The 288358-nt window shown below is 46.2% G+C and overlaps 2 protein-coding genes and 3 long non-coding RNA genes across 17 annotated transcripts; 2 read left to right on the forward strand and 3 right to left on the reverse strand.

Annotated features, from left to right (window-relative positions):
• Nucleotides 1-2993: 2993 nt before the first annotated feature.
• Nucleotides 2994-148973, reverse strand: TNIK (TRAF2 and NCK interacting kinase). Of its 6 annotated transcripts, XM_085069038.1 has the most exons (33): nucleotides 148668-148972; nucleotides 122593-122658; nucleotides 73505-73561; nucleotides 69165-69290; nucleotides 61799-61909; nucleotides 59388-59478; nucleotides 57913-58043; nucleotides 54478-54532; nucleotides 53639-53717; nucleotides 49506-49681; nucleotides 47867-47933; nucleotides 46842-47046; nucleotides 38809-38919; nucleotides 38263-38349; nucleotides 36798-36998; nucleotides 31967-32131; nucleotides 30072-30311; nucleotides 27728-27834; nucleotides 25309-25472; nucleotides 24091-24188; nucleotides 23355-23378; nucleotides 19330-19514; nucleotides 16968-17094; nucleotides 15280-15444; nucleotides 12291-12405; nucleotides 11824-11994; nucleotides 11463-11606; nucleotides 9803-9937; nucleotides 9446-9546; nucleotides 7887-8036; nucleotides 6800-6959; nucleotides 6041-6180; nucleotides 2994-4525 (listed from the first exon to the last, which is right to left on the reverse strand). In XM_085069038.1, exons 1-33 carry the CDS (start codon nucleotides 148722-148724, stop codon nucleotides 4442-4444), a joined length of 4095 nt encoding a protein of 1364 aa, XP_084925164.1. In that variant the 5' UTR covers nucleotides 148725-148972; the 3' UTR covers nucleotides 2994-4441. The 6 variants fall into 6 exon arrangements, with proteins under 6 accessions (XP_084925164.1, XP_084925168.1, XP_084925166.1 ...); XM_085069042.1 differs by lacking the exon at nucleotides 15280-15444 and having other exon boundaries at nucleotides 148668-148973; XM_085069040.1 differs by lacking the exon at nucleotides 38263-38349.
• On the forward strand, nucleotides 64540-69226 carry LOC146433098 (uncharacterized). Its single transcript, XR_014853992.1, has 2 exons — nucleotides 64540-64677; nucleotides 68555-69226. It is a non-coding gene; the product is annotated as an uncharacterized LOC146433098 (long non-coding RNA).
• On the forward strand, nucleotides 86980-88541 carry LOC146433099 (uncharacterized). Its single transcript, XR_014853918.1, has 3 exons — nucleotides 86980-87052; nucleotides 87172-87377; nucleotides 87451-88541. It is a non-coding gene; the product is annotated as an uncharacterized LOC146433099 (long non-coding RNA).
• Nucleotides 148974-162014: 13041 nt separating the features above from the next.
• Nucleotides 162015-233674, reverse strand: PLD1 (phospholipase D1). 5 transcript variants are annotated; one of them, XM_085069015.1, is made up of 28 exons: nucleotides 233488-233674; nucleotides 225382-225600; nucleotides 205747-205932; nucleotides 205296-205423; nucleotides 204853-204998; nucleotides 203917-204025; nucleotides 202431-202496; nucleotides 196726-196784; nucleotides 196115-196207; nucleotides 193539-193691; nucleotides 192687-192836; nucleotides 191832-191915; nucleotides 190043-190124; nucleotides 187944-188054; nucleotides 186468-186674; nucleotides 185411-185627; nucleotides 184389-184502; nucleotides 182300-182428; nucleotides 181862-181980; nucleotides 181587-181700; nucleotides 175910-176020; nucleotides 175149-175237; nucleotides 171684-171797; nucleotides 171193-171242; nucleotides 170127-170261; nucleotides 168182-168335; nucleotides 167458-167572; nucleotides 162015-166891 (listed from the first exon to the last, which is right to left on the reverse strand). In XM_085069015.1, exons 3-28 carry the CDS (start codon nucleotides 205898-205900, stop codon nucleotides 166667-166669), a joined length of 3228 nt encoding a protein of 1075 aa, XP_084925141.1. In that variant the 5' UTR covers nucleotides 205901-205932; nucleotides 225382-225600; nucleotides 233488-233674; the 3' UTR covers nucleotides 162015-166666. The 5 variants fall into 5 exon arrangements, with proteins under 5 accessions (XP_084925141.1, XP_084925142.1, XP_084925143.1 ...); XM_085069016.1 differs by lacking the exon at nucleotides 233488-233674 and adding an exon at nucleotides 231837-231853; XM_085069017.1 differs by lacking the exons at nucleotides 225382-225600; nucleotides 233488-233674 and adding exons at nucleotides 222534-222674; nucleotides 223243-223385.
• An 8991-nt stretch (nucleotides 233675-242665) lies between these two features.
• LOC146433101 (uncharacterized) lies at nucleotides 242666-260773 on the reverse strand. 4 transcript variants are annotated; one of them, XR_014853989.1, is made up of 4 exons: nucleotides 249050-249199; nucleotides 247725-247808; nucleotides 247425-247511; nucleotides 242666-245751 (listed from the first exon to the last, which is right to left on the reverse strand). It is a non-coding gene; the product is annotated as an uncharacterized LOC146433101 (long non-coding RNA). The 4 variants fall into 4 exon arrangements; XR_014853988.1 differs by having other exon boundaries at nucleotides 247421-247511; XR_014853987.1 differs by lacking the exon at nucleotides 249050-249199 and adding an exon at nucleotides 260720-260773 and having other exon boundaries at nucleotides 242666-247511.
• Nucleotides 260774-288358: the final 27585 nt, after the last annotated feature.

The raw sequence follows: 288358 nt of genomic DNA on the forward strand, positions 1-288358 counted from the left end.
ACTCCTCCACAGCCTGGCCCCAGGCAATTTAAGCACATATTTAGCTCTCAGTGGCACTAACAGACATCAGGCCCTGTGCTTCTCTGAACAGGGGGCTGGATGAGAATGTGCTGATTAGCAGAGGCCAGCTTGAGGCTGGTCCTGAGACTCATGCATGGGAACGTTTGGTGTGTAAATCTGCCCACTTCCCAAAGGGACTGACTTAGCTTGGAAAACAGAAACACAATGTTCATATAGGAAAGAGCACCAGCCTGGCTCCACCAGGATGACTGACCAGCCCATCAAACCTCTTGCATGTCTGACAGCCAGTTGTGATCACAGTCCAGAGGGTGCAGAGTGGCACAGCACAGCCCAGAGCAACACTGATCCATCCCATGGCTGGTGAGCCTGGCCAGGCAGTGGTTAAGTGATTGGCAAACAACAGTGCCTGCATTACTGCTAATGCTTTATTTAAATAATAAAATGCAAGGACTGTGCATAACTTTAGTCAGGCAGAATTGCCATGCTTATTGTCTACTCTTTGTTGTGTGTACTGTAATGGGTGGTGTTGATAATCTAAGCTGTGTGATAAAAGCAATGGGATAAAGTTTATGGTTGGGCTCTGCTTTTGAACAGCTGAACACGTTTGTCACCTCAGTGGAAGGAATTCAAAGACTGCAGAGGGGCTGTGAGGCTATCCCCAGGTGCTGGGTAATTTGCACACCCATTTTACTGCCTCTGGGTCATTCAGAGACAGCTTTGATGTTAAAAACAAAAGGAAAAGTATGCCATAAACCAAAACAAAACAAAGGAAAAAAGGTAGATCTGGTCTCTAAGACTCTGGCTCTAAGAGCAGGCTGATGTAGCACATCAGTGGCTGGCACAAACCCAAAATTATGTGTGTTCATTTCTCCTCCCTAAGCACATCAACTGGGGCAGGCAGCAGTGCTGGGGCCACATCAGACAGCAGCTCAGGCTGATAAAACACATTTAGGAGAGAGAATTTGGCGCATTTACAGCACTGCTGTAAAGATACTGGAGGTTAATGAGCCCCTTCCCACCCCCCAGCTCTGGGTGGTGCAGCATCTCCTGGAACAGAAAAACTGGGAAGCAAACCCAGCAAACCTCTCCTGCTGCAGGCCCTGACTGCCCAGATGGAAGTGGCAGCACAGGGCAGGATACAGATGCTGCAGGGCAGTGGTGGCTGTGACAGGCATCTTATGCCAGGAACTGCATCCTTATTGCTGAGGAACCTCTGCTGGATCTCCTCAGAGGAGCTGTGCCCAGATGGGTGCCTCACCCTGCACACAGGCAGGGTATGGCATAGGTCTCTGCTGGCCTACATGATGCTCACACTGGCCCCAGTTACAGAGCATCAGATTGCTGCACGAGCAGGAAAGGACCTTAAGTGGGCTCATGTCAAGACAATGAACTGCAGCACAACTTCAACAATTTCCAGCAACCAGTGCTGCTCTGGGGTTGGGCCAGGGTCACCTTGAGTATCCCTGTTCTGTCCCAAAATACAGTCTCAACCCCCAAACCATCTAACAAGAAAAAGGCCACTTGATAATAGTTCTGAAACAGGTTTGAAAACATTCAGTTCCCGCAAGCAAATGTTACAGCCTTACCTCTGAGCATCCTTCCCTTGGCAGTGCTACCCAGCATCTCCCCAAGGTGCTGGAACTAACCAGGGCCCTTGCATGGCCTCATACCAGCTCTTGGGGCTTTTCTTCCATTCACCATGACTCTTCTCTGAAGTTCATCCAGTATTTCACAGCAACTCTGTAAATAATTCTATCTGCAACAGGCTCAAGTGACCCTTGCATGCAGAGACATTACTGCTTTTTCCTCCTGCAGCACTGCACAGCTGAACAAATCAATTTCCTTTCCTGGGCAAAAAGTCCCAGGAACAGGGTTTTAAAATGAGCCCCAGGTTTTATTTCTTTGAACACTAATAGTAAGTAGTTTCTGAGAGCATTGGTCAACCATAAGCACGTTTTACTTACAGCAAAAGACAAGCAAATCAAAGCTAGGAATATTTGAAGGAGAAAGCATGTCTTTATAATAATCATGGGCTGATTTTGTAGAAGAGCAGTAGTTTTCAGGTGGTGATGGTCCATCAAGACATCCCTTAGCCACTGCTCACTGCTGGGCAGCACAACAGGGAACATGTCCCATCTCCCTGCACTCATCCTGTTCCCAACCACCACCTTCCCAAGAGTCTCCAGGCAAAGAGCATAGTGACTGGGAGCCCTGAAAATCCCCTTTACCTTCATGCCCTCCAACACCCCAGGTTTGATTTATCCAAACATAAAAGGCATGGCTTAATGGTGAAGTTTTGTGTTTTATTGTGTTTGGCACCAGAAAAGCATTTGCTCTGTGTTATCTCCATACACACATGCCATAGACAAGACTGTGGTAATATTGGCTTCTTGTGATTTTTGTTTCAAATGATTCTGAGATTTAAAAAAATACATTCACAAACCACCTGTTTCGTTTAAACTCAACGACTTCCTTCTATTTCATCACTGTACCCAAACCCACATATAATTAAAAAAAAAAAAATCATCCAAAGCTGTGCATTTGTCACTTGAAGTAGAACAAAAACACCCCCAAACAGTTATCAGTTTGCAACACAATAAAAGCTCTGGGCTTTATTTGATTCGTATTTAACCACAATGAAAATACAAAGAGCTGGTGGCAATCAGTGTTTGTGATGGATTTGTATGGGGTTTGAATACCAGTTTTGTGATCCTGTGGCCATCCCCACACTCTGCAGGCTGCTCCAGCCCAATGGGAGGGTGCTGGTGCTAGAAGACACCCAAAAAGTACATCCCACCTGTTCTTCCCTGGACTCCACATATTGGGAGTCCCACGCTGGCAATCCCTGTGGTACCAAACCCTGACACTCTGCCCATGGAATGCTTCAGGTGAGGGTGGCCCAGCCCATCCCATCCCTACCACCCTGCATCACCTCTTACCCTTGATAAAGATTCAAGTTTGACCAAGTCCTGTTGATTTAATCATTTTTTAATAAAGCCATCGTTACTGAGTACACCAAGATTGCCAGTTAAGCTCTCTATATGTCGCTGGAGGTAACAGCGCTGTGATTGACAGCGGAACGGAAAAAAAACCCCAAAAAACTAAACCAAACCAAAAAACAAACCCCAACCGAAACGAGGTAGGTTAAAACCAGCAACACAGACCTTGTTATGCGACACCCCAAACACCACAGGCGGCCATGCTTGCAGCTACTGAGAAAGAAAACCCCAGATACGCACCGAAAACGGAAATCAACTGAGCAGAGTTTATAAGGACACAATTCAACCTGAACTAAACACACACACACGGTTCGGCACAGATGTTGTCTTTCACTGTATGTTGGGTAATTCCTAGGGAGTGGAGGGGGTGGAAAACGAGTAAATTCAGACCCTTGGCTGAAGAAACCACACATATATATATTTTTTTAAGCTCTTTACAAGCCCAATCCAACAACGTGGGGGACAGGCAGCTTGTTTCGTGGTCCCCATCCCTGTGCCGGCTGCTTCTGCACGCCAGTGCTCAGCTCTGGACTTGGGGAAATGAGCACCCACAACCTGCGCCGGCTTTGGCAGTGCTGATGGCATCCTGGGAGCCATCTGTGGCCACAAATCCCCCTCAGAGGCGAGCACGGGGCTCCTCCCACCGCTCTGCCATCCTCTCCTCCTCCGATCCCCTGTCCCAGTGCCCGTGGCCAAGCCCCGGGGCACCTCCGGAGCAACAAGAAATGGCACCTCTGTCCCTATCAAGACACACCATTATGTGAAGATCCATATAGAAATATGGATTGACAGACTTGACAAAAATGGTAGCTGATTTTTATTAGTCTAAGGCTAGTAGTTTAGCCATTTAAAATCCATTTCCCAAAAGAGGGGAAAAAAACCTATTATTTTTTCTCTTCTTTAAAAATCCGTTAAGCCGTTGCTGCCAAAAGCAACATGTAAATGTTGGTGAAGGCAAAAGATTTCTAAAATTACCCAGCTATATGGTTATGGCCTTCATCACAAAGATAAAAGGTACATTTATTGTGCTGTCTCTCACCAGATTTAATTGGTAACTTTACAACATACTATATATTTGATGCTAGCAGGCAGACAGAATTAAAAACAGACTTTTTGACACTGTTTCTTTCCCCGTTCTTACAAAGTAGGGGACAAAGGAAAAGTAAAACTAAAAAATAAAATAAAATAAAGGAAAAACTCATAACCCACTATAACACAGCGTAATCAGGAGACCTCGGGGGGTCCAAGCGTGAAAGTCCATCCCTGGCTGCAGTCCTGCCCCGGGGCTGGCAGCGCCGGGGGAGTGTGGGGAGGGAGTTCCTCAGCACCCTCCACACCTGCCTCTACAGTGTTAGTCCACGTGTTCAATGTCCTTTAAATTAGAAATAATGCCATGGCGGTGAGTGCCAAGTGCTCCTCTGTTACCAGTTCATCATGGAGTTTCTGTTGAGGGTCATGAAAAACACTTGGCTGCTTCCTCCGGATCTCACCGATGCAAAAAATACCTGTTGGGAAGGAGAAAAGCCTTATTAATACTCAGGGGATGGAGCTAGCCCATGCCAGACTGGGATTAAACTGAGCCACTCAGTAAATGCAGTAATTAAACCTCCTTCTCACTCAATACCAAAAAGAGCTTCGAATGCCTTAAAAATACCAGGTTTATCACATTTTACTGCCACACCACCATTTATTATGAAGCACTAACAAAAAACTGCTGCCAGTGGTTTGGATCTTGCTAAACATTCACCATTTGGGTCGATATCTGCCTCAGTTTGAAATGGCTTTTTTTGGAAAAGTTAGTCCTGGTGTTTCAGCTATTCCTGAAAGTAAAGCCTAGAAAAATGACTTCCCTTCAACATACTCAAAGCACAGAAACATATCAGGACTCCAAATGAAGAACAGGGGTTTTAGTGCTTCTACCAGGATCCACCAGCATTTGATCCCAAGGGGAGTCTTAAAAAATAAATGTTATAATTTACAAATATTAAAGGGAACAATCTGAAGCCTCTGTCCTTATTAAAACCAAAAATTACTCAATCTTACCAGTTTAACCAGTTCTTCAGAAACATCTGGGTTTAGTATTTCAAACCCATCAGTGATCAGTTGGTTCCAGTATTTTAGAAAGATCAAGGTGATTTTTTGCCAGCTTTGTTAGAATTAGATTACACTTAAATTAAACTTCTTGGGTAGCTTCCCATGACATACTCAACTGCAAAGTTAGGATACATTTTCCTTCAGAGCTTCAGCCTAACTCCATGCCCTAGGTAGGGCAGTGCTCAACTAATGAGCAGTTGTTCACTAAAGTGATCATGGCCTCAAAGCTCATTTTCTTCACATTATTAAACCCTGCTCTGGGGACAGAGCATCCAGTTCCTTCACTGGTTTTGTGATAGTGTTCATTATGAAAGATCTCCCTGCTGCTTGGTCCTGATTTATCTTAGTAAAACCTTGTGAGAGGAGGGAACACCACCAGCAGAAACAGACCACAGCATTTAACCATCCCTTCCATGCAAATATGCCTTTTCCTCCAGCAATTTCTCCTCATTCCCTGCCCTCCTAGCAACACCTATGGCAGGAGTCATCTACATGACAGCCATGCAGCTCCAGACCCTCCAGAGCAGTATTTATCAGTGCTGCCCACAGAAACAGGTGAGGCTATAAGAGGAAAACAATTTAAGATGCATCAAAATGCTTCTGCACCAGAGCTCAAATCAGGGTCACTTACACACCTTCACTGCTACTCAACCTTTAGAGTTGACTTGACAGCCTCAATTTAATGTTCAGATGAAAGAACTGGGAGAAAGTCAACCCGAATCAACACAGATCTCAGCCAGACCTGGAAGAGATCTTGTAGGCTGAGGTCTCCATCCACTGGAGAAATTTAACTGGGAATAGGTTTACAGGCACTGCTCATTAAACAGGACCTTCAGATTAATTATTAACCTCAAGACAAACCAGACATAAGGTCTAAAAGCACCTTGTAGCTCGAAGCACAGATACAAGCTTTGAAGTGGACTTACCTTATCATTCCTTTCACATAGAAACTTTAACCTTTGAGCTCGCTTGTGCATAAATACTCCATCCAAATGTCCTGTCTCCACTGACCGGATTTCAATAGCTTTCTCTCCCCAGCCCATTATTTGATTGGAATGAATGTAGGCTGTCAAAAGGAAGCGTTTGGCAGGTGTTACAACTTGTGTTAAATATTATGCAATGGGCAGAAAAGCTCTCATCAGCTGTTACTCAAAGCCTAAGCAGATCAATGGCAGAGCTCTGATGGCCAGGCATGTGCCTGCAGGGACAGCAGCCTTTTCAGAGCACTTTTCATCCAGAAATTGCTGAGCAATTTAAACAGAAGCAGCATCACTTCTTCCAGTTTCGGAAGGTGAGGAGCTGGGCAGTGTTTTGCCTCCATGGACTGTGGAGCTGAGCAACAGCAAAGCCAGAAGAGCAACCCAAGGGCTCCCAGCTCCACACCCAGCCCCCTTCCACTCAACACAGCATCCCACCAGTCTTATATTATATTAATCTTATAGTCTTATCTTATATTAATCTTATATATATCTCATATTCAAGATAAACCAGAGTTCAAATCTTCAAAAAGTCACTTGCTTTTATTATGGAGGACCAAATGGTAGAAATCTAGCAATTCCATCTCATAGCTGGCTGAGAGAAGCCTCCTTTGTTAAAAGCCCAAATGACTCCATCTCAGCATTCTCGACTCCTCATCTTAGTTGTGGCTTGTATTTTAAGCAGGTGGAGAGGAAGGCTTGACCTACCCACGGAAGTAGGCATTTCTCCCCACTGGAGCACCACGTCTTTAGTTATGCGTCCATAGGTGTTGACATAGACACCTTCATCCTCATAGCACACCAGCATCTCCATCCCGTCCGTCTTGGGCAGGATGACAATGGCGTGAGGAGTAATATTGCCCTGAATCTGCAGGTGAAACAGACCCTGAGAGTCAGGATTGAATGGAGAAAAGGGGAAGGAGGAAGGGAGCAGAGCCTTGGGGGAAAAAAGCCTAAATGAACTGGAGAACAAAGCCCTCCCTCCATTCTCCACACAGGCACTGGCTTTCAGAGATAAGCCTGAAGGGGAATAAACTGTCATGTTTACTTTACCATCAAAGCTGTCTGACACAACAAGGATAAACAGGTTGAGCAATTACAGACAGATCACAACATACACGCCTCCCAAGACTGATGGCTGACACTTGGCTGGAGCACAAATAAGTGACTGAGCCGATGAATCCATCTCCAGTTCAAATCAAGGTATATAAACCTTTATTTTTCAGAATTTTACAGGCAGCCCTAGGGAGGGAATATCCTATTTTTTAGCAATCCCCTCTAGCTCCAAGGGCAGCTACAGTGACTCTGCACCCATGTCTGCCCTTCCATAACTAAGACAATGCAAAACCATCCCAAACTGCCCCAGTATTTCTCCCTCTGCTCTTGCCACTTCTCACAGAGGACACTGGTGCTTGGATCAGATTCAACAATTCCTGGATTTGTTTGGTGACACAGTTCCTCCCAGACCAATCTATCCTGGGCCAACAGCATGGATGGAGCTTAAGTGAGCCAACAAGAAAATCCTACAGAGAGCTCCATTACTGCTCCATGCAGTGTACAGACAGATTCTCCTTTCTGTGGGACATGGCAACCTAAACTTTACTGTTCATGCACAAGGACAGAAACAGTCTATGCAAATGATGAACGTGAAGTATGTGACAGCTCGACATCCTGTTTTAGGGAGGACAGCACTGGGGAATGTCACCCCCATTGCTGGTCCCCCCTTCTGAGCCCCTGAGAGCCTGTCCAGACCTTGCTGGTGTTCCTCAGGCAGCAGCACTGCCTGTGTACTCACGTGAGATGGTATATAGATATCATAGGAGTTCCCAGAATCCACATCAATCACATGGAAACCAGTGTGGGATCCAAAGATAACCTTCAGCCTCTGACCCTCTTCTACAGTGAGATCCACGAGCAACGGCTTGTGCTGGAGATCTGCAAAAGACTTTTATAATCCCTTCCATGAGCATCACAGAAAACCAACAAATCCCCGTTGCAGCAGCCTGATATGGTTTTGAAATCATATTTGTTTGACTGTGTTTCCTACCAAATATGTGGTTATTTATACTCCTGCCTCTCTGTTCCCCTGTCAGATGCTTCAGAGGGTATTACCCACTCACTCCAGCCATGCCAGCAGTTAAGTGCCACCCTTGCCAAGCACAGCTCTCTCACAAGAGCCTGAGGCCAGCACAAGGATTTGGTCTCCACAGGAAGGTGACAGCTCAGTTTTACATGAGCCTGTGTTCAGTGTCTTTCAGCAGAGATCCAGGAGCACCCACCTCCTCTGTTGGCAGGGATCACCACTCTGCTTTGAAATGAGTCAGGTTAGCTACTTTTCCCTCTTCATCTAACCTGCTGGATCAAGGCTGGAACCAACTCCCAATGGATCAATCTCCCCATGGCTTAGGGGCTCAGCTGGAGAGTGAAACACTTATGGGGAGAGGAAAGGACTTCTGGCACTCTGTGCAAGGACCACTCTGCTTCCTCACAGGGAAGCTCAGCATTTCCCTCTCTCCCAACTGATCCCTGCCTACAAGGCAAGAAAGTTCATCCCCCCAGGCTGCAGAAGCAGCACCAACCAGCATCCTCAGAGCCTATGGAAGCTGGATCCCATTTTGATGCTGCTGAGCTCTCCATGTCACTGAGCTCATTTATTCTGGCTTTTGTTCAGAAAAAGCAAATGTGACCTAATATTGAATAAGTTCATTTGTGTTGGGAAGATGTAAAATGAGATTACTCAGCATGAACATCTCCACAAGCCCCTTCTGACTTGTCTCTGCACAGAGCTTGGGATGAAAAGTACTCTGAAGGACTAAGTACAAAATACCCAGTGGCAGGTTGGAGAGGGGGAAGGTCTCACTAAGGAAACCAAGAAAGGTGAAAAGGGAGGAAAAAAGACAGAGAAAGAGTGGGTCACTCTCCCAAACCTTCTGTCTTGAAACAATCCACACTACAGAAGGGGAGAGGACCTTGCAAAATGAAAATAGAAAATCATGCCAGCCTATTTTCGTACTATGCATTAAAAATTAGTCACAGGGGAAAAAAAAAACCACTCTAAACACGAAAACCCCACAAAAAACACCCACCAAAATCCCCAGCTCAATTTTACTCATATGTATTTGATCAGCTTTCTGCAAATTCCTCAAGCAAAGCCTGCTAGCATAAACTAATAATAACACTTCATTGTTGGCTGTAAGCAGAACATATCCAATCTCTTCAGCCAGCATGGATGTTGTCTCCCATGCCTGCCAGGCATCCTGAGGAGCTCAGCTACATAAGCAAGATGCTTTTCTGCTCTGCAGAGTACAGAAATCTCATGTATTTACAATTACAGAGTGTAAAAGGCAAACATACCTTAAATGCCATAAACTTGTGATATGGTTTAGGAGCCCAAGCGTAGATCTCTACAGCGTTCTTTAAGGCAATCACCAAGAACTTGATTCTTTCATATTTCACTGAGATAAAAATAAACCCAATTTTAAAAACATTCACTTTCTTTCCAACAAAACTGAACAATTCATCTACAGGAACAGGTTCTCAGGCCATCCCTCTGTTGATTCTCATCACATAAAGAATACACCTAATGCATAAAGATGAATTCCAAATTTACTTGTGGCTATGGTCTAGCCATACTTTTAGTATCAAATTGTCACGTCAGACCTAAGACTAGAGAACAAAAATGCATCTCTTCAGACATTTATTTCCACTCACCAACTTTGTAGTGGATGCATCCCTCCAGGTCCCCAACTGTGATCCAGCCCTGCTTCTTCTCCACCTCAGGGTCATTGTGTAAAATCCTGTTTCTCAGCCAGGACAGGTAGTACACACGCAGCTTGTTCTTCTTTCCTGTTGGCAAAGGAAATGTCCCTGTCACAGCAGAGCACATTTGCATGGGCAATACTGAGGTTTCAGTGCTCATTTTCAATCACAAGATGATAGAATTCAAGTCTGTTTCATGATAAAAGTAATATAAAGGGCAATTTAAAATAGTAATTTAGTTGTTGCGTTGGGCTTTTCCTTGGGAAGAAATATATGGAGAGCAAAGCCCAGACCTGTCTCACAGGTTGCAGGCAGACACTGGAAAAGCCAAGCTTTTGCTTCCCACAGGCTGGAAATATTAATTTTCCTATAAACCAGTGTTGACAGAAGGACAGTGGGGCTCAGTGAGGCAGTGCCCCTCACCCTCCTACAGCTCAAAGCTTATCCAACCACTCAGCTACCTGGTGTCCTTCCTTCCCTCTCCTTCATACAACATTAATTCCACCCTGGAGATGAGACAGGAGCTCCTTGGCCTGCGACAGGCACTGCTGCTTGCCAGGAAGCCTGGTGCTGGGCTCTGCAATGCTGAGGGGCTGCCAAATTTCTGCACGGCTGCCTGCTCTAGGATGGCTGTGACACTGCTGCAACATCCCTGTGGCTGCAGAGCCTCTGCTACAGGGACAGGACACAGCTCACACTGAGCCTGTTTGGGGACCCAAATGATAAATCGTCTCTGCTCAAAGGTTTCCCCAAGTCTCCAGGACTCATCCTCAGCCTCATCTTGGGGGTTGGTGCTATTCCCATTCATCTTCCAGCTGTACTGAACACCTTATTCCTACAGCTGTACCCCAAAACCACAGGGGAGCTGCAGACCAAGGGAAATGATGGAGCTCTCTCTGAATGGAGGGAGCAGGCATTCACAGGAGAATGCAGAACAAGCCCAGGGAGTGTTAACAATATGAAAGTAAACAGAAGGATGATATGAAGCAACTTATCTTGCTGCCCTTTGTGAGCTTTGTGGGACAGGTATCAGCAGGAGAAGGCTCTGCCCTGGCTCTGTCACCCGTGTGCTCCTTGGGGCTGCTCTGCAGGGGGATGCTGGATGCTCTCCTGGGTGACTGGACTACAGAGGTTTTGCTTTTTTGCCAGAAATCACTCCATGAACCTGATATGAGCACTCTGGAGCTCCCAGCTAAACATAGGGACAGTGAAAAGCCTGTGGCCCCCACAGTGCTTGGGACACCTTGAGCACAGTCATGGTTTGAACTGGAGATCTGAAGCTATGGATTGTGGCTCCCTCAGCCAGAGCTAAACAGACCCAAAAGCAGAGCTCTGCCCTCTCAAATTGTGACTGCTTCCCTTGCTGGGCTGCCTGTATCTTGCAGCTCCCCCTCCCTGCTAAAGCAGGCTGGAGATGAAGTGCAGTCAGCAGGTGAAGAGAGCAAACTCTCTTAGAAGGCAGATTTAACTCATTTGATTCCAGAAAAAAACCACCTCCAGCTCCTCTGGGAGCTTCCCTCTGGCACCAGTGAGCAGGTTTTGTCTGAGCTGGAACCACTCAGGACTTGTGGCCAAGCAGGTGAATGATGGAATGAAAGCACGAGAGGAGCACCTGATATTGTCACGAGGACATTGAGTCCCTCAAGGACATCCATCTGCTGGAATCGCCGCCTGTTGATGAGGTTGTAGACCTTCCCTTGCCCACTTCGATCCAGCAGCATCAGGCCATTCTCTGTGCCCACCAGCAGATTCACACCTGCAAGGAGAGGGCCATGGGTGCCAGGAGCTGCTCACAAGGACAACACCCAAGCTCATCCCTGCTGCCACCAAGGGTGTGGCCAACCCAGCTAGGGCTAGGACAGGAAGGGTCACTCCTGCAGCGCAGGGGGTGAGCCTTGGGGGATGCAGAAGGAGCCAAGCAGAGCCAGGGGTGCCACATTCCCAGGGCTTCCCAGGGTGTGCCCAGGGCTTACCCCAGAGAGCAGCGCAGAGGATCTCGGAGTTGAAGCGCTTCTTGTACTTGCGGATCTCGGGGGTGTCGCTGTGCGGACGGATGTTGGTTGGGTTCACGTTCACCACCGAGATCTTCCGTGCCTCGTTCAGCTTGGCCTGCTCCTGCCTGAGCAGCTCGCTGGTGAACAGGGCTGGCAAGGAAACAGGACGGGGAGGGGTGATGGGTTAACTGTTGTGTCATCTCTTTTTTGGGACAGAATGACAGTACGTGGTTTATTTCTCGATGGGGGAGTAATCACTGTGTTACGAGACATTAGTTTGCCCGAGCAGATAGGAGGGTGATTTCTGCTGTTTCCTCACAGACATGAGCTATGTTGGGACAAGAATGAGTGAAATGGAAGAGAGGTTCACTGGGGTTGTTATTCAGGCTCCCCAGCCTAGTTTCCACAAGGCTCTCCCTTCTCAAATTGGCCACATTGCCTCCTACCAGTAGCAGATGACTCTTCGTCCTCATCTTCATCTTCATCAGTAGGTGAGGTCTGATACACTCTGGTGTCCACAAATGGTGTGAAAGAGGCTTTGGTGCTACTTCCCATACCATACTGGAAAATGAACAGCAAAGAGCGAGCTCAGAGCACAGAAATAACAGTAATTTTGTGCATCTGTGTACATGTAAGACTTTCTAATTAGCAAAGAGTGCCTGCCTCTGCAGTGCTCTTTTTGAGCCTTCTACGAACATCTGCTCCTCCTCCCCATAACTAGTCAGAAACAAACATTAAGTTGGATCTCTGAATTTCTGTGAGCAACAGAAAATGAGAGGAGCAGGGCCTGGCTCTGCTCTCTCCTCACAGGCAGAAGCACAGCCATGAGGACAGTTATCAGAGAAGCTGCAGGGCCAGAGGCAAAAGCCAACGCAGGTAAAAACCATCTAAGAATCACAGAATCATTTAGACTGAAACAGGCCTTTAAGATCACCAAGCCCACCCATTAACTTGTCTGCATGTCACATACCTGCCTTAAACCCTCTCTGGGACATCAGGTAGGTGAAGGTTTGCTTTTCCCACTTTCCCACAGCAGCTGAGGTTGGCAGGATGGTGCTGGGAGTCCCTGTGAAGCCCTGGCCTGGGGCAGCTGGCACAGTTTTAAATTGTCCCCAGCATTTCAGGTCAGACTGCAGAAAGGGGCATTTCTAAGTTAACAAAACTTAACTTGAGGGTATTGCAGGGAATGTCAGAGCCAATACTTTTTTGCTGAGGGAATTTGGGGATGAACAAACTGCAGTGTCACACTGCTTTCTTTTTAAAGCCATGGCTTTAAGGCAGAAAACAAGGCTAAGACTTCCTTCCAAGCAAAAGGAAATCCTTGCTTTTGGAGTCAAAGTGACGTGAATTCCCCCCTTTTTGAGCAGCTTATCCTTCCTATTCCAGCATTTACCCAGGGCATGCTTTATGGATGAGCTCAGGTTAGAGCTGCACCAGCAGCAAACTCCAACTCACTCTGCAGCACCACTACAGCTCATGTTTTTCTGCTCTGAGACACTGTCCTTTCCTGAAATAAATCCTCCTCAGCTTTCATGTCACCCAGTCACCAAGCCAGGCTGCTCCCCATGCCCACTGCCACAGTCCCTGTGTGACAGCTGCCATGGGGACAAGTCCCTCATGCCATGGGGAGATGTGTGCCACCCTGGCACATCCCCACTGAAACCAGGCTGGGCCTGTGCCTGTCCTCCAGTGGGCCACAGAAGGATTCAGGGGCAAAAAACCCCCAGGTGTAGGAGCAGCTTCATGGCTCGTGACTTTTCCAAGAATTTTGGGGTTGGCATCCATGCCAAAATCATGCTGCGCATCCTCTTCCCTCCCAACCCTATTCCCTGACAGCCTGGCTGTTTCCATAGAAACGAGATGGATTTCTCAACAGAACATGGTAGCTGAGACCCATGGAAGGAGTTAACAGCCTGCGGCAGGGAAGGCTGCAGGCACAGACAGCACTACTTTGTGCTTCTATCCAAGAAATAGGCAAATTTTTTCCTTGTGCTGCTGGATGTCTTTTCCATAAAACAATGGCAATCTAGGAAGAGAAGAATTCTGTATTTGCAGGGATTTCCAGCTGAGAGCCAGGTGCTTTCCAGCAAATGAATTATGAAGAAAGCCTTCATCCCAATACACCGAGCATTTTTCCTTGCTCAGATTCAGTTATTCTCCTCAAAAGCTGACATTTTAATAGCTTCCAAGTCTGATATTTAAATATTAAGACTTCATCTTCCTCCAGGTCCTGTTCAGCAGCCTCTCAACCTGTGTGGTGGCTTACAAAGAGCATCAAGCTGCAGGCTGAGGTCGTGCTCACATGAGTCACCTGGAAGCCCGTGAACAAAATCCCCAAGTTTCCACTCACACCCACTCCCTGCTCAGTCAACTCTAAAAATACAGCTCTAGAAATGGGAAAGATCTTTTTGGTTGATATTCTATAAATGAATATATTTAAACCCAATCCCAGGCTGCATTTCAGCAGCCCCAGGATGACTGTGGAAGGTGTTACTTTCAGGATCGACTCTCTCATTGCTGCTTTTAATGCCAATGAGGAAACGGATAAAAACTTGAGGTCAAGTCAGGCACCATCTGTTCTTACGTTTTATCAATGCCCAATTCCAAGAAATTTTTATTTTTATACTGGTAGTAAAAGTACACCACGAAGTGAGAACATAATTTCTATGAAAGAACATAGGATGGCAGAACTTTTGATGTACAACCCACAAAATGAAACAAAACCATTAAATACAATAGCTTAATTAGCACCAAATGGGTTATTTCTCATGGGAAAAGATAACTGTGTCTGGTTCCCACAGCTAGGGATGGTGAGCAGGACACATCGATTCCCTTGATTTATTTGTCACATCTTGCACTTTTCTAAGACTTTTCACACTTTATACAATTTTAATGTTCAGTTGTGTCCCTGTAAAGCACCTACCAGAGAGAAACACTTTGCCATGACAGGAAACACGATTTTAGAAGTGTGCAGGTTTTTCCTACTCTGAAGAACTATCTGGAATTTTGTTGGCTCTGGTTATGGTAACCTTTTCAGTCATGATAATTATCAGAGGTTGCACAGATGGAAGCTGGGCCCAGTTGAAGCTAACGGCATCACTGGCTCTCATCACTTCCTTTTGCATCCAAGTGTCAAAAGAAAAATGGGGCTTTCTCATCCATTGGCAGCACTCTGGTGTCACACCACCAGAACTCCAGCTGGTGGGCTTGAAAGACCTAATAAACCTTTCTACCATCAGCCACAGACCCCTACAGCAGCAACCCATCAGATTCCCTTGCATTTCCACCACACTCACCCACGTGGACCAGAAACGGAGAGAGGGAAGAGCCAAGAAAGCCAGGGAGGAAAGCAGGAGAGCCCCATCACGGGGCAGAGATGTTAATACTTGAATTAAAAGCGATGCAAAGGAGAAAGAGGAGCCCCCCACCACCTACTTCAGGCACCGAGTCCATGTCCTGCGCATGCGTGGAGACTCGCCCCAGGGCCTCGGTCGGCGTGCCCGCCGGCGAGTGGCTTTGCTGCACCAGGTCAGGCAGATTGATGTGACCTGCAAAGCCATTGCTGGCTGCGTGGCCAGAACGCTTTTTTTCACCAGAGGTCTGCAGAGACACAAGGCATGAGGAAGAAAGAGAAGGGGGGAGGGGGAAGGGAAGAGAAAAAGAAGAGAAAAAAACCAAACAAAACTAAGTCGTCGGCAGTCCCACGGTTCCCAGAGCAAGCGCAGGAGAAGGACCCTCTCTGTTCCATCCCCATGCAATCTGGCAAGCAGCAGACCAACCCCCCCGCTCCAGAGAAATAGACAGGATTAATGACAAAGTCAATACAGAGTAATTAGCCACGAAACAGCGAGAGAAGCTTGATCACTGTTGTTTGGAGACAAGTAATGTAGGGCAGATTCTGCACTTGCCCCCATGGGTGCAAACCCCATGGCCAGCTCTCCTCCCACACAGCCCCTGGTGACAGCAGAATCTGAGCCCTCAATCAGCATTAGCTTTGCACAGCTATGGCAAAGAGTAGCCTGACTGCAAGTGCCAGCACAGCCCTGTCCCATGTTTCTGTGACCCAAACCAGCAGTGAACAGTGGCAGCAGTGGCGGAGCAGTGGCAGAACCACCAGCAGCTCGCCCTGCACATGAGGATCCTTGGGTTTCCCTGGGCTCCCCCTTCCTCTCCATCCCCTCCCTGTGCAAGGCAGGTACTGGGAAGAACTCCTTCCTCTCCTTCAAAGCTGCATTCATCTTTTCCCTTCATATGTGAATATTTCCCTTCATATGTGAATATTTTATATATAAATTGAACTAAGAACTAAAATGCCGCTCAAGTCTTGTTTCCATGAGGTCTGAACATCCCTCCTTGACGACTGCTGACTCCAAGCTCCCCTCCGTCTCTCCCATCCACCTCCCTCATGTGCTGGTGGGAGGGTGACTCCCCTGTTCCCTAACAACCAGGGCCTCCTGCCCTTTCATCAGGAGACCAGCAACCCTTCTGCATTGCCAGCAGCATCACCAGAATATTCCAGCACCTGGGAAACCGAGAAACACTGGGGGAGATCTTCCACAGCCACTGAAGGTGTGTCCTCTGCCTCACTCCTGCAGTACCATCCATCAGGATTGCTCCCACCACAGCCTCACCTCTAAAGCACTGGAGCTGGGGATGAGGGCTCACATCCATCTGGGATGCCCAATGCCTCCACTGCGGGCTCTGAGCAGGACCAGCCTCTGCTACAAGCCCCAAAATGCTCTACAGACACTGCAAGGCCCTAACAGTCACAAGTCTGGGCAGAAGAGGGGAAACTTTGGGCCAGTTCCAAGTGAATTAACTAAATGCTGTAAACTGAAGATAACTCCTGCTGCCTGGAGCAGTGGTGGGCTTACAGCAGAGCCATTTGCAGGAGCCTCCTCCCCACCATGCCCTGGCACTGCCATTCACTGCTGTTTGTAGTTCTGAGAAACATTTGCACTTGTCGCTTTTGCTCCGAGTGTAAATTGCATTAATGAGAGCGCTAACGAGCACAATTTACTCCATCATTTTGTGTTCCGGACACACAGCACTGTTAATTTTTGTGCTTACATGGGCAAAACCTCCTGCAGATGCTCCATGGAAGTGTTTGTTTTACAACTTACCTCCCTCACCATTAAAGTCCCTTCCCTTGAAATATTGCTAAACGTATCTGCGTGGGAAGTCTCTAGCCCGTGGGTTGTCACCATTCCCAAGTTGTATGGCTCATTGCTTCCAGGAATTCCTGTTGGTCTGGGGACAGAATGGAAAAGCATTAATGATGAATATTTCCTTTGTTAAACCAGGTGAAAAATCCTCTAGTACAGTATTACTTTAATAAGTAATTATTGCAAGGTTCTGTACAATTGTAAGGTTCTGTACCTCACAGGAAAAAAAGTTAGAAAATATACCCACTTAGATGTATGGGAAAATGATTGATGCTGCCAGAAATACAGGACCAAATTAAATTATTAAATTTCAGGGATAGAAGAAGCTATGTTAATTTTAAGACTACAACAAGTACAAATTTCATCAGTGTGCCATTTCCATGTTATCCTGCAGGAAATCCTTGGCCATGGGCAAGAGCTGGCTTGCAGAGCTCAAGGAGAGAGAGCTGAAGGGAGCCATCAGAGTCTTCAGATGGAAAAATGGTATCTCTAGAGGTGATGGAATAAACAATCCCTCCTATCCACTGGGACACAAAGCAATGGATAGGTTTATCCTGCAGCAGGAAAGACCTGGATAGAGCTGGAATAAAGAGCAGCCAACTGTTCAGGGAGGATGCCCAGGGAAGTTTAAACATGGGTTACACCAAGATCACTCAGAAGGTTCAGCAGAAGATAAGATGAGAGGATATGATCTCTCTTGGCCCCACTTTCCAAAGACAAACACTGAACACAGAAAAATAAATCTTTGATAGAAAAACACTAAAGTACATGGAGTCTGAAGTCTATGTACTTTCGTAAAATAAGGGTGTAGCTCAGAGCATTTGCCTTCTTATTCCCCAGACTTGGGCCAGTGCAGCTCTGCCTGCAGACACATCTGCATCTCCACCCTCAGTCTTTGGGACACGACAGAAACAGGACATTATGGGACATGTGGCACTGGGCTGGCAGGGGCTGGGGGCATTCAGATCACTGCTGGGCCTGTCATCCCACACACGTGGCTGCAAGGCATCCAGTGAGACATTTTTTCCACTGGGAAGTGTTGTGTCAAACCCAAGGTGTTGGAAGAAGAATGTCAGCACAGATTAACCACTCCTGATTAAACTCATCTCCCATGAGCAGCTTGAGGCCCCTTCTCCCACGCCTGACTGCCCAGCAGACTGCTGCAGACTCAGAGCCATCCCTCTGCCTCCTGACTTGCTCCAACCAATTCCAAGAGCTCTGATGTTAATGCATCTGCTGGAAGGAAGCTCCAACCCAGGAGCTTGGCACTCTGAATAAAATGGATCCCAAGGAGACACAGTCTCCCTGCCACTTGGAGGGCTTCTGTGCTGCTCCACGTCCTACCAGGATGAATCAGAGGATCAAAGAATTGTTCAGGTTGGAAAAGACCTTTGAATTCCTCAAGTGCAGCAATTCACCCAGCACCACCACGTTCACTGCTAAACCATGGTCCTGAAGCCAGGCATGCCTATATTGACTATAATTTACTTAGCAGGAAAAATGGAAATAAACCGATTAAAATGCAAATAATCCCCTGACACCACCCCACAGCTCCTCTGTGAATGCAAAGGGGCAGGATTCATATCCTGCTGCCAGAAATGCCCCTGCAAAGCACTGGGTGAGAAGCCTGAGTAGGGATGCTCTGGGACTCTCTCTGCATGGCAACAGCTCCCTGTGAGATGTGCTGCCCTGATCTAGAGAGACTCCAAAGAACTCGTGTCCCATGGGACACAACAGTCTGCTGAACTCTTCATTTCCCCATTTTAACCCACCAACACTGACTGAGCCAAGGACAGAAATCCAAGACAAAGATTCAGGATTATTATAATCCTGGCTCTACCAGCTGGCACTGGGCAGGCCACCAAGTACTGACACTTCAGCATGGCTTAAATGGCTTAATTTGGGGCAAGACCAGGCTCAAGAGCAGGCAGAGCTTTAACACACCCATAACATGGGCAAGACCCATGGTGTGGATGAGGTCAGCTGTGCCCACTCTGGCCAAAAACCTGCCTGGCTCATCAGCAGGAACAGCTCCATCAGCTTTGAGCCAACATTCACTGAATATGCAGCAGAAATAGCTCTGTTTTTCCCATTAATTATCTCTAGTTTGGACCAGGAAAAACATGAATGTGAGCACATTATCCCTTGCAACCATGAATGACACTGTTCCCAGTGCCAGCCACCAAACAAGGACACACTCTGGACATGTCCTGTATCACACCTACTGCTCCTTCAGGCCAAGACACATCAGGGTTTCACCTCCAGAAAAAGACATACCAGTGTTTCATGGTTTGCCCCCCCAAAAGGAAGTGTTCCTCACATGAGCCGTGGGATGTCACTGACAGGCACGGTCCCGTCATGTGTCTCGTTCTCCCCATCCTCCTCCTCCTCCTCGCTGCTCTCCGACTCCTCGCTGGAGGAGGAATAGTCTGTCACCTTCTTCAGGGGGCGATTGGTTTCTTCGATGCGCAGCTCCCTCAACTCTTTGGCTAAAGCCGTCAGATCCTAAAGGGGATGGGGGCAAGGAAACAAGGAAGCGATGGCTGTTACATTCAGAGCAAGGGGAGTGTCACACACATCTCTCCAAAAGCCAATGCTAACAGCACGAGCAACAAGAAATAGCTTTACAGAGTCGTTACAAACATGAGACAAACGTAAGACAATGTTTGTAGCATGTAGCATTTATTAAACAAAACAAAACTGATTTACGCTCACTGAAAAGTCAATAGCCAACCTCTTCTTTTTCTCTTTGGAACGTGTATGTGCATATATATACACACACTTATATGTATATACACGACAAAATTATATTTGTTGGAAAAGGTGAAGTTCAGTCACCATCATAGTAAACTGGAAAACAACGTCACTTCAAAGATTGGCTCGGAGAATTTCTCCTGCAGGGTTTTCTCTTCTTTCAAACTTCTCAAAGAGACCCCGTAATGGTATTTATTCTGTAATAAATGCATTTGGGAAGGAAGCAATGACAGCATCTCCCATGGAGTGGTGCAATCCCCAGGTCAAGAGCTGCTTCCATGGTGAGTCTCCGCTGTCGGGCGGCTGCCGAGAGGCGGTGAGGAGCACGAGGAGAAGCGCCCAGCTCAGCCAGACTTTGGAGTCACAGCTCTGAGTCAGCCACACAATCAAAAAATAATAAAAAAAAAAATCCCTCAGCGGGACCCATTAAGCACTTTATGTGAAATGTGGCAGCCTACAAGCTAAGGGAAAAATAAAATAAAAAATAATAAAAAAAAAAGCCTTGAAACAAGAAAAAAGATAGGAGCAGTCCCAAAGCCTAGTCATAATTTTTCAGTTTACCATGACTTTGATGAGGTCTCAGACCCGACAGTCATATAAAATAGACACTGCTATTTCAAAACAAGGAACATGGCAGGCACCGTGTAGAAAAGAGACTTTTTGTTATCTTACATGCTTTTATAGCAATGCAGGGGGAAGCAGTAGGGCAGAAAAGCATGAGAGCTCGAATTAGAATGGGTTAGAGAACTCTGTTGCACAAGACATGCACATGACGAACAAAGCATCGCAATTGTCAGTCTTACCATTTCTCCCTATATTAGTGACCGAGGTAGGCATCAGTGCATTCGGTCAGAGATAAAGGATTAGGGAGAAAGAAACTCATTGAAAAAGACTAAATTCCACAATTGTCTTACGGCCATACTCTCATTTACTGCATTTCCAGTTTACCGTTCCAGCAGGGCGACTACGGCAATATTAATTATGGTTGCAAAAGGAGCTCTTAAAATCTATCCTGTCGACACGTGAAGGAAAAGGATGGAAAACCTCTACGGCTGAGATGCAAACCCAGTTTGTTTTTTAATGGTGAGGTAGGAATGTTTTGTAAGCAATCTGTGCTTTGGTTGCTGATGACCCACACCTCCCGGTGGGCTCCCACCGGTGGCAGCCACACATTCTGCTCCCAGGTCTGCCCTGCCTGGCCTCTGATGTACAAACTCCCCTGGATATTGGAGAGCTTTGCATCAGACCCATGAGTATTAGAATACCAAAAAAGGCCTTGCTTGGTTTTTCTTTTAAATTGGTCAATCCCTGTTTCACAGCAGGTATCTGTGATGGGTTTTATATGGGTTGTTCAGCCTGGAGAAGGTTCCAGGGAGACCTCAGAGCATCTTCCAGTACTTAAAGAGGCTCCAGTAGAGTTGGAGAAGGACTTTGAACAAGGATATGGAGTGGCAGGACAAGGGGGAATGGCTTCAAACTGACAGAGAATAGGTTTAGATTAGCTATTCGGGAAGAAATTCTTTATTCAGACTGTGGTGAGGCCCTGGCACGAGTTGCCCAGAGAAGCTGTGGATGCCTCATCCCTGGAAGTGTCCAAGGCCAGGAGCACCCTGGGATAGTGGGAGGTGTCATGGACAGGATGGGGTGGGAATAAGGTGAACTTTAAAGTCCCTTGTAACCCAAGCCATTCTGTGATTCTGTATCCCTCCAAATGCTCTCTGTACCTTTAAAGAAAGGCTCTTTATCATGATTAAAGAGAAAATGTGGTATTTCTAGCGCTCCTTTTCAATGCCAGCATGTTTGGGATTGAAATAGAGTCAAATCTGCAGTCACGACAACTAATTATTTTAATTAGCACTGTAGCAGCTTCTATAATATGACTGCTTCTTTTCCTAAATAAGAATCAGCGACAATTTCAGTAGCTTAACAATGCTTTCCATTTAGAGTATCAAACATGCTCTTTATTGAGCACTTGCCTTTGAATTGGATTAGAGCTTCTCACTTTAAAAGGGATTTTAGGACTGTGCAAGAGCCTCTTGAAACTGCAGCTGGACTTCTGCAGTGCAGGACTAGCACTGAACTCCTCCCTGTCACAGCACTGGACTGAGAAAATCACTTCCTTTTTCCACCTTCCATTTCTAACGTGCTTCAAGGCACTGTATCAGCCTTCTCTGATCATCGCTTGAAGATAGACAAGTATTTTAAAAATCAGTTTAATTAGTTTTTAATAACTAATTTGGAAGTTATAATAGTAATAATACTCCCAGACAATATAATCAGATAACTCGTATTTCCTAGTTAAAGCTTTGCCTCGGGATGGTTAATTCTTTGATGCTATCATTTTCTGTAAGTAATGAGCACTTTGTAGGATTAAATGGCTTCACCAAGTTGCTCTTGGACCAAAAACAATCTGACAAGTAGAAAGAAAGTGCTCTGTAGTTCCACACACGTTCCAAGCGTTATTACTGAGGGTGACATAATACATAAGTTAGTAGTGTCAGTGCTCTTTAATTACTTTTAATTACAAAGCCTTCTTTAGATTTAATATTTGCTGGAATCAAGTCAGATTGGTTTCCAAAATCACATCGCTCCTTGAGCCTGAATTTAGCACACACGTTTCTTCTATTTAGACACTGATTTATGTGCTTTTTTCTTAACAAAGCACCTCATTAAACAAAGTGTATTGCTCATATTTTATCCAAGAGAACAAGTTAACTAACCAGCTCATCTTCCTTCTTTCACATCTTCTATTTTTAGAGAAAAGAGGCTGCAGGAGAGGCTGCTTTCCTGGAGATACCAGTGCTTTCCACTACAGCCCTGCAGTTACCAGTATCAGCAGTGTGCACAGTGAGGCATGTGTGAGGCAAGCTAAATGTTAAATCAGGAATGCTGGGTCTTCTCCCAAGAAAGTTTAAATATTCTCCACTGCCAGATGCAGATACATTTAGAATATTAACATATGTGAAAAAGATGTATTTCAGGACTCTCATTTCCTTAAGAGGGTGAATGAGGACCAGCATTGCCATCAACATCCAAGATGGCTCTGCTGACATTGCAGTGGATGCTGGTCCATGAGAATGAACAACCCGCTGTATTTCCACTGCTCTGTTTTCCAAGTGTCTTAGGCTTTAAACACATTTCAAACAGCACTTTTTGGCCCCACTGAAATCAGCAGGTGGCTGGGGGCTGTGGCTGAGAGCAGAATGTGGTGAGGGGTCCAGGCTGCTCAGAACCACCTCCAGCAGCACGAGAAATCTCCACTCACTCCTTCTCTTTCCAACACGCCGAACAACGGCAACACCACGTGCTCCCCCACGAGAACCTGGGATGCCTCTGCCCCGGCCTCCATGCAAGTGGTGTGGCCAGCAGGTTTTGGGCAGCCCAGGGCTGAGCAGAGCACCCCAGCAGCGCTGTCCCCTCCCCTTGGGCAGGCTCCTGACACCGGAACGCCACCGGGTCACTCTCCCGTCCGACCCGAGGTCGCATCGCCGCCTTTATCAACGCCAGCATCAAGAAAACCCAGCTCGGTATTAAAGCACTAACTAGTCAACCTTGCACAGGCATGACCCACTGAGAAAAGATAGCACTAACCTCATCTATAGCTTTCTTATAGCTCTGTGGGTAAAGGAAGAATAATCAGCATCAGAGGAAACAGATCGGGACAGGAAAAAGCCAGAGGAAGGGCAAGCAGGTTAGAAATAAAATTAGAATTGTTAGCTCAACGCTGTGGAGTGTAGAGAAAAAAAAACATCATCAACAAAACATTAATACACATTAAAATAGAGAAGCAGTGAAAATTCATATCGTTATTAGGCCGACTCTGCAGTTTTAAGATACAAACAGCATTAAACCAGGAAGAAACACTTCGGATGAGATTTTGCTCAGAATAATAGAAGGGGAGTGTACAGAGACCACTACCAGGTAGGGTTTTAAGCTGGGAAGGCTGTTGGGGGCTGGCTGGTTGCCCAGCCTTCCCGAGCAGAGCATCCCTCCGCGGGTGCTGCGGGGGACATGCAGCACGGAACACAATGTGCCATGGGCCACCGCCGCGCCCAAGCTAGCAAAGCCCTTAAGCATCTGCTTCACCCCGAAACACAGGCTTAAGTGCTTTCCCCTAGGCTTGGGCTCCTGGTAAAAACTCATGCACTGTCTTAAGCATTCAAATCTCCCAGGGGCTCTCGCCGTACTGCTGCTTTCCAGGCTCTCTGCTGGAGCAGCAGCAGTACTAGCCTGGTTTTTGGGGTCCCCGCGGCTGTGCCACCGCGCCGAAGGGAAAGGTGGCCAAGCCGGCTGGCAGCATTCCCACGAGAAGTGGTTTAGGACTCACAGCGGGTCGGCTCGGTCGCGTCACGTCCCTGTTGTCCTCCTGCTTGACCTTGGCGGGCTCATGGGAGAGCACAGGGGACCCTTCTGGCTTGGCATTCCCTGGGTGAGAGGCAGGTGGAGAGAGGGGGAATTAAAATGCTGCCAAAAGGCACCGCTGCATCCTGTCACCTGGGACAGGTGGGCACACGAGCTTCATCATCACTGCTTCTGCCTTGAAAAACCCTCCTCCTCATTTCTGCTTCTCCACCAACAGAGCAAGAGAAGCCATAATCCTGCCCAGCCTCCCCTGACAGCCCTCTCACAGAGTTACTGCTCTTTTTCTACTAAAGAAACAAATTTACTTTGCAGAAGAGCAGGGTATGTGATAAATGAAAAGCTCTGCAGCATCTGACATTGCTAGGACGTTATTTGTCACAGGATTCCTCATTAGTAAAAACAAAACCAAACCCAAAATGACAATGGGTTACAGACTCCTTTTATTGACTACCTAGAGGAGTGATGGTTTTAACAACAGACACATCATCTTATGGCCAAGTCATAAAATATTCAAAGCATGGAGGCAGCATTTCTCTTAAAGCTCTTCAGCCCTGGGGACTGGAAGTGCAGGGCTGTGCCAGAATACAGATGTGTGGGGTTCATGGGCTGTGGCAACTCCACTGCCACTGAACAGGGGGAGTATCTTTAGGAGGGGCTCTAGGATGAGAAGGAACAATTTGGCTATGAACATAAACCCTGTGTCAGCACGGCTGCCTGGTGAAAGCATTTGAGAAGTCTTCTTACAGGCTACACCACTCCTCTGATACCATCTCAGGCACAAAGATGAAGCTCCAAAAAAATAGTATATGCCAATTAAAAGTGAAACACACTCCCTAAGAAACCCTGTGAGAAGAGGTGCACCTAGATGGATGAAGACAGGAAGCACACTAGTTGTTTTGGTTTTTTGTTTACCCTAAAGCATAACCCCTTTCTCCTTTTGTAAGGCTACTTGGCAGTGTGATGCTGTGGGCATCCTACATCAGCCTCCAGGGAAAAGGAGATGGCAGCAACTCTGTTTGTAAGGAGGCCAGCAGATCACAAAAGCACATCAGAAATGATGGATCCTTTGATTTTTAAATTTTTTTTAAAATAAACAAGCATGAGATCACAGACCTCTTGCCCATCCTGCTTGTCATGAAGCCTCACAAAGTGTTCCTGGTGGCAAGGGATGTTTCCAACTCACCTCTGACTCTGTTGCGCTCGCTGGAACCAGCCTGGGAGCCAGGCTGGGATCCACCCTGGGAGCTGGGCTGGGAGCTGGGAGTGCTGGAGCTGGAGGAGCTGCCACTGCTGGTCCTCTGCAAGGGGCTCTCCACGATGGTCTCTGTCCTCCTCAGGTCTGGGTTGCTGCGGGAGGACAAACCAGAGGGGCACCATCAGCCAGGGTCACAGGCACCCCCAGGGCTCCAAACCCTTCCCACTCTGACAGGGACAGCTGCAAAGGCCAGGAGAGTCCTCCTCAGCTGGAGGAGACAGGGCTGAGGTCACCCATTTTGGATGCACTACAACCACGAAAAGAAAAATTGCCTAGAGAAGTTTCTGCTCTTATTTTGTCAAATTTGGCAACAATTAGATGGTTCTTTGCTTTGGATTCCCTGTCTGTAGATTTGCAAAGCTGGAGTTACCTAATAAGCAACCAGTGCTCATAATAAAAATAATAATTTGTAAAGTGCTGTTAGACAGAGAAAGATTTCAGTGAAGCAGGAATTTCTAGTTTGCAAGAAGACTGCAGATCCCTTGTACCACTTATTCACAGTCCCCAATTTTCATGGCTTCACTTCAAACTTGCATCAGATATCCACTTTTCCTCCTTGATTTCTCTCACCCTTGTGAACACAGATAAATCTAGAATAAAAAGTGCCCTTGATACACAAAGAATGACTAATATCTCTCTGGGTATCAGATGCCTTTAGGAAATTAATTCTTACTTGGCATTGAAATGACATCAGAAGAGATGTTCATGCAGAGTTAGGCAATTTGGTTTTATACAATGTTTCTGTAAGTGATCTTATTCAAAGTCCTGTTAAAAATGTATAGCAAACATCCCCTCATTTGTCACAACAGGGTGACAAATAAAAGAAGGGATATTTTTATATATATTTACATTTATGCATGGGGAGAATCAGGAACCAATAGGAGAGGTGGGTAAAAAGGAAAAATATTACACTACTGTGAGAGAAATGAAGTATGAAACAATTTCACTGAATACTTAAGTTTAGTGGACATGTGGTAGCACTCCAATAATTTCCAATTTTCATCAAACTGAAGGCCTCCAGCTCATGCTGTATGGCTGACGGGTCCTTAGCTAAATTAACTAATGAAGTGTATTTGAAAACTTTGGCAACTAATGTATTTACCTGCTCTGCCCAGGATTGGGACAGTGAGGCTGCAGGACACACTGGGCAACCTTGAACTTGAATCCCAGACTCCCATCACCCTTTTTGCTTTCAATACCATCACTTACAAGGACCACACAGTCCAATATCCCTCTGCATTTTAAACTGCTGTTCAAGCCACAGCTAATTAAAAGAACAACATTTTCAAGAATTCAAAATGTTTCCGCCTTTGGCAAAGAAGTGCAACAAAGCATGATATGTTTTTTCTCTAATTAAAAAAAAAAAAAGAACAACAAAAAATACTCTTCCTCCTACTGCTGCCCCAGCGAGCGACTCGGAGCTGCTGCAGCACAGAGGGGCACTGAGCTGGAAAGGGAGGCGTGTGCTCAAACTGGTGACAGCACACACCATCAAACATCCCCACGCTCACTTTTTGACCTCACCCTCTGAGGACAAGGCAGGAAGAAGTGCCCAAGGAGCTCCCTCACGCAAGGCTAATTGGAACTTGCATTTCTCCTGGGATCTGCCCGTCTGAGGTCTCGTTCTGAGAAGCAGAGACAAGCTCTCGCATGACTAAGCTGTGTTTTTTCCATCCAGCTCTGAGCAGAGCCTGTCAGCTTCCCTGCTCGTTTTAAACATGCCCAGGGATAGCTGTGACACTGCAGAGATGGGACCATGGCAGCACCCTCCTCTGGGTGCTCACTGCTGAGCCAGAGAGCTGGATCTGGCTAAGCTAAAGGCCTGAGTCCTAGGAAGCTGAAAGGAATTTAATCCCTGATCTACATCTAGAGAAGATCTCAGCAAGCTGTGTGAGTGTCTGTCCTGCAGCACATTCCTCGGTCATTATCTATGAAAAACTGCTCTGATGCTTAAGAAATGTATGGAATGTACCACGGAGACCTCCCCACTGGCTTATAGGGATCCACTAATATGCAAGAGGTGAGAACCAGAACCTAATTCTGCTAAGGGGAGCACTCAGACTCCTGTCTGACCCCACAGAGCAGATGCAGCATCCACCTCCAAACCCTGCAATGCCCAGGAATGCATTCAGCCACGGGAGCAAAGCCTCCAGGGATCCCAGTGCTCACAGCCTTGTCAGTACAAAACACTAATGGATGCAAAAATTCACCCCACAGACAAGAGAAGCCTTGCAAACGTGGTGGTGTTCCAGCAGCTAAAGCAGGGCTGAAGCCCAGCCCATGTCTGGGTGATGCTGGGGGCAGTGGCACACCAGGATCACTCCTGCCAGTCCCTCCATGTCCATACCTTGCCCGAATGGGCTGGGAGCCCAGCCGGGGCCCTAGGGCACTGCCATTGCCTGGGGAGTTCTTCCTTGCCAGGGCAGGGGATATGGAAGTGGTTCGTTGAGGCACCTGGAAAAGAACAGAGACATTTGCAGTCACCCAGTCTGGGCAGATCGCACAGCTGAGCCATCACGAGATCACCTTTCAGCACTGCCTTAAGGCTGATTTACAACTGATTTCCCACTGAGAGAAAGGCAGTATTTAGGGCAGTCATAAAATGCAAGGCTCTCAGCTTTTAGAAGGAATCGCTGGAGTGTGAGGCAGCAGGAGCTGCAAAGGTGCCCTCAGGGATGCTCCTGGCACAGGAGCCCCCAGAGCAGCCTGGCTACCACCAAACAGGGCACTTATTTCCGAAAGAAATGTATGCACATATACACACACAAATATATATAATTTAAAGCTAACAAAACCCATGAAACTAATTTTTAAGGTAAAATTCAGACTGAAGTGCATTTCAACAGCCACCACGGACGTTTTCTATCTAGCTCAGATACGACACATGCCAGCAGACAGAAGGTGTTGACTGGTGGACAAACAAGAGGGTTGACAGTGGGAAGATCCAGACTGACCCACCTAACACTGGGATTAAACACTGTGACCTTCACTGAGCTTCAGATGCTGCTGCCAAAGCCTTGCTGCCGGCAGAATGTCTCAGCACAAACACCCAAAGCCAACCACAGCCTACAGGGGCTGTGACAGGTAACCCTGGAGCTCTGCCCCATGCCATGGGAGCTCAGGCATCACTGCATGGCCACAGGGGTAGTGGTCTCCTCCCCCAGCATCTCAGGTGATGTGGAAAGGCATGACAATACTCACCGTGCAATACCTCGCACCAGGGAACAGAGAAGCCAAGGGTTTGTCAGGATTAGCAAGAAAAAGGATTAGGCTTGGATTTTTTTTTGAGAATAAACACACAGTTGCATTAGGCAAGGTAAGAAAAGGTTTAGAGAGCTGTTTTAGACTCTGCAGCATCACCAGCTGCACCTTGTCTCAGTCTCCCTTCCAGGTAGGACACTCTGCAGTCAGGACTTGGGGAGCTTTCCACCTTCCTCTGAAGCATCCAGCCATAAGCACTGGCAGAAACAAGACCCTGAACCATGGAGACAGCCAGTCCTGCCTCTCAGGGCAGTCCTTTCAAACCCACCTCGGGCAGCCCAGAGTGAAGTCAGGCTCCTCACAGGTGGTACTGCCAACACAACAGCCCTGAATGTGATCTGGTGGTGACCTCTTCCAGACTCCATGTTCCCTCAGCCAAGGGGAAATACTGCATGGTGCTGGAGAACAGCTTTTCTCCCAGGAGCAGGCACCATGGTGCCACCATGCAGGGCATCACTGCGGCTGAGTGTCCTTCCCAAAGGACTCATGGCAAAAGCCAACATTAAATTGCAGGGTTTTTTTTTAATTAGGTTAAAACCAGGCAGCCACCCTCCTGCACTATGGAGGAGCCAAGCACACAGACAGTTCCAGGAGCTGTTGGCTTGCTGCTCCTTTCAGCAGAGCACTGACGTCTCCTCTTGCTTGGTGACAGCAGAAATAGGAGCATTATTAACACCCATGGCACCACCACAGATCCCTTGCACAGCAAGGCTTACCTGGTAACTGTGATTTTGCTCTTAAAAAGGCAAGTCACTTACTTTGTAAATACATAGAAAAATTGCCTCTCCATCAGGGACAAATACTGCCTCCCTGTCACTAATCAATTTATAATCATTTCTCCTCTGTAAAAATCCTCCTGGCTGAGCACTGATTCACTGTAAGGGGAACTTTAATGGCCAAGTTATAATTCTTCCAAAGTGAAGGTGTATAAACAACACGATCGAAATACTGGTCCAGAAGAATCCTAATTAAAGAGGTACTGCCAGACACTGCCAAAATGTCAATGAATGTATAAAGCTGCTGGAGCCCTTACAAATCTTCCATCAAATATTGATTGCAACTGGAGGCATGGTACTGGACTGAAAAGGACCTGTCTTATTGAGTATGACAAATTTTATGTTCCTATAATTCTATTTAAGCAGAAGGTTGTTTTTTATCCGAGGGAAAGAAGAGATTAATTTGTTTTGGCCTCTGTCCGGCCTCGAGAACTTTCTTTGCTGGAGGGCAGTGCTGTTTTGCAGCTATTTTGCAGGCAAGAGCAGCTCCCAGCATGTCCTGCAAACCCTGCCTCAGGAAATGCAGCCCCTGGGCAGCTCAGCACCCACTGCAGAGCCTCGGGATGGGCTCAGTCCTGCCCACTCTGCTTTGCCAGACGGACTCAGCTCTGGGATTGCCTCTGACGTGCTGAAAGCGAGGAGCGATTGTGTTACCTTTGGTGGAATGTCTTCCTCCTGCCGTAACCAAGAACTTCGGTCAAACTTTTCAATGCGAGGGGGCAGAGGAGGGTTTTCTGAGGTGGGGTCCGAGTTCTGCCTTGGCATCTCAGTGCGGTGAGAGGTCACCGTCAGAGCTTCCTGAAACCCAGCCAGTCCCTTTGCAGGCTGTTCATGCAGTGACTGAGACCCAGACAAGGAGCTTCCTTGGGATTTCACAGTGACCAGATGTGGAATCTAAGCACCAAGTCAAAACAGAACTATCAGTCACAATGGAGGGGAAAAAAATAAAAAAGAAGGAATTAAAAAAATTTAAAAATTTGATTAAAAAAAAAAAAAATTTTGATTAGCACTTTGGATGCACTGAAAAGCCCCCTTGGTCTGAGATCAGCACTGCCTTGGTTTCAGGAACTTCTGACTTACATCACTTCCACGCCAGATCTGTTAAAAATCAAGCTCCCGCACACACCATGCCCGCCCCAGGCTCTGCTGCTGCTGGCCCAAAATCCAGCTCCTATGCCTGCACCTCTGTGGTTGTGCTAATGACGTTTGGCATGGATTTTCCATGTTAAAAATGACAAAAAAAAAAGGAAACAATAATAAATAATAATTGATAAAAAAAATCATCAGGAATTCTGAGGCATAGATGGCTTAAAAAATATCTTGAGGCATGAGTTTCTAGAGGTCTTGGTGGCCCCTATCCCATGGATCAGCACTACAGGTTTCAAGTTTAAGGAATACTGACATCTGTTCTGGGAAATCTGAGAAAATCACAAAGTTACAGTTTGTAAAATCAGAGCTTCTTCCCAGGACTCTGTGAAGCTGTGCTCCTTTGATACAGCAGGGTTATGAGTTTTATTTGAAATTTCTACATACATGTTTCTGTGTGTGTCTGTGCCTCACTGGTACACATGTATGCACACACACACTGACACGGGGCTCTGGGCTTCAAGCAACTTTTTCACTAGTGTTTTATTGCCAAACAAAAGTTTTTGTAGCTGCTGATGGCACAGGATGCCAAAAAAGTCACTTTAAAATATCTAGTCAGAAGGACGACAGTGAAGTGGGGTTTTGCCCACTTCCCAGTGCATACAGACCATGTATGTTGGGCAAAACAAAGTATGCTTCAGGGCTTTCCTGCACCTTTTTGTTTAAAGCTGGCTTTGTACTGGAGGTGCCACATGCAGCTGGCATGTAGTTGGCACATATTCCATAGAAAGCCCAGTTGAACTTGGAGCAAAGGCTTTGCACTTCCCTCTGAAACCCCTGCCGGAGTCTGTGGAAACAATTCCAGGGTCTGGACCAGAGCCAGCACTGACACTCCTACAGATTTTGGTGGCAGAGTACTTGCAGACCTCATGGCTGGGAGAAACTTCTACAATAATGATGCCCCTCCTCTGTGACAGTCACGGTGATCTATGCCCTCTCCAGATGTGTTTGTGACTGATGTCAACTCAATGGAAAACCAAAACAAAACCTTGAATCAAAGCGGCAAAGAAAGCAAAACCTCTTTCTGATGATCCTCAGCATCAAAGCATCCCGGGTCTTTTGTACCAGGCGCTGTGGTTTTAGTCCTTTATACAAACCAGACCCAAAGAGAATCAGAGCAACAGCTGCACTGGACCAGAGCAGCAGCTCCTCCTGGTCCTCCAGCTTGTTTCTAGCAGTAACCAGTAGGTGATGCTTCAAAGGAAGGTATAAACCAGCGTGATGTTACTAACACATGAAGGTGACAAGAGGAATACACTCATGCATGTAAATGCTGCTCTCACTCATGAATATGCTTAAGGCTGAGAAACCAGGGAGCCAGAGGCTATTTCCCTTCCATTCACTCTTCTCCTTGTTACCTTACCAGCACCCCCAGCACCCTGGCAATGGGGGAGCACCATTACCTGTGGGTCCACGGGCCGGAGCAGGGGTGGGGTCCGGGCTGGCTGCACACCACTGATGCTGAAGGACTCGGACCGAGGAGGCAGGTTGGGGTCAGAAATCCTGTTGGCCACCTTGTGGGGCATGGCCGGCGAGCTCTGGCGATTGAGCCGCGAGCGCTCCTCCACCTGTGGGACATGGGGAGAGGGGTCAGTGCCCCAAAAAACCCATCTCCAGTGGAAATCCAAGGTGTGCATGAACACACAGAAAGCTCTTTGCTCTTCAGCTATATCATAGCTATAGTTTGATCAAGGTGGTGATCAGTCACAGGTTGGACTTGATGAGCTTGGAGGTCTTTTCCAACCGAAGTGATTCTGTGATAACGGAATCCAAGTTATGCAGGAAACTGTGCAATAAATGCATTTTAAAGGCATTAAAAGGACTATTTGTATTTACACGCTGAATTAATTCCTGAATATGAAATGGAAAAATAAAGAAAAAGAACAAATAAAGAAAAGGCAGCATGCCTCAGAGAGCTGTTCCTAGAAGATGATTCCTGAGAAGCTTTTGCTTCTTCTCAAATGGATCTTTGAGCAAGGGGACCGTTTACCTTCACTGTTATAAACACCACAATGAGTCGTTTTGTTTGATCTAAATAAAAGAATAAACATGGCAGCCAGAAAATGGCTGGCTTTGATCAGGATTTACTAAGTCTGGCACATTGTCATGTACGGGAGGGGAAAAATATCTATTACTGAGAGAGAACATCAACCCAAAGCCCATTGCTTTCAGCTACCCTTGATGGGAACACAGTGGTTTCAGCTCACCCAGCCGTGCCATCCTGCAGTTAGACTGTGCATTGATATTCAGGCAGCATATGCTATGCAGAATTTCTGATACCTCGAGATCTGATGTATATTTTATTTATGTGTCATTAAAGTGTTAAATACCCCTAGCATGTCTCAATTCCACTGTGGATGATGCCACGTTAAAAGGCAATCTTCACAACAGGTTTGCTTGGGAAAAAAACACAGCTCTTCTTTAAGTAAGTAAATATGAAACAAAAGAGTCACTATATGAATAAAAATGAATCCTTTTCAGAGACTGAGCGAGAGACAGAGTAAAATCTAGGTAAGAAATTTGTGTTACGGACTGTTGCCTTTTCAAGTTCATGAGGGGCCACCTGGGCTACTGCTGTGTCCTAAAAGGTCACCACAACTTCCCCAAGCACTGCCCACCAGCCAGCAGAGGCCAGCAGAGCTTGGCTCAGCAGTGCCCAAGGAAGTGGAGACAGAGACGGGAAGGGAAGCAGGGTGAAAGGAGAACTCCCTCTGGAAAGGGAGCAGCAGCACAGTGCTGGGTCACAGGCTGGCCCCATCCATCTCCTCATCAGCCAGTTCTTGGCAGTGACAGTGACAGGCAGAGACAGAGCCACTGCTGAGTGCTCAGGCTGCTCCCCGGCACTGTGCCAGGCCCTGATGTGCAGCTGATTCTGGAGGATGTCTGAGCTGCTGTGGAGGAGAAGGCAGGACAGGGATCAAATGGGGATGTCTGGGCACTGGGAATGAGAAAGGTGCTTGATTTCCCACTGCCAGCATCTCCTCACTTGCACCTTGTGGCACCAGCACAGCAAAAAATGCTCTTGGGACTCTCTGGCTATGCTTTGTGGGGCCCTGCTGATTCCACTATTAGGCAGAAAAGGGGAAAAAGCAGCAAAACCCTTCAGGAATTCATCATTGCTCAAGTACAGACCATCTCTAACTGAACTCAAGACTCCCCAAAACAGGAAACATCCTTAGCAGTGTCTGTGCAGTCCCAGTGGAAGGCTGCTAACGTTTTAATACATCACTTCAAAGTGAGAGCAGGATAAAAGCCATGGGGACTGAAGGAGGAGCTGATGTGGGTGTTGGCTGTGGCAGAGAACAGAACAGCTCGTGATGCACAGCTGAGCCCTGAGTTCCTGGGAAGCTCTGAACAGTGGGAAAGCACCACATGGGTCAGCCACCATGTGGAAAATGTCTGATGAAACCTGTCCCCTCCTTTCTGCACACTCATGTGTGGTACATTCCTGCCCAAACCCATCCTTCAGCTGACCAAGCTTTGCCTGGCTATCTGCAACACCTTGTTTAGCAAATATTGGTCCATAACAGAAAAGTCAGTAACAAAGGGAGCTGCTAATTACAGGACCACTGCTCAGAGGGCTAATGCCACATCCCTGGCTGGATCACCAGAGGGTCCCAAGATGACCTCCAGAAATACCCAAATAGTCCATGATTTTAAGAGATGTGAATGGATAAATAGGGCAGGTCAGGGACAGCACCCAAACTACATGCCAAGTTAACTTCCAGTGGATAACCCCAGATAACAAGAAGATGAGTAGAAGGGGCAGCAGAAGGGAATGTGTATCCATGCATGTTGGCAGGACTATCTGCTCAGACTGTTTCATTTAGCATCAAGAGAAATCCTTGACTTTGCTCTGGGGAAGCTGTGAGAGATGCAGCACAGGCTGGTTCCTCACCCAGAGCTTTGTCATCACCAACAGGACAGTCCCTTAACAAGGGGATGCAGGGACACGTCCACAAGGTGAGTGGCCACAGCCTCACCTTGATGCTTTATCCAACTTCTGCAGGGTCTTGGAGTCACCCTGTGAAAATGAGTGAGGTGGGAAAATGAGTGCATAAAAGGAGAGGTATGAAAAGCAAATAGGGGCACAGCATGAGGAGGGTTCAGCTGTGTTGATCAAGCTCCTGACAGAGAAGACTTGAGACCAAAAAGCATAAAAGCAAGGACAGTATGGGATATAATGCAAAATCCTCAGGAAATATCCAAATAAGCTTTGCACAGCCTCCAGAAATTGTAGGCTGAGCACCAGACTTGTCTTTTCATTGTTCCCACAGGAAAACAAAGTCTCAATATTTCTGTTAAATTAGCATGCATGAGTTGGGTACGGAAATTGCTAAACTATAGCAAAATCCATGGTAGGCTCATTAAGTATCAGCACAAATCCATCTGTGGAGCCAGCAAAGGTGGGCCTTCAATAGATGCAGCAAAGTACCTGAATTGTGTTAAAAGTGGGACTAAGCAGATGATAAAATGGGATGGAGGCAAAAGGAGTCATTCTGGGAGATTCCCAAGGGTGCTGTGCTCAGGCAGTACATCAAACTACTGCTCCCAAGAGCAGAGAGATGCCACAGCTTGGAGCATTTAATTAGAAACCAGACAGAGTGACACAGGTAAGGAATAAATGGTTTGGAGAGCTAATTGGTGGAAGCTGGAGAAGTTCCCCAACAACAGGAAACCTCATCTTCCCTGTGATTTCAGCAAAGGGTAAGAGGCCATGTTCTGCTGCTCTTATTCCCATTGTGCAGTTCCCAATGTCCTGCTTCCAATGACAGCATCAAAAAGATGCTGGCCCCATGAAACAGAAGAAATGGGCCTTTGTGACTGAAAGGGAAAGCTAAATCCAGCACTTTTCTCCTTCACCCCAGATAAAAAATATTCCCTTTTACATATCTTTGCTGAAGTTTTGCAGACAGTGCCAGAAGCACTTTAGCAATGTTCTTAGAGGGTTTACGTACTTAAAACCAGGCAATGAAAGACAAAGTTTACTCCCTGCCACCACCTACTCTCAGCACCTCAACAGATGAGAGCCAGTTCTGCACAAGGCTGCAGAGGCACTTCAGCACATCTGGAACACCTCATCTGCAATCCCACTTGTCAAATCTCTTCTTCCACTGGAAGGGCTGGAGAATGATGATGCAACTCCATGAAAATCTATCATCTGATGCACTGCCACCAAAAGAGACTGAAGACTAAACTAGAAGGCAACAAAAGAAAAACCCAAGGGAGTGTGTGAAGAGGTGAAAAGAATTTTTGACACCCACATTTATCTCTCTGATGGTTCAGAAAGGCCATGAACATATCACTGGCCTTTTCTTAGCAACAGGCAGCTGAATTTCTTGAGCATTCAATGCTTGCAGGTATTGTGGATGCAGGTGAGGACTGTCAAGAGGAAAGACCAACTACATGTTGGCTACACATCACATGTCTGCCAGAACTACAGGATGCCAGATATCTGGCAGCAGAGCAGTGATCCTGCTTAGTAGGAAGAATAGGGAAGTTATTAAAAGATCCTTCTGCCCAGGAGTAGGGTTACAAAAATAAGCAAAAAAAGAACTTTAGAAAAATTAATAGCAAGAGCAGGCACCAGCCTTACTGGAGCCACCACAAAGAGACTAAGGAGAAAGAGTTTGCACATGATCCTGAATCTGCACTGCAGACAATGCATGTCTTAATCTTTTCAAGACTATTCAGACAAGCAATAATTAATATTCAAGATCTCACAATTATTACAATTCCCTCTTTTTGACTGAGAGAAAAATCGAGAAAGAGCAATCCCAAGGGATACAGCCCTGAGCTGGGGGGAAAAGCTGTCCAACCCTGGACTATGCAGAATTAGGGCTTAGCAAGGAACCCCATGACAATCACCCTCTACATTCACCCCTGACCCCTGCAGAATTGTGGACAAGCCAGAAAGGAGAATGAGGAGATGATCTTTAAGGTCCATTCCAACCCCTTAACATTGATTCTATGTCCACAAGCCCCCAGATAGGCTGACCCCTCACAGAGGGATCCCTCCTCCTCCTTGCATGCCCTCATGGAATAACCTCCTTTCCCCCTCCTTGTACAAAAACACACACACTGCACTGAACTGGGAGTGCTCCCAGCACAGCTGATGGCATCTGCTGGATCCTGATCCTGCGGAGCACAACCTGTCATGTGCATTTCAGACCCAGCCACATGCCCAGCCCTGCAGATGCAGAAAACACCATCATCCTCCTTGCTCTCGCCTACCTCCTTGGCCCATGCTGGCTTCTCGCTGGCATTTATCCCTTCTTTGTAATGGTAGAGGGGTTTCTTCTCTGCTGGCCTCTGGTCCTGCCGCTGCTGCTGCTGCTGCTGCTGCAGGGACACCAGGTAGTCCCTCTCCTGCTGGAGCTGCCTCTGCAGCCTCTCCGCCTGCCGCTGCTCCTCCAGCTGCTTGCGCTTGTACTCCTAGCCAGAGGAAAACACAGTGACAAGGTGCCCAGCCAGCCTGCAGATTTATCTGTTTGGGTGAACAACGGGGCCTGAGCATCTGGAAGGTTGTTTTCTGGCAGGGCTCACCGATTTGAAAGACTCTGGGGACTGAGCTGTAAAGCATCCCCAAGGAGAGACAGCAGAGCCAAAAATTTTAGAGCTGTGACTGTGCTACTGATGCTTTGCAGCTACTGAACTGCCCTGTTTGGTGGGAATGGGGAGGTGCAAGTGCTGCCTTGTCAGGGAAACCCCATGAGACCCGCTGAGGGATGACATTTGCTTAGGAGTTAGCATTGATTTTGCCCAGGTTTTACTGGATGGAAGAACAAAGAATCAATCCAATGAGATGCCAAACATCACCTGATCAAGATGGAGCTCTGAGTAACCTGGTCTAGTGGAAGGTGTTCCTGCCCATGGCAGGGGGATTGGAACGAGATGATCTTTAAGGTTCCTTCCAACCCAAACCATTCCATGGTTTTACAGTCAGACAAAACCCAACTGAAGCCAGCTTCTCTGTAGGACTAATTCACTGATCCTGGGAAGGGCCACACAGTAGAGACAGCTGTGTGATCTTTCTGAATACCTACAGCTCTATGATTTTTAAGGAGTAAATAATTTTGGAAAGTCCTTTTAAAAGGCAAGGGCTTGTGTGAGGGTTTTTCTTTTTTCTAAATAAAATAGCAAGACTGAAGCAAAATAACCCCTGTACATTAAAAGAAAATGCAGTAAGAGTAACAGCAACCAGCACTAAAAAGGATAACTCAAACCCAAATTAAATAAAAAAGAGGACATCTAGAATGCAAACAGCACACAAGGGAATAGACAGCGCTCCTGCGAGGAAATTAAAACAAAAGCCTTCACTCAGAACATGAAGAACAGCATGGCAGGGTGGGTTTGATGGATGCAGGCACGCAACAGCTCAAACACACCCCAACGTGCTGCAAACAGCCTCCAAAACTTCCCAGCAGCAACCAGGGCTGCTCCCTTCACGAGGGCACACACACACCAATGCTGCCGAGGGGATGCAACGAGAGCCGTGCACCATGAGGGACCCAGCCCCGAGCTGAACTGGGGATCCAGGCATGCTGCAGCCACAGAGAGGGACAGGAGGCTCCAGGGAGGGTGGCAACAGTGGTGTCCCCCATGTCTGGGCACGGCAGGAGGCATGGGGGGACACACGGGCACATGCGGACGCGACACAGGCAGAAAGCGGCAAGCGTGGCCGTGGCCTCCCATTTACCAGAAGTAGCGCCTGCTCCTGCAACAACTGCTGCTGCAGGATCTCTAACTGTCTCTGCTCCTCCTCTAACTGTCGCCTGATGTACTCCTGGAGGTATGGGCAGCAAGGATCAAAGGAAAAAGAGAGAGAAGGTAAAAGAGCCAGTATTTCCGGAGAGGAAAGAGAATGAGCTGGGCACCCATATCTGCCCCACCCAAGTGATCTGATCAATCAGCCCGGGCACCCTCCATCTCTGCCCAAAGAGACCAGGGTGTCCACCACTCTACAAGAATGGAAACCACTGAAATGGCAAACATTACCCAAGAACAAAAAATCTGACCCCAAGAACAAGCGGGTGGGAAAAACCTGCATCAAGTGCCTTCACATCTGCGGACCAGCAAGTGGATCCACACAGAAATAAACAACAGCAGTGAAAGCGACACACGCAGTGTTAACAATTAAGCAATTTGCTCTCAAGTGGTAAAAATGAATGTTTACAGGAAAATCTGTGATTAGAGGCAGAGGAATCTGAAGCTGAAGGCGATGGCCCCACTCCCACCCCGTTACCTGCTCGTGCTCTGCGCGCCGCCGCTCCTCCTCGCGCCGTATCTGCTCCTCGTAGTGCCGGCGCTGCTCCCGCTCCTGCTGCTTCCGCAGCTCCTTCTCCCGTCTCTGTTGCTGTGGGGGGCAGGAGGCACAGGTCAGCACCCCCATTCCTCTCCCCAGGAGCTCAAAGTCCTTTTTCTCTTAATTTTTGGGGTGTCACCTTGCCCACAAACCCAGAATGCTCCCAGCCATCCAAGGAGATGCCTTGCCGGCAGGCTGGTCCTATTTGGGTGGTAGAGGAACTCCTTGATCCCAGTCCATCCTCACACACTCTGGTGCTTGGCACTACTGGCTGTGGAGAACCCACAGCATCCTCCCAGCCAACACCAGGTCATGATTTCTTCTCCCAATTGCAGAGGAAGTCATGGGGCAGTGCATGGTCCTCATGTACAGAGTGGCTGACCAGGGGTTAATCAGGACACCTGGGAGCTGCATGAGCCCATCAGGTAACACATCTCAGCCCCAAACCCACCCATGAGTATGGGGGAGAAACCCAGGAGAGTTACTGCCCACTGAGAGGGGAATGCATCCCTCTTAACATTTGCTGAGACCAGAAACCATCAAAGACGACTCAAAATCCAAGGTTTTTTCTTTTCTGAAGCACCAAATGAGCAGGATGGGCTTCCTTTGCCATTCTCACATCACGCCTGCCCCCCTCCTTCCTGGGTCACATCCCTGCCTGCTCCACTCTGTAGCACCTTTGCTGACAGCAGTCTGGGGAATTCTGGGGTGCTGACAACCTACAGCATGCTGTGACTCATTGTGGGGGCCCTGGGTGACACCTGCAGCCCCCACATTCCCTTTTAACCCAGCCTAACTCCTCCAGCTCCCCAAACCCCCTCGGGAGCAGGGGCTGGCAGCCAAGTGCTGCAGTGCTGATCTGCAGGGCAGCTCTCACCGCAGCACATCCAGCATCAGCAGAGGGCACTCACAGGCCAGGATTGGCCACTGCAGCTCCAAAACCTGCCCCGACTCCATCATCTCCATCATCTCCTGGTGCAGCTACACACCAACGGGAAGGTACCCGCTGAAGCAGAAACCTGGCCCTTTTTTCTCCTTTTTTTTTTTTCCCCTTTTTTGCTCCTGTTGCCGACACACAGTGGCTGAGCAGACTGCAGTGGGAATGCTGTCACTGGAGAAGCTGGCAATGCCATGCATTCACTAAATCGTGGGGAGAGCTGGAGCCAGCAGCTGAAGAGACCAAGATATGAAACTGCTGCTCGGTAGGAACCTGCACTGTAGAGATGAATTTGAAATCTCTATATACCTCTATAGATGCTGTACTTTCCTCCATATTCTATATATTTGCATCTCTGTGGAGATATACATCTACAGATAGATATCCATAAAGATAAATCTATCTATAGATATTGTAACAAACATTTAAATACATTTCTATCCTGGGAGAAGCCACTGCATGTCCTGCTGCTGCCTCCTCACCCACAGGTAACATCCACAGCCACAGAGACTCCAATGACTTCCTTGAGCTGCAGCACAGCTTTAGTGCTACCTATAGCCATATTTACCAGAGCTGCTCCACTCGCCTCAGGGAAGGAAAAACTGATCCAACCTGAAACAACCTGCCAGCTCCAGACAGTGGTGTGTCCCACGCCAGGCAGGATGCACTGCCCATGTATGCAGGGGATGCCTGTGCTACTCTGTGTGTACTCGCTGGGAACAGGGGGAATGTAGGCCTGCTTGTAATTTTTTGGAACTCTACACTAGAAATTGCAAAGGGCTCACTACCAGGACACAGTCACTCTGCAGCATCCTGGCGATAATTTTGATTTCTTGGCTTCACCAGCACTCCCTGACCTCCTTAGGTGATGGTCACTGCTCCCATGACTTCTGAAGCACAGATCTTTAGAGTAATGGGTTGAATAAATGAGCTTCCAACACAGTTGTATCACACTGGTTTTGGGGTGAGTTTTAATGGCTGGTTTTTTTAGTTAAACTATCACGCTGCTGAATAAAGCACATAATGCCTGTGTAGGCTGGGCTTGGCTGGCAGGAGGCAAGGCCCTGAATACCACAGCTATTTCTTAAATAAAAGTCACCCAAATGGCCTTTATTTCCAATCCAGCAGGCAAACAAATCCAAATCCCTCCAAAGAAAGAGGCAAAAGCAGTTTTCTCAAGGAGGGGGTAGCACACCATCCTTCCTGGGTACCATATGCCCAGTGGCCTCACTTCTGGCCTCCTTCCTTCAAGGCAGCCTCCACACCAAAAAGCCAATTTAACTCCAGGAATGAGAACTCAGGCCCACAGGTACCATTTTCTTTCAAAGCTGGGCCTGATGCTCTTGTGGATGCTAAAGGCCCTCTGCACCCTGCTGCAGCCAGGCTGCTGGGGCTGAGGCTGTGAGCAGCATCCAGCACACACATTCACAGAGGCCAGGAGTGCAGCACTTCCCTCCAGCTCCACAGCAGATTTGTCAGGTCACATTATAAGCAAGTCATTTGTCACGGTCGCATTACCAGCACCTTCAGCTGAACACTGCAGCCCAGCAGAGCAGGGCTGAATCAGCTGCCTTCCCTGTATGGCCCTGCTGCAGCAGCTGGCAAACATCTGGACAGGACCTGGCACTGCAGTGGGCAAAGCCTCCAGCAATGCCCCTATATCCCCTGTATGTCTGAGCAGCACTGGGATGATGGGGACCCTTTTTGAAACAGTGGCTTGGTTCAGGGACATGCAGCTGAAAACAAATGCATGTAGAAACAGCAAAAAAAAAGAAAAAAAAAAGGAAAGATTCAAAGACCTCTCTTTCCTTGCCTCCTTTTCTCCTTTTTCTGCCCTGCCTCTCCCACTGCAAGAGCACACTTCCCACATTTCTCCAAGCCTGAAACTACGGTGTGTATTTACACTATCCAGATCCATTATTCATGCAAGGCAAGAGCACCAATTAATTAGGACTGCATTTATATAACTCTGCAGGTACAGCTATATGTAGCCAGAACGGGATCTTATTTGCACTGCACCAGATATGACAGGTTTTAAATATTGATGAGAGAAGACACACAAAGGCAAAACCTCTGGTGGGAAGGCCCTTGGAGGCCTGGCATGAAACAAGGACTTCAAAGAGCAAGTTCACTTTGCTAGATCAGACACATCCTGGGCTATGAGAGAGCTGCAGCAGCCCCTCCAACCCTGTGAGCTCAGAGAGGCACTGACACTTGCAAGAAGAAGCTCCTGGAAACCCTGGCTTGCTGCTCCCAAACACCAGCATGAGCCAGGAAAGAAATGGAAGGGGAATTCCAAGTGACAAATGAAAACAAATATTCTAGGTGGTTGCGTTGTTGTGACAGGCTCATTTATCTGAGCCACCAGGGAAATAGTGACTGTGGCTGGAACATCATCTTTCCTGACACACCAAGCACTGGAGCATGGAGAGGTGTTTCCCACTGGTAGAGAAACTGGGTCAGAACTTCCCACCATGGCAAACAGGGATCTGATTTGCTCTGAACCACTGCAGAGCTTTTACTCAGGATCACCATGAAGGGATGACCCATGCAGGAAAAAGCTGATGCTTCAGAAACTATGAGCCCTGCATGCTTCCTGACCAAAAGAAAATGAGAGAGACACAAGGTCTAGCTCAAACCTGTACTACAAGAGCTGCTGTAACACAGTTCTCCATGGAAATGGGTGCAGGAATGCTGTTGGAACCACTGCAGTGTCCCCAGGTACCACACTACTGTGGGGTGGAGGCTTTCATCTTAATGAAAATGTTCCTACAAGCTATAGGACACCTGCACATGCTGAACAAAATAACAAACTACCATTTTAGATAACCTGAATTTATCTACAATTAATTGCTGATTTTTTTTGGTGGAGCTTTATAAGAGCTTCTAGGCAATGGTCTTCTGCTGGTTAACATTTACAGGACCCTCAGCAATTTTTTATCCCTTGAACATCCAGCTCTGTAAGTGCACTAACTGAAACCTCACATGCAAACAGCAAAAAGCTTAGATCTGCTTTGTACATTCCCTGTAAAGATCTGACCTTCATTTTATACCTAGAAAGGGAAAAAATCCATAACATGGCAGAAAAATGAGGTTATGTAAAGCCCTCTCTGACTCCATCTGCCCACTGCTGCCAAGGGGTCTGCACAGAGATTTGTCTTGCAGGATCCCTAAGGCTCCTGACCCCAGGATGTGTTATTCCTACAGCTCAGCTGGAGTTTTGTTGGTTAAACCAGTGCATCAAGGCTCATTCTGTGCCAGCAACAAATGGAAGGCTGATTAGGGAACTATATATATCTAATATATGTATATATAGGGAAAAATTAAAATATATTCAAGCCTATTCACCCTTCTGCATGACACAAACATTTTCTGCAGTGCTGTTGGATCTATTGATATTTAATTCTCTAATTTGAGGGTTAGTTCTGGTGCACATTTTGAATTCATGAGACCAACTTTCTGCACGAGGGAAAACAAAGCTGCAACTCTGCTCCCATGAAAATCCTGGTTTCAAAGCTAGCTTGGGCATTTTTACTTCCACTGCAATTAAAGACAGCTGCAAATCTAAATCTCTTTGGCTGCCTGCAAGAAGATTCAGCCTTAGAGAAGGAAATTGGTCAGCTCCTGAAAAAGGAGGCCCAAATGTCCAACAGATGCAAGGAGACACGCAATGGATGGCAGCAGGTCTTGGGGGCACGAAGAGGTACATAAAGAGACCACCAAAAGACTTCCTCACTTGACTTTTTCCTATATGCATTTGATGTTATTGTTGGAGCAACATTAGGAGATGGTGGATTTTGCCAAAAAAGCCCTAACATGGGAGGTACTTTGTGAGAGGTCCAGAAATCCCCATTGAGGAAGATCAAGGCGTCAGAAAAAATGAGATTCCTTCATTTTCAGCTCTGCTAGGTGGGACATGAGGAAGGGCAGGAGCTCTAACCCCGCCAGTACTTAAAGACAGCACTGGAAAACCACCAAAGAAATCTCCTGAAGGTCTGCACTGACAGAGGACTGGGCCAGTTATCCCACTAACAGCCCTTTCCTCAGCTCTTCTGCATCTCCAGTACGAATTAATTCCAGGCATTTCTGAGCTTGGCATCCTTCTAAGTCAGTCCTCTTGGAGTTGCACTTGGGCCCAAATGCCAACTCACTCCCTCAGCCTGGCCACCTCCACGGCATCTATGATGAGCAGGATCTTTCTGTAAACACACTAATATGCTTGGCAGCTTGAACAGGCTAACTTAGGAGCCCCAAAAGCCACCAGCTCCAAGGGTTTATTTGTCCCGGCTGCTCTACAGGGCTTTAAAGGTCAAATTTATTTTGAAAACACAGTAATCTGAGTCTTGCATTGGCCTCTCCTCCCAGAGATCTGCTGGTACAGTGCTGCCTGCTGGAGGCACACCCCATCTTAGTCAGACCATAAAGCAGCATGGAAGAAATCCTGTTCCCATGAACCAAAATAAATCCGTGGCCAAGAGTCATGAATGAAAGTTAGTGCAAAGCTGGTGTAGGAAAAAGCAGAGAGGCCCTAGCTGCTGCTGGAGCCTTTGGGTGCTGCTGGGGTGGGTAGGAGTACTTGAGCAGTGCTGCTCTCAGAAGCAGAACTGTGGTGATGTCCACAGAGTGTGCTGGGTGCCTCAGGGCAGTGATATCAAACTCAGCACACTCAGCTGTGACAGCTGCTGTTGGCTACTTCTGTCTGGCCATCAGATGCTTCCTGCCCCAAAATATCTATGAAACTTTGTTTGCTAATCTCTGCATCTACAGATTTTCTGGTTTAGCAGATTCAGGGCACCTTGCAGCTGGCAAAGCCACAGCCAGCCATGCTGGAGAGCGTCTGTCCTCACCACAGCCACAACCCACCACGTCTGCAACAGAAGGTCTGCACCTCTTTCAAGGACTCCTGCTTTAATCCTCACCATAGCAACTCAGCTGTTTCTTGCTCAGTGTCCAATAGAGAACAGAGCTCATTTTACTCTGTGGCTGGATGCAGGTGAAGCTAAGCCTGGCCAGAGGGACCTGAGGAAATGGGTGCTTGAGAGGATGTTGGGGCTACCACAGCTGCCAGCTGACCCCAGCATGTGCTCTGATCCTGGCTGAGCCCGTGGGACTGATCACACCAGGGAGGCAGAAAATGCTTTTCCCCTACAGCCCCACTGCCTTTCCCCACTCCTCTTGGCCAGCTTTGCTCCAGCACATCTCCCTTTCAGTTGAGGTCCAAAAACTGTAAGGCAGCTGGGAAGAAGGCAATGGGTGAAGAGCCCAGGGAAAAGGCATTGGGTTTAAATCCTGGCTATGGTGGCATTAACTTTTAATGACTTGGGGACAGAAAAGAAGGGAGCTGGCAGAGCCCAGGGGACTGAGCACAGCTCGTCCCAGCAAGGCAGCAACCCTGTAGCTCAGGGCAGAGCTCGCCAGCTTAGCAAAGGGATTAGTCCTCCATTCAAAACCTGCCTGGGAAGCAGCAAAGAGAGAACCATTTTCTTCTATGTGAAGAGAACATATTAATACAGAAGCAAGCATTGTATTCATTACAGGATTGCAGCTAATCTGGTGTCTGCTTTTATTCTGCTGTTGTTCTGCTCCTGTACTGCTTGCAGCAAGTAGGCTGGGACAAAGGCAGAGCCAGGCTTCCTTACAACAGCCCTCACAAACATCCACTGGGGCAGGGGATTTTGGGGTGCATCTATGTGCAAACCTTGTCCTCTCTCAAAGCAGCTTGCCAGCCTTGGGAAGGGTGCAGGGCTCAAGCAAAGCCTGACCTACAAAGTATTGAACACACTGTGCTCTGACAACACGGCAGACCTACATATTTACCAGACTGAAAAAATGCTTCGCCTGGGATTTGCCTGTGTTGATTTTTGCCCTGAAGGGCTTAGAGGACCACCTCGAAGAGGGGCCACACCATCACCATCATCACCATCAGCTGCCTGAAATTCCTTCCTGTCTGTGCCCCTGGCCTGAGGCATTACCCAGTACAGGGAGAGATTGGTGACCACAGTAATAGACCTCCAGCTCCTGCAAATTAAGGGGGTGGATGCTCTAAATAGTTCATTTATTGCAAACCCTTTTTTTCAGACATATTGGTGACCTCTTCAGAAAGCTAATTTAATGGCCCTTAAAGTATGAACCCTTCAATGGGTCACTGGGGCTGAGTTCAGAGCAAGGCAATGGGTGCCTTTGTGCAAAACCCCACCTAAAAACCCCAAGAGATGCAGGAAAGTCCCTTTATTTTTGGATGAACAAATTCAATACAAGAACCAGGAGCTAATGCAAAATGTGAACACTTCCTCTAGAGCACTTGGCCAGGCTGAGCAGCTCAGGGACAGCCAAAGTCACACGGTCAAATCCTGCAGCTGGATTTTAAATGGGGTGGATAATTTTATGACCGATTGCATTTGTGGCTGGTATGTTAAGACAAGGGTAATGAAATCTTATCCTTCGGGGCACATATGGATCATTGCACAAGTCAGGCAGGCATCTGCCCCTCCCCTGCAAGAGAAATTGTAATTGGCAGGGACTGTAAGGACTGAAGCTGAAATTAGGGATTTAAATGGGACACAAATGGCACGTAGATCTGGAGACAGGGCAAATGGAGCTTTTCAGCTTCTTCTCAACTGTAACAGCCCACAGGAGCAAATAATGATAATGAACTTGACAGATGCTGGACCAGTAAAATTTGCTCACCTCGACTGAATACAGCTGTCACCCCAATCATGGGGTAACTCTGCTCAGTAGTTCCAGGGACCCCTTTAAGTTTGGTATTCCAGGGGTTTATTTATAGCAAACCAGTTCTATTACCTTCACAAAAGGTGGCAACACTTGCTATAATGAGGAGAGTGCCTGGAGGTGACTACAACAAAAGGATGAGCGGAGGGGCTTGACCAGTGTGACAAAATGTTTGGTGTTACTGACCAGAGAGGTCAGGATGTGACCTTAAACCAGGCTGGGAACAGCCACTATGACCAGAAACCCCAATTTTTGGGCTCCAAAGTGGGATTCCAAAACTAACCACGGCTCAGCCCTGGCCAGTTACCTCCTCCAGCCTTCGCCTCTGCTCCTTCTGCTCCTCGATCCGCTTCTGCCGCTCGGCCAGCAACTGCCGCTTGTGCTCCTCGTTCTCGCGCTGCTGCTGCTCCAGCTGCTGCCGGCGCAGAGCCTCCGAGCGCTCCTTGTTGGCCAGCTGCAGCCGCAGGAAATCCCGCCGCAGCGTCGACTCCCCGGGCAGGTTCAGGATGGAGCTGCACACAGGACAAGCATCAGAAAAAAATCCCCTCTGTGCGTCCTCGAACCTCTTGCCCTGTGGGATTTTCCATCATGGTCCCTCTCCCCTCCATCCCAACAGCATCCCAACACCTGACAGAGCTTGGGCAGCACTGGATGGAGGGATGGAGGTCCTGCAAGTGCCAGGGCAGGGTGGCAGAGCTCTGCTCATGGCTCACCAGTCATTTACTCACTGTAAATGGAAAGGTTTCCTTTACATTAAGTCTCTAACCAAAGCCTCTGGTGCTGCAGTGGCTGGCACACACTATATTTAGCTGTGCACAAAGCACATTTAGTATGAATCATTGCCAGCTATTAAAATACTACATTATCTCAGTGAAATAATGGAATAACCTGATACTAATTACAACGGCTATGAAAAATGTCACCAAAGAAAGTTCCAGCCCCATGGTGCTTGCAGCAGCACTGGGGAGGTTTCATGGTGGAAAGTTACATGGAAACAGGGATGTAAGGAACCACATTTTAAGGAGTTTTTTTAATTTCACCTCACATTTTTCCACATCTCAATATCCACATTCCCATGACAGCACCATGCTGTGCTGAAGATCCCACAGGCAATGGGGTTTTCTTCCCCAGCTTTTGGTTAAGGTGATCCAGAGCATCAGTTTATACCCACGCACCACCCGGCAGCAAGAATATCCTGTGCTCTGCCAGGGAACAGGACTCAGTGCTCAGACTGTCCTTTTTCCATTTCCAGTTCATATGAGCCCATAATCCAAGCTGATTTTATACAGAGCTGAAGGGATGTAAGGGCACAAATGAAATGCTGATTCTTACCTCGGCTCTCCAGAGTCATTTTCCTCTTCCTCCTCCTCACTTCCACTGTACTCGTACTCTGTCTCATCTAGGAACAGAATTACTCATCAGTGCCCTTTGCTGGACTCATTTGTTTTTCCAGTGGCTGAAAACCCTAGAGCTCTGAAGGCAGAACAGCCAATTCTCTTTACCTTGCATGACCAAGAAAAAGCAGCATTACTGCTCTGCATTTTTGGGTTTTATGGGGGCCACCAGGACAGGGAAGCACCAGCACAGTGGGCAACAGTCCTGACAATGACAGCCCCTTGATGTAAAGATTGGGGTGTTCATGAAATAAGAATTTATCCCTGTATGACAACGAGTGACACCCTTGCTCAGGAGGGCTCTGCAAAGGAAGAAGGACCACAAGCTATTGGAGCCACAGTCAATGGAAGGTGGGATTTAACCATGGCTCTGAAGGCACCAGCTCCTCTTTCCCTAAACATATTCTCTTCCTATGCAAATCCATGTAATTTCCAGGCAATGAAGATATCTACATAAAAGCTCACTGCAATGTTGTGTTACATACTGCAATTTCTGTTGGGATATCATCTTTATCGGATGAAGGGAATTACAGTCAAAGAAAGGCTCACATTTATCCAATTACTCTCCATCTCTAGGGTCCAACCTTCATTTGCCAGACTAAACACATTTAATACTTCACTGGGATCCCATTTTATTGTTTTGATTGTAGTGAAATCTATTACAAGGGGCTGGAAGGTACGCATGAAAAATTAATGCCGCTACCAATGAGAAGAGAAATAGCAATGTATTAATTTGCTGGAGTCTACAAATGAGCTTTCAAATTAAAATTCAGTTCACAAGCAGCTGAATACTTTAACAAGTTTCTTCTGCTATCTGATCTTTCTTGCAGAGGACTTTGATAGGGCCTGGAGAGTTCACTGAAAACATTCAGTTTAATAGGTTATTCCTAGTCAGCGGAATTGCTTTGGGGCAAGGGTCTTATCTTGATGTTCGTTTGCACAGCTCTGCTCATCGCTGGTGCTGCAGGGATGTCACGTAGATCAACACACTTGGCATGAAATACATGAGCTGGGGAAAATTCAGCTTAGCAGCTTCACCCTCCCACATGCCAGCACGGATCTATGCAAACGTAAATTTTATACACATGCTTTAATGAATCAAAGCTTAGATGTTCCATGTGGAAATTACCACCTGGGCTAAAAAAAGACATCATTTTTCATTAGGAAAAAAAATAATATTGAAAAACACCCATTAACTGTAATGACAGTCACCTGTCTGCTTTGCATGAACACCCGTTGGTTAGTTATGGGTATTTATTTTCATGTCAATGACTGAGGGGAATCAAATCAAACAAAACTAACTGACCCCAAAACCACAGGAAGCGTGGTCACACAGAGGATCACATGTACTGAACTCAATGAGATTGCAAACAAATTCAGCAATCTGAGTGAGGGAACTGGTACTGAGAACATGAGCAACCCAGTCCTCTCTGCCTTTTACCCCAGTTACACCTACATGGATGTGCCTACATGGTCTGCACTAGGGATTTGGGGATCTCTGCCATTTCCACACGGCAGAGATCAAGGATTGCTCAGAGTGCTGCTTCTCCACTAACCCTCCTGTCTCCTCCACTGACCTTTCTCTCCTCGCTTCTTCTTAGTCCTGTCGATGTGGTCCTTGAGCTGGATGCGGACCTGCCTCTCGTTGGGCTGGTCTCGGATGAAGGGATGCTTCATCAGCTGCTCCGTGGTTGGTCTCTGGCTGTGGTTCTTCACTAGGCAGCTCTCAATGAAGGACTGGAACTTTTTAGACCTGGAGGTAAAGAAACAACAGGTAAATGTATCGATTCTCACGTTAGAAAGTGAAAAAACTTGTGGGTATTGGAGAAGATTTTGTTCAGTTCTTGCTCGTCATCCCAGAAAGCTGGGAACCATCAGTATGATCAGAGAATCACCAAAGCCAGATGTCACCAATGGCAACTGAGAAAAAGCAAGGGACTGTTCCTCCTCCCTTCCCTCTGAACCTGTGGAACTGCAGGTAGAAATGAGATACAACACACACAGATAAAAACACAATGCCTGAGTGGATTGTTTCTCATATTTTATAGCACCCTGGGCTGTGTTTCAGGAGATGAATCTTTCTGAAGATGAGTGGGACAAGCTAGGGTAATTTTTTGTTTTAGATTTAAGTCCCAGCATTGCATGGCCTGGTAAAGCTCCAGGTGATGCTGCTGCCTGCAGCCCTTCCCTGCTCTCTCAGCAGCATCACAACCCACCAGGTCTGGGGCACCACCTCATCCTGGACCCTCTGATCCAAGTGACTGGAACATGCTCTTTTGGGCAGAGATGGGAACACAGCCCTGTCCTCCTCGCAGCCTCCCTGCCCACAAAGTTACATTCAATCTCAGCTAAAACAGTTTCAGCCAAATCTTTATTAAACAAATTTGTCTTAGTCTCAAGTGCTGCATATCCAAAGTTTTCCTGGAACTAATTTCACCACATTATAAACCCAAGAGAACGGGGATTTACAAGAAAGGAAGATGTTGACAGGCTACTGTAAGTCTATGTTGCTTTAGCAAATAAGAAAATGAATATAAATTAATGTCAGAAGCCAACAGATACTACAGAATTGCATTAGAAGTAAAACAATAAGCTTTCAGGGATTTTACTTTTAAGCTGTCAGACTAAAAGTGATTTATCTTTTAAGTGCTAATCCATACAAATTGAGATGCAAAAATAAAATATGCTCCTGGATCCAATTAAATCTTTCCTCCAGCTCTGCTAATGAGCAAATCTGCCTTCCCCACCTCGCCTTGAGAAACGCAGTGTCTCAGTGTACCCAGAAGGGACAATCAATATGATGCTCAAAAAAATATCCACTTCTAAAATATGATTCTCCCTTGTTGGTGTGAAGCTGCAGAGACTCCAGTCCTGGTCCACAGCATGTGCAAATACTCTACAGGTGAAGCAGCAAAAAGTTATCCTCCTGGAGGTGATGGCATGGGGGTCCCAGTGCCCTGTGATGCCCTAAGACAGCTTTGCATCCCTGAGCTGGCTGAGCACTAGGGACATGGATTTCCTGCCCATTTTCCAGCTCAGGCTATTGGACTCCCCAAAACCTTCCTCTCTAAACAATCCAGCCTGTCCAGTGGCCCAGTTCAGCCCTCACTGGAGCAGAAGACCAGGGCTTTGTCCCTGGCTCTGATCCAGGAGCACATCACCACACATTTCATCCCCTGCCCAGCCCCAGGGCAGCCCACCTTCCTGAAAAACACACTCCTCCAGCTCCTGGGGTTTGTAAAGCTTAAATCAATGTTTGCAAAGTCTTTTCAGCTGCTTGGATGAAAAGTGGTATCACAGTGCAAATATCACCTCATTAACAAAGAGGTTTCATGTCTTTTACAAGGAAGGGCTAGAAAAGATTTATCACTGAAATTTGAGTTCATTTTACTTGCGAAAGACGGGAAGAAGAAAATAAAGCTTCATTGCTGGCTGGCTTTAATTGGGAAAGAAAATGCTACACCAAAGACTGAAATTTCATAGGAACACAGCACTATTTTAAAAGCACTATTTTAAATTTTGAGGATTTAGCAAGCAACAAAATTATTTCCCTCCCTGCAGTTTTTAATTCAGGGCAGGCTCCCATGCCAGTGTTCCCTCCTGGCTTTCCTGACTTCTCTCAGAAGTGCTGGAGTCCCTTCACTATTTTTACATGTAATGAGAAAGATGGTCTGCCCATTTGGTGTACTTTTATTTTTGTGTTGCTGTGCATAAAAGCAAAGACAAACTCAAGGTTCAAGCTGAGCCTTTCTCCATTTTGCTTTGCTCTTGTGACCTGTGCTTGAGAAAGCCACTGACTGCCAAGGAGCCACCCTAAAAGCCTGGCCAAACATCTCCACTCTTCCTGGGATGGACTTGCAGAATTCCAGGACCCATCCTGGCAAGGCCCAAAACCTCCAGCTGAGAAATGAGCCAAGAACAGCAAATCTGCCCAGTGCCACTTTGGAAATGCTGCAAAAATTTGCTTTCAAGGAGTTGGTGGAGCTTTGTGTGGATGATTTGGAGCTTCCCATGCAATGAAAGCTTGGAAGATGGATATAGGTCTGAGCTACCTGAGGTACATGTGTCCCACCTCTGCTGGACACCAGGCATCTCTGCTTGCTCATGGAAGGGCAGCAGAGACCACATGAGTACCAAGCTGCCCCTTGGAGCTGGAGTTTTATTACAAAGCAACTTCCCAGGAGATCCTTCCCTCCAAGCACCCAGGATGCCACCCCTGGCACGGGCAGAGCACAGCTCTGGACAGACCAACTGACCCCAAGTAGACACCACAGGGTGTGCAAACCTGGAACAGCTGCCAGATGTGTGTGGAGAAGGTGGTGCCCAGAACAGCCCACCTTGCACTGAGCACATCCTGCTCAGGGCAGGGACTAAACCACAAATTCCTGCTCCCTTTTTACCTTAAGGACACAGGGAAATATCCCGCTGAAAACCTGCTTTCATCAGCTCCCCTCTGCCTGGAGGCTGAGGGAGTCTTTGCTGAATAAACAGCACTTCTGTATGAAAAATAAACTCTCAAGTCTCACAATCCTTTTTGTGCTGTAGGAGTGGGGATAACAAAGGAGCAGACTGGTGATCTGGCAGAAAACAAGCACCTACACTATTTTCTCAGCTGACTAATGGTATCCTCAAAAGGTCGTGCAAAGAGAGTGAGAATATCTGACACCCTCTGCAGAGCCAGCTGGGAATGGTCTCTCTCCTGGTTTGGTACTGGAGCAGCTGATGATCAGGCTGACAAAACTGAGATGCCTCCTGCCAAAGCCTGGCTGAGCTTTTAGGATCGTCCTAAAAGCCTTTATCTGCATCTGAAGCAGAGCAAACCCCTCTTGCTTCTCTGCCAGCAACAGAATACCTGCTGCTGTGGCACCAAGTGTTTTCAATACCTACCACGGGCTCTTCTCCTTTTTTCTGGTGTGCAATCAATAAGATAATAAGCAAAATTTAAAGGATTAAGGGAAAACTTACCTCTCTGAGCCCAGCCTATCTGGGAACAAGCTAAGCTGCCTCTCTAACATGTGGCAGACCTTTCCTGACTAAACCACTGCTGAACCTGGGGCAGGAAAACAGCAAAAACCAAAGACAAGTGTTTTTAAGGACTTCACTTCCATCAATACAGAACATACAGTAACAAAACAACATCTGCTGGGCTTCAGTAATATTTTTCCTGCGGGTTTTTATTGGCATGCCTCACTTTCTTTCCTTTTTTTTTTTTTCCAAAACAGTGATGTATCTTTTCCTGCAAAATTTTTAAATAAAGCCCAAACTAAGTACAAATCTCTGTGTTCCTGGGCCTTCAAGATAAACCATCCTTTTTTTGGGTTTTTTTTTTTTTTTGGCCTGGATACATGTTTCCACTTCAAAACGGAACCTGACTGGAACAAAACTAGAGCCAAGCAAAGTGTCACCAGACTTCAGACTGCACAAACTGCCCTGGAAAACCCTGCTCTGCACTGTGAAATGGCAGTGGGAGTGTATTTCTCTCTCTGCATACCAAGGAAGCCCTCCATCCCACACTGGATCCTTCAGACCAAATTTCCTCTCCACAGAAAATCAAGACCCAAACCTGCACTCACCAGAGTGATGCTGGAGACCATCACTGACCCCTAAAACTACATAAATATCAACACCAAGTCCCCAGTGTGCTCAGCTGCAGAAACAGATTGCTCCAGAAACATTTTAACAGTCCCTAAAGATGGAGAAAGAAACTCACCACTTCTTTGATTTCAACCTCGGGGCCGGGTTGCGGGGGATGAGGAAGAGGGCTCTCATGGGATGCATGTCACACAGAGCTGCAATTTGTAAGAAGAGGCATTAAACATGGCACGGGCATCCAACAGGGGAGATCTGAGTTTCCTCTGAGGCTGCCAGGCCCTCATGGCAGGATGACAGCAGCAACAACCTCCCCAGACCTGGAGCTCAGGTGAGGGCTGATGTCCCCATCCAAGGGGTGTGAGTGTCCCCAGCACTGCCAGGGTCACCACAGGAGCTGGCTGGGGACAGCTCTGCTCCTGCAGCTCCAGGTACTCAGCACCCTCCAGATGCTGACAGGAGTGGGCTGGAGTGTGGGACAGCCACACCACGTGCCACAATGCTCTGCTTTTATTTACTTGCATTTTCCAGCAAGGACAGTCCCAGGATAACGCTGAAAACCATGGCAGTATGACTTGTGCAGGTGCACCAGGTGAACCAAGCGTGTCACTGCCACTGTCACCAGCAGTGTCACACAGCTGTGAGGTGTTCCACCTGCCTCCAGTCCTCCACCCCTTCTTCATCTGCATTTTATTTGAGCAAACTGTGTCCCAGAGTGCTCAAGGATGGATCAGGGTCACACAGGTCTGCCCTTGCTCACTGCCCACCATGTCCTCTGGGCCATGCTGCTCTGGCAGCTTTGTCCCCATGGATGCTGTGAGCCCCACCTCAGCAAGCCCAGGCAGTTTGGGAAAGCCTTGGGGAGGTGTTTCTTGCCCAGAGCCAAGCTCTGGCTGGTGCTCAGCAAACCCCAGCATGTTACAACCCAGAGATAAATAACAGAGCAATGACTGTACTTACGGGGAGCACCTTCTGCCATCTCGATGGCTGTTATCCCCAGAGACCACAAGTCACTCTGTGGAAGAAAGCAGAGGGACATTGCCAGTGCAAGGAGAAATCAAATGGACACTTTTATTTACCCTGCTCCCAAGCCCTGCTCTGCCCACATGGTTGGCTGAGTCTCCTGAAGCATCACAGCAGAGACAACACACCTATTTGGGAAACTTTGATTTCATATCTGTATCACTCTTCCTTCCATCTTCTCCCTTGCAAACAGGGACTGTGATTCCTGAGTCCCCAGTCCCTGCCAGACAGCAGCACTGAGCTCCCCTCCAGTGCCTCCTCCCCACCCCAGCACCACTAATGAGCACCTCTAGCCCTGGTAACGAGTCCCAGGGGATGGATTGGCTCTCCTGGCAGTGCAGGAGGCAGAGACTGTACATGCCCAGTGAGAGAAAATGAGCACCTTCCCCAGTGACACTGCCACAGGTTGGGCTTTTTGGCTAATTCATTATTTTGGACACCACGTATACAGCTGCTAAAGATTCAAAACCCATCTGCTGTACTGGGAACATGACCAGTGTTGGTGCTTTCATCTAAAGATGGAAGGGATGGACTCTGCCTTCCACCTTTTCCTCTTGCACATCCAGCTCTCCCTAGCCCTGCTCTCTGCCGTGTCCCTGCAGTCCCACTTCACCTTTCTCCTCTCCTGTTCAAGAGCTGCCCTTTCTAAACTGCCTCAAGCCTCTAAAGCTACCATTTAGTGAGTAAATCCCAGAAAGGTTGTTTTTCCCAGTACAGAGTCCCAAAGGCCCAGCCAGAGCTAGAGAGAGCCTCTAGGAACCACAAGCACCTTTTCACATACACCCTCCAGGAAGAACAACTTGGATTTTAAATTTCAAGGTGCTTTTTCTCGTTTTTAGCTCAAGTCCTCCCTTAACAAATGCCATCCTTGCTACACATCTTTGTACCTGTTTAAAAATTCTCTCTCAAATCTCATTTTCAGCCCTTTTGCAGCACAGTCTCATCCATTCTTTGTTTCTGGTCATCTGGGATTTCTGCTGCATACTTAATTATCACAGTCTTTCCACATGATTCAGCACACATGACCCCTTCCCTCTGGGTTGCCACTGAACTCCTTCCAAATTCCTAATGTGCCTTTCCATATTGAGGTGCCCAGTATTATATGCAAGATGCCAAGTGATCTTAAAGCTGGAGGAATACAGAAAGGGATTATCACCTCTCTAAGTCTCCCAGAGAAAGCAGAAAACTCAGCGGGAAGCACACAGTTTATAATGATCTGGAATTCAGGATTTTTTTTTGTGTGGCTTTTATTTTTAAGACTGAAAAGCCTTTCAGTCCATCCAGCAAAGGGATGCTGTGCTAATGTATTTGCATTGCCTTGACTTGGGAAGGGAAGGAGGCTTCCTTCTCCCCCTCCTTTTGATTCTAAGCTTATTGACAAGATATCTCTAAAGGGAAAAAGCTGGGGAAAAAACCAACAAATAATCTCAGCAATGGGGGGTTTCTATTTGTTCTTTTTTAAAGTGGTTTATTTATGTGGGGAGGTATTTACTGTCTCCTTCCATAGATTACACAAGCATCTCTTTCTGGCTAAGAAAACAGTGAGATCAGAGGCTTTTTGTCCAACAGATTAAGCCTGTGAGGATTCCTTTTCTCACCCTATAAATCTCATCTTTTGTATTCGGTGTTTTAAGCCGGTCGGCTAAACCTGAGAGCATCTGATTTGCATCCCTTTTAAAAGAAATAATTATCATTTACATCCTCCCCACCCTACTTCAAAGCCAGAGCATCAGGTGCGGGGATGTGGTCCGGGGTGCAGACTAATGTCCGGCAGCTCCCACATCACCAGGAGCTCTGAAAACACCCTGCAAGGATAGTGTCAGCAGCAATCAGCCTCCTGTTCCACACCCCCAGCCACGGGAAAATGGCCAGTGCCAACTTCAGAGAGGCAAGCGCTCAGCTCGCTGCGAGCATCTGATCCTCGGGGACAATAGAGGGATTCTGGTCCTGGAGCTTGTGCATCAGTCCACGGCATATTAAGTGCCCCAGTTATTCTGGCAAGAGGAAAATCCTCGGGGATTTCAGAGGGTAGAAAGTAGCCTATGCAGATATCAGTCCTTTTTGAAAAATAATAATAAAAAGCTGTGATTAATGGGAGCATTGCACAGGCAGCTGTCAGTGGAGAAGTGGTGAGAGCAGCCCTGTCATGAAGCACTGTTCTCAGCAGAGCTGAGGAAATGCCTGTTGTAATTGGTTAATCAAAGAGTAATACGTAATTGGAGATTAAACTATTTCTACATGTCCTCATCATTAACAATTTCCATAACCCAGAGTCTGAACTCGGACTGGTGAGCAGCTCTCTGGAAAACCATCAGTTCAAAAGTTGACTGATGCACTTAAATGGCTGCAATACCAAAGCATCGTTTGGATACTTTAAAATCATTCATTTCTCAAAAATTTCTCTGAATCATCAGTAATTGCAGCCCAAATTGTACCATGATGGTGGGCTGTCGCTCTGCTACATTGGAGTGTTCTACTTTTAGAAAGCAACTCACACCACAGGGTCTCAAAGTCCTTTTTAAAAATCACCTTGTGAAGTGACCTCTCAGCATGCACACAAACAGAGGTACAGTGAGATTCACATATGACTGAGCTTCCCCCTCAGAGTCCATGTGTCAGTGTCCTGCCCTCCTCTCTGGACACACTCAGTGGACCTTAGGAGGTTTGGAGCTAGAAATTCAAGTTCTGGACAGTTCAAAAAACCAAGGGACAAAAAACCAAGGGATATTTCTATAGATGTGTGTCCAAAAACTTGCAGTAAGGCAGAAAACAGGATAAACTATATTAAGCTCTCCCTGCTTTAAACATCAGACCTTACTGTAGTTTGAATGGGCAGGTGGGACTCTTAACCATCCTGTGGATCTGCTGCATGGCACAGGGCTCTGTGCCACATTATAACTCAGCAGTGATGTTGTGCTGCCACCGATCCAAAAATAAACTTCAAACAGGCTGGAGAGACATGTGGAAAGTAGGTCAGCCCCCTAAACGTCTGACTGTGTGGCAGCCTTCACATCTCCCTGCGAATATCAGCCTGCAGGCCAGAGGATGTGATTTTACCCTTTCTAAACCTGACCTGACTCCTCTCCAGAGTAAATAGAGCAAATACAGCATGTTTGACTGGAGTTTTTAAACACACAGCACCAAAAAGGAGGGTAGCAGGTAGGAAGCCTGAGTCTGACACCTTTCTCAGCATGGGGAAAGACTCCTCACAGTAAATTTGGATACATGAACAAAGATTCAGGTTGGACTTGAACTGGCATCCCAAAATCCCACAGCCAGAAAGCAGGACGAGCCTGCGCTGCCTGCCAATGGGTTTTTCAAGGCTGCAAGGATATTCTGAATTCCTGAGTGAGAAGATGCTCGTTTGGGTACCTTGAAGTCGTAAGTGGCATCGGGATTTTCATCGCAGGCGATGACCTCGGGGGCCATCCAGTAAGGCGTTCCAATGAAGGTGTTTCTCCTGCCCACCGTCCTGTCCAGCTGGGCACTGACACCAAAATCCACTGCAGAACAGGGAGACAACAGGGTATTGTAGGGTCAGAGACAAACCTGAGCAACACTCCGCTGCTGAGTGTAAAACATTGCGTTCATTCAGAACAACTCTGCGCGGCCAGCGAAGAAAGACGTGGCTGAAGACATTCCTGTTTGATCTCTGCTGGGATCAACAGAGGTCAATCAAGGACAAACCTGATCATCTGATGTCCAGGTTTTGTATGAAACCCTGTGCATTTTCCTCCTTGCCAGGAGGCAATGAAAAGAAATCACAGCTCCTCATACTAATGAGAAACAGGGTTAGCAACATGAATAAGCAGCAGCCTTTGTTCTACGCTTGCTCATTTGAATTAAAGCCTGCCAAATACTGGTGGAAGCCTCATTTTTCTACCTAAATTCTTGCTGCAAATGGCAGAAATGCGAAAGACTCAAGGAACTAAGGGCCAAAGACAAAGGCCCATGGGAAATGTCAAACAGAGAGCTGCAAAATGAAGCAAAAAATGATGAAATCAAACCAAGGAGAGAATGCTCTATGGTCCGCTAACTGCACTTTGCGCAACACAAAGGCTGGAGATTTGCCCTGGAGAATTTCCCCTTGGAGGAGGATCTTCACCAGCATAAAGCCAAACGAGCTGGTGGTGCCATCTGTTAAGCCAGGGTTTCATTCTGCTGTAGATGGAGAGAGGAGGCATGGGAAAACCAGGCTTGCACCACATATGACCATTGCAAGGGATCTTCTATCAGCAGGGTAAATTAAAACATGCAAAGACAGCCTTAATGACATTGGTGCTGGTCAGCTGAGGATGTGAGCACATCATCTGCACTGATCCACTGCCTTCTGTATGATCTCCACACCAAAGCCTGCTCCTCTCCAGGGTGACTAACACAGTGCATGAAATCCTGAGTAGTTGCAAATTAAGCCTCCTCCATCAGGTTAGCTTGGAAAGGGAGTTTGGATTATGTAACACCAAACTGAATGGATTATCCTCTAGGACTATGCAGCTGTGGGGGAACAGCCCTTGACAAGATCTGGCAATGCACACAGGGCGGTTTTCAGTCCATGGCATGAAAAATTGGTGCTGGTTGCTTAACCTGTACCTGGTGGCAGAGCTGTCTGAGCAGAAACACCACTGCAAGCACATCTCTGCAAGCAGAACTTGGCCATCAACCCCCAGCAGCTTATGGCACAGCACTTGCTCAGCACCCAAGGTCATGTTATCAAGGCCAACATGACAAAACCCACACAGCAGCTCTTGGTCCCCATCCCCTTTCTCTGGCTCATGGACAAGCCAGTTTTGCTGCTTCCCCTCCAGCCAGCCCACCTGGGGATTCCAGGAGCTCTAACCCACTCTTACCTAGTTTCACTTCTGCATTTTCTGTCAGCAATACATTCTGTCCCTTGATGTCTCGATGAATTACTTTGTGCTGGTGTAGATGACTCAAGCCCTGGAGAATTCAGAGAAAGGTTAGAGGAATCCAAGTTCAAAGCATGTTATTTTCTGACATTCCTCCTCAACCAATTATGCTCCAGAAATGAAAGGTTCACAGTTGGAGTTAAGCACTCGAGAATGCTTTTGTTTATCACATGCTCCAAACACTGTCCCATGTCCCATGCTGGGAGGACATGCCTGGCAAGGAGCCTGTCAATTCTAAAGGGATTAAACCCAGTCTTTCACATTCCTGCAGGAACCTGTATTAACCCAAATTCTTCCATCACTCCAGACATGATTTCCCCCATGTGCTCCCTTGCCTCAGGGAGCCATTTCTGTGGCAGAAATAATAGAATGGGTTTGTCTCCTTCCTCCATTTCCATCATCCAAGAAACTGAAGAAAACAATTCTCTTGTTATATCGGTCCAATAAACTGGATTTCAATACGCTGAGAAGCTAGTATTAAAAAAGCTACCATGCAAATACAAACGTTATAACTTGCACATATCCCTGATAGAGATATAGCTCAAGTAAAAAGCCTGTCTCAGAGGCTAAAGGTAAACTACTTTTGCTGTTGTGTTGGTTTATTAGCTCATTAATTTCCTTTTGAAACCCACATTTTTATTTAATTCATTTATTATTTCGAAGTAACATCCACCCAGATTGCCATCTTAGGAAAAATATGGATTACTTCAAAAACTAATTTTGCATTAGGTTTACATGTCACATTAAACATTCATATTTGAGGAAGAAAAGAATTTCTGCTATCACTTCAGTAGTTATTAGTCATTTTACGCTCGTTACCTTGGGAAAACTGTGGAACAGATTATATCTGTATGGGAGTCCTTTTTTTAGCCATATTATACTTGGTTACAGGCACCTTTGTGAATTGGAGGCAAAGCGAAAATTCCACTGAATTTCAATAAATCCTTTAACAAGGTGGGATTGAGCTTCGTGTTAGAATTCCAACTGTCCATCACTGTCTGAACCAAGCATAAGCCACGTTCTGCAGCGTGAAGGCGGGACCTTTTCCTCACCCCAAACCCCATGGAGGGAGTTTTCCTCACCCCAAACCCCATGGAGGTCACCCACAACCCACCCCAATGCGTGGCCAAACTGCAACTGGTGACACTCAGTGGTGGCCCTGGGACATGAGTCAGCGCCCGGGTTGTGACTCACTGCCAGGGACTATTTTAAGGAGCTCATACACTCAAAATAAGCCCATGTAGCTGTGGCCTCCTGGCACTGAAAGCAGTGTCCATACAACAGCTGATGAGTTACGGTGCCAGCATCTTCTGCACATTGCACTGGTGTGGACAGTGACATTCAGGGTCAACACAGAAGTGCTGTGTCACCTCTGGACACCCATGGCAGCCTCAGTGTCAGGCACATCCTTTCAGAGGGATCATTTTGCCTCATTTTCTTTCATAGAATCATAGAATTGTTTAGTTGGAAAAGACCTGTAAGACCCTGAGTCCAACCACAACCTGATGCTGGCAAGGCCACTGCTAAACCATGTCCCTAAATGGCACATCCACACCTCTTTTAAATCCTTCCAGGGATGGGGATCCATCTCTTCCCTGCAAAGCCTGTTTCAATGCTTAACAACCCCTTTGATGAAGAAATTTTTCCTAAACCTCCCCTGGTGCAACTTTAAGCCATTTCTTATCATTCTATCCCTTGAATGGCTCTTGTACTAGTTTCCTTCACATGCCAAATGTTCCTATTTTCTCTTGAACAAATCCTTGGTTCACAGAGCAATACTTTAATGTAGGGCAACCATTAGAATCCCATCCTCTGAACTCAGCTATGCAAAATGCAGGCTAGACTTTGCTGAAGCTGCCATCTCCCAGTACATGAAACTCTGGCATGGCCCATTTTAAGACATTTCAGTCAAACATTTATATTGTGAGTACAAAAGCTGCAGCACCCTCATTAAAATCAGACGTGGATTTAATAAAACATAGGATGCCTTTCAATCACAAAGATTCTTCTTTCCAGAGACTTTATTAGTACTCCATCTTTCTGTGAACTAAAAACGTAATTCTAATGTAAATAAATCTTTGACTTTTTAATAGTAACAGGAGATTATATTTTTGTGGATGGAAAAACAGGGTTAAAATTCAGAGAACTAATAGAGCTGAAGGGCATTAAGCAGGGCTTATTTATTATGCATCATACAGGCACATGAATCATTCACGCCTGCCAGCAGCACAGAGGCTCCAGCCCATGGCAGCACAGCATCCACGTAGTCTGAGGAGCCAAAGGCTTCCTGTGTCCCCTGAGCACTCAGCTGCCACACTCTCAACAACATCCAGCTCTCCCTGGACACATACCCGCAAAATCTCTCTGCAGATGTAGGCAATCCACTCCTCCTTCAAGGTGTTCCCCTTGGTGTTCTTGATGAGGTCGGTGACGGAGCCCGCGCCGCAGAACTCCATCACCAGCTGCCAAAGGGAGCAGGAATGTCATTAATGACAAAAATGTAATGCAGTGACACCACCAGCAGCATCCCCCAGCCTGCCTGACCCCAGGGCAGGACCCTGATGCTGGCATTGCTGCAGTGGGGACATCACGGTGCTACACAGAGCCATCAGGACATCATTCTGAACCTATCAGCTTGTAATCCAGCTGCGGTTTGTTATAAAATGAAACAGCAATAGGCTTGAAAGGCTTGTGGCCCTCCAGAAGCTTGGGAGCAAGAAACAGGAATTAGTCCAGTGCTGAAAATCAGTGGAGGAGATCAGAATCTCAAACCCTACCCTACTTTATACCTCTGATCGATGTTTAGTATCAACAGCAATAAGATAAAACTCTGTGTCTTGCATGTTAATTCTTCAGTTCTGAAAATACAAAGGCACCAAGGCAGATACTTGAAAGCTTCCTACGATTTAGGAACCAGGTGTACTTTTCAATTTTTATTTTTTATTTAACCAGAAAACCTTTGGCTCTGATCATGTTATTGAGCAGGAAAACTCCTTTGAGGGGAAGATCACCACGCAGTACCAGGCTTCCCAGGAGAGAGCCACTGTCCCACTGCTCAGGTTGGTTCCAACACAACTGGCCACCACAGCTTGCACCACTTCCAACGTTTCAGAACATCAAATATAGCAGCCTAATGATCTAACCCAGCCCAAACTTAATCTTGTCATTGAACAACTGTGAAATAAACGTTGCAAAAATAGCACGGGATGTGAGTCTGCCTCGCGGGGATTTCGCAGATCCCCAGGGTGTGCAGGAGCTGTTAGTGTGCTCCAGAAAGCAAACACAGCCCCTGTGTGCAACAAAACTCCTCCAAGGCCTGTGTAAGTGTTCCTCTCAGATGTGAAACCATGTTTTCCAATTAGATCTGCTTCCTACTTGAAGATATTCCCTTGCCAGTGGTTCCTCGCCACATTCTTCGATGCATGGTCAAAGTTTCTAATTGCATGAGATTTACATGGCATTTAATGTTCCCCAAGCAAGTGATATCACTATTAAAAGCACAGGTCAAAAAGAGAATTACTAACCAAATTGCAAAAATGCAGTGACTTAAGACTATCAGAAATTATGATGATCATAAAATCCAGACACAGGACTGCCAGAAACCTTCAGGCTTAATAAAATGGTTGGGCAGACTATACCTTACTTGGCTTTGACCATGTTTCTAGCTTTAGTTTTGATGTAAAGTTTCTGCTCTCCTCCTGAACTGGGGCTGAAAAATTCTTGGAATATCCCTGTTACGTCAAGAAAGTGGCTTCAAGAAGTGGGTGACTGGCCAAAATCTGTGCCATGCAAAGGCAAGGATGAGAAATCACTGAAGGGGTGTTTCCAACCTATTTTTTTAAAGACATGCAGAGTCCTGTAACATTCATAGGAAAATAATGCAGCCTCCAATGAGAGAAATCATTGGACAAGGAGATACCTGGACAAGGAGATACCAACAGACCAGGTGAGACCTGACCCATAGCACTGCATGTCCTGCTGGGTGATAGAGCCCAAGAATAATAAATGCACACTGCAATGGGCACAGGAACATGATCATGTCTTCTCAGAGAACCTGAGAGCCTGTTCAGCTATGCAGAGAATGGATGGTTATGATATTTCTATGCATATTGTCAACAGTAAGGACAGGTAAGTCCCAGAGAGACAGAAGAACAATTAAGATACTGCCATAATATCAATTTATCAACACTATGGGTATGTTTAGGCTGGAAACCAACAGCCTTCCAAGAGAAAAATTAAAATGAACAGAAGTTCTTGCTGATTTTAGGGCAGAACTTAATACAGGCAGAAAAGGCTTCAAATGGCAGTTGGATACTAAAATATTTTCTCACCAGTCTCATACCCTTGGGTGAGTGCTTTGCCCTCACACACTTGCATCATTACCAATTTTCTTAAGGGATGAAGTAATGATGGAGTAAGACAATAAACTGGAAATGCATATTGAATTTTTATTAACCATAATTAAAATTGTCATCAAGATGGGCTAAAGGTAAGATCATCTTCTGAAATTTAATTTGCAAGGACATTTATTGAGGAAGTATTTTTAAATACAGTTCATTTAGCATTTACTTAGCTCTTCATACCAGAGTGACAGCAAACTTCATAAGCAAGGCAAATTCAGAAGCTGCAGCTGTAAATCTCTGTGTCCTGCTGCCTCATGAATTTTTTGTTTAAAGAGCCTTTGCAGTTTTCAAATCAACCACCACTTTCCTCAGTTTAGGAATGGCAAGACCTCCGCTCTGATCACTGCTGGGTATTACCTGGAAGAGCTAAAATCTGAGTACCTCCAGCACAGCAATCCCAATCAAACTGACAGTGAACTGCTCCAGCTTCTCCAGAGGAACTCCCCAAAATAAATCAAATCTTTTATTACACATTAAATCCTTCTGTGTTGCTATTCCTCAGCCCAGGAACCATTTGACTTCTTTTAACTTACAGAAAACAAGCACACAACACCCTCAGGCTAAATGCTACTGGAAATCAATCCTTCTGCTGTGTGTGTAAACAGAACTGGGGTGTAACATGGTCCCACACATCCAGGCCACCCAAATTTCCCATCCCACCCCACAGCCTGGCTCCCAAGAAGTCATGGGACCTGGGGCCAGTGACAGAGCATTAAAAACACAGAGACCTTCCCTTGGTGGATCAGCAGAAAAGCTGATGCCCATTTCAGAAACAGAAAAAGCAATCAAATCGGTGTTAAGCAGCAACTGAAATATCCTGTAACAAGGTAAGCCCAGGTTTTCATTGCTTGTGTTGGTGCTGGGGTGGGAGAAGGCTGTGACACTGCAGCCACACACCCTGGTGGGAGCACTGGAGCCAGCACTGCTCTGCTCTCACCTCTCCAACAGCAGCATCCAACTGCTCTCACACGAATTCCTCAATAAATGACTTGCCTGGCTCTGCCCTGCCTGCACCTCCAGCATATTGAGGCCAGCCAAGCAATCCCTGCCCCTTGGGGAGGCAGCAGGCAGCTGCTGCCACGGTCCTGAGCAGACTGAAGGCTTTGGGTTAGGGATGGCAGCAAAAGGAGCTGGGCTCACAGTTCCACAGTGTTTACAGCACTGACATTGCTTTGCAGAGAGTTAAACAGTATTGGATTACCCTGGCAGACAACAGCAGAAAGCTGCTCTGGTAACCCTGAGCTCTCAGTCAAGGGCTGGAGGAGCAGCCCCGATCCCTCTGCACTCCCCAGGGACTGCAGAGCTTGGAGGGACTAGAGAGAGATACAGCTCAACCGAAAACTGACCCCTCTCAAATGTGCCATGATCTAATTCCTGTGATGTAAAGAATCAGCAACTGCCCAAAAATATTTTTCAGGGTATATAAGCAGATTAAGAGCAATACTGCTCAGAGCTGCACAGGTGTCACCGAGTGCTCTGACAGCTCATGCTCAATTTTCAATGGAGCCTTGCTGCCCCTGTTTTTGCTCTCCAGATCCCTGGTGTGACTCTGTTCACATCACCCTAAAGCAATTCAATGGGCCCCTAGAGCTCAACACAGTGAAAAAACACATTTCAGCTCCACAAACCCAGCCCTGAGCACTGCACAGCTGCAGCAGTGCCACCCTGACCGAGGTGCTGTTCCCAAATCACCCTCATTCCCTTTTCCCCCATGCTGCCCCAGATTCTCTGCTGCAGAGGACACCCTGGAGGCCACCCCACCACGTGGGGATCTGGCAGCCTGCCTGTTAGCAATTTGTCCCCCTGGGTGACAGATGCGGCTGCGGGCAGGGTTGCCATGGCAGCCCATCCATCGCAGCCAGCGCTGGCCCTGGGGACACTGCTGGGCTCTGCCCTGCCCTGGGTGGGCTCTGGGTAGCTGCCAGCCTTTGCTCACATTCTGCACAGCCCCTGTGCCTGCTGCTCTGTCCACAGTGGACATCAAGGGCAGATGGCAAGTGGCCAGCAGTGGCACCTCCATGACCCTGCACATGGGCACAGTGAGTGGGGATCAGAGTGCCTGCAGCTTCCTGCAGTCCCCAGGGCAGGGATCCTTTGGGCTGGGATCACCTCCCCATCCAGTTCACACTTCCTAATGAATGCCTCATCTCCCACCAATTAAAAAAACAGCCACCCCAAAGTATCTCAAAACAACCCCAACCTGGGTTATGCACCCCGTAACTTAGATTTGGGATGAGCAAGGGGAATTTAATGAGTTTAACTCTGAGAAGCAGCAGCTAACTGATTAACTTGGTCCTTGTATCCCCTGGGAGTTTCTCCAGTTTCTGCAGCCCACCCTCACCCTGTTCCTTTGCACCAGAGCAGGATCCCCTCACCTCAGCTACAGAGAGGCACAAACCCTCCCAAAGATCCACAGCACCCCAGAATGCAACACATTATCCAACATTCGAATAAACCACCCCATATTTTTAAATTTCTTTTTAAATGTTCTATGAAGCTTGTCCCTATGACTTATACTTTTTTTTTTGCTTAACATAGCAGGTTTGTGATACATCTGCTAAAATGCCCTCCACACAGCTCCTCAATTTCTGAAAACAGGGTTTTTCAGTGAGCTTGAGCTCATCTTTCAGGGCAAGTAGCTGCTGTGGAATGGAGCAGCAGCACCAACAATACTTCATGTCGGAAGCCTGCCACGTTTCTGAGAGATCTTAATCTCCACTGAAAGAGTTCCCTATTTTTTATTTCCGTATCAGCCTCCCGAGCGTCGATAAAAAGAATTACTTGGGCATTATCAGAAACCGTTTTATTTCAACAAAGAGCCAATGAAAAATAAACAAGCCTTTATCTGTGAGGAAAGACTGATAGAGTTCACACGAGTCCTAATTCAATCAGATCCCAAAACAACAGCTATTTGGGGCACCAGCACACCTCTCCTCCAGGGCTGGGGAGCTTTCCCAGGAATACCTCCACCAGACCCAGCACCAGGCATAGACAAAAACCCCCTCAACACCCCAGTGCAAGAAAAGCAGCTTCTGAAAAAATGTCTTTCACTAACCTGTGAGAAAGGCCCCAGATTGAGAGGAGAGGTAGCAGTCTGGGAGAGAAATCAGATTATTTAGTCTGCCTTTCTCAGGGGGCAAGAATAAGCAGGATGGTGAATACCTTCAACCCCTGCATGATCAGGGAAAACCCAGATCCTCCTCCTGACTTGGGGCATGTGAAGGTGGTACAGCACTACAGCCTCCTCTGCCGTGCCATGGTGATGGGAAAACCACAGAACATCCTGAGTTGGAGGGGATCCCACAGGGATCATTGAGTCCAACTCCTGATCCTGCACAGGAAAACCCCAAGAATCCCACCCTGTGCCTGAGAGCTTCAAAACACATCTTGAACTCTGTCAGGCTTGGTGCTGAGACCACTTCCCTGGGGAGCCTGCTCCAGTGCCTGAGCACCCTCTGAGTGAACAACTTTTCCTAATATCCACCTAAACCTCCCAACACCATCACTCTTCATGCTATGCCTCTTAATCCAAGGAGTTCTCTGGTGAGCTTTTCTTTTTGAAAGTTTGGGCTGGTCTTTCAGTAACACTCTTAGATGCCGAGAGCCTTTTGTACTGGAGCTGGAGGAAAGAAAGAAAACCAAACCCTCTTGCCTGCTCAGAGCACACAAACCCCAGACCCAATCAGTGCAAAAGCACTGAGCACAGGCCAGCACCAGGGAGGGCTCCTCTCATTACTGGGGACTTGGCACACAGTGGGTGGGTTTTTTCCCCTCCAGGCACTCCTGCAGCACAAGGAAAAACATTGTGGGTTGTTTTAATATTTCACTTAAAAAAAAAAAAATTATAAACCAGCCAAAGCCAAATGGAATTTCATGGGATGAAAAAGCATTTTTCAGCCTGACAGCTTTCGCCCCGCTGAATCCCAGGCCAGCTGCAAAGAGCATGTTTTTTAGGAATTCCCACCAAATATAACCTGAACACCCAGGCTAGGAATGCCCCTGGAGTCCAAGCCCCCAAGTCTTCCCAATAATTCAGTGTACCAGAAAGTCTTGGGGAACAAAATGGCACAGAAGTCCATCAAGTGCAGCTTTCTCCTGGGAGGAGTGTCCTCTAAATCCCTCCAGTTCCACTGGATGCTCTGGCATGTGGCTACAGAAGTGAACAGCTGAAGTCACTGAATGTTTTGCTGAAATAAAGCCGATGTTGTACAGAAACCACAGGGAGCGAAGAAGTGCTGCTGCTCTTCACCATCTCCACGGTCTCCCAGGTGAATCATGGGTATTTGTAATCCCTGAAAATTTAGGCAGTAGCAACCTTGCTCAGGCACAGAAAAGCTTTGGAAACCACACATGGGTAAGGCAGAACTGACTGGATTTACAAGTCAGTGAGGAAATAAGGACTTTTTAGACGCCAGGACAACATTCAGGTTGTTGTATTGATGATAACTCCAACACAGCTTTCTCTCCAGCAGACCCCTGAGGAAAGCAGAGTCCCACACTGCTGCTCAGATGGCTACAGGCACTGCAGGCTGCTGCTCCAGAGACTCCAACCAGCACAGCCAAGCTCAGAACACAGCACCACAACTTTAATTAATTTCACAGCAACAGCCAGAGCCCTGACCTGCAGTGCCACTGCCCTGCCCAGCCCCCTGAGCACCAGCTGCTGCCAGAGGGAGTGGGCTCTGATGCTCTGTCTCTCCACAGGGACAGAGCAGATTTAAACTCCATCCTCCATGCTCTAGGAATGCTGAATTAATAACTGAGAAGCCCCTGACAAGGGAAGCAGCAGGAGGAGGCAGCTGAGGATTTGTGGAGACACAAAGCAGCTCGGTGCCCTTCAGCAGCATCAGGCGTCTCCACCGAAGTGGCTGAGCAGTCACAGACCTCCCTGATGTCCCCTCACTGTCCCCCTCCTCTTTATCCACCTGCACTGGCTCCATGAAACGTGAGAAGCAGCACCAAGAGGTGGCAGGAATCACTCAGCATCCCCCCCAGCTTCCATCTTCCCAGTGATGCTCCCAGCTACCTCCAGCTGCCAGAGGAGAGAATGATTTTCAACTGAATATTGTAACAAAGATATTGCTAAATGACACTTCAGAATAGAAATGGGTTTATCATCAGCTTGCGAAGATTTTATGGAAAATGAAGAAGTGTTTTGCAGTGCAGCAAGAGCCTTTTCAAAGTCATGACTTCAAAAAAAGATGGATGCAAAGTAAGGGTTTTTGTGTAAACTTTGGGTGCTGGTAAGAGGACAACCCAGAGTAAATAATCTGTGTCAAATCCCACTTATTTTGAAGAAAAGAAAGCAACTCACCCAGAGCTGATCATCCATTCCTGGTGGGTTCTTTTTAATAAAAGCACCATAATACGTAGCAATATTTCGGTGGTGAGAATACTTCTTCAGCATGTTAATTTCTTGTTTGATCTCTTCCTCTTCATCCTGGGAGGAGGTGAAAAGAAAATAAAACCAGAGGCATTAGGAGATCACACTTCACAGGCTCCCAGTTCTCTCTGTAGGTGGGTGAACGTCCAAGCACCCCACACCTGACTGACTTCTCTCAGCTTTTTTGCACCATTTTTTACAACCACTTTGCAGCAGATCCTGGGAGCCTGAGAGCTGGACTGGAGACTAATGGTGCTCTGAGGCTCAACCATAGCTGCGTTACTCAACCATAGCATCAGCACACCCTCACAGAAACACACACAGCAGAGAAGGTGGTTTTCTAGAAACCACTGCATGGCAGAAGTGCTCCTGTGCTCCCAGCCCTCTGGCACATTGCTCCTGCCCACCCTGGAAACAGCACAACACCTATGGGGACACCAGGAGCTGCTGGGGGTGGGGTGGCACACATGGGGAGCAGGCAGGTGCTGCCTGTCCACAAACTCCATCAGACTAACTCAGTCCTGGTGACAAGCACCACTGCCATGGGCTGTCACAGCCTCTCTCTGTCCCATCTGCAAAGTGGCATTAGCTGAAGCAGCTGAGGCAGAGGAGCCACACCAATACCCCTTTTGATGTCCCACCTCTTTGTTCTCACACCCATCAAACGTGCCCTGGTCTCATTTTAAGCTGACTGAATTCCAGCCTGCTGTATTTCCACAGGCACCACTTAGCACCTCAATGCCAATGAGCTTTATTATAAGGGACCAGAAGGGCTGTTCGTTCTTTACTCCCCTTTATTCCCCTCATGCCCCTCACCTGCCTCTTGTGACCTCAGTTTTACAAATGGGCAAAGGACAAGACACACATAGAGCAGCAGAGCTGGAGGTGCAGATCTTGAGGAGCAGGTGTCACTCAACACAGACAGAAACACACCTTTCTTCCCAAAATACCATGGGAAGGGATTTAGTGACCACACTCTTCCATTCAGGAAAGAACAGCAAAAGTGAGGGCAGAAAGAACAAGTACATGAAATCTCTGGATGGAGCTTGCATAAACAACCTCCAGTTTTATTTTCAGTGAGAACATGAGGGTATACGCAGCAAAGAGGATGAGGAACAGGCTCAAACACTACCAAGAAACCCTGGGAACTGTTCTGGAAGAACCTTTACCACCTCTCTTCAAGCAGTCAACACAGCTTTGCTGGTTTTCATTTGTCCAGGAAACCAGGGGAAATAACATGAAGTTTATCAGGCCACAGAGGTGATTTTTTTAGTTGAAGACCTTTGCAACAACAACAACAACAACAACTAAAAAGCAGCTGGGTGGTCACAGTGCTGGGAGGAAGGAGCAGCACTCAGCACAAAATCCCTCCAGCTCTCTGAGCACCCAGCCAGCTTTTCAGGCATCCCTCAATTCATGTCCAGCTCTCTAGGAAAAAATAGTGGCAAGGCAAAGGGATGCTCAGTCTAAAGTTTTATTTTAACTTTGTCTTCAAGTTGAAGAACTCAAAATGAGTGGAACAAAAGCTCTAAAGCATGAGAGCTGTGGAGGCACCTGAGGACATGTCTGCATGGTCAGACTCCTGCTCCAAGCAGGACTACTGAGAGCAATCATCCCCAGCAAATCCAGCAAGGGAGGGAAGAAAATGGAATCATCACAGCAAGCTGCTGCAAAGCCTCCAATCCCAAACCCAACAAAAGCCACAGGCCAGGCTTTGCTGCCACACTTTGCCTCCATCAATCGATTCTCTTATATCCATCGCTGGAAGTAGGTCATGCAGCACACAGCAGGACCAGCCCCTGGAAAACGAATCCCAACTCTTAATGCAGAGATAGCAGCTGCCCAAACTGATGAAGTGCTGTAATTTGAGGGCTTCTATTCTGCAATCTTCCTGAACAGATAATTAGTAAGAGCAGGGATGAGTTAAACAAAGCGTCATTGTCAGGAGCCTGTGTGGGTTTAGCGCAAGGCATGTGGTCAGGATGGAGTGCTGTCTGGGAGCTCACTGAGCACAGAGTCATCATGGTTTGGGCTGGAAAGGACCTTAAAGATCACCTAGTTCCACCTCCCCACCATGCAGGGACACCTTCCACCAGAGCAGGCTGCTCAGAGCCCCATCCTGCCTGGGCTTTACACTCCAAAAGCTGCAGAAGGCTAGGGCTGGGATGACCACACTAATTCTGTTCTCTGCCGACTTCTGAAAGACACACTGTCACCAGGGATATCCTGGAAAAACAGGTGGGATGGAAGGTCAGGATCAAATGAAGCAGCAGCAGCAGCGCTGGAATTGTGTGTGAGGAGGAGCTGAAGGACTGAGTTTTACAAATTCCTCCAGAAGTGATGCCCAGAACCTTTCCTGCAGTGGCTGGAGGACAAGGCTCTAGGTGTGACTCCAGCACCAAGAGCCATGAAGCACAGCCAGCCCTTACCATGGCACAAGTCTGCACAGCCTTCACTGTGGGCACTGCCCACCCTGCCCTGGTCCTGCCCTGAACGAGCCCTCTCCACCTAAAAACAGCCTAAGGGGGAAATAATTAAATATCCAAAAACCTCATCCCATGACAAATATCTGCTTTACTACCTTGTACTTTCAGGCACGAGGTGCAGCTTTGCCAGGCAAAATTTTAGAACAGGGACATCGACTTAAAGATGTGTATGAAATTGTTATTGGGCAATATCAGATTTACTTTTCTCCAATATCTTTCCTTGAAAGTGATGGTATTTTAAAACCACTGAATTAAGTGTGGATTCAAATTCAAGCCTATGTTTGGCCTCAAAGTAATATTTTGATTTCTGAGCTTAAATTCATTCTAACATCAGACTTCATCCCAAGGGAATTTCACTGCTATTTATGCCATGGGTTTATGCTTGGTGGGTCTGCCTATTCCCTTAGAGCCTGCTTCCCACGGGAATGAGATAAATGGCACTTGTAGATACTGCAAGTAAACAGGAACAACTTTCATCCACGTTTACATTTTACACATCATTTCACCTGTTGGCACCAAAAATAACCTGGACCAAGGTCCCATAGATATTAATACCACACCACAGCATCTAAGGTATTTCAAAACAGATTCCCAAGGCCAGCTGACTGCTTTCACAGAGAGTCATTTCTGTATGTGCTGAGCTCCTGAAACCTAATTTAAGACGTTACCCAAAAATTTAGGTGGGTAGCTTGTTGATTTGAGTTCTAATTTTGAAATGTGTTGTTCCAGTAAAAAAAAAAAATACACAACACAACAAAACACATTCTTACTCCCAAGCCTGGTATTGTTTCCAGTACAGGAACTTTGGAAGGACAGTACTGCACTTAAAAAAAATTACTCAAGAAAAAACATCTTCATGCCACACTCCTAAATGCATCCGTTAAGGGTTTTAGGGATCACAGCAACTCATTTTTTCTTTTGTGGCAACTGGGAAATGGTGAAACCATCCTTTCCCCTCAATTTTGTTATTCATTTAATAATTTGGAAATTCTTGGTTCTCTCAGTCTGACACACATTTTGGAAGAGCCACCTTTGAGACCAGGGTGGTACCCTTTTTCCCCTGTTTATCAGTAGGATGCACAGGAATTATTCAACTTGCCTACTGAAGTTATTCATGACAATAATTGCAACATAGTTTTGGTGAACAAAGCACTTCAGGGAAAAACATGGATGCAGAGAAACAGCAATGAGTTATGAATACACAATCCTGCTGCTACTTTTGATAAGGGCGTGTGTGGCATGACAAGGGGGAATGGCTTCAAATTGCCAGAGGGCAGGGTTAGATGGGATATTGGGAAGAAATTGTTCCCTGTGAGGGTGGGGAGGCCCTGGCACAGGTTGTCCAGAGAAGCTGTGGCTGCCCCTGGATCCCTGGAAGTGTCCAAGGCCAGGTTGGACAGGGCTTGGAACAACCTGGTATAGTGGAAGGTGTCCCTGCCATGGCAGGGGGTTGGAACTGGATGATCTTTAAGGTCCCTTCCAACCCAAACCATTCCATGATTTTCTTCAGATTCCATTAAGGCATTTCAAAGAGCCACTGCTGGAACTGGAAGCTGCTTTGTTTCAGCGTGAAAGTACTTTATCTCCAAAACTCTCCCAGATTAATTTTTTTCTCACATATTTATCGTAACTACAACCTCTTAATGACACATACCACATTAAGACAAAGGGAATTTACTTCCCAGGAATGCCAGTCTTCCACCCACCCCCACATTATCACACCCCATCCCCTTTCCCCTCTTATCTGTAATTTAAGGATGCAGGAGGAGGAGGAGGATACATTACCCCGGTGACGTCCATAACCTTAATAGCAGCGAGCTGGCCTGTTTTGACATGACGACCCTGCAAAAGAAAAGGGAGAAGTTTGTTTGGTTTTGTTCAGTGACAGTGTTTTCCTCACAGTGAACAATATCCCTAAACAATCTCCTTGCACGCCCTGGCAGCATCCACACATTATTTGTTGCTTTTTCAAGAGCATCTTCACAGCAGCCATGATGGGAAAGCAATTCCCTCCCCTTCCTCCTGCCATTACAATTAATTAGTACAGGGCCTTCAGTGCTGTATTTTCCTGGCAAACAAGGGCTGGAAATACCCTTTAATGCTCAGCCATGCACAAAAAACCAGCTCAGGGCCTCTCCTGAGCACAGAGCATGACTCGGCTGGAAATGGGCTGCTGGAGCTGAGATGATGGGAATATCCACACTGCCTTCGGTCCATTTGTGGACCTGGGGACACATCAGGGACTCCTGGCCTGCAGGGCACCACATTCACTCTGACCAGTGATTTATGTATTTTTGGAAAGCCTTGGTTAGCAGGCTAGAGAGGTTTTTAAAAATTTTCAGCAACTGAAGAAAAATCAGCAAATCACTGCAATGAACTGTTTGTTGCACAGTGCTCGACTACATTAATCCTAATGGGAAAATGCCTGGGAGAGATGGTGAAAATATAAAAGAACTCCAACTATTTATGAGGTCTTAAAACCAACACAACTGTTATCAAGCAAGGCAATTCTCAGCCTTTCCTCCTTTCCTGAGAAATGGATCACCCAACATCATTTCCAAATTGTTCATATCAAATCATTCCCACCCCCAGCTGGAGGACATGTGCTCTGCTCCCTAACCAGGCAGTCTGAGGAAAAGATGTTTTTCCTCCAGGAAAGCCAGGAAATGCTGATCCCAACAGGAAAGCTGGGAGGAAAAGGGAAACATTCCTATTTCCCAGTCTGCATCCCTTTTTACTATGGGAGCTGCCCATGGTCCCTTCATGAGAGATATGGTGTGGAAGACAGAGGGAATGGCAGCTCTTGTCCTGCAGCTTTGATAATTAACACACCAAGGACACAACCAGGAGCAGAGGCAGAGAGGGGTCAAACTGCAGTATGGCAAACACATGGAAAAACCGAAGCTTTTCCTAAATTGCAGGCTCCTCCTGCCCCCACACCAGCGTGCACAGATGAGCTGGGGTTTGTGTCAGGTCTCCCAGCCCTCCTGCAGGCTGGAGAAAGTCTTTCACACCATCTTGCCTCCAGCAAGAACCCCAAATTTCCAGACATGGGAACCTCTCCCTGGTCCCTCAGGTTTCCAGGCACGGCGCTGGGAAGCAAACCCACGCGCCGGCTGTGGAGCAAGGCAGCATCATCTTCTCCAAATTTATGACTTCACCAGGAAGCCAATTCACCCACCAGGGCTCCTCGCTCATTTATTAACACAATTTATATGTCCTGAGCAACCGCATGTTCTAACAGCGGAAAAAGAGCTTTATTTTAAAATATGTGCAACATAAAAAGTAATAAAACCAAGCGCAGCCCAGCAGCCCCGGGCTGAGGCTGAAGCATCCCCTGGATGCAGCCGTCAGGAAGGAGGGGCACACTGCTAGACACCATCTATTTAGACAGCATGATCTGCAGAAACAAATCCTCCTCTTCCTAAATTCATCCTTGTTTGCTTGCCCAGGAAGTCCCCACGTGTACTGACACTTTAATTAAAGCCCACGGAACACCCGCAGGGTAAACACTTGGACCATGGTATGCCACATCTCCGTGAACTGGAGGAGGGGGAAGCAAGCTGGGGCATTTCAAACCATGGATTTTGGAGTTGTACCTGATGCACCACCAGCTCATTTTATATGTTAAGGAAATGCCCCCACCTTGCCGTGGTGAAGTGCTGCTGCTTCACTCAGTACCAGCCATGGGGAAATGGATCCCTATGTGACCACAGCATCCTTCCAGGAATCTGCTGCCTCCCTGCACACCTCCCAAGTATTTACAGACAATGGTAATAACTTAATATTGTGTAAGCATTTACCAAAACAAAATAAACCACTTGGAAACATATGTTAATGTAAGTCATGAGGGGCACTTAGTCACGCAAAAATCAGGCGGAGTAGAACCAGTAAGTGTTCGGCCTGGGATGCTGTAGCAAAGATTTGCTTTTTCTATAGTTTGTTCATGATGATGGGTTGCAGAGCTTCACCCTGGCAGATGAAACCATCCAGGGAAAACAGGCATCTCCTCACCAGTCAACCATCCCTTTTAATTCAACCTACTGCTCAGCACTGGGACTTGCTGTGAAACCTTCATAAATAGTTCAGAAAGCCCAGTTGATTTTTACCCTGCTGCAGACATTCTTGAATTTGCAATAAAGATGCAGACAGGCTGGAGGAAGACACCGAGATGTGGAAGTGAGAGACGCAATGGAGGATTTAAATCAACATCCAACCTGTACCCATTAAAAGATGCCATGGCAGCAATAAGCCCCTCGGACAGCACTGACCACCAACCACCTCTGGCACCTTGGCCACACAGACTCCAATGCCTCTTCCCAAAGCCTGGAAGCAAGACCAGAAGCACCCAGGACCCTGAAAACTCTCCAAAGTATCCAGTTGGATTGGGCAGTGGAGTCACTTGTGCTGAACCAAAGCAAGTTGAAATTGAGATTTTATTAATGTCAAGTGCTAAGCTGCCCTGTGCTGATGTATAAATGGGGATCGGGGTATCAAGATAAGAAAAGCACCAAAAAGCCCCTGTTTTGATTAGTTTCCTTCCTGCTTGTCCTCCACCCATCAAAACCTGATGTTTTGTACCTTTAAACCATCACAACAGTAGTGCCCTCCACTTGGAAACCACGCAAAGACTGAGCCCAATTCCTGCTCTCAGGGTCAACTCTGCCTCCTTGACACCAAAGATGTGGGTCAAAACAGGCAAGAAGTGTTGAAGTTCAACAGAAAACCTCCACTTTTTCCAAAGTCCCCCTTTTTGGTGCCCTCACGGGGATGCTGGAGAGGCGCAGCTGCCTGAAGGCAAAGCCTGCAGAAGGATGGGACCTTCCTGGGTAAAACAGTAACTTCGGTCACCCCACGTTGGCTGCTCAGTCAGCACTGCAGGTTTGAAGGAACACTGCCAGCATCACCTGGGGTTCAGCTCCCAGAGGCCTCAAACACACAAACATCTTGCAACACCTCCAACATCTCCCTGCTCTTGTCCCAAAGTAGGTTTTGCCTCTGGCTCTTCATCTCCATGAATTCAGCTCTGTTGGCTGTGATGGCATAAAATATACAGGAGGAAATCTGAACTATTAAAGCATTTCCGCCTCTCCAGATTAACTGTCAAGGTTCACTTGGGTAAAAACCCACATTTTAGTCTCAGGTTTATTCAAGCGTGGTCTTCAAAGCTGCCACAATTTTTAATTAAACATCCATCTGAGCATAAATTCATGCTCCTAATTACACTCAAAATGTTATATCAACTATCACTAACTTGATAATGTCAAGTATTAAGACTAATTTCTACAAATGAAGCAGGCACAATGAGGTTTTTTCTTCAGAGGTTGTGGTCCTCACACTCCATAAAGTGTAATGGACCAGCACACAACGAGAACATTGGTAAATGCTTTTAAACATCAATTGATGCATTCAGGCATTCTATTTACTAAATAAATAAACCCTGGCCTCAATATCAGTCTTTGCAGACAACAACTGCATATCCTGGCCCAAAATTCAAGTCCACATTTTAAGGACAGAAAAGAGGATGATTGATTGTTGCTTTTCAAAATTTTTCTTGCACAAGAATGGATTTCACCTCTAAACACAAACTGCAGTTTCTGTACCCAGAAACATATTCCATCATATTTACTTAACTTGTGCTGTCGGCTTTTATTCACCCAACAAAATAAATGATCCACCACCTGCTGCAACCAGTGGGACACAACCAGAATTGTCACTTTCCTGCGAAATGCAGAGCTCTCATTTCCTTCTGCCAGGCAGAGCAACATCTCTTATGCTTCCCAGCCTGGACATGCAGCCTCCAATGATCCATGCATACAAAATCTCCACTGCAGGCACTTAATGGGGCAACCATGTTGTATGCCTGATTCTTTAAAGCAAAACACTTATAATCCAACCATTTTGCAGTGCCCTTACTTATGCTGCATGTAAATATTAAAGTGAGTGGGATTAGGGTGCTCTTGCTGAAATTGCTGAAATTTCGACATGCACTATCCTGCTGGGACCAAACCACAGTGCCAGCCCTCCCCACTGAGGAACACTGTGTCTCATACAGAAATCTCTGTGAACTGAGACAAACAACAAAAAGCCTCATAAAAGTCCCAATATTACCACTTTGGCAGCAGAGAAGCCTCCCAAATAAATTTCTTCCATTACATTTCTGTTGCAGTTAAAATTCTGAGCCTGGTGCCAGCAGCCCAACAACCACCCTTTCTACTGTCCAACTCCTGCCTCCAAACCCAGCCATCAGCACATCCTCAACACCACCACATCCTGCAGATTCTTCCTACAACAGGAATTGCACATGACACCAGAGATTTTACCAGGTTAGAAGTCACCAGTTCCCACTGTCTGTGTTAACAGACAATTTTTGGTATGTGCCATGAAAAACTCGTTGCCCAGCCCTACTTCTGCACATGCACCATTCAAGGTGTTTAGTGATGTGTCTCATCTCCTCCAGACTCTGTTTCAGCATCCAAGACTTTCTGCAGTGAAGATCTCCTGGGATGGGCCAGAACTTCACACAGGTCCATGGTCCAGGTCCTGCCAGTTCCTTGTTTTCCTACAGTTCAAGGCAATCCAAGGACTCAGTCCAAGATTTTTAGCATGAAGGCACTTTAGCACTAATGCACTGAAAACTGCATCCAATTTTTCCTGGGAGAAGGAACTTTGCCTTCCAACAGGAGCTGTGAATCTGAACTGCCATCCTGCTGTACATTAGACCATTTTATAGCACCTGGCATGATTTGTTCTCAGCTTTTACAGACTATAGGCACATTTATGTACTTGGTTTGCCATTGAAAACAATCTTGAAGGTGCCAAAATCCACTCTCCAACTAGTCTGAGGGGCTAAAATACTTATTGATGTAAAAAATAGGCTTATTGTAGTGTGAAAATTCAGCAATCTCCAAAATAGGCTGGCTAAAAATCACATACCCGAGTTTTGCACTTGCTTTACAGATCTCTTCAAATACATCTGAAATAAATCCATGTATCTGAGAAGGTAATTAAAACACTGGATACTCTGCATAGCAGGCCAGCATAAGAAAAATTGAGTCATATAACAGGATGGGGAAAATGTTTATTTTAACAAAGAGTAACATATCTCTTTGATTAAAACAGAGCCACCATGGACCAAACCTTATTGTTGCTTAACTCCAACACTGGGAAGGACATTTCAAGGCAGTGGGGACTCAGAGCATCCCTGCAGGCTGGGGATCAGTCCTCACCCTGCCCTGGGATTCAGCCCCATCTGCTTTATTGCAGGGGCAGCTTTTTGACAGAAGCAGCATGACCACAGTTGTAGTGTCCTCCCTCCACACCCTTCCACCACTTCATCATTTCCTGGGTTCACAAACAGCTCTGCAGAGCTTCAGAGCAATCCCACTACCTCAAGGCACCAAAGGACATCACTGACTCATTGCAGTTCCTTTCCATTTGGGGCAGACTCCACTGAAACCACCCCCTGTTCCCCCAGAGTTCAACACACACTCTGCAAACACCATCCTCACATGGCACACATGAAACTCCAAGGTTTTGGCACCAGAAATGGAAAACTTATGAAAAATGAAGACAGGTGCATCCAGTGTTTGACGTGTCACTTGGTGGCCAGGTGAGGCTCCAGAGTTGCTCCTTTTTTTTTTTTCTTTCCTTTTTTCCTTTTTTTTTTTTTTTTGGTTCTCAGCTGGGCATTTTTATTAATACTTCAGTTTGGACTGAACAACCAGAGCTTCCCCTTGGAAAAGCCTAAATCTCCTCCCAGCACAGATACCTCTAATTGCACAGGGCCAAGTTAATGCTCTGTGCTGACCCAACAGAGCTGATCTTTGGACTGAAGTGTTTCCAGTTCTCTGTATCAATCCAAGCTCTGACCAGAACCCTGCACCTCGGAAAGCTGCAATTCCATTACTGCAGCTCCACAATAGCTCTGACGTGAAGTAAAGAAGGAAAGATTATTAGATTACCAAACTAAATTGTTAAATTAGCACATTATTCATCTCCAGAAATAACATGCACTACAGCATATAGGTGAGCAAGACCACAATCTTATATTCCCTAAGAGAAACACATCTCTTACTCCAGTGCTTGTGCTTATTGCATCCTCTATACCCCTTGGAGGTCAAATGAGGCTGGAGATTGCCACCTCCACCTCAGGAAGAACCAAGAAGGTTCCCTCTTCCATGGATAAAACCATTGTCTTAAGTAGTCCAAAATCAGCTTCAGTAAGCCCAAATCCTTCCAGAAGCTTCTGCAGATGGTTCCTCTAGACATGGCCCATCCCACTTCTAATTTCCACCCAGGGAAAAGCATTTGTCAGGGCTTTCCCAGAGCCCAGGAACCAACATTGCTCTGGGAAAGGGAGGTCAAAGGCTCAACCAGAGCAGGTCTAGGCTGAAAAGGAGTAGGCTGAGCACCACAACACGGAGCAGAGAGAGGTGGAGATCACCAACAGATAGAATATACTCCAAAAGGGGGTTTTAGGAGCAGCCTTGCTTCCTGCCCCAGCACTCCCAGGTCCAAGAGGGGCAATCCCCAGGGCTCTCTGCCAAGGGGAGCAGCCCATCAACTGCAGCCCCTCAAGCAAGGAGGGCCTTGGGGTTCTCCTTCCCTTCTCACACAGCCTGTCCTCCCTTTGCTCCAGCTCCTGTGCAAGTGCACGTTTTCACAGCTCAAAGGAGGCAGCACAGCCTGTTCCCAACAACATGAGTTCATGACAGCCATGTTATTACCACCCCTTAACACCCCCACTGTGCTTCTGTTTCACATCGCTGCCTATTCAACACTGCAGTATTCATAACTAAAATTAAATCTGCCTTCAGGAGACCCACGAGGCACCTTTCACACAGGCCATGTCTCGATAGAGGCACCAGGTTGTTCCTTCCAGTGGGAAGCACTGAGCTGTGGAGGGAACGACTCAGTACTCTCCAGGGAGACGCCTGGCTCTCCAGGGTGGCGCAAGAAAGAGCCAATCTCCCCCAAACAGCCCCCAAAGCTGGCACCTCCTGCCAGAGCCCTGCTGCAGGACTTGTGACAGGGTGCCACCACACACCTCGCCAGGTCTGGACAGCACCAGAGAGCTGTCACATCTGCAGAATGCCCCGCAGATCCTGATTTCCATGTGCTTTTGCTGTCTGAAACTCACAGCCGAACATTTCTGCATGGCTCCAGGGCACCTTGGCTTTACCATGGCCAGAACCACTTCAGCTCCAACACTCAAACCCCAACTCCAGGATGAGCCCAGCAGCTTCAGGGCACCAGTTCCCATCACAGGGGAAGCTGTCTTTGTGCAGGACACAGGCAGAGGCACCCCAGGGCACCAGGGAGTTCCTCTGCAATGACTGGGCTGCTCATGACTTCAGACCGTGAGCTCAGGATGAGAATGAGCTGCTGTGCCCAGAGCTCAGGGACACCAGCACAGTCTCTACAGCACTGTGTGTTTTGACAGCTGCTTGCTGCTATTTCTTCTGTACTTCTAGAAAACCAATTCCCTTCCAAAGAGATTGTTCCTAACCTGCTCCCTGCTTCAGGGCAGACAGGGCTTAATGCCTGCAAACGTGTGCCACTGCCTCTCATGGCAATCCATCCCAGAACACTGATGGACACAAGGTACCCCTCAGGCTTTTGGTACCCCATTTATCTGTGCCACACATTAAACAGCTGCCTTTCAACATCTGAAGTGCCACCTGCTCTTAAAGCCATTCTCCAAATCAGTAACTGTATTGCAAACTGAGTTTAAAAAATGGCCCTTACGGAAAAAACACTACACACACAGTGATGGAAATGTAGTTTCTGGAAACACCTCTGCAGTGCCATCTGCTTGACTTCGGCTCTAGTTTCATAGTAGCAAGATACAATTTTGGAGGTGGCATGTAAAGTGCAAGGTGATTTTTCAACCAACAAACAGCAGGGAGAAACACCTTCTGTGAACCTGAGTGCACAGCATCCTCTGGCAGCAGGGATGGACAGCACTGGTGGCAGGAGACAGCAACAGGGGAGCCAGGTAACACAGGCATCTGTTATGTAAAGCTGGTTGAGAGATTTGTGCTTTTTTTTTGTCCCTCTGTAAGGAAATTTTGAGTACAAAGGGAAGTCCAATATCTGTGGTGTTTTCCTGGCCATTTAATTCAGGAAATTTAACTCTGTGGCTGTCAATGGCTTTTCTTGAAGGGATTCCATTGCGTTTCACTGACTTGCCAATGGCACAAACCGACCGTGTCCATGTTCCCGTGAATCACCCCAGCTGACTGAGCAGCCCAGCCTGCTCTCCCAGCCTTGTTTTTCTCATTCCCTGTTTCTCCACTCTACTGCAGGGCACTACTCTGTTATCTCAGCTCACAGCACAGTACAGCTGTCTGTGCTGCCCCACATGTCCCCATGGCCCTGTTTCTCTGCAGACATGATGACCCAGGATGAGATCCCACCATGGATCTCTCTGGACACCTCAGGGGTCATCAGTGCAGTTAAATGGGTTCTCACCTGTCACCTGCCCCGGCTCCACGACTCTCTGCTTGCAGAAAGGAGCCTGAACACAACCCCACAGGGTTCATTTGTGCACCAACCCTAACACCCCAAACCCAGCAGGAATTTGGGGAATTCTGAGGTCTATTTCTGGTGACAGCTGAACATGCACATCATGAGGCACGATGTATGTCCAGTCACCTTGAACCACTTCCTAAGCAGGCCATCCTTACAACCCTTCCACTGCTTCCCTCTTTGAGCCTTTTCAGTCCTGCAAACACTTGGATCAACACAGATCCAACCACCTTAATTTGTGCCCACCTGGCAAGGCTGACTGGCACCTGAGCCAATTCATACATTCAGGCTTCACTCATCCATCAATAGCAAGCTGACTCCAAGTCCCTGTCTCAGGGTGGTAGAAGTAACAAGAACAAGCTGATAAAGGTACTTACGTTTTATAGGGCTTAGGAGAAAATGCCACGACTGCCAGAAAGTCTCACATATATCTCTTGGGTGACTGAGGTCGTAGCGTGAGGAAAATGAGTGTAAGAATGACATAAATAACCCCAGATCTTGTGCTGTGGAGGGCTGAGGTGCTCCCCTAATCCCAATGACTTTGTAACTCAAGATACTGCAGACCCTGTGCTGCACATCCCTCTATCTATGTCAGCTCCAATATCAATTTTAGACCTCACATACTCCAAGGCAGATGGACATCACACTCCCTTTCATCCAGAGTCGCCTCCAGGGTTTTTGTCTGCCCTGAGCAGCCTTGACAACTCACTGTCCATCCCATCCTACCCCAAGTCACTTACTGTCAGGAGTCAATAAACGTTTTGCAGTGCCTGTGTTCTACTGATTTAAAAAACCCAGCCATGCCTAAAGCAATCCTCTGTGATATACATACTAATTTGGCTGCACAGGGAGACATCAAAGCTTCCACGCTGTCCGATGTTTCAAGCAAGTCAGGTATTGACTAGCAAAATTTTAGAACTGCTTATTGGAAAAGGGAGGCTGAGAAATGACATGCAGACCCCCTTCATCGTTGTATTTGCTTTATGTCTGTCACACGTGCACTCAGTGCCTTGTCTGGGATAAAGATGGGATTTTTGACTCAGCTGCAGAACAGCCCCCCTGTGGTTTCCCCTCTAAGCCAGCCTTGCGGGTTGGGATCAACAGCGTCGATCAGCAGATTAAACTGCACTGCTTTTACAGCTTCTCCATTTCCAAGACTCCTCTCTCAAGCAGGAATTTCCTACCCTTGCACTGGCAACGAGAAGCTTTCCTATGAAGCAGTAAGGCAGCCAGGTCACTGCCTTTCCCTGCCTTCCCTGCAAAACAGACCTGATGGCACCACTGGGCTGCCCTTGCTCAGCAAAGGACCTTCCTTCCAGGACACCCAGGGCTCCTCACTGGTCCTCACTTCTCCACCAAATAGAGAAACTGGGTTGCAAGGGCTCCTCTAGGAAAGGAGTGAGCCCTAAAAGACCCCACAAACCAGAAGATGCTCCCCAGCTCCGCACAAAACCCCCACCCAGCCCTGCCTCAGGCAGCACAGCAGAGAGGGGCTTTAGCCAGGGATTTGAAAGCAGGGAGGAGAGGAGGAGGAGGAGGACTTGGGATTAGCAGGGAAGGTTAAGCTGGTAGCAGGGATTGCATGGGAACAGTACAGCTCAAGAATGAGTGGGAGGACGCCAGAAAGGACCAAGTGTCCCTGCCACCCTCAGCACTTGGGGACACGAGGGACGAACCCAGCACCGGCACAGCACGTCACTATTTGGCAATTCAGGGACTGCAGCCACTGCCTGATGTGGTTATCAATGCAGGAGGGCTCTCCAGCCATTAAGGGCCCTACTTAGGGAGCAATAACATGTACAGACACAAATTGATGCTGTACAGTTTGCAGGAACCGACTGAAGGCTACGGATTTTACTCACTGTTATTTGCAAAGTGAAACAAAGCAGACAAAAAAGCTCTCAGAGCAGCCCGAAAAGCTGCCTGCAGGAACGTGGGCAGCTCACGAAGGCTGCCTGCAGCTTTGCAGGGAGAACACATATGGGCAGGGGGTGATGGCCTTTTATTCCACTGGATAAAGATCTTAGTGGAAATCTGAAAAGCTCGGCGTGAGACCTCATCCACAGCTAATCCACACAGACTATGCCATGCTGTAGGCACGCCAGGAAGGAACCAAGGCCAGGCACTGCACTGAGTCACGCCACTAACCTGCAATTTCAGCTGTACTAAGAGAGAGAAATTGGTAAGATACAGCTTTAGAGCATCACTCCGGATGAGCTGCATCCTGCTCCCACCTAAAGGCAGCTCAGGCCACCCAGAAATCCCATTCCCTGCAGCCAGGACAACATGCCACTCCTCCCAGGCCACCGCAGGCTTTTAACCCTTTCCCAGTAGGATCAATGCTTGCTCATCACTGAAAGTCACCAGTAGGTTACAGGCAGATTCATATTAAAAACTCTTTCATGTTTAAGGTCTTTTCCATCTGCAGGAGCTGGCTGTCAGACAACCCCCCAGTTTGGTTATGCTGCTTGGTATTCAGGGATTGATCACCTGTAACAGAGTGGGCAAAGGGGGAAAAACCTGTCAGTTTGCCGAGTCCTTCGAACCCCCACAGCTGGAGGTAAGTTTTGCTATACACTTAACAGGGTGTATAAATTTCCTTGATTGAGTTAATGCTGATTTTTAAGTGCACTGAGGAGTCTTAAACACCAAGAAAGGACAGAAAGCACAGCTGGTGATGTGAGACAATTTCCTGGGATGTGAGGCCAAGGCCAAGCCAAGCAGCTGGGTGCTATTCCTGGATCCCCACCAAGTGCACTCAACCTTGGGCGAGAGACTGGGCTCTACACTGTTAAATGTTAGCCCCCAGTAAAAAGGGTAAAATAATACTGCAGTTACCCCACAAAGATGATGCAGTGGGTGATGCCATATTGCAAAAAGCCTCCAAAGCCTTGCCTAGGTGTAGAAACATGCTAGAGAATATCAGGAGCTGTTCTTCACACAGCCATACCCTGCATCAGAGCCCTGATTCAAACCTTCAAACAACAGCGCTCTATAAATTCTTAATTATTTTTTCTACAGCAAAGGGCTTTTGTTTCCCCAGGAGACTTAACAAGAAAAAAAAGTCAACAAAATTTCTCTACATTTTTAATTCAAATGCTTCTACACAGCATTTCCACAAGACTGCTTAAAAAGTGCACTAGAAATTGTAATTAAAAGCTGATCTGCTTCACGAGATGACTCAGGCTTCTGCAGTTTCAACCCTGGCCTCAGCCAGCTCTGCCAGTGCAGCACTGACTGTTTCCAATCAGCACACAGCGAGCTGCCAGCATTTATGAGAGAACAGGGGAAGGTTTCCTTAAATGTGAAGGGTAAAAGATAAAATTCAGTTTCTATCACCTAATTTCTGACCAGCATCAGAGGGGAAACGGGCAGCCTGTGAGGGCAAAAGATCAACCCCCTCTCTAATGCCCATAAAAATAACATAAAGCCCATGGACAGATGTGTTTTCCTGTACAAATACCATCATAAATGTAACCTGCCCCTTTGCCTTTGGAGCAGAAAACTGACTTGTCAGATCGCCTGGTATTTCTCTTCCCTCCCACAGCTGTAGCTCACCAGGACACACTGGCTGCAGAAATATCACTCTGGGATTTAGTTTCTAATATTTCCATGGACATCACATTTCCCAGAGGGAGCTACAAGATGTGCTTGGCTCTTCTTTTGTTGTTGTTGTTTCAGTAATCACAGAACCGTTTAGGTTGGAAAAGACCTTCAAGATCAATGAGTCCAACTGTAAACCTTACACTGCCAAGTCCAGCACTAAACCACATCCCCAAGTGCCACATCTACTCATCTTTTAAATCCCTCCAAGGGTGGTGACTCAACTGCTTCCTCAGGCAGCCTGTTCCAGTGCTTGACAAGTCTTTCCGTGAAGAAATTTTTCCTAATATCCAATCTAAACTTCCCCTGGTGCAACTTGTAGCCATTTCCTCTTGTCCCAAGGATGCAGGTGAAAGGCTGAGATGAGGCAGAGATGTCCTAGTGCTCCTCACAGCCACGGCTTCTGCAAGAGGTGAACGTGGGGGTCTCATGGGTGGGTGTAGGCAGCTGGGAGACATCATTATCCCAGAGGATAATGAAATGCCAGGGCTGCATTTGCTCAGACAGGAGCAGCATTGTGAGAGGTTCAGGATGTTTACAGCAAAGGCATTGGGAGGCCATGAACTTAAAGCTCTGGATGTGGCTCTGCTTTGGGTCATTCTTCTCCTGGGTGCACTTTTACCACCTGGGTCCTCTCTCCAGAAATGAAACATGTTCCTGCTGTCATCTCACAAAAGCACACATAGATCCCTTTGAACAAAAAAGCTCCTCAGGAGAAACGCTTGTTTTGGATCATAAAGAGAAGTCCTGGCTGAACAGGAAGACAATTACTAATATGCAAAGGGCAGCACAGGGAAATGGGTGGAAGATTTCTGCCACAAGTACTGCAGAGCTGCACCCACAGTCAGACCCAAGGGCCACACCAGCACCAGACTTGAGAGATAACCTGTGTTCAGGGTATGATAGGGAAGATCCCTGCTCCCCTGAAATCCATACAGTCAGTCACACAAAAATGGAAGATTAGACAGCAGGACAAAAAAATGTCACAGACCATTTTTGCTCCCTCCTAACGCCCAACTTGTTTCCATTCAGGTCATCACCTTTCAGAGGCAAGACGCCAGATGCAAGACTTCCCAATCAAGTGTTTCCTGATGGAAATCAGGATAACAGCAAACAGGAAGCACATGGGAAGCACGGACCAGCCACCCAACTGAGCACTGGGAGCTCATGCCTGTATCTCAGACCCACAGCTCTCAGGTCAGTAAAGATCACTAACTTCTCTAGATGTTGCCTCCAACCAAGCTCTCTCCAGAGAGCCTGCAAGGCCACTAAAATCTATTTAATTACAAGTGAATAATTGTGATGAATGCTCACAGCAGTGATGTGACTGAGCAGAGAAGTCACTGGCAATAGCAGCAGCACCAGGACTGTACAGGAGGTGACTGCAGAATCCACAACTCATCCTTGCTGCCTACAAGCCATGAGCCTCCAGCACTTCAAACAAAGGAGGAAGATGAGTAATTTCAGACAAAAGAATGAGCCATCATCAAAACTTCTGACACAAATATCTGAACTGGATTAGGTACCTGCGCTACAAGTCTCTTTCTTTTTGCTATTCTTTTTTAAGCTTTTCACATTTTGTTTCCTTCCTCCAGATTTCCAAATTCCTACCCGTCTCTGAAGGAGTTGAGCTGAAGTATTCCCTGAAGGCTGTTGTTCCCAGAACCTTCCAGATCAAGAAGAACCAGAAATTTCAATAAATCTTGTTCCTATTCACCTCACAAGCAACCCTATAAATTTCTGTTGCAGTATTTTTTCTTGTCTTCTCAGGCTCTCAAAGCATTTGTGTGCTGGACCAGAAAGAAATGGGACTCAGCAAATAAAACCTACCCTGAAGATAAATGCAAATACAGAGGGGATAAACTGCCTTGCTGTAGATGTAAAGCCATGTGAGGAGATCAGTCAACACTTAGCTGACCAGAATGATGGCCAAGCCAAGCTGTCCCCTGACAGCAAGTTGGGTTTTGTGCTCATGGAGGATAGTTGTTAAGAGTAAGAGATTTCAGCAGCACTTGCAGCCTGGGAAAAGCTCCTTACACCTGCTCAGGACATGCCATCTGTAGCAGCCTATTAATGTGCTCTGAAAAGATGGTCCTTTCACTCCTGAAAGGGCTTATGCTGACGATAAATGAAAGTCATTCTCTGTCTTAAATGCTGATGGGGGAAGAGTCTTTAAAAAGTGCTCATAAAACCTACCCAAACTATCAGTAAGGCACAGTGTTGTGATCTAGCACAAATGTGTCCCAGTTCTGTGAAAATATAAGGCAGAAAGATGAAGTGAAAAATACCCAATGTGACAACAGGAAAGCAGACCTTGGTCTCCCCTGAAATTCCTGGACATCTTGAAAACCCTTTAAGGAAATCTGCAATCATTTCCTCTTCTGAAAGCTTAGTGAACACGTCAAAAATATACCTGTCCTTCCAAGACAAGCATCCTGTTTTCCTGGATGATTTTACGCAAATTAGATTACCCAGCCCTTGCCCCTCTGCTCTGAGCCACTTGAAACGCAAACACTTATTTAGAAACATAAGGGAAAACCTTCTGACATACAGCAAACCTGGTCCTGAGTGACAAGAGGCTGCCAATTTGGTAAATCACTACTAAACAGCTGAGTGGGTAAAGTAGATTTCCAGGAGATGGGTGGTGCATGGTGGTTCCCTGGCTCATGGAAATGCTGCCCTGTGCTGGGGCAATTCCCCTGTGATGGGGTGGGAGGATGCCAACACCTCTCACTCTGCAAATGCTGTGGTTCCAAGGAAGGAAAACAGAAATGAAACAAAGCCTAGCGGAGCAGGTGGCAGGAAGAGCAGTCATTTCTCTCCTCCTCCCCCAAACCCATTATTTACAGTAAAGTATAAAACCAAGTGTCCCTAAAAATACAAGTTCAGGCTTCCTGCGGCATCGTCTGACAGCAGCTTGTCTCCAGCTTCCCAAGCCCCTACTGCCTCCTCACTGCCTTCCCTCCTCTCACCCCTTTACTTTCAGTCTTTCCATTTTCCTCCTTTTTTCACATCCTGCTTTTCCCTGTTTCATTTCCACCACAGTCCTGGTAAGATGGCAAGGCATCCATCTGACACCAGGTATTCCCCTGGCATCCCTCTGAAGAAGTTGGAGGACTGGTAAAAGCCATCACCCCACAGACTGATCTCGAGAAAGGTGCAGGGACAGGAGTGATGGGAGGGTTTCTCCTTCCCCCACCCATTCTTCTCTGAGTGTGGCACCTGTACACAAAATAAATTAAAGCTAAAAGCACCTAAAAGCATGGAAAATGAAACAGGCTAATTCAGAAAATCAAAAGTACATCTAATTTAGTTACTGGGAAATGAATAAATGGCAATTCCAAAGATGCAAAATTGTTCCATCCTATAAAAGAATAGATATGCTTCTAAGAAAGGGCAAAAAAGGTGGGCTGAGTATATTCCTCATTTATGTAATTACTTTTCTAAGACCTGGCTGTGCTGCCACACCAATATTTAGCATTTCCCCCCTCTTGCCATATGGGCAAATATAAGGATTCACATTTGTCAGGGTAACTCACTTTTTTACTCCAGTTGTAAGGTTGTCTTTCTGCAAATTTATAGTTTGTTTCTTAAAAAAAAAAAAAAAAAGATTAATTGAGCACTGCTGCCATGTCATTATTCCCACATGGGTATCTGCCATGCAAGGTCTCGATTTTCACGTATTTTCTACACTACTAAATCTGACACAAACATTTCAAACTAAAAACTGATTTCCAGCAAGAATTCCCATCATTCCAAGATTTTTGTAAGATATGGAGGAAGATCTCATGCCACCTTTCAGCCTACTGACTAGTTTTCTGAGCCTTGTCACAGGACAAAGATCCCACTGTCATGTCTCAGACACACTGCAACTGAAAGCTTTCCCACTGCTCCCAAAATGCACCCTAGGATCCTGCAGGGTTCCTGTCTGGAGAGACCCAGGATGGTCTCCTGCTTTAAGGGTATCATTTCACCCCTTCTCAGGCGGGAATGAGGGCAGGGAGCCTTCCAGGGTCTATTCCACCCTATTTATTCCTACTGATGTCTGCACTGTGGCACTCCTGGAGAAGCAGCTTTGCTTTCAAACAGGCTGAACCACCTCCCACCTGTCCCAAAACCAGTGAGACTCACCCCAGCACTCAGGCACACAACCCTCTAGGCACAGCTTGGTTTTCTGGGTACAGATCACCCTCGGGAATAGCTGCTGCTGACACAAAAACCCCTCAGTGTTCACACATGGTGCTACCACAGCACAAGTGCCCAATGCACCGAGCCATTCCTCGCCCGCCAAACCACACTTTGACATGCTGACCACACACATTCCTTACCTTCCAGAGCAAAACCCTCCAGCTCAGCTTGGACTAAAAAGATACCATTCCTCTGCCATTTTATCCCAGCTTCCTGAGGAACAAGCCAGGATTCGACTCACGTGGGTGCATGCATGTGTGCACTTGTGAGTTTTAACACTGTTAGCTAACTTCAAAGACATCAAAGATAATTATTTTCTACCAACTTCATGGCAACAGGCATCTGGGTGGCAAAGGATGCTGGATGCAGCCTTTCACAAGGTTTATCTCCAGCAGCTTTTAATCCTGTCAGTCCCTTTCTCCAGTCAATTACAGCAGCCTCAGTGTTGCCAAAAACGTAATGGGAGTGAGAGACTATAGGTATAAGCAGACATAATAGAATCCTAATTTAATTAGGGAAGTACTCAATCAACCAAGAGACATAAATACAAAGGAAACCAGGTTTATTAGTTCTGGTGCTTGCAGAAATGGCCATTTCATTCCTGATTACTGAGGGAGGGATAAAACAGATCAGTAATCTTAACGGCACAGTCCTGGTTTGCTCTTTCAGAAAAAGTTAATTACAAAACCAACCAAAACTCAAGAGCTTCTAGAAATACGGCGCTCACGATGGGCAAGTAACTGAGCTCATCATGGAGGGAGCTGGGTTCTGGCTTAATTCTGGTTACAGAGCACAAATTACAGCTGGACCAGCCTCACGGGAACAAGCTTTCAACCCCAGCTCTCAGGTCGGATTTAGATCAGTGCTTCCCAGCAATCCTGATTATCTCACTTTCCCCCATTTAAGAGGAAAGTTAGGATCACTGGGTGTCACAATGAGAAGGAATAGGTGAAGACACCAAGTCCCCAGAGCAGCACTGAGCCCACTTGATCTACAAAGCTCCATTCTTTGCTGCCCCATCCTCATTTGAGGCCAGCAGGTTCAGAACTAGTGGGTGTATATAACATTTGTCCTTTAATGCCTCAGAGTTTAACAGGGCAAAGTGACTAACGAGGGGCTGGGTAACTATTTGGAGATTAACTAACTGATTTCCTCTTATGAAAGGGCAGGTTGTCATTTTAGGATTAAAAATCTTTTTTTTGGATGCCAATACCTTTCGAGAGAAAGGGACCAGAAGCAGTGGCACAATGATGCTCTAATCCATCCACAAGGAACAAGGGGGCAAGAAGGGAATGAGCCATCCATGCCAAGAAACACCAAAGAAATACAATAAATCCACTGCCAACACCACGTTCTGTATTATTTTGCAACAACAGGTGGGCTTACATGCACTTCTGTGCAGACTCCCACTGCCTTCACTGGGATTATCCAGCTACAGCCACAAGATTTCAGTGCCTACCCAGAGATGTGGCAGAGTTCACCCCAAAACTGGATGGATCCAAGAGCAGTTCTCCACCACACAATCATCCTCAGCTCTCCCTGCAGCCTCCAGCTACTGCTGGCAGCACTGGCAAGTACCAAAAAAAAATACTAATTAAATGCCAGACAGAGAAAAATGTATGAGAATATATATTGGAAGCCATGTGGTGAGACTGTCTGAGCATCCCATTCTGGCACTAATTTAGCAAGACCAAGACCACACAACCACACTGCTCTCCTTCCATCCCTGCCTCAGTTTAAATGAGGTATTTAACCAGCCCCAAACGACTGTGACCTTTCTGACATCCCAAGAAGTCTCAGCTTCACTGTGCCCTTTGGGTTTATCCCTCCAGAAAAAGGAGAGACCTTTTATTACAACATGGCAAAGTCCTCGCTGCCCTGCATGGGTTCATCTCCACCAGCTTAGCCTTTTGTAAGCTTCCAATAAAAACCAGTGGATCACCATTGCCCCAGCAAAGCTGTAGGGGATCACTGGCTCACTCTTAACACTTATCATATATATATATATATCTACATATATACATATCATATATATATATATATAAAAATACATCCATGTATATAGATATCTACTCATATATGTACCCGTATACAATATATGCCAGATGCTGAATCAGCACATCCTGGTTTCCTATTGCTGCTGTTGGCTCATCAGGATAACCCCCAGAGAATTCAGGGATGAAGTTGGATAAAGCCATGACTACTGAAGAAGAAAAACAGTCCTCCTGCTGCCTGTTGTATCCAGGACACTGTCTGAAGGTACATTAAACACCACATTTATCTTACCAGGCACTCAGGTTTTTATGTTTAGAGATTTTTTAACTTCCAGTTGGAGGGAATTTTGCAGGCTCATAAAAAGAAAAAAACTCACTGTAAGGTGAACATAATTTACCAATGCATTTTTCATTTAATTTGGCTTGTTTTTCCTCTTTCCTTCCTTTTTTCATCCAGTTTTTCCACTTTCTCCTCACCTCTTTCAGTTTACACTACCTAAAATTTACCAAGTTTGAAACAAATAAAGCCAGACTGAAAATACACAGTCAGTCTTCAATGTTGCGAAGGTTAAAAATAGGCTTTAAATCAGCTAATGTCAGCATCAGCATGAAAGAAAGGACACCCTGACAGCTCTAATTATTACATTCTCTTGTTTTGCACTTCTGAAGAGCAGCAATTAAATCTCTGCTTGGGCTTATAAGGAAAAAGTAAAGTGCTCTGCACCTGCAAAACAGACTCTGTTCCATGGGAGGATATCAGCTCCCCAAAGCACACTATCCAGGGCAGAACAAAACCCATCCTCCCCTTTCCAGCCACCCAGAATTCTGCTGCCGGTTCACGGGGACGAATACTAATAATGGCAACCCCTCCTCTCCTGCCTCTGCTGGATAGATTTATTTAAGAAAAAGCTCACCATTTCTGGACAAAACCGCTGCAGACTCTGTATGTGCAATGCCTGAAACTGCCATATGGTGATAAGAGTAGTTTTATTCATAATCATTTTTATTGCAGTAGCCTCCGGGGACTTGAACTAGGTCACTTTCCCATCAAGGCTCACTACAAGCTGTTAAATAAGTGGTGCACACAAGGCCCTTTAAGCATCTTGTATAAACGAGTCATTCTGTTCATTAAAAAAGGAAAAGAGAAACAAGCGGCGCAGTTTATGAAAACTATTTTCTGCCACTCATAAATATAAATTCTTCGATGCTCAATAACGTCAGTGTTTGCAGCTGTTCCCTCAGCAGCATGGAGGGTCTTTTGCTTATTCCAAATACCTGTGTTTGGGACACTTGCTGATCCCAGAGACCTCTAGTCTTGTCAAATCTGGCTGGGATGAGCTGGGAGGTTGGAAATCACCCTGACTCGGAGACAGAGGAGACTCACTGATAACCAAGGCAGTGGCAACAGCTTCATTTCTTTAGGAAATTCAGCTAAAAAGCATATCGCCGCTTTCATGCTCAATTCCATGTCAGCACCAAGTAAAGATAGTTTAAAAAACCCCAAAAACCCCCTAACAAAGGAGAAGAAACCCCGCCAAAACCCCCAAGAAACTATGGGAAAACAAAATCAAGCCTCTCCATGGAAAACATACTTCTAATTTGCAGAAAAGTGTATTTTTTTTTTCCTAATGCAAACCAGTTTTGAGCAAGAGCATCTGGGCATCCCCTCTCCGTGACAAAGGGAGGACTTGGTATGCACCAAAGGAAGGGCAGGCACCAGCTGGGATGCCAGGAGAAGAAAGGCACAGTGTTTCCATAAAGCCAGTGGAAAAAAAAAAATATAGCTGGGAACATTTTTCTGGCAGAAAACGTTCACTTATGGAAGCAAAGCACTGATAGCCAAGGAGAAAGCTGAGCTTGCTGAGCCAGCTCTCCCGTTCCCAGGGACACCTGCAAGTTGTCTGCTGTGGGAGCAGCCAGATGGGGACATAAATAAGGCTGCCTGGGCTCCATCCCCAAACCCAAGTGATCCCTAATGCCTTCCAGTCCATCTCACTGGGTTTCACATCAGTCACTGACTCAGGGATCTTGGATCTCATGGAAGCAGACAAATTCCGTCCCTTCTGCATGGAGATGGATCAGCCTTTCCCACCCTACCTGAAATGCCGCCCCAGGAAGCTGATTTAGATCCTGCCTAACACGGTCAACAGTCTGCTGAAAATATTTTCATCATCTTTTCCCAGGCTGAGGGAAGGACTGAGCATGCCCCAAGGCTCAAGCAGCTCCTCCAGCCTGGCTAAAAACTGCTGTTCTAATAAAAGACATTACCTCTCACTTCAAACCCGGGGCTCTTCTGTCCCTCATTCACTGAGGCTACAGCCAGTATTACTTCTTTTTGTGTACCTAGTCAGCAAAGCATTTAGATTTAAATAAAAAAGCTACTTCTACTCCACACAGTTTAAATTTACTCCTAATTTTAAAGGTCTTGAAAACTTTTAATGCTGTTTATCAGTCTGGGAAAAAAATGAGTTATCCCTATTAAGCTCACTGTGCAAAACAAAAATGCCATATCCCTCCTTGACTCAGCCCTCAATTGCTGACCTTATAATGGAGCAAAACAGTGTGATAATGTCCTTGCAAAGTACTTCATCACAGTAATAATGTCACCCAAGATAACTCAAGGGTGTGCTTCTGGTGTTTGTCTTTACCCTATAAGTCACGAGTTTATCTGCTGGCCGCAAGGGCCAAGAATAAAGGAGCATATTTGAAGGTGCACGTCATGCAGAGCCCTGCTGCGGGAGGCCTTGCATTCCTCCTGTCACACAAACTGCTCTGCAGTTGCTGCTGGGCTGTGGCACATGGTGGGACAGGGGCAAAAAACCACAGCCAGCATGTCCTCCTGGACCTCCCACTGCCCAGCAGGAGCTGGGACCACATCAGTGCATTGCTGGCTCTCAGAAAGCTGAGGAGCATCAGTGAGAAATTCATGAAGCAGCTCAGGAGTTTAGCTCATGAAACTGAGGAGGTACAGATGAAAAAAAGCCCAACCCCATGAATGTTAGAGCCAGCAGCTCTGCCTGTCCTTGCACCAGGACTCTGGCTTTTTCCTCTCATCCAGAGGGCTGGACAGCATGCCATGAGCACCAACAGCCCCAATGCTATCATGATTTGTCCCACAAAGCACCTTAGTCTTTCTTAGCACTAGTACTAAAAATCTAGTACTTAAATTTTTCTGGGTGCAAAATACCTGCCTTACTTTCAAAGCCTAATGTTTATCCTGGCATATTTCCTCCAATAGTCATGTAATAGATTTCATACCTTATGGAGGTGTCACGAAAGTCTTACTGACTCTAAGTAATACCACTTATCAATTCCAGGTAGATTGCTCTTCTGTCGACACAGGGATGGAAGTTAAAGTAAGTCCTGAAAGATGTTCTTTTTTTGGCAGGTCTTATGAGCCAGCTCAGCACATTCCCATCTCCTGCTTAGTCTAAAAATAATAAACCTTCTGAAGCGAGCTGTGGGGATGATGTGTGCTGAGCTCAGGCATGCAGCATGCCCAGCCAGCCCTGCTGCTCCCACCTCCAGCCCTGCCTGGGAAACACCATGCCTTGAAACAAGAACAGTGTCCTGCCAGCACTGCCAGTAAAAGGTCATGGTGCTCAGTGGGATGTTGCCTTGTTCCCTTCCCAGTGATTAGCCATTGTCCACAGCAAATGGAACATGCACATCCCAGCAATGATGGTGCAGAAATCTGACAGTCATCTGGCTGTCCCTCTCTGGGCCTGCTGGTGGGGATGTCACCTGGTCACCCACTTCAATGTGGGGATGGTGAGAAAGCAGCAGAGATAAAACAAGACTTGCTCAGCTCAGCCAGTTCCTCACACCTGCTGACTCCACAGACAAAAACATCACCCTGACTTTTTTAAATGTGCAAGGGTATGGGGTGGAAGTCAGCTCCATCTGGTCCAAGCCCCTGCCCAAGGCAGAGCCCCACCACAGATCATGACCACCCAGATGATGGAGCTGACCATAGGAGAGAGCAGGGCTGCAGTAGAGATGCTGCTGGACACTCCATCAGCCACCATGGTGACCCTCCACCACCTCCTCTAGGTCGCCAGCACACCCCAGTAACTAGCTGTAAATTCAGACTTCCAACAAAGCCAAGAGCTATCAAATTTTAATGCTCTATTAATGGCACAGCTCTATCTGAATTCCAGGAGGCATTCTCCAGCTAGTAAACCTAATCTTCTACCCACGACTTTTCAATTTGCTGCTGTGATATAGGTGCATCCTGCTCCTCTGAACAGCAAGAATGAGATTGCTCTCTCCTTCTGTATGATATAAGAGCACCCATCCCACTTACAGTCCCTTCTGCTCATCTATTTCTTGCAAATACACCACTGAACACACTCTGGGATTTTCCTGTAACAGGGTGTGAGAGCACAGTGGTGCACAAGAGCAATTTTTTCATTACAGCCGCTTGCTCCCTGACTCCTAAAGCCATTTAGTGTAGATGCACAATGCTCACTGGAGAAAATGCTCTCAATCATACAGGAGAATCTTATTTGAAGCTTGATCCCAGGACTGATGACATTTATTCACAAGGTATCATGAAGAAAATAGATATTAAGAGAACAAGAAAAGACTACAGAGAGGGCTTTGCTCCTTGCACAGGCAATGGGCACCAGCAATATGCAAGGTCCATCGTCAGGTTTTTCTGTGATGGTCACCTGTCTATCAGAGAAGTCCCTCACTCATCTCTTCACATCACTGCTGCCTTTTTCTTCTCAGAGACCTCCATCTCTGGCTGTTCTCAAAGCAGGCAGCAAAAGCAGAGCTGACTGGGTAAAATGCTGTTTATTTAGGTGGCACAATTGAACCCTCACACTACGCTGAGCTCAGCCGACCTGACACATCAAAGCCTCTGACTGCTTTCCAAGCACTGACAGCACTTGCAGAAGCACCAGGATGTACAACATCACTAACAACCCCACAGTCATGGATGAGAAGGGAAAAGAAACCACAAAAAGGGATGCTTACCAAAGAGGAGGATGTTTCTGGCACAACAGGGGCACTACAACACTGTCATGGTCTTCCCTGAGGTCACCATCAGTTCTCTCTGGACCAAAAGTGACCACTTTGCCAGTAAAAGCAGGAGAGCAGGGTATGTAACAGCCAAGGCTTTTGGGGTGACATTATCTGACCATGGCAACTCACCCACAGATTGGGGTCAGAGCATGGTACCCACTGGGCTTGGCTGCTCACGGGGAAAAAGGGACCACAAACCCTGCTGCTCCTACAGCAAGCCCATCCCACAGCCTATGCTCTTCCAGAAAACAACATACCTTTGGACATTTGGGAGATGAAGAAGCAACGGAATTCAGCCATTCCTCCCAACAGAGGGAATGTGTTTTAAGCAAACAGCCAAAAAAGCAAGGGGGGATGAGGGGAGGGACGCAACGCAATTGTCTCACAGAGTTTAGTCTTTAATTAAAAGGGTTGAGCAGAATGTTTCAAACACCACATGGGTATAATTTAGAGAGCAGTTTGTAAGATGAGTTTTCATCTTCAGCGTGGGCTTTCATGTATTAACAACAAATAGAATTTTTATATTATTTCCATGAACACCAGCCTTTGAAAAAATTCCAGCTTTTTCATAGTGGCACAGCTGAGGTTCATATCAAACCACCTGTACAAAAGTCATTCTGTGAACATCACAGTTAAGTCCCAGGTATTTGGTCAAAAAACCCAGCATCTTTCAAAGCCACTCTGAAAAAGACACTTATTTTCTTACAGTAAGAAGCCCATGATGCAGACAGGTATGGATGGAGCATCTGGAGCAGGATCTGGCTGGAGACACACATATACCACAAACTGCAGAGGCCACGGGGAGATCCCTGATCCCACTTGATCCACTTCTTTCAAAACCAGCACTAAGATTTTTAATCAATACCAGTATATTTTGAAGGGTGCTTCTGGAGCACCTCCAGCTAAATTCACTCACACCTGCTCATCCTCTCCCATGCTCTCCCTGTAGGGCCACAGAGAGACTGAGCAGCGTGGTCCCTAAGAGAGTAACAGATGTTGTAATTAGTGCAACATCAGTACCAGATCATGGTGTTTTATCACAAAGACCCACCCTATTTCCTTTACAGGATGGTTCACTGAAGCCTCCAGGGCTGGTTCTGTAACCAAGTGTATTTCCAAACAACAAATTGCCACCCTTCCCAGGTTTTAAATCCTGCTCCCATGATGGGGCACAGGCCATAAATTCATGGAAGCAAGAGCAGCCTCTGTTTCCTCCAGGAACAAGTACCCTTGCTCACCAGCCCTGACCCTTTCATCTGTACAGCCAAAACCAGGTTCAGGACTGAGTCTTCCTCATGAGGGATATAATCTCCTCAAGTGTTCCAGGAATTCAGAGCCAGTGCCAGCACCCAGAGCTGTCACAGCCCCATGAAGGCTGTGAAGGTTCTCCTCAGTCACAGGCACATCTGCCTGCAGACACCAATGCCTGTGGAGCCCTCCAGCAGCAGAGCACCTGGGATCCCCACAGCCCCTCTCTTAACCAGACCCCATGTACTACACCAAGGACCCTCCCAGAGCTTCACAAGCCTGTTCAGCAACTCCCTGGGGAGTCAGAAGGACTAGCTAGAAAATGTGGTTTTGGCATCAGTTACCCAAGAGCTGTAATAAAGTGAGCAATGTCCCCGCTGGGGTGATGGTACCGATGAGCCAAGGGAGGCACAGAAAGGTCAACAGCCCTGATCACACCAAAACCACGTCACACACCAGAAACATTCAGCTCTTCAACCCTAGTCTTGTGCTTTGACCACATACATCTGATCCTTTTCAAGCTGTAGCCCACAGGGCGTTATCTGACTAATTCTGAGGCCAGGAAACACCGAAAGTTCCCTTTTCCATAAACAAAAGTTTTTCATCACCACAGCTCAATGACTTGTACAGCAAAAAAAGTCACAAGGAGTCACTGTTGAAAGCCCTTTCAGGAAGATGCCAAATTAATTACCAAAGCACCACAGAGTCCAAAGTCATTCCAAATGTATCAACATGGTGAGAGATGAGTCATCTCAGGAAATGCCAGGAGCTCCTCTGTCACCAGCCACAAGGCAAGGCCAGTTTTTTGCTTCTGACAGGCAGAAAAATTCTGGGTAATCTGAAATGAATCACATCAGTCACTGGACAGGAGGTAGCAGAACATTAGGATGGCCTGCAAAATCTGTTTGTGTCACTGAAAAAGAAGTGAAGATGTTTTTCAATGTGCTGCTGTGCAGGAGAAGCATCCTACTTCCTTCCTCATCACTGCTTCAGAGAGAGCACAAAGAATGCTCCTCCAAGAGTAAATTATTTAGGCAGTCATCTCAGCGAGTTATTTCCGCTCATTTCCGAGGAACAATACGGCTCAGCCTGGGATTTAAACCAGCAGCAATGAAATGGTGCCCAGTTGACTCCAACTCCAGAAAACAAGCAGAGGATGGATGGAGAACACCACAAAACCACCACTAATAGATGAGGATGCAGTGCACCCTTAACGTGGAGAGCTGCAGCTCTCCATAAAAAACTGCTCCATCTTCCCATCTTGGGAAGGAATGAAGGAATAGACTTTCCTCCTAGAAGACAGCTGGGTTTTCTGCTTTCACATGAATTGCTCTAATCTTGTTGTGACACTGCAGAGCAACCAGAGGATGCTGCAAGTTAAACGCGTCATTTTTCTGTAAGTTTTACGAGGGAACAGGGCTGCCAAATCAGACCCCTGCAAAGTGAGGATGTGACAGCTGTAACTAGGGCAATTTCAGTCAGGGAAAGATATAAATAAATGAAGAAATGGGGGGAAAAAGAAGTAACAGAGGAACTATACATTACAGGAGGGAAGGGGGGGAAAATGCAGCTACTACTCAAGACAAAAGTCAGCTATTTGTCTATTCAGTGCACTCTTCAAACCATTATTGTGTTCCTCATGTGCCTGATGCACAATGGTTTAAGAACAGAGTGGGAGAGGGAAGAGAAGAGAGAAAATTGAGGGTCAAAGTACAGCACCTGCTTGCCTGATTGCTGCCACCCAACTCCTGGGGATTTATAAAACATTGAGCCAGGGAAAAAGAAATCTAAAAAAAAAAATCTCAGAATTGTCAGTAAATTTAAATGTGAAGTCATTTAACAAGATTGCAATTCTTTTCAAGAAATGTTTTCACAAGGAACAGTCTGCAAATTAAAAATAGATTCAGAGTTCATCCAGCTCCAGCCCTTTATCCTTTTGTCTTTTTCAGTATCAAGAAAATAGAATCCACCTTTAAAGCCAGAGAGCCCTCAGTGGCTCTGGGTAGCCTGGGAGCAGAGCAGAAGCCTGGTGTCCAACAAGCTAGTGCTGAGGAGTGTGTTTTTAAAACTTGCGTTTTGCAAAGTTTTGGAAACATTTCCTTTTTTTTTTTCTCTTGACCTCAATCACAATTATTTTTCCATTTCTGCTCAAGACCAGCTCATTGTAACAGGTTCTATCAGGAACTCCATGATCCTGCTGGATGATATCTAGAGTCAGATATCTAGAGTCACAATCTCCTGTCACCAAGCACGCAACAAGGTGCAGCAGAACCTCCTTCCAGGGCTGCCTCCAGCTGTAGATCCTGAGCCAGAGACTCCACGTTTGCCTTCCAGCAGTGCCCACGTCAGCCTAATGAAGACACACCTTGAAGACAATTCCTGTTTGACCTCCCCACCCATACCAATCCCACTGTAGGGCAGCCAGTGCCCATCAGATTGAACAGGAACAGCAGCTGGATGTGACCTTCAGCTGTCCCTTGAGCTGTCCCTGAGCTCTGGAGCTGCAGCCACAGGCAGGTTCTGGTCACAGGCAGCAGCTCAGCCCCCAGCCTGCCCTTCCTGTGACCCAGTTCCACGCTGGGAAACTGGATTTTGGCTCTCATTGATCCACTCGGTTTTTCCGCTTCGATTTTGCTGGTGAAGCAGTGAAAGAGGTCATCCCTCTCTGCCATGTCTGCTGAGGCAGCTTCCTACCTACCAAAGAGCAGAGCTTATCTCCTTGGAGCTCCTTGCTAGCAACCAAGAGCCAGACAGCAAAAATATCTTGGAACTGTTAAAAACAGAAAGTGTGACAAACAAGACTTGTTCCTGGATACACAGAGCACCTTCCCAATCTGTACTCACAAGGCTTAAAAAAGGGCTGCCAGTACATACTACAGACAGTATTTTATATTATCTTTACAGTGTAGTCCACAGCATCCATCACCAAGATGCTGATGATGTGCTGAAGGACAGACTTTTATTGTCAGCAGGAGATACCCATCGCAGCTGAAGATTCTGTAATTACTGTTTCTTAAGAGAAAATGGAAGATTTATTGTTCACATAATAGTCAATGAAGGTCTTTTCTGGAGTAGAATAGTGGCTTACTTACAGGCCTTAATCTATGTCTCACATTGTATTATACGAGATTAAATAGTTTAATTTTTCCAAGCTGGGATTTTAGGTAATGTGTGCATTGTCCAGCAGTAATTATAGGGACAGAAGCTACTTGTACTCTCTGTTGTGCCCTCCCCAGTCAGCTGGTACAGGGGTACCAGTGGGAACTCTCTCTTCCCTACCCAGACAGTTTCTGGCTGTATTTCTTTAAGTTATGAAACCACAGGTAGAGAAGATTTATATACTGTCATTGGATAAAGGTCTTCAGCTGAGATCAAAGCAGTTAGCTATAATTGCAGAGAAAAGGTTGCAAAACAAATCCTAATTTATCAGTAGGGATTTTTCACCTCCTTAAATTATGTGCCATCTAGAGCGGGCAACAGAGACAGGAAGGCATGAAAAAATCATCCATCATTAGAGAAGCTGCCCTCATCCACTGCTTTACCACTAGCCACAACAGAAATCCTGAACACAAGACAAAACCTCAGTGCTGTGTATCTTGTGTCTGCCTTAAAAAATGCCTTTTAAATGAACACTGCATGTACAAAGTCAGTGATCCCACCACTGCCATGTTTCTGCCTTCTCTCCATCCTCTTTTTCCCAGCTTCTTGTTAAATCTGATATGACAAGATTGTTTAATTCCAGCAGAAATTTCAGGAGCAATCACAGTTCCAGACAGAGGCAGAAAATGGCAGACAAAGACCACCAGACCAAATGATTCAAAACTGAAGACAGACAAAGACTAATGGAAAATAAAGAGCATAATTTATAAGTGAGAGCAATTAATCACCACCACGGATTGATGGACGAGCAGTGGAACTGCTGATGCTTGAAGGATTTAGACCAAAATTAAAAGTTCAATCTGAATAAGATGCCCAAGCTGCAGCTGTGCCACACTACATGAATTAACAGCTGGAGTCCATCCTCTGCCAGATGGCAAGGTAGGTCCAACCACCCTGAAATCCAGCTAGCACCACCTCACAACTTCAACACTTCTCAGAAGCTTTAAGACTAATTTAGGTGCTGCACAGACTTTTGGGCCCAGGCTGAATTCCAACTTGTGAATGTACTGTGGGAGTTTGGTCATCACTTAAGCAGTTCTTGAGTGCAGGAGAATAAAAGATAAATAAACAGCAGAAAGAGAAAGCCCAGCCATCACATAATCAACCACCAGACACATGGAAGGCAAAAAGGAGGGAATAAAGAACAGTACTCTCCCCTTTTACCTCAGCCTAGCATTGAAAAGACAAGATCCATTCCAAACTATAAGCCTCTATGAATGAAAAACTGGCAGAGTCAATAAAATGTGAAGTAAGCCTAATTCATTTTTACTATATGACCTACTTTCAGCAGGTTTTGATTCACATGAGCAGCTAGAGCTTCAAGGTGGTGATTCGGCAAGGTCTGTTCATTAAAGTCATTCTTTTCTTTATGGCTTTCAGCTTCAAGGGATAAGAAAACACATTTCTGTCAGAGGCATTTGCCAAAAGGGTTCCCCCAGCACAAACCCTGCAGCAGCCAGGGGAAAAATGGATATGAATGTAAATGGTGCTTCAGAACTGAGAGATGATGGGGATGAAGAAAAACCTAATTGCTGGAGGTGATGCCTCCTCTACTGCGCTTGAAAACCCTCTGGGTCCCACCTGCAGGGCAGGCAGGGATGCTCTGGGGAGGACCAGGCTTCCCCACAGCTCTCCCTCCCACCCTTTTACACCTCAGTAATTGATACAGCCCTGACAGCTTTTTTTAACCCACTCTGTCTCCTCAAGTTAAAAAAAAAAGGGGGGGGATTTTGAAATAATCTGCTGGCTCCAAGTTCTTCATCACACCCAACTAGTCCTGGAGCAGTAAGTGGGACTGGATCTCAGATAAAATGCTGCAGAAAGTAATTTTCCATTTTGACTGGAGCATCTTCTCCCCCCTGATTTTAAAAGGGCTGTTCAGATGCTTGGGCTGAGCACGTAAATAAACATATTAGGACCAAACACGGATGAGATTGAGCGTTGATTGATTTATCCTTAAATAACCACAGAGGTGATCTCCTCTCCTCACTGCAGCACCAAGCAAGCTGGGTGCCTCACCTCTACACAGCCCAGAATTTGCAAAGCTGTGGGGAGCTCAACCTAACCAAGTGAAGCCATTTGCTTTGTAAGCAGATACCTTGTTCTGTTCAACATAATATGTGTTTTGACATCTGCCTGGCTAACCCTGACATCAGGGTAGCTATTCCAGAATAACATCCCTATTACCTGCACTGCCTGGAGCAGCCAGGGGATCCTGTGGGGCAGGGAAGGATGGATGAACATATGGATCCCTCCACTGCAGCTTTCACTGCTCAGTCCCAGCTCCAAGTACCTCCAACATTACAGAAAATTAGCAAGAAACAGTATGTTGACAAAGGTTGTGAACGCTGTACCAAGACAACAGCTCTGCAGGCAAGGCTGGGGTGAGCCACCCCTTGCCAAAGTCACTGCAGCAGAGATCAGTCAGACCCTTCAGAACGATCTGCCAAAATAACAGTAATCAGAAAATAAACAGTTCATCTCCCTGCTCCTCTCAGGCTGCTGGCTGACAGCCTTGCTCCAGCTGGAATGGAGGGCACTGTCACCTCAGCAGCCACTGCCACCAGCTGCTCCCACAATGGGCTTTCCACGTTCCTCCAGGAGCAGCCATGCTTCACCTCAGGCCAGGGCAGGAAAAAACATGTGGATGAGAAAGGGGAGCCTTGGAAGACCTCTCATTAAATGTCTCCATGTGGAGTGAGCACAGTTAGCTGGAGCAGCAGCAGCTCATGCTGCAAAGGCATGTTAAAAACAAAGCAAAACCCCGGAATGGGAACCAAAGCTCAAAAATCCAAAGCAAGCTCAAAAATCCAAAGCAAGCTCAAAAATCCTGCACGTTCCCCAGACAGGTATTGTGTTATAGAGACACATTTTACAGTGAAGAGGGAAAAGAAAGGAAAGAGGAATTTAATTTTTTTCTAGAAGGAAACCATAATTTGAATATTTTGGCTCAGAAGAATTTCCTTCCGTCATCAGCAAAGCAAAGGATCTGTGAGAAAATGTCCTTCCTGCAAAAAGGGGGAAAACAACTTCTGGCTTGAGGCTAAAAAATGAAGCAATAAACCCTCTAAAGCTCAACTGAATAAAATGCCATGAGAGCTTTTAGGCGGAGCTGAGCCTGACCTTAAGCCTGGCCTGGCTAACTGTAGCCTTCTCATGAGATTAAATAAAAATTTAAAAAAAAACAAAACATGCCTTGGTGTTCTGATGGACACACCCTCCTGGCATCAGCCCTGGCTTGCCATCAGTCAGTACATTTGAGACTTATCTTAGTTCTGTTCACCTTGAAGCAAAACATGCAGCTATACAAATGAGTATTTTCCATATTTTCAATGCAAATAGGGGATTATTCAAAAATAAGTTGATCTCAGCCTCCTAGGAGACATGGAAAGGTCACAGAGCAGGCTGCAGAATATTTTCCCAGCCTTCCTCAAAAATGTTTAAACTTACATGATTTCTCTATTTTAAGGCCATCTCTGAGGCTTCTTCCCAAAAGTTCCAAAAAATAATCAATTAAAACAAGCCCGCTCCACAGAAAGAGGACACGTAAGGACAAGCAAGTGTGGGCAGGAAAATAGATTTCGGTACTTCTATGAACTCTGGCAGCAAAGGCACGGGCAGATGGAAGCAGCAGCAAGGGAGCTCAGCTCAGCTCAGCAGATCATGTGCCCAGCAGGAGGATGCCCAGGAGTGCCACCAGCACCTCGCTCTGGGGACACAATTCCCATTCCTCGATCCCGCTGGAGCACAGGGCACAGTCCATGGGGCTGGTCCAGGCAGCATCCCACGATGCAGGTGGGAGACAAGGGGCTGGAAAGGATAGAGGAGGAGGATGAGGGAAGCAGGGCAGCCCTGCAGCCAGGGAGCTGCCAAGGCTGTCAGCAGAGATGCTGCAGGATGGAGCTCGCTTGGCTCGGCACGGGAGCTGAGCTGCCTGTGAGTCACAGCTCTGCGCCACTCGGCCCCGCTTCCCTCCGCTCCCAACTGCCTCGGCTAGCAGATGTATTATTATTCCTCTCTCCTTTCTTTGGGTTTTTATTTTTTGCCTCACTGGCTGTTTCGCCGCTCGCCAAAATATCTTCTGCCGGAGGGAGGGAGGTGAGGAGGGAGAAAGTCAGGGCTCACGGGGAGCCTGCCAGCCCCAGCCCCAGCTGAGAAACATCTGGGATGTGGACTTTTATTTTCCACTCATTCAATCAGAAACTCCTTGTAGGAGGTTCGTTAATTCACATAACCTGCCCTGTTACTGCAGCTTTTTCAGTCTTTGACTCATTACACTAACTTGGGCTCTAAACACCTCTCATTTTTCCATGAGGTCCTGGATAAAGGGATGTCTCCAATCTTCCCAGTGGGTTCTTCGTTCTAGAGACTCAAGTAATCTCTAGCACAGGCTGAAAGCATTTTTCTCCTCTCCTTTCACCTTAAAAAATAAAGTAAAATCTATAGTAATTAATACTAAACAGAGCAAGGAACATTAAGTGGCAGTCCAGCTGATAATCTACTGGAATACTTACCCAGAAATTGATGGGAACAGACCCACAGGGATGCTCTCCACGTACCAGAGCTCAGTGCAGACCTTTGGGCTATGAGTGCATTTCTCAGGATGCTATTTGATAAACAATGCACTCCAACAGGGACAGGAGGTACCAAGTGATAGCTAACAAGGCCATTGGTGGTCTGGTTGGATGCACAAATGTGCTGGGATTTGAAAGGGCAGTGGAGTGTAAACCACTCATGTTCAGTGTTTGCACAGGATCCACCATATCCCAGGTTATGGAAATAGCCCATGGGTGGTACCAAAAGTGTTCATTGTGAACACACCACAGAAGGAGGTATTGGAAGCTGTTTGAGAAGAGGAGATGCCACCCATCTTTGAACAGACGAGGGATGCAGCCTAAGCAGGCATGCAGAAATTATTTAGGTTCTACCCCCAGAGGGAAGGCAGCATCTAAAGTCAGCTGAGTAATTCAGTCTTTCTTTTACCTTCAGGAAAAGAGATTTGCCCCATTCCAACAGCTCTACAGGCCACAGACAGAGATGCCACCAGCAGAGCAGAGTCAGGCCAGGCTCTGCAGAAAGGGGTTTGCTGCTCTGACTAGCAGCTACAGTTCCCACAGTCCAGCCTGCATTCAGAAGCCAAATCTACCCATAGACAAAGTGAACTAAATCAGTTTGAACAGTGAATCCTGTAGCACTACACAGTCACCTTCCTCTGCAGGAAAACACTGCTCTTCACAGATGCCTTCTGCTTGTTGAGATCTAAGGTGTGTCTGCATCCTCCATAAGAGACCATGGCTGGTGCCAGGAGCTGGGAATGCACAGATTGTGTGTGACGCCACCAGAAACCATCCTGGCTCCAGGTACTCTGTGTCCACAGCTGCCCTCTCACTCAGCTCCCTTTTATCCATTCTTCAAAGTCTCCCCTGATGCTGCTAAAAGTGATCTTGTTCCCACACTGAGCCAGTCAAATTTGTTGTCATCAATTCTGCACTCACACAGGTTTTCTCCTCCACTGCTGAAGACAGACCAGCATCTCTGCAGGATCCCAAGTCCTGCAGGGACCACAGACAAATCTGCAGCTACCAAAATGACCTCCTTCCTTTGCACTCCGCACCAGCAAGGATTTTTTAGAGGATGGAGCAACTGCAAAGCTCATTTCCCGCAGCTAACAGCCTTGTCTACACGGAGTGCTGAACTGAAGATGTGCTGAGATTTGTCTGGTTTTTTCAGCAGCAGCTTTCCCTCAATACTGACCTGAAAGCCAGTTTTTCTTTGAGGACTCAAGGTCAGTCAGACCTTGGGAGAAGCAGAGGGTAGCTGCTATAGGATGGTTTGTGCACACACAGGGCACACCTCTCAGGTGAATGGGGTCACCTGGACTCTCCACTAACTGACTTGGCCTTACCCAAACATATTCCACAATCCTCAACCTCTTTGCTAAATCCAGTGTTTCCTGCTTCAGCTGCACCTCTGCTTTTCCCTCTGGGTGACTCCCTTTTCTTTCACAGCATTCTCTGCACTTCCACTCCTTTTGCTAAACTCAGTAGTAGATCTTGTGGTTGCCTCTAATGGAGGGCATCAATAAAACAAACCAGCCTTGCGAGTCTTTTGTTTTCCAGTCAGACATATATCTGCTTTCTCCCCCTCAGTACTATTTTCCTCTAAGCACCAGCTCAGCTGAGGGACTCCTGCATCACTGCTGCCAGGCTGACATCATTTAGATGGATGTTGAGGGGCCAGTCACCCCCAAGAGCTGCCTCACTCCTCCATCATTCGGAGGTGCTCATCTATTACAAGCATTTCCCTTCACATTTTCCATCAGCACTCTAACAAATTATCACCATCCCTACCAGATGCACTATATCTGCTACACATTCCTAGGTGCCTCTGCTCAAACACTTTTATTAGAAGCCTTTGTACCCATTAAGGCCTGAAAGGATGAGTGCCAGTGGCCTTTTGTAGGTTAATCCACAAGAGATCAAGAGAGTGCAAGACATTCTGTCTATTCAAATTACTCATTTTACAGTATAATAGTATGAATATTAATATTGTCCATTGAAAAAGTGTGTTAATTAGGATGCTGGCAGTTTTTTGGACCACTGCCACATGAAGTAAGCACTCGGGGGTACGTGACTATTCAAAGCCCAGGTCCCCAATTGCTGTTTACAACAGCAGCACACTCAGTTCAAAAGCCAAATCACCAAAATAATTAACAAGGGAACAACCTACAGAGGGTTAATGTTACTTATTTTTCCTCTACTAATTTCAGTTATTCCCCTTCCTAGTAAAACAGTATTTAACCAGACCACAAATAATTTGCATAGCACATACTTGCTGGCTGCTGAGAAGTTTTTAAGCAAACAGAACAAATGCCTCATTAATAACTAAGCGCCAAGAAATGCAGAAAGAATTTTGTACCAGACTATGAAAACCGAAGTAGTTTATTCTTCCTGACACTTGCCTTGGATTAAACACTGTGCTCCTTTGATAAGACTGGTCTGGACACATGAGAAAATGGAGAAGGAAAGGTCCACATATGTACAAGAAGGACACAAATTTGGGAGATTACAGTAGTTCAGACACAACTTTATAATGCAGGTAAAACATCCACAGGATCAGGGAGAGGCCTGGTCAGTGGTACATTAATAGCACATGGATAATCTTTAACAGATATGATATTTCCCCTTTCCAGTTTCTGTTTCTATTTTTATCCTACGGCATGGATGTGCAATCTTCACTGTAGTCTGCTGATCTCAAGGCTAATCTTCATCTTCTGCCAGCGAAATGAAAGGTCAGCTGCAGACCAGACAGCAGGAAGGTCTCCCAGATGCCTGGGTATTTATGGACCTGATAATCTGGATGTCAGTGAGCATCTTGCCACAGAGGAAGCAAGCTGACCTACAGACCAGTAGTGCTGGCCACCAGTGATCCCAGGACACCAACACTGCTCCCCAAAATGCTTGAGACTTGCAAACACACTCTTCCTTCCAATATGGAATAAATCCCAAATATTGTTAAATTTTTGCAAAAATAAGATTGGCACCAAGGAGTCCAATTTGAAAGAAAGACCCATAGGTTTTGCTTGGCTTTGTTGTTTTCCCAAGGTGCAGGAGGAGGACATTTGATCCCTTGGGCCTTTTCTCATTCTGCTTCAGATGAGGTTTTTTCTTTTGGGATCACTCTAAGCTGGAAATACAAATCCAAATTTTCCACCTGGGAAGCCACTGCCTTGGCTTTAAGGGGTCAAAGTCCTTTTACTCCTCAAAGAGGTCATAGCCAAAACCTATTTTCACAAACTAGGGTTTCTCAGCATGGTGGGACTGGCAAAACTTAGCACCATCCTCTCCAGCATCACAAAATAAGCCAATTTTGGCTCATACCCATCAGTCAAGAGAACCAATTTCTCCTGCAGGACCTTTAGCAAAGCTTCCTTCCCAGCCCCATTTATGAAAGCAGAGATTTGAAAACATCTGCCAAGACACAACAACTTCATTTTTCGAAGCTCTTGGTGCCCTGACCTGCATGTAAGTCAACAAAAGAATGAGGTCTACCAGCATAGCTGCAGGTCAGGTCCCCTTTTGCCTCAATGTAAACTAAGGCATCTAAAACTGAAGCAGGCTCCTGCAAGTGAGGATGACCAGGGAAAGCTTTTTGCATTCCCAGCCTGACATATGGGGCTACAGATGAGATTTTGCATGTGCACGTACACACACAGGCTTGGGGTGAGAGAAAGGTTCAAACACAAAGAATTTCAGGCTCTTGAAGACCATCAGTTGGAAGCAGCTGCAGAAGCCTTTGATAATTCCCTGGGTTACTGAGCACATTGCTGCTTAAATCTCTCCCTGGCTAGAGCTATTGCTTGTTACCCACCAAAAGCTAATCCTCTTTTTTCTGATTTCATCTCTATCTTCTCTTTTCCCCCTCTCCATACGAGTGCAAAGCACCTTTAATCTTAATTTCAGATGTACTTTTCATGATGCTGCAGATGTGTTATCTGCCACTGACAGTATTTGCCACCTATTTCTCCTTAAAGGACACTGCTTGACCTTGTAACAGCTTCCATGCCTCCAGCTTTAGAGGCTGAGCCTTTCTATTTGAATGGATCACAAGTAATCACTTTTCTGTATCCATTATTAGCAGTGAACCAGCTATCCAGAGAGCTTCTGCTTTGTTGTTTCTTTTTTCCCCCCTCCAAATGCAGCATTTTTCCCGGGCAGAGACATATTATGGCAATTCAGACACTGACAACTGTGTAAATCACACCAAGCAAAAGTTATTGATGACCTCATTCCAGTAAAGCATGAGATGATCAGGCTGCCCCACGGTATTTTGATCATCTGAGAACCCTGAAATTGAAAGTTGCAGGCTCCATTTTGCTTGGAAACCTAACAAAAGGCATTAACTGTGACAAAAGGCACTTAGAACATCTCTTAAATTATCTCATTTCACACCAGCAGTAACAAAATACTCATTTTCCTTTATTAACACACTCTCCTTGCCCGTAACCGCTCTCATTTTTCTAATTTTGAATTAAAACGCTTTCAAGTTATTGATCCCTTCTGCTGGAATTCTCTTCTCCTGTTTTTAATAGCTCTCGTACGCAGCCTAATTTGAGAGATATGAACAGTGCATCCAACACAACCACCTCTCCAGCAGACCTGTCTCCCAGGAGTCGCCGTGATTAATCTCTCTCGTTCAACACAAAGTCACGTTCCGCAGCCCCAGCTCCTCCACGCTGCTGGTGTGCTTAGAATGACACTCTCACATCTGTTATTAAATCATGTAATTACCTTATTTCTTCTCAAGTGCCTCCACAAACAGGTTGTAGACGATCACCAATGAGGGCAGAGGAAAACCCAACACTGGGAGTGTTTGCTGGAGCTTTCAAGAGCATTTTCTCTTGCCCAGCACTGGATTTCTCCCCATGCCAACTCAGCTCCCACAGTCCAAGGAACATTCCCTAGCACTGGAATAGTGCTGAAGGCAGTAATTAGGAGAGGCAGAGGTGCACACTGCTGTGGCTGTGCCAGGAGCTGCATCCCCTTGTGAGGGATATGGGATGCCCTTGCAGCTAGCTGGGGATTCTTGGACCCTCACTGGCAGGAACATCCCCCTGCCAGCAGGTCAGATCAGCTAAAACCAAAAAAAAACCCACATTAAAAATACTGGAGGAGTCCTTTCAGCAGGTGTTCAAGGGCTCAGCTCACTGCTCTGCTGCTACAGGATTTTCAGCTGATGCTAAGTGTTTTCTGAGTAACCAGGACTCGCCCACTGGATGCTGCCCTTCAGTGCCATGGATCAAGACTTTTCTGCATTTTGGGCAGTTTCACAACTACAGCAAACAATGTATCTGCAGAGTTCAGAAATGTAATCTGACGTTGCGTTTCAGGAGCCTGTTCCTCTAACACAAGATTTCAATTTTCTTTGGCAAACTACCCCTCGTGTTAGCCCTATTGGCATTCACATACACAATTCACAATTCTTCTGGAACAGGCTATTTACAGAAATTCTGCTGAACTGGCTGTCTTTCTATTAGTTATGTAGAAAAGAAAAGGTTTGGCCTTGATCCTGGACCTGCTGAAATAAAGTGTGAAAGGGAAAAATCTCTGAAGCCTAGGAACGCAAAGGCATTTCCACTGGTGCTGCCCACTTCAGCTACAGCCATAATTGCTCTAAAAAAACAAGACTAATAGCAAATCCAGTGGAATCTGCTGTTTTTCCTAAGCCCTGATCACTGCTTATATGTGGATTTCTACCTCTGCAAAACAAAGATGCATTTCCAGCCTTTTGTGTTGTCCATGAGAGCCTCAAAGTCTCAAGAAGTTTTTATCTCCCAGGTGGGGACAGGGGAGGTTGGCTGAAGACTTCTGAGTGCTCAGGTAAGGTACTGAATGAGGCATCCTATTCTCAAATAATGGTTTTTCTCAGGGAGAAATTGCAACGCCAAGGTAAGTACTGGCATAAAGACTTATCAACTGCAAGATATGCCAGAGAGGAAAACTCCCATCTTTTCAAAAAGGGACGCAAAGTAGGAAGAAAAGAGTTAATCTAGAAGGATGAAATGGTTCCCTATCCAAATCTCTCTCTGCTGGCCCCAGAGACCGGGGCAGAAGAGCTGGTGGTCTCTCCCAGCACATCTGCCTGCATCTATTTCCTTTGCCATTGAGGTTAATGTCATGTTCAACCTTCCCTCAGCAATAGCAACCATAAATTCAGGGCTTTTTAAATGCAAACCAACACTGTCCACACAAGACACTGACCTGAATGCAGGCACACAGCCCCACCAGCCCAGTGCTCTGCTCACTACACCATCACCAGGAAAGATAAGGACAGGGAGGAGAGGCCTTGGGACAAATTCCTAGCTTTCCCTTCCAACTCTCCATCTGGCTGACCACTACTTACCATTACAACAGGGGTTCTGGAGGAGGAGCTCAGCTGAGAGATCAGTGTCAGTGATTCCCATCCCATCCCAAACTTGAGACCCCTGCCAGGAATCCTTGCAGACCCCAGCACTGCTTGCCCAGATGGAGGAACCACCCTGAAGTTCACACACCAACAGTTATTTGGAAGGAAAACAATACCAACTTGTGAGGAACAAATCACATCTTTTAACTAATAATTAGGCATCCATGAGTTAATATTTTTTTAATGTAGATGTTTTACTGTATAATCCTGACCTCATTTGCTCTAGATACCACGCAGGCAAACAAAAAATACATTTCTTCACACTGACCCTGTTAATAACCATTTCTCCAGGGAGCAGAAGAACTATAAGGAGCTAACATCACTTGTTTATTAGTTTATTATAAGCCAGTCTTACTGAAACTATCCCCACTCAGCACTAACTGGGAAAAAAATTATTACATCAAACTAAGACCACATCCACTGAAATGAGATGAGATGAGATGGGACCATCACCTGCTCCCTGCAGCCCTGGCAGAGCATCTCTTCCATTGACAGAAGCACATCACACCAATGGGTCTTGTCCAGACAAGGTGCTTCTGCCTCTCCATCCTTAGTGCCCATGGAGAGCTAACAAAGCCAGCACAGCTTCCAGACCAGGCTTGTGGGCAGCTTTTTTAATTAAAAAATATTAAAATATTTTAAAATATTTAAAAATTGATTACAGGTAAAATTAACTACAGGCCTTTGATACCAAATTCTGTCCTTTATGCAGCTCTCTCCCTTCCATCCTTCAATGGCTCCCATTTTTTAATATAATGGGCTGGATTACCTCCCTGTCCCTTTTTGTCCCTTCATGCCCAGGTCATTTCAAGTACCATTCATCATCAGGTTTTCCTTTACAGTGGGTTAAAAACAAAGGCATGCAGAAGGCTATTCCTCTCAGAATCTCACTGCTACAGGCCACAAGCATCCCTGTAAATATTAGACACTGGAGCAAAGCAGGACCCTCTCCACTGCAGGGTGCTCCTCCTGCTGATGCTGCTGTGACCCTCAGTGAAACCTCCCCAGCCACACAGATGAACACCAATCCAGGATGTTCCTGCAGCCCCCAGGTCCAACCACCACACTAAATCAGAGATTCACACCCAGAGAAAGCCCAGCAGCCCCAGTCCAGCACTTAAATTTCCCATCCTCTAGCAGACCTGTGGGCCACTGCTGAGTCTCTTGGATGCATTCCTTCACAGCCTCTCTGCTGGGAAAAACAAGGACACACATGAAAAAGGAGCATTTAGCAGTACTTCTTTATACCACTGCCCTGCTCCAGTGGAGAGCAAAAAGACTTCAACACCCCTCTCCAGCTGATTGCAGCACTGTCTGCAGCCCCAAACTCCTTCCAGCCACCTACACAAGAGCTGAGATGGGCTGGGGGACAAAGGGATGTGGGGATGGAGTTGGGCTCCTAGCCACACATTTCCATGTACATATTTCAACACAAGAATTTAAGACACCTAAAAACACACCATAAATTTGAAGACTTAAGCAAAACAAAAAAAAAAATTACACCAATCTGCCATTCTTATGCAAGAAGAGGAAAAAATCCCACAACATTTGGAAGCAGGCTGTGTTTGCTTGGCACTTTCCATCTTTAGGTAATTAGTGTAAAGGGCTTCCCAGGTAAACCTAAGAATAAACGGCAGATTTCAAGAGAGACACCATTCTCTCTGCAGTGAGCCTTCAAAGCAGAACCAGGAGAAGCTGCAGAGCTCCAGCAGGCTCCCTGTAGGCATTGCTTGCCTCCAAGTCCTCAGGGTCAGCCACAAGACAAGCTGCATCAAAATTTGGAACGACATAAAAAAACGACAAGCAAGAAACATCTCTGAAGACAAACACCACAGCATTCACAAATGCTTCAAATCCACAGCCTGGACCAACATTTACAGCCTGCTGCTCCTCCCATTCCCTTCTCTAAGCCTTCTAAAAAGTGCCTTCCTAGCTGAGAGTGGCACCTTCAGAGCTGGGAGGAACAAAACACCTCCCAGCTCCAAAACCTACTTTTCAGAGCTTCTCTCGGTTGTTTTCCTCAGCTGACCTAGTAGCAGCTGCTGTACTTGCTCCTCTGGGAATCAGCCTTGCTCCCAGCCTTTTGTTTCCAAAATGTTGGTGCAGGGACACCTAGTCTCCCCATCACCTCACAGAGCCATTTCCAATGCCGGTACAACCCAGCAGCTCCCAGCTCTGCCCCCCAGACCACCCCAGCATTGCTCTGTTTCTGATTATATGGGGAAAGGAGCAAGGACAGGGATGGGAAAGGAAAGATGGGGAAGGAGAAGAGAGGAGTCATTTAGCAAAGGTCACTGGAGAAGTCCACAGCAGTGAGGAGCAGACCCCAGGCTCCCTGTGCACTGCACCAGGCTCCAATTCACTAGAAGAAGTTGTTACTTCTTAAATACAATATCCAAGTTTACAACTGCAAAAAAACAGCAGGTACCAGGTGAGACCAAGAAGCTGCTCACCTGTGCCCTGCAGCCCAGGGTTACCATTAGAGGCATATAAGCTCAAAGCAAATGGTTTTTGTAACCCACCCGAGCCTTACAGCACCCACACCTCACCCACCAGCCACAGCCACACCCTTTTGAAGCACTGCTGGTAAAATACTACAGTGAGCAGAGCAATGGGAACTCCAGCAGACAAGCAGCCACCCCTCCCAAAACAGAGAGCGGGGCTTTCACACACAATAACCCCAATTCTGACAGCTGTCTGTTTTTCTGAACAGCTCTGCCACAGTGCAACCTCACCTCTCACTTTAAGTATCCTCACACAGGCCCTGGGAAAAGACAAGTCTGAGCTCCCAGTCTGGCCATTCCCATGGGAGAGGAGAAGGTGGCACTGGACATGGGGATTGCTCCTGTCATCTGCAGGGCAGCTGCTTGCACAGAGCACCTTCTAATTTCCACATCAAGGAGAGGACTCTCCCTCTGTCCCTATCCCTGCCTGGCACCAACACAAACAGCACTGCAAGACCCACCATCACATTCCCCATGCTCTGCAGCACCACTGACTTCACATGACATCTTCAAAAGCAGCTTTTTTTAACCCTAAGACATTGCAGGTATTTTTTTTGTCCTGCAAAACGGTGCAGTATTCACAGAATCAGAGCATCCAGCAATGCAAGGCAGACGGGACAGATGTCACTCCACAGACACATCAGTCTGCCCCTGACCTTCACCTTGCCCTTTTCCTTCACAAACTCAGCAGGGAGGGAAAGGGAACAGAGATTACATGGGAGGCAATACAGAAACACTGCTAATCACCTTTTATACCCTGCATTCTCCAGGACTGAAAAAGCACCTTTCCCTTACATTATTCAGAAAGCAGCGAAGCTAATGTGACATATTGGTGCGTAGGTGTGTGGGGGCTGGTTTCTTGGGGGGAGGGAGGGCTCAGGGCTCGCTCTGTGTTTCAGGGAAATGAAGCAGCACAAGATGTACCAGTTGCTCTGGTAACAAAGCTTTTGCTTTTTTTCTTTTTTTTCTCCATAAGAATGAAGCATCATTTTTAGCATTTTCCAGTTCAGACTTCCTTGCCTGCATGGCAAAAACAAATCTGCGTTTCAGAAACACACACACTCCATTTGAGTCAGCACGGAAAGGACCTTCTCCTCCAGAGCTACTATAACGTTGTGGGGAAGCTGATAAATTGAGGTCGCCCGTTTTCCTTCTGATAAGGCTGGCAGGCATTATCACACAGCAGTACTCCAGCCCAGCCCCTTCCTGGGACCCAGTAAGAGCTGATAAAAGCCCAGCACCACCTGTGAGCTGGAAGCAGTGGAGACCCCAGCCCTGGTGAACATCCCCACATCCCCTCTGCCAGCACACAGAGCCATCCCAGCGGAAACAATGGCTTAATATTTAATACTGTGCTTGTAATCCAGAAGGATTATGAAGCAGCTTGTAAGTCTTGTAAATCCATTCACACTCACACAGACCATCCCCAACGTTGAAGGTGCTGAGTGGTCAGTGCATACCCACAAGGGTCTGTGTCTGGATGGGGATGTGAGCAGTCCAGCCACAAGTAAAACCAGCCCAGTGGAAGGAAAAGCCTGGGACAGGGCAGGGGGAGCAGACACAAAGTGCTTCCCTGCCTCAATCCCCTGGAGCAGGCTCTCAGTGCAGCACCAAACCATGGGGAAAGCTTCCCAAACCACAGGGACCACAACCCCTCCTGTGCAGTGACCATCAGACACGAGGAGGGATGGTTACACACATTCACACACGTGTGGTCACACTCAGCCTGCCCTGCCCTGCAGCAAAACCACCCTCTGAAGAGCCTGAGAACACAGAGAAGGACCCAAAGCTGAGGATACAACACCAGAACCACCAATGCAGCTCATCACACCCAACCTCACAACATCACAGTTCATTTCACAAACAAGAAGGTGGGAAAAGATAAATGCTCACAGTGCACCTTCAAATGTAATAGCTGGCTGTCTAGGGTTAGAGCTGCCTGTTTGGACTGCAAGGTGATGGGGCTCTGAATTCCTTCAGCAGGCCAGGTGTTGGGACAAGGGTGGCTAGCAGCATGACCTGGTCTGCGGGCACACATTCAGTCCAGCCTCTCAAGCAAGGCACAGCAGTCAGGCTGCTGCTATAAAAGCTGTGTGTGTAAACCACAGTTAATTCTTTACAGCAACAATCCCCAGGAACTATTAATTGTGTGCAGCATGGTAGCTTCTTTCATGGCTAAAGCAACAGTGATTAATTATCGAACTATTGACCATCAGCCTTTCGGAACTGCAGACAATAAACCAAGCAATGATTAAAAACAATTACTGTCATTCTTGACTCAGGCTAATTATCTGAACTGCTAATAATGACCCAGGAACCTGTAGAGTCTCTGTTCTCAGCAGGGCTGATGCAAGGGCCCAGCACCTGATCAGCAGCAGCCAGACTGACACAGATGGCAGGCAAGTCAAACATGGCACAGACACCACCCTATTTTCTCATATCCACCCTCAAAAAAATGTAAAAGGAAAAAAGAGTCTTCTAAAACCCCTTTTTTAGGGTATTTACCTGCTACCTCGGCAGCCAGTACAGGTGAAATGCCCAGGGATGCCAGGAGGAAGGATGCCACTGTGCATGGAGTGCACAAACAGCACCCAGGAGCACAGGACATGCATTATCCCTCCTCCTCTGGCATCTGAAAACTCTGGGACAACATTGCCAAACACAAGCTTGTGCCTGGGACATTCCCACAGGTTTGTCTCAGGGACCAAACTGTCCCAGCAGTCCTGCTGCTCCCAGCTCTCCAGCAACAGGTGACCTTGGATTTCAAACATTTTATTCACTTTCTCACACCCACACACCTCAACATCTCCATGTACTGGGTCAAACCTGGGCGTTTACCTCCAGGTGTATGAGCCCTGGCTTCTAGCAACACCAGCTGGGCAATAAATACATCCTGACTAAAGACCTTGGGATGCATTTCTTCAACTTCTTCCCATCTATTGTACCCCAGACAGACACACACACACAGAGTGCAATAAAGAGAAATTGCAAAAACCACGTCCTCTTCAAACAGCTGCCTCACTTGGGCTGGCAGAGGGCACAGACAGCTTGTGGGCAGCCAGGAACCTGTAAAGGTGCCCCACCTGCCCTGGGGTGGCTCCTGGGGTGATTCCCTTGACCTGCCCCATCACATGGTGGTGGTAAAGGAGCTCCTTGGAGGGACACAGCTGACACTGGCGGCACGTGGATCCCACACGCTCTAAATTAGAGCACAGACTATTGCTGTGTAATAGCTCGGTGATTATATGGCATTTACCAGATAATTAAACAATCAATAGTTACTGTGCAGTTGCAGAGGTGCCCACATACTCTATCTTGTACCCTGTAAAATAAAACCTTGCTGAAGCTATAAATGGAGACCCACATCCCCAGGGCACGAGGCAAGGCAGCACTTGGCATTAATGGCCAGTGTCCTCCTGGTACAGTTGGGAAGAAGCACGTGAGTATGTAATCTCAACATCATTTACTTTAATGTTGTAAAATACACAACATGAAAGGTGCAAAGGTTAATATCTGATCTATTTCCTGGTATTTTTCTCACTATTGCAATGGCTTGCATCAAAATCCTTCTTGGCTGACACCATCCATAGACCACTGTGTGAATGGACATGGCTAAGCCATAAAAACACTGGGGGATTGCTTTGGTTTTCCACTTCCTCAGTGCACAGTAAGTGCCCACTACATGTGTCCCCAAGCCACATTTTTTGGATAGGTATTTCTGAGTAACCCAGTGTTTTTTTACCTTGAACCCATGTATTTATTGGTGCTGGACACCCCACTGGTTGTGGCCCTGATCTATCCAGGCAATCTAAGCACAAACGGTATTTTAAGGAGTGTTTGTTTGCTCTCATGCAGAGTAGAAATAAACAATAATAATAATGTCCTGGGACATAAAAGCAGCATTTCCTCGCAGTTTAGATAATGCTCTGAAGGGTCTCAGTGAGTTTTGTGTTCAGAGTTTTGCTTTCAGCCATCAGCTAAAAACCAGTGAGGCAAAGGCTCAATTCCCCAAGTACAACTCACTGTATTCCTCGTAGCCATTTCCTTAAAACCTGTAATAAAAATAAAATCCAAGGGCACAAAAATTCACTACTGCAACGATGTCTGGCAGGGAAGCTAGCAAGTTCTCAGTCTTTCATCAAAACCAGTTTACAATCTGTAACATTAGATGCAGGATTATTAGAAAATAAAGAAAAGCTTCCAATTCAATTAGAGAGATAAACCATCACCAGTGCAGTCCCTCATTAAAATAAAAATTGAGCTATTCACAAGAGGTTGTTAAGCAGCAAACACGGAATGTTATTTCTCTCTGCATTTTTTAAGCAAAGGGCTCGTGGTTGGGGTTAGAGAAGTGAGAGCAGAGCAGGTCACTGCCGAGGGCTCCTGCAGAGCCCAGGTGTCACTGGGGTATGGCCAGAGCTGGAAGGAACCAAAGGGATATTTTAACCTGCTGTCCTGAGCAAAGAAAGACCTTTACTTGAAAATACAGAGGTCAAACCGAACCAGTTGCCTTTGCCTCGAGGACAAGGCTCGAGAACAAGGCTTTGATTCACAGAAACACAGTGAACCACCTGAAAGGGATCTTCAAACCATGACCCAGAAAGCAGGATCAAAGCAGCAGCAGCAGCATCCCAGTGCACATGCTCTGGCAGAGGGTGCCCTCCTTCTGGGAGCTCTCAGGGTGCACCAGGCTTGGCCAGCACAGCTCTCCTCATATCAGCAAGGATATGTGCTGTGGCAGGGGCTCCCCAACCTCTCCAACACAGCAGATCCTGAGGCTGGCTCCATGAATCCCTGCTCTCTGAGGGCTCCTGTTACTCTGGTACTCCCAGACACTTCTCAGGCGCCCCAGTCTGCTGTCAGAAAAACATATCCCTGTCCTTTATCCCATGGGATCATTGCACCTTGCAGATTTTCCCCCCAGGTCCTGGGCAGCCAGCTGGTTACCCCCAGGACACCTATAGTCCCCAAAACAAACGTGGCCATGCAGTAGTTAGACTTGGATGCTAAAGCAGATTTTCTAGGGGAAACATCAGGGCTGCAGCCCTGTTCTGGCAGTCTTGCAGCACACAGACATAACATGTTATCCCCTGCCTGGAATAAACACCTCACTTCTGCCTCTTCCCAACAGGAAAGTTGCTTTTCTCACTTCAGAGAGGGACCAGCCATGAGAAGGGGAGGTGATGCTCACCAGGTGACTGCTCCTGTGTCAGGGATTGGAGCTGCAGAGCTTGGGCTGGCAGCCAGCACCAGAGTAGGCTCCAGAACCCAAAAACACAACCAGAGGTACACACAGCCTCTGGGAGGGCAGCAGTGGTGCACCTCAGGTAACACCAGCACACAGGGGTGGGTCACCATCCCTGCAGGGGTTAAACAGATGTGCAGATATGGCACTTAGGGACGTGGTTTAATGGTGGGCTTGGCAACGCTGGGTTAATGTCTGGACTCAATCTTAAAGACCTTCCACAAACTAAATGATTCGGTGAACACTCCAGCCCTGCCTGGAAATGGCAGTAGAATAACCATCTAATTACAGAGGACACTGCTCCTAGGTATGGATCACTTCTAAGGGCTGATTTAGAACGGAGCCAGAAGGTCTGTGTGTCTTGAAAGTTGATCCATTTGTTTTGCTGCAAGAGATAAATACAGCGGTGGTATCTGGACAAAAAGAATCACAGAGATCTTATTTCCACGCTGGGTTTTAGGGTGGGACACCATAAACAGTTATGTATGTTTTATATCAAAGTCTCCTTTTGTTTATAGAGCGTGTGCTACTCCAGGACTTCAGCTGAAAGAGCTGTGAAGTCAGGCTTAGCCTGAGCTCATACCTCAATACTTACTAATTTGGTTTGGACAGCAACGTGTTCCCCTCCACCCCCGTCACCATCCCGTCTGGCACCGGCACCATGTGAATCACACCGAGGACAATCCGGTTACTCCAGCAAGTTAAAAACACTTAACAGGAGGATTTTCCCCTTGTACAGCATGGGAAAAAGGAACACAGAAGCCTTCAGCCTACACTTGGGACATTTCTGGGTGGTTTTTTTCCCCTCTGAGGTAACACGCAGACTCACCGAAAGAATCGAAGCCAGCAAGAGGAAACCCGATCAGCTGAGCCACACAACCAGCAGCACCAGCTTATTTCCCTTTTCTGCTCTCCACAAAAACACGACGCTTCGAAAAGGCCATTGCAGGCACATAGTTTCCATGGATTGTTAGAAATATGAACCAGTTAAAATTAGGTCACCTTCCACCGTTATTTTAGCAGCTGAGAAGGAAAACAGTTCAGGAGGGAGCTCCCGTGGCAGGGAGCACATGGTGGGAAAACAATGAATACCAGAGGGGAAGGCTCCCTGGAATATAACCTTGATAAGAACAGCTTTGGGGCGGGGTGGTTTTTCCTTTGGTTTTGTTATTTGGTTTTTTTTAAATCTATTCCAGTTCAAAAATTCAGACATTTAAAACTCCAGAAGTTCCAGTTCATCTTTGGTTCACTTCAGTCCCCTGATCCTTCTACTGACAGGATTAGCCTTCGGCAGCAGGAGGATGGGAAACACTGGCTCTTTAAACACCATTCTCTTCTCTTCAGCAGGGGCAGCTCGCTGTCTTTTAGAGCATGACAGGCAAGAGCTGTGTCTCTAAAGCCAGAGAGTAGGAGCCCATGAGTATATTCCTTTCTACAGTCAAAATGAAACATGGGCACGACGGGTAAACAGGATCTGTGTGTGCCCACACACGCATGAGTACACGTGTATACAGCACTTGTGCCCACACATACAGGAGTTTCTTGGAGAATGAGGCCCAGGGGAGGTACTGACTCCCAGCAGAACCAAAACAGTTGGCAAATTCCTCATGCAATCGTGACAAGAAACATCTCCCCACCATATAAAAGCACAGATGATAACTCCAGACGTTGAAATAATTCAATCCCTCCCCAAATACACAAGAATCGTCCATAAACAGACCCCACCAAAATGACAAAATCTGGAAATCCCCCAAGCTAAGATGTGTTTGGGACTGGTGGTATAATACAGCAGAGGTGGGTATTTTAAATATTCTTGTAAAGAAGTTCATGGTTTTAAAATCCTGTTCTCTGCAGTCCCTTCACTATTCTCATCTGGATTGCTGCTTCCAGTAGTTTAGAGAAATTTAAAGCAACCCTACTGATTGTAACAAGCACTTTAATAAAAACATTTTAATAGCGTTTTTAATCCTGCAGCAGGTTCCTGCCAGTGGAAAGGACATCAGCCAGCCTGTGTGCAAGCAGAGCACTAGACTAGCAAACTCATTTGGCAGCCTACTGCAGCTGTAAACTCAGCTCTCAGAAGAGATCGAGATTTAGCTATTAAAGCACAGACTTTTCCCTCCCTCCTCATCATCTAATCAATAAAAAGCAACTGGGAGGAAAGGGGGTAAAAAAAAAAAAGCAATTCATTTTCTTGTGACAGTTTCAGAACTAACGTGAATTGCTTATTATCAGAGCTCTGTGTGCTACACAGTACTTGCACACAAGACCAAAAGGCCAGAGTTCAGCAAGGCTTCTTGTCAGGCTTGAAATGGTCAAAGCCTAGTGCAGGTAATGTGCTGGGATGTTCCACGTTCAACACACAGCCAAGGCAAACAGGATCACTTCAGCTGGAACTCTTACCTTATAGACCTGCCCGTAGGTACCATTGCCAACAAGCTCCACCAATTCAAAGATTCCTGCAGGATCCTAGGAGAAAAGGAAAAAAAAAGAATTTAATAAGCAATACTTACAGAATTCTAAAAAGCATAACCATTCAGTGAAGATTAACATTTCTCTGACAAGGGTTTTGAGGAGTTTGAGGTCTTCAGGCAGAGCAGGAATGGGAATTACAATGATGATGACCAGAAACACAGCACCATTCCAGTGACAGCCTCAGCACTGCGGGCAGCACAGACCTGCCCAGTGCTGCCCACCTCCAGTTCCTGGGGTGGGAGATGCCAGGCAGGTGCCTGTGAGCGAGCACCCATCTGTCTGACTGTCATCTGCTCCATGTATGAACACTCAGCGAATGCTTTAAATGCAACAGCAAACATTTGCTATTAAAACTCCAGTTTTCTTATGCATCAGCTTTGGAATAAAACAAGCCCTCTGGCAGAATGTCATTCTGGGGCTCAAAACAGGGTTTTCCAGGTCTATTCCTGAAGTCAGCAGTATTGGTGTTTCTTGGTCTAAAGGCCATTTTTGGTTTGGTGCATCCTGGCTGTTGACATCCTGGTTTGTCAGTTGAGATGAGTAGATCTAGGCAAGTGCTACATGAGGACACAGTGCCTCGGGAGGGTGGCAACAAAGCACCAAACGCTGTCCCCAGATCCCCCTGCAGCTGGCATGTGCCCAGCCAGGGAAGTGCAGTCGCACACACATGTGCACCCACCAGCACAGCCCAAAGACGATACGAGCAGCGAGGTACGAGGGAGGGTGGGGAAAGGAGGAAAGAATAACCAGCACTGCTATTTTCTCCTCTTGGTGGGCTTTCCCTTTCCAGAAGCTTTATTTATACTCTCCCGCTCCTCCTCCTTTTCCTCATCACTCCAAGTTTGGAGAGCACTATCCCCCTGGAAGCCAGAGGATGTGGAGGTGGCCTGACATCCCAGGGCTTTGTGTGCCCCTGTGACAACCCGGCCAGGAGGTGAACTTGGCTCCCACACCACCACCCATCCTCATCCTCCCTGCTGGGTTTGGAGTCACTGGAGCTGTGGGATGCCTTGGCATAAAGTATGCATCCCAGTGAGCCCAGGGGTGCCATCTGCAATCCAAGGGGATGCAGACAGGTCCATTACCAGCTCCAACAGGCTAAGGGGGATCAGCCAGCAGTGCTCCTGGGGACAAAGGAGATGCACACCCACCACCCTGTTATAGACACAGAGGTTTCATTCATTTCAGAGCTGCATGAACTCAAGATGCTTCTGGATCCAAAAGTCAAACACTGGGTCTTTGTGAGCAGCTCAGAAGCAAGGTTCAACCCAGTAATAATGCCACAAAAGTAAATTAATCTGAGTCCTGATGTGACTTTCCACCCAGCCAGGAACACGTGCAGCCAGGGAGCTGTTGGGGTTTGACACAGCTCTGTGACAGGGTCACAGCAACCCCTCTGATCATTCAGAAATGCCACATCCCCCTTCTGCCTGGTCCTCATCACACAGGACCAGCTTCCTCAGGCTGCCCGGGAAGCCCGAGGGTACTCCAGGGTGGAAACCTCACTTCAGTGGGACAATGTGCAGCAAAGGGCAGGGAAGCTGTGCTGGAGGAGGTTTGGACATCACCGACGACACACCCACCCTGGGGCAAACACACCTTCATCTGGACACTTGGGCCAGACACAGGTGAAGCTGCAGCACAACAGGTTTCCAGCATGCAGCATCTCAGCTGGGTGTGGACAGCCTGTGGTCTTTGCTGCCTTGGTACCAGGCAGGGAAATGCCAAGAAGGGATGAGAAAAGGAACCGACACCGGGTTTCCACACTGGGTGAGGAGGCGGGGAAGGGGAAACATGGCAGCAGCTGCTGTTTATTTTTTGAGTTTCTTTCCTAAGGGTTGTTCTCTGCAGTGCTGAAACAACTCTGAAAGAGGCTTTTCCAGTGCTACAAGTATATCTATTTTTGAATACACTAGGAGATTAAGGCAGAAGAAAGCCGTGCCTAGGGCATATGCTTAGGAGGTTTTGGAGAAACATCCAGGGATGCAGCTGGCCATTTCTGATAAAAAGAACTCCTTTTCGTAATACGTTTTCCAACCTCTTTCCACAAATCTTCAAACTAAAGACCACTCCCTCCCACCATCCTAGGCCCACTGCTCTAATGTGTGCAAACATCACACTTGTGGCTCCAACAGGTTTGTCCATCACTTGTTTGTAGACCTGCCAGCCCCACACCTGTCTCTCTGCCACTGTGCCCAGGGCAGCTCTGGGCCAGTCAGGGACAGCTCTGGGCCAGGAGGGCTTCTCCCCATCACTCCCATCACCCATACCTTCTGCTCCAGCTCCCACCAGCTATGCAGTTTCTCAATAGAAACAGAAATAGGCTGTCCCTGCACATGCCACAAAGCCACTGCTGAGATGCTTCAGTTGGGTACCAGAGAGCAGCAACAGCAGGCTGGGCAGCAAAGGAGAAAAACAGAGAGGCACACAGCATGGGTGATGCTAGCCAGGGGAAAAAGAAATCCACCCTGCAGAGGTGGCCAATCCAGGCCAAGCAGGGAATAATCTCAAACCAAATATAGCCTGTGCTGCAGCTCAGGGCTCACAGCAGCGCTGGGCTGTGCTTGGCTGGGGGTGGCTGCAAAGCTCATCCCACACAGCTGCTCACAGCCTGGCACCTACCACCTTCTGCTGATGCCCTCTGCCCCATCCAGGAGGGACACACAGATGATAAAGCTGCTGCAGCCCCCTCTTCCCACACCCCAGAATGCCTTCACAAGAACTATTGTAATTCTTTTAACTGAAAACATCTGCATTGAATAACAAGCCCACAAATAAAAGGAAAAATGAGGTGAGCTGTTAGTTTAGGCAAAGAAGATGCATTGTTTATAATGTGGGGGAGCTAGCATTTTAAGACAAAGCCACAAATTATTTTCGGCTCTAGGTTAACTTTGCACTGAAAAGGATTTGTACAGCTGCAGTAGCACCAGGACTCTGCCAAGAGCTCTTAAACTAAGGTAGGGTCACTCCCTCCTCCCGGCTACTGCCACTCAGAACTTGTGCTGAAGACACAGGAGCAAACTCAGGCTCTCCATAAAGTATGCTGACCATAAAGCAATGAAACACTCAATAGGATATTTCAGCTGCTCATGGGATGGGAAATGTCTCACATCACAGCATCTGTGGCAAGGGTTGTGCAGACCCAGTGTTCCTCCAGGCAGAGATGGGTCGGGACCTGAGCTCTTTTGTGCCAGGATATGACTGTGCTGCCACAGCTATACCCAAGGCAGGCTCAAATTCAAGTGGGAAATTGTTATGGTTCTACTAATCACTCAGGAAAATCAGTGGTACTAAAGTCTCAGTGGCTAAAACCAGTCCAAGACACAAAAAAAATGCAGAGGCATCATCCTTTCCAGCAATATCATGGGTAAGAGGGAAAAAAGAAGTCCACTTTATTTCAATAAACAGTGTATTTGAAACTGGTGCATTATCAGAAAAGGGACTTCTGTATGCTGATGATAAAGCAGGATGTGCTCAAATTTCAGCAACAAACCAAGCCTCCCTTTTGAAGACTTATCAGCATGGAGCACACAGTGGGACTCACAGGTTCCTGGTTAAAACCACTCCCTTCTGCCTAAGCCAGACCCCACAGAACTAAAGCTGGAAGATGTCCTTGCCCACACCATGACATCTGAACAAGTCCAAGGCACAAAAGAGCCAACACTTCGCTTGAGGAGAATATTCAGAAAGCAATATCCACACCCAAGGTTAAGTCACCTAAGGGCCAAGAGCTGCAGGTGTGTATCATTGCTGGCTACAGTGACTACTGAGTGAGCAGAACACAAGTTAGCCATCTTTAAATATGGCCATGCAGGTGTCTGTAAACACAAGAAATATTTATACACAGCCTGTACACCAAATCTGCTCGTTTTCTTTGAAGGAGACTTATTTTTCTCCCTTCTAGCCCACACAAAAGGGATGTTACTGGAAGGGTTACATGAGGAGACAGTGGAAAGATGTTCAGGAGAGGGGAACCCAGGGGCACACCAATTAAACCACGACTGCTGTGGATGCACAGGGGAGGGGAAATGAGAGATTGGAGCCTCTGTAATCATTGTGCACTTAGTACCCCAATTCTAGCAGCTAATGACAACTTCCAGCCAAAAATCATGGAGCTACCCAGTCATTAAGCAAATGTTATAACCCTAGAGAAGGAAAAGGCTCTGTGGAACTGGAGGCAGTGCAGTTACGGGTCAGTAACAGAGGAGTGTCCCCAGGCACGGATCAGCTAAAGCAGCTCCATGGCATCACAAGGGTTTTTTTAATCTCCACCAAGACATAAAGCCTGTGCAAATAATGCTCCCAAGCATCATTATGAGCCTCTGCCTTATATCTCTTTACATAATAAAAGAGCCTCAACAGGAGATCCCATTACATTGATCAGGCACCCACAAAAACCAAAGCAGGCTTACGAAGACTCAACACGAGACCCAGGCAGCTCTGTCTCTGTGCAGGTGCCTCTGCCTAGACAACCCCTAGCAGTCACAAGGAGAAATTCTGGTACTGGGAAGCACCACAGGGTCATTCTTCAAAAAAAGCTGGCTCTTGTGAACTACTGGCAGTGCCATGGCATGCAGACAGCTTGGCAGGCAGCACTGGTAACCCAAGTGTTGTCTTGAGGTGTCAACTGCCTGGAGAAAGTTGAGTCTTCCAACCCCACCAGGCTCCAACCACAAGAGGAAGATCATTGACTCAGAATTTGAGAAAGGTTTTGCAAGGGATGTAAGAGAAACTGAAAAGCCCTTCAGCAGTAGAGTTCAATAGGCAAAACTGTCATCAGGGTAACATTTCTGATCATGCAAAGCATCATTGCATGGAACAAGCACAAGGATGAAGCCTTTAGTTCTCACACTATACACCTGCCCAGATTTCATTTCCCCAAGGCCAAATGCCCAGGCTGGGCCATACTCTGTGAAGCCACCTCTCACGTTGGCAAGAAGTTCTAGAAGCTCTGCAGACAGCCATGCATCTCCCAGTATCAGCACCTAAGAAACCTCAACCTCTATAAAGTCCCCTGATTCTCCTTCTGAAGGCACAACAGCTCACTCATTTTGCAATACTTTCTGCACTGGCTTCTACATCAGGAATTGAAGCACTTGTACAGTTTGACAAAACAAGGTCTGGATCACCTTGGGGAAGTTACCCCAAATGACACACAGTTCAGGGAAAAATAGAGGGGTTTGAAGAGCACTTGAAGGCACAGCTGCTTTTTAGTAATCAGCTGGCTGTCTCCATCTCCAAGGCACTTCTGGTTAACAGCCCTGTGACTGATATGAAGATGGACTGCACAAGCCAGGAGAGGATTGTTAATATAGCTGCAGACAGCAGCAAACAAAGCAGGAAGGCAGAGGCCAAGGCAACAAAATACCGAGTTACTGGGAACTTTCTAAAAAAGAGGTCGGAGACATGACTTTTTCAAGTTTCAATCACACAGACATAGCCCTAAGCCTGCCCATTAATTAAAGCAGTGCAAAAAACCTTGAAAGGCTGCACAGGTATTTTTGAGATAAAAGCCAAGCAATGAGGCAGAACCATGCTGGACTACTGGATGCTACTCAGCCCTCACAGGGATTGTTTAATCTCACATCTTCTCCTGCTAGCTTTGGTACCTCCCCTCCTTCGCCCACCCATCCAGAGACTCACAAAACAAGCTATCATCAATGGCATCTACCACTGCACCTCCTGCCTACTCAAGCAATACAAGCTGCTCCACTTGGAAGAGTAATAATGAACTCCCTGAGGGCTTTGTTTTCATTTTGAAGAAGCAGTTTGTCCTCCCTCACCCCCAAACACCCAGCTCTGTAACTTAAAAGATGTTAGTCAAGAAACAGCATTACTACACAGTGTAAGAAAAACTGCTCTCAAGGCTAAATTATTAACAGAAGAAAAATTTCTCACCTGGACAGCCAAAAAGCCTGTTTACAAATCTGTTTGAACCACTCCTCTGCAGCATCTCACCAGGAGATGCTCTTCCAGGCCCTGCTGAGAGCCACTTCTGTGCTCTGTCCATTCACCTTTCCTAAACCATAAATCCATTCTCCCAGGTTTCCAACACTCTCCTCCCCAGCTTCTCACTGCAATAAAGCCCCAGTCACCATGTGAGCGTCTCTTTCCTTTCCATAATGTTAAGACCTGCCAATAGTTGGCAGCAGCAAAATTAAATAAGAACTAATCACCACATTGGGCTTTTCAGTCAATAAAACTGTATTACTTCTTCAACTATTACCTGTTCAATTTAGGATGTAAGTGTGGATTTGTGGCCCCCAGCCAGCAAAGGAATAGCCAACACCAGTGCTAAGGGAAGAAAAATACAAAATCCCCTATGCACATACACAGTTCATTCCCAGTCGGTCCTGCAGAAGCCAAGCCACTGAAGCTACAATGAACTGACTATTCCAGATTTCCTGCTCACAGAGTCACACTTGCACACACAGAATTAGAGTTCTTCTGACCTAGTTTCTCCTCTCTAAGCATGTCAAAAGAAAAAGCAGCCATTCTGTACCCTCTTCACAAATATGAAATGTGGGCGCTCCAAGCCTGTAAGAAACACTCATACAGAGCTGGAAAAAAGGGGTTTTTCCAACCAAAATGATGCAGTTGTAGCACTGCAAATGTCAGGTCCCACAGCCCAAGATGCAGTGGTGATACCAGGAGAGGACAACAATGACATATATAAAATTAACCTTCCATCCAGTTGCATGTCAGAGCAGTCCAGCCCAAAGAAAAGCCACCCACAAGCTACACATCTACATTAATCAAAACAAGAAGGGTGCAAGCATCCATCCCACTCCTTCAAAAGCATCACTAGCAACACAGTGAGTCCACCTCTCCTGATTTGATTCAAGAGGCAGCGAGTTTTGACTTGAGGCTAATGAAGATGAACATGTGGCCTCTGTGAGTCTCAGAATGAAATTCTCAGTAAGAGAATGCTGAGATAACCCTCAAGACAACACAACTGTACTTATTCTTCATTTGAACTTAGTTTCCCTCCAAAGCACTTGGAGGGAAACACACTTTTAAAGCTCTACAGCACATTCCACAGATGACCAGGACAGACTCCATGAATTGTTTGCAGCTGTATGACAAACCCACCCTCCAGCTCACTGAAGACTCTTCATCTAGAAGAGCCAGGAGCCAATCAGCCCAGAAGCATCAGCAAAAGCACAACTGCTAAATGAACCCCGAGGTTTTCAATGCCTTGCTAGATGACTGCAGCCTCAGAGCCATCAACCCCTTCAACATACGCCTAATTCAAGCACACAGCTTCAACAGGGCAATATATAAAAGGCCTGGCTTAGCTCAGTGGCTCTAAAAAGCTACAGTGCCAATTATAAATCGTATCTATAGTTCCCAGAAGATCTAAAGTCACTACCAGTATTGTACCACACTTCCTCGGATGCAGACATCAATTAGAGCACAGCAGCTGGACGCTCTCCTCACTGGAAGTCACTCATCTAGTTTCAGACCAATAAGATATTATTCCTAAATGTTTAGATCTCACCCCTCTGAGAAACAGAGTTTCAACCTTGGCCAGCAAATGTTTGCATCAAGATGAAATTGCTACCTACCACTAAATGCTGTCAAAGGTTTATGGGGTCCCAGAGGAGTTGGTTTAATTACTTACCAAGGCAGCTGTTTTGGGAACTGCAGTCTCTTAACATCCCACTCCTGGAGACACACTGTGTAAAGCAGGGCTGCTGCCAAGCTCACACCAAGAGCTGGAAGCACCCTCTCACAAACAGGTAAGTATTCAGTCTCCACAGCAGATCACACTTGTGGCTCAGTGTGTGTGTCTGTGGGGGTGACAAAAGCCAGTCTGCACCTTCCTGAGGCACTGCTGGACACTCCAGCTTCTGCAGCCCTCACAGGAGACTGCTGGGGTCACAATCTGGGATCACCTTTGTCAAGAAATGACAGCCTTGCTCCCTCCTTGCAGTGAGAGTTGCAGCCAGAGGGATGCCTTAAAACAGAACATCTCACTCCCAGATGCATTTTGCAGCAAGAAAAGAAAAGCAATCTTAAAACCTTTTTCTTTTTTAAACTAGGATGGTTTTGTACCTCTCTATCTATTTTTCAGTCATGGTTACAAGCTGATCTGACAAGAAAAGCTGTCAGGGATGAAAGGGTTGTAGCACCAACAACCCATAGACTACAGCCTCCAAGAGCAGGGATGTGTGCAACAACCAACACACAGCCAGGCATGAAGGCATCCCAGAAATCCCTCCATCCCAGATTAAAGCATGTGCCATCGCTTTTCCGTGTTTTCTTGTCCCTATATACACATCTGGAGAAACACCACCTCCCTGCTGGATTCAATCGAGAGTTTCTCACATCAGCCCAGTTTTCACAGATCATCTGGAGCTGGAGTTATCTGCTGGTTTGGTGTTTTTCAGAGAGTTTACCCACAGCCTGTCAGTTCTCATCAACTCCTCATACCTGGATCTACAAGGGCTGCTTAGCAGGAGAGGCAGATAACTCTCCAGTAGCAGTAGTTTCAAGAAAGGACAAGATGGGGGACAAATCACTTCTAATTATTGAGCAGAACTCTGCAGGATAGACTGTTAAAAAACCCAAACCCTACAACTGTACCAACAAGCTGCCAAAACCATGTACTATAAACTAACTTTTACCTTGAATTGTCTTGACAAAACGGCAAAATTATTTAAAAGAATATCAAATATATATGTTAATTTGCACATTTCAATTTAGAAATACGTGTCTCACCCAAGAGTTAACAAGTTGTGGGGAAGGGGAAAGGAAGGCTTCTCACCTTTTTTCCTACATTTCACAGGTTGTCTCCGGTAATGCCAGACCCAGCAGGAAGTCTGAAAGGTTGGTTATGATAGACACTCCAACTGGGGGGAAAACAGGGTCCACAGCAAAAAGCAAACTCCTGCCTGACGCATGCCAAAAAAACAGCCTAAAAATCAGGGTTGATCCACAGTTGCTGAAGTGGTTTGCAAGAATTTTTTTCCCAGGGTGTGAAGTATTTCCCATAGCAAGTCTGCTGTATGTCTTGGTGGCTTCCTACATTGTGAAACACTCTCAGAAATTCAAGGTGATGCTTTTTATTTCAAACCCCAATGCCCTGAATTACTAAACTCGTGGGGGAGCACAGATTATTTAGTTTAGTCCATTTGATATATGCATTACAACAGCACTTTGGGTAAGACAAACCAAAGGGACCTTTCTCCCAGACATCCCAGGAAGATGTGCAGGTTTTGCTTTCCAAGTCATTGCCATGTCCTGTAAATCCAATCACGACATTTTGCATTATGGGATCAGCTGTGCTCCCTGTCAAATTACAGCCCAGTGACACCTCCCTGCCTTGGGAGCTCTCTGCTAGCTCTGGTCCCTGGAACCAGCTGTGACATTGTCTGGCTCTCTGCAGAGCTCCAGGATTTTTTATTAGTTCACACAAGCAGGCTGGAAACATTAACATAAACATGCACACAGCAGCTAAGCAAGCCCTGTGAGACCACAGGGACCAACTTGTTGAAGATCAGTACAAAACAGGAAAACAAAGCACGTGGGGAAGCCCATAATAATTGGAATTCCAACTGAAAAACCAGACCAAACCCTCCTGGAGGCACAAGGTGCCAGCATCCACCAGCCACTCATCTCTCCCTAGCCCAGAGTCCTTCCTGATGGTCAGGAACGGGGTCAGCTATTCAGGTCCACCTTCTCCAACCCAAAAGAGACACTGCACATCCCCACAAGGATTTGGCCCACAGTCATAAACTGTGAGATTAATCATGTGTGTTTAGGGATCTGAAAAGGGGATGAGAAACATTAGTAACTGCTTCTAAATTAATTGCCGTTATTGTTATTTGATTTGCTAAACTCTCTGGGGCTAGATTTTATTTTAGAAAACTATGAACATATCAAATTAATCAACTTAAAATAAATGGTCTTGATTTATTTATTTCTGCTGTATCTACTCCTCTTTAAGCTTGGCAACTCGCTGCATTCTTTCCATCCTGTGAAAGAAAAAGAACAGGGGCTTTGCTTTATTATTATTTTAAAGGAACCTCTACAAAGCTTAGCAGTTCCATGAGTTTAAATCATGGCAAAACTATGCTGTGAAGGAGGACAAGTGCAAGGCTGGAGCTGGTTTCCACACTCTGCAGGCGCCAGCTTTGCACTGGGAGCCCACCAGCAGAGTCACATCACACAGTCCAAGCAAATCAGATCTATTCCCCAATAATTTAGGCATCCAGAGAGTTGAAAGACACCCTACCAGGTTTCAACAGGGGCTATCCCAGTGTGAGCCACACTTCTTGCAGAAAAGTCCTGCCAGCAAGGAAGAAGTTTAATCTCCTCTAGCCAGATTTTGCTGTTTCTGAATCCTCTGGAAGTTGGGTCAGCAACCTTCCCCCCTCCTAATCCCCTGCCCTCAGCTTTAGCAATGCAGCAATGCTTCTGCCAGAACACTAAAAAGAAAAGCCCTCACATATATTATGCTGAAGAATATTAATCTTGTGTTCCACAGAATATTAAGTGGATTACATCCACAGCCTCCAAGGAGAAAAACGTCGATTTCCATGTATCTTGTGCTATTATTCACCCCTATTAGTTTTTCCTACCAGCCTAACGTTAGTCACGACAATTTCCCATTAATTAGTGCAGAGCTCAACTGGCTCAACAGACCAAGCAATGACAGCAAGAGTGGGACTTCTCCATGGCCACGAGGCAGATCACACCACTGTGGCACAGCTGCTGCACAAGAACACATACAAGGTGAAGAACAAAATCAGCTTTGAGTTTTTCTGGATGACTTCATGGTGGGATCACCTCAAACACCAACATCTCTTTGTGAAGGTAACAGAATAGAAAGTAAAATTGCTGACATAATTTGAGATGTGCTGTTAATTGAGATACAGCAAACATGGAGAGATATTTCTGGCCTCCAGGGAATCAACAAAAGCTTGAGGTGCTTGTTCTCACAACCAGAAGGGAGCCCTGATCCCAGGCTGGAGGGGAACAAGGGTGAACCCACCATGCCTGGGAGCACCAGTTTCCCACCCATGGACACTGCACCACCACCAGGACCCTTCCCAAACACCCTCCTCAGCTCAGAAAGCCCAGCCCTTGATCCTGCAGAACCATTCAAGCCCTTGCAAAGTGCCACCAGCTGACTTGACGAGAGTTTTTACACTTTCTTTGCAGAGGTGTTAATGACTCTAAAAAAGCACAAGACTGGGATAAGCAGCTTTAATACCATTTAAATGCTTATGATTAGGAGAAACAGAGAGCCTGCAAGGGCCAGACTCTCGGAGGGCGGCACATCCATTGAAGCTGCAGCTCATGTGAGAAGGAGTGTAAATTACTCAGCATGGAGTAAGCAAGATCAAAGCCACTCCAAAAGGATGCAACCCACTGACAGCAATGCAAGCTCAGCCCAAGCTTCACTGAATATTTCACAAGCAGGCTGATGAGTTTAAAAGGCCAAATGGGGTGTTCTGACGATGCTGCACAAAGTAAGGAAGGAAAGGAAATCTCAGGACGTATGTTTTGTTCTAGACATAATACATGACCAAGAACTCAGCTCTGGCTTGATGCATTGAGACATTCATACTTTCAATTGATATCTCGCTTGTCTGTGCGGGAAAGAGAAATACAACTTCTCAGCTGCAATTCCCAGGCTCCATCCTCTTTTTTATAGTTCCTAGAGTAATTTCAATTCTACACAATAAACAGCAGAACAGATAAGAAAAGCCTTATCGGATGAAGTAACTTACAGCTTCCCACAGGGGCAAGACAGAGAGCTAATGGCTACAGAAGCAGATAAGGATGCTCATAACCAGAAATCAAATCCACGTGTTTCAGCAACAACACACTGCCTCAGAAAGCAAAATAAACAGTACAACAGACTCTGCCCGGCCACCCAAAACACTCAGAAAGCATCATTTCATCCTTCCTTGCAGACCCAGCTGGCCCATCACCATCCCTCCCGGTCAGAAGGGAGGGCAGATGCTGCAGTTTCATTGTAAGCCAAAATGCAGAGTGTGCCCAGCTGAGCTCTGGTTCACCTTACAGCCCCAGGCTACAGTGAGGAAGACAAACTACTACAAGACCAAGATGTTCTTGCAATCCTTTCCTTCTCTGAAGGCCTGGTGTGTTGAAAAGGAATAATTCATCACGCAGGGAAACCAACTCAGCTTTGAGCTTCCCCAGACTGCAAACCATCTAAAGCCAGGATGGACTTTTTGTTCAGGATAACACCAAGTATTACCCCTTCAGCATCCATCCCACGGTCCAAACAAACTCCATTGCCATATCTCGTCATTGCCAGAGACCCAGCTTGTTCAGCAATATTCAAATTTATGGTAAGCTGCTGGCAGTACAGTTGCACCCCAGGTTTCCCATATCATTTAGCCTAAACCAGACACATAGAATGTGATCTTCACCACTGAGTCGTTCCAAGAGCTCTAACCTGTTGGGTATTATCTCTTCATCTGATTCATCTCCTGAAAATTGACGCCTGCAAGTTATTTCCCTTCCCTCCCAAACATCAGTCCGTGTTGGCAAGTATACAAGAAAAGCATTTATCCAAAGGAATTTGCTCATCAAGTCTTGCAGACACTAAAACCACAGGTTATCTAATCTTAGGAGAGCATAGTTTAATGGCTACAACACAAGATGAGAGGCCAGAGGGTTTGACTTCTACTCTCAGCTCTGCCAGGGCTGCACGGCTTGTAAGTGAATCTAAGGAAGATACTTGACCCCTCCTCACCTTGATTTCCCCTGCTATGAGACTCTCCTAGCATTCCTTTCCTCACAGGGGATCTTATCTATAAAGTCCTCATTAGCATGTGAAAAGAGTTATGGATCTCTGGATGTGTGTGCAAAGGAAAAGTCTGAAGGAGTGGAGAAGCAGCACCGGCCAGGGAGCCTGGAGAAACATCCTCTTCAGCACACTCCACATCTGCTTAGGGAAACATTTGAACCCTTTCCCTCTACAGAAAAGGGAAAAAACAATTTCCTTTTTCTTGAAAAAGCTCAGAGGAAAGATTAAATTCTGCATCTCAAGTCAAGGAAATCATTCAGGATTCTCCCAACACTATCAACAGACCCCACCACCTCTGGAGAGCCACCTGCAGAGGCAAATCCCCAAAGAACAGGGTAACTCTCCCTGTCCCACCTTTTCTCTGGATGCCAGAGCGGCAGAACTGGACTGATCAGGAGAAAAACTAGAGCTCTGCTCTCAGTGTTCTGCAAAATCTGGATGTGGAGGTGGGGAAAATCCAGACTGAGCACAGATGCTCCCAGAGGTGAGACCAGAGCTGCACTCCCAGGGTCAGCACGGTCAGCACTTACAGCACAGCTCCTGCTAGGGTCCAGAAAGGGCTTCTTGTGGTGTTAAACAGAAACTCCCACTTGGAAAAGAACTGAATATCAACAAGCAAGCGAGTATTTCGGCTGTTTTGGGAAGGAAATAGAGTTATCCCATTGGACCTGCTCCAGGCTTTCCCAGCTGCCTCAGTTAACCTTGAAGGCTGATCACACCAACCACACCAGTGCCAGAAACAGCCAAGCACCAGCTGGAATTGCTTCAGTAGAGCAAGACTTCTGCCTCTAAGATTGGTCCAAAAACCTCCTGCTTTCTCCCAAGTGGCAAAAGACAGTGCAGTGAAGGACAGAAGATACATCCACTCTGGTCTAGCCATATGGAACAGAAAGGTCTCAGAGGAGCAGCTGGCTCAAGAACTTGAAGAAAAAACAAAAAGGGCTCAGCTCTTTTTAAGAGGAAAATGTCCCATTGTTCCATAATTAATGGAAAGCAGAAGAGGTTTTATGGACTCATTGAGAAACGAGGGTGAGCATTAGAAAGCACTTTTCAGTATTTCATGATCACAAGGTGAGCTGATTGCATAATACCGAAAAAGAACATGAATGCTGATATCACAAGGCAGTTATGAAACCTGGGCTTTAAATGCTGAATAACAATACCACAGTAATTAAGTCTCATAAGTGATTTTTTTTCTTTCTTTTTTTTTTCCTTAACTGCAAAGTAGATGCTGCAACCTTCAACTGAGGTATGACTGATGTATACATTATTGATGTCCTCTGCTCCCACCACCCTGCAGCACCAGGGATCCATCCTACCTCAGAGCCTCACTGCCAGTCACATCCCTTCTTCAAACCTCCCCCTCCTTCCTTCTTGAAGGGACAGGCTGTGAACTTGTGAGGAGCAGGAGGATGAGGGAGTAAACCTGAATAACTGCATCCTGCCAGTTAACTGTTAAACCCCCAACAACCTCTTCAGTTCTCCTCACAATGTTTTTTGACACAAGCAGACGTTCCTGTGAATTACTCCAGTGTGACCAGGACACACAGTCTCCTGAACAATACACACAATATAGAGCAGCAAAATGTCATGAAAATCAAGGGCAAATGAACACAGAAGACAGTCCCTCCCCCTAACACCACTTCTATTTTTAGACAGCCATATTAGCTTGGAGCAGTTTTACTCATTTCTGATAATGAGCAGAGCTTTTGCATCTTCTCTCGAGGACACTTCCTCTATGGAGGCACTTTGCTTTACACCAGCAGCACGGAAGAGGTCATGTCAACAAGCAAAAACAAACCCACGACTTATTGTGAAAGAGCCTTGAGAAACTAACTTCAGCTTTGACCTTATGCCCTTTCTCACTGGACAACCACACTGCTCCATTTTTGGGGGGGTATGGTCTGCCCACCTGCAAGGCATCCCTGCAGTTCAATGACATGACAAACCTTTGCCTGTTCAAGAGGCAGGATGAGAGTTGCTGAAAGCTCCCACAGCAGCAAGAGCACTACACTAAAGCAGGAACTCAACAAAGAGTAGGATGATCACTATCAAATGAGCAAGGCAAAATGCAGATGTGTTCTCAAGATCTGGGTGCCACCACGCTGGCAGTTTCCCTTCAGGAAGTGACATTCCTCCGCCCCTCAGAGAAGCTGCTCCTAAGGTCCCACAGAATTTTCTGCAATGCAACCAGTTTGTACATTCAGCATCCTTTGGTTTATTTAGACTCAAAGGTATCTTCCTTCAGGTCCACTTCTTCTCAATCTAAGCCTCAACCTTCCTCCACAGCCCTTAACCACCACCCTTCTGTCTCCTTGTTCCCACACTGGTGCTGCCTGAGGGAGAAGGATCCTGTATTGACACCAGTCCTGTCTTGACTGCCAACGAAGTCCAGAGAGCAAGACAGACCTTGAAACGGGTGGCAGAGGTGAGGGATGGTGGTGGTAAGGCAGCTTCTCACCCAGAAAATGAAAGCATGACACAAGCAGCTCAGGGATCTCTGGCTGTTGTATCACTCAGGGAAGAAGGCAGGCAAGGCATCACACATTTATCTCCACTTTTTCTTCTGAATTTTCAATAAACTACTTGAAATCTTCTATTTGCCCTTTGGATTATGATTTTTCAGGAAGACCTTTCTCCATGCTTCTCTACAATTATGAGATCCAGGGAAAAATACTCCCCTTTCAAGTTAACTTCTGGTGTCAGCACTTCACACAATTTCCTGACCACAGACAAACCATGAGGCTTTTGTCAACTGAGAAACCCCTTTCCAAGCCCAGGAGCTGCTAGCTTCTTGGTGGGTTCCAGCCCCTGGTCACAAGCACCTTCACACCAGGCTCTCACTTTCCTCTGTGGATTGTGAAACCTCATTTATTGAGGAAAAACACTACCTCAGTAAGAGGAAGCATTTAAGACAGCTAGTAGATGATTAACAAGTGAGTGCTCAAGTCAACTGCTGCAGGAGCACCACAGGTTCCTTCAGGCCATAAAAAAAACTTCTCACACGTCAGAAGCGAGGAGTTCATGGGGAAGCTGTGCCTGACTAAGCCCTCATTGCTGGGGACCACAAACTGCAGCTCTTCACCTCCCTCCCCAGCCCCAGGCTCCTGGCTGCAGGTCTCCAGCCCAGGGCTCTGCACCAGTGCTACCCCAGGGACCTTCCCACATTTTATTCCTACCTCCACATTCTCCCATCAGCCAGGCTGCCCCAAGACCTCCCTCCCCATGCCCTGTAGGGGTTTCATGCCCTATGCACCACCCAGCCACCTCCCTCTCTGTCCCACCAGCAGGACTTTCCCTCTGAGCCATCTGGCAGGAAGGAAAGTTATCAGGGTCCCCACCCTCAGGCAACATCATGTCAAGGCAGTGCTGGGGAGAAGTACACAGTGTTGTGTGGCTCTGTTAAACCATAGCCAAACCCTTCTGCTCAGGGCTTTGCCTTTTTATACCAGAGACCTCCACAGCCAAGCAAAGGTGCTTCAGCACTCTTAAGTATCAGTTACTTTTAGGCAATAATATCCTGAAGACTCTTCCTCATCCTGGCTTTTACAGTGCGCAGTGAAGAAGTTACAGGGATTTGGCACTTTCTCCTTAACAGGCCATCATTAACAAGTGACTCATATTATATTGCAGAGTGAGTCATCCTGGCAGAGGTCACAAGCGTAAGTGACAACTAGTCTTCAATTATTTCCTTCAAGTTGAATTAAAGGTGTATTGTTATGTTAATTTTACATCTGCTCCATCCTAGCTTTCCTTCCCCTGTCTCCAGAGCAACCTGGGATTTCAGCTCATGGTCCAAACTACCTCTGGAAGAGTTCTTTCACCACGAGGTTGTTACAGATTGTCACTAAGGTTGGTCATGCCAATGGAAATTCTCCTGGATGGGCTTTCAGCTATGGCAACTAATGGCTAAAGCAGCTCTCCATCCATCCATCCATCCATTAATCCATTGCTGCTCCACAAGGACAATGAGCTGCTGTCCCTGCCATCCTCCTGCTCTGTTTGTGCTTTATTGTAGCAGATGCTCAGGGACTTGAGGCTTGTCCAGAGCTCAAACACAACCACCTTCAGGCTGCCACATCACATCCCTGCCTCCAAGAGCAGGGGCAAAGCTCAACAAGCAAAATCACTTCAAACTATGCCCAGCATCAGATGAATATTGAAGAAATTATTACAGGACTGGGGCATTTTCAGCCATTTTCCATTTTTTAGCCAGGCAGACCCGTATTTCAGGCTCTCCTCTTCACTCAACCCCCCCACCCCCAGAATGTACCCATCACAGGTCCCCGGCCAGTGGACTAGGTGCAGACAGCATCCCTGCCAGGGCAGGGCACAGTCACTGCAGGACACCTGGCTCAGAGAACACAGTTTTGCCCATTAGAAAACACAGCCATTACCAGCCTGGTCACCACTGGAGCACTCTGTTTACATTTAGAGCAGTCAAACACAGTCACACTGGCTGCGAGGATCACTTTGGAGAGCATTTGTAAACTGCTCTCACTACTGGAATCCCATTTAGCTATTATAGCCTCTTCAGCCATACTAACACACCAATCCCCACAGAATAGCAATGGGAAGAGCAGAGTCATCAGACTATTTACTGAAGCTAATCAATACAGAAAGGCTGAAGATTTATTGCACTGAAGACAGCCTGTCTGCATGGCCAGAAAATGCATTTAAAGTCCTTTTCATTTTGTTCCTTTGGCCTCTGGTTTTTCTCCAAGAACATTTGCCTTGCACACCCATCTTTCTTTCCTCCCCAAACAGCGGCACCTGCAGACACAGGAAAGAAGCCCCTTCCCCAAACACCTACCACGAGTATTCAGTGGGAGTCTAAAACACAAACCCCACAAGTTTAAGGGCACTGCACCTTCCTTCCCAGCTATGTTTTGTGGCTGTTTTAGCATCTTCCATCTAAGTGAGCAGCCTGGAAAATTCAGGCCTGTGTTTTGAAGAAAGGCTCTGTTGTGCCAGGTGCAGGGACACTAGCTGTGCCACTCATAGCCACACCCTGCTGTCCTAGTCCACTCAAGAGGGAGCAGTTACAACCACGCTTAAATATATATATATATATATATACACACACATATATACATTACTAATATATATAAATAAAAGAACTTTGTAAGAATTTTGGCTTATATTTTGGGGAGCAGTAGCATGGTAGGCAGCAGCCATCAGGCCAAGTGATCCTGAAGCACCAACGTTAATTAGAACAATCAACATCTAGTGAGTTAACGCTTTTGGTCACTGTATCAGCTATATGGCCCCAGTGTAACAGAATGATAGAATGGTTTGGGGTGGAAGGGACCTTTAAGCTCATCCCCCACCATGGGCAGGGATGTTACCCACTAGACCAGGTTGCTCCAAGCCCCATCCAGCCTGGCCTTGGACACTTCCATGCATGGATCGTCTGCCACTTCTCTGGACAACCTGTTTCAGTGCCTCACTACCCTCTTAATACAGCTAAGAGAAACTGCAGTAAGGTAGGGAGGAGATCCGCACCTTCATTTTTGCCAGTTTATCTCAAAATCACATTAAGCTTTTATGCTTGTGTATGAAAGAAAGAGGCAAATATATTCTGATTTACAGGGAGATTTCTATTGTTGCCTGGACATCAAACAGCACCCAATTAGTCCTGCAAGGATCTGACCCACAAATTATGAAAATAAATGCCTCTGCAGCTTTGATCTCTTGTATTTCTATAGCATGCTACAGCAGTTATTAGACACATTTTATTAGGTTCAAGCTGTGCGATCTTTTCCTTCGCAAAGGCTCTACCACCTCCAATGCATCCTAAAGTCACCAACCAGTGGATTAAGGGCATGATCCCAAACAGTCACTTCTGTCATGCACTAAACACATGACTCAGCTGGCAGTAGGCTTTTGCCTGCTGAGTTTCAAAATTAGGAGAAAAGGGAATTTTTAAAAGGAAGGGGAGGGGAAACTGTCAGCCACATAAATTTTTTGCGTTTTTTGTTGGCTTATAAAGGAATATGCATGTGAGGCAATATCCTTGGCTTTTGAAGAGTGTTGCTTTTAGAACAATTTACTGTTCTGAAAGCGACACTTTCTGCACCCCGAAATGCCACTGCTGGAGGGAACAAGCAAAAACTGTAAGAAAAGGTTTTGTGCACTCTGAAGCTGAAAACCACAGGTTCTCTCACGCGAGCAGAAACACCCACCCTCTGCAGCAGGAGCGCTCAGAACCAACAGGGTGCTCAACTTGTGCTGCTCAGGCTTTGCTCAGAGGAGCAGCTCACTGCTCACAGCTGCACAAAGCAGGCAGGGACTGCACCTGCAAGAGGGTAGGGCTGTTTTCACCCGAGTGCATCCATGGGAAGGATGGGACCATGCCACCCACCCAGGCCTTGCTGAGTGGCAGAGGATGGAGTTTTGCATGAAGCCATCAATATCTGACAAGCTCCTGTGGCAGAGCAGAGCTGGTTACCTGCAGCAGAGCAAGGGGAACATCTTCTGCTGGCCAGAGTAACTCAGCTTCTGAATGTGGGGCAGGAGAAACTGCTGGCTGCCCTTGGAGGGAAGCAGGAGTTGGTATCCAACCTGGACACTCCAGTGCTGCCCGCCTGATTACCATCATTTACTACCAACACACAACCTTGAACTTCTGGCAAGCGCTGCAGCAATTTAACACGGAAAAACAACATTCTGGATCAAAAGGAAAGATTTTCTGATTGGTCATTACGAAATAAAAATCAGGCGTGCAGAGAGATCGGACTGAGTGCCAACTAGACTTCTTATCAGTGTTTTCAAACCTTGGTGGCTTTTCCTCTCCTTTCACTAACGAGCCATTGCAGGAGCTCCTCAGGGCTGGGTTACGTGCTGAGCATCCTCACCCCACTGCAGGAAGGGGATGCTCAGCCCCTCACAGGGCTCATCTAGAAACAACCATGGAGGAGGAAAGCAGAGAGAGGGAATATCCATTTCCAAGGACCATGCTCCTTAGCCAACACTCCTTCGGAAATCATAAACGATTTACATGGAAAACATCAAATCTCACCTACGTAAATCATTTTCCTGAGCCCAGAGCAGACTGGCCATCAGTTTCAATGTGCAGCCACAGTTCAAAGTGACAAAACGGGACAGGAGAAGGAAATTAAAGGTATTGGCTTTCTAAGTGGGAAACACAACCTCTCACTAAGTGGAGCTATCAATGACTTCGGCTAGCGGGTTTTGACCTGCACCCTGCTTTAATGGCTGTGTGAAAGGTAACAAAGAAGGCACCTGAGCAAATGGAAACCTCATGTGATGGAGGCTCTACGCTTCTTGCACATGAGTGGGGCATCTGCAGAGCAGTCAGGGCCAAAAATGCCACCAGCAGGGAGAAAGGAGCAGCCAAAGCCCTGGGAGAGGGAATGTGGATCTGCCATTCATTCCACAAGGCTCCTGGTCTCTTCTGCAGCTAGCAGGAAGGGAAAACAGCATGTGTGCTCCCCTGGCAGCCCAGGGCAAGCAACTGCTTTCAGGTGGAAGGTCCTGAACCCTCAACACAATCCTCCACACCCCAAGGCACAACAGTTTTTGCCAATGCTGTTTCTCCACACCATGCACCCTTTTGCCTGTTGGTAGTTTTTACTGGGGGAAGCACAGGAAATGTAGCAGGATTCTCCCCCTTTCTATATGAGGCATGAAGAAATGAGACAGGGATCAATACCCTGTCCTTGGTCTGCAGGTCAGAAAACTCCCACTGGTGTCTGTAATCACCCTTGCAGAGGGTAAGGGTGCATTAGAAGGAGTCAGGCAAGGGTTTGCAGGGAGCAGCTCAGAGCCTGAGCCCAGGAGGTGATCACAGCTTTCGCCTGACCTGACCTCACATGAATGATGTTTTCCAAGGACGTATCTTCCATAGCTAGGTGATTCATTCATGGGGATTTACATACAGGTCAAATGGAATCTGTTTCCTCCCTCACCCCATACAAACTGTACCACTACATCTATGAGCCTGGCAGATAAAAACTGCCTTCATGCAGCAAGGTTAAAAACCACCTCTAACTCCTCCTTGTCACATGGATTAAAAACAGACCCTTTATTTTAAATATGCACACCAATCAAATGCTCTTTGTTGCTTCAAAGCTTGATTCATCCAAGTACTTGTGCTCAAACTTCAGCCTGCTTAAGCATATATTTTGCTATAAATTCACTCCAAATTATTAATTTTTATGGCTGCCCAGCAAAGGAACACTAGTGAAAACAGAGAACTCTCCCTGCCTTGAACAACACCATACACTTTTGTGCCGTGGAAAAATGCCAGAGATGAGGAAGAATAACCAGATTACCAGTGCTGAAGGACACATGGAGAACTGCAGAAGAAGAGCATCTGGGCTGCACAACTCCAAAAGGCAGGGAAAATAATAAAATCAACCCTACAGAAAAATTAGCCAGAAGACAGGCTTGTTTCTTTTATAACTTCATGAGCACACACAAGAACATGCATACATATGTAGAGGATAAATCCTTGCAACAATGGATCAAGGAATGGAGTTGGACATTGCCATCCCTTTTGGATTATTTACATTAGAGGAAATATTTAGATTAGATGTTAGGAATAAATTATTTTCTCAGAGGAAGGACAGGGCTTGGAGAAACCTGGTCTAGTGGAAGGTGTCCTGACCATGGCAGGGGTTTTGGAACTAGATAAACTTTGTGGTCACTTCAAATCCAAACCATTCTATGATTCAGAGACCAGTATTCTGCTGCCAAGTTTTATGGCTTAGAACTCAAAAGGCTCCAAAATAGAAAAAGTACATTAATACTGTCATGTTCCATCACTTACACATGCACTGAATGACACTGGAAGAGGACATATTAAGCCCCTGATGGAATACTCTTGAGACTGACTTTCCTCAGGAACTGTGAATATCTATATTTATTGGTTGAACATCTGCCCCAAATTTTGCATGGCAGCATTATCATGTAAAACACAGCAAAATAAGCTTTTCATGTCTTTTTTTTTTAATCTCTAGAAATCAACTCTAGTCAAGTTTGTTCCTCTTTCTATTTAGGAAGGTGACCTTTACAAAAGTGCCCAAATTCTGTTGAGCTACAGAGGTTTTTTTTAAAAGGTGCTGGAAGAAGAAACCTAAAATAATGCTGCCAGAGTAATGCTCCTGAGTGCTTGCAGTGCTTATCCCTCATTAGAACTTCTCGTGAATCTTTAATGATGCTGAAATATGCCATAAACTGACAAAGTTCTAGAAACAGGACAATGCCAGCATGTTTGAGTTTTGTGGGTTTTTAACATGCAAGCTTTTATCTTCATTGACAGTGATCAACTAACACAAACAAACGGCCACTGAAACTTCACTTCTATACAAAGCAAAGCTAAAGGAAGAGTAGTGACATTTTTGGGTTTCATCCAATTCTTCCCAGCAACAGCTAGTACTCACCGGCTCCTTAAATTCTGTGCTGTCTCCTCTCCAAGCCTGAGCATTAAAGGCCAGGCTTTTCCAAAACAACAAACGATTTTAGGATACAGTTTCCAGAGAATGCATGGTCAGCACTTCACTAAAGCAAATAACAAAAGCCTGGGTTTTGTTAATGAGCTCAAAACAAAAGCAACATCCAGGTACATGAAGAAAACAATTGCTTCTTCCCCAGAAAAGGCTCTTTTTAAACTCCCTGCCTAGCAGGAAGCCCTCAGCCAAGCTGTACATCCCAGGTGAGCCTGGTGACCCATGGCCAGGGCAAGCCCCTCGCCCAGGAGACAAGGAGCAGCTGTGAGCAGGGGGGATTGCTGGCCCCAAACCAGCCCCAACCCAGGGATTATCAGCTCCCAGGGAAAGGTTTTCCTTCCTGAGATCTTTTATAACCTCCCACACACCTTGCAAAGGAACTCAGATGAATCCAGCTGTGGCAGCTACTGCAGAAGAGCCCACTGCCACCACTGGTGCATCAGCCAGAGGCCCAGCCCTGCAGATGGATGCAGCAGAGGAAAAGCTATTGACCTGAATATTTGAGAAGGATCAAGGCCACTGCCTTCAGCAAGAGATGACAGGCTCTTGCATTTGCTGAGACAAAAAAAAAAAAAAAAAAACCAACAGGGGGGAAAAACCACCAAACCCAGCCCCATCTTTCTGCTCTCTCCTGTTGGGATCAGCTGTGCATTTACCACCAGAGACCACGGCCCACTGCATCCCTCCTCATGCTCATTCTCATTTTATTGCAAAAATCTGCTTCTCCAACATGCCTGTCAACAGCCTGTGCGAATCCCTGTGTTAATCATTATTCTGCTAATAACACTGCCAGGTCACCCGGCTATTAAACATGCTGAGTGGACTAGCAAAAATATCTCTTTGCCCATACGAAAGAACATTATAATGTAGTTTTTCTTATCCCCTTGTCAGTATAATATGCAGCGCTACCTGTTCGATGGCCTCGTCGTTTTAAATTACAGTTTTCTGCAACATTAACAATCCTCATTACCAGCACCACCACTGGAAGATCTCTGGTTTAAGAATCCTTCCTATCCTGGCGTGCTCAGCTCTCTTCACCCACAGGGGCACTCCTGGGTACCACGGCAATGAGCACAGTGCCCAGTGATGGATAGAGACATGTCACAGAGAAGGCAGGAGCCAGCCCCAAGTGCAGCTTACTCGATGCACCAGGCCGTGCATTTTAATCAGAATTCAGTGCTTTGTTCCTGGCCCAGCCGCCAGCACATCAAGCAGATGCACTGCTGTGGTGGAGCCTGACTGTGTGGCCAAAATAAACTCTACAGTGTGGCAAAAACAGGAGCTCCTGCTACCTCCTGTGTCACCTTCCAGCCCAGATCTACAAATCCCACCCCATAAGCCTGTGGGCAGTGGCAAACTGAAATGAATGATGGTATGCAGGGTGCTGCTGGTGCCATGCTCAGCCTTCAGCAGCACAGTGCCATCCTGCAAATCCACCTCTCTTCCTTGGGACACAAGGAGGGAAGCCAAAGCAAAGCACTGGGCAAACTGGCAGTCAAAAGTCCACCTTTCTCACACACACTTGCCTGCCATTCATAAACCCCAGCCTCCTGGAACATTTTGGTGACTCAAACTTGGAGATAAGCGCCCTGAGCGCTTCCTTTCCCCACTGCTGGGAACAAATCACCCCCTTCACCAGGTTTTTGAGTCACTACCTGCTCCCAGCATTTCACAGTCACCCCTCACCTGCTCAAACACACAGACACATCACAGGAGCAACATCTCCTCCACCCAGACTCATCTACAAACCCACAGCAATGTGACACCTCTCTCCTAATATATAAAAATTTTGCAAGGCTTGGGGAATTACTCCTCCCTGCCATGTTTTGTGCTCAGGCAGCAAATTTACTATCGATTTCTGATTCAGACCCCACGGAATGATTCACGCTTCGTGACCTATCTGCTGAATTTACGACCTCTAACAATTATTCTAAGTGCTAGAGGAGCTTAGTTTAGAAGAAGATCTATTCCTCGGCAAATTAAGCTCCTATTCTTGTCTCGCTTGCAAACCACCACATCTCTCATCATTTATGGGAAAGTGCCATAGCAGGTCTCTGCCCCTGAGAGGGGACAGGGCTCTGAGTGGCAGCAGCCCCGGGCTGGCAGAGTGGCCACCAAGGGGCAGGGGAGCAGGGTTTTGCTGTCCCACCCTGCTCTCGGTCGGGGTTTCAGGTCCCCTTGTCTCCGGTTACCCTGAAATGCCAGCACTGCTCTGCTCACCGACCAGGCGCTGCCGCTCGGTCTCAGGGGGAGGGAGGGAGGGAATATACATTTCCTCCTAAAGCGAAAACAAAACCCTGACTGTATCTGGTGTGCATTGCTATTAAAAAGCCACAAACAGGAAAAAAAAACAAGCACGTGTGGATACAGTTTTAAAAAGAAAGGGTGACCGAGCTCAAATACACTTCCCAACACAGATATTTTAAAAATAATTTAAAGAAAAAGACGATTTTCAGAGGGCAGGGAAGAAGGAGAGGGCCCCCTCCCCCTCCAAATGATACCGTTCTCCTGGATTAACTCCACCAGCTTCAGCAACCTTTCTCCCAAGACACCTTCCACCTAGGAGGGGAAACCAGCACCAGGTCTGTTTTTAAGGTGGATGGTTCCCCCACTCCAATCTCATCTACCCTGTGTATTGCTGAGCAATCATTTACACTATTAATCAACCCGAAACTCACCAGGAAGAAAGTAGGGCAAGTGAATAAAGATAGACTTCTCTCTTTTTTTTTTTTTCTTGCACTGAAGCAAATAATATTTCTAAAAATACACTTGTTCAAGTCTTCAGCAGATTCTGCCTAATTTTATTTATTTGTCTATGCCAGCAGGTTGCAAGGAGCAGCCTGGCTGCTGCCTCCCGCATAAATGCTGTTTCTTTCAATGACTCCCCATGCTCGCTCCCAACGAGCTGTTCTTACGGCCAGAAAGATGGAGAAAGGGGGGAAAGGAAGAAAGTTACAGGAAAAATGGACCAGGGGGGACATCAGGCCACAGCCCACGCCGAGGCTGACACGTCTGACGAGCCTGACATTTCAAGGGTACATGCTGGGCTTCATTTTCCAGGGGGGCGAGGAGAAGGCAGCGCGCAGGGAGAGGGATGGAGAGAGGCTGCGGGGAAAGCGGGGCTGGGGCGCAGCCCCGCACCCCGGCCAAGGCTACGCCGCCATCCCCGCCTGCCCACCCTGCTGCCCGGGGCGGGATCGGGGCTCCGGAGGACACCGGGGGGCACCGGGGGGCACCGGGGGGCACCGGGAGGCACCGGCCCCGCTCCCCGCTCCCCACCGCGGGGACCCGCCCGGCCGCTCGCACCGCGGGTGCGCTCCGCCGGACACGCACACACCTGCGGGGACACGGCCGTGGGAACACACACACACACACACACACACACATACATGTGCGGATGCACACACGCGCAGATACGCGCACACACATGTGCGGATGCACACACGTGTGGATGCGCACACACACGCGCGCGCGCACACGCGGCGGCGGGCATGCACATGCACGCGCACACGGTTATCTGCCCGCATTTACATACGTGCAGGCGCACATCACACACACACACACACACACACCCCGAGCCCCGCGGCCCCCCAGCCCCGTGTCCCCGGCAGCGGGGGATGGATGGATGCATGCATGCATGCATGGATGGATGGGTGGATGGATGGATAGATAGATGGGTGGATGGATGGGGAAGCGCCGCTCCCGCATCCCTCCCCGCGAGCCCCGGCCCTGCGCCTCACCCGCAGCGCCGAGAGGTCGATCTCGTCCAGGCTCCGCGCCGGGGAGTCGCTCGCCATGTTTCCGCCGCCGGCCAGGCGGCCCCGCCGCCACCGAGCGGGCAGTGGCGGCCGCCGCGGCGCTGGCGCTATTTAACGCTTCTCCTCATGCGGGGCGCCGGGAAGGAGAAGCCGCCGCCGCCGCCCCTGCCCTTCCGCCCGCAGCGCGGCTGGCTAGGGGCGGCCAGGCAGGCAGGGCTCGCCGCGGGCTGCGCCGGGATGGCGGCGGCGGCGGCGCATCGCCGCGCCCGCCCCGCACCGCGCCCGCACGGCCCCGCGCCGCCCCTGTCTGTCACCGCGGGGGCGGCGCCCGACCCGCCGCCAGGGGGCGGCGCCGCGCGGGGGCGGGCAGAGCCCCCTCAGGGGCGGGCGGGGGCTGCGCCGGACCGCCGCGGTGGCCGGCCAGGGGACGGGGACAGGGACGGGGACCGGGCGCGGCCTGTGGTGGCAGCGGGACCCCCGCAGGGACAGCCCATGGGCACCCTCGGAGGTGCACGCCCAGTGCCCCACAACCGCGCTTGTTCGGCACGCGGATCCCCCCGACGGAGAGCGGGCGGGAAGGTCGGCGGGTCCGGGCCGGCCGTGGGCAGAAAGGCACGGGGATCCAGGCCGCCCGGGTTCCCCCAGCCCAGCAGCCCCACAGCGGTGCCTGTCAGGTCTCGTGGGGAAAGCTGCCCAGTTCCAGGTGCTGAACCCACATTGTGCCAGGCAGGGGTGTGGGAAGAGCCGAGGCCGGAGCAGCAGCCATCCGCCTGCTTTGTGCTGCTCGGGATGCTCGGTGGGAGTTGGCCCTTCTGCAGCTGGATCCAGATGTTACACCTGGATTTGCTGACCTGTTGTCGACCTGTTTGCTCGGCACTCGAGAGCCATCCCAGCCCTACCAGCTCCCATGCTGATCCTGAGTGGGAATAAGAGATTGATGCTGTGTTTGGAATTGGCCAAACCCCCTTCCTAGCAATAGCTAGGTAGAGTCAGCTTTTAGTTTTCCTTATTTCTCTTTTTCGGATGTGGTTCCTGCCAAACCAGGTGCCATATATAAATATATATGTATAAAAAATCTGTTGCCTTTGAGAGAACCGTATGGAAGCTGTACTTACAACATCAACTTGTGTCAGGAGCTTACAATATGCAGATCTGGGAAGCGGAAACCCTACACATGAGTCAACTGGCAGGCGGATGGGATTTTCTTACACTTTCTTATTGGAGATGTGCTCCAAAAAGCAATAATAAATGGTATTACAAACAGTCATGCAGTTGTGGGGAGGCTGCGTGCTGCTGCTGGTGCTGGTGGTGCAGCCTCACCAGGCAGGACTGCGGGACACAGATGGACCAAAGGCCAGAAGGAGCTGCTGAAACCTCTCCAGAAACAACAGGGTTGGTGCTGCCAGTGCCTCTGCCCTCGGTTCTCTGGGCAACCTGCACTGGGGGGCTGCATCCCTAGCTTACCACTTACTAGTCCTGATTGCAGCAGGGCTGGGGACAGCAGCGCTGGTGTTTCAGCTTGCAGGGCTGCGAGGGCGCAGCAGAATGTGATTTTTTTGGTAATGAACTGCCCAAGTGGCAGGTAGCGGAAGTCGCACAGGGCTGCACATCACCCGCAGTGACGGCAGCCTGCCTGGATTTAACCCCTTTTCCCGAGCTACAAATCATCACTCCTTGATATCGTGCGCAGTCATTAGCCCTCACTCACATATAAAGAGGTAAATTTGATCAAAATGCTAAACTCAACAAACTCCCAAATCTTTAGTGGTGTTTTTCTAGACCAGATGTTGTCTGTGTCTGTTCCAGCCCAGGGATTGCAATGTTGCGCTTGTATTTGGGGAGCTGGAAGAAAAACTGCCTGGAAACTGGTAACAAACCAATGCGAGACTTCCTCCTGCTGACATTGTTCTCAGGGAGAGAAGGGAGGAACAAACAGGATGAGCGAGGACGCTGGCTTGCTCTAATGTGCTTTCCATCCAAGAACACACAGGATTATTTGTGAAAAACATAAGGATTAATATATGCATATATATATATATGTATGTCTAATCCTGCAAATAGACAGATTGCCCTGATCCTCAGCACGAGTGCCAAGTCCCGAGCTAAGCTGTGATTTAATTATGGTCTATCCACTGCCTATCGAGATGGGAAAAATGTAGAGGACCCTCCTGTTACCACCGACATAAGAAATGCATGAAGTGATGGAGAGAAGAGCCAGGAAAATCCCGGGGAGGGCTGCTGTTTCCAGGCTGCTTGGGGCAGAATAGGAGCCTTGGAGGGGAGATGTGCACCCGATGACCTCCAGAGATGCCAGGGCTGCTATGTGGGCTGTACTGATGCCCAGCCAGGCTGCAAGAAAACCTTGAACTGGGCAGTCATTTTTGCAGGAAGCTTTTTCCATTAAAAAATTAGGTATCCAACATGTTACTCTTTTAGTTATTTATTTATCAGTATATCTGTCTCTCTCTGTACACTGTTTTTTCTGCCAGGAGCATCTAAACAAAACCTTGCAGTTACAGTCACCATGACTCAAAACAAAGTACTCAGTCGAACTGGCTCAAAATATTTTGCTGTGAGTCATTTCAGCACGAAATTGAGTTTCCACCTGGCAGGTCCCCCCTGGGCATGGCAGCTGGACACTGCTGTGTCACACCAGCTCCAGCCAGCACTGGCACAGCTACAGGTGAGGTTGCAACACGGGCAGGGCACCTCTGAGCCAAGCGAAGGAATTTTGTTACCACATCCCACCCTTCATTAAGCAAGAACTGTGGAAGAAACACACAGTCCTCCCAGCTCAGTCCCCCGCATCCCTCATTAGCTCCATTTCTACTGCCACAGACACTGGGATCATTCCCTGACAGGTCATTGTTTTTCCCATGTCATCTCCATTTGGAAAGTGGGAAATATGAAAATGCCATATTTCCTATCCGCCTTGGTGAGAAATGAGCACCTTAATGACCCAAAGCTCTGCTGGCAGCAGTGGGGGACCAATGTCAGTGACCCTGAGATCACTATTTTTGATTTACTCATTGAAGGGCATCAGCCCCCATATAAACTATCCAGGTCATTTGACCTCTGCATAAAACTAAATTTAATTATCTAAGAGTGCCATCACTGTTCATTATCTTGTGAGGGGGTGTATGTAGAATGAGTAAATCTATGTGACACATAAGCCCTTGCCCAATTAGCAACAGCTTCAGGTACTTTGGGCTTTAGATCATTCTCCAAAAGATGATCAAGAAAAGGAATGAAGCAAACAAGGAAGCATGTTTGGGCCCCATCATGTGATTTATTCCACAATAATTCAGTGTCCATTTGGCCTCAGTTTTTCTGGTGTCCTAAGTCCAGACTGGTTTACCCCAATTGGTTTAGCCCATGTAAGGCAGTACTTAAAGGACTCTGCCAAAACTGAACAGAGAATGCTGAAAAATTTGTACTCTGTAAAATGCATAATAATTGGGGTTTAGGCTAACATGCAGCTGTGTTAAAAGAGACTCAGAAATGACTGGCTACATGTGTCCTAACCTGCATCTATTGATCTCAAATGCACTTTAACTGATTCATTATCACTTACTGATTGCTCGTCCTCCTGCTGATGTGGGTTTCTCTCCAGGGAGAGAAGTGTTTTTCCATTGCATCCTTGGAGCAGAGCAGGACTACGTGTGTGAACTCTGCTGCCAGGTTTTTTCCTATAGCTGTATACAAAAGAAAAATCCCCTGTAAATAGTTCATCACTCCCTTACTTAAGCATTGTGTAAGTACAAACCTCTGTAATCACTGTGATGGTGGAATAAATGGAAAATCAGCAAGGGCTCTTTGGAAAACCCTTCCTCTACAGATTCATACCAGGGAACAGCGTGGGGCACTCAAACAGCAAATTCCTGGGGCACCACAGGGAAAGAGACAGTGAATGGTTCAGTTCCACAAGGTTAACTCACCCTCAGCACCCCTCCAAGCTGCTGTTCTTCCCCAAATATTTTACACTGAGGACCAGCACAGGATTTTCTTTATGCATCTTCTACAAATGCCCTGGCATTTGTCTCCTCTTGAGGGCTGTCACCATGGGCCAAAGCCACCAAGGAGACAGCAGCCAGAAGCCACCAGAAGGTACCCCCAGCTTTATGTAGCTCCAACTTGCTCTCTGCCTAGCCTGAGCTAAAGGAGGCTTCTCCAGGGTAGATTTAAATTTAAATAAGTTGCAAGTTTCAGATAAAGCAGAGCTGTGTGTAACAGTGTGTGCCTCCCCAGCAGATACAGCAGATGCTGATGGTCTCCCCTCAGCCTCGCTACAGCACCAGGGGTCTAACCTATCCTTTTGGCAATACATTTACATGTCGCTGTTTGGGAACACTCCACACTGGTGATGCAGGACTAGGTTTTGTCAATTAACCTTTTTCCTTTGTGCCTCCTCTACAAAGAAAAAAAAAAACATTAAAGGGCAACCCTGCTCTTCAGGAGGGTGTCAGGTCTTTTATAGTCATTTAAACTGTGCCAATTGTGACTGGTTAGAAACCAATCAAAACCCCATTTTTGCACTGCTTGCAGAAAACCCAACATGGCCTTGCCCCCAGCAAACCACGTCCCCATAGTCCCACTGAAGAATGCTAATTTCTTCTTTCTTTGTTAAGATCTCAGGGATAATACTAGTACGTGTAAGATCCAGAATGCATGAGCTGCCAGAATAGGGATGTTCCCCAGAACCCACCTGCCACAGCAGGGGAGTCCTCTGGGAGCCCCTGCCCATAAATACCGGATTTACAGCCCCATCCACGGGGTGGAACAGCTGCTCCGTTTGTCAAGTGCCTTTTATCAAAATTATTTATCATCCCAATACGTTTTTATGCGGATCAGTCTGGAGCTGAGCTACCCTAAGCCAACCAGTATTTATATTTTCTCTTTCCCTTTTCTCTCCTGGGTTGCCTTTCATCCCAAAGACAGCCGCAGGTCTGGGAAACACCTGACCTGAAGCCACCCCCATCTGGCATGAAGCACAGATCAGTAGAACAAGAGAAACTGGCTTCTATCTTTTGTCAAATGCAAATTGCTGAGAGTTAATTAAGACACATTTCAGGAACAGTGAGGTTTTTTTAAAAAATTATAATCTATCCTGAGGTGTGGGTAGGGTTCGACATCTCTCCTCGGGAAAGGGGTTACAAAACTGGAACTGCAGTTGGCAAAGGTGCTGACAATGAAGGTCCCACAGGGCTTTGGTTGCAGCCAAGCATACAGGGTGCTCCAAGACCTGTGAGACTGAAGGCAATCCAGGCCCTTGGCATATGTATTTTTCCAGATTTCCCTTTATTTTTGATGATTGCTGTCTTTACCATGGCTTGTGAGATGTGTTATTCTGCAAAGAAGGTATGGCCACAAAGGCATGATGCTTCTGCCTTGTTGGAAATATGAATATTTGCCTTTTTCCCTTCAAAAGGCATAAGTCTTCTGTACACACACACATACAAAAAAAAAAAAAAAAAGAAGAAAAGAATGAAAAATAAAAGAAAGGTTAAACTACAGAACAGACTTTACAAGTCTGATATATCAGGCTTCCCACTCATCATCAATGCCCAAAGCAGAAGCAAGTCAGAAAACAACTGGAGGTACTTAAAGCAACTCAAAGTAATCGTCTAAGTAGTGCTTAAAGTGTGAGGGTTTGAGTAGGAAGACAGGGTTTGAGCCAACTGCTGTTGCCTTTCTGGGGAGGCTTCGCTCAGAGGTGTTTACTTCCTCATGCCTTCATGGAGATGTGGCAGTCTATGAAAGCACTCCTCCTGGAATAAGATGAAAATGGTTGAAAAAAAAAAAAGAAGAAGGAGGGGGATGTTCTAGGTCCTGTCATAACAAAGAAAAGCTTAAAAAAGCTCACCCAAATATTAAAGCTTACCCAAAGGTAAGACGTGCTGTACGCTTAGGAAACGGATGGAGAATATCAAAGCATGGGCTTTCTGACTTGCTGAAAGAGAAAATCATTACCAGAGCACCCAAAAATATCACTTCACCATCTCAGAGAGGAGGCACTTGAATCTGAGTTTATATATGGAAGGCCTTCTGCAGCAGGGACGTGGATGGAGGCTGGCTTCAGGCCCAGGAGGTCCTGCAGAGTTTACATAGACTGATTTATACATCTTTACCCATGGGAAGCAAACCCATGAGGAAGAGACAAGAGTCCTAGCTGTGCAGTACCCCACTGGTCAGTAGAAACCTGGGAATGAAGGAACATCCAGGATGGGAAAAGCATGATCACGCTTGGTTCAGTGTGAGGATATATAGATTAAAAGAGAACGGGTACATTTAAACAAGCTGATGATTTGAGTGTTAACACGTGATTTCTGAATAACTACCAAAACACCAGGCAGGAAACTGTGTGGTTTTGAAAATATCTGTTGAAGGCGTTCTGCATGTTCAGTGGAGTGACTCCATCTTCAGTTAAGAAAGCAGAAAGGAGTGGGCTGATCCTCAGAGCAGAGGGAAACCCTGCCCACATCTGAGCCTGCAGTCTGGGCTCTCATGAGTAGGTTACTACAAGGGAACCATCAGCTGAGGACTAGACAGGACACTCGGGAGGAAGAACCTCGGTAAGAAAATTACATCAACCCCAAATGACAAAGACATGACCGAGACCCAGTTCCCCCGTGCACCAGTGCTGAGTAGGAGGGATAAGCTGGAAAATTTCCTTTGAAATTCTGTCCCCTACAGGCTCAAAGCAGCCAGAGTATTAGAGAGACTTTTAAAAGTGTCATTATATGTTGAATTAATTCAGAAATTTGTGTTTCTCAGTTTGTGGCTCCTAGCACAGGCAGCACTGCAGCCTGCACAGAGCTTGCCAAGAGCTTTGACACCCCCAAAAGTTACGAGACTCAAAAGCACATGGAGATGACTGGGAAGAGACACACCACAGATGACAACAATTGCAGACTGAATTCTTTGTCCACTGCTGCTGCCTGATGCTGTCAGAGTGGTGCTCCAGCCATGCCCAGCACAGGGCTCTGGAGAACTCAGACACCTACAAATACCAAACACAGTGTTTGTCCATGCAGTGCTCTGTTACTAGTGCTTTTTACTGGTGCTTCTCTAACCCAGCCTCTGCCGAGGAGTCAGCTGAAAGCCTTGGGGCAGTGGCAAAGGCAGGAGATGGTTTAGTGCCCTTGGATACTGGAAGAGCTCCAACCTGTCCTGACAGTAAGAATCCTCCTCCCTGGTGCCCATCAAGGGGGCTCTAAAAATGAGTCAGTACTTCAGCCCACTCTCAAGTCCTGCTTGTCCAAAGCTGATTGTGGTGAGTCGTGTCCTGTTGGTCCCCTTCCACCACATGCTTGGACAGAGGGGACAAAGCCATTCTGTACCACACCATCTCACCAAAATGCACACAGGGGTGGTGCTGACAGCACCACAAGCGACCTCTCTGCAAATTTTCACTGAATTATTTAGTTGCTAAAGAAGGCAACTTCAGTGCTTTCAGTGCTTTACACAACGTCTTAAGAAGCAAGTTAGCCATATCCTGACAGAAAATCCACTTCCTCCACACAGGCAGGTGGTGGGTTTAGCCCTTTGTGAGCTCTCAGAAGCACCAGATGACATGCACAGCAAAGTCTGAGTTTTGCATTTGCCGTAGCTAACACATGCTGTTCGCTGAAAGAGAATTAGCCTTTTCCTCTGCAAAACTAAGCATTAAGGGCTAGTCCAGCTGCTAGTAAATGGCAATTAGGCTGCTAAAAGCTCAGGTTGCTTGTGAAAAATAGGACTTGAGCTACTGAAACATGCAGACCCTCTTTCAGCCTCGTTTTTCATTTCTTTTCAGTCTAACTTGATCTAGTGTTAGAGCTGAGATGCAGCTGGCCTGAGATTACCCATTAAAATCAGGAAAAAACCTGTAAGACAACTGTAAGACAACAATTTCTTCCAGGCATGCAAAACAGTTGTGTTTGCCCTTACAGAATTGCCTGTGTTTTGTTTCAGGTCCTGGCTTTGTAGATGAAGGAATGTGAGAACATAACTAGCACATCAGCTTTATACTGAGTTCAGATTAAACACAGCAAAACCACTGATGCAGCAGCCATTTACTCAGAAAGAAAGAAACATATGGGGTCAAAGTGACATTATCTCACGTGGCACTAAAGGGAAATGTCCCTTCAGTTTATCACAAGATGCTGGGAGCCTGCTAAACACACCCAGGTGGGTGGGTGTGCCACATCGGAAAACTAGAAAAAATTCTGTGTGCCAGTAAATCCTCTGCTAAATTCTCTTTGGAGAGGTTGATATAAACAAGAGGTACAATGTACAAAAGGGGAGTGCATGAGCTCGCTTGGAAAGGATGGGTCTTCCAATTGGCATGTCTGAAGTGTTTCTGTGGAGGCATATTACTTGATTTTTGTCCCAACTCTCACAGCATTCAGCATTTTTGCAGGTCTTGGAATCACATATCCATATATGACTTTTAGCCCTTATTTTTAAATAAACAAACAACTGGAAGTCATAGCCTTAGGAAAGCAATTGAGTATGAGCCCTGAGAGGGCTAAAGAAATGAAAGGTAAATTCAGGTAATCTGAGGGTGGAGATGATGTGATTGGTGAGGTCCCAGGTCAAAGAGACCATCCATCCAGCATGAGGAGGGCTTTCCAACCCCTTAGCTCCACTCCAGCCCTGCTGTAGCCTTGCCAGAAGTAAAATATTGGAAATGTGGGTGACAGCTTAGATTACACATCACTAGAAACAGCCAGGATAATCTGCCGCCAGCTCCCTAAAAGGAAATCTTTAGCTAACAAACATGCTCCAGCCTTTTGAGCTGGCAGATAACGATGGAACAGTGGATAAAGCATAGCTGGATACCAGGGAAGTGGTGCTGTGCAGGGGGGTGTCTCACCAGGCCAGAGGAAGCAGTGCAGGCAGGAGAGCTGCTCCTGGAGCAGCTTGGCCAGGAAGAGGAAAAGGAAGGTGGAGGGTCGGGGTTTTGGATGCTGCTGTGGCAATGCTGGTGCCCTGCCCTCAGGGACAGCCAGCACAGCTTGGTGGGCTTCGTGCTCCTCACTGGGGGCTTCATCATGGCCATACAGCATCTCTGTGTCCCTACAGCACATGATTTTGCTAGACAGAGCCAGCAGTGGATCGAAGGAAAGCCTCAGCTTTTCTTGTTTATAGAAAAACTCCATATGTAACATCCCTGCCTTTCTTGAGGGCAAATGGTGTCTCCCTGTTTCCAGTCAGCTCTGTCCCAAATAAGGCTGTGAGATTTCCAGGCCAGGGAAGTCTGAGGTTTAGGGTCCCTCATTATCACAGGATCGTGGGAAGATGCCCCATGGTGCTGCAGTGCAAATGCATCACAGTGCTGCTGCTGCTGTTTCCATCACCACCAGTAACACAGGACAAGCATTCTTGGTCTGGGTCTGTTCTGAGGGTAGGAACCTTGTGGACATAGATTTTGCTCCTGCTGAGGAAGTCTCTGTTTGGAACAGCGTCTCTCGAGTCATGGAGAATTCTCCTGCTGAGGCATTTTGAATAAATTCTGTATAAACCTTTCTGGTATGATAAAAATAATAATAATGAAGTGGCAAGACATAGACAGAAAGCATACACACAGTGGAAACCAAATTTGGAATGATTTAGGTGATTCAGGTTTTTTTTTAGGGCAATAAGCAGCTAGTGCAGCTCACCACATGCTCATACAAACCCAAGAGCTTGAAGTCAGCTTCAATGAATGATTCATTATTCCGCGCACGCTCCGGCTCCTCTGCCACTCCAGCCTGTACCCAGCTGGATCTCAGGAGAAATTCCTAGAGTGTGTAATTGTGTATAATGTGATCATCCTGCAGCAGGAAATAGGTTTGTAAGCATTCCTAGCCAGTACAATCGATGTCGTACAGATATGGTCTGCAAGGAAACAAAGTGGAGATACATATTGCGGGGAGTCACCGGAGAGCGAACGCAGCCTTCTGGGAAGGACACGTTCGGCAGGGAATGTATTTAAGCCCAAACAGTCACGGTACACGTGGTATTTCATTTAAAAATGTCTCAGCGTGACCGTGCTCAGGGGAGGGGGGAGATGCTGACCTGCGAGCCCCAGCAGCAAGGCCAGACGTGGGTGACATCGCTTGGAGAGAGGCAGGACCAGGCTGGCGGCGGAGGGAGCCCGGCGGGGTTATGTGCTGTAGCTGCAGCCTCGTCCCGCAGCACGGCTGTGGCCCTGGGGACCTGCAGGGACCCGGCAGAGCGGGGTGAGGGCTGGCAGGCTCCCCGCAAAGCAAAGCGGGCACCCCTCCCCGGGGGAGCGCAGGCTGAGCCCGCAGCACCCTCTAGAGGAACGCGGCCACCCAGCCCTCGGCTCCAGGGAGGGTTTGCATCCACGGAAAAGCATCTCTGCAGCAATGCTTGCTGTCTCTGCACCAGCTCATCTCCGGGATGCAGCGCTGCTGAGCCCTGCGCGTCTCTGCCGAGCAGCACCAGGCTGCCGGGTGGTCCCTCCTGGGATGAGGGGATGCTGGAGGTGCTGGATGGAGATGGAGGTGCTGGAGGGGGTGGAGACGAGCAGTGCTGCAGGCAAAGGCTGCAATAGAGAGAGTGAGGTGGATCAGGAGCTCTAGCAAATCGGGAAGCAGCACCCAGGGAAAATTGGGATTGTTCAGCCTGAAGAGGAGAAGGCTTCAGCGTGACCTAATTTTGGCCTTTCAGTACCTGAAGGGAGGCTGCAAGAAAGATAGAGTAAGACTTTTTAGAAGGGCCTGGAGTGACAGGACAAGGGGGAATTGCTTCTAAGAGTTGGTTTAGACTGGATATTAGGGGAAAAGTTTTCCCTGTGAGGGGAGTGAGGCCCTAGCATGGGTTGCCCAGAGCAGCTGTCCATTTGGAAACACTGGAGCATCCTTGTGATGTGTCTGCTAAGCTGTGCTCAGCCCTGGTGGATTCTCTAGCTGGAGAGGTGGGTCCAGCTCTTCCCTGAACTTCCCTTGTGCCCACACCACCTCCAGTGTCCCTCAGCTTCCCAGTGGGTGACCTCCAGCTCATCTGCCCCAGCAGGACTCCAACTAAACACCCAACCCTTGGCCCAGGGCAGGTTTCCCAGTCAGGATATTCCCTATGGACAGACTACCTGCTGGGCACTGCAGAGCTCCTGAGCAGCACACAGGCAGCACCTCATTAACACTATCTCCCTGTCCCCCTTTCCTTTGTCCTCAAATGGGAACTCATGGAATATTTAATTTTTGAGATCAAGCTGAATATGGAGAGATTACTCATCACTGATTCTAGGGATAAACAGTTTCCTTTGCAGAATAATGTCTTTTTAAACAACTCCCCCTCCCCTCTTCTCCAAATTAATTTCCACCCCAGCCATGAGGCTCTGTAGAAAATCTTGCCATAATCATTTTGAGCTAAATATTCTGTCTAATCAATCAAGGCAGTGGAACCAATTTTGAAGCTGTCACTTTTAATTTTTCCAATAAGAAAAAAATTGAGCATTTCACTCACAGTGCTGTTGTGATTCAAGCTCTTCAAACCTTCGCTCCACTGCATCAGCGCTTCAGAGCTGTACTTGAAAATGTGAAGAGCCGGCACAATTGCAGAGAAACTACAATAAATTGATTTTTAGCAGTGAGAAGAAACCTGTTTCTTCATGTACCCTTAGACCTGACTCACAAAACCTTCTCTTTCTTTCCTTCCTCCCTGTTTTCCTCCTCAGCACAAAAATAACTGCAGCATATTAGTGATTTCATGCATGCAAAGGGCTGGCACTCATTAAAGTTGATGCGTTATTGAGAGCTCAGTGCATTAATGCCAACAAAGGGCCAGAAAGCAGATGTGCTGGGTGCTGGGGTGGAGGAGAGGATTCCTCCTGCCTCTGGTACGGCATTCCTGCAGACACATCCATGATGGAGAAGCCTTGTGGGAGGAGGCCGGAACAGCCTCGGCACAAAACATGGCTGGAGAAAACCATCCTGGAAAGAACAGGCTGTTAAATACACTGGCAAGGGCACTTTGTGTTCAGGGTAGGCGTGGGCTGTGTTCCTGCTCAGCGAGGAGCCATCAAATTGAGGCTTTGCAAGTCCTTCGGCGAGCAAACAGGAACATTCTGGTCAGGGGGAGTTTTGCCATCACGTTCCTGCCTCCCCACACAGCCAGGGCCAGCCATAGCCCCTAAGCTGGCATTCACTTCTGTTTTTAGGGATGGACATGAACGAAGTCATATCCTGTAAGAGCACTCTAGGAGAGGGAAAACAGCAAAAGCAGCAACAGTGCCCTCGAGTTGGGCCCCTAGTTGAATCCAAAACAGAACACTGCACCAGGTACTAAGGAAAAATGAACTCTATCTCCACCAAAACCAGGACAACTGTGTGAAAACAGGAAAGGATCCTTCCTACAAATTGATACCTGAGCTCCCCAGGTTCAGGACCACTTCCAGTTTCACATTAATTTCACACCAAGATAGTCTCAACTGTGATCCCACAGCTCTCCTGCTGCTCACACGGAAACCAAGCAATGCTGGCAAGACACCACCAGCCTCGGCTGTGGCTGCCCTGAGTGACCCCACAGCCACCCTGCTGCCACCCATCCAGCACCTCTGGGCTCAGCACCATGCACCCAGCAGTGCCTGTCAGGTCCCACACCACCCACACTTGCTGCTGTCTCCTCTTCAAGAGCCCACAAGTGGGGTGCAGGAGGCACACAGCCAGCAGGGAGATGCTGGAGTGGCAGCAGGAGCTGATGGTGTCACTCAGCAGCTGCCTGATGCCTCTTGCCAACCCCCTGCCTCCCCTGCGGCTCTCTTGTCTTGGTTTATTGTGTCTGTCGAGGACACAGATTGGGTTTGGAAGTTCTGAAGATGCGGAGAGCCCTCTGGCATCTAAGGAAGGAGATGAAACCTAAGAAACGGAGAAGTTAATATGTTTTCAGTTTGCAAGAGAGCTTGGAAATGCCACTGATGCTTTATTAATCTCTTCTGCCCCTGGAGGACAACAGGCAGCTGCTCCTTCTCTTTCTGCTGAATTTCCTTTACTGGAAGTTAAAAGAGACAGGGGAGACAGGGGCAAGTTAATTCTATTTTGGAGACAGAGCGTTTTTGTCTATGCCTTTTATAATGCTTTTGGATTATTAAAACTCCTTTAAACCACGACTTTTTAATCTGTTTAAGAAGTCCAATTTTCTTTCTACGCTGTTTCACCCCAGCAATTTCTCTCTCCCAGGAAAACCCAAATGACTCCAGTCTAGCCATTTTTATTGCAATTCTGGGCCTTTCCCCATCACGTCTTGGCTGCTGGGGCAGCACTACTGATGCAGAGCAAGGACAGAACTCAGCCCGAGGCAGGATGCAACCCACAAAACAAGAAATGACACCAAAGCCAAATGTTCTGACATGATGATCGGCTGTATTTTCAGTCCATTAATACACATTCATTTACCAGATACAAACAGAGTGGAAAGGAAAGCGATCGTTAGCAGGAACAAGGATACAAAACTCAATTCCAGCAGCCTTCACAGAAGGGATATTCAGTGTCACAGCAGCACTGTCAGAAGGGAGGGACGCATGGAGACCTGCGCTCACCCCAAGTGGAAGCTCTCCTTTTGTGGATTAGTTTAGCTAGAGACAATTTTAAAAAAAACAACATTCCCAAAACTGTGACTTTTTGACACTCTTTCTTATTTCCCTAGTGTCAGGACTAAGGAAAGTTGGAATTATTTACACAGAGGAGATTTTATGAAAAGACACTGGAAGGTTAAAAATAGAATAATCACAAACACTGGAAAATACAACAAGAAAGCAGGCAGGGAAAGGAAAATAGGAAAAAAAAAAAGTGGCACCCCAAGAGGCTCATTGCATTCAGTGGTCGATACATGGTTAGTGGGGCTGCTCCACTTTGATACACAGATTCACATGCTGGCCTTGATTCACTGCCATGAAGTTACACTCCGGGTTTAAAGCAGGATTCTGCAAAGCTCCTGGATTCAGCAGGATCTCAGCAGCGCAGAAGGGATTGCTTGTTTGAAACCATTTATAGAACGAGTGCCACAAGCTGTACCAGTTCTTGTGGGGCACCCAAGAGGTGCCAAACTCTGCTCACATCCTGGTCTGGAGACCACTGGTTTTGTTCCCCTTGGCCTCCACAGCACTATCCTATGAGAGTCTCTGCTGCTGGTGAGAGGGGCCAGCTTAGAGCAGCACAGATTTGAGTCTCCACATTCAGCAGGAGAGGGAAATGGCATTATCCTACAGTACTCTCATACCTGTGGGAGTATCTCCAGAAATTCAGCTCTGTGCCCACATACAACCCCTGACTGCACTTGCTACAAGACATTGAAATAACAACAGCAAACCACATCTGCACTTGATTGTACAGGGATGCTCCCTTGGAAGGAATAAAGATATTGTAAATTATTCATGGAAGAGTCCCAGCCAGGCAACACCTGCACTGAGGTTCTCCCAGGGACAGCACCAGGATTGCAAAATTATGTTGTGAAACTTGATCAAAAGAAAGGAAAAATGGAGCATTTGGGGTTTAATGCAGCAAAGGTCACACCAAGTCAGGGGACAAACTGAGACCAAGAGACCAGAAACTGAGCTGAGCACTTCGCCTCTGCCATGGAGCACTGGAGTGGTTCTCCTATAAATTTTTTTTAGTACAGTTCTTGCAGATGATGACATTTTATCCCTCATTTTTTAAATCATGCATTAACTTTACAGTGAAACATTTATCCAGTCCAACATCTATACAACAAAAACACATATTTTAAAATACCAGACTATTAAAATTTAAGGAAAGGAGTATGAATTCTCAAAGTGGCACGTGTTAAGGAATAAATTAAAGGGAAGTGTTCTACCTGGGGTGAATTACAAAATAAAGTCTGAGCCTGGGAATTCTCATTTCCTATAGTTCTAACAAATAAATGCCACAAGAAACAGTTGATGTTTCTGGGGTTGCTAGTGCTTGAATCCACATCACCTGTTCCAGCTCTGGGTGTCTGTGGGTGACCTTCTCCAGATTGAAGCCCATGCTGGTATGACAGACTAAGAAGTAGTGATTGTTCAGGTGCAGAAATCAACTCTCTCAAGGTGTTCAACCTCACAGGCTTCTTAATATAAGAAACAAACCTGTAGCTGACAGGACCCAAGGAGCCAGCTCCAAACAGCACAGCCCATGGTGGGAATGAGCAGAGCCTTCACCAGGAGTGGCTCCAACCCTAATGTCTGTTTGGGGTGAACAATGCTGCTTTCACAGGGAACTTCGTGGCCCCACAAGCCCCTGGAGATGCTGGGATTTCCTCACTGTGCCAAGGCTGCTGTGCACACCCTGCTTGCATTTCAATGTTCCTAAATTCCTGCTATCAGGAATTTAACACAGGGATGTTCAGCACAGCACCTCTGCTCCCACAGAGGGGAATCTCCTCCCAGACAGAGAGCCAACATCAGGCCTGTCTGCTACCTCAATAACAAAATACCTTCTTAATTAGCACCTTTTCATACAGAATGAGTCAATGCCATCTCCCTCCATGGCTCTGCTGTGTCACTGGGCACCAGCAGCTATCACACAGTGGGCTGAGTGTTGCACAACCTGGGTGGTTTTTCCCCAAAGCAGCCTGGCAGAGGGGAAGTTCACACCCCTGGAGTTAGGAAGCCCCAACAATTCCCTACCTACCATTTAAAAAGACAATGTGAGGATAATTTAACAGTTATAAAAACCTTTGCTAATATGAGGATGGGGAGAATAAGAGCACTTAGAAGGTGACAGGAGTGTTGCACTTCAAGGTTCAGTGTATAGGTGGTGGGGTTGAACACTGTCTGACTCTGAACATGGATCTCTGTGACTGACAAGGATTCTCTGGCAGGCTGTAATTGTTTAAAGTCAGCAGCTTCAGTCAAACTAAACCAGCTAAAAACAACAGGAGAGAAAAGCTCTGAACCTGCGCTGATGTGAAATAACAGGACACCTTTGATATTTCTTGATTGCAAATGGTCAGGGCACACATTGTTTTGGCTCTGTGGGGGGTGACCCTGTGTCAATTTTTTTAAGAGAAAAAAGAAAAAAAAAATCAATCTCACATATTTATGTGCTTACAGCATGCCAGGTAAAAGCATCAACCCCTTGGACTCAATCACATAAAATGCTGCACATGCACTTCCCAAAGGTGAACCAGACCACAGATCCACCAGCCAGAAAGGAGTGTAAAAGGCAGCTGCATCTACAAAATACAAGGGTATAACAGTGGAACCTGTAGGAATGGGCAGAGATTTGGAAGAACATCTGGGATTTGTTCCCTACTTGGGTGATGCAGCAGGTACAGAATTAGCTGGTAGCTCTTTACAGGTCTGAACACAGAAGGCAGTCAGCTAAAATGTGTTGCCAGCTATGTTTTGGGGATAGCTAGGCAACCAGTGGAATTCTTTTCCAAGAATTAAAGTTAAAAAAATGTTGGAAGAGCCAGAAAATGAAAAAACAAATTTTCCTGTGAACTAAAATAAATGCCAGTTCACTGGGCCTTTTGACTAAGGAGTGTTGGGCACAGGGATCTCTGGATGCAAGGGCAGCAAAAGAGCTCAGCTTCCCACTCCTCCAGATCCAGCTCTCCTTAGGTGCTTTCTAATGCTCTGTTCTCCCAGCACTTGACACAGCACTGCAGACTGCCAGGAACACCTCAGGTTGGAGCTGGACATGAAATTGGGAGACACAGCTCATTGCAGGATGGAGCATGGAGATTAGACCAGGCTGGTGCCCATCAAACAGGGTCCTGACCCAGGAACAGTAGTGTTCTTCCCAGGGATGCTGGACTGAACTGCTGCTTCTTTGCACAGAGAGATGCAAAAGAGCTTTGGAAGCTGTCTTACAGCAATGGAAAACAGGAATGTGCATGCTGAGTTTTACCTCTGCTTGCTAAGGTAAGTCCTGCGTGACTGAGCTCAAGGTTGTGGCTGGGTCAGTAACACAGCAGAGCAGACATAAGGCTTTGTTACCTGCTCCCCTTCCCCCTTGCACCCTCCACATCTACAAATCCACACGTCAGCTGGGTTTGAACATGGTGTCAGCTTAATGGCCTTTCCCTGCTTTTAAATAGGAGGAAAAGGATGGAAACAAAAATCTACCCATAAACCCCAAGATAAACACACAAGCAGAGGCCCTGAGCGCACATCTTGGTTCAGCTCATGCTGGCTTTTGAGTTTCTGTCCCATTACATGCAGTGCCTTGGTTTCCTTCAGCTCTGGAGACCTCAGGCTTAAGCTGGAGCCTTGATCTTCTCCTTGGGAAAGCTGTCACACTCAGTGGGATCCAACAGACGTGCTGTGTGTCTGCAAAGGCCAGCAAATCTCCAGCACCTCCAACTCCACTGAGACTGCCCTTTGCCAAGCCTGAGGGATGCTGATTGCTCCAGCTGCAATAGGAAGAGGATTTTTTTCCCCCAAAGGGATGAAAAGACCAAAATGCTGATTCTGATACAGGATTGTTAGTCTGTTTCCCTTTGAAGAAGTGAAACATCTACACTTGGAAAGCTGCAGGACAGCCCAAGGCAGCAGCAAACAGCAGTGTCATTTGCTGCACGACATGCTCTCATGGCACGTGGGAGGGGTGGGATGGGGAACTCCAGCGAGCCAAGGTGCAGATACCCAAAGCCTGAGAAGCAGCACACACAGCCCATGACTCCTGGGCAGCCACAGCACGATCACAGTACAAATGCAACCACAGGATACAGCTGGCAGTGGTGACAACATCGATTGACAGTCAGTTCCTGTCCTAGGAAGCAGCCTGCGTCCTTTAGATGTTCAGAACATGCCTGAAGAAGTAACTCCTCCAGAGGTTAAACTTCTCATCTGCCATTATTTGCAAGTCTTTCTGCTCCTCTCCTCTGCTAGTGTTGATTTGCTTCAAGTTCCTCCACCAAAATCCTTAGGAAAGGCACATTAGCTTGGTGGAGAAATTTTTCGTCTCCTTTCGTTTTCCAAAATCCCGTATTTTTCATTAACTTCTCTCCTGAGAACAAGACTTTTAAAAGGTAAAGCAGTCTGCATCTTCTTAAGTCCAAACCTCCATGGGTACCATGGACTCCTTTGTTCCGACGGAGGGAAGCAAGTACTCTTCCTCCAGAAAACGAAAGGGGAATTGTACTAAAAACCCACGAATCTTTTTTAATTCCTCTGCTGCTTTCGCAGGATCATCATTTGCTAATTTGGGCTTGTTGATGAATTCACGCAGCTGGGTTAAATTATTCACCTGGTCACTGGGAAGGCATCGAAACACCTGATCAAAACAGAAAGAAGAAGTCACCTGTCAGTGCAGGGGAAACACTGCAATGCAGAGTTCCTGAGAAAGACCAAAGCATGCAGGACAAATTCCCCAGGATTGGAGTGACTTAATCAACAGCCTGGAGAACAGGGAGGGAAGAGGTATGTGCCTGTCCTCAGTGAGGCTGGAGCAGGCAGAGGGGAAGCTCCAGGGCCTTTTCTGATCACTGCAAAAGCTCATTATAACACAGAAGTAAAATTTTCTTCTACTCCAGTTACGCTGTGGCTAATTATAAGTAATAATTACACCATGGCCATTCACTGGCATTACAGCTGATACAAACACAAGGAGAAATCTGATCTGCTGCCTTCATGGGTGCTGCCACACACTGAGAATGCACCAGCTCCAGTGTCTTGTTCACACCTCTTGCATCTGACACTACTTATTCCTTCAAAACATCTCTGAAGGCCCAACCCCAGAAATTGGACCTGCAGCCTTCACCCTCCCTCTGCTGCTTCTCCCATTGGCATTTGCTGCCTCCGTGTGGGATGGAAGGAGGGGAAAGCTGCTGTGCTCCTCACCTTATCAAAGATGGTGGCGTTGCGAGCTGCTGTGGAAATCCACACCTCTTTGAAGAATTTGTCACAGACAGGATCCTGGTGTTCCGGATTGAGATCGGAGCCGCCAAGGACAACCCTGAGAAGACAAAGGGATGGGTGCTCACAGAGGCTGAAGCACTGGGCACTCCCCCTTTTGATAAATGCCAGGAGACAGGAAGTTTCCTTGGGACCTGCCAAACCCTGTGTACTCCCAGCACCCTCACACTCCCACCCCGTGATGATCTGTCTTGATTTTCTCCTTTTCCTCTGTGCAGTAACTCTCCAGATGGGAAATAGGGTGGGAGGGAGAAAATGGGAAAAAGAAAAAGGTCTTAAACTAAAAATGGCCATGTTGTGGGCCAGATGGCTGCTCCCAGCAAATAAGCTTTCCTTAAAAAGTGACACTGCCACCCAGGATTGAGAGTGTGCAAATGGGATCTGGAGGGGAAATACCACTTGTTTATGAGCTCTGCTAGCGAAATCCTGGAGCAAAATGATTTGTAAAGCTACCAAGCTGCAGGCAGGAGCAGTGAGAGTAAGGCCAGTGAAACAGCAGCAAAACCCTAAGCCAAATCCAGGCCAGGCAAAGCTAAAACTGGGCAGGCAGTGGCAGCCCCATTGTATTGAAAGGCTGTGGGGGCAGATCAAACCCAAGCAAGCCCTGCCTGCATCCCCTCGTGCCGTGCTCAGCCAGCCCCACACGCACCTGAAGCAGCGCAGCCGCAGCGACTGGGCGAACTTCCCCGCGCTGTACGGCTGGCCGTCCATGACGGAGGGCACAGTGTCACTGTCCTGCACGATGATGGCCATCTCGCTGTCCCGCTTGCCCAGCATGCTGCGGTCGTTGATGTTGGCAGAGCCTGGCAGGATGAGGCACACATGTCCCAGGTGCTCCTGCACACCCTCCATCACCTCCCACCACCCCATGGGCCCTCTGCACCCTCAGCTCCATCAGGAGCTCCATTTGTGGCTTTGCTAGGTAAAACATCAACCAGAGGGCTTAATGGAAACACAGACCCCGAGAGACAGCATTTAGGGGAAAGAAAAAAAAACCTGACTGATTTTTGCAGCCTTCAACAGTTTGGAAGAAGGTTAAATCACAGCCAAGCCCAGGCCAACATATTCAAAAGTTAATTCTTTCTGCAACTTCCCCGATGCTTCTGCTGATGGAGCCACAGCTTTCAAAGGTCTAATCTGCATTTGGTTTGGATACCCAAACAAACACCTGAGCAGGATGGACTCTGTGGGTAAATCATGGAATGGTTTGGGTTGGAAAAGACTTTCAAGTTCCCCTCGTTCCAACACCCCCACCATGGGCAGGGACACCTTCCAGTAGACCAGGCTGCTGTGCCTTTCAGCACGCTCTGCTCAAGACCAGCTGAGGCTTTATCCCCCAAACAGGTTTCTCTGTCTTACACAGACACCAGAAAAGAGGGAATGGAGGACACTGCAGCAGCTGTTAGCTCCAAGGGAACAGCAAGGTGCAGGGAAGGATAGGCATAATCAGGTCATTAACCTGCAGAAATGACCAGAACAACAACAAAAAAATCTCCAGACACAGCTGTAAAGGACTCCCAGGCTGCAGTTAGCCCTTGAGCCTTCCCAGGAACTGGATTAACTCCAGGGGAGCCAACACCTCCAGAGGAGAAACCAGCTAAGTCCCTCTCTCTCCTTTCACCCCCTCCTCCTGCACAGTAGCTCCATGAGCATACAATTTCCATGCACTCTCTCTTATGTGGAAAAGAGATAACTTCCCATCCCCTCACCAGGCAGCAGAGACGAACAGGCTGTATAAAAATCTATCCTCAAGCTTATATGTCGAGAAAATAGAAATTAAGAGTGGTTTCAGGCCCCCACATCATCCCAGCTGGAACAACACAGTTGCTGCTGTGATATCAAACCACCTCTGAGCCACTCCATGCACTGGAGATGAGATCTGGCCCCTGAGAGGGTGACAGAGGAGCAAACCTCACCACAGGTCATCCAAGACCACTGCTTTGAAGGGAGGGAGTATTTCAAGTCTTGTAAAATCTGGTATTAAGTTATTCATTGGCAACATTTTCACTGCTGACATAAGAGCTCAAAAAGGGCTTCTTTAAAGAAACAGGCTGAAATTCTGCTGCAGTGTGGAGCTCTGAGCCTGAACTCTCTTGTCTCTGCTTCATGTTCTCATAATAAAAATGGTAAGAGAAAAGGATGAAATGATATCTATTACTCCCTATAGCATATTGTCCCATTCGTAGGAAATGGAGCTGATACATGACACATGTTGTCCAAACCTTCCAAATTTTACGGTACATTCTGTTCTTTCAGGAACAGATGACAAGTCTCACAAGTCTTCCTGCTAGAGCAGAGTTTGATACAAGACAGATGGACAATATTCCCTGCACTGGGATTCTCCTCACGGTTACACAGAGATCTAAAACCATTTCAGAAAAACAAATTAAATGACAGCCCTCTGAATCCTTTCATCCCTCTTGATGAATTTATGAGTTTGGTTTTCGGGTTTGTTTTTTTCAACAGCAAAATATTTCTCAGGAAATAAATGACAGCACAGAAAAGCCCATGGCACTGCAGCCAGCATGGGGATGGGAAGGGATTGATGCAGGTATAACCCAGTGCCCCAAACCCCTCAGTGAGCCCCTGCTCACCGATTATAACCGTGTTGTCATCAGCAATCAGCAGTTTGCTGTGCACATAGATGAGCTCCGTGACCAGTTTTCCTTCCAGCTCTGCATATGTTCGAAGTCCACAGAACGATATGTAGTTTATCCACTTATCTCCAACTGAAAATTAAAAGACAAGAAAACTGACAGGATGAAGGAGGTGGAAGAGAAAAGACCTTGTTTACATGAAGACCCCTATGAATAACAGTTCACTTCTGACTTTTAAAAAAATTATTTGTGAATAGGTAACAGATAATTTTTTTTAAAAACAGACTTGAAAATTTACTTGTGAGCTCTCTCTGTGCTGCTCTGATCTGCTGCCTGCTCAGAGACTCCCACTTCAGTGAGAAATGACCCCAGTCTCCTGGACAGAGCACACAAGGGTCCAAACATCTTAAAATAAGTGGGCTATGCGACTGTTTTCCTGCAGATCCTGCAGAAAGGAGGCTGCAAGCAGGTGTTTTGTTCATGGCCAGTATGGCAAATGTGTCCTAATGCACTTGTGTGCAGTTCAGATTTACGCCAAGACCTAGAACAAATGAGGCATTATGCATGGTCCTAGAATTTGTGCTGTGTGGGTTTTCACGGTGCTCTGATTCCCAGCAGAGCAAATTCCAGCAGGAATCCTCACGGCAAGGAAGCAACTCAGAAACAGCGTCCTGCTTTGGCAGGCTTTTCCACTCCACATCTGACAAGTGCCAGAAACAAACCCTGGGTGGGATCCACGGGAGAGGCTGAGGGCTCATGGCTCCCAGAAGCGTGACCCCGCTCAGGACATTTTCCAAATAACACAATCCTGAGCAGCTGGACCATTCTGTGCTCCTCCCTGGGGTGTTCCCCTCCGCTGGATCAGGGCTGCAGCCAGGTGTGAAGTCTGACAAGTGGCCATGGCTCGTGTGACCTGACAGAACTCGCCATGGGAGGATGGTCAGGGAGGTCACTCACTGCCCTGCGAGCCCTTAGCACGTGTTGTATTATGTGTTCTGGATGCATCCATCAAACAGCAGCATCCCAAAGTAAACAACACAGAGGAGAGGAATAAAGCTCTTACCTTCTGCCTTCAGCTGGCCCAGGATGGAGTTTTCCCCTCGGCACATGGTCCTGGAAAGAAGGTAGAGAGCTGTCAGCACCCCCATGGCACTGCTGCACCTCAGTCCTTCCCATGAGACCTGCCGGGTTTCAAGTGCTCCCCCAAAACATCCATTCTGGAGCAGGAGAATCACACTGGGGAAGATAATGTTGCCTTCATGGGGCCAAGGGGCAGAGCCAGGCCAAGTACTGACCAAAAAGGCAGATTTGGAGACAAATCTTGGTCAGCAAGTCTGGTTTGATTGGCTAAGAGGAAAACAAATTATCGGATAGTTTGGGTCAGAAGGGACCTTAAACCTCATTTAGCTTTAAGCCATGGGTAGGGACACCTTCCAGCAGACCAGGCTGCCCAAAGCTCTGTCCAAGCTGGTCACACTGATGGCACATGGGGCTTGGGGACCTTCTGCAGCAGTGGAGGGGTCCAGGGGGTCTCTGACAGCCTGCCTGTGGTACCTGTAGTTGAAGTGCATGATGGCCTGCAGCGCGTTCCCCCCGCCTGTCGAAATGTCCCCTTCAAAGCCCGGCAGCAGTGGGATCACCACGTACACTCGGAAACGCTTGTTCTCCCTGAAATGAGAGTTTGGGGGAATATCAGCCTGGGAATGTTACATCAGCCTGGAAAACTCACAGCTTTGCACAAGGTGAAGTCCCCCGGGTTTCAATTCCCCCAAGCTGACTGACTTGGTTCCCATCCAAGGCCACCACACAAATTTTAAGGGAGCAAAGTGTGAAGTGCATTTCCAGTTTCAGTTCTTTATCACCCAAGAAAGAATAATTCACTCCCAGAAGGTAACAAAAGAAGCTAAAAGAAAAGAAACACATTTTTCTGATATTCAGGGGCAGGCTAAGAATTTTTCAGATTATGTCTGCCACTGTAAAAATTTGTTTGAGCACCTCAGTAGCCCAGTCACACTGATACTGGTGCAGTCTGGTGTGTATGACTGCCTGGCAGAGAACAGCAAAGGTTACAGAGCTATCACAGGCAGAAACCCAAAATCTAAACCAGCATTCCTGGTTTTCAGAAGTCAGAAACATCACAAAAGCTGGAAAAAGCTCAGGGCACAAGCAAAACATTGATCATTTGGGGAAGACAAATATCTCCTTGATACATCACAGCACCCAAAATCTCAGTTCCAGAGTTCTCCCAAACTAATCCACACCCTAATCGTGATCCCATTCAGAACAAAAGGTACAATTGTGGCTCTGCTTGGGGCTCTTCTCAAAGCCCCCTTTTGGATTTCCTCTGCTGACAAATGCCAGGTGCATCTGCTCTGACAGCACTTTCCAGCTGCTCCTGGATGCTGGGAACTCCCTGCTCTGTGCCCCGGAGAAGGACAAGGATAATACTCCATGGAAGGATGCGGCCACTAGATGGCAAACACAGTTTAATCAGCACAAAACTATTTCAGAAGCATTCTGAGGAGTCGCCAGTCTGCAGTTTTTTTTAAAAGTATTCCTTCCTCAGGCAAGCCATGCCTGTGCATTTAGGAGGGTGGGAATTGTATGGCACTGGGATCCCCATGTGAGCTGGGAGGGAGACATTGAGGACCTGTGTGTCTTTCATTTCAGCCAGTGCTTCCTCCCAGCTGTGCTGGGCACTGCAGATGGGCTCTGGTTTGCCAGGAGAGCTCACAAACAGTTAATGAGGCCTTACCCAGACTCAAGAGACTGTGAAACCAACTCTGTTTGTATCATGAGAAAGGTCTACCAACAAAAGCATTACCCAAAAAGCAGCTTGTTTGTGTAAGGACAGTGTTTATTAAATTGCTTAGAGAGCCACCCATGAGAAAAAGAGGAAACCAATAAAAGAACATTATTAATAGCACCACTAGAAAATATTTAGTCTAGAAGAGTGAGAAGTATACAAGCTCATTACAGACCTTAATTTATAATTAAATGCTGTTTTCCCAGAGCAGTTTGGAAAATGAGCATTATGATACAAACCATTTAGGTCTGAGTTTACTTTTAATCTTAGGCAATGCAGAATTTGAATTTACATTCAGTTAGGAATTGCCAACATTAAGCCAGCACAATACTGGCATAAAATTGGAGAAATTGAGAAGTGAGCATCCTATCTGGAAATGGGTCACTGAGGAATCTCTGTGACCCCCTTTTGTGACAGACTTTTTAGTATCTGGACAGAAAAACACCCATTACATACACTTTATACAACAGGAAAACCTTAACAGATTACCTGGAGAATTTGCTGCTACCTCAGTAGCATTGCTAATAGCAGGCAACTGATGCAAAGGACCAGTGGTAGTGAGTTCCCAAAGGCAGGAAAGACAATCCAGAGTGGCTTTCCAGGGGGACATAAATTGGCACAGAGATCACAGAATCATGGAATGGTGGAAGGGACCTTAAAGCTCCTCTAGTTCCAAAGCCCCCTGTCCATAGCAGGAACAACTCCCTCTATCCCAGGCTGCTCCAAGCCATGTCCAGCCTGGCCTTGGACACTTCCAGGGATCCAGGGGCAGCCATAGCTTCTCTGGGCACCCTGTGCCAGGGCCTCTCCACCCTCCCTCATAGGGAAGAATTTCTTCCCAACAACCCATCTAATCCACCTTTTTCACTTCAAAGGCATTTCCCCTTGTCCTATCAAACACACCCTTTTCCAAAGTCCCTCTCCAGCTCTCCTCCAGCCCCTTTAGGCACTGGAAGGTGCTTCAAGATGCTGTGTCCAGCTGCCTGTGAGCCTCCAGGCTGCAATACAAACACAGCAACACCACTTCCAGCAGCACTGACACCACTTCTCATTTACCACAGGTGAGGAAATCCATCTTTCCTTTTCATCCTTAGCTAATTTCAATTATTTGGGCTATGTACTGCAGCTCACACGGATCAAAGGCAACTCCATCCTGACGTTAATGGCACAGCAGATAACATCCAGGCTCTCCCTGTTTGAATAGTGATCCTCTTTCCCCAGTACTCAGAACAAAGCCTGGCCCAGGGCACCTCCTGTGCCCTTGCAGACACTTCCTGCACTCCAGGAGCTGTCTCAGGTTGGGTGCCTTTATCCAAGGGGGAATTTCCAAGCTCAAGTGCCAGAGAGAGCAAAATTCCTGCAAGCTTGGAGAGCACACCTCTGGGAAAGTAGGCCCTGCAGAATTCTGGACAACTCCAGTATGGAAAAAATAATCAGCGCAAGAAAACATCTCCATGCATGGCAAAAAATCACGTGAGAAATGAAATGAAAAAGCTTAGAAAGTTTTCTGTATATCAGCCCAGCAAGAGCAGGATATAGTTTTATATTATGATATGCATGTCTCTTAAAGAGACTCCAGGGGAACAACCTTAAGCAAGGCTGCCCAGGATCAAAGTGAAGACAAGCCACTACCTGTGGCAATCATGTTAACTCAGGGTTAGGTGTGCTGAAGGAGCGTCTAAAACATGGTTGGATTCAATGCTTCCAGGAACAAACAACGGTCCCCTTGCAGAGACTGGAGGTGGTGAACACCCTCCAGCATGTACCAGAAAATGTTCAAACAATAGCAGAACCCTGCAGTCAAATCCTCAAAATGTGTTTGCTTCCCCTACTTGGAGCCACTCCTCTCTAGATGATTTAAATAAACCACAAATCCCAGTTCACCCTTCCCACCCATGAACTTGCCTGACCACCCAGCTCAAGGCAAGTTGGCAATGGAGCAAAGGTGTCACTGAACCAGAGCACAAAAGACTTGCCTTTAAACAAATTCCACAGTTAAAAATACATTTACATTGGGGTAAGTCCAGAAAACCATTTTCTGAATGCAAAGAAACCACTCAGGAGTCTCACTGCTGCAAATGCAGATGCTCGACCCCATCAGTTCTGTGTTGGCACAGCTACTGTCCAGCTGTGTCCACTGAGGGGTTATTTTTTGCACCACACCATGGAAATGCACCTGGAAGACTTCCATTGCCTCCTTAGGAACAGGTTACCTGTGAGCTTTAAGAATCCTCTGAGCAATCGCATCACCGATCTTGTTCCAGACAACTTTGTCATCAGCACAGCTAATAAAAAACTGGTTCTGCAGGAAAAGCAAGCAAAGCTACTGTCAGACACTGCCAGCAACCAACCAAAAATATTTGCATGCTTTATTTCACACCAAGAGCAACTAAAGATAGCTGGGTTTGTGTGCCATTGGAGTGGAAGCTTTTCTTAATTATGATTAAATTATATGTGTGTCTGTGCTTGCTTAGGGAATGAATTAGTCCTTATTAATCACACTCCTTAGAAAGTTCATACAAAGAGCAACCTAACAAGAGGCTAAAAAAAAGAAAAAAATAAAGGAGGAGAATAAGCATCTCCATTCAGCCAGCACTGAGTGTCACTCTGACACAAGAGATTCCTGCAGCTGAAGGCTGTATGGATGAAGAGCTGCCCTGTGAGTGGGAGGTTTGGGCATGCACAGGGAACACTGCAAAGCCACAGAGGGGACAGGGAGACTATTGCACAGGCCATGAAAGCTGCTGGCAATTTTGCCAAAAGCCTTATAAAGGAGAGCTCTACTGTTTTCCACCTCGTGGTCAGAAGGCTGTCAGGGTGCACAGCCATCAGTCTGGCCTGAAGACCCCTGAAATTAATGGCTCTGTCTAAATTCATAAAAACTTGGGATCAAGCCTCAAGAATTACCATCCTGATGGCTGCAATCCATGCCCAGAGCATCAGAACCCTCCTGCCTTCCCTCCCTGCCACTCACCTCTATGTAAATGTAGTGCTTGCTGTTCTCTATCACACTGATGTAGGCTTTGTGGATGGACTCCTCGTGGTATTTAATGCCAGCAGACCAGTCAGCAGCAGAGCGGATCACCTGGAAAACAAGAGGGACACCTTCAGCTCTGGCCATCCAGGACACCTGGATTTTCCCAGAGGCAAGGCTTTTTCCTGGCACAGCCAGGCTTGCACTAAATAAGGTAATAAATGCAACATTTACACTGCATTTGTAATGATGAGAAAGGACATTGAGAAATAGTATTAATGCTTAGCAATGCTTTGATTAAAAACAGAACAGCCCTGTCCCATTGCTGTATTACTGCCCTCTCCCACCTGAGCAGCTCCAGATGCTTGTTCTTGCTTAAGGTCTTATGATATACTCCTTTTAAAACAACCTAAATTTCCAAGCTTTCGGGGTGCACATCCCATCAGTGATCTCCTGCCCAGCACTTCAAAGCTGGTCTCCAGCTGGGCCAGGGTGTTTTTCCCCCAAACAGGCTGTACAGAATCATACAGTCAGTCTGATAACCCAGGCCATGCCTTTGTCCTCAGCACTTGAGTTCATTTGTTTATTCTGCCAAGTTCTTGCACAAGCCATTCCACTTGTGATGATACAACTTTTAGAATTCATAGTTCAGCTGCCCACATTTACTTCTTAGTTTTTACTGGAAATCCACTTTTAAAGGAGATTCCTGCAAGATCCCCAGGGCATGTTCTGCCCCTCCACCCTTCAGTTTTTGTGCAAGAGAGCCAAAGCAATATGAGAAACAAGCTTTGGTTGTGCTCTGGGCCAGGCTGAGCAAGCCCCATAGCAGTCAGTATCCCATCTCCCCCTGCCAGAGATGCTGTGACACCTCCTGCTCCTGCACTTTGAGTCAAGAGGCATCCACACTACACCCCAAGTGACGTTTTCCTAGCTGGAAATGTAGTTTTTAATTAAGCATTGGCAAAGTACGTGCTTGAGGGAATAACTATTCATTATTAGACTCTGTCTTTAAACATTGTCAAGACAAAAATATTGAAACAATAGCCTTAAAATATCTCAATACAACCATTATAATACCAGGACTCGGGGCCAGTCCCACACAGCACAAGATCCAAGGGCTGGGGATCTGTGAAATGTGTGTGTCAGTTCCAGCAAAATCCTGATCTCTTGGGAATCAATCAAATCAATCCTCTCATTTTCATCTCTGAGGTGGCACTGAGGGCCATTGCTGTAAGCAGCACATGACTCTTGAGCTAATTCTTTCACCTGCACAGGAGCTTTCTCTCACATCTGTTTTCCCCAGTAAAAACTAGACCCTGCAACTCTTGTATTTGGCTGCTCTTTTGGCCAACAGGAAGGTGCACTCTGCAGTGTCCCAAACTGCATCTTGGGGTCACAGATGCTGCAGTGAGGGAGCCAGGCTGAACACAAGGGCTCTCACAGCCTTTAGCAGTCCCAAACAGCCTGCATAAACTTCTGCAAGGCCATGCTGCTCATTCCTGAAGGGTTTTAATTACTCATTTGGTTTACAAAGCCAAAGCTAAGTGTTCCCACTCATCCCAAGCTGGGCACTGCTGAAACCACGCTGAACACCATGGCAGACTGAGATCTTGAACAGAATTACACCATTGGTGTTAATAAGCTGTTACTGGCATTAATAAGAACAGAAAAAAACAGCATTTCAGGGTAGAAAGGAGGCTAATTCTTCCATACGTAGCCTGGCCTGGAGCTCACAGCTCTTCCATTCTCACCAGTGCAGCAACCTGGAACTGCACTTCAGAAAGTGGCAGATTGTAGCATTCTAGTGCACAAAGTCTCATATTCAACTTTTTTTTTTGTTTGTTTTTTGTTTTTTGTTTTTTTGTTGGTTTGGTGTTTTTTTGTAGTTTTGTTTTTCTTTTTATTTTTTTTGCTAGTTAACACAGCAGAACCATTGCTCAGGACCATCCCTTTCCAGCACCACGGCTTCCCACTGCATCATCCACCTGCCCTTCCCTGCATTCCTCCTCCACATAGTGGCAGCCCAGCTCACTCCACACCCCTGACTGCCCCTGTCACAGTGCCATCATCCCTCTGCCTCACCCCAGAACACGTCATGGCTCATTCCAGAGAGCTGCCACAGCATCACCCAAAAAGCTTCCGTCAGGTACAACCTTGAATCCACGTGCAGAGGGAAGAAAAGGTCTCAGAAAATGTTGGATGGGACAGCAGAATGGGGTGTAAGATGTTCCAGCTTGGACCTCCTCAAAATAAAGTTATTTTTAACAGGTCTGCAGCCACTGGGACAGGTGAGGAGGTGGCAGGACAAGGCCACCAATGCAGCATCCCATGGAGACAAGGCTGTGGCACTGCCAGACACACATACACCTGGAAGTCTGGTACACAGCCCCTCTCTATCACTGATGTTCCATCTCACACTTCTGCACATCTCTTACCTGTTGAGGTATTTGAAGGCAGCTATTTGAATAGATTTGAACCCAATCTATTTCCCAGGGAGAAAAGGCCACATGCTGCCCAAAACAGCACCTCCCATCCAGAGCTGGAGTCTCCATGCTCCTGCCTCTCCCTTCCCCTCCCTCGAACCTCTCAATAGCCTGTCATCCCTTTAGCTTCTCTAACTGATACAAGGGTAATAAATGTGATGTTTGCTGAGGGCTAGTGCATAAACCCTGAACAATGTGAGCTCTCACGCAGACTTCAAAGAGGTGAGGGCGTCAGCTGCTGCCAGAGCATTAAATTTTCATTGCATTTCCATCAGGAACGGGATGTTGCCTCACCACGTCACATCTTTTGCAACACTGGCTTTGGCAGATAACTGCAAACTCTGGAGTGGAAATAGGGAGGTGGAAAAAAACCTTCCACTGCCTTTGGCAGATCTCTGTTTGACTCTTGCAAGAATCAATGTGCTCTTGCAGAAATCATGTTGCTATTGCGAGCAAAGCCCCAAAGTTCAAATGGAAGAGGATGAGAGACCATGCCTGACTCCTTTTCTTCCTTCCCAGCCTGTACCTCCACAGTGTTTCCCACACACACTGCATTCATCCTCCCTGCCCAGGGGAAAGCCCTTGTCAGTGCCCTATCCTCCCAAAAATGCTTTCCTGCTCCTCTCCTCTGACAAAGGAGAGCAAAACCAGATGGTACAATGAGGGTGGAATGTGTTGCTGACAGGTCAGTGGTTTGGGCTTGCAGCAACACTGCAATCCCCACAGATCCTTTGTCTTTTCCCTTCCTCTGATCTGCCCACAATTGAAGACAGATTTGCAAACAAGGTCAGAAACAAGAAAACCAGCAGCCAGGCTTTCCTCAATCACCCCACAGCCAAGGACAGTCCCGGGACACTGAATTTTACCTTGGGGCAAAACTTCTGCCTATAAAACTCTGCCCATAAAATCCCTACACAGTACTCAAATGGGGATAACAGGGGTTTGGCTGCTGGCCAGCCAAAGGATTCAATATTAAGAAGAATAAGAATATTGCTCCAGTTTTTCTTGATAAAATGTTGGTAAAAGGATTGAGGACATCTGCTCATTTCTGTGCTGGACTGTATCAGAGAAGTGAGCACCTGGAGCCTTCTGCTCCAAAATGAATAAACTGGACAGGCAAGAGGTTGATATTCCTGTCACCGCAGGAAAGGAGAAGTCACACAGGGATACCCTGATGCACACTCTGGGAGCCCCAGAAAAAGGCAGCCAGGAGGGGGAGTTTAGATCCAGGCTGCAGGTATCCTTCCTGCAGCAGCCAAATCTGAAGCCTCCATCAGGGGGAGAGACTGAGCCACTCCCTGACCCACGGTGGGACTTCAGGGATGCTCAGGGCACTTGTGTCACCTGGGGACTGATGGAAACCAGGCCAGGGAGGGCATTAGGGAGGAGACAGTCAAAATTTCAGTATGTCTACTCAAATCCCTGCCATGGAGCTTGAGGAGGTCATCCAGAAATCATAACCCAGCTGAAGCAGCCTGGGTATCAGCATGGCATGGGGAGCCCACCTCACTGCTTCCATCAAATGCTCTTCCCCACCAGTTTTCCCTGGTACTAGAAAGATTGGTACATTTCAGAATAACATGTTTGCAGCCTAATATCATCTAGTTTTATTTATCTGGCTACATGCAGGGCTATTTTGACAGATGCATAAATAAGAAATGAGCAAGGTAGTTTCAAATGAATAATTTACAAGACAAACCTGCTCCCTTTTTGCTGTTTATGGCATCACTGAGAGCTGCCCCTCATTTCCTGGATGTATCAGTTATTTGCAATGCCTCAGCAATGTGGTGGCCAGGCTGGTTTTCCAACTGCTCACCCATCACTCAGCACTGGAGTCTGTGGATTCTGCAGTCACCGTTTGAGCTCCATCATCCTCTCCCACGGCCTGATGCCCTGAGCCAGCAGCTCTGCAGTTGGACTGAAGGGAAGTTGGATCTAGGTTGTTCTCAGTTTAATTTCTCCTTTGGGAAATGCTTTCAGTTCTGTAATCAGTAGAGCTTAACTTTTTGCTGCAGCAAACCCCGTGATTTAGAAGTTGTGGCTTATCTTGTGGTTAAAGCAAGCTCAGGGGACACAAGCCCCATCACTTCCATGAGAACAAGATTTCCCAAAAAGCTGGAGTCAGACACAGACAGGGAGTCATTTACAGCCACAGGGAGGCAGGGCGATGCCTGAAGGAGACCATTTCCCAGCAAGCTGTGAGCATTGCTTTGGAGGCTGATGTAAAACACCCCAGACCCCTGACACAAGATCTCTGTGCTGCCCATGCCTCACACCACACACAGAGGAGCAGACAATGGCCTGGCAACCCACAAACACAGAAAAAAGCATTTTATTTCACTAAGCTTCCCCAAGCGTTGCTGTCGTCTGGGCAGACCATTCCTTACAAAGAGCAAAGTCATGCATTTTCCCTGGTTTTGGTCTAACTGCTCTTACTTCATACATCTTTCATCCACAGAGATACACAATGGTTTTGCTGCTTCAGCATAACTATTTTGACTTTGTACTTTTCAACAAGATCCTATTTCTGCTGGGTAACAGTAGTATTCAATACGTGCACTTGATAGAGCTAACTGGGTTTTTAAACAGAGGTATCTTAGCAATTCTGACTGCGAGGATGATTGTCACAAACCAGACTGTGGGCTGACTCTGTGGAACTGCAGAGGACCCACAGGGGTGCAGGGCTGCATAATAAAACACAGATGAAGTTCAAGGCAGAAAACAACAGCCCTGAGACTCCACTTAATGCTGGGCTCTCACTGACCACCACCCGTCTGAGCGAGGCGTCAGGGCCTGGCAGACTCCTCTGAGACAAATATTCAGTGGGTAACCCCAACCCATTAGGCCTTCTCAAATCATAAAACCCAAATGTGAGGTGTTAGATGAAGAGCGACAGAAAACAAACCAAAAAACCACATAGCTATGCAAAGTCACAGTGTTCCCACCACTCAAGTACTGCATACAGCTCAGTCCTCTTACCTCAAAGGTGGAAGTATAAATTAATGCCTCTCTAGGAAAAGGTTGTATTATTCCATTGCAATTAAGGATCTGACCACCTGATCTGTGAGTTGAATTACGTAAGAGTTTTGCATTTTATAATTCAAGTTTTGCAGAGGGTCTGTCAGGAAGCCAAACTTCCTGGGAGGATGCAGAACAAACTCTAAGTATGTCATCAGAAGACCACCACCACCCACCTGGACTGTGGCAGGAACAGCCTCAGGCACCTGATACTTCAACTCATTAGCAGTTTGCTGAGATTTTGGCAACAGGAATGGGTAGGACAGGGACCGGTATTTGGGTTTCATAATCTGCACAGGGGGAAAAAAACAGATAAAGAAAAAATCCTTGAAAAAATGCTTGCAACATATCAAAACAACACAAAGAAATAAAACAGATGCCTGCAGAGGGCAGGGGGATGAGGCAAGGCTGTGCTTATCTCCGTGCCCCCAGCAGAGGCAGCCACACCCACCTTGGTGAAGTTCCAGCGCTGGATGAAGTGCCGAGCGACGTCCCGCGCGGCTCTGCCGTGCACCACCGAGGAGATGTCGTGCCAGGGCATCCTTGGCGTGGTGTATCTGTCAATGAAGTCTGCAGGAGGACAGAGGAGCACGTTTGAAGTTCCTCAGACAAGGGACATGAACGTGGAAAAGCACAGCATCCCCCTCCTCAGACTGAAGTTTCTGGGACATGGCACCAAGGGCCCCCAAGGCTGATGACTTGGATTGCAAGTTCAGACTGTAACAGCATAATTGGCCCTAAAACCCCTCAAAGGGAGTTTTGTTGCTTCTTCCTAGCAGCCAAACCAAACCAAGCCAGCCTCGTTACCTCCGGCTTGGAAGCAGAAAAATACGGTTTGAGACTGAAAAGATGGAGAATAGAGTTTGGGGAAATGCAGATTCCCACTTACCAGCAAAAGGCTTGTCGAGTTGAACCCAGTCTTTAAAGACAAAGTTGCAATAATCTTTCCCGTGCCAGAACCTGGTTTCCCCAAGCAGCTCTCCAACACCTGTCTTCAGGCTGCGGATGGATCCTTTATCTGCCCCAGGCAAACAAAACAAAAACATGCTCCAAAGTCAAGGCCATCCATTGCACAGAACAGCGACAAAATCACAGCCACAGAACAGCTCTGGTGGGACCTGCCAGTCCCAAGCAGCTGAAGCTGGTTTCTCCCTAGTCCTCCTGTTGCTTTCAAGAGATGTAGGTTAGTATTTTTTTCTTCCCTATGTTAATCCTTTTCATGCAATCAAAACAGGTTATATAGTCTGTTAAGGAAATAAAAAGCAGATGCTGAATTTTATCTTGGACTACATCATCCTATAACCATTTGCCTTTCTCCAGTTCAATAACACCTAAATATTCCCATGTGGCAGTCCACATCATGTATATCATCCACTTCATATATTTTACAATCATAGTGAACTAATTCCACCCTCTCTGCTAGAGGGTTTATTATTTTGCCTCTCTAGCAGGGTGTATCTCCTCTAATAGAACTAGTCTTTATTAACTAGAATAAGATGTTCATGCTCCCTCATGAAGTATTGTGGGTTTTCTTAGTTTTAGTTTGTTTTTTCCAAAGAGCAATGTCATACTTGATACAATGGATCACAAATTCCAAATTCATGTTGATTAAAAATGTTCTAAAATATTTTAAGCACGGATACTCCCCCTGCTTTTCCAGAGCAGATATTTTGGTGCAGTGAACTCTTTTTCCTCGCTCTCAAAAAATCCAAAAATGTTGCCCTAAACCATAAACAGTTAACTGGTGTTATTTCCTGACCCTGAGAGCAGCCTTCATCTACAATACCAAATACTAATGCAGTAATTACACAGCAATGCCAGGAGCAGAAACCTCCTCTTAACCCGACCACATCACCAGGTAACCATAAAACCCCTTAGCACGCAGAAAAAACAACTTTAAACAGTCAACAAAACACACACTAGCAGCAGCACAAGACCAGGTGACACAAAGCAAGCCCTGCCATGACCCTGCCGAGCCAAGCCATGCCAGAAATGCCATGCAGCAGGCATGAACCACAGCTGCCTTGGGAAGCTTGAGCTTCTAGTGAGAGTCCAGGTGGAGCTGGGGAATCACTGACTCGACATGCCCGAGTGGGAATGGGAATAGGTGGGACAGACGCCAACAATTGTGCTGAGCTCCGATGACTGCACAGTGACTCATGAATGAGCATGAATGGCCACAGGGGAGACTGCACATCATTTCCACAGAGAAATGGAAATGCTTTGTTGCCTGCCGTTATTTTGTAACCAATATTTTGTAATGGGCAATTAATGCCTCAGAGGAAGATGTCAGCAAGAGGAAGATGCTGAAGAACCATTTCTCACTCCGTATCTGAACCCAAAGGTATCTTGAAAAGGTACCTCACTGAAACAGGCCCTTCCAACACCAGTTTGGAGATGGGAACAGCTCAGTGCTCACAAGCACCCAACTCCTGTCAACTGATGGTGCTTTCCTTGGTTGTAATTAGGGGTCAAAGGGGGGACCCAAGTCTAACATCAGTCCAAACAAAGGACTGACAGCAGCCATTGTGTTTCCTCTCTGTACGCATGTCTTCCTGCATCAGGCTTACTTTAAAAATATCTGATACAGAACTTCCCAGCTCCCGTAACAACTCTTTCCTTTAAAGGATGAGGGCTGATGAAATCATCACATACCAGCATCCAAACTATTTCTGCAACTGTTCCCTGCTGTCATTATTGCAATTTTTTTTTTCTTTTTTTGGTTTTTTTGCCTGGTTTTATGGTTGTCGTTTTGTTTTTACTTTTTTAATTCTTATTTATTTATGCTGCAGTATTTGTAGTTTCTGGGGAAGGCTCTTCTACCAGGATGCCCTCAGAGGAGGGATAAGGATGCTGGGAGAACAACAAGCAGCGAAGGCTGATCCTGGCACCCAACCTCACTCTCACCATAGTTATAATGCAAAAACATCAGCAGCTAAAGCCTGAAAGGGTCGACAGCTCTACCTTCCTCCACTTACCCTCCCGAGGCTCAGTGAGCCCCTGTTTGGATTCACTGTGGTGATGGAACATTTTCAGGTGGGGCCTTAAACTCTGGATTATATTCGGTTGGCTCCTAGTGGGGTTAGAGTAACCTGCAGAAATCAAGATGTTCTATTCATGGCACAAACACACATCCACCTCTGCCACACTGGTGTCTGCTCCTGTCTGAACACACCTGACAGGAGCTCAGACCAGATGTCAATTTGCTGAAACTACGAGTGAATGACAGGAAGAAGACCAAATTCAGGATTCAGCTGGTTTTAAAGCAAACAGATGTAATGAAGTACAAAGCCATGGCTGTGTCCTGAGCTGACTGCAACCAACACTCCCAACAAGGAGCAGAAGTAGGATCTGCACGGAGGGATGGAAATTCTGGCAAGTTCCCACATCTCCAGGAGCTGAAGGATTTCAGGAAGGATTTCATGCTGGAACAATTGCCAAGCTGATCCTTGTAATTTTAGCACTGAAGTTATCTTTATTGTCGAGAATTAAAAGCTGCATTTAAATATTCAACTGTTGAACAGACTCCACTCTCTAGTAAGTGGGTAAATTTGGAATATTTCCATTCAAGTGAATTTATTTAAATGTAGCTTTTAAACTTAGTCTGTGAGAGTTGATAATCCATTCAGAAACTATTTGCTTATGATAATAAATCCAAGCTGAATAATGAAAGATTCAATTCTCTCTTGCAGGAACAAACACTTTCCAACAATACAAACATTAAGAATCACATACACCACATCACGTCATCTGATGGCTTATGAAAATTGCTAATTAGCTAAATAAAAAAATCCATATAAAACCTTTCTTCTACGTTTTGCAGAGATACAAATTTGCATATTGACTACACATAGCTATTATTCTGATAGTTAGGTAAGTTGTCAACTTTCCTTCCATACAAAGAACACATTGCCCTAGAAATACTGTGAATGTGCACATACACCCACCCACCCACCTCCACACATCCTTTATATACATTATTTAGTTGAACATCACTTACTTGACTCACTGTCAATGCTGCTGACGCTGTCAGCATGGTGTATGCCATGCTTGTGCAGGTGCTTGTAAATACTGAACCTTGAAAACTTTTTGGGTTTTCCTACTCCTTTCATTTTTGATGTGTCTGGGGCATCATCAGCATTTCTCTCAAACACATGGCTCTCTGGGGACAGAGCTTGAGGCTGCAGTGGGACACGTTCAGATGACTCTGCTGCAGACTTAAAAGACACAAAATATGGCTGCAGGTCAGTATGAAGAAGTTCCCCTTTAACTACAGATTCTCATTGGTGTCAGTGCTCAGAAACAACCACAAACTAAATTTTGCTCTGTGACAGACACACTTTGGTGGGAACTAGACATGCTTTCTGGGGAGAGTCTGTTCTGAGGAGGCTCTTGCCAGGAAAGTCTAGTAATATTAGCAGCATTTGATTCCATAAATATACTCTGGATTATTCCTCCCCTTGAAATTCTCATCAAGCCAGACCTCTCAAACTTTTAGAGACATGTGGTTACATACAGACCCAGGTTAGCAGAAGTTCAGCAGCTGCTGAGGGCACGAGTATTGAGAATTTCAGAGCACTCTGCAAGTGCTTACTGTGCATTTCTAGCTAAGTTTTGTTAACAAGAGAGGTTGCCCAGAGAGGTTGTGGCTGCTCCATCCCTGGAAGTGCTCAAGGCCAGGCGGGATGGGGCTCTGAGAAACCTGGTCTAGTGAAAGTCCTCCCTGCCCATGGCATGGGGTTGAAACAAGATGATCTTTAAGGTCCCTTCCAACCCAAACCATTGTAAGATTCTACGATTCTAGGAGCACAGATTTCAAGTTGTAGCTGCTGTTCCAAGCTCCAGGAAAAACCCAGCTCTCCTATCCCTAGCAAGGGCTGGTCAGCATCTAGCCTGAAGACTCCTTTGACAGTTAGATCCTTCCTCCTCCTCATCACTTACTTGTCATGAAAGCTCTGAAACCCAACCCTATGCTCAGAAGAGAACACAGCCCATTCACCCCTGCCACAGACCTTCTGTGGCTGACCGTGGCCACCAGCTGGACACAGCCCACTTACTGCCAGGTTGGCCGTGGACACGGACTTGACGGCGGTGGCGCGCTTGACGCTGCCTACGTCGGTCAAGCGGTGCTCGTCATCGTCCCAGCGGCCGTACGCCAGGTCAATGCCACCCACGAATGCCACGGACTGGTCAACAATCACCAGCTTCTCGTGGTGGGCCCACAGGTACACTGAGGAGGACACGTGGTCTGGGTGCCTCATCACCTGTGGAGGAAACCAGCACTTGAGCTCAGCACGGTTGTCAAATTGAAATCCTTCCAGGCAGAGAGCTGTCCAGTCTTTTTTGGCTGCTTGGGGTGATGGGGAAATGCTGGAGTTGTTAATGGATGCATCCACTGCTTAATTGCTGAAGCTACTCAATTTCCCCATAGCTGGGGTCAGCCATATGGCAGGCAGGTGTTTCCCCATGATGCAGGTAATTCCTGAGCAGCAATGGTTACTAATCTTGGAATAGGTCAATCTTAAACAGTTTCATAAGAGGACCATGATCAAGGAAACTGCTTCAACAAATAAAATCATGCTTTCCATTGAGCTGTAATAGCTGAGCTTTCAAACACAGAGCCTGCTCTGAAAGAAAACAACATATTGGTGATCTGAGTCACTTCTTTGGTTGTTGCCACCACACAAGTGAAATGAGAAGTTGAGTGTTTTTTCCCCCCATTTAAAATCAGCAAGTTGTTTGGCATTTGTTTAAGAATTTCTTTTTGACAAGTGTTTATGGAATCCTAATTTCTATATCTAAGCTTACAGTTTTATTTTTTATGTTAGAGCCATTAGAACAGCTTCCTGGAGAAAAAGCTACCAAATTTCACCTGGCTGCTCCCAAAACCTGTGATACAGCTTGTGTGTATCTTCCAGTCTGTCTGCAAAGATGAAGAATGGATGCTTCCCTTCACTGTGACAATGGATCAAGTGACAATAAATCAATTATTCTAGCATAACAAATATCTTATTGCTCATAAAGATGTGTCTCTACCTTTAAGAGACTGGATCCAGCTCTATCTACTGGTTTGTCTGCCACAACTGATTTTCTGCTTGGTGCCAGAAGAGCAGCATAACAGCACAGGGCAGTTCAATGCTGCTCTTCTGTGGTGGAAATATTAACACCCAGTGTTGACTCTCATCATTCACGTTTGAACAGAAATGCTGAAATGAGACAACATTCTCAAATTGTAATTTTCCATTTGATGTAACCCCATTAACTTGTCACATGAAATACACTTCTTGTGAATTAAGACAAATAGTTGCTTTGGCAAATCTAAACTAAGCAATTTTCTGTTCCATTAGAACCTAAAGAAATGAAGTTGCCAGATGTGGCAGTCACTACATGGGTATGTCTTGTCAAGACTATTCCCACTGCAATGGTGGGAAACACTCCTGAACTTGCAGTTCCCACCCAAATACACCAGGGTCAGCACCAGCCATCAAGAACAAGTGAATGCAAACTCCATGCACACAGCCCTGTGCAATTACCTTGATGTTTGGATGCAGGTGCATGAGTGTCCGCTTGCTGTATTCACTGTTGATCCCCAGGGCAAGCTCCACCTCTTTGTACAGCATAACAAAAATTCTCACTCCTTGTTGCTGTCAGAAATAAAAAGGAATACATGGAATGCAGGCATGTCAATGGATACAGTCTGTTTCTGAAGGGAGGAAAGGCTAAGAGGCAGTAAATGTGTTGTGTCTGCTGATGGAAATGCTGACTGAGGTTACGTGCTCTTGATTATGCTCTTTCAGATCCACCAAGGGGACCCCACAGCCTGGAATGACCTGCCTGCTTGGAAAGCTCTCCAACTTTCTGAGAAGGGCTCAGTACCTCGGTTTGTGTGGGTTTTGTTGGTTTTGTTTGAGCTACGCCAAGGCCCATCAAAAGGTCATCCCTGCAGTACCTCCTTTTACACACCCTTTGAGGTACATTTTACAAATGTGATTCACTCTAATCGTGTTCATGCACTAAAGTTCAGTGTTCTGCTGCTTCATGTTGCCCTGAGGGTTGCCCACAGTTAAATGTCTCTGCAGGATGATAAGACTGTTGAAGTCACACAGACATCCCCCTCCTGAAGGGAATGTCACCAACCCAACACCAGCAAAGAGGTTCTTTCTGCTGATAGAACTAAACAAGCTCCTGGAATACACTGAGCAGCACTAAAAACATGGTACTTTCTGTAACCAGCATTGTATCCATGGGAGGGTTTTTAAGAACTCTTGTTAAAGCACTTTCAGATGTGCCAAGTGCCTCCCAAACCTTGGCAAATACTGGTCACACACTGGGACACCTCCACTTCCCTTAAATCAGCATGGATTAAAAACTTGTACTAGAGTTTGCCAGCTTAAACTTGGCATCTAAACTTTCCACAACCTTTTAAATTCCTGCTCCCAGAAAGATGCTACCAAGACCTTAAGCAGTCTCCAAATTGTGGATGATATTCTCTCCACTGCACCCAGGGTGAGTCCAAGGTAGCACTGCACACACAGAAAGGACAGCCTTTCCCCTACACCTTGACAACAGCTTGCTGACTGCCCTGTCCAGTCAAAGAAATGCCACAAATGACAGACCAAGCATTTCCAGGGACTGACCTGACTCTCCTCATCCCTCTCACACTGTTTTTATGGATGTAAGAAAATCCATGTCAGTGTGAAGCCAAATTCTCTCTTTGAGTGAGTAATGCCTTGTGGCCAGGTTTTTTTTGCCAGAAAAGAAGAGTAATTCCAAATCAACAACAGTCAGACATAAATCTCTCATTTTTAATCTAGGTATGTGGAGGGGTGAGAACTGTGATGACAACTTGTTTGGAAGGGGAAAGAGTCAAAGACTATTTCAGCACATCATAGGATTATAGAATGGTTTGGGTTGGAAGGGAACAAAGACCATCTCGTTCCACTCCCTTATCACGAGCAGGGACACGTTCCACTATCCCAGGTTGCTCAAAGTTCCATCCAACCTGGCCTGGAACACCTCCAGGGATGGGGCAGCCACAACTTCTTGGGCAACCTGTGCCAGGGCCTCACTCCCCTCACAGGAAAGAATTTCTTCCTAATATCTAATCTAAACCTGCCTCCTTACAGTTTAAAGTCTCTCTCCCATGTGGACTCCTGCCCTTCTACCACGGCAAGGGTCCAAGAGTTTTCCCAGCCAAGGGAATAAACCTTCTGACTCACTGCTGACATGGGGCAAACACTTTTTAGCACTGGTGTTATCACAGGGTGTATGAACAGCTGGAGCACAGCCCACACTCAAATACACACCACAAAGTGCTCAGCCTTTCCTGCCCTCTGAATTACACAAATCACATGGAGAGCACCAGGCAGCAGCAGGTCTTTGACCCCACCAGGAACTGGCACAGAAGTGACCCAAACCTGAGGCAATCAAGAGGATCTACCGTTCTGCCTCTGAGCTCTTCCAAACCTAAATGGAGGGGTGGGCGGGTGAATCAAAATACTTGGTTTTCCAAGGCTATCTGATATGAGGCTTTAACTCTCATCTCTATCAAAACGAGTGGTGGAAGTGCTCCAGCCCCAACCCCTCTGGCTGGGCTGGTGCAGGGTGAAGGGTGCAGCTGGAGCTCACTTACTGCTTTCCTCTTGAGGATGCAGTCCAGCCGCCAGCGATTCCCTTCCACCACCGGTCGCTTCATGAAGATTTCTGGGCTCAGCCTAAGAAAATAAGGGGATATAAAAAACACAGCAGATGTAGCCTGCAAACAAAGCACTGGCCTAAATAACCAACTTGGGAAGCATGGGAATTGAAGTTTAAATAAAGTGGATGTGAAAGCTCATGTCCCAGAGTGATGCATTCTCCAATACCCTGCTCTTTGTTCTTTAATAACTGAGCATTACAGAGGGCAGGGGACATGTCCAGCACATTCATCTTAGTATTCAACAACCCACGAGACCAGGTTTAACAGTGATGTATAAATACAGTCCAAATTTCCCTGTCTGTGAAAGAAAGATGCAACAAAAGAAAACCCCAAGGTAGAGTCGAAAGAAATATACAGACATAAAAAAATAAATGAGAGTGGGATTTCAGTTCTCCTGGCACCTGAGCTATCTGAAGAAAACAGATTTACTCTGAATTTTCCTTGCTGCCTAAAGACAAAGGAATGGGATCTCTCAACAGGGCATTTTATCGCTTCAAGGACCACAAGAAACAGTCAAGCAGTCTCATCTAACTCCTGCACAGCAAAGTGACAGAATTTAATTTCTTTACTTTTGTACCAAGCATGGGAACTTGGGCTTGGATAAAGCATATTGCTACATCCTAATTTTATCGTATACACCGAATTTTTCATGTAAGCTTTGGAATTCCATGATACTTCAACAACTGTCTGAACAAAACACTAAGTAAGAGACAATGGGTCCAAAATGGGATGATCTTGAATTTCAACCTGATATTGCATATCCAGGAACATTAGTCTTAACTGTGTCCATGGCAGGATAAAGATTTACCCCACTAAATGCTAACATGGTATGTAGTTTCCTCATAATGATTTCCACCTAAGAACTAACTCTCCCAGGTCCCAGAGGCAGCAGATAAGCAGCAAGAGGTTCATTTCACAGATGCAGAAAGAGGAGCACAGAGATGTGCCCAAGGTGAGCAGGAAATCTGAGTCATGTCTTGGAAGCCTCCCATCCCCATCGTCCAGGCTGGCTCAGGCAGATTGACCTCCAGAAAGGCACGACATGGGCAGCCACAACCAGCATCCAGCCAAGAAACTCTGCCCAGTTTGTGAGAGAACCCTTTTTCTGCCACAAACAGGAACCAGAGCACTGCATAAACACATAAACTAGGTAAGAAGTGGGCAGAACCAGGTCTTTTGGCAGACATACAGCTCAGAAAAGACAACAGAATTCCCCTTCTCCCTTATCTGGCCCATTTAAGAGCAGACCAAAAGGACACACCCAAGTGAGAGCACAAGATGCTCTCACTGCTGGCATGAGGCTTCCCAAGGCAGTGAGGAGGGGCTGAAAGGAGGATCCCAAGCAAGATCCCATGGCAAGAGCACTGCTGAGCATCCCTGTTCCCTTACACACTGAAAGACACCCATGCCCCTCAGGTTTGCAGTGATTAACACTCCTGATGAGCACCTCGAGCCACCACTTTGCAGCTCAGGTGGTTCCTCCGTGCGATTTCAGGCATTTCTGTGCAGGGAGACAACCAAGCTGTTGATTTGAAGCGTGCGCTTTTGCTGCCAACCCTCCTGAAAAGGCCTTTGACTACAACACAAGGAGAGGTTTGGGTGTGCTGCCAAACCATCTGGCTGCAGGGCTAGCTGCCATACTGTAGGGCTCCGAACAGTGCCACATTGTCAGCAGTGTCCCCGGAGAGACAGCTGGGCAACACCCAAACATGGAAGTACGAACCACCAATCTGTGATGAAAATTTCTTCCTTAGCAGCTTCCATGGCATTTGCGACGTCTTCAAAGTACCACTTGGCATTGACATACCTGCAAAAGCAAACAGAGTGCAGAGTTGTCTCTTCCCCTTCATTAAACCAAGTTAACAGCTGAAGAGTGAGAGGGTTCTGTATTAATGACATTTACGTTCTCTTCTCAAAAGCAAACACGATCCTAATTTCAAGGATCAGGACAACACGCAGGGAGAATTCACTGCTGCTATCAGTACCTTGATGAAACAGCACAGTAAGAGATTATTAAGTACCACTTGGCACTTCTGCCAACCTCACACAATAGTCCTGCATTCTGCTTGACAAGCAAGTCAGGTTTGTCTCTGAGGAAAGGACGGTGGAGTAGTGTTTCCTTTGATTTATGGAAACTACTCAGGCAGCGGCAAGGCAGAAGCTGCAGTGGTCTGCTTCCAGCTAGAATCCAATTTTTGAGACACTTCTGGGAATGGATTAGTGCACTCAGGTTGCACTGGGGACAGAAGGATTTCTCAGGGACTGCTGTGTGCATAAAGCCCAGTCACCTCCAACTATACCCAAATTTGCATTTATTGATTCCCTTTTCTTCTCTTTATCCTTAAAATGAAAAATACCCAACTCAAATTCAAACACAACTTGGCATTGCAAAATACAATGAGCTGTGATGCAAAGCTCCTGCCACCAGCACTGCTGCACTGTCCCTGGTGAAGAAAATTTTTTTTTTGCATTTTTTTTGTAACTTCTTTAATTATCACCACCCCCACAGCTACCAAATGCTACCAGCTCTGTCCACCAGAGCCAGGGTGCTGAGGGCAGGCAGGTAACAGGTCCTCACCACTTGGCCAGGGTGTTCTCCTGCACGGCCGCGTAGGAGCCGAAGCGATGCTCCGTCAGAAAGTCCTTGCCGTGTTTGCGGATGAACTCATCTATGCCCTGCCTCCACCACTGGGCATGTCTGTAGCTGTTGCACTTCAGAATCAGAGACCTGTAAAAACACACCACGTGCAGGGCAGGAGGCTGAAGCCACTTCCATTTAATTGGGCTGCTCCTCGCTGCCTGTCCGTGTTGGTAAATGCATCTCTATCAGTCATATTTTATTTACACAAAAAGTAGGGACTCTGCTCTTTTGTTTGCAAAAGAATGCATAGCACTGAGCTGCTCTGAGTGACTAACAGTATTGCACTGCCAAGCATAAAAAAAACTCCAGTGTTTAAATTATTAGCACCAGCTTAACTTGGAATTGGAGCCAGTTAATGTTGTATGCTTTAAGAGATGAATTTATACTGTGCGCTAACATAAAAACATTAAATATCTCTTTATCCCCCACTAGCATGTGTTTTGAGTAAAACTCTATTGGGATGCAGAAGAAATCATCCCTGCTTGCAGCATAAAGAGAACAGAGTGCCTAAAAAATTACCTAAGCAATTGCTGCCAAACCAGACCGTGCAACTCAGCATGCACCGTGCCCTCAGGCCCCAGCAGTAACCACAGGGATGGACAAACAGAGGCTCCAAATGCCTCATTAAGACATCGGAAATGATCAGCATTAGGGCCAAACCCCCAGCAGCTCTGAGCACACCAGCAGCAGCCACCCAGGCTTGTTAACCCCTCCTGCAGAGCAGAATCGATTCCTCCTTAGAAAAAGCAAAAGCAAACTAAAAGGGGATAAACAAAGCTGTTTTCTTACCTGGAGAGATTGTCGATCTGCAACCCGTATTTAGTTTCTGTTTCTTTCTGGCCTATCTTGATGTTGAATTCCTTATCGACCAGCAGGACAAAGGAAATGGCCCCTGAATCAGGCTTCATGTACATCAGGAAAGAGTCCTTCACCACCAGCCACCTGTAGGGACACAGCAACCACATCACCTGGATTTCACAGCCATGCCAGCCTCGAAACATGAGCCATGGAGGGAGCTAATAAAATGGAGAAGTGCTTCTTCAAAACAAGTGCAAATCATTTATCAGGGAATTTTACTAAATGGTAGAAGTTCCTCTCAGGAGCTAGACCAGGGGATGGTTTTCTTGAGCAGAAAAGTTTGTATTTTATGACCTTGGGTAATGAGTTTTAATTCAATATAGGACTTTTAGAGTTAATCATATAATTCCTTTTTATAGAAGTATTTAAAAACACAGGCTTCCTTGTTTCACAAAACCCATGAGAACCTCCCTGGACATAAACCTCACAGCACCAGGCAAAGGTGCAACAAGGATTCCTCCATCCCTGATTTTTATTCAGCTTATATGCTATACGGGAGTTATTTGACATTTCTAACACTAATTCTGATGCTAGGATCACTTTCACTCCTATCAAAATATATGAACAAGGCATTTTGGAAAGCTTTTATTGCCAAGCAACAGGCACCCTGTTAGAAACACATGAGGAGGGATGACCGGCAGGTTTTACATAAATACTGTAGCCTGAAGGCAACTCTGGGGAAAAAACACATTTTTTACTGTGAATGGCATTTCTAATTTTTTCTCCCCCTGCAGCGTAGCTGGGGTAACCAACCCCCTCTGTCCCACACAGGTCTCCATCACCAGACCTTCGCCTCATTCTTCTGCACACTCAGAAACGCACAAAGCAACACAAAACACTGCAGAAATCTGTTCATTCTTGTATCTTTAGTAACAGCCTCAGCTCAGCTCCTCATCTACTTTCCATAATTTTTTACCAGATCCCGTGATTTTTTTTTCTTTCTTTCAGAGCTCTGAAAGAGTTACCTGGCATCACCTCTCATTTGGTGCCAAAAAGCCTCCCCTCTCTATTTGGCCCATAATTTCAGTCTTAAACATCCCACAGGGTACATTTCCAAGCATTCTCCCTTCTGTTTTTCCCAGCAGCTCTACATGCCTGAGAAGTCCTGCCTATGCCCATTCACAGCTTCACCCCACTATCCTCCTCCGTGTCCTAAAATCCTTCCTTTAAATAACCCTCTCTTGGAAGTATTACTGTTATTTGCTTACTTATTAATTTGTAAACTGTCAGTCTCAGTCGGCCAAGATGGGAATTTGGAGCCCCATTTGTGATACTCTGTACAGAATCCCACTCAAATGGTTTTACCACCCCCCTTTTTAGGCTCTAAAGGAAAATGGAAATCCATCAGAGATGGATGTGCTACTGTGCCCACTGCAGCTTGGATAACACAAGAAAGAGTTAACTGAGGAGTATCAAGAGGAAAAGGCTTTTTTCCCATGAAATGGAAAAAGAATTGGTAACAATTTAATGATTTGACCTGAAAGAAGGTCACATCTTTATCTCCTTGTGCTCTCATTACAGACATCTTCTGTGAAATTAAATTAAGGAACATTGGAAAGACTGAAGAAATAGGACCTTTTCTTCACAAGAATGCAGAAAGGTTTTGCTGTAAAATGGAACTATTAAAGATAAAACTAATGACAGCCCATGGGTGCTGCTAAAATCCAAAGGTGAATAACACCTGGGGAAGCTTCACCAACCAAGAAATTGTTGCTGTGGGCTATTTGAAAGGCAGATGTGGGCTATTTGGATTTTCAAATGGAAAGATTTGCCTGGGAAGGGCATTATCCAGGAAACACACCCCACATTTTTGGATGCTGGCTGGTAACACAGGTACACTCCCTCAGCACACAGCTCCCTGTGCTGCAGCCCCAGGCAACACCAAGACCTAGGACACAGGGTAAAGGGATGGGAGCAGCAAATTATGTCTGTCTGCAGCAGGAAGGGATATGGCAACAGGAGAAAACACTGGGATTCAATACCTGCAGTAATAAGCAAGAGGCAATGTATTTAATGCCAAGGTTAATGGCACTAAACAGCCCCTTATGTGCTGCAGGCCATGCCTGATTTGATCCCACACTGAAGCAGACCAAAGAAGGTTTCAATTAATTGATTTTCATTTTGTAAATTGAGGAAGGGAAGCTCAGAAGGCCAGGCTGACATCTGCCTGGGGCAGGTCACCAGCCACATTCCCTACCCAAAGGCACTGAGCCACCTGTGCTCCTGCAGCAGGGAAAGCTGGGCACAATCCAGGAGGTCACTGCCATTTCTGTCAGCTCTAGGGAATCCCAGTTTTTCTCTGGAGTAAACTTCTTCTCCAAAGCAGAAGAAAACACCCACCACACGGAAGGGTGAGGCAGGGAACAGCCTACAGACCCTTTCAACCTGAAAATCTGAGGCTTTCATAAAAACCCCAAGATTCTCCCCACAGATTTTTTGGGAGAAAAGGGGATTTTTGTGTGCCCAAGGAGAACATGGCATCCCCAGCTTTGGCACCCAAACAGTACCTTTTGGACCAGCGGTAGCACATCCTCCCTTGGCCGCAGCAGTTCAGGCCAGGAATGCGGTGACCCCCGGAGCGCTTCATGATGAACCCTTCTCTGCAAGGACAGAACAGGGTCAGGGTGGGGGATATGGCTCACCTGGAGGTGCAGGGGGGATTTTGGAGGGGGTGCTTGCTGAACCCCCAGCCCTTGTGTGTAGGGCTGGGTCCTGTCACCTCCAACTGTGCCCAAGCAGCCTCTGTGCTATGCTCTTAAAGTTGGATGAAGGGCAAAAATACCACCCACACACCGAGAAGAAAATAATGGAGTTTTGAGAAGCACAGGGCTCTGTTTATAGCACAGGAAGCAGAAAATTAAGTGGCTTAACAAGCTGCAGGGAGGGAAGGGTTGAAACCCTCTAAGTGCTGTGTCTTGAAAAGCAGCCCAGGCTCAAAACCATTTCTCCAAATTGTAGCATTTCTGTCTGAGCAGTAATAATTTTTCATATCTAGATGGCAAAATATTCCCCAGTCAGTTACTGGTGAGAAAGGAAAGTTGTTAATTTTAACAGCATTTATTTATAAAGCCATGCTCTTAGTGAATCATAACTCACAAAGACACAGCTCACAACTCACATGCCCTTCGGTCCCAGGTCGTGGATGAATGACAGCTGGCTTACTCCAACAAACTCCATCTGGGAAAGAGAAACAGATTCCCCCATGTATATAACTCTGAAATCCACAAAATTCTTTGCTTCAAAGTAACTTGTCATAAAGACCTACAGAACCTACAGAAGATCCTGAGCAAATGTCATCCACCATCACCTAAGCATCTCCAAGACGACCAAGGCAAGTTGCTTGGTTGATTTTTCTGTTTGTTTATTTCAGATGTACTTTGGAGAACACACTTCAGGCATCCAGGAAAATCAAGCTCCAATGTATCATAGGGACCCACTGGCATCCTCCCTCCTGGATCTTTGGTTGAAACAATGACTCAAGTTTCACACTGTTTGGGGATCTGTGTGATCTTTCCTGTCTGCCTGAATCCTCTCCTCCCTCCAGGGACCCTCACAGAAAGACTGGAAAGGGAATGAGGACATATGCCCAGAGCTGGGAGCACCCTTTAAGCCTCCTACCCCATGGGCACACCACATGAGGGTTCAGCCCCACAACCCACAGGCATCCTCCAAGGCCACCGCAGCAGGTCAGTGCTGCACACAGCACTGCCCATCTGGTTCCAGGAGCCAAAAATCCACAGGAAAGCCACAGTGGGGCAGGAGGAGAGCAAGTTCAAATCCCAAAGTCAAGCAACCTGCCTCCTCATGGCTCCTCCTGCTCCAGCAGGGATTGCAGGGAACATAAGAGCAGTGAGAAAGCTCAGCACGATTACACTCACCTCTAAAAATAGGACACTGGGCAATTTTGACCGAGCAGGCTTTTCTTGGCACAGCAGGACATTCCTGGCAGTCTGCTGGATGTTAGCCCTGGTCCCCTTTAGCAGGGAGAAACACCCTCCCAGGGTGTCCTGTGCAGGACAGGGCTGGGGCAGGCACGGAACCCTGTCTGCACCCAGGCACTTCTAATTTATTGTCACATGGAATCACAGAGCTGTCCAAGTGCAGAAAGGTGCTCAGGGCAGGGTGACAGCAGCTGTCACTGTCCCCTTGGCCAGGCAGCAAGCCAGAGGGAACCTCTGACAGCACATTTTGGCAATGAACCCTGCTGGGGCTGCAGTCCAGGGCTCAGCCCATGCTCCTGATCACAGTTGGGACAGCATCTTGGTACCACCTTCAGGACATGCCCACCCATACCCACAGCAACTCCAAGGAAAGGCCTCTCTCTTCTTAAGGAAAGAGCCACTGTCACCTGCTCTTTGGCAAACTGACCTCAGGGTCCTCATCAGCAAAATCCAATTTTGCACAGGAATTTCATGGGTGGACCTGTAAGTCTCAAAGACATTTCCAGACACCAAGTATAACAAAAAGTATCACTAAATTTGGGGTCAAAGTCTGCCCTGCCATTGTGATGAGGCTCCCTTCCCAATACCATAATTTTTTTCCACATAAAACAGCAGTAGGACAGAAGATCCTTCCATCTCCCCATGCTCAGCTGCTCCTGGGACTTTCCCAAACTTCTAATATCAGCCAAAGCCATGGAGAAGAACAAAAGACACTATTGCTTTCCTCTGAATATTTCAAGGACATAAAGTAACCTCGACTCTGCTGAGGCAAATTTAATGCTTTGATTTTAGGGTGATTTCAGCCTGTTTCCAGAAAGAAGTTAGAACAAGTCGTTCCATGCTTTTACCAACCTCCTTGCTCTCTCTGCTCTCCCTACATGTTCTGGAAAAGTACCAGGTATAACCTATGAATGTTTCAGCTGTTCCTGCAGTGACACTCAGAGCAGGATGGGAAGCACCTGAAAACCCAGTGTAGCCTAAAAGCTCTTATCAGAGGTCCCAAGCAAAGTCTCAGGCCAGTTCTTTACCTGGATCCCATTTTAACTTCTTCATGGCATTCCACATCAGACAAATCAGAAACCCAGACATCTCTCTCACAGTGGGCACACATTAAAAAAAAAAGCATGTGAATGTCAAAACCCTTTGAAAATGCTGGCTGGAACCAGAAAGCTGGCAGGAATTTGAGGAGCACTGCATGCAGAGAAATAATTGTCCTCAAAGAAGCAAAAAGAAAAACCAAGAGGAAAAATTACTTGCAGAGACAGAACTACCACTACATAAAAGAGAAAGAAAGATTGTCTGGCAGCACAGCAACCTCCTCTCCAGCCAAGGAGTCTTTGGAACAGCAATGACAGGAGACCATCCAACACGTTGATCAAGCACTGGTTTGTAAAAAAACCCTTAAATTCCTCCAGTTAAAAGGAAAATTCCTCAGCGTGGTGCAAAATATCTGATGGAATGATTTATTGTTACAATTCCTGCCGCATTAGCTATTTTTACTGTCACAGTGCCTCATCCGAGGTGCTCGTCATTCACAGAGAGAGCTGGAGAGGCAGGCAGGGCAGCCAGGAGCTTTCATCTCCGTCACATCAGAATTCCTGCGCTGCCCAGCTGCCTCCCTGGGATCTGGCATCCCACTCTGGTTTCAGAGTAACCCACAGCAGGATGTTTTTGGTATGAGATATAGGCCCAGAGAATGCAGCTTCAATGACATTGTTGTGGCGATGAAAAGAAAAATAAAAAGGCAGACGGGAGGTATGGGCTGCAGGAGGACAGGATAAGGAAGGTGGAGAGCCAGCTGCAAGGTGTTCAAACCATCCTGTCCTGCCAGCAATGTGGAGCATGCATGATTTATCTAAGTAAAAATTTCACAGAGCATCTGCATTTCAGAAAGGATTCAGCATCTCCACACTGTTCTTTTTATTTTGACTCTTGTTCTTTATGTAGTGGGTTCAAATAAGCATCAAAAGCTGATTAGCAGTGGTGACTAGCAATTAAATGGAATTACACACTCTTCAGAATAAATTTGTCCAGAAAAATTTCTTACACGAAAAGATTTGCTTATATGACACCTTAATTAAAAAAAACTAAACATGCTGCATTTCAAGTGTAATAATTAAAAATACTGATGGGTTTGGTGGGGACCTCCACAAAGGTCTGCATATAAAAGGGCTGTATGAGAGGCAAACCTGTGGCCACTCTCACATCTCAGCTGCTCTTACACTGTGTTGCTTTCACTTAAGATGAGGTTTTTACTCTCACTAAACTTCATGCAAAACATTACAAACATACTTACACTCCAATCAAATCTTATTTTTCACTTTGCTTAGGCATCTTTTAAGTATGGAAGCTCATACAAAAGTAATGCAAAGATCCAATTAATAAAATTTTTATACACAATCCAATTAAACCACAACATCTCAAAGCTATATTCCTGCAATTTCCAACTTCCAGAAAATAAGTGTGAACAGTTAACACACTGAAATTCCCACAACATTCATTTCAATGGTAATTGTCTTGAAGCACTTCAGCCCAAAAGTATTATAAAAAAGAAGGTTTGGAAGGAAGAAGATGACATGACATTTAATCACATAACCAAAATTTTTAAAAAATACAAAAAGCTAGAGGATACACAACCTCTACAATGCCATGAGGTCACTGTGGACCTGATCCTCAACCCACCAGAGACTTCAGGTCTGCAAAACAACTACAAGCTTGACTTGCAGGCTCAGCTGTCTCAGTGCATGGTACATCCTCCAGACAGCGTAAAAAGCAGTTTGTTCTCACTGGCAAATGATAAATTAATCACAAACACAAAATAAAAGAAGTAAAAAAGTGAATTCATTGAATTGTGCAGCTCAGATGTAAAAAAACATTTCCTTGGGGATGCTATTGACTCAAGCAGGCTCTTCACAATGACCAAGGGTTACACTCCAAACAGGTCTCAGCTTGCCTTTGCAATTCTATGTCTGACTTTGTTACAGAGTTCAGGATTTAAAAAAACTCTTCAGTGAATAGATTTGATGATAGAAGAACACACAGGAGTCCAAATGTGCTCCAAGATTAGGACAGTTACAGCATTTGCCAGCATCCGGGCAGAAGACTTCTCAACCACAGGAAGAGCAAAGCCCTCATTTTGTTTTCAGGAGGACAAATATAGTTCCAGGGAAAGCGCCAGAAATCTTCACTTCAGTCTCGTCTGAGAATGGTGGGGGTTGTTTTGGTGGTGTTTTAAAGGAAGCACTTCCCTCCCTGTTCTTTCTTCCAGCATTGCCTGAAGGACCCACGCCACCACCACAGGCAGCAAAGTCCTCCCTGGACACTTCACTGTGGCCAAATCCAGTGAAAGCCAACAATGCACTGAGAATTTATGTGCAAAGGGACATCTGGCTCCGGGGGCTGGGGACAGAAGAGTGATTCAGCCCAGGAGGGGAGCACCCCGCAGCTGCCTGGGCAAGGCAGGGCTGCTGCCTGTCTCCTCCCCCAGCCCCCACCGTGCAGCCTGTCTCAAACCACAGCCTGGCCAAAGCATCACCCACGTCCTCACAGGAGCAGAAATGTTCCAAAATATTTGAAAAAGGCAACGCCTGCCTAAAAGTGACAAGATGGATCCACACTGTAAAATAACTCTCCCCCGCTCTGCATATGCTACTGATCAAAATTGCCAAGTTATCCCAATCTTGCTTCTAGAACAAAAGATGACTCTTTTCCACACGCAGACTTACACAGCTCTTCACTGCATTGGAATTAAGCTGCACAGCCTGTCCCCTAGAGAAACACTTTAATGAATGCAGATTCTTCAGCTTCAGCCTGAAGATTTCTTGCTGTCCAGAGCACAATGGCCAAACCAATGAGCACTTTGGCCCATGGAACAAGCAGTGCTCAACACTGAGCTCTGCAACAGAGCACACAGTTTTTGAACATCCAGCTATGAGCTGCCCAATGTCTCTACACAACTGAAATCTTGCAAAAGAGAAGAATATCTACCAAACAACAAAAGTAGAAGAGAACTGGCTGCTACAGAAACCCAAAGTTTAGACTATATTTTTGGCTTGCTTGGAAACCAGGTGTTCCCAGTTATCACTCTGTGCTCAGAAATGTCACTAAACTCGGCAGCTACTCAGTGCGTACATCAGATTTTGCTGGTAATACAAAAGATGAAGTAACACAGTCATTATGCAGCCAAAAAAAGGGGAAATAAAATTACCATCCCCAAGAGATGTCACAGCTGCAGCTGACAGGTGAGGACTTCTGAAGAAACATTCGAGGATGAATTTCAAAAGAAATATTTTTCCTTAAAATAGGCCCGAAGCTGGTTTTGACATCTCTCCTCATTTTAAAAAGAGCGTTGACTTGGGGAAATAAGCCAAAAAACGTCTCCCTTTAAAATTCACAAAATGCCTGGAGAGGTGAACAGTATCACTCAGGCAAACTCAACGTCACTAATGTCCAGTGAAACTGCACAGAATAGAAACCTGAGATAAATCCTGCACCCAGAACCACACAGAAAGCCCAGACTGAAGGAGCAACTACAAATATAGCCTGTATTCCAAATTTTAAAGTATTTAAAACTTTAACTTACTATCTTAAGCACTCTGCAGAATAAACAGAATCCCACTACATCATACATGTACAACCAGCTGCCTGGACTGGACTAGATTGAGGAGGTTATCACTGTGTTATACCAGCAACCTCCAGGACTGAGTCATTCCTGTGGTTTGAATCATATTACATCTGCGTTGGAGAAATCAGCTAAACCAAAATGCTCACAAAACAGCTGTAAAATGTTTTTTTTGCAGAAGCTGCGTGTCTTCTTCCAATGAATTCAGCATTTGTAAAGTGAATATTCTTTAGATATTTAAACAAACTAATTTCTACTTACTGTTCCATGGTAGTTCCTGTACATTGGCATTTTCAGGATATTTGTCAAGTAGTCCTCCAGCTGTTTCTACAATTAAAATGTTGAAACTTTAGATAGGATGTGGAGGTTTTTCTTAAAAATTCATGTAATCCAACTGTCTGGTATTAGGAAGCAATCAAGAAATCAGATCCACTTTTCAGTTTGAGTGGATAAATAAATACATTATTATGTGCTCATGGGATATTATAGCTCAGCACCATAAACAGTTTGGTCACAGGCTGTTTACTGTTCATAGTTCTGTGTTTGTACCTTCCACCAGCAGACCTGCTCCATGGCAGGGTCACTTTGGAGGTCAACTTTCTTGACTGAGCCAGAGTTTCAGAACAATTTTAAATACAAAATCAGTCCCCATTGTTTCTGACCCACATGAATCAGCTTTGTGAAAAAACAGGCTCAGAGGCAACTGAGAGAGCCTGTTGAACCAAAACAAAAGGTTCATGGGGTGAGGAACACAGGGACCATGCTGTCCTGTCCCAAAGACACAGAGAAAACAGTGGCTGGGCCTGTCCTCCCTAGCCAGGAGGGGAAAAGAGAAAAAACCATAATGGGAAAAGTAATCTCTTCCCACCCTTGTAGTAAAAGGGAAAAACAAAATTAAACTGTCTGGGCATGGGAAACTGGGCAGAGTCCTACAGGACACAAAATAAACTGAAAGGAAACATGAGCTAAAAAGAAAAAAGTATCTATAAAATGGTTTTCTTCCTCTTTTAAACCCACATCTCTCTCCTGAAACTTTCTGCACATCAGAGAAGCTGTGAACAGCAGGGTTTCTGCATGGCACAGCCACAAGACATAATCCTTTAATCCTCCGGGCCTTGAAGCTCCAGTGGCACAAAGCCCAAGGAGGGAGGGAGCAGCAGAAAGAGAATGGTAAGCACAGCCTGAACAAACATAGGGTTTTTAACTTGTGAACAGCAAAGCTGCAATGAAGAGGTAGGAAGACATCCACCCTCTCCATGGAAGGGCCCATCTGTTAACATCTGATGAAGTTACACAGAACACGTGTGCCTGGGCTAAAATTACCCACTTCAGCATCGATAGTCGGACTGTCATCTCCTCTTTCAGAGGGGGACAGCACCGAAATCTCTCAGATTTTGATGGCCACGGGGCTGCTGCCTCCATCATGCAACTTGACTCTGCAAACTGCTTTGTCTATCTTTAAATCAGAGCAGGTGGGGAAGGAGGGGAACCACCACTCCCAACATCACGGTTTTCCTCAACTGCAAAGGAAAGCTTAGCCCACATGAACCCCAGGAGCAGCATCCTCATCACTGCACAGAAGAATTTGGCATTAAAGCTGGACTTGTCAAAGCTTACGTTTGTCGAGCAAAATACTGTAATGGTAACAAACAAATGTTTTGATAGTGTGTGGCTTTGCAAGCAACCTGCCTGGCTTCTCTGCACCTCAGAGCAACCCTCTGGCTCCCAAACTGAGGAGGGCACTTACCCTCCTGCTAGAGAAGTGCTCCTCCCGCACTGTGCTCTCTGCAGTGTGCGGCAGACTCGGCATCTGCCTCGGCTCTCCCCTTTTGATGGATTGTCTTCTCACCGTGTGACTAGAAGGAAAAAACACACCCCAACATCAGTCTCAGTGTTGCAAGTATGTGGATGCCTTGATATGTAACCCCTCTTCTGCAGTGCCTTTATTTTTCCTATCCAAGACCATCAAAAGTGATGGGTAGGCAGGATAGCAAAAAAGAAAAAAAAAAAAAAAAGCCAGCATGTATTCATTCAAGAAGCCAGTGTGCTCCAACTGGCTTACAAATTAAAACACAGCACAGAAGGATCAGAGTGATTTCTGAGGGCCACCTTTTGGTCTCATAAGGAAAGGGAACCTACATCCTATTTTTAGGGCATTATCCAGCCCTTAAGCCCTCATAATTTCACCTTTCCCATCATATCCCAACATTTTCCTACATCAGGAGGCTCCCACTGACCTACACCACTTCTCTTCCCACTTTTTTTCTCTACCCTCCTATATCTGCAGCCATCCCAAGCACCAAGGCCAGGCTGGACAGGGACCCCCATACCTCCTGCATCCCACCCACACTGTCAGCAAACCACAGAGCTCCAGTGATTTCCATGAGCATTATCACAACCCTTCCTAAAGTTCAAGGCAAATCCAGCTCAAAAGCTGATGACCTGGGAGACAACTTTTTCTGCGTCAGCAGAGAGATGTTTGCATCACTAAGATTATAGCTGCTAAACACATAGATTAAATATTTTTATTATAGGTGCTAAATATTTATGGAGACTGAATTCTTCTGCCCTCTCCTCCTTACAGAAAAGTAAATGGGACCAGTGAAGCCAAACAGGTATGACATGAAAGGTAAAAAGATCACACCTCCCAAAGCCCACTACATCCACAGGGATGCATACTCACCTCCTGGTGGGGATAGGGATGCGCACGAAGGCTTTGTACCTCAGCAGCTCCCTGTGAAACTCCTGGAAGTGCTTGAACTTCCTTTTCACGTGCCAGACAAACTCTCCATGGGTCAGCTCGATGGTGTAAACATTGGGGCTTGGTACCTGCAGGGGAGAACATCACCACAAGGGATGCAGGTTTTGAAATGAGCCTTTTCCCTGCAACTGCTCATCTAAAGAGCCTTTATTCAATTTTACTTAAGGATTATTCTGTCTCATGATTTCTTGTTCTTCTTTATTAGATTTTATAAATAGACAGATAACCTTCTCTCCTGAGCGTTTTCTGAGACACAGGCAGTGCTGCTTCCTCAGCCCACGAAGAAGCAAGCTCAAAATTAACACACAAACAGCATTTTAAATACAGTTCTACAAAAATCAAAGGAAATTTCTGGAAGTTCTGACCTTCTTAGTGGAAGTAAAGCGTTCAACTTCCAACACACGCACTCGGACAGGACATCCCGTGAGGTACGTCTGCGTGCCTGGCTCTTTGAACCCATGGGTGTGATAGATGGCAGAGAAGGGAATGCACACTGCAAGGACCACAAATCCTGTTAGCTCAACAGCCTTGTAACAATACAGGAGGATATGAAAGCCAGCAGACAGCAGCTATGCTTGAACATGAGAGCATTTATACAGCAGCAGTAATTCCAGCAAAATATAGCAATTTTTATTAAAGAGCGCTCGAAGACAAGCTTGCACAGAAGAGACTTGAGAAGCTCAAGTTTTAAGAGCCTCCTGGTTCTAAATCAGAGTATGGCAGGGCTTGGCAAAACCCCTGAGCTGTACCCTACCTGCCAACAAATTATTAAATCCATGCAGGACGTGGGATGAGAACGCAGAGGTGTCAACTCACCGGTGCCTTTGGGGTCAGTGAGCACCTCTGAGTCCACCTCCTCCCCCTCCACATGGAGCTCCCTGGTGTCCAGGCTCTCGATGATGTTGCTCATGTCTGCGGCGAGCTTCTTCAGCGTGGATGTGGCTGCATGGCTTTCTGCTCTCAGAGACATCTCAGGAGGCTGAGCTCAGGAGCTGAGGGGCGCTGGGAAAAGATAGGGCAGGGCTGTCAGCACCCTCTCTGCACCACAGGGCTGAAGGAAACCACTGGCAATACATGGACACCTCTTCCTTCTTTCCTTTTACCCACATTCATACCAACTATCCCCATCCTACACACCCAATGCCAAATGTTCAGCCCTAAAGCTGCAAACCATATGACTGCCTGGCCAAATCCCAAACTTCATTCACCCAGTGCTTTATTTCCCAGGTCAGGCTGCACAGAGGAAAAGCTCACTCAGAAAATCAGTAGGCGTTTTTGCTACGTGTTCTTTCTTTGATTGAAGTAGTGACAGAAACTCCTGGCATTATTAAGATTTCCTCTATTTCTATGCACCTTACACAACTGTCTGTGGTGTCTGCATGCCTTGTGCTCTCCCACGGCTCCATCCTCTCAGCAAGCTCAAAAGTTACAGCTGTAAAGGTTCCTCTTTACAGAGGGGGCCAGAGCAGGGTCAGGAGCATCCTGATGCCCACAGAAAGCCTGGGAGCAACAAGGTGGATTCCACAGCTTCTATGCTCACGCTTCCAACATCCCAGGTGGCTGCAGGGGACAAGCCCACTGTCCCTTTGTGAAGGGGACACGACCAGGGGGAAGGCTGCTGCCTACTCAGGGCACTCAGGCAGTTGCACTTAGAGGTGTTTGAACACTAGTGACTAAAGCCCTTCCCACCTTTATTCCCACCCATCCATACCAGAAGCCTGAATCACGAGAAAAACGGGGAAGGAAGAAGGAAAAAAAGAAGGAAACAGAAGTAAATCAATATATGAGGCATAGCCACTATCACATGCCCTTCGCTGCTTGTGAGTATCAGCAAACCCCCCTTCCTCCTCCTCCTTTTCCTTCTCCAGGGTCTGCATCTCACCACAGAGCTGTGGAGCTGGCTGCTGGTCCTTGCACACAGCCAGGCTCCAGTGCCTGGGCATCGCCCTGATCTTGATAAAAAGTCCCTTCAATCTTTGTCCTCCTCTGCAATAAATGTCACAGCTCGACAGCTACGCTGAAAAAATACGGATGGGACAAACTGGCAACATTTTACAGAAGCCAATACAAGGATGCCCATTTATACTTGTGGAAGGTCTTACATTGTGTTAAAGAATGATTTTTCAAAGAAGTGTGACATTTCTGATGTTAAGCTCTACAAAGAACACTGTGCAATTATTCTTGAGTGAGCTCCACAGCAAGAGCTGGGCATGCCGTAACTTGGAAATTATTTAACATTTTAATAAATCATGTGTTTAGCTGCTTTTGAAAGAATGTTCTTTATTATTGTTTCCTCTTGAAACAAGTACATTATTTCATTACTGCATAAGACTGATACCATGTAAGCCCAAAAACATGCTAGAAGCAGCTTCTTTCAGAAAAAAAAAATCCATTTGCACACAGACTTGCACCAAGAAAAACTAGGACAATCTCTCCTCTTATACCAAAGTAAATGCAAAAGCAAGAGCTTCATCTCGGGTGTGAGGGCTCTGAGGGCCTTGGTGGCTCTGCCACCTTCCACCAGTGGCAGGGAATGCCACCAGAGCACAGAAGGCTTCAGGACCAGACCAGGGGATCACTGGGCCCCCAGGTCACTTCATGAGATCGACTTGAGTAATTCAAACATAGACACACATGTAGGCACCTCCATTCCCAGTGATCAACTGAACCATGGGGCAAAGTCCTGGTTTCAGCTGGGATAGAGTTAATTTTCTTCTTATTAGCTGGTACAGTGTTGTGTTTTGGGTTTAGGACCAGAAGAATGTCGATAACACAGTTGTTTGAGTTGTTGCTAAGTACTGCTTCCCCCAATTCAAGGACTTCCCAGTTTCCCATGCTCTGACAATGAGGAGGTGCACAAAAAACTGTGGGGCTGAATGGCCAGGACAGCTGACCCCAACTCTCCAAAGGGGTATTCCATACCCAGGATGTCAGCTGGGGAAATTGGCCGGAAGGGGCCAACTGCTGCTGGGGCTGGGCACTGGTCAGGGGGTGGTGAGCAATTACTGTATTGTGCATCACTTGTTTCCATCACTGTTGTTCCCTTTTCATTACAGTTATTACTATATTTTGTTTCAGTTATCAAACTGTTCTCACTCCACTGATGTTACCCTATCCAGCCCATGCAGCCTCCCAGCACCAGGAATTTGGCACTGGCACTGCCCCACACCTCCCTTATCACCACTTAATGGAAAGCCAGCTCTCCCTGTTAGAAGCTTTACACTTTTCCTATTCTAACAACATACTGCAGAGGACTTCAATTATTCAGAGAGCGTAAGGTACATTTTCATTTGTTTGCAGTGAAATCATTCCACCTGATATAGACTGGCTTTAGATGTTTGATTTTCTCCTTGGAAAGCAGGCATACATAAACAGCATTCCTGAGGGAGGTCATGCTTCCAGGCTTTCCCAAATAACCCTGGGGATGGCAGGAGGGAGCTCAGAGCCTCACTCTGCACCAACACATACAATAAAATCCTATTTCCCACTCAGCACTTCATGCAAAGAATTTTTTTGAGCATTTCTAGCTGGAAATAAAGCAGCATCTTGCTTTTTATTTCTGTCTGCATTTACATTTAGAAACAAAACAGAGTTGGGTTTTTTCCTCTGTCTGAAGATGCCTTTGCTTCATGGAAACTTAATGCCCTTTCCAAAGGAAATTTTTCCACAGTCAAAGAGAACACAAGCCCAAACACACTCCGCATGTGCCATGCCAGCAATTACACTTGAAGGAAACCAGCAGACAAATACCACATCAGCAGGCCTGAAGGAAGAGCAACAGAGAGGATGCTCATCCTCCCTCCTCCTCCTCCCTCCTTCCCTCCCCGCCGTGCCAGGTACCGCTGGGCTCTTTGTCAGATTAATTGACACAGTTGGTTAATGGATAAACAATTAACCAGTGTATGCAATGATTATTTGCAAGGGACCACAGCACAGCTCTATAACTCAGGAATTTTTTTTTTAAAAGCTAAAGCTGTTTTCACAGCTGGCACAGACAAATCCTGGGATAAAGCAGAGTCCAAACTCGGATGGACCGGAGTCAGCCCCAACAGCAAGATTCCCCCGCATCGAGATTAGAGCCAAATTTTGGGGTTGAGAGGGAAAATGTGACTTGCTCGTGGCCCTGCCAACAGCCCCATGAACCTGGGCAGTGGCCAAGCTCCCTGTCACAGCCGGCTGCTGCAGAGCCAGAGCACAGAGAGCAAACCCATGCCTGGGCAGGGAGGATGGCACTGGGGTCAGCTGGAAAGACAGGACATACCACATCCCTCTGAAAGCTTTGCCACATTGCTTTATAGGGCTCTTCTCCATAAGAGCTATTTAACCTCTTGGCCAGAGTTTCCATACAGACACTCTCTGCATTCCCATGGGCAAGCTGAGGAATGCCTGGGTTAATCTGCAACAGGCTGGGTGCAAACAGGCAGCACACACAGATCTCCAGGATTTAACCACAAACCAGGCAGGCTACACCAAGAAGGCCCTGTCTATCCAGGGCCACTCACTGCTCACACTGCTGACTGACCAGAGAAGGGAATTATAAACCTGCTGATATTGAACTCAAGCCATACTGGCAAATCGCAGGCGACTGAGAATAACAGGATGAAGTTTGAGAAACAAGTGCTGCATTTCAGTATTCAGCTGTTGCCAGTCAGGATGGAAAATAAGCAGCAGGTTTTTTAAAGGAAAAAAACCCCAAACAACCAAAAGAGAAAAACCAGGGTCTAACTGAGTCAAGAAATGGTGATCCAAACAAAGGCAAAACCTGTGCCAAGAGGCACAAACAGGACTATTGCCTGTGAGCCAGGAAGGAAGAGATGGTGCAGAACACAGGAAGACTCAGAGCTAAAGCATTTGACCTGCAAGAACAGTGTCAATACTGAGAGAAGGCAGAGAAACGTGACAGCAGACTGCAAGCCTGCAGAAGGCTGCTGTGAGCAGGGTGGACAAGGGACAAGTGCTCTGAATTAGAATCACAGAATCATAGAACGGTTTAGGTTGGAAGGAACCTTAAAAATCATCCAGTTCCAAACCTCTGCCATGGGCAGGGACGCCTTCCACTATACTATCCCAGGTTGCTTCAAGCCCTGTTCAGCCTGGCCTTGGACACTTCCAGGGATCCAGGGGCAGCCACAGCTTCTCTGGGGAGCCAATGTCTCAACAGCCTCACAGGGAGGAATTTGTTCCTAATATCTAATCTAAATCTACTCTCTTTCACTTTAATTGCTTGTTTAAAGCAGGGACTAAGGAGAAAGCCCTATCTAATAGCAAAGGCACAGCACTGCCTGTGGAGGGGTTTGCAGAGCCCCAGGGCTGGAGGAGGCAGAGGCAGGGGAACAGCTGCACCCCCAGCCACCAACACCCCCACACCTGCTGCTGGGGCAGCCAGGAGCTGGTGTGGCAATGTGTTTGAACAGAGGGAAGGTGCTGCTCTGGCTTTATCCAGCTCAAAGTCTGCCTGGGCAAAAGCAGCAAGAATGAAAACACAATGAAAAGATGAAGCAGTAAAGGAAAACACTGGAAGAAATGAACAGACAAGGGAAAAGAGAGATTATTAAAAACTGAAAGAGGCAAAACCACATACTACAAACCCCAAAAACACTGCTGACATTGCTTTTGTCCAGTCCAGTTCTCATATTAATTATTTCCTCTTCCAAGTACTACTTGAAGCCTCTGCCTTCTGTCACCAGCCTGTCTCCACCACCCACAGACCCCAAACCTCTTGAACTAGTCAAATATATACACTGGAAATAATGATTGCACCAAGAATCAGCCAAGATTTCAGCTGCAGGGACAATGACTAAAAAAACCATACATTAATTTTATTAATCCCCAAGCCCTTGTGAATATATTGCATATGTGCAGCTCCATCCTGCAACTTTGCAAGCCCGGTATCTGCTTGTTATTTGCCATTTTGGTTATGCTTTAACCCCAAGTTATTACTTCAGGGATCATATGACCATCTCAGCCTTCGCTAAAGAAAATTTTTTTCCACTTGTTGCACAAGACAACAAAAGCACAGCTTTAAAGACTTGGAAACTGGAAGGCAGAAAATACATATTTTAGTAAATATTCATGAACAGTTCTGTGTTTTGAAGACACTCACGTCCTGATGTGAAAATGTATGCGGCTGGTAATAGCACAGACTACCTAAATCTTGGTCAACCTAAGTTTATTCTGTATCGTGGCAGATCTGAAACAAGCTCAGATAATCACAGCTCCTTAATGAGGTTCTGATGTTGATGAGCACCACACAGAGCTATGAAACCCACAAAACCTTCATTTGGAGAAAGAGGGAGGAGAAAGAATACATCCAGGAAAAACAGACATTTCCTGCTAATGCCTCCCAGGGTTTGATGCTCTACATCAACTCTCGTCCCTATGGTGAGAAACACCATAATCTCTGAAAATGATCTCATTCCTGTTCTCATGACATCTCTCCCAGTACAGTGACCTTTTGGCAAGGGCTGTGACAAGTGACCGCTGTTCCCATAGCTGGTTTTCCCTTGCATGCAGCAGTGCTGGTGGTGGGGAAACACACAAACCTCCCAAGCTGCCTGGAGCAAAACAGACAGGCTCGGGGGAAACCAGGGCTATGAGATGGTGTTATGAAATAGAAAACAAACAAACAAACAAAACAAAGCCCAAAGAATCTGAGCCATGAATTCTCTCTCTCTCTCTCCTCCTGCTCCTGCCAGGAGCCTGGGTGCCATACAGGCACCGAGAGCCCACATGAGATGCCAAGGAAATCCCATGAACGAGGCCCTTAAATGCTATTTGCGCTGTCTAGTGGTGATGAATCTTTTCCACATAAATATTTCCTAACTCATCCCATTTCATACCTAAAATTGGCTTTGGGCCACTCCATGGAGGAGAAATACCCTCTCACAAGCTGACAAGAGCCCTTTCTGAGGAGTTATTTGCCTCCCCCCCCCCCGAGAAGCTGGGCTTGTCAGCACCCCAGATTTATGCCCTGGCACAGCTTCCTTCCCCAGCCCTGGACAGAAGTCAGACCTCCACTACAGTTAGGAAGTGTCCCCTGTGCTCAGGATCCCTGCTAGCACATGCAAAGAGCATCCTGCTTTTCCAGCCCAGGAAAAATCCCCATACTCACACAAACTAAAGCAGACACACACAAATTTTATCTTTCCCCCCAGTACTTAATTAAAATCTCATAGCTCTTGCAGGTAGCATGTTGTATCTTCCAACTATGAAATTAAAAGACAAAGGGGTTGAAAAATGCTCATCAATGCCTTAACCTCACTCTTCAGTTCAGTACATGGAACACTCAGCCAGAGGAGCCAGCAGCCAGCATGGCACATACAAACGCCTCCTGAAAATCTGCCCTTCTGAATGCTCATACTGCAGGGACAGTGCAAAAGGGATTAGGGTTTGCTTTTTAAAACATACAAAACAACACTTGAATAAGAACCAAAGCATTGCTCCACCCTGGAAAGATTTCGAGCTGGAGAACTGAAATAAAAATCCAGATCAACCATAAACATGTTGAAACATCATTCTGACCTAATTTGCTTATCTTTAGCCCAATCCTGATAAAGCCAAAATATTTTAAAACACTGTTTCCAAAACAATTATTTCCACAAAGTGCCCACATTTAATAGCAATGCCTCTAAAAGCAGAAACCAATTAGTGCTTCCTGCAGTTCAGTTCCCTGTCTCTACATTATTGATTTCCACAGTCCTCGCCACGTGAGGCTTATTGCCAAGCCACCGAAGGAACAGCAAAGTGACAGGAATCCACATGCCCTGTTTGCAAGAGGGCACAAGATGCTTCAAGGCTGGGATTGCCTGGAAATAACAGGTTAATCTCTGGAAGTCCCTGTTGCACTACCCAGACTGGGCAGAGCCCCTTCTGCCCTTGCAGCATCCATCCCACAGCCCTCCTGCTCGAGAAAAGGGCACAGAAAAGCCAGGCAGGTCAAGGGAAAGGATGAGGTAATGCACTGGTGACTAACCTATGGCTGCAGCTAGAAAACCCCTCTGTGCTGGTTTGTCCCCACACCCAGGCCCAGCCTAGGCGTCAGGCACCTCCCAAGGACTCATTTAATTTACTATACTGAACAGTAAAGGGAAAACATAAACATCCTCGGATGGGCAGCGGCTGCTGATGTCATGCTGATGTTCTGGTTGCTCTGGCTCTCACTCCCCCTGCCCAGCAGCACCCCAGGAGCACAATCCCTGCTCCCTGAGCTGCCACAGGAAGTGCAGCCTTCCCGGGAAGCCGACCATTAGGTATTTATTGGTAATTAATGCTGGCCCTGCACATACTAATTCATCACCATATTTTGGATTCCTCAGGCACAGACAAGAGTGTTTAAGCACAACCCTCGCTCCTCGGGCTTTGCATCCTCCAGGGATCACCACCACCAGCCCTCTGCTCCCTGATGTGGTCACAGCATAGATCCTCACACCCTGCAGCCCTAAACTCAGAAGCACTGCTGATAACACCCCTGAAAGCCAGAACAGGGAATGCCCAGAGCCTCCGGAACCTGGTTACTCACCTTCAGAGACCCACTAGCACGAGAGCTGCAAGCAGGCAAAGGGAACCAGGTGACAGCACCTTGGGGATCATCTCCATCTCAGCATCCCCAAACCATGCAATGGAGATGGAACAAAATGGTCAAGAAAGTCCTGGGCTGAGGGAAAAGAGGGGATGAGAAAACTACCTGCTGCAAAGAGCACAAACAGCAGCAAGGCCAAGGCATGCAGCACTTCAGGGTGCTGACAGGCATACAGAGTTGTGCGCAAGACAGAGCCCACAAAAGCTTTATATAAAATCCTAAAAGCAAGGAGTTTACTAGTGATAGTGTAATGCACAGGACTGTTGGAGTGACCATCTCCACGAGAATCAGGGATAACAAACACCACCACAGTGCTCACAGGATGATACACAAGGCTGCTGCTCTTATCTATAGCTGAACACATCATATAAATACAGCACATATTTGTGTGACCTAAATGTATAGATATCTACAAGGCTGATGTCCTGTACATCACTCAACACTATTCTGGTATCTCCCAGTGTCATGTCTGCTCCAGCAACTGCCACCTGCCAAGCCACATTTCCGCAAGGAATTCCGGCAGCTCAGAGACAAGCGGGCATGTTGGCAGACAGCCCAATACCTCCATCCCTCCCTCCCACAGTGGGGTTAGGTGGCAGCTGATGAATGCAAACACAGACCTTCACATATCTCCTACCAGCCAAGCTAATCCCAGGGAAAGCACTGCAGCCTGTGCTTGGGAGGGATTTGGTGACCACAACAGGATCTTAGCACAGCCCTGTGCCCTGCATGGGCACTGGATCCTGGCAGCAGCTCTAGATCACAGCAAAGAGCACAGGTATGTGTCAGGAGGTCAATGTCCCTGTTCCTGCTGCCACCCAGCTGCTGATTGAACTGTTCCCATTAAGTGGGAACATGACTTTTCTTCCTCCTCCTGCTTTTTTTCATGTGAAGGCACAGAGAGGTGATTTTTGTTGACCCTTTATGTGACTTGCTCAAAGAAATGAGAAATTCCTGTGGGTATCACAGCAACACGGAATAGCAGATTAAGATCATGTATTTTAATGAAGAGTTTAACTAAAAGTTAAACACTTTAATAAAATGCTGTTTCCATTGTTTTGACTTTTGGGAGTTTGCCTTAACGGAACTTTTCATATAATTTCCATTTAAAAAAAAACCACAGACAGTTGGCATGAGCATAGGGCCATGATGGAGGAGGAAATCAACCCTTCTACTAAATGGTACTACTGTTAGTGTAGTTCCCACAACAGTGCAGAACTCAAGTGTGCTCCCATGTGAGCAGCCAAGCCCAACTCCCCCCCCACTTGTGAAGTCCAAGGCACAGGCTCATCTCCCAGAGAGGCTTCCCCAGGACACCACCAGCTTCCAGGACAGCCCCTGCAGGGTGACCACCACCAGTTTTACTGATGCTTCTGTCCCTCTCAGAGGCAGGTCCAAGTGCAGGGTGCAGGGCTGGGATGCACATGCAGTGCCAGGCCCACGCAGGTGTTTGTACAGTGCCATCCCACATGGATCCTTCCCGGCAGTGTGAACCAACCCTGTGACTGCTCACGCTGAACATTCACCTCTGCCAAGGTTTTGCTGACTGTGCTTTACACACTGTGCCAGGGATGTACTTTGGTAAACCCAAAGCACAGGATGAACTCTGGTTAATGGATGTGGGAGGAACTGCAGCACCTTGGGGTCACCAGGCTGTCCCAGCAAGGGTATGTCCCAGCTCCTCTCTCTGCTCCTCCCCATCAGAATCCTGCTGCCTCCCCATCTCAAACAGGACCCTGCGCTGCCCTGAGACCACTGTCACCTGCTATCCCTGCCCAGGGCAGGGACAGGCTGGAGCCACAAGTGCAAAGCCCCATGATGTGGTGCAGCCACTCTCATCACCCCAGAACGCTCCTGAACTCCTGCCTGCAAAGCTGGATTCACCACCTTTCCAAACTGAAGGTCCCTAGAGATTTTTAATGTTTTATTTAGCAATGCTTTTAAAGGCGTTTGATGCATTCTGGCTGATAAGCTCCACGAGAATTTGATGTCTCTATCCTCATTTGACTTCCAGTTATTTTCCAGTCTGCTCCAAAAGCTGCAGCACTCTGCAGCTCCCACTGTCAAGCTGGGACACCCAGCACTACAAGGCTGTTGTACAATCAGGCATAGTTCCCAAAAAACCAGCAACAGCAGGTGCCAGAGGCAACAATAGCAGGGTGAATGTCTGCTCCTGACCCACATTTCCAAGAACAGCTTCCTCAGCACAGCCAGCAGCAAGCACTGACACGGGCTAACAGCAGCCCTCGGCCTCCCTTTCACACCCAGAATCAAGCAGGTCACAAACAGCTTCATCTGAGGATTTAGGATAACATTAAGGCTTCCCAAGAACTGCACTTTCCCTCTCCCTGGCAGGCTAAAACAAGTATTTGGGAACGTCTCGTTTACAAAAAAGAAAACAGTTGGCTTGGGGAAGTCCCAGAGGTAATTGTAAGAGAAGCCATTAAGCCAAGCACAGAGGTCAGAGGTGATGCTGTCCCCAAGACTTCACAGAGGGCTCCAGTCAGCTCTGCAAACCAGCCTTTCCCAAGGAGACTTTCCATGGAATCCCCATATGACCTTCCATGGGAGCATAACAGCACTCATGACACAGGGTACTAGAGTTACAGAAAAGTTAATTTTTCTATACCTTGAAGTGTTTGATTCATTATCAGAATTAAGGATGAGCAAATAATTACAGAAATTGAGCTCTGATTGCTCAAATAGCTCTGGAACAATGGTTGAGGTTTCTGACTGGTACCTGCTGAACTTTGATCAAATCCAGGCAAATTCAATTAAAAAACTGCCTGTTGTGAAGCAGTAACTTGCAGAAACAGAATAGCTCCCTTATGTTTCTGTCTTAAATACAACTAAACACCTGCAAATTTATGCAAAATAGCTCATTTACACACGTTGACAATACTGACAGCTTGCTTAGAACAAAATAGATGCCGTGGACAAATTTTTTTTTAATCACTTTCCTACAGGAGAAAAACAATGCCTTGATCAAGCCTGCACAGGAGCCTGCTGATGGCAGGCAGGGAAAGATGATGCTCATTTCAGAGCTCAAACAGAGCCTCAGCTGCCTCCTCCCTCCTCTTCCTCACCAACCTACCCAGACCTCTATCATGCTACAAATAACACAGGTGTCTGGACAAGGCAGACACCCTGCAGCTCATTCTCCTTTTGTAAAAAACTCCTCTACAGTATTTTTCCCACAAATTCCTAGAGGAAATCAGAGCATTAAGATGACGACTTAACAAGCTTAACCCTCCAGACCTCAGCATACAATGAGGCAAAAATTAAAGACTCTTTTTCCTTCTACTGCCATGACCTTCTGGTGCAGCGCTGCCCAGAAAAGTGTTTGCAGAGGGTTTTCTACATGTACAAAAAAAAAAACTGTTTGGCAGGAAAAAATGTAATAGTTTTGGGAGAGAAGTAAAAAAAGCCAAACAGGCTCAGACAGCGGTTCCCATCTCACCAGTTCTTTCCCCTGGTGAACAAAATGGCTCACTTGCCATAACTGCTGCCAAAACTCAGCAGGATCAGGTCTAACCACAGAGATTTCAAAGCCACCCTGAGTCATCTACTATTCTTTCTTGGTAAGACTTAATGCTGGGTGGGACACAGACACAGAAAAAAAAAAAACAATTTGCAGGAAACCTCAGTCATGGAAAAATATACTTCAGAACATCTCACGGGGACTACATAAATAGCAAAGAAGAAATGAGAAAACAAAGTACTTCTTTCTGAAAAGACTATGATGCGCTGCCTGCTCTCCAAATTGTTTCAGCAGCCCTTCAGCTGTGACAGAGAGAGGACAGCTGAGCTCCCTGGAAGACCCCAGCACCCATGGGTGCTTCCCACTGCACCCAAGAGAACCACAACCACGGCAGTTTCATGTTCTTCGTGTGAAATCAACTGCATCATGTAACTGCATCTTACTTGAACTGAAAGAGAAAATGCAAGCACAAACCATCCAATTGTTTCACCTCTTGTGTGCCACATTCAAAGCTGGTTGGGAATGAGAACACGTACTTACTTTTTACATTAAAAAAGCCCCAACAATGAGATTGCCTTTGGCCAGGTAGTGGGGTGCAGTTACGAGATCCTGCCATGGCCACAACACCCCAGGCTACCGAAAGCATTGGAAAGGTGCAATTAATTACTCTTGCTGGCTTCTTTCCCCCCTGAGGGATTCCTGGAGGCTTCAAGCACGAGTCAGCCCAGCTGATGGTGAGAGAAGCCTGTGCTGTGAGGTTCATCTGACCCAATGCAATGCAGTAAGCACTGCGTTCACCAAAGGGTGTTTTCTGGGTGGGGCAAATACAGACGGACAGGAAGAACCAGAAATGAGTATTTCTGATTAAAAAAATCCTGTCAGAAGTCCCAGCTGATAACATGGGAGAAGTTTCTAGGAAGTGGCTCAGTGATGAGTCAGTGCCAGCGGCAAGGAAGAACCCCAAGACAGGCCATAGTTAGATCCTGGAGGGAAAAAGAGAAGCAAGTTCTTGCACAGCAAGACAGCCAGAAACTGCAACTGGCTCTGAATCAATCAGCCACTTGCACAGGCTGGGACAGAGGCTGTCAAAGCGCTGCTCTGTGGGACATTGTCTGCCTGGCACTGCCTTTTGTCTCTGCGCTCTGCAATGCTTGTCCTGGAGAAGAGTGGTCCCTCTGTGCCCTGACCACCTTCCCCAGCCCACGGGAGGAAGATGTAAACTGCCCCCAGCTCCCTGGGATCTTGCTGCCAATCCTGGGAGAGCCCAGGGAAGCACCAGGTGTTTGTCAGTAGGTTTATCTTATTTCTCCCAAAAGAGAGCACTCATGTGAAGGCTGCACACATGGGACTCACTGCACCAGCAGAAAGAGAAATCTAAGACAGGAATCAGGCCCACTCACAGCCTGACCTGAAAAATGCAATCCAGGAAACACTGTTTAATTCTTTCTTCACCAGCAGGTGTAAACCAGGAAAATAGATCTCAACACCATGAATATTCTGAATACTTGCTGCTGTCAGTATGGCATGCACAGGATTCCATATGAATCCATCCACACCCAGAGAGAAAGTCTCCTTCTGTTGAGTCAACCTGTAGAGTGATGAGGTTTCTCATCCTCAGCCCTTTTCAACTCCTCCCCAGAGGCTTTTCCATGGGTGGGCAGTATAGGGCTGCTCTTTCTCTTCTGCAAAATGTGCACCCCATCACTATTCACCATTTTTATTACACCTGCCTTTTTATTGCAGCCTTTTTCCCTAAATAGTCAGTTCCTCAGGGCAGAAGATCATCTATTTTATCTATTGCTCCTCTGACATCAAAAAGAGGGTAGAGGAAAAAGAAATAAGGTCATTACACTACGGTAACTCATGCAAACTGGCTACTTTGCAGTCAAATCCTACTGGACGTGAAGCACCATTTTATTTGATGGAGCTCAACACGGTCCACTCTGAGTCCCCAGGGAGTAAAGAGGAAGATTTAAGGGAAAACAAATCGCAAAAATGCCACCAACCAAAGAGAACAAAGGTAGGAACACCATACATGGCCAACCCCAGCTTCAGTGTGGACGTGGCACAGATGGGCAGACACGTGCCAGGGTTCATTCCCACCCAACCCCACTCTCCAACACTTTTTATTGGCATCCAAGCAAGCACAAAATCACCTGAGATAGTCTTAGCGGGTTAATCTCGATATTAAAACCCCACACCCCATTTTGGCAATAACCCCTGGGCAGGCTGTCACACTGCCTGCTGACACCACATTCACTGCAGGAGCAGTGGCAGATCCTCTGGCACTTGCTCCATCCCACTCCCCTGACCTTTCCTCAGCAAGATTTCCCTGACCTGTATCTATTTAAACTTGTGTAAGACACTGCTTTTAAATAGAAGTTTTTATTCTCTGAGGTGAAACTCGCCTCCCTTCAGGAGCGTGTGGCTTCCTCTCTGCCTGGTGCCATCCCAGCTCTTTTTGGGGTCCCAGCTCTCCAGTGTGGGAGCAGCAGCCACCAGACAGCTTCTCCCTCTCTCCCCACACCACCAGATGGGTGCTTGGGGGCCGGAGCTGTCTGACAGACACGAGCCCCACTCCCATTTTGTTATGTAAACCCCCAGGTTTTGGCGTTAATCTGCTTGAAGGATCCAGAAATGACTAAATGCCAGCGCAGCGCGTGGGCACGAGGAGCGAGGGATGTGCGAAGCGCTCGGGGCAGCGGCGACGGCACGCGATGCCCCCAGCGATACCTCCCACTGCTACTGCGTGGAAGCAGAGAAAACTCTGAATCCCAAAGACAAAAATATATATCAATACAAAATTCATCATCTTCAAATCCATGTTTCACTCCTGTTTTTTTCCAAACCCTGGCCCCACAGGAGCCAGGGTAAGGGTGTGTGTCCTGTTGCAAGGATCAAGACTGCCTTGTGCCACCCTGGACACCCCATGCCAAGCAGGTGAGGGAGCAATACAGCAAATATTTTGTAAAGAAAACCTGGCAAATGGAGCTTCTTCTATCAGTCTCTCTACCACTTTCTGCTTTCCAGGGTGTCTGCATATGCAGAGCTGGCATGTACATATATCAGATGATCACAAGTCCATGGAAGTGAGGGACAGCACAAGTGTACCTGGCTAAATAGCTGTTAAAAACTTACTTAAAAATCTAAAAAAAAAACTGAATCGACAGTATATATCTATCTCTATCCTGCAGCTCAACAGAGCTGAGGTCTGGTCCTGCATGGGTGGGTGCAAAAAAGCCAGGCTGCACACCAGCTGCACACACATCCCACCTCTCACAGGGCAGAAAAAGAGTGGCAAGCAGCACCTAAATATGGACTGAAAAAAATCTTATTTTGGCAAAAAGAACCAAAAAAAGGCTGGCCAAGGTTTTGTGAAGGGAAAGAAAAAAGAATGCAGTCACAACTACTGTCAAAAAAATGATCATGGCCACATCTCAGCCCCTGTAGGAGTTTCCAGAGTACAGGGCATGTGAGAGCAAGTTAAAAACACATCATCAAATATTTGCCAGTGAGACAATAGGAGGAAAAGGCATGAAAGGTTTGCTCTTGCCCTCCTCCTTCCTCACCCTCAGCCAAGACCAGGTGCTTACTGACATCAGACACTCCAGAAGAAAATCAAATTGCTTCTTCAGCTCTGTTATACAGAGATTTAGGGTCATTGGCCAATGCTGATTCTCACTCAAGCTTTATTATTATTATTTTTTAAATCACTTGCTGCAAAATAGCTGTTCCAATGTGAATTAAGGAACCTGTTTGCAGCAAAGGCATCAGAAAGGTGCTGCTCCTCAGAGCACGATGGCTTCCTAAAGTACTCCAGCAATTTCAGACAATGAATTTCTCCTTTGGTGTGCTCACTGGGTAGAAAGAGAAGATAAAACTAGATGCCTGTATGAACATTAATAACTGATATCTTCCTTATTATGTCATTTCAAAGGAATAACACTTGTGGTAACACCAGCATTTAAGTGCATTCCCCTGACAATTCTTTCCCTGAAGGTTTGATAACCGACTTTAAATCCATTTTCAGAGAAGGAATAACTGTAAAACCCCAAGTTCAGCTGGCTGAACTTGCACTTGGTTGCACAGTCTGTTATGTAAGAGATTTCTCAAATCACTGCTGGAGATAAGACCCACTCCCTTAAAACATCTTCCTTCCACCGCAAACACACCTGCAGTCTAAAGAGCACTTCCTAAATTACAGGAATGACAATGTCAAGATGACACAACCCTTTACACTTTGTTATGATTAGGAGTAATAATTTCTAGGTGAGGCATGAGATTTCAGCATGCTTTGTGAAAGATTAATTTCACCAGCAATGAAATTCAACTACGTAGCACTTGTAATTTCACTTATACACATGTGAAACAGCATCTTCAGCAGTTTAAAGAAGCTGCAGTTCTGATACCAGCACACTCTTCCTCAGCTGCAAAAGCTCAGGAGACACCTGCCAGCAACAGCATTTTTTGTGGCAGGAGTTAAAGCCTCTCAAAATAAGAAGTGCATCATGGCCTCCAAGAAAAGTGACTTCATTAAGTCTTTTCCAGTAAAACCAGAGCCTCAACACTAATTTTCAATAATCCTGAAAAGGATGATGTTACGTATCACAACAAAACTAAAAGCGTAAATGAGTACTTAACTGAGGCCCTTTAATCTTCTCTATTTAGGAAATTTAAATCTTGGTAAAACCAAATTCAATAGATGCACCTCTTGCTAAACTTTCATTTAGTCGGCTGAAGCACAGCCTACAGCAATCTCTGTAAATTTTAACAGGTCTTTGCAGGCGGATCTGACCTTCGCCCTGTCCCCCAGGGAAGTCTGGCCAAGTCTGGGGCTGGCCTCCTCTCCAGAGCCAGCAAACTGTACACCAAGATGGGCTTTGGCCACTCACCCGCATGCTGCACCACAAGGCCAGGGGGAGGCCAGATACACTTTCCCACTGCAAAAAATCTGATTTTATAGGTTTGGTGCTACCTCATGGCAGAAGGACAGAAGGAAGGGCCTTTCAGCCACAGGCAAGTGCAGCGCAGGTGCACACAGGGGACTGGCTGCTGCCATCCCACCCCAGTGCTCTGCATCTGCCCAGCATCCCTGGGCAGTGCTCAGCATTACACAGTAACAGTGACCCTGAGAAAGGGCTCTCTGCACAGTCACAGCAAACACAGCACAGGCTGACAAGCAGCAATGGAAGGGCTGCCCAGGGAATCCAACTTGGAACTTCCCAACTTCTGGCAAAGCTGGGCAGGATTTGGCCATGAGACCCAAGCCCCAGAGGTAACACTCCTGCGAGCATCATGAGAAGAGGTGGTTGGAAACTAAGTTCCCTGGTTACCTGTGAGCTCCTGGCATGAGCTCACGCTTATCAAACTGTAGAGAGGCACGGGAGGGAAAACACGAATTCTTGAACGATTAAAGACACTCGAAAGAGAGCTCCCACCCCTTGAGCTGCAAACACAGGCAGCTCGAAACACAAAGCCGTAGGCAAACAGGGAGCTTTTGTCCCAGCAACCATGGGCACACCTAGCCATGACATCCACACTTACCATCTTCCACCAGTGTCAAACCAGCAGAGCTCCATCCGCCCCGTCCAACTGCCAGCGCTCTCACTGGAGAGGCATCGTGCAGATTTACTGAAAAGAAGGATGTGGGGACCGCAGAGACCTGGGCACATAATGGCCATTGTCCTGTGTGCGGAGAGCCTGGTCAGCCCGCAGGAACGCTTCCACTTAAACCACGGTCCAGCTCGGACCGGAGGCACTTTGGGGCTGAAGATTTCTAGAGAGCATCATGGTAAATAAAGGAAACCAGCAACAGGCAGAAAAGGCTTTCACTGCAAGGAGCCCAGCCGGCAGCTCGGCAGCACGGGCTGTGTCAGCACGTTGAGTAACTCTCAGGGTTTTCCCACATCCCAAAAAACGGCGGGTGCAGAAGGGACGTGGCAGGGTCACGGCTTCAGCAGCGCCGGGGACGCTGAAGTTCATCGCCGAGTTCCCCAGCCCAGGCGCCCGCGCTGACCCCGGGCAGGACCGCACCGACCAAACCCACCCATTTCACAGCACGGAAAACGCGCAAAACCATCACGAGTGCGTCCGACAGGCTGACAAACACCTCCCCGCTACAAAGTCTGCCCCAGCACAGAGCCCGGGCAGGGGATTCACTTGAAAACAGGCGCCCTGCGCTGAACTCCCCGCGCAGCGCCCCGGGCCGGGCGCCCACCCCGGGCAGTCCCTCAGCCGCGCCGCCCGCACCCACCTCCGGCCCCCGCGGCCGCGGGTGCCCCATGGTGCCGTCAGAGCCTGCCGGGTCGATCCCTGTCGTGGGGCAGCTGCGGCCGGAGGAGCCGCCCCGAGCAGCCCAAGGAGCCTCCCCACAGCCGGCCCCGCCCGTTTTGCTCTGGGAGCTCTGCCCAAGCCCGCCCCGGGCCCGCCCCGCTGAGGGCACCGCCGCACGGCCCGGGAGGGACGGGCCCGCCCCGCCAGCCTGGGCGTGAGCAGCCCCGGGAAACGCGGGGAGAGACAGAGGGGAGGAACTGTTAATGGTTGTCAATTTCAACTTCGCAGCGCGGAGAGTGGAGGGAGTGCGAGATTCGGCACTCTCCAAGTGCGGCTTCCACAGGGAGCACAGCTCTCCCCTTCGTGCCCGGACACGCCAACAGGGAGAACACAAGGTTCCCTGCCGGCACCGAAGAACTGCGTTTGGCCGGGGAAACAAATTGTTAACAATTATTAATTGCATATGCGATGTTTTTTTTTAAGCATAAGACAGCCCAATAATTACAGTCCGGTGCTGTTTGGATCCGAGCCGTCCTCCCCTGCACATGCTGCATTTACCATGTTACTTCCCATATGCCCTTTTTAATATGCAAAGAAGCGTATCTTCTAGCGAGAGAGAAAATTTTTGTCCTTGCAGAAGCATTGAACTGACAGGCGGATAAGCCAAATCCCCAGCAGGTTCCAGCTCTAACCCAGCCGTGAGTGCTGGTGAAACGCCCAAAATCTGTCTGCAGCACTGCAGCTCTCACCACTGCAGCTGTACAGGGAGATCTTGGTGATTTCTTACAGGTAACTCAGTGATTCCACTTCTATATCTGCAGCAAGACGTCAGCATGGTTATTAGGATATTTTTCTTCCTTAAATGATTTCATTTTTTATTTCTTTAAATCATGAGGAACTGAACCACAATGTTCAAATCTAAATGAGATAAATAGCCTGACTTTGATTACTGTCTGATTCAAAGCCTCTATTTCCTACTCTGGCAGTGCAATATTGAAGGATCACATTCTCCACCAGGACCTGCCTTGTTTATGGCACACCTGTAACATGTCAGCTCAGCTCATTTACACTGGGTGTACTATGACTTGGCTCACCCATAGCTTAACAAAAACAGTGTGAGTGCTGTGCTTCGCATTTAAAATCAAGCTTGGAAATCTAAGGTGGGTTCCCAATAGCATTACAACACGCCCTCCTTCAGCTCACGGTGTAGGGATTAAAAATTGCCACCACACTCAGGATCCATGGAGAGCTGTGAGTCAAGGTGGCTCAGCAGAGGTGGCTTCATTGAGCAAGGAAAAAGCCAGCACAGACATGTGTAACACTCAGTGTCGGGAGAGAACAAAGCAGCAGAGGAAAACAGGGTAGAACTCAGCAGGGCAATGAGAAATATTCAAAGCCACCTAATATCACTGCTATTTCCACCCCAAAGAGTGGGCAGAGCCATGTTCCAGAAGGGCAGATTACCCCACCCTGCAGAGAGGTTTCATGCTAAATACATGGACTAGAAATGAGTGGAGAGATGTCATGCGGAGCATCCTTCAGGGCACCCACCTGCCCAGGATGCCCCATCCCTGCCATCCTCTCCAGATACACCTCTGCTCACCCCACAGCTTCCTGGGCAGGAAGCCAGTGGGCTGCAGGGCACCTCTGCCACCTCCTATTGCTGTACACCTCTCCACGTGGAGTGTGGAGACATCTCAGACACAGTGAAAAAACAACTCTCTCTGCAGACAAACTCCTGCCCTCCCGCCCAGAGCTCATTCCAGTGCTCATCCCCAATGTGACTGGCTGATTTCTGGCAAATCTTTCCAAATCCATAAACCTTAGCTCACTTAATGCGTATTTAATCTCTCTGCTGTAGGTTTATGTTGGCAGCGAGCAGGGCTAGACCAGTAGCAGAAGAGAGCAGACAGGGTAGGTGAGCATTTTAGTCTCTTTGCACAATTCCCCCCTCCCCTGCACCACAACAGAGCAGGTTCTTCACACACAGTGAAGAACCTTATCATCTCTTCCAGTAGAAACACCACTGCCTGTGCCCATATCCATTAGTGATTTTCTACACTTCCCGGAACCTTCCCTCTCCCAGAGGCAATTCATAAAGTGGATACTTGGCACATACCTTCGAAAATATCTTAAGCTCTGAAGAAGCACAGTATTGTCTGTCAAGGTTCTTTGGTTCTCTGTTCCCACCTGCTTTTCAGTCTTCAGGAACTTCCACACATCCCTCAGAGGATGCCTGGTGTTGTCACAGGGGTGTGAAGTTTTCTTGTTTAAGGTGAGATGCTGGTGCAAAGAATGCTCTGAGTGACAGTCACACAGGGATTGAAGCTGCCGCAGTCTGTAAAACCAAGGCGCTGATATTAGCAATCTTTTTTTAATTGTTACTTTGTTGTACTTCATATTTTTTCTTCTCTCTAAAAATTTCCCTTCCATGCCAAATGAGGTGGCCAAAAGTGGGGCTACATGAGCACCAATATTCCAAAAGGAAAAGGCAGGGCTGCTTGTAGAAATGACATTGTCATGTACCATTTTTCCTCCTCCCTGCTTCGAGGGCCACTATTGTCTTCCTAACTTTGAGGGAACAGGCAGGGGAGGAAGTTTTGTTGAAAGGCACTTCAACACGAAGTGCCTGACTTGACCACAGAGCCTCCTGGGAGTTGTAGTCATGTCTTCTCCCATGAGAATCACTTTTTCTGGCAAAATTCCACAGCAGTGTAATATTACCCATGACACAACAGCACGGCAGTGTAATACTCCCCATGACACAACCTGCACGGCCAGGGGACAGCAGGACTCCTGGACTTTAGCTGCTACAGGACAACCCCGAGAGCTACTCAAGATCCAAACCTTATCAGATTTGGCCAGAATATTTTGGTTTTCTTTCACACCCTTCTCCTCTCACAGAATTCCCATGGAAACACAAACAAAGCTCTTGCTGTTTGGGTTTGGTTGGGGCTTTTTTCCCTCTCTCGACGGGTGGTGTGGATGAAAGTGGTAAATGAAAAACTAAAAAAAAATTTTTTAAAAAGTGGAATAATACATGAGATACCACTTCTAGCTTAATCTTCTCTGCAGCAGTGCATCTTCCCTCTGTGTCACCCCTTCAGAGCCTCAGGGGACAGAAATGCGCCTCTGAGCTAAAATAATACATATTTCTTGTATCACAAACTTGCTTTTGGGCAGGAAATGCCCAAATCCAAGCTCTCCCGCCCTTTTCCTCACTGGTGCATCGTTCCACAGATACCTGGATGCCACCGTGTGGCAGCTGCCCCGAGCAGCGCTGGAGGGACAAGGACAGGGACAGGGCTGCAGGGAAAGGCAAGGCTTTAAGGGGGGGAAAAGGGGGGAAATAAAATTAAAAGGAAGATTGGGGGTTTTTTTGCAGCAATTCACAAAACTTTAAGGAATGCCAAGCACGTCAGTACATGAAGCACAGGATCTGGAGGAAGGAGAGAGTGCAAACCAGCTCCGTATGGTGTTGAGCTCAGACACACACTGTCTTTCTATTTAAAGCCCTGCAGTAACGTGAATGCCAGGTTTGAGTGAGCTCAACAAGTCCCTCTGAAAACAATTTACATGGTCCTCTCCACCACAGGGGCTGGTTATCTGACAGCTTTTAATGCCTTAGCATTCCCACACAGCAGGATACAACCCACCTTTTCCTGCTGGAGGACTGAAGTCTGGATCTGGAAAGGTATTTAATTAATGACAGAGACTAGTGGGACCTCCCTGGGGTCCAGGTCAGCTTTGGGATGAGGACATGGGTTGCAGAGTGTTTAGTGCTGCTGCTTGTCCACCCCTCCCTTTTCCCTCCATGTGGGAAACAATGCTGGGTGGAACCCTGGAGATGAGGATTGTGCTACCAACACTGTCCCCAGGCACATCCTGCAGGCCAAACCATCCTGGCAAGGCCAGAACATCCTTCCTTCTCCACCAGTACCCGAAAACTGTCTCCTGCCAAGAGGCAGCAAGAAGAAAGCAATACACGACCTAGGGTCAGGGCTTGGGGTATGCCTCATTCTTCCATCCTCTGCCTCTGGGGAATGCCTTATTTTCCCATCAAGTACCTCTGGGAAGTGTCTCAGTTTCCCCTCATCTGCCTCAACAGCACTGTTTCTCATTTATTCCAAGGTACCGTTCATTGAATGGAGAATTACATGTTTTATCATTTGTCCATAACAGGTTGTCAAGTCGCCGTGTTATTATTAGCAACAGGAAAAGAACTAAGTAAATTATTCTTAAAGTATGTAATGAGCACTTGAGTAATCGTTAAGTAATGAGCGTTTCTTTAGTGAGGAATCCAAGCAAGACACACTCCACCCATTTTGTTAACAGACAAAGGCTTATATAAGCTGGATGTTACATAAAATTCTGAAACAGGGAGCCGGAGCATTCCCCCACCTTTGGGTGATAGCATTGCTGCAGCCCACGAATACCTGAGCTGACACTGAACCAGCAGCAAGCACGAGGCAGCTGAGGGCCAGGCCAGGAGCTGGCAGGAGCCAGTGGCAGGGACAGAGGTGTCCTGTGTGTGCTGACACCAGCCCTGAGCACAGCTCGTGGATTTGGCTTCGCACTGCTCCGGAAACAGCCCCTAGAGTAACGCACTCCAAGCAGCTTTATCATGTGATGATCCAAGAACACATATGTGCTCCTGCGTGGCAGGGCAGGCTAAACACCACCCAACCCCAGGGTGTCATGCCAAGGGAATTATAACTGGTGCTTAGGAAGGAGAAGGCAAGCCTCTCTGCGGCTCTCCCTGTCTCCAGGGATCTGCAAGAAAGGGACTTTCCAAGACAGAAGTTCTGTCTTTGTAGTTTCCCAGCTCCTGGCAGCTGATTCTTTCAATAAATTGACAGGTCAGTTCTTAAGTTCTCATGAACTTTCAACTTCCTCCACATCACGTGACAAAACTCATCAGAATTTAGCATAAGTTATCTGCAGAGAAAAGGGGATTCACATCCTGCAACTTCAACTACTAGAGCTAAAAAAAGCAGGCTGGTAGGGGGTGCAGCCTCTTCATCACATCTTGTGTGCCTGAAAGCCTGTCTGTCTAGAGATAAATCATCTGTCTCCATAAAGAAATACTTTTCCTCCCTAGACATCTTGCATCCCACCTTAAAATGCACAATTCCAACACTCAGACGGCAGATTCAGCTGACAGCAGTGGTTGCTTCCTAGACACAAGGTCAAAAAAAGTCTCAGAGAAGAGAATTTGCAATTCTCTTCACAACCCAGACACCAAATCCTCCTTCAAACGCTGCTATCAGATGCGGTTACATGAGAAGCCAGGGACACTTATCTGGTTGGAGGAAGAAAAGGCGAGAGAAAGATCTTTAAGCACAGGATTGTTAGGCAGGCAGAGCAAAACGTGTCAGGAGTTACTCTCTGGACTACAAGGGAGCTATTCATGGCTGCAATCAGTTTGCTCTGCGGTACTTGCAGGAACATGCCAAGGCTGCTCTGTGATTCTGCTCGACTGACTTAGTGTTTGTGATTTGCCTGACCTTTGCTCTAAATAAATGGGAGCCACACAGAGGGAATTTTGATGCAAGTCCCCTGCATCTATAGCATCCTGCCTGGCTGCAACCCACTGGCTTCCTGGGGCTTTGTTTTAAAGGAGAGACAGACAGAAGGCAGGCAGGAGGAGAAAATGAAGAAATGAAATGCAAGCTGTCTGGCCCACACAGTTAAAAAAAAAAAAAAAGAAAGAAAGAAAAAGAAGTCAGAATAGCCTGGCTTTGTTTTCTGTTATGATATTTATCTTAACTTCAGAATTAAATCCAGATGACATAGATAAGACAGGGGTGACCCCTAGTGCCCTCTCCAGCTGCAGCTTCCACTGTTATTCCCTGTATTGATATTAGAGCATAAACAGAGGGAAGAAGCAGCACCTTTCAGATTTGTTCTTCATTCACAAAGCCTCTCTCTCTCCCCTTTCAGAAACAAGATCTCATTTCCTCTCACTACTGAAACTCTATCACTGCAAGGCATTCACTGCAGCATCCCTTTGTCACTGTTGTCTGGGAACAAAATTAAACACATTTACTTGTGTAAGAACTTATTATATTCCATTCACTATTTATCATAGTACATTTATATTTATCACCTTACATAAAAGAAAGAAGAGCCTATTTTGCTAATTCCAGGCTTGTCAATAGCTAAGAACAGCCATTCAAACTTCTGAGAAGAGACCTTTGTCTTGTAAAAAGTGTATTTTGCAGCACCAAGGCGCTGAAAGGAGCGAGTCTTTCCTGTGACAGCCATCAGCATGCACCACTTTTTTTTTTTTTTTCCTTCAGCAATGTCAAAACTCTGTTCTTGTGAATCAGCCTGCACCAGACATACCCTGCTCACTGTGTTGGGCGATGCTCCTCAGGGGCTTTTCTTGGTATTATTGTGAGTGAACAGCTCTTCTTTCAGAAAAAACCTTGAGACACCCCCTCACAGATTACTTTGGGATGCAGGATTTTTCATGAGGAAATAAATTAACTTAGAACAAGCCTGAAAGATTTTTAGCTTCCTGTAATGTGAGTGCTTTGGGCACTTCCTGCCCTGCTGAGGTTGGGACTGTGCCCACCAGCATCCAATGTGGGTGGTACAACAGCAGTTGACACACATCATCTCAGAATTTCACATATTTAATGAGATCTGATCAGGCAGAGAAGCCACCTACTAAGAGTCCCCACGACGACATTTCTATCCTCAAGAGAGCAGCAAACTCCCCTGATTTTATGTCTCTAGGTTCCCATGTTCCCTTGTTTACATTAAAACCAACCGTTTCCGAATTTAAGTTCCTCCTAACGTTTTATTTTTAAAGTGGGTTTCAAGGAGGGGTAGAAATTGTGCTAGTCATTGCATAATTCTGGTTTTATCTGGTGTAAATTTCACTTGCTTCTGAGATATCCTGTGCTTCCCAGCATGACACCAACTCTGCATTGCTCTCAGGTCTCTGGATCTAGCACTGCTCCAACTTTTCCACTTTATTTCTTTTCCCCCTCTCTTTTAGTTAAAGATATGGAAATATCCTCAGAGCCACTGTTTGCTTCTTTCACAATGTTCTGTGTTCTTTCTCCTGAGTTTATTTTCCTTGTTAGCTTTAGTAAGCACCATTTTTCTTTATTGCTGTTCTGACTGTATATGGTCTCAAACAGAGAAAGCACTACAAAATCTCTTTCTCTAACACACATCTCTTTCTATAGCTGCATTTTTCTCTATATTCTTTGCTTGGTGCTAGCTCTGTGTATTCCAGTTATGCTCTGCATCTAAAACAATCTGTCAGCTTACATGTGCCTATAAGCAGTGGGAGTATTAGTTTTAAATATTTTCATTTAAACTTTAGCTTTGTTCCCTCACACTCTTAAAATGCCCAGAATTGGCTCATCACTTTAATATTTGATTATCACACGAATGAGGGTTTTTGCATGCTTTTGCAATATGCCACTTTCCAAGTTCCTCACATCCGTGTTCATACAGTTGGAAAGTTACTCTTGTGAAGTGAAAATGCTTTCTTGGATGTCACCAGAATGTCAAAATCTGAACCAGGCAATGCTGGATTTGATACAAATCCAAATGCTCAATCAGTCCTTTACCAGGTAAAGTAAAATCATCATAATTTAAAATACCTTCATTAAAGACAGAAAGTTTTTTCCTTCCAAAGGCTACACTGGTTCAAGGAAACCATAAATCCTGTGGTTTTTCTAATGCTGCAGGTCAGACTAGATGATCAGAATAGTTTATTCTGGTATTCATGCTGAAAAACGTACAAATATCCGGACAAACTGCAACTGCATCTGGTAGAGAGATGGTCAGACAAGATAAGGGAATTGCTGCTTCTTCTCTGAAGTGCTCCAAATTCACCCACAGTCCTGCTGAGAAAGCCACTTCTCCCCCAGATCAGTAATGCAGCTGCTTTCACTTGTTTCCTTTTTTAATCTGAACTATGTTATAACTTTCAAAACTTCTCTGTTCAAAAGTTCGTTAGAAAACTGATCCATGGGATGGATTACAATAGGGAAAAAAATGGGGTTGAATGAGTCATGAAACTTTTAACACACCATAAACTGGAAAAACCCACTGGACACCCCATGGCACCACACAACACAGGAAAGGAGAACATGGGCTATCCTACCCCCCAACACAAGACCCATGAAAAAAGGTTTTATCTTTCCTGCTGAAAATCCATCAGGAAGCACAAAGCTAGTCTCAAAAAAGTAATTTTACTATTTGCCAAGCACACATGCAAAAAAGGCAATCAGAAATGCTGGGTGTTGCCTTTCCAAAGTTTGGTCTAAACTCAAAGCTGCCATCAGTCCCAGTACCCTGCACTCTGCTCCCAGTTTGCCCAGGCCCTCCACTAAAACCAGTAGCATATTTCTCCATTCCTCCTTTTTTTCCCCAACTTCCAGTTGTTTTGCACAGTTCAAGTAAAACATGTAATACCAGGCTTTGCCGTAGGGTCCAAACTGAAAAAGGAAGAACAAGTGAAAAATAAAATCCACAAACCAAAGAAAGACAGAACCTGACATACAAAACCCCAGCAGAGTCCAGTCAATGATTTCTGTTTGCACTCACCAGCACAGGAGCTGTACAGCCCTCAGACAAGCACAGTTGGAGGCATATTCTCACCTTCCTTTAATTCCATCCATAAATCTGGGAAGAGCAGAGCATTACAAATCTCAGCATGCTCGGCAGATAAAAATACCCAAGTGTACAGCACGGGATGAGTCGCCTTGACGTGGAAACCTTTCTGAAGGCAGTCACTGGACATAGGTGGGGCTGGGATCAGTGTGTGGAGCAGGAGGATATTTACCAATGGAATTGCAACGCCCATTTGCCTGGCTAACCCATCAGGTCCTCTTAAAACAGAGTAAAATGTTAAAGAAAAAACATTGACAATTTTTGCATTTCACCCAGTCTTTGCACCTCCTTAGCTGGCAATCAGTGTTGCACTGTAGATTTCTGACAGTTATTAACAAATACATGAAGAACAGTAACAAACTGAGCAGCCAGTGGCACGCAGCCTCAGAGGTGTCAGTCTTTGTTAAACCTTCAAATGAAAGTGGCCCTGAAGTGCCAGATTCCCATTTTACCCTCTGCCACACTTACTGAGGGAACATAAACCTGACCCAGAACCGGTTCTTCAGCAATTTAATTGTAAGTATCACATAGAGCAGCTGGTAACTCACACCCAGAAATGGGCCGCTTAGCTTTTACTTTATGTGGTAAGATAGGAAAAGGCTGGGGGCAGCCTAGACCTAAGTAAGCTACAGTTGTGCCTCTAAACAAGAGAGGTAAATAACTTTGTTAGAGAATGAGCCAGAGAATGCAGACGTGTAGGACTAATTAGAAAAGGCACCTCTGGATAGTTTAGTAACAGACAGTAATGTAATAAGGAGCACCTGTTATGCGTATGCAGAAAGAGTCTAAAAAGGTGTACAGGGATAATGAATGGCTGATGTCTGAGATCACCATCTGTATCAGTGTTTGAGTCCACCGTCAACTTTATTTTTTAACTGTCTTTGATTTTTAACTTTCTTCCAGCCCCTAATGCATACCTGGATACCCAGTTACTTCAGAGAAGACAGAAAGGTCACTGCTGGAATTTTCTGGCTCTTCTGCATGTAAGTGGATGACATGAATTTGAGGGGTTTGGTTGGCATCTGCTCCACAGCTCTCAGTTTCCAGCTGAGGACACCAGAGGTTTCTCTGCTCATACAAGGCCTGGCATTTATTTGGGGGTCACACCACCATTCCTGGCATCTCTCCAGGCAGGCCCTTTATGCAAATGACCAGCATTTCCTTGGAATTTGCATTGATTCTGTGTAACTGAAAAGCTGCTTCCGAATAGACCTGTTCTCAAATGTTTGGGTTGTCCCCATAACCAACCATCTCCAGGCTGGTTTAGGGGAGCAGAGGCTGCTGCTGGGTGTGATTCAGAGCTACGTGTCAGTGCTTGGTATTGACTTAAGAAACCAAGGGCTGCCGTGAGCAAACTGCCCATCCCAGATCCAAACAGCCTTATCTCCTGGCAGTGCTGTTCCTCCTGCATTTAAAGCAAAATTACGCTTTGGAGTCAGGAATGAAATCAAGCTGACGAGACACAGGACAACTTCCCATCACTTTCTCCTGCTGTTTTTGGAACTCCCAAAATTAATTATGCCATCAAGGAGTACCCCACTGAACCAACCCCAGCAAACTCCTGCTCCAACCAGCCAGCACTTACCTGGATCTGAACTGAGCTCCCTCCAAAGCCCCAGGAATGATGTGAATGCTGTGCTTGGGCATTAATCCATGGGAAACCATGAGATCCCAGCACCTTGCCGTGGATGCAGCTGTTCCTGGAGCCCTACAGAGAGCACCTCTGAGGCAGCAGCACTGCTGTGGGAGGGAGATGCCCCACGAGTGGGTGAAGTGGAGAGATAAGCGGGTGAGGACACGCCAGCAGCAGCGCAGGATCGCCCGGCACAGCTCCAGCTCCCAGGCGCTTCCTCTTTCCAACGTCACTCTGGTGTTACACGGAAGGACCAAACACCAAGTGGTTCATGGTCTTTTTCTTCTTCTTTTTTTATAAGTAGTTCAATTAGTATTGTTTTAAATATATGAAGAAGTGGCTTTTCTTCTCGGGGAAAAAATTGTGTAATATTCCTTATTGAATGGAAAAATCTCCTGCAGTTTTCAGAAAACCAGGCAAAGCTAGGATGCTGGCCAGCCACTCTTCATCATTTTTGATAGATCTGTGCTGTGAGGTCATTCACACTACTTTAAAAATGGGTGAATAGAGGCAGGGAAGTGAGGGACTGCACAGTGAATGCTGAGGAGAAGGTGCTTCACGACTGCAAGTGCTGGCTCAGAACACCCAGCCCAGGTACAGCATGCTCCTCCGTTATGAAACCACTCGGGTATTTGAAATTTGCTAAAATATCTTGACAGGATGGCTCTGCTTTTCTTCTGCTGCCTCCGGTGCCTGTTTGGTCCCAAGGGAGCCAGGTGCTCACAGCATCTGCTCCCACGGGACACAGCCAGTGCCAGGAGACTTCCTAAGAACAAACTGGGGAGGAAACACACTCCACGATAACACAGCAAGACAGCTGTGGCATATTTAGGTGTCCAAATCCTGATTTTTGTGCAAAGAGCTGGCAAGTGGGGGTATTTTTTATAAATTCTTCAAAAGTGCTTCAATCTAGGTTTTTGGAAAGTTGTCTCATCTTTATTCTGAATGACTTTTCCATTTCCTTTTTCTTTTGTCAGGCTGAACCCACAGAGCAAAGCTCTCCTTAAGCTCCAGTAAGGATGAAAAGGGATGCTGAGAGCCCTTGGGAGAGATCCGAGTGAAAAACCCTCTAGAGTCAGAAAAAAAAAAAGACGAGGTTTTATTGTATTCAGGTTTATTGTATTCAGGTTAGTATTTATGTTTGTGATAGCGCTATCTGAAGGTCAGTATTTGTTTCAGCAAACTTGCTATCAGTGAGCAGCTGAGTCATCCTGCCTTGTGCACATGGGGAGAAGCGTCCTCCTTGTGACACACCATGACTGACTTTTTCATGTTTTCATCCCAAGTCCTACTGCGTTTTTAAAGCACTGGACACATGATTCTGCTCATTACCCAACTCCTCTGGCTTGCGAAAAACCTAACCTAACCTTTCTGCCCTGCAAAAACCAGCCTGGGACCATTTAACCTGCCAGTGACACACTTCGCTGATTTTTGGGATGCTCCTTGTGACTCCAAAGTCGTGAGCCTTCACTCTTTTGAAAAGCAGACTTTAGAAGGATGTTGCAAAAAGAACACCTTTGCCTTCTGATTGCAAAAACCAGAGGTTTCTTCATGAGATTACAGCCCCCCCCATTAAAAAAGGGTTGTTTAGGGTGGTACCACTATTAATGACTTTGCTGATGGAGACAGCACAATGATCGTCTGGGCAAAGGCTGGTTTTAATTAGGAACACTAAGAGTCGTTAAGTGACCAAGTATGGTGCTGAGTCATGTCACATGGAACAGTACGGAGATTGCTTAGGGCCATGGAGTTCAGTCCTTCCTTTAGAAATCTTTCCTAAGACTGTTCCCCTGGGAGGAGGAAGCCAGTGGGGCGTTTGGCATCACCGTTCCAGCAGGAACCACGAACGTGTCTGATCAGAGCCTACAGAGCAGGAATTTGTGGTCTCTTAAGAACAGACATGCTGAAATACTACTTCAGTGGAGACACACAGCTGAGGAGGGCATTTCTAACATTCTCACGCAGTCCCTAAAACACTTAATTTAACACCAGCCAGCCCTCTAAACACCACTTTTGCTCGGGATGTTGTGGTTCTATGAAAGTGGAAGCAATGCCTTCAGGCATTGACCTCAGATTCTCCCCCCTGACTCTCCACAGAGCTGTGACCAGGCAGGAGCTGTACTGAGAAGGATTCCTTGCCCCCCACCACATTCCCCTCCTGCTCCCAGTTTGCTCCAGAAGGGCTCATCCCTTCCTTGGTCATGGGAGGAAGAAGCCTTTTGAGAGATGCAACAGACCCATCGAGCCTTGGCTCCTTGTTTGGGAGAAAATAAATTGTCTTCTGGGCATTGTAGTCCCAGGAAACACGAATTTGCAGCCTTCCTGGAAAGGTGAGCCAGGAAAGCTGGCAGCCTGAGACTGTTTCCACAGCTCCAGTGCAAGGGAAAATGTGTTGAAATTGAGGGAAATTTTTATAGGCAACTCTGCTTGGAAATTAGCAAGCTCCAGTAGGAAAACTTGAACATGTTTAGGAGAATCGGGAACCAAGAAAGAAACTCTTTCTGCCTTGACAAGAATTGGAAAAAGGTGGTATTTCTTGGAGTGTCTAGTCACATGGAAACTAACCTTGGGGTTCCATAGCAGGTTTGAAGGCTGCTTGAGGAGAGAGCATTGGCTGGCCAGAGACCCGAGCACAGCTGAGCCCTCATGGCTTAAAATGAGCATGAAAATATTCTGCCGAAGTTGCTGAAAGTAGGTTTGCAACATGGAGATGGAGCGTTAGGACCCAAATTTTCACCAGCCTGGCAGAGGGAAAAAGCTGCTCTGCCTGCTGCTTTTGCCTGGGGGTGAGGTGCAAGGCAGAGCAGTGCACAGAAATATGGGTACTGCTGAAATAAGAACCCGTTGGCACGAGGGAAGAATTACTGACAGAAAGTGCACAGCGGTTGTTTGTGGTTTCCAGAAGCCACCGCAGTGTTTACAGGCTGAAAGAGGCAGAGGAAGTGTTTCTATGGACGACTGAAGAACTGAACCCAGCACAGGCGGCAGGCTGGTAAATCAGAGAGCGAACACTGCGCTTGCCCACAGCTTCAAATGCTGGCATAGGGAAAGTAATTTATATTCCTATTCTGGAAAAGACTGTGATGTCCTTGTTTGTGAGAAGAAATGCCATCCTCTGGCTGTGTAAAATTCTGCACAGCATGTTCTATGGAAAGCCTAAATGCATTATCCAAAAGTCCTAGAGCCCAGTGGGAGATCCACCACCTTCCATCACCCTGCAAACCCACTTGCACAGCCACCAGCCCTGCACATGTCACCCTTGGGGCTGTGCCTGGCCTTGGCTCGGTGCTCTGCAGGTCCCAGGGGCCCAGGCTGTTGCTAGAAAGTCATATTTATGTACAAGCAACTCAGCTGGGGAGGGCTTGGTTTCAATACTGACATGGCTGCTGCAGCGTGTCCTCTGCAGCCTCTGTGAGCTGGGTTAGAGGGCTTGGTTGGAAAAACTGCCATTCCTTACCCTGCTCTGGTGGTTTGGGGTCCAGCATCAATGGGAGCAACTGCACTCACCAACTGACCACTAAATAACTGGAAATAATAACCAGTGAAGACATTTATGAGCTGAGTGAGGCCCTAGGACAATAAAAGAAGGTTGATGGTAGCTCATTCATTACCATCTGTACATATTGGCAGTAAAGTTGACACCAGTAGTCACAACCACAGGCCTATGAAGACCTCTTAACATTATTTTCCACTTTTACAAATTTAATTAGCTCTTTCCCCCTCAAGCAGCAAAGCACATAATATTTTTTTCCAGGTAAGACAGCCATTTTCTAGGTAAAGAAGTGGAGAGAACACTAAAGCAGAAAAACATGTATTAGAGCTTTTATTCCCATTTTCTGCATGGATATTTTGGCAAAGTCTTTTTGTTCATAATTCATGGGCTTGTAAACCAGAATGATGATGGATTGAGTCTCGAAAGATAGAATTTAATCTGATTTCCCACATCTTTCTGCAGATCTACAAAGCTGCTGTAAATTTAGACAGGAACAGTCCTTATTTCTGTTACAAGAGTAAGCTGTGATGATCTCTGGTTCTCCTTCCCCACAGCTGGCAGTTTCACAGGGCTCCTGCAGGTTTGTGAGGGAACATTTTGTGTTGTAGGAGAGCACTGAGCAGAACTCTAAGGCAAGGATCACAATAAAATAACACCTCACAGCCCAGCAGCACCTCCTGATTGAACCATTCATTTTCATTCTCCAGAAATCAGCACTGATGAGCAGCCTGGTCTAGCTGCTGTTGACATGATGGCTTTGGGAGAGCTGTGGCCAACCCCAGGGTGTTCCCAGGTGACAAACAGATAGCAGTGTGCTGCTGGAGCCCTCATTCAAGGTCTGACTTTAGCCTGGAGTTCACATTGGTATGTGTTGATTCCTGCAGGAAGATAATCTTTGTGCCACTAATGCACCCCAGAGTCTGGTTTCCAGAACAACCTGGTAATGGAGCCATTCTTTTTGTTAATTTTACTGTCCAAACAGAACCTTGTGGGCCTGATTTTCTGCCATTAGAAAGGGAAAGGTAACCATAGCAGCATATAAATGACAAGATTGAGTAAAGACTCAGCTATTGTACCAGCAGTTCAGCCTGTCTTTCCCAGAAGGAAAACGATTCACGTATCCCATGACACCATCCCACCATGCAGTTTTCCTGGGATCCTGGATTTCCTAATACTGTGACGTCTGATCCCAGTTTGTGGTGAATAAAGTGATGTTAACTGACCAATTATTCAGCATAACATCTCAGGGGTAGCATTAATACCTTCCTCGTTCAGTGGTGTAATATCTTATGCACAAAATGAACCTTAGGCTCACTAAGCCTTACCAGCCTCACTTCTGAGCCTTACTGAATCTTTACTAGGATAATGGAAAATCAGCATTTGAGGAGAAGGTACCAACCCTTCACCCATAATAAGCTTTCAAAGAATATTCCTATTAAAGCATTTCCTGGGGGAATTTGTAATGACTTCGCCAGCAATACAGAATGTACTTCTGCCATCAGATCTCTTTTTAATACCTAGGGGCCTGGAAACCCTGCTTATTCTTGCTGTCTCCTCACTGGGCTGCATTTGGGAATGAGTAATTCCTGTATTTGAACTGAAAGCATGGCAATGTCCCGTTGGATCCCTGGGTGCAAAAGGGGACAAGGGGGGGAAAGCTTGAAACTGAAACAGGAGAGATTTAGATCATATGTTAGAAAGAGGTTCTTCTCTGTGAGGGCAGTGAGGCCCTGGCACAGGGTGCCCAGAGAAGCTGTGGTGCCCCTGGATCCCTGGAAGTGTCCAAGGCCAGGTTGGACAGGGCTTGGAGCAGCCTGGGATAGTGGGAGGTGTCCCTGCCTGTGGTTGGAATGAGATGATCTTTAGGATCCTTTTCAACACAAACCATTCCATGATATCCAGAGTGAGGAGGACCAAGCAATAGCACACCTAGCAGCACCTCATCCCACTCTGCATCACCTCCATCCTGGGAACTCCCTGGGTTTGCCCTCCACGCACAGGGACGGAAACACATGGGCACGTTTGTCTTACACAAGAAAAGAACAACCAAAAGGCTCTAGCTCTGCCTTTCTTTGACAGAAACGCAGCCAGAGAACTGCCCTCTCCCACGAGCTTGGTGCTCAGCCTATGAGATAATACAGGCTGGCCTTTTCTTTGCAGCTGTATTGTTTTAGTGCTTGGAAAATAGCAGCAGGCTGAGCAATGAGTCATCTGTCACTGGATGGGGTTAAAGTAATTTCCGGTTTCTGTTGCCATGGGGAAATCAACGTCCTAAGATTTGTCCTTTCTCCCACTCAAACACGTGGGAGTAGAAAGCCTGAAAACCAGCAGGACTAAACATTTTCTTAAATTATTTTTTATATTTTTTTGTCCCCTTACAAACAAACTTCCCTCCGTGGCCTTGCAGCTGACAGTCTGTTCCCGGAATCGTCCGGTTAACAATGTCATTCCCCTTGGATTGCAAAAAATCCAGAAGCAGAGTTTAAGTAAATATTTTACATTCATATAGGACTTGCTTCATGTTGTCTCTTGAAGAGTCTCTTTTTCTTGTAATTTTACATGTACATTTGAGGGGGAATTATAAACTTGATAGTATGTCACTTTGAAGGAAAAGGAAATTAAAGTAGCAGCTTCCCCAGCATATAGTGTCAGGATATAGTGACTAGCAGAAACAGGAAAGAGGAAATTGCAGTAAATACCGTTTAAAAACCTTGCTAATGTATAGTTTATATGAGTAGCAGCACAGCAACATCTAGTGTTGATCAGGAATATAGCTGGAAGTTATCGCTTGCTTTGTTCAAGGTATTTGGATGAAATTAAGTGTTTCCTGGACCATGACACCCCTGCCCAGCCTCAGCTCCTTCTCCCCTGTGTTCCCTACTGTGTCAGCTCCATGTCACTGCCTGACTTAGCTCTGTAGAAGTGCAGTCACCTGGGAAAGCTCCCAGTCTGCCTGGATCATCAAGAGAATCACCAGGCTTCTATTTAATCATCAACTCATAAAGGCTACAGATTTCAATGCAATTCAGTGCAACGGTGGCCAAAACTTTTAGCATCTGAACTGAAATTAAGAAAGAGATACTCCCCTTGGAGCCAATCCCATTACCAGTAAACACTGCTGTCAAACTGGCAGAGCACTCAGAGTTATTCCTTTCCCTAGAAATGAGTGTGCAAGTGTAAAGCTGCCACTCTAAGAGATGTGTCAGAGTAGGCCCTGCTTTCACCCTCCTGTATTTCCCCACAAATGCAGGGATTACTCTATTATGCACAGTTTAAGACCATCTATTAAAAAAATTGATTGAGGTGCATATTGAATCTCTCACCATATCCCATGCAGACACTTCATGTAAAAGACACCTGAAGTTCAAAGTTAAGTTCTTGCTACTTAGCTCTTCTGTAGGTATATGTTATGGATTAACATTCATTTAGATTTGATTACCTAAATTTAACTAAACTAGTCAAGTTAAACTTAAAATCCATATAGTTTTTTTAGTTTAATTATTTTTCGTGACTTTGTTAAACTCTCACAGATTTTTTGTTTTTTCGTATAAGCAAACCTTTACATCAGGGCTCACTATGGACTATTTAAATGAAATAATTTGTCTACTTAGATTACAGCTACTACTAAATGAAGTTTGCTTCATCTTCAGAAAAACAGTGTCCTTTGGGTTTTCTCAAACAAAACAAAATTAATGACTGGCTGCCATCCAAGTCCAGCTGTCTTGCAACCCTCTGTGAACAGATTTTGTGCCACATTTAAGTTTATTACATGATCTAATTAGCATGACTGTGTAGGTGCATGGAATGCACTGGAGGAGAGGAAAAGATACAAAAGTGTACAAAATTCTGTTATATCATTTGCTATGGGAACGTGATTGTTACAGAGACCTGGATCACTCTGGATTCTTTTCAGCAGGATTTTGGGACTGAGCAGTTAGGCAAGGAAAAAGAAAGGACATTCAAGTCTATCACAGGGAATGGGGCCAAGATCAGTAAAATCTGACTATACCATCTAATTTTTGCATCTTAGAAATATAATCACAATTTTAAAAGGTATTAATTCTATACTCACATTTGCTGCTTTTGCCTCAAGAAAAAAACAATTCAGCAGAATTCAATGCCTGACTGGAAATGAGGACTTCAAGCTTGTCAGCTACGCTGTGAGGCTCGTTCAAAATCAGAATGAAATACAGCTTTTAATTAATAGCAAGAAAATACAGATTGTTACCCACTCTGGCCCTGAGAAAGGCATCAGGGTGTCTATTGGAAACACGCAGCCAGACCAGAGATCAGAGCTCTGCTTCATGTTATTAAGACATTCACACCACCCTAACAAAATTAAACGGGCAGCTCAGTAACATGAAGCGATCAGACTCTCTTTCTTCCTCCTGCACGCATGAAATGACATTTTAAAGTGATGTGTGATCTTTCAGAGCCTGTAAAGGGGTCAGGCACCAGGCGCATCTGGCACGCTGATCCCCTCATTCAGGAGCATGAAGTCATCCTCCAAGCTGCATTCCTGAGTCAAGAATGTGCAATTTTCCACGTGTCGCTTTACTGACTTGCACACTGAACAGACATTAATATTAATTTCTTTGAGGATCAAGCATATTTAACAAAATTGCAAGCCCTGCTAATTGTGCTTTAATTTAACTAGAAATAGAACAGTGCTTGGTAAAGAGGGCTGGTGTTATTTGAGTAAACATGCTCCACACAGCCTGCTGCACTACGCCATAAATCAGCTCCGTGCTGGATTCCACCCAACGGGGTCAGTTTGGTACTAGAGGATCTTCTGAGGTGTGAGTTTAATTACAAAATTCCTGCTAAATTTGCCACCTTGCTTTCCCCAGCATGAAGGGGGGACATTGACAGGGACATTGTCATCTCAGCAGCCTGAGGAGCCACCACTGTGCACACAGGCTTCCCATTCCAGTGTGCTTTGGGAGAAACAGGATATGTGCTGGGGCACGTGGTTGTGCCCAGTGTCACCCTGGCTGATGGCAGCATCCAGCTGCAGCTGACAGGTCTGAAATGAGTTTGAGGATAGGATTGCAGATGATAAAGCACACAATTGCTTTGGCTCTCGCAATCAAAATATTTGCTGTGGCAGGTAGGGAGACACAGTGCTCCAGCAATGGGAGGTGCCCTGCTCTAATCCCTCCAAAACCAAAGGCTTTAGAGCCCCATCATGCCCAGGAACAGATCCTCAAAGTGACCTCCCACCTTCAAAGCATCTCCCAAAGGTCTCAGAGCCCTTATCAATCATATTTGGGGCAATCAAAGGCACCAACAGCATTAAGTTTTTGATGATTTATTTGATCTCAAGCTACCAGCCAGAGCCTGATCCCTGTACATAAACTTGTTCCACACAGGTTCCCCCAGCAGTAGCTGTCCCTGGGGAAGGTGGTGCCGTGCAGGAGGACACATCCCTGTCCTGCAGGGCTGGATTCACTGTGGCTGGCTGCCATGGGCAGGTCAGTGCTGGAAACAACCACGTCAGCTGCTGTCAGCAAGTCCTGGCTCTCTCAGCTCTGGGAAGCTGCCTGTCCTCCTGGGAAGGCAGATGAAGGAGCGATTCAGAAATCACAGGATGGGCTTTCTGCGGCTGAAAGGGAAGAGCGGCGCATTTGGAAAAAAACCCCAAACATATTCCTGGGGGTGAAGGAGCCTTATTTACCAGAGTGTAAAACCTTCTGTTTCTGTAGGAACATCTGAAGACAAACAGAATAGTGCTTGTGGTGCCAGGTAAACAGCTCTTGCATGCCATGGCTACGGTCTCTAAGGAGCTCCTGTTTATTATGAGCCATCCCTCCCTCGGTGTTAGTGACAAATGCTCCCTGCAAACCCAGCAGGGAGAGGCTCACAACGAAGGGAAGAGCTTGTATGAAGTTGCCAGAGGGATACTTACTATCTTTGGGATTATAAGGTTTTTTTTTTTAACCCTGGATTTTTGCATTTTCCCCTGTGTTTTTTCTTACAAGCTCTGTTTCTTTGGATGGAGTCTCACCAGACCCATTTAGAATGGACCTTTGGTAGGCAGAACAAAAGTGTTATCAAAGGAAAGATGTTAGTGATCCTATAGAGGCATTAAAAAGTCAACTATGTCTGAATTATTTATTTCCTAGTTTCTGTGAACTATATTTAAACAGAGAAATGCTTGGAATTACATGAAACTAATGCAAGAGGCTCCCTGGAGGCTCTTGATAAGATTCAAATTTGCAGCAAATATTGGCATATTGATTATTATCATGACCTGCTGATTTTTAATTTCCAGGCACAGAGAGTCCCCTAGCTTGCTCTTTCTTAGCCTGATTTGGATTGTTGAAAGGGTATAAATGTAAATTAGACTCCCCCAGCTTGTGCTGGTTGTAATTGTGATAATTGTTTAGTGCTTTTCTTTGGTTCTTTGCCTAATTTTTCGCATTTCCAAAGGGATGCTTTAAGTGATACAGTGAGACAAGCACAACAAGCTTCAAGGAGTAAAAGCTCAGGTAGGCACAGGGTTGGGAAATCCTCCTCCTCTTCACCGAGAGTGCAATGCACGCCTGGTGCCTCCTGGAAATGGGCTGTTTGCCCAGCATAAAAGCTGCTGAGCTTTTTGGGATGAGGTCCCACAGCTGCAGGAGTGTGGAGGTGCTGGTGGCCCTGTGGCAGCAGGGGAAGCCCTGAGAAAGCAGAGTCAAAGTGGGGCTTGGAGGAAGGCTGGGTTCATCTTCTCCCCCTCATCCCTACAGCTGGAGAAAGAGCTGCAGGGGAATCCTGCTCTTGGTTTTCCAGGGGACTTGATGTTATTCTTGTGATTGCAGTGCAGTGATTTAGCCAATGGGTTTTATATTCATGTATTCCCACCACCTAACTGGTAAACCTTGACAGAGTTCATTCTTTTCTTTTTAACCCAAAAGGACAAAGAAAAGGTTTTTTCATGGCACTGTCATTTCTGCTGTCCTTGTACCAAGGAGTTGACTGCAGTACTTTATGGCTTCCCTACCCTTCCATCAACCTTGGGATGTTTATTTTTCTTCAAACATAGCTGTTGGCAGCATGCTAACAAGAACTGAAGATCTTTTAACACTGCTATTTGTTTACTGAAGACATCAAAGCCTTTTTTTCCACGAGCCTCCTTTGAGCCGTACAAGCTGCAAACAGCCATGCAACACCAAGGTGTGTTTGTGCCGCCAAAATAAAACCACAGTGCACTGCAATTGCAGGTATTTTCTTATCTAAGGTTCTAAATTTAGCTCTGCTTCGTCCCTCATTCCTCAGCTCCTCAAACTGTTTGTCCCCAACGCAGAGTCCTGCAGTTCCAGCAGACCTTCCTGCTGCCTTCCAGTTGGCTGGAGGGACACAGCTGCCAGAATGGACTGGGGCAGGGATAGCACCTAATCTAAAACAAATATTTTGCAACATCTATGAGCAGAAGCATTTCCCTGTTTCGCTTTGATGGCCGAGATGCTAACGGGAAGCAGCACTCTGTATTTAGTGTTAGGTCCTAACAGCTTCCAGTTCAGACACAGCCTGTGGGTGCTGGGAAATACACAGTGCAGGAAATGACAGATGTTGGCAGCAAAATAAATAACAAGAGCTGCTGAAAATAAAGTCCTAAGAAATGCTGGTGTATCCTTTTTATGGATTTCCTAGATACATTGAGGCTATTTTAAGGCAGATTGAACTCCCACTCCTCACAGTGTAAACAGGATTATTCCCTCTGCGGAACATATGGCAGCCTAGACGTCATCATTTGTGCATCACTGGTATTCCCAGTCTTGTTTCAAGGATTGCCTCACCCCAAATGTGTATCCCACCATCCAGAGCTTGGTGGCAGACTTCAGGGAGCATTGAGCACTGACAGAACAGCCCAGGAAGCATCTCCATGGAGAACAACCTAAATCCTGTCCATGGAGAAGAGCCTACTGGAGTGGAACCACAAGATCAGCTTACTCAGGTCAGCTGTGCTATGGACAGCAGGAAGAAAAGGGCAATGAAGGAGGAGGATGGGACAAGGATTGACCAATGGGGTTTTTATTCCACAATGAAGTAACTCAGCCCAAGATGCTTTGGTTGAAGACAGAGCAGGCAAAGATCCAAGGTTTTCCAGGAATTGGGAAGAGTGACATGCAAGGTCACTGAGGGTAAGACATCTGCATGGGCAAAGTCCAGGGCGTGAGAAGTGCTGGCTGTAGTGGCTGGGAAGGGTTTGTGTTCTAGGGGCATTTTCAGCAACATGCATCTCCCTTTTTATTCACCTGCCATGGGTGTCATTCACCTCGTGACAGGAAAACATCCTGCATGACCTGGTGCTCATGGCAGCTCTGGAGACCCACAGAGGAGGGGCTGGGTGGCAGAGGATGTGCTGTTCTGCAGCTTTTAATCCTGAAAAGGAGATGTAAGGGGAAAGCAGTACAAACTTCTCTCCTTCCACTAGCTTTAAACCAGGCCAGCAGTGCTGGTACACCAGGGTGCAGCCAAAGAGGCTGCAGGTGTGTGGGACTCAACAGTTTCAGCCCCTTCCCTTGACTTTGGGTGCTGTCAAACTCAGGTATGGTATGTGGCTCAGCAATGCAGAACTCAGTCTCCCCAACATGTGGGAGAAGAGGAGAAACTGTTCCCCCCCTGGGGTCCCCATGGATTTGGGAAAGGGGACAAGGCCCCTTGGTGACACAACAGGGCTGTCCCTCCAGCCCCAGCACTCAGGTGTATCCTGCAGAGCACTTCCAGAGTCTTGCCTTCAAAAATAAAAAAAAAAAATTTAAAAAGGCAGACCCTTAAAATAAAAACACAAGAGTTTTAAGCACATCCAACTTTGGGATAGAGTGTAAAATTTCTTGCCAGAAAAATTTAAAACAAACTGGAAACTGATCATCTACTCATTTAAATGATGTGCCTGGAGCTAAACCAGCACGACTGAATAATCTCTGCACTGCTTTCATCTTCCTTCAACTTTTCCTTTGTTCCATCAGCCACATGTGTGTTAAGTGTAAATTGAAGGGCTCTTTGCTGGAAAAGCCGATTGTGAAAAGGGCTTGGCCCTCATCTTATAATTCAGCTTCAGTATTACAATTACTCTTAATAGCACTCTTGTTTTGTTGTATTATTTATCCTGGCTAGAACCCTCTAGGATCCCCTGAAGGGTTTGGGGTTTTTTTTTGGTGGATTTAGCCAACATCCACTCATGAATCCAGATGTTTCTGCTTTTATCCATGGGAATTTAATGGTATGGACATGCCAAGATCATAACTTCAGGCTCAGCCTCAAGACAAGTATTTTTCAAATTCCCTAAATCAAAAATGGAAAGTGCCACAAAAAAACCCCTGGGCCTTACTGCATTTTAGCATGCCAGAATGGAAAACAACCACAGGACAGTGCTGCTCAAGGTTCTGTGTTGGTACAGCCTCCTATGTTGAGCCAGAAATCACAGCCCAGGCTGTGCTCTTTTCTGTGATCTTGGACACAGACTTTGCCTTTAGCACAAATTCAGCTCTTCTTCCTTCCCTGATGGGGACCTGGTGAATAACAGTGTCTGCTGTGCCTTTGGCAGCACTTGGGAACAATAACCAACCCCAAACTCACTCCTTGTCCAGAGTGATAAAAACAGCATAAAGGAGAAATTAAAATAACCTTAATAACCTTCCTTCTGCACTGCCTGGGGTTTCCTTCAGGCACTCCCATTTGTGGCATCCTGAATTTCTTCCCTGTTCCCCATGTGTCCGCATGAGAATCGAGGCTGGTGTGTGGTGGTGGTCAGTGCCAGAGCGGTGGTGTGGGCAGTGTCCTGCTGGGGATGGCCATGTCTTTCCAAGTGCCCTGAGGCACTTCAGTGTCAGGACACTCAGGAGCATGGAATAGCAAAGGCAGGAGGTGCACAGAACAGCTTCCAGTGGCCTTTTGGCGACCAACACTGAACATCCTCTGGGACCATGTGGTGCACAGTAAGGAGGCAATGTCATGTCTGGGTCCAACAAAGGTGAATTTTAGGCTTTCCTCCAAGGCCCTCCCAGCTGGCCCTCACCAGCAGAACCATGGTCCTGCCTTTACTGTGCACTATCCAATCCCTTTTAAAGCCCTCTCTGTGTTCTGGGCACAGGAGGAACATGGAGCTGTCATTCCAGCCTGGTAGAGAAGAGCCCTTTCTGCTCCCTGAGAGGCTCCAGCACAGCAGCCAGTTATTGCCTGCTCTAATAGCATTCGTTTTCTACCTACAGAGCTGCTGGATCAAAGAACATTTAAATTATTCCTGAAAGCTCTTCTAAGGCTTCCCCCAGCATAGAAAAGCTCAGCTGGCACCAAGGGTGGAACTGGCTCCATAGCCAAGGCCTCCGGGGCAGGGATGTGCTGGAACAAGGAGGAGGCACAGGAGCCAGGCAAGCTGAGCACCCAGCAAAGCTTTCCACCCACCTACCCCAGAGCTGAGCTCAGCCATGCCAAAAAAACCAGGAGTCGATAGGGTGTCACATGCAGGAGTCAGGAAGGGAGCAGCAGAGTCAACCTGGATGACGCATTTGAAAAGAAAACCACTTTTCTTGATAATATTGGGGGTCAAATGTGCTGTGCAGGGCTCATCAAGGGTGCACATTAAACGTCCTACCCAGCACAGTCAGTCACTCTCCCACTTCCTATCACATCTTCTGTTTTGCAACAAGGAATTTTTTTAGTATTCAACTATGCAATTTAAATTTTAAAGGCCACCCATTGTACTTACATGCTATAAGACAAACTGTATACCTGTTCCAACTTATTCTTCTGGTATTCTTAGTAAGAGATGGTTTCAATGACTTGGTCTTCCCTGTAAAAAAAAGACCCTCCATTTTTCTTTAATAAGTTCATGACATTCAAACTACTAATTTTCCTTACCATCACATCCTTTTTTTGGACACAGAATAAAGGACATTAAATATATTTTTAAAAGGGGGGTTATCCAAGTTGGAAATGAAGAAATACAAAAATACTCTTTAAAGTTTTGTTTTGTTTGTTGAGTTTTTTTTTTAAATCACTCAGCGGGTCATAAAAGTGATAAAATGCTTTTGTCTGCATTTCAGTGGGAAGCCAGTTTTGCCATCAACATCCTGAGCATCATGGGAACCTCAGTGCAATTTGCTCCTGCTGTTACTTCCCTGCTCCTTGGCCCATCCTGCTACTGCTCCCTGGCTGGGCTCACCCACCTGGGTTAGAGTTCTGTTCCTTTTTCCCTGCACTGACTTCCCAACCCTCTGTAAACACCCATCTTGGTATGAGTGGCCCCCCTTCACCCTGAAAACATTGGAGCCATGTTTGAGTTTGGCTGTGCTCTGTGGGGGTTTGTCAGGATTTCTGTGAAGCTGCTGCAATTTGGAATTTAAGCATGAGAACTAGTCTCAGTAGGTAAGGTGGATTGCCAGGAGGGTGGCATGGCTGGGGCAAGGACAGGCAGGTCCTGAATGCACTCACAGTGGGATCAGAAGTGCCCTTGAAACCATGTGGTTCATTCCATTAGGTCATTTTATGAACCTTTAAGTTGGCCCTTCAGCCCCATTGCATCCCATTACACCTTTTGCATGCGTAGCCTGGGCCGCTGAATTTAAAAGCTTGGCAAAATGTTATGGAAATTACCCAGTTTGCTTTTAACATTACAGAAAGCAGAACCTGAAGATTTGCCTTTCTGCTCTTCCTTGTGACTTTCAACATTGCTCTGCCAGGAACACACAGAGCCATCAAAACCTGCACAGTCCTGGGTCTGAGATAACAGATCTGATTTCAACATAGACATCAACAGCAAGAGTGGTGTTAAAAAAAACCACCATTCAGCATGTGGGATCTCTGCTGCAGGTAGAGCCTGAGGCAGGAGCACCTTGAGAGTGCAGGAGGATGAGAGGTGAGGGCAGGAGGAGAAATGGATCTTTGAGTGACCCAGAGCAGAGCCAGAGCTCAGCAGCACATTCCCAAGCAGCTCTTGCTGAGGCATGGCATTGATTTTCAGCCCATACACCCTGGAGGACTTGCTGTTGGTTCATATACTCACAAATTTTACTGTGCTGGGGGAAATCTCACCTTCTGTGCCTGCCACCCCTTGGGGTTTTTCTTCCCTTTAACCTTTGTTTGGAGCCAGTCTGGAATCCCCAGAAATAACAGTGTTTCCATGACAACAGCCCAGCAGTGGACTCCTCTGGGACACCTGAAGAATCTAAACACTGCCAGTGCTTTCTCCTGCTCCAGCATCAGGCAGAGGTGAGACCAGAGAACCTTGTCGGGGAGAAAGGCCAGAAGGATCTGCAGCCTAAAGGACTGGACAGCTGGTACACTTCATAATCCTCCAGCCTTATTAATCAGATTCATAATTTGCATGCCCTCCTTGGTATTTTACAGGAGATATGAAGTGATCCTTTGTTACTCAGTCCCTGCTTTGCTCCCAACACACAACTTTTCTCCTGCTTACATTCAGCAGAGCTCTGGACCTGCTGAACCTGTTGGCCCTGTCCCAGCATCCCTGGGACCTCACCAAGACCCAAAATATCATCAGCTTTGCCCTCTCCCCGAGCAGGGCAGGGGACCAGCCCTCTGCACAACCAGGCCCTGCTTGCACAATTGTTTTCTCCCAGTACCTTTCACAGAGACCAACTCCAGCTCCATTGATCCATCACTCCTGAGGCAGTTCCAAACCCCCATCCCTTCCCTGCAGCACTCTGTCTGCCCTCAGACCAAGATTTACGAGGCCTATCCATAGAAGTGGCTGCAAGAGGAGTCCAAAAGCTTTTGTTGCAATGCCACAAGCAGCACAAAACCAGCAAAGTGCTCTTTGCATACCTGATGCTCACTGAAGGGATTGGAGCAGGATCCTTGCCCGGACAACAGGCTCTGGAGCAGGACCCAAGGAGGCAGAGTGGATGTGTGCCAGCCTGACAATGGGGTTTCATTTAACAAGCCCAGATTTAAGTGTGGAAATCAAATATGAAGCAGTCATAGCCAGCATTGTCTGCATTCTTGGAGGGGCACTGAAGGAGCAGAAAGAAAGGAACCGAGACACTGGCCCAGACATGCTCCAGCTGTCTGTGACTACCTCTTCCCTCCTCCACTGAATGTAACTATTCAGCTTGTTTTCATTTCATTATTGGATGTTATTTTTGCAACCTGGGAAAAGAATAGAAAAATGGAGGGGGGAAAAAACATCCTTCAAATGCTTTGGGGTTTATTTTTAAGAACTAGACCATTTCTTTCCTATCAGAGATAAAGTACAGACTTTTAGAAGTGCACTTTTAAATGGGCCTGTGGTATTATTAGTTAAGCATTTGTTTCTCAAATAATGTCCTTTATCTCAGAAGCAGCAGCACTTGTATTGCTGTGGTTATTCATGTAAGTCTCACTCATTTAGTACTGAGCAACATGCAATTAAATAGCCATATAAACACCCCCGGGCTGAGCAACAGCTGCCTACAGGTAACCTTCAGCTTCATGCACTCACTTGCCAAATGTTTCAGCTCTAGCCCTGAAAACCTTCATCTACATGTGGGAGCAGGGCAGGCCCTTTCCTCCGTCACTGTGGGCACAGCAGAAATCAAGATTTTAATAAGTTGGTTTAAAGCCTGATGCTGCAGATCCCTGTTACTCAAGTGCTGCTCAACTCAGCTCCTTCCTCCCAAAAGGACAGCTTATCCATCTTCAATGTTCAATATAATCCCCACACAAGATCTGATGGTAATTTATTTTCCCCTTCAGTTTTGCTGGTGGGGGACATGCCAGCACACACTGCTTGTGCCTCAGCTGGGGACACTCCACCCCATGAAACCAAACAGTCACTAAGAGAAGGGACAGGGTTATGAGGTTTACCACCAAGTGTGGTAGGAATTCTCAGTTTGTGCTGGACTACTCTGGAAAAATCTTTCCTGTGTTTTGATGCTGGCTCACTTCAGTACAGCAGTGTTGCTTCCCAAGGAGAAGTAGGATTCAGAGTGTTTCTTACCATTTATCTTCCTCTTCAGGACATCCACTAAACCAGGAGCTCTCTCCATCTCAGCTTTTGAACAGTGCTGTAGTATTCCAAGCAGGATAAAGTCAGGTATGCTTCAGTGTGAGATGTTGTCTCTCCACGCATTGTTTTGCAACATCCAAAGCAGGCTATAATTTTAAACTCTAACAAAGATATTTTGAAGTGCACATGCAATAACTTCTCACTACACACACATCATTCCTTCCTAATGAATGGCACTGCTCTGAGGATCTGCATGGAGAAGCTTTAACCTTATTTTTACCTTATTCCATCTAGTTCAGCAAGGGGACAATTTTACATTTTGTTAATGAAAATTAATTCTCATACTAGAAATTAATTTCCATTCATTAAGGGTAAAGATGATGATTTCAAGCGAGGAGTTTCACCTAATCCAGAAACTGTAAACATCTGCTCAACACCAAGCCCAGGAGCAACTTCATTTACCTAAATGTGTGTGCTTATCTCTGAGCAGGTGCTTAAGTGGTTTGTTGGCAAGAACTGGAGTGCTTATGCCTTTCCAGGTGACCCTATTTAATAATTACCAGTATTAAACTGCTCAATAACTATAAACACAAGGAAAAAACACCCAGCATGGAATCAGCTCTGCGCAGAGCTTTTCCAAACATGATTTCTTCATTAGTCAGGAGGGTCAAACTGTTCCATGCTCAAAGGCTGACCCCAAAAGCCACAGGAATCAGTGGAAGGGTGGTGACCAGTTACACCAGTTTGGGGATGGGATCCCCTGTGAGCAGAAACACCTGTTTTGGCACTGTGACTAACAGGGACAACAAAGGCTCTGCACTGACATTAAGAAAATCTGTTCTATGTATTGACATCCTGTTAACCTCCAGCTCGCTCAGAGGAAGCTGTTAATGTAATGGTTATGTCAGGAAGGTACAGCAAAGAAGGAAACCCCACAGCCCAATGTCAGCATTGACACCTGCACAGGGCAGCACTGACTGCAGGCAGCTCTGGACAGAGCAGACATTGGAATATTCTGCCCTTAACAGGCAGAAAAAATTCAAATTTAAGGGATTGTAGCTGATACAGACTCTAGAGACAGAGGATGTCCTCCACAGCAAGGTCTCTCTAGATCCTACAGCTTCTTCCAGTTGAATTCAAGGCAAAAATCGATGGATTTATCCACACCCACCACTTGGAGATAAGGTGCTGCACACAGAGTATTACCTTACCCTGATATAAGGGGTTCTCAGCCCTTTTTCTCAGTAGAAGAGTTTATTTTGCTATTGCCTTGATTTCACTGCAGCTAAATTTGGCAATAGATGGTATCCATTGTACTGAGTATCAAAGATATATCATGCAGATATGCAAAGGTAAAAGTGGAAGGTAAGGGTAAAACACCTGAAATGAGATGCTTGACCTAAAAATAGAGGTGTAAAGGCCCTGAGTGCACAAAATACTTCAGCACAGACCTACGGCAGACACAGGGGTGATGCTGTTGAGCTCAGCCTGACACAAATTCTGTAACTAATGTGGTGATAATCAGGACTCATTACAAGTTGGATGGGCTCTGAAATGCAACTGGGCTGTAAAACTGTGGGTTTAATCTGGGAATGCCAGCACATCACCTGAAGCAATGAAGTTACAGTCTTTCCATTGCCTGCTCAGACACAGGCTTGTATTTTTACACCAGAAAACATCTTAATTTACAGCAGCAAAGCAGAAAGATCTGGGTTGTTGCATTACTTTCAGGAAGAAAACCTTTATCTCTGTGGGTAAGGCTGGCAGTTGCACTCAGGTCTCAACTCACTGCCCCACATTTTGATGCTTCTACAGATTTCAGCACTGCCTTCCAGGCATGAGATCATGTTCTTGTGTCCCTGACTCCTGCAGCTCCAAGCATCATTCCTGATTGCGGGTCCCTCCCAGCTCTGACTCATTTTCTGTGGAACAGCCGTCACCTCCACTCATCCAGTCTCCCACAAAAACATCACTATCCTTTCCCCAAATCTGCACTCCCTGACTCTCCAGCCTGTGGCTCAGGGTCAGCATCATCTTGGATTCCTTTATCCCACTGCTTACATTTTCCATCCACGGGCTCCTAACAAGAAATGCAAAGGAAAGTTCCTTGCTGCTTCAGCCAACCTCACCTCCCAAGGTCTTTTTGCCCAGAGGGACAATAACTCCAGTTCAAGCCAAGATACTATCTCGTCCAGACAAGGGAAGTCTGGAAGCCCTGATAGCTAATGACCTACGTAAGCCTGTGTTACAATTTCACTTTCCATAATTCAACTGCAGTTTCTAAACTGCGTGGAAATGCTATGTGGTGTTTATGGAAACATTAATGTTACTTAGATTTTGGAAACAGCAACGCTGTTTTCAGTGGTCTTGGTTAACCACAGTCTAGAGCTATCATAGTCACTGGATAAATCTTTGAAGTGCTGAGAGACATTTCTACCAAAATAGAAAGGCTGAATTTGTGAGGCATTTCAGAGAGCAAAAATCATCCCTGAGTGTGGGTCCTCCTCTAGCAGCAGCCAGTGCAGGTGTCCATCTGCACACAGAGCAGATGGCAGAGTTAAAGCCTAAACCTATAATCATTAGTCAGGCAAAACTGCAGCAGGTGATGGTGTGCACAGCTGAGTCAAGGGCTTTGTGGCAGGTAATCAGCACACTCCTGCCCCATAACCTCTGCAGTCTCTGGGGTTTCGAGTCAGCAGTTCTGCTCCTGTGGGCAGCAAGCTTACAGCAGCCATTTTCTCTGCAAGTGTTGTAATTTCCATCTCAGTTCAGCATGCTTACTTATTGAGCTGTCATTGCCCACAAATGGCTTTTCTGGTAATTAATGCCACCAGGGTTCTAATGAAGATGCCATGTGAGACTCTGCCACAGCAGCTCCATGTGACATGAGCATATTCTCTTCAAAAATATGATGCCTCCTTAGCAGGACAAATCAGGATCTGAATAGTGCTACAGCACTGAGACACAGGTAATTTTGCTTGTTTAAAAAAATAACTGGGGCACTAAGTGTGTCTAATTCTAGACAAAGTCCTGTTTTATCCTGTCGGGAAGAAATCATTAGCAGCAGCAACCCAGCTTTCCACAGGATGCTCAGATGTCTCTGCATGGTGTTTGCCTTAGTCATGGACACCTCGCCCCCATGGTCACCTATGCAGCTCCACTGCTGGCAGCAGGACAGTAAAAATGGAGTGCTGGCAACTCCTGCTCTGCTCAGAGCGAGAGAAATGGAACAGGCTTCTGAAATATCCCAGCCCCTGTGTGCATGGAAATGGCAGAGCAGGAGGGGTGACAAGTGTGAGGGTTTGTGAAGGGAAGAGCAGGATCCCATTGCCATGACACACATCCAGTGCAGAGGACTGACCTGAGACTACCTGCTCCTCACACAGGGGGAGAGGTTTAATTCTGATGATACACCATGCAAATCAACACAACCAAGTAATCCCTACACAGGAAAAGCACTAAAAAAGTTGTCATCACCAAACAAGATTTTACTGAATGCTTGGAAATATTTTCAAATGTGTAAAGTGCAGTTATGGTTCCTGATGTGCAGAGAGGTTATAGGGGTTCCCATTCCCCAGCCCTGGCTGTGGCTGTGCTGGGGGATCTTTGGATGTTCCCCCACCAGGCTGCCAAGCACACCCTGATGCCTCCATCCAGCTCCAAGCTTTTACACTTGACTCACCTCACCAAACATCACATCAGACATTAATCCTACTGTGCAGGTACTAATAAGGAGGCAAAACACCACTGAAGACCCTGTCAGCCTTTTCCTCCTCAGGACACCTGATTTATTATTGACAAAGTGCTTCCTGCTTTGTGCTAACATCCGACTTGACTGAAATGCCCGTCAGACCTCAGGAGCAGTTCATCTCCTCATCTCCTACCTTCGGGGCAGTGGAGGTTAAAGTCAAACCACATGAAAGGAAACAGTGTCTGGCTGATTTTACAGCTCTAAAAGAAATTGCCTTTTTGTCCTATTGGATGGAAGTTTTTATAAGCGGCTCTGATAATTAATTGGAAACCAATCAAAGAACAAATAAGTGTGCATGCCACAAACTGTACATGGGAGAAAGGCTACAGAAGACATTAAAGAAAAAGATGTTGCTGGCAAAGATCAAAGCAAAGGCATTAGTTAATGGCCATATTTTCTTAAACCCAAACCAATATTTGAAGGCAATAGGTGATGAATAAGAATACGATGAACCAATTCTTACAAAGTTCCTTTGAAACAAGGTACATGTACACACTTAAAGAAAATAATTTCAGATCACTGGCATTATTGTATACATCTTCTAAAAACTGTTAGTTACAGTAACTTCTCTGTTGTGTGAGTAGCCTTTGAGGAGAAGAACGCACACCTACTCCACAAACAATCTGATAGCAAAACTGGCTTAATTTCTCTTTCCTGCAAGTTACCACTTGGGAGATTTAGCTCAATCCTACTGAAGTCTTCTTGCCTTCAGTCAGTCTGACAATTGGCCCACTTATGGAAGCTCAGATCCACCAGAAAACCAAGATACCTAACATAGGTGATGCCTGGCTGACAGGTGCCTGCTTCCCAGGGCAAATTCCCATCCACACCAGTAACACCTAGTTGCTGGAGTCTCCATGCACAGCAGAAGTCATTTACTCTGTAGAAAGCCCAAAGCCCCAAATGCTGAGCCAGGCCACAGGGGCAGAAGGATTTTGTCCTAGTTTCAGCCATGGTAGAGTTAATTTCTGCTCAGTAGCTGACACCACACAATCTTGGTCTGAATCAGAAACTGCATTTTTGGTGTCTGAGCCTTTCCCCTGTGTTCTCTCCCCAGCACTGTGTCTGAGGGTGTCACGGTGTACCTGAGTCACATCAACAGCTCAGTGTCACCCACGCAGGTTACCTTGGTCACAGCCAACTATTCCTACCACTTTCCTTCCACCTTGCCTGTCTGAACCCTGGGCAAGATGATTCAGCTCACTAGACCATCCAAACTGTTCCAGCTGTGCTTTGGGAAAGCTCCTGCCCTGCCCATGCTCCAAGCCACAGGGCAGAGGTGTGTGACACGAGCACAGCCAGTGGGCTGGCTCCAAAACAAACACAGCTTGGCCAGGACATGAAACATAAAAGCCTAGACAAATGATACATACCTCAAGCACATTTTCCTACCTTGGGGGCATTAAAATCCCTCCCTGTGTCTCTAGTTCTCTTCTCTGAAGTGTGTTCCTCTGTGTATGCAGGAGATCCCCATAGGAATTCTCTCATAATAGGGCATACATTTTTGTCTCTTTCTCCCTCACCTACCTGCTTCCCTTGGAATGATCACACAGCTTTTCCTGCCTTTTCTAAAAATGCTTCGGAGAAAAGCCCTTTCTAATTTAAAAATCAGCCCCTCAACCTTTCACGTGAGGGTTGCTGAAGCACATAAGGCAAGCTTGGCACCCTTAGCTAAACCTCAGGCAGCTTCCAACACTTTGGTCACCCCACTCAGGCAAATCCCCAAAGTTTAGTGATGTTTTTGTTACCCTGTACTTGGTTCAGACATTTCTCTTCTCTTTACACTTCTATGGAGGGCACAGAGAGCAGAGAAAAGCAAGCCCCAGAACCCAAAATGAATTTGAACTTGACATGCCTGCACACACCCCTGTTACTGAGCATTGCCAAGTGAGGCTTCCCAGATTATCACAGGAGGCTCATGCTAGGAAACCTATCCCAGATCTGCTTTTATTAGGAACCATCATCCTTCCTCCAAAGGGGAAGTTTGCACTTGGTGGGAATGTGCTAAGTCTCACACATATTGTTGTTATTGTGTGGCTCTCCCTTCCTCTCACAGCTGCTAAGCCTTACATTCAGGTAATAAATATTGTGGAATGACTGCAGTCAGCTACAGCAGAGCATTAGAAAAGCCTCAGATAAACCCCTAGTGTCAGACATTTGTACTCACTGAAGACCATTGAAAAAGACAGGCATGGAAAAAGTGAGCAGAAAAGATGAATATGTTGGATTTTCTTAGTTGACACATACCAAGAAAGTACCAAAACACTGATTTCATGAGACTGTCTAAAAACAGACGTGCAGAAATAGCTCTGTGCTGAAGGATTCCCACAGATAGCTACACAAATACCTTATAAAAATACCAGCAGTAAAATACAAGTGAAATGTCTGTGTTGATACACAGAGCTCACATCATTAAGTAACAGTGGTATGAGGTTAGTGGTAAAGTGATTCTCTTGTTTAAATCTAACCTGGAAGATGTCTTTCCAATTTTAAAAAGCCTGAGGGACTATTGGGAAGACTCAGATACCAACAGCTCACTAGAAATGTCACCACTAATTCTTCACTGTGCTTGAGGCTTTGACAATATTGATAAAGGATCAAAGATGACATTTATCCAGGTCACTTCTGCAGTTAAGTCATGGGTTTAGCAGTCAATATTGAGATTTCAAGTGATTTCTGACAAATTTGAAAGTTTTGGACTTTAAGGTAATATTCATGTTAGGGCTGGGAACAACTAAACCATGAATTGTAACTTCCAAGTCTGTCCATTCCTGTGCTGTTGAGGTCACAGCTACACCATGACTTCAGAGAAAATTCAAAAAGAGAGTGCTTTCTTCATCTCCCCTCCAGAAACATCAAAGAGCAGAGGTGACTTTGTGCTCCACAGTGTTTAACCACCAACCCTTCCCCGTGTGATTCAGCACGATGACAGATGGGTGACGGGGCAGCTGGCACAGCTCTGGGGACACCAGGAGCAGCATTTCTGCAGCTGAGCAGCAGCACAGTCACCACATCAGAGGGAAGATCTCACCTGGGGAGACCACAAAACCACACCTCATACCAAGGTGACTGTGCTGTAGGCTCCCCATTTAGCTCCTAGACATTCCATACTTTTTCCTAAGTGTGCTGAAGTTTAAGAAGTCAACGGAACCAGTACTAAAAGGAATTCCCAACTGAATGATGAGAGCTACATGAATTCCTGTGGCAATTTTAAAAAGTGACTCTCAGAACACAGCAAGCACCAGGAGCTTCTAATGATTTGCTGAGCTTCTCTCTTCTCCCTTCCCAGTTTGCACAGATTGGAGCTGAAGGACTGAGGGAGAGCATCCTCCAGAGACTTGGAAATTGTACTGATGCTCACAAGACCAAAGATTCATTCGATCTCACAGCAATCAATACTATAACAGTGGAATGCTCACAGAGCTGCAGAGGCACAGTTATTCAGAACTCCACATTCTCTGTAGGGCTGTTGTATCCCACCTGGTGGGTTTGCTAAAGCCCTGCCAGCCCTGCCACAGTGCTGCTCTCTGCAGAGCTCCCAAGGTGAAAGCTCCTGTTTGGCTGCTGGATCAACACTGCCTGCAAATATTTGGAAACCCTTCATGCTGCCACACTGCCCACAGGGCTGATTGAAGGGGATGCTGCTCCCAGCTGGAGCACAAGAGCTCTGCTCTCATGCTGAGGGGCACAATGGAGTCCCACAGTAGTCTCTGAGCACAGCTAGAATGTGTGCTGTGTTTTGCTGGGGATTACTGTGTTGTTGCTGCTTCCCCTGATAGCATCAACTCCAAAGCGTGGTTATGGCCACAGGGAATGCTTAAAGAATCCAGATGCAGTCCTCAGCCTTAATGCCTTTTCCTTTCCTCAAAATACTACTGCACTTTTTCTACAGTAGCGACAGCCATGCCTCAGATGCCTCAGCAGGAAAAGAGGAAGATGAGTTGATTTGGTGTGTGCTTGTACTGCTCAACTGAGCCCCAAAATCACTTGGCACTCAGTACATCTTTTAATAGGAATTATTTTTATATAGTGCATGACACACAGCAGCCTTTTGCCATCAAGAAGGCAAATTTTCTTAGCAGCCATGCTACTAAGGAATATTAGGTGGAACAACATACATCTTGCCCTGGTGAAGAGCTTTACAAGACATCATGATAAAATTTTCTACAAGATGCAATCCTGGACTGCAATCCTGGGTCAGACAATCTCTTCCCTGTACATCTCTCCTTTAAGACCAGAAATGAGCTTCCACATGGACAGGGGGTGTCACAGGAAAAACAAACAGACCAGGAGACATTTAAATGAAAAGCACTTAAATAATCTAATCTCTGTAGCTAATTTAAGAACTCCTAGGGAAAGAGAAGTTAGAGATAAGGAATCTTAATGAGGCCAGGCCAAAAATCAACACATGAGCAGCAATCAAATGCTTGCTGACTGCTGTCTGTTCATTACATGTGATGAGTTTGACAGTTTCTCAAGAGGAGAGACCATTACAAAAATAGTAAAGACATTCCACTAAAAAAACCCACTGAGCCACTATTAAAGACTTAGTCAACAGTAAAAGCCTGGTAAAGCATTGTTAGTCACTGCTAAAGTATTGCTAAGCAACCCTTTATCCTCCTCAGGACTGGATTAGTTTCATCACGGCAACAACCAACATTCTCCATCCTCCCTCTCAGCTCCCAGCTTGAAGTGCTGTGCAATTTTCTTTCAAACTCAAGTGAGAGTTGCCACTCCAGCCCCTGTTGAGGAGTCAGGGGGCTGCACATCAGCAGGGGAGCCTGTCTGCAGTTCCAGTGGCTGCAGGACACCAGCTAATTCATTTTAAGAAAGGAGCAATATTTATTCACTCTCACACTTTCATTCTTTACTGATTGCAGCAGCAGCTGATATCCTTCTCAGTACTGATTTTAAAAAGCCCAGCCTTGACCAAAGCCAGACCAGCTGCTGTCAGGATTTGCACTAAAACTCTATTTAACTATAATAAAGTACTGAAACCAGGAAGCTCCCAGGCACAGACCTTGCTGGACTGTTGTTCCCAGGTAACAGCTCCCTGCTAGGCATTACCTCCATCTATATTTTGTACACCATTTGCATTTGTATCATCTCAGCAGCACCTCCAAGAGGTTCCTTCCATGGATGTTAATAATAATTCGCTTAGCAGAACAAATTCAGCTTGGTAGTAGCTTCACCTAATTTCTAGTTCACCTAGTCCAGCCTCTCAGCAGTTTCCAAAGGAAGATGGGAGTGATAAATAAGGGACACAATCTGCCTCAACATGATCTGAAACTCAACACAATGAGAGAGCAGCTGGACACAGAACCAATAAATTGAAACTTCACAAAAGCCAAGGAGCCCAGGAAAAATAAATCAGGTGAGCCTTGTCTAGAGCTGCCACAGGGTAGTCCCAGGTGCTGGAAAAACAGCATCTAGCAACCCATGCACTTTCCCAGACTCCAGCCAGGAAGAGAGGAGATCCCAGACACCTTCTCAGCTTCTTTGTGTCTCCCATTTCACTCTCAGGCTGGCACACATACACTTACAATACCTCTCCTCAGCCTGCACAGTGCTTTAACAGAGGTACAGCCACTTCTTCAGCCTGACAAATGTGGTTTGTCACCAGCCAGTCCCACAGCTAGGAGTCACTCACAAAAATGTGTGCTTTACTTGGTTAAGGTGATGACTTCCCATAACTTTCCCATGAACTAGAATTATTTGCTCACTCCAGAATTTAAAGACCATGTCTACAAAAGTGTTATTAGCTAACAGTCATTTTTATAACTGAATTAAAAGAAACCCACCAAAAACAGTTAGATGGTTAGAAATGTCACTTTTCAGTGAAAGCAAGATGACAGTCACAGGAATGTGTTCAGAGACCATGCCTGTGCCAGAATAACCCTCTCAGAACAGGAATGAAGTGCTGTATTATCCAGAATTCATTATAAATTATTTTTGGCTCAAGAATAGGTTAAAAAAAATGATGTCCTTTCTCAGAACTACTCACAGCAACAGCCCAGGAATCAGAGGCAGCAGCCAAGCTGCAGCACAGCTCAGACACAAGAAAAAGCCCTGAGCTGAGTTTAAATAGGGCCCAGGGCCCTTGGGCCAGGTGGGCAGAGCTCCCAGGTGAGGCTGCTCAGGGCATTATGTTCACATGAGGCCCTGAAAAATAAACCTGATGGTGATGATGTTGGTTTTAAACACAATGCATGCAGCCAAACCAATTTATTCCTGCATGAGACCAAAGGCAGACAACAGTCACATATCAGGACCTCTCCCAAAATGATCCCATGATAAAGTCCCATGGCTCTGCTGTACCACTGGGCTCTGATGGCAACTCCCTCCCAGATTACCTGGGATTATCAAACACTCTGTTGATGGAACTGCTCAGCTGGCAACACCCAGTGGCACTGTGGTCAAACCTAGTGATTTTTTTAACAAGTTCCCAAATTTTCCAGGTTAATGTCACCTTAGAAAAAACCCATCGCTCCTTTTAAAACCCAAGCCTGCTTCAGTTGGCTTGATTTCCTCACATACCAGTTCCCCTGGGGCAGAGCTCAGAGGAACAAAAATGCCTGGCTTTAGGCAGTCAGATTTTCATAAGTGCACGATAAATTTATTTTTCCTAACATCCAGCATGTATAGACAGTACAGCCCACCCTTCCTTCCACATCTTCCGTCTGGGGCTGAGTCTTCTTCCTTATCTTCAGCCAGCAGCTCTGACATTCTCCAGATACACTGATGAGGTCAGACAGAGACTTTTTGGCTAAGCACCTTCCTTATCCACACCATTTGTACGTAAAGGAGGTTGGGGACATCTTCCCATATTTGAACCAAAGGAGAGTTTTATCTCTGTGGGAGCCCTGAAGACACAATACAAGTGTTTGCCTTGTGCTGTTCCATCCCTAACAAGGCTCCTATGGCTTTCAAGGGAATAGATTGCAGGGCTGTGCCAAAACTGGCAGCTTCCTGCAGAATTTGCAGGAGATCGCTTAAAACAGGTTGAAGGTGAAGAAGACACCCGGGAAACCACGGGTTGGAGGGAAGTGGAATGCTGAAACAGAGGACTGGGAAAAACTGTGTGCTAAAGAGATGGTTTTCAAATAACACTGATTGCTAATTAAACTGCTCCTACTCTTTGTCTTTTCTTTTTACAAACTCGCTTCTCTCTGGTATAGAGACAATAAAGAACAAAGCAAAAAGCCGATGTGCCAAATTGTGATCTCAGTGAAACTGGTGGAAAAGCACATAAAACATTCCCTTAGGGGACTGGGAATTGTGGGGTTCGGAAAAGAGCCCCGGTCACACAAATGGAGTTTCATTATTTGGCATGTGAGTTCATTATAAGTGGGTTCAATTATATTTCATCCGTGAAGAGAAAATGGCCTTTTCATCCAATGTATCGAGTTGAGTTGAATGCTGAGCACATCTGACGCAGCTTTTGGAAAAAAACAAAACAAGAACAGTAGCCATGTGAAAAAACAAACAAAATGACTAAGGCATCTCGGCGCCTCAGCGAGCTCTGTTTCTCACGGAGCCATCGGATAAAGAAGTGAATGAAGTACAGTAGCTTAACATGCACCACATGAGTGTGTGCAGTGCCACATTTGCTGATTTACTAACTCGTTTTGTTGGAGGGGCACTTGAAAGGCTTTGACATTTACAGCTCTGTAGGCAAAATGTGAAAGGAAAGAATAGATGCTGTATCTCCGAGCTCCCAGCTGCTGGTAAATGTCTACTCAAAGCACCAGCAATCCACACGAAAGCAGGAGCACTCTGTGCCCCTGAGCTTCCCAGGTTTGTCTGCGAACACTACTAGAGCAAATGCGTCAACAGTCAGTGGGGTTAAAATTGTAAGTGGGCCTCTCAGCGAGATGTGAAGTCTCTCAATGGAAAGTTGTGATGCTTTTCCCAAGTTTTCTATTGCAGCACTGAGCAGGCTGGGTGCACAGAACAGCCCAGCAGCCATGGATCAGTCACTGAGTGTACACTGGGTACTCTAAGATACTAAAGTCAAAGGGATTTAGGATGCTTTCCTGGGTTTTATTGCAAGGACAGTTCTGTTTCTATGAGTCACTCACTATACAAATGTTTATTCTGCCCTGTGTCTCCTGTTTCACATGGGCCTTGCTGTTTTCAAGGAGGAAACACACACAGAGCACCAGGAGCAAGGCAAAGCCTCTGCAAGTTCCAAACGCTGCTCTCAGCCTTGTTACTTCTCACGGACGCCGCTTTGCAATTTTATTTGTCAAGCCTGAAAGCTTTTTGCCTTTCTGAATCATTCAGTGGGACCCCTTTTGATAGCGTGGGCGTTTCAGAGCTCTTCAGCTCAGCCTTGGCAGCCTCGGGTGGGATTCATGGGTGCAGCATCATTTTCCTGCTCTGCCATGCGATGCAGCCCCTGTTTCCCTGCCTCTTGCTGACAGGCAGCACTGTGACAGGCTGAAGTTATCCTCTGCCGGTTCCTCCTGCCTGTTTGGCAGCACTCTGCCCATTCCATCAGGATTTTTCACCCATGTGAGGAGTAAAGACTGAGGGAAGTGAGGAAAGCAAGGGAAGGAGCAGGGCGGAGCAGGAGGTGAAATGAGATGGGGAAGAGGAAAAAGCAGAGATAACAATGGAGTAGGAAAGCAGTGAAAAGATCCAAGGGGAGAAGGCAATGATTAGGACCAGCAGGGAGTGACAGAGAGATGATGACATCTGTTTTCTCGAGAGGGATGGGGTGGTGCTGATTCTGGTAATGTATAGACTCTTTGCAGATTTCTCGTGGGGTCTTGTTCAGTTGGAAACCTGCATGGAGAGTTCTTGCCTGCCTTTCCTTTTCCTTCCATGGAAATCTGAACACAGGGGAGGAGAGTGGATAGCTGCCTGCTTGGGTGTAACCCACAATTGGAAAGCACTGCTGGTTGTGTAGTTTAGGCATGATATCTTAAATCCACTCAGATGGACCAGCAATACAAGGCAGCCCTATCTTCTGCCAAGCTAACTTGGAGAATTAATCTGAAAGTTGTTTTAAAGATGCTTTCAGAGGTCACTAATAATATCAACTCAACCAGTTACACTTTGTCCTCTCCATCATCTCAGAGAGGCTCATATGGAAGACAAACTCCTAATGAAAGCAGAGGTCAATTTGCACTTCTCTTCCTCCAGGAAAAGCTCAGCTAAAACCACTCAACTACAAAACTCATTCAGCCTCCCCTGGACAAGGCATTATTAAGATTCATTACTTTCTATACTCAGAGTCACAATCACTACAAAATCAGTTGTCAGAGGGATGCCACAGGGCATGTAGGCATGTGTCCATTGTCCTTGGATTTTTCCCCTGATTTTTCTTTTTCAGCCTTGCAATTTGGTCCCTGGTCCCTGCCCTCCCTGTGTGCAGTGGTCCTGCAGAAGAAAATTCCCCTTAACTGCTAACTTTTGGGGAGGAAGCATCAAGGGGAAATTAATTCCCTTCCTCAAGACTGCCAAAACAATTCCCCCTGATTCCCACCCTACTGCAAATGAAGACAGCAGACATCCTAGGGAAAGCCTGTGGCTCTTGTAGTGCCAGGTGCAGTATGGTCAGTTGTGACAAGGAACAGTGTCACAGATTCCATTTCTATTTCTATCTAGACAGCAGTTTTTAAAAAATAAGGACAAATTCCCCAGAACTGTTTGCTGAATCACAAATCACACTTAGCTTGATGATTATTAAAATATTCGCTTTATTTCTCTCCTTGGATGCTCATATTTATCACGTCTCACTCTCAAAATATTTTTAATTAAGGAACAATGCTGTCAGCATGTCCTTTTGCAAGCTGACACAACACAGTGGAAGGAAGGCTGCCTTTCCCTTGCAGATGAATGGCTAATGCTGAGGAAGCCTTTTGAAGCACACAGTTGACCACTGCCACCCACCATGCACAGATCAGTTCTGATTCCCTCCATGCACTGATCAATCCTTAGGCTTTATGTTTCCTGGAAATCTGTGTGACATCTTTAGATTGCAGAGAAGGTCACCACCGCATTTCTTGCCTCAGATGATGGGTTTCTAGGCTTGATTCATGTTGACTTCTATCAAAAGGGAATATAAAATAGAATTGCAACTGGCTGATAGAAAAAAAAAAATAAATTAAGTAAAACAAATCATTCTTTTCTTCTGCTTCGATGCTGGCAATAAACATCTCTGTAGCTGTGAAATGCAAATGAGTCAGGGCTTTCACTCCCTGACAGCAGACATCACATCACCAGAGAGATGGCCTTGAGATCCCTGCCAGTCGCAGGCACAAGGCATCCCTATGGCAACTAAAGCAGAGTAACACTGGGAAAAGGCTTGTTTAATATGCTCTAGCAGCTGAAAATCAGAGAAAAGTCAGCACCACAGGAGCAGCCTGGCTTCTGCAGATCACATCAAGGGCTTTGTCCCCCCCAGGCAAGAAGGGCTGCTAGCAGGTGACAATTCAGCTGAGCTGTGGGGAGACACCTCTGGATGTGCTGTGCTCTTGGGCCTTGATTATCCTGCCCCAGAATCTGATTACACCAAACACTGACCTTAATCTGGCCCAGACATACAAATTTCCTTTCCGTGGAAAGGAAAATACAGAGAAGAGCCTGGAATTTGGGCACTGAGCTGACAACACACCCAGGCTGAGGAACTGTCTGAATGCTGTGAGACACTTACTCCTCCTTCCAGGCTTAAAACTGTTTCCAACACATCTTATTAACAGTCTACTTTCTACCCCATTAATACAGACCTTTGCAGAGCAATGGTAGAAAGCTGAAATGCTTCAGAATCTCAGAATTCCTAGGCTGGAAAAGGGCGTGTATGGGGTAAAACACAGCAGCCAAAATCTATCCTGGACTTCATGCTGATAGAGATTGCTGTCAAGAGAACTGGAAGAGTGGTCCCATCCTTCAGAGAATAAAGGTTTGATTTTTTTCCTCATGCTCCCAAGATTTTACAGCCAATATTTGCCCTATGGATTGCCTTTTCCATAGCTCCACTCAAATATTGAACAACAGGTACCTATAAGGAGCCACTGGTTTTTCAACATCCTCCTCGAATTTTCCTATTGTTCATTAGCAATGCTTGTAGGAAATGTGAACTTCATGAAAAGTAGGAGTAAGATGGCAAAGCTGATGTGTCAGAAGAAAAAATGATGGACAAGGGTTAATTAAACTCCCATAGGAAAACTGATATTTGCTCTGAATATTCTAAATGGAGGATTCAGTAAGGCAGGGGCTTAAATTTGCCATTGTGTTTCAGTGTTAATAGTTGCATGAATTACAGTTATTATAATAATAAATAATTAAAAGACATATAAATATTAATATATATTTAATTATGGCAATATAATTTATAATGTTTTTATTATAATATATAACAATACAGTAAATATTAGCAGGGAATTAGCTGTATAGAAGGCAAGTTTAATTAGGAGAAAAAGCTCCTAAAGAAGAAAAAGAAGGAAGAAAACAGAAAAGAAAAAAAAAAAAAAGAAGATGCAAAAAAAAGAAGAAAAAATTCCAGCCAGCTGAAGTACTTGCAGCAGTTTAAATTCAAGCTGTGAGATGAGAAGTGATCACCAGTGTAGTCCTGGAGGCTTTCCCCTGCTCCCAGCTCAGCTCCACTCTCTGCAAGCAGCAAGAAATCCCAGGGAAATTGTGACAGGCCAATAACAAGAGTGGCAGAGAAGAAAGAAGAGAGTTAGGTAAGGAGTCCAGACACATTCCAAAAGGAAGTGGAGAACCAATGTAAGGAATCTGCAGTGAATCACCAGCCGGAGCCACCATGGAAAAAGAGTTTATTATCTGATAGCTACAAGTGTTGGGGAGGGACTGGATCACCAGAGGACATCTGCACAGTGTTTTCATCAGCCTCATTGTGCCAACATTAACATCAGCCAACAGGAACTGAGCTCAGAGTATTAAACAAACTTGCCAGAATTAACCTGTTAAAACTCTGAGTGCTCAGCAGAGCCAAGTCCTCCCTCAGCCCACCTGGAGCAGCATATGGCACCAGTGACCAGATTAATCCTTCTAATCCCCACATTGGGGAAACTGGTAATGAGATACAGAGTTTTCCACTGCTCCTCATTCACCCCTTGTCACTAATGGTTTTCAGTCCTTGCTGCCTCATGGAAAGCTTTCCTGAAGTTATTCCAGTGCCTGCTGTGACTTCATTTCCTCGCAGACTGGCGATTACCAGTGGTGATGTCTGAGGCTTGGTGTCCCCAGAAGTGACAGTGGCTCCAGCCTGCAGGCTCCAGCTCAGCTCACTAACACAGGGCACCAGCAGATCAAACTCCAGAGATTTTTCTCAGCACTGATTCCATGGAAGCTCTCATTTCTCATGGGAGAGCTGTGCTCCTCCATGGCTTTTGTACCTAAAGGTGCATCCTTTGCCTTGGTCTACCAACCCTCCTGTTGTTTCAGTGGGCAGAGGAGGTGTGCTCACAGAGAACAGAGAATGGAATTAAGCTTTCTTGGAGTGTGGTTTTTCCTCTTTATCTCTAATTGTTTGTCTGTAATAAAGATAAAAGAGGTCTTTATTCCAATGGCAGACCACAGAGCTCTGCTGCAAAGTGAAGTCAGAGAAGAAAATGGAGCTTTCCTGCAGTAATTTTTCTCCCATGCCATGTATACTGTTAAAATTCAGTTCAGTGAGCCTCACACCATTCACAGGGGAGCTTTGCTCTGTGGACCAGATGGGACCAAATTTGCTGTCTGAGACCAACTTCATTGTCTGGGATGCTATGTAGACAAGGAAGTCGACAAGGAGGAGAGATAAATATTGAATCTGACTTCACTGTTCTTCCCAGAGAAACAACCTTCTCCTCTTTGGCCAGGACTGGCACAGGCAACTTCCTCCCTGAGTCTTGGTTTTCTTGGCAAAAGCTGTTTATTTTATTGCGTAATTTTTCCCCCCACGGGCCCAATCCCTGACTTGTTTCAAAAGTATTTGGCAATCTCTTCCTCATCACCCTTTTGGTTGCCTCTGTGTTTTGCGGCTGCTCCTGGGGTGATGCATTGCTGCTGGGTGACATTTGCAGACTCGTTAGTGTCAGGAACAGGGAGCCACAATGATTTCCTGGGGTGAAACTTCCCTCTGATCTCTGTGTGTCTGTGTTTGTGGATGTGTTGTCTCCTGTTTTTCTTTGGCTTTCATGTGATGTCCAAGCCGTCCCAAATTACATCACCATCACCCTGATATAAATTCCAGTTATTCCCACTCCAGACAGCCTTGCTGCTCATATCTCAGTGCTGGGGCTGTGGAGTTTCTGATGGTCTTGCCCCAGATTTGAGTACTTGATTCAAGCCCATCATCTCTTGCAATCAAGGGTTATCTCTAAAGATAATTTTGCCAAACAGTGAGGATACAGAAGCAGCAGCATCTGGGCTTTGTCTGTAGGTGACAAATTTCACAGTTTATTTAATTTCTTTAAATGAGGCTTCAAGATACAATTTTCATTTTCCTCACAAAAATGTTCCTCTAAAAGGTATCTTTTATTCCTGACTTGACTGGGGTTGTGGTGAAACAAGGGTGGTGCTGTGGGAGACTGAGATCATGCAACAATGGGCAAAAGCAAAGATTTTTTTACATTGTGTGGTGTTCAGCAAATGCAGAGAAAGTTAAGTACGAGTGACATATGCACCATGTGAGCAGTGCTGCTGAGCTGATGAGCAATCCTGGAGACTGCCTTCCAGAGCAGCTAACCTATGAAAAAACTTTAAATTGGATAAAAGACTCAGTTCCCAGCAGGGAAATAAGAGGTCCCTTTCAGAGTTTGATTCACTGGATGTGTCTATATTTAAATGATAAATCAAGATGACAGTATTTTATATTTATATATACCATATATTATATGTGTAATTTATCTAAAATCTTATATGGGGATAATTGGTAAAAACAATGACATTTTTTGACATTCGCAATTTTCAAAACTGATAAAACCCAGTATCCAATGCTCTGCCACTTTGCCCCAGATATCTTCCCATTCAACCCCATTAGTCCCTACAAAACCCCCATTAATCCCCATGACACCCCTTTTCTCAGCCATAAACCTGAGGAGCCCTGAGACTCATTCCAACACCCAGATTAAATCACACAGATATCAGAAGTCACCTCCTTGATGAATTATCTAGCTGAGAGATTCATACAATAAAGACAAATGTTATTAGAAAAGCCAGAAAACTGTCAGTTTTGAAAAGCCAGAACAGAGATGCTCTGGGTTTCTGTTGTTTGAGCACAGTATGGCTGCAGGATTTTGAATGCCTATGAAACTGCTGAGTCCTAAGGAAAACACTGAGCTGGTGGCTGGAAGTGGTGGAGGAAAAATGGAAAGAAGGGGTACATTACCACAAGTGTGTAAAACTATTGTCAGGAAATGTATTGACTGAACTGAAGAGTTCTGAACTATTGGAGGGCAGAAAAAGAAAGCTTGGACCTGATGTAAGGTACAACATGGTGTGTATGGGAATTTTCTTCATACTCTTACTTTCTTTCCAAGTGCAGACAGTTTGGTCCAAAATTAGGAAAGTAAGTTGGGATGTTCTAGAATTAGGAAAGCAAGTTGAGATATTCTAGATGATATTTAAGGTCCCAACCCAAGCTGTCCTATGACACTGTGTTCAAGTCTGCCAGGGTGAGCTGGTAGTGATGGCATGAGGGCTAAAAACTGCTGGGGTAAAAATATAAACTGCATTTCACTATATCCTTCCAGGAGCCAAGGCAGGCTGGGGGGAAGCTGCAATCATCAGCAAGTCAACAGGAAGCTGTTGAATGAGAGCTGATCCATGGCCATGCTCATTTATAATTACAGTTTTTATTTTCTGCAGAGGTACAACGATTTTTCTATGGGAAGAACACATCAGCCTGGAACCAAGAGCCCAGAGAGCAGCAAACACAGAGGTGACAGCACTGACTGTTCCGAATACAAACTACATTTTTGTTTTGATTGCAGATCAAACTGTGAGGAGTAGTTCAGGTCATTTCTCTTTATGTCTGGATGAGTCTTCCATCCCCAGCCAGCTGTTGGCCTTGCCATTTCCACGAAGAGTTGCTAAGACAGCAATGCCTTCTGTAGCATATTTTAGGCTTGCTGTCACTGCTGCCTCTGCAGTGTGTCACTTGCAGTCCATCGCTCCCATTTTTTTCCTTCCCCATTCTGAGAGTCTTTTCCTAACGGAGATGAAGTGCTGGATTTGATGAGCCAAATCCATTTTCTCACAGACACCAATGTCATGACCGTCATCCATTTGTGCTGAGTTTTATAGAAGCACAGGCATTTCTCTGAATGTTCAGACCTTCCTTTGCACTTTGTTTACCCCACTTAATAACACAACAAAAGTCTCAACACCCTCGACTACCATTATGGCAATGGCACTTTTAATTAAGTAGAGAGTTCACTGCTGCATCAGTAGGAAAAAACCAAGAAAAATACTTGTTTTCTTAATTGGGTGTGTGCATGGGATTTTGATGTGAATTTAGGCCAAGCAGAACTTGCAACACTTACCCTTAATGATTCTTCTAAATGGTAATATCATACAGGTAATATTCAAAACAAAGATGTTACTAAAAAAGCATGAATCAAGTATAGATTTTTGTTAATGCTCTTAATTAGAGCCGTAAAATTTCAGAGTAGAAAATTTCCATTTGAATGACTCATGGTATTAAGTACAGAACTGTATGTTCCCATGGCTCAGCAACCTTAGTAAATATATCATTAGTGGTCCACAGAGAGAGAATGGGTAGTTTGGTGCTGATGTTCTTATTTTCAGCAGCTTAATACTCTAGTGATACAACTGCCATTATTTTTCCATAAATGTTGCTGTTGTCCCTGCCAGACTGTGTTGTGTGATCAGAGATGCAAGGGATGCACATGATTGTCCATGATTTCCATTAAGACTGGCTTTCCACAGTCTGTTAAAATCCAGGCCACGTCATGGAAGGCTGAAAACAATTAATACAACACATGTAAACCTTTAGCATCCACAGTGTCCTGTAGCAAGGAGTTCAATATATGCTGTGAAGAACATCTTATTTGGTTTAAACCTCATACCTGTTTGCTCTGTATGGCATCCATTGCTTCTTAAAGTGATATAATGTGAACAATTGGGTTTTATTTCCTCCTGTGTGTCACTTTACACTGTAAACCTCTACTGTGCTCCTTAGTCATCTCTCTTGGGGCACAAGAGTCACAGTTTACTTAATTATTCCATAGTGACATCAGAAATGGATGCAGGCATGAGCATATGTGCACATGCTCTTCTGCTTATTAGCACTGAAATTAATTGGGAGTTGGGGGATGCCTGAGAACCTGTCCCTCCGTGGCTGTGGTGATTTGGTATCCAGAAGCACTGGTGTGAGTTTAAGCTCCCTCCTGCTGTCACCATGTGAGTGGAAATTTGGAGAAGGAATAATGCAAAGTTTTTAAGCATTAATAATTAATGTGTAAAATGTAGAGTCGGTATTTTTGTTAGTAATTGGTTTCTGGGCTCTATAAAGTCATCTAAGTGAGGAACACAATGGGTATGAAATCAAATCTAAAAGGAGCACAGACTGTATCTGACAAATTAAGCTCAAGTACAGCTCTTCCATTGTGATTCCATGTATATGTAAGTATATATTTTTTAATATGTATATACATATATATATATATGTATAGATCAGGTTTTGGTAAATGCAGCACAGATCAGATTTTGAAGTTGGATACCAAATTGGTTGGAAAAAAATACTGGGTTTAGAATGGTGTATGCTCAGTTCTAAAGGATGAATGAAGACAGTGCAGTCTGTGCTGCCCAAACTGTTCCCTGAGCAGTTGAACTGAACACACACCTTGGGAAGGAGGCAATGGCTCAGCATCAGCACTGTGTTCCTGGTGGGGACAAACACCACTGCTCTTTTCCTGCTGGCATGGGAGTAGGAAAAGCAGTGCAGAGCTCTGTCAGCCTGTGCAGCCTGTGTGCCATAGTAAATATCCACTAATACTCCCATTCCAATGGAAAAATAAAGCCTCCCCGACTTAGGAAAGAACTTGTTGGCAGCTGTAAATTTGGTTTCATGACTGAGCTGTGTCACAGCAGCTCAACAGATCACGCAGCCCGAGGCTGATCAAAGACCCCTTTTTCCCAGTTACCTTATAACTGTGCAAGTTAAAATAATTGCTTCCTATTCCTGTCAGTGATGACCCAAGGCTCCTAAAATGAGTGGGACCTCTTGCTCTGCTCCACTCTTGACTGTGTCTGCTATTGCCAAGCTCAGACTATTAGTCTGTCTTCTCTAATGAGACACTTCAGAGGAAGGAGAAGAACACAAAGCAGCTGCTAGCATGAAATAATTTTGCAAAAGCTGCTTCCTGACCCTGGTGAGCATAGCTGGGTTTGAGGTATTCGGCAGAAAATATTGTGGATCTGGAAGAACTATTGCTTCTGCATTGTCTGATCTACATTAGTTTGTTAGCAAAAGTAAAATTCTCTGTTGTGCCCCACTAGAGCTACAGGCAGTACCTGGAGGTCAGAGCCATGGTACAATGCTGGAGAGTGAACTTTTGTTTCATGGTATTTAATAGTAGCTAATAATGAGGAAAAAACAATACTATAAACAAACCAGCATCCATGGCAACACAGGCATTCACTCTTGAACTTTTCAAAACAGAAATAATTAATTTAACCTTTTTCTTTGGTGGTTTTCTTTTTTTCTTTTTTGTTTCTTTTTTGTATTATAAAAGCTTATACAGGCAGATGTGGGTGTGTTCTGGCAATTAGTAATCAGCTGAGTCAGAGTTCTTCAGGGGAGCTTGTAATGAAGCACCAGGAAGGATCTACCTCTTTTACATTAAATTCTTGTATCCAGAGTGCAATCTGAATTGCTCAGCACAGCACCTTTGGCTTTAGAGGGTTGTATCAAACAGATCCATGCAGTTGTTTCTAAGGAAATGCTTTCCCTATTGCCTTTGACAGTTAAAAACGAGGCAGTGGAGTGTTCATTTGCTGGAGTACCTGAGTGTGTAAGTCATTCAAGTCTGATCTGGTGACACTTTTCCCCAGGGAGGATGTTACCTGTCTGTTTAAATAGTTCCTACAGCTAGACCTGCTAAATGCATTTGTCCTGTTTTTGAGTAACCAATGAGCAAAAAGATCAACCAGTTCATGCTGGGAATAGGAAGTGAACATGTACTGATTGGTCATAGCCTAATTCCCGAAACTACATCCTCCTTTCCAAGTTGTTAGGTGAGCTCCTTGGCTGCAAACCAGACAGACACATGAAAGGGAAGATTTTGTTGCAAATGCTCCACTTCTGTGGCATTGTATCAGGAAGATAAGAGTACAAGGCTCTTCAAATGTAGGTCTTTTTCCAAGAGACTGTATTTGGGGTTCATAATGTGGATTCACACTTCCAAATGCACTAATACCACAACAACTGAAAGTGCTATCAAAGCCAATGTCAATAGTGCAGGTGTCTGAGACTTATTTGAGGAATCCACTTCATTGTTTTGGGGGTCAAAATCTGCATCCTTGCATCACTGAGGGTTATGGAAATACAGGGATTAAATCTGGGCTCAAGATCTGACTCTTGCTCTGCACTTCACTGACCTGGATAAGGTAAAAGACAGTGTGATCAAGTTCACCACTTGGCTCAAAGAGCTTACACAGCTCCTTACAGCCTTTATCATCCAGGCCTCCTTATCTTGCTCCATCTGCTCCATTCCAGTGATATTTTTAGCATGCATTCACTGTACAGTTTTTCCAGTCTGGCTGCCTGACCCTTTGGTTTCCTAACAATGCAACTGCAATGGAAGTGGTGCATGAGCAAAGGCTGCCACTGAAGTGGGATTTTTTCCAGCTCCCAGAATAACTCCCAAATTTGACCAATCCTCTCACCTTGGAGCTGTTTTTAACGAGTCAAGCTGGGAGGTTTTTTTTCTGTAAGGTTCTGTTAACCTAGAAATGGCTGCAGCTCAGCTTTGAAGTTAACACTTCATTAAGATTAATTGGGGAAGTTCACACCTCTGCTGGGAGTTTGTCTAGCAGACTGTGAGACAGGAGCGGGCTGATTTACACGCCGATGCCTGGCTTTGTAGCTGTAAAAGCGAGGGCAGTGACTGGCTCCAAGAACAGTGCAAGAACTGAAAAATGACCCTGCTTCCACAGCTGGGCTCCTCCTGCTCCTGAACTCACCGCAGCGAGTGGATGCTGATCGCAGCTGCCTTGAACTTGCACTGCAGTTTCAGCTGCCAACCTCGGGACAGAAATGACTGGGGATATATGATTAAACCTTGCATTACTGGTGGTGGATAAATAAAGAGGTAAATTTTTCCATTTGTCTGCTGCTGCCTGCTATGAGGTGGAGATTATTCACCCAAAGGAGGGGAAGGGAAATAAGGCTGGCTCCTGCTGACACGAGTCCAGAGCTCTGTGTCCATGGAGAGATCTCCAGGAGGATGCAGGGGTAGCAGAGCTGTGTGAATCTGTCTCTTCTCTTGGATAATCGTCACCACAATGTAAATCATCCATGGTTGGTTGAGGTCACTTCTTGATGATTGCTAGGAGACAGACGATTAGAGTTGGGATGACCCCATGTAAAATAGCCTCCAACAAATGGATGTTCACCTGGATGTTTTCTCATGTGCAGGGAGTTCACAGAATCACAGAATATGCTGAGTTGGAAGGGACCCACAAGGATCATCAAGTCCAACTCCTGGCCCTGCACAGTACCACCCTGAGAGCCACACCATGTGCCCAAACACTTCTTGAACAGACAGCTGTGACCCGTAATGTCTTAAAATCACCAGTGTTTCCTTCAGATCCCCCTGGTAGAACAGCACAGTGTCAATGATGGGAAAAGCTGTTTGATGCCAAAGGATGGACAAACAGTACATCAAAGTTTTGGCACTTTCTAATGGCATAGTAAATGAGTTAAACCTTGCAGCATCTCAAGGTCCATATTCAGAATAGTTTGTGCCCACAATCAATTTTCATTGTGATGATCAGATGAGCTGCAGTGTCCTGGACAGCACAGCTGAAGAGGTTGGAGTGAGCTCTCCCATTTTGCAGCATTTACCTTCTGCAGTCCCAACAGCACCGTGCTCTCTGCAAGATCCACTTAGCGTTTTGGAGGGGTTATGATTAGCTGTGATATGACAAAATAAACAATGCTGTGTAGTGTTTGCACAATGGCTCTCGTACTTACTGCTTTGTGCAAGATAATCCTGCGGCCTGAAGGCTGGAGAAACCTCCCTTGTAGTTCAGTCAGCTTCTTTGATACAGCTTTTATCTCACCCTTTACTGTGTTTATTGCTGGCAGAAAACAAGAGTAAATGTATAGATAAACTTCAGGGTCTTATCATCTTGGCTAGAAGGGTAATCCTGGCTCCATTCATGTAAACAGCTAAATTCCTTCTGATTTCGTTTCTACCAGGGTTTCATCTCTTGGAGTACTTTTTTCTCCCTCTATTTGCAGTCCTTGAAGCAATCACAGACTGCTGTCTACCACCTGCATTCCACCAGGCACAGGGATTGCAGCTCAAGGCTCAGCATGACGGAAAAAACCCTCCTTGGAAACTTTCAGATGTTTAGACATTTCTGGGATGGGGAGCAAGGTGGGAATTCATGGACCAGGGGCTGAAAACCCATTGGGCACTGGAGGGAAGAGCTGAGGAGAAGGGGCAAGGCTAGCTGCAAACTCCCCCTCTGATGCAGCTGCTGAAATAGGCACCATTCCCTGCACTGCCAGGGGAGAACAAAGGCTAAAATCTAATATTAGAGAGACAGCAATGAGCATTACATCTTGGGGTTTTAGTGTTTTAATGTTGTTTCTATGGTACCAGTACCTGGAATCTTCAGAAAAATAAAATAAAATTTAATATATCAACCAGAGAGCCACTGCCCTACTTCTATATATAGAAGCCCTGTATTATCATGATTTAATATCTGATAAGTGTGTTTCCAGTTCCATGAAATGATTTTTGCTGTTTATGGCTCATACAGGTGGAAAAACAACACACACATTTATAATTTATTTTTTGAAATAGATATATATTCTACTTTTCTGAACAAATACTCATACAGGTGAAGGTTCAGATATTGGCTGTCCTAGACCTTCAGATCTCCTGTTTGCTACAGGTCAGATATAGATCTGAGATTTGCAGCACAAACCATCCTAGATTGACCTGAGCAACCAACCATGATCCAATCCAATGGAATCTGAGCTAATATATGTTGTCCATAAGAGTCCAGAAGCGCTGGAGACCCCATAGTTTTATCTATATTTCCATCACTTGGAAATTGAAATGCATCTTATTTTGGAAACAAGTTAGCCAAGTGCTGCTGCAGGACATTGATTAAGGATAAACAAAAAATAATGTCCTGTGAGAAATATCATTAGAAATGGAGATTTAGCTGCCCGAGTTTGAGTTCATGAGAGATATCTGGCTCTTGAATAACTTCAGTCATAACTGCTTGAAGGTGAACCTGTGGGATTCAGTAGCCCAGACTGGGCTAATCTAATGGAAAGGTCTTTCCTGACCTGGAGGAGGAGTTGTTTTGATTAAGGAAGAAGTGTCCTGTGCTACACATTTTATCAGAAATACAGAACTTCCCAAACACAGTACCCCTGGTAGCATCTTGGAGAACATCTTGGGTTTAGACTGTGGGGAAAAGAGTCTTTAGGGTTACTTACAGGTGCTCCTCTCAGGGCAACAGCAGATGCAATTCTCCTTAACTTAGTTGAAAAGTCTCTTTCTGTGCCTTCTGACCAGTGGGCAGCAACATCTTTCACTCCAAAAAATTCTTTCCATTGATGAGGCTACAGCAGAACACAGAAGTACTGCAGACAAGTTGTTTAACTGCTCTTAGAGATCAGACAGGAGGGAAAAGTATTCCCTGACATGATAGGTTGTCCCAACAGAGTCTTTATTCTAAAAGAGTTTCATATTTCCAAATGTAAAAATCTAAAACAGCGGTGAAGGAGGCTAGGGTTTCTTTTTTGGCTCAGCCAGCTAACCTGGAAGGGTATATCTGTGCAGTCAGTCAGGAAAGTAGTGAAATTCCTGGTTGTAGCTCTTGGAAATCATTGCAGAAGCAAAGCCAGGTTATTTTGATAGAGTTTGTGTTATCATCAGGAGCAGTCTGGAAAGAGCACGTTAAGATGTGGGTTTGATTTATGCTAGGACCTAGGCTTCAAGTTCAAATCCAAACCAGGATTAAAAAAGACCAGAGTATTCAGCAGGAGATTTTGGCTTCAAATGATAGAAACAGTGAGGGATCTTGCTGGCTTTGGTGATAGGTCAGGTTTTTAAATCACCTTGATTTTTGCACACCTCCTCTTTCAGATAATTGAAACCATACTGTGTTACATATATGCAGCATGAATTTCCATTGGTAACATGTCTTTATCTTGAGAAATTACTTTTTTTTTTCCTTCCTGTAACTGAGACAAAGAAGCTCCTATTTCTCTATCCCTGTCATCTTCCAGCTCCTGTCGAACAATCTGGGCCTAATTTGAATTCCAGTGATGAGGAACAACCTGATATTTTGCTTACCTTCATGAATGAAAGGTTAATTCTGTACATCCAAGATTTATACTGCATGCTAGTTTAAGGGCATTTTACCACACAGCTGGTGAGGGATTTTCACAAATACAAGAGAGGACTGTATGTTATTTAACTTTTCCTTTCAACTCTTTTTTTTTTCATTAAGTTCCCAGCTGACTGCACACTCTTGAATGCAGCAATCTGTTTAATCTAGTTTTAGCCTTCCTTTTCCTGTTTTGCTGTTTACTTTTCTTCCCATGCCAGTAGCGACTGAGGCAGTACTGTGGGTCCATTATTTGTTTCAGGCATCTTGGAATATATGTATTGGCTTTGCTCTGTGTGTGCATGCATGAGAGAAAGGGAATAAACATACATGTGGCCAATTAGTTAGTACACTTAAATTAATGAAGAGCAATCTATGAATCTCCTTCTTCTGAGAATTTGGAAATGCTGGGAACGTTTGCCATGTAGCTTTCAAAAACTTCAAAAGCAGTTATAAGGTCACAGTCTAATACTCCCTTCTGTATACTCATGTCTTTCCCAAAAATATTTCCCAACTTAATCTTCAGTGTGTGGAACAGGAGGGCAGAGGGGGAATGGCAGTGTTTACGACCAAAGTGCAAAGATGAGGAAGAAAATTAAATCCACAAAAAAGCGAATCTTTTGATCTCTGCTTCATTTTCCTCATTACCAACTTAACCGTACCAGCAGTTATGTTTTAACTAAACACTGAGTTTATGGACCCATGTCTCTGTCTACAGATAAGGGAAGGTCAAGAGGAACTAAGCTAATGCTGCCTTTGCTTTTGCACATTTTCCTTGAATTGGGACACCCAAACAAGTCAGTGGAGTCTCAACACCACCCATGATTTGGGTGTGCTGCTTCTTGTGGTTGGTAAAATACAATCAAAGATGTCTGCACTGGATAGACACAATGCTGAGAGGAAAGAGTCTCAGGAACATCACAGGTGAAGAGGCCTCAAGGGTCCATGAAACTTGAAAGAAAATACGGCAGTAAACTGAACAGCAGCAAAATTAACCCAGCTAGAAGAGTTTGGAAGGAAGTGTTAAAACCCCAGGCTTTATGTGCCTTTTTTCTTTTCCTCTCTCTTTGGTTCTTGAATTGTGAGAAACCCTCAGGGGTCAGAAAAGCTGCAAGTGAGAGGAGGAGGGAGGTGTATGGAGGATGTCTCTGTTTTGTAGGAAATCTCTGTCAAACCACCCTCTGGAGCAGTGAGAAAAACTCCCATTTCCAATGGAGTTTCTGCCTCTTATTCCAGGCAATGTTTCTGCCTCTCATTCCATGAAATAAAGCCAAAAGAAAGACTCAGTTTGTCCCCATCTCATTGCCTTCAAAACTCAGCTTACTGATTCTGGCCCACCAAAGGAGTTCCTTGTCTGGTTGATAAACTCATCCATTGTTTGAGAGCTCTACAAAGTGATCACATCCTCCTCATCACATTGTGGCTGCCCTGGCTTCACTCCTGGTTTGTCCACTCCAAACCCCAGCAGAGAGGGTGAGCTGAGCTTGCACAGTGTGTCCTGGCAGCTCCCAAAACACTGACCTGTCACAATTCATCCTCCAGGTGGGATGACTGAAGCCCTCAGATAACCCATGTGCACCAGAAAGGAGTTTAGGTGTGCAATGAGGAAGTCAAAGAAAATCCACAGGTCCCAAAGAAGAAATAAAACGTGAACTAGTCTGCAACTAGCACCGTTACCATCTGAGGAAAATAAAAACATTTTTCTTTCTGTGTGTTCTTTCAATGTACAGAAAAATAATGTAGCCAGACTCTACCCTCCTGAAACTAGTGAAACACATAAATAAGTAACCTGGTGTTGGACAGAGGGAAATAGCTCCAACAGGTGTGTGCATTGGAGAAATAAGGCATGTTCCTTAGTACTGCTATCATTTATAACTTTAGGTCTGACTACACAGCTAATTCTGAAGCAGTTCCAAAAATAAAAGGCAAGAAAAGAATAATGATTCCCGAGAAGTCAGTGTGCTGGCTCTAGCTGATGTTGGCTACAAACTGTCTGGGTGAACTGAATCTGGAGTTTAAGCACAGACAGGTAATTTCAAACTGTCCTGAAGCTCAGTAACACTTCACCCTGGGGAAGTCTCCCTTCCAAACACTTCCACTACTCCACACAGGCTTCCTTTTAAAGTCTTTGGCTGTTTTCAGTGGATTTTCTTCATCTTCACACTTTCTGAAGATTTTGGGATGTTCAGGGAAGCTGCTGTATTAATTTTTTCACATTTTGAGTCCTGAAAATCTTCACCTGCAGAGGATTTATCCTGAAAAGGCATTAACTCCAGCTTTATTTGAAGTAAGAGAACTGCACACAGAGTGAAGGGTGCTTGGCTGCTTCTTAGACACCAACATGAGCAATTCTGAATGGAGATCTGTTCAGGTGTTCTGCATATTTGCATGGCAGCCTGCAGAAAAAGCAAGCAAATGCAAATGAATGTTCCTGAAACAGCACTGGAAAGAAAATATTTTTTTACATACCCTAGAAAGACCTTGTTATAAGGATCATGATAGCAAGAGCCCAACAGCAAGAGACAGAAGTGCTAAACTTCCAGAGCAGGAGATGAGAACTGGCTGGCTGACAGCACTGGAATTGGGGCCTTTTCCTTCTGGACTATCACCATGGACTTCACTGAGATCCTAAGCTCAGTGTTTTATTAAGCATCCAGAAGCACTTAAGCCCTAGAAAAAACTCTTTTAGGTGTACTTTGGGCTGCATAATTCCGAATGCAGGAAGCCTTGCTGAACCCCACAGTGTGTGGTTTGTGCACAGTGCATGTGAGTGCATGCATGTGCTCATCAGGGAAGCAAAAAGGAGGAACTGAGGCAGCAGACACATGACTCAGGCAGTGTGGAGATTGGTAATATAACCCTGGTATTGCAGCAAGTTTGGATCTTCATTCTGCAGCAGCTGGGCTTCCTCCCAACAGAAAACGCTGCAGGCTACATTTATTCTTAGCAGTTAATTATCCATGGGAGCAGGTAAGGGATTAGTGACCAGGTCACACCTGTCAATGGGGTGAACACTGTAGTTGCTCAGAAATATTTGGCAAGAGAGGAAGTAACACAGTTTTTCCTATGATAAACCATAAGTCTCTTCCATATGAACTGAAGGGGAATTGTCTCCTGTTGGAGGAATTTGTTCTGTGATGTGCCTGGACGAGATGTGGTTCAAAGGCATGTTGCTGCATGTGCTTGGCAGTGATGCTGGTTTAATAAATATCTGTCCTGCTCTTACATCCATGCCTACCTCTGTACTACAGCCCACACCCCTGCCTTTGGTACCATTGGAAACCAGCCATGGAGTTACTTGGTTTGAAGAGGAAAAATAAACCCAAAAAATAATTTAAAAATTAATAAATAATAATAAAATAGTAAATAAAAACAAACCCAGAATTTTAGGAATGTCAGATCAATACCCTGACCTGACTGGCAGCACTGATGCAAACCCCAGGAGGACCAGCAGAACCCAGAGGGCAGAGCATAGAGATAGCAGCCAGCAGTGAGGGGCAGCAATAGCTCAAGCCTGAATTCCTGCCCAAGGCTTTGCATCATGACCCTGGAGCTGGAGCCACAGTTTGGGGAGCAAAGCTCAGCCTAATCCAGTCTCTGTTCTGAACAATGCAGGGATACCACAGGTTTAACCTGGCTTTTATCTCTGCCTTTGAATTAAGCAACATGAATTCAGGTTTGCATCTTGCACCCAAAGAAACCTTATTGAGCAGCTTGTTTCTGCCAAGGTGATTAATCAGGAGATGGCTGAGGATCACTTTGTTTCATCCCAGGTTTCAAACCCCATTTGTCTGCTCTTCCCTGGCCTGTCAAGGTTTCCCACATGCTGTGTGTTCTGGGCATCGTCTGGTCTCTTATTTTTAGCTGTAGGTTATTGCAAAACAGCCCCTTTAAAGAAATCCCACTGATGCTGTCTGTTAGAATTCAAAAGCAATCAGGTGTTAACAGGCTTACACAAAAGTGTTAACAGGCTTACACAAAAGTTTACCTGTCTAAAATCTGTTCTGCTCTCACTTTCTCAGCTTATTCTCTTAACCTGTGTCACAAGTGAAAAAGTGCCTGCTCATTGGATTGATCTATCACAAAACCAAAAACAGGGTACTTGTTTTCCCTCATTTTAGCAGTACCTTTTAGCTATCTAAAATGTGGCATTTGTATCAGCTCACGTTAACTGTGTTTGCTTCATTCCCTGATTAACACATCTAAGTTTAAGTGTTGGTTGCATAATTTACAGACTGCAAGAGTTTACTCTTTTTAAATTCAGTAAATTACATTTAGAGCACTCAGGTGTCATTTGTTTTATTACTAAGATGGAGTCACAAAGTCAATTGAATGGAACTGAGCAGTTTCCAGGACCAAGTTCAAGCTTGTATTAAGAGATGAGTTACTAAAACTTAAAAATTCTCTCAAATGTTTTCCCAACAATAATAGAATCATAGCTGTCTTTCTTTCCACATTTAGCATTATACCAGAAATGCAAAGTCAGATATGGGCATCTCTTGAGCATTTGTTAAAATTAGCATTCTGGTCATTATTGGATGTTCTTTGTGCCAGACAGAACTACGCTTTTTCCAAATAACTCCATCTTGGCCCCTGATACTGCATGTGCTTACTTGATTATTCTGAATACTTCAGAATACTTTTATAGCTCTCTCATAATGAACTGCCAAGTCTATTTTGAATATGTTAATCTCAGGATTAAGTTAAATATAAATACATGCCCCCAGCACTCTGAAGGATTGATGCATTTTCAGTTTAATCTCAGAGGATTTTAGTACCATTCAGAAGAAATGCTCAATATCAATTCAGTATTGCTTCCAAGTAGGTGCATGCTTTCATCAGGAATTTATGTGAATCCCATTATAGAAACACTGGGATCCCCATTTTACAGAAGAACCAAAACACCAAAGGACTAAGGGAGAGGTGTGACAACAGAATACATTTATTTTTTTGGACAGGACAGGATTAAAAAGTGCTGCCATATGAGATCAAGTATTTACATGGTCTAAACTGGCCAGTTCCAGTTTATTTTTAAAATTCTGATGGATTAACTCTGAACAGCCAGGCTTTATGCCAGATCAGGCACCATCCCTCCCTTCCATCCCTGCTACACATGGAATCCCAGGGCAGATGCGGGGTGAGCACAACAGTGTCACATTGACACAAACTGTTCTGTGCCCTCTGACAAGTTCAACAGACAAGCCTGCTCTGGGATAAATGCTCTGAGAAGAAATCTGGAAGTACACAGAGCCAGTTTTTTTGCTCATGTAACCATGGCCTTGCAACTTGGACTGAGAAAAGTCGTGGTCTGCTCAGAGACACCACAGCTCCTCAGGCATCTCTGCCCTTTCCCATCCTCATCCCAGCAAGCAGAGCTGAGAAAGACCAGGCAAGTTACAAACATGATAGACAGATTGTGAGACCCTGAGGATATTTGTGAATTCGGGACAGGAAAACAGTGCTGGTAGTAAAAATGGACCCAGGGAATGCAATTGAATTGCTGAAGGCATTGCAAGATCTGAAAGGCAGGTGTTGTAGTGCTGCCTGGCTGCATCGAGGAGCAGAGCTTGGCTGGGGCTCAGGGATGAGAGGAGGATGCTGTGCCCTGCTCCAAATGTAGACTGGCTCTGGGCACTGGGAATCAGCTCTGCAAATCTGACAGAGGGTGTAATTCAGGGAAACAGAACTGCATGCTCTGTGATGAGGAGTTGGTGAAGAGTGTGGCTCAAAGCAGATTGCTCCTTATTTTGTGACTCCGTTTTTAAAGCTGAAGTAATGTTGGGAGAGAGAGGAATAAGAAACATCTGGAATACGTGTATGAGAACTTTGTCAATCCTTCTAAAATGTCTATTATATTTATTTAATCTTTATTGTATATGGCATAAGATTTATGTAATAACTGGCATTTTGATGGCACCTTTCCTCTGCAATAATTTTCTATCAGAAATCACAAAGCTTATTTTTATATGCCCATCAATTAAGCCTCACACAATCACTGTGTGGGTAATGAAAATTATTCTATTTGCTTTCTTGTCCCTTCTAGATTTGTTTCAATCACATGAATCTTCTAGAACTAAGAAAAACAGCAGGAGAAACCTATGAAGAATCCACCTGTTTGCTGTTTTTTTCTTCTTCTTTTTTTTTTTTTTTTCTATTTTAACAGGCTACAATCATTGCTCCAGCTCTGTATCAGCTCTGTGGTCAGCTTTCAAGTGAGATTTAGGGCTGTATCTGACCTCTCAGCCATGGAATAACTCAGGACTAATGCAGACACCACTTTACATCACTGTGTAGCCCAGCTGTGATCTGCTGGGGTGCACAGACCAAGGCAGGAGCTGAAACAGCACACTCCTATATTCCTTCTTTGTTGCAGTCACTCCTCCCTTAGTAAAAAATAATTCCAGGTTTTGTTGATTTTTAGGGCATGCTGCTAGATCTTTGCTTTGTTATTAAAAAATAATGTTAAACGTGTGTAGAATTTAGGTGTGATAGTGTGTGTGACAGAGCATGATGGAGAGGTTAAGCCTGGCTATTTATTGTAGATAAAAAAGTAATAGAATTGTAAAATATGCATTATTTTTTAAATCATTCTAGCCTGAGGCAGGGTTAGCTGAAGAGGTTTTTCCAAGGCCGTATGAAAACATTTATATTCCAGACTCAATAATGTATCTATTTCATGATGATAAACAATCTCAGGCATCACCTTTGAAGTCTGGGAAAGTTAGCAACTTGGTAAATAATTTTTAAAACGTGACTGCTTTTCAAAGTAACACTTGATGTATTTCCATGCAGCTTTGGGGAAGCTCTTAGAAAAGTAATTGATGGAGAGTAACCTGATATGAAACTCTTAAATAGTTCAGTGCTTTTATTTTCCAGATAATACACTAGAAGTTGGTGATATTTTTTTCATAGTGGCCTTACACCTGGCATAAAGATTCTCAGTTTATTGCAAATATACAGAGCTTTTGAGGAATCTGTCTCACTTCCATGATGTTTTGGAAGAGGATTTGCACATGAGCATGACTGGGCATCTCCATTCAAAAGCAGTGGACCTTCAGCTTTCACACTCTCAGCGACTTGGAGATGCTCCCTGATGGCTAGACAGGAAAAAAGGCATTATTAGGTTTATTCTTGCTGCTTTTATGACTAAAAACACACTTGGCAAAATTCTAAAAGGAAGAGGAAACCACAAGTGCACACAACATGGCCAAGGCTGCCCTGGATAAGAAGCCTTGGGAGCAAGGCTGGGCTTGGGAGCAAGGCAAGGCTCCTCCCTCACCTCTCACTGGGATTTATGGTCATCTCGTGATCTAGGGGCTGGAACTGCCAGCACCAGAGGGGTTCATGGCTCTTGTTGTTTTAAAGTTATTTGTGCATTCACTGTAGGCATTATGAAATTGCTGTGGGTTTTTTTATCTCTGAAGAGCCAGACTTCTGAGCCACTGGCGTAGCTTCCTAATCACAGGCATGGAGACTCCTGAACTTTAACTAGAAATGTTATCTGGGTAGTCTTCAGTTACTTTGGGGAAAAATCAGTAATCATGATTGTTCAAAAAGCTTACATTGAATGCTTTGCTATTGCAGAGCAATCCTGCTGAGTCACTGGTAACAGTTTAATTCCAAAGCTGGCAACATTTCTCATGGATTGACCTATACACTGAAATCTCCATATTGCATGTATGTTAGTTAACAGTAGGTAAGGCTGTTGGATTTAAAAGATACATTATTGTGTCTGGAATATAAATGTTTCGGTATGGCCTTGGAAAAATCTCTTCAGCTATGAAAAGAAGAAAAATCCTTCAAGTTGTACCTTGACTGATTTAAAATGAAGATGGATTTTTGACAAAACACCATTTGTAGCACGCAGTATGAAGATTCCCAGTGTGTGGGAAAAGGCTTTCATGATACCACTAGAGAAATCAAAATAAAGAGCAGAAACTACTCAGGAATTCACTAGAAACCTTGGTGAGAGCTAGGAATAAAGCCCCCATGTCTAGTGCTTCCACTCAGCAAGAAAAATAAATGTTTACCGATTAAAGCGTTTATTTCTAAATTGTCAGGTGTGGCTGCCCTTTACAGGAAAGCGGGTGCATGACTGGCAAGGGAAAAGAAAGAATTAACTGGAAAAATAAATACTGTGAAGAGGAAAGAGATACAGCACAGAGGAAAACTACTGTGATAGAAAAGGGCAATGGATCAGCAGAAGTTTGCTGGTATGTGCAGAAATGACACTATCTGATTTATTTTTTTTTTACAGGCAGAAGAAGCTATTAAGCATATTTTAAGTCATTCCGGCTTGTATTTTCTCCCCCTCTTCTCTCTTTGTAGTTGTGAGTTTTGTTGTTGGTTTTTCTTTTCAATGACAAGAAGATAAACTGCTGGTTGTAAAGAGTGCTGCAGGGGAAACACTGGGGATATAACCACCTAATTATGAATTTCCTGAATGTGCAACATGACCAGGAGCAACTGGACAGGATTAGTGCTGTATGTTTCATCTCCAGCTGTTTCATGAATGCCAATCTCCAAACTCTTCCAAGAAGAACATTTTTTTTTCCGTGGCCCTACTTTTGGCTTTAACAATGCGAGCAATACTGCTTTGTTTTCTTTAGAGCCTGAACTGAAACAAGAGCTTTCAACAAAACAAACCCCAAGCAAACCTAGCCAGCCAAAGAGCTGCACAGTGTTAAGGAGATTTAGCTGAAATATTTGTAAAATATCAAAAGGAACATCCTTCTCGTTGGCAAAACTGGAACTAACACTGCAGAGATGCATGATTATGAGACAATAAATGAGAGTATTTTCTTCTGGTGCAGTGGTCAGAAGTTATTGTTTTGAATAAGCACCACTGGTGTGTAATCTTCACGGCGAGCTTCTTGAATTGGTGAAGTGCCAATGCTCTTTGGAAGCTCTTAGCAGACAGGAACTTATTTAAACTTATAAAACCAACGTAGACGAAAAAATGTAAAAAATGCCCTGTGTAAGGCCTCAGCTTGCAAACAGACAAATTGTGAAGACAATGGTGCTTCTCATGGAAGAGAGGGCAGCAGGAACCTTTTCTTTCCATGGTGCCTTTTTAAGGATTAAGAAATAGCTAACAGAATAATATCCCTGACACACAACAACTTCTGGGGTGTCAGAAGTCACGTCTTCACAGAAATGGCACGTGTGTTTAGAGGGCCTTATTTGTTGCTTAGCAGTATCTCTATTTACTGCTTGGTAGAATCTCTGTGAGATTCAAAGGCCATGTTAAAGACTTGCCCATTATATGTAATAAAATGATGTCCAGTAAGAAACTGGTTTTATCACACTGATGTGCAATGCAAAGTTCCCATGCACTGCACTAACAGAAGAGGCAGAGAATTTTTATTTCAGTGTCACCCACAGGTTATTCCTTTGATCTTATCCCAACAATAAAATTTTTGGGGCTTAATTTCTTCACATGCTATTGAGCATGAGAAATACTGACCTGTATTGTCCTAAAAAGGAAAAAAATCTGCTAATTAATACTGTGAGTACAAACTCGGTCAGTTCATGAATGCAAACCTGTGAATATATGCTGAGTGAATAACTGGCATTCATTTCTTCTAAATAGAGAGGTACAGATAGAAATCCTGGTTCATGCTAATGTTTACATGCCCTACTTATTTAGAAAAGAGTGTCCTGCAGAATTTTGGATTCCCTGCAGTAAAAGTGACCATTATAAACTACATACACTTACCCAGATTTTCTTGCTTGTGCCAGTCTCCACGGGAACTATCTTGAAAATAAAGCACTGTAAGGACTGAAGGAAATTATTGTGTTTAATCTGAACAATCTAATTTGCCCTTAGCTTCCTTTTTTTTGTCACATAAAAGAGTGAGAGAAGACTAACATGACCAGATAGTACTGTGTGATTTGGAGTACTCAGTTGTTTAAGCTGCACTAATTTTACTGGCTTGTGAGACATACTGACAAAAAAGCATTTAATAACAAGAAAAGGACAGATTATATGGCTTTGTCTTTATTCTGTAGGAGTAAGTTTTGTCATCACAAGGGGGAGGGAGGAGAGGTGCTACATCATTTTGTTCTGGGTATTTTTATAAGATCTTCCACATGTTTACTTTGAGCATCCTGCCCATCCCACCTCTCAAGTGGGAGGGTGAGGTCCAAGTAAGGGATGCTTCAGGGCATGCTCTCAGCCTGAGGGGTCACCATAGGTAATTTTGCAGTTTGAGTATTTCTGTCTTTCTCCATCCAAGTTGCTGCTGGCAAAAAAAACAAAAAAGAAAAAGAAAAAGAAAAAGAAAAAAGAAAAAAAAGAGAGTGCGAACCTGGAGCTCTTGCTAGGGATGGATGTAAACTGTCAGGACACTGAGTCCTGAGTTCTCACCCCACAGATGTTCAGAGGTGTGAGAATGCACATGGAGAGAAATCTCCTGTGGCCACAGTCCATGCAGTGCTTGAGTGGAACCATCCACCTTCTAGGCTGCTGCTATGCAGGGTTAAAGCTGACTGAGGGCGGTATATCCCAGGTAAAAACCAGCACAGTATTCAGTAAATAAATCAATCAAAGCATGCTCTGTGTGCTGTCAAACAGCACCGATGCCAAGATCTCTGCCTGCCTGCCCTGCAGAATACAGAAGATGCAGCTTGTGGGAATAGTAACAGTTTAACTCAAATCCCGTCAGAAATGTGAGGGAAAGTATCCTGAGAGAATAAAGACTGTCTTCACAGCCCTGGCAATGATGTCTGACCTCCAAGGCCACATCCCAATTGTACAGAGACGTGGGGCCCTCTCTGGGTTTTGCCACCGAATAGGAGGGCATGGCTGATGGAGATGATGGCAGAATACAGGATTTAGAACTGGTTTGGATCCAGCCTCAGGCAACAGTGCCAAAATTGCTACTGTGTGAGATGGCTAAACAATTCCTGCTTGAAAGGAGTTGGGGGTTCTGTGTGGTCCTGCTGCATCTGCAACTTCAGAGTGACTGTTGTGGGGACATGGATCCAACAGAAAGACCAAAGAAGGTTAGAGCACTGTCCCTTCATCCTGCTTCTCTGCAGCAGCACATGTGGGAAGAGAGATGGGAGAGATGCGCTATCACGT

Source organism: Lichenostomus cassidix, chromosome 9 (genome assembly GCF_008360975.1).
Source record: "Lichenostomus cassidix isolate B80296 chromosome 9, HeHo_3.0, whole genome shotgun sequence".
Taxonomy (NCBI): domain Eukaryota; kingdom Metazoa; phylum Chordata; class Aves; order Passeriformes; family Meliphagidae; genus Lichenostomus; species Lichenostomus cassidix.

Excerpts from the sequence above, each read along its gene's own strand:
- TNIK (XM_085069038.1), bottom strand. The coding sequence starts at position 148,724 with ATGGCGAGCGACTCCCCGGCGCGGAGCCTGGACGAGATCGACCTCTCG. Across the intron at positions 19,515-23,354 it reads ATAAGAAAGCTATAGATGAG|GATCTGACGGCTTTAGCCAA; the intron begins GTTAGTGCTATC and ends CATCCCCTTTAG. Across the intron at positions 8,037-9,445 it reads ACAAGTTTATGGCATTTAAG|TCTTTTGCAGATCTCCAGCA; the intron begins GTATGTTTGCCT and ends GGATTATAAAAG.
- PLD1 (XM_085069015.1), bottom strand. The coding sequence starts at position 205,900 with ATGTCTCTGAGAGCAGAAAGCCATGCAGCCACATCCACGCTGAAGAAG. Across the intron at positions 171,243-171,683 it reads ATCATGCACTTCAACTACAG|GACCATGTGCCGAGGGGAAA; the intron begins GTACCACAGGCA and ends CCTTCTTTCCAG. Across the intron at positions 168,336-170,126 it reads TGACAACACGGTTATAATCG|GCTCTGCCAACATCAACGAC; the intron begins GTGAGCAGGGGC and ends TCATCCTGCCAG.